Source organism: Astyanax mexicanus, chromosome 19 (assembly GCF_023375975.1).
Source record: "Astyanax mexicanus isolate ESR-SI-001 chromosome 19, AstMex3_surface, whole genome shotgun sequence".
Classification (NCBI taxonomy): domain Eukaryota; kingdom Metazoa; phylum Chordata; class Actinopteri; order Characiformes; family Acestrorhamphidae; genus Astyanax; species Astyanax mexicanus.
In genome coordinates, this window is record NC_064426.1 from 12,339,408 (window position 1) to 12,613,495 (window position 274,088).

General features: G+C 39.3%; 2 protein-coding genes across 3 annotated transcripts; both read left to right on the top strand.

Annotated features, from left to right (window-relative positions):
* The first annotated feature begins 71,258 nt into the window (after positions 1-71,258).
* On the top strand, positions 71,259-207,972 carry proza (protein Z, vitamin K-dependent plasma glycoprotein a). 2 transcript variants are annotated; one of them, XM_049468054.1, is made up of 10 exons: positions 71,261-71,466; positions 75,010-75,126; positions 76,112-76,281; positions 76,627-76,651; positions 138,181-138,294; positions 138,451-138,579; positions 201,331-201,446; positions 201,549-201,666; positions 201,780-202,093; positions 207,302-207,972. In XM_049468054.1, the coding sequence occupies exons 2-10, from the start codon at positions 75,051-75,053 to the stop codon at positions 207,509-207,511; spliced, it is 1,272 nt and encodes a 423-aa protein (XP_049324011.1). In that variant the 5' UTR covers positions 71,261-71,466; positions 75,010-75,050; the 3' UTR covers positions 207,512-207,972. The 2 variants fall into 2 exon arrangements, with proteins under 2 accessions (XP_049324013.1, XP_049324011.1); XM_049468056.1 differs by lacking the exon at positions 138,181-138,294 and having other exon boundaries at positions 71,259-71,466.
* A 48,343-nt stretch (positions 207,973-256,315) lies between these two features.
* gprc5ba (G protein-coupled receptor, class C, group 5, member Ba) lies at positions 256,316-272,079 on the top strand. The gene is made up of 4 exons (XM_022667953.2): positions 256,316-257,121; positions 260,275-261,292; positions 261,403-261,515; positions 267,304-272,079. Exons 2-4 carry the CDS (start codon positions 260,275-260,277, stop codon positions 267,346-267,348), a joined length of 1,176 nt encoding a protein of 391 aa, XP_022523674.1. The 5' UTR covers positions 256,316-257,121; the 3' UTR covers positions 267,349-272,079.
* Positions 272,080-274,088: the final 2,009 nt, after the last annotated feature.

Sequence of the window (274,088 nt, forward strand, 5' to 3'; positions counted from 1 at the left end):
TCGGTGATTATATGACGGGATTCACCAAATCACAGCAAAAAGTGATATATAGGCAGAAAAAAAGACATTTTTGTCCAAAAATTGCTTGCAATCCAGCCTCCTGTAGAGTTCACCAGAACACCACGATTATTACATGATTCTACATTTTGGAAAGCTTCAGAGTAGAGGTCAGTTCTTCTTTTCTATTCATTGCCACTTCTAAATGGTGTTCCAATTAAGAAGTACTGGAATCTTTTTTGTAGTACTGGAATAGTTTTTGCTATGCACATGCTTCTTCAAGAAAATATGAAACTATGTAATGTTAATAGACATTAAAAAAACTGAAAGAAAGAAATGATTACAGAACTTCTTCATTAGAAAACTATTTAGAAGTTGCAATGAATAGAAAAGAAGAAATTACCTCCACTCTAAATTTACGATTATGTAACGATTGCGGTGTTCTGGTGACCTCGCTAAGAGAGAATTACAGTATTTACGAGTCATGTAACCTGAGGACATATTTTTAATACATTTTAACATGGTGTAGGTCTTTAAAACTCATTTCTGATCGAAAGAGAAGTTTTCAGTACAAAAAACCCTATTGAAACGCTTTTCTCCGCGTGATGTATAAGATTTTACAACATTTACCTCACAAATGAACCCAAACACTTAAGGATTGACAAAAAAGAGGTGTTAGTGCATTTTACACAGCTATAACGTGTTTTACGTCTTAAAAACTAATTTCTGATAAAAAAAAAGTTTTTAGTACAAAACAACGCTTGAAGCAGCCTTCGCTGTATGGAGTGAAAGAGGAGCTCAAAACTAAGCGTAAAACGCTTTTCTCAGCGTGAAAAAACATTTTACAACATTCAACACACAAATGAACCCAAACACTTAAGCAAAGACAAAAACGAGGTGTTAGTGCATTTTACACAGCTATAACGTGTTTTACGTCTTAAAAACTAATTTCTGATCGAAAGAGAAGTTTTTAGTACAAAACAACACCTGAAGCCGATTTCGCTGTAAGGAGTGAAAGAAGAGCTCAAAACTAAGCATAAATGATGAATCCAAACACTTAAAAAACTACAAAAACTAGCTGTTAGTGCATTTTACACAGCTATAACGTGTTTTAGGTCTTAATAACAAATTTCTGAACGAAAAAGAAGTTTTTAGTACAAAACAACACTTGAAGCCGATTTCGCTGTAAGGAGTGAAAGAGGAGCTCAAAACTAAGCGTAAAACGCTTTTCTCAGCGTGAAAAAAGATTTTCCAAACACTTAAGCAAAGACAAAAACGAGGTGTTAGTGCATTTTACACAGCTATAGGTTGTTTTAGGTCTTAAAAACTCATTTCTAATCGAAAGCGAAGTTTTCAGTACAAAACAACGCTTGAAGCAGACTTCGCTTTATTGAGTGAAAGAGGAGCTCAAAACTAAGCGTAAAACGCTTTTCTCAGCGTGAAAAAAGATTTTACAACATTCAGCACACAAATGAACCCAAACACAAATGAACCCAAACACTAAAGCACTAGCTGTGCATTTTACACAGCTATAACGTGTTTTAGGTCTTAAAAACTAATTTCTGATCGAAAGAGAAGTTTTCAGTACAAAACAACACTTGAAGCAGTTCTCGCTCTAAGTAGTGAAAGAGGAGCTCAAAACTACGCAGAAAACGCTTTTCTCAGCTTGAAAAAAGATTTTACAACATTCAGCACACAAATGAACCCAAACACAAATGAACCCAAACACTAAAGCACTAGCTGTGCATTTTACACAGCTATAACGTGTTTTCGGTCTTAAAAACTCATTTCTGATCGAAAGAGAAGTTTTCAGTACAAAACAACACTTGAAGCAGGTCTCGCTCTAAGGAGTGAAAGAGGAGCTCAAAACTATGCAGAAAACGCTTTTCTCACCGTGAAAACAGATTTTCCTACATATAAAACACAAATGAATCCAAACACTTAAGCAACGACAAAAACTAGCTGTTAGTGCATTTTACACAGCTATAACGTGTTTTAGGTCTTAATAACTGCTTTCTGATCGAAAAAGAAGTTTTTAGTACAAAACAACACTTGAAGCCGATTTCGCTGTAAGGAGTGAAAGAGGAGCTCAAAACTAAACGTAAAACGCTTTTCTCAGCGTGAAAAAAGATTTTACAACATTCAGCACACATACAAAACACAAATGAATCCAAATACTCAAAAGCTCAAAACTATTCTCACGCTTCTGTCAGCTTAAATCGTCGAAAAACAGACTTTATTACATTGATCCCACAAATGCCCCCACAAACACTTAAAAGAAATGATGAAAACGACATGTTGAAAACGACATTTTATACAGTTATAACATGTTTTAGGTCTTAAAAACTTAATTCTGATCTAAACAGATGTTTTCAGTTTAAAACAACACTGGAAGCAGTTTATCGCTGTATTGAATGAGAGAAACCCATCTCTTAGTCTGAATCGTTCAAAAACAGACTTTAATACATTTAACAAACAAATAAACCTAAACACTTTAGAAATGTTGAAAACAAGACGTTAGTGCATTTTACACATAGGTTTTAGGTCTTTTTTTATACTTATATTTTATTGATTTATCAAAGCTTATTATTTAAAAGAACATACAAACAAGGCTGCCAGGGAACACATAATAGTACAATTGACATTATGGTGGTATTATCCAAAAATAAGAAAAATTGCTTGCTTACAAATCAAGAATAAAATGAGCAAACATGGGTTAAGAAATATATATATATATATATATATATATATATATATATATATATATATATATATACATATATATATATATATATATATATATATATAAATATATATACTTATATGCATACATACACACCTGGATATATCCATGCACATACATACACATTCACAAAGAGACCAGGGTTAGGGTAAAATTCTCCAACATTCAAGGCTATTAAATACAGTCAGGTGTTAATGTAGTCTAGCCACTTTCCCCATTTCTTTTTAATTTTAACTTTGTTTAATCTCAGGGCAAAGGTAAGGGATTCCATCTCATAAGTCTTATTAACAATATCTTTCCACAGCTCTATGGTAGGGGGATCAACCTGCATCCATTTTCGAGTAATTGCTTTCTTGCTGGCTACTAAAAAAATCTGCATCAGGTATCTATCTGCTCCGACAAGACCCATATGAAGCACCAAGAACTCCTTGGGAATATCCAGCGAGAGGATTTTGGTAATATGGTTCCAGACTTCATCCCAGTAGTAGTGGATTTTAATACATTGCCAAAAAATATGGAATTGTCCTACGTCAAGGCAGCCACAGTTCCTCCAGCATGGTTGTGAAACACCCATATGCATCGATTTGACTTTAGGGGTAATACAAAAATCGAATAAATTTTTTCCAGCTGAATTCACGCCAAGTTCTTGAGCTTGTAGATGTAAGTTGTGTTTTCCAGATATTATCCCAGTCCAACTGGGGTATTACAATATTTAACTCTCTTTCCCATGCTTTTTTAACATAATCAGTTGATTCGTTTTTTGAGTTCCTTATTCCATTGTAAAGTTTAGAGATTATTTTCTTGGGTTGTATAGAGTAAGCCTGTATAACCCCATTGAATAGCAATGGGGTTCTCTTCCAGCTGTGGATCTGTGGACCTGATCTCTTTCAAATAATAATCACTGATCTGCAGATATCTAAAAAAATCTTGATTATTAAGATTGACCTTATCTTTCAGCTCCTGAAAGGGCATCAGATTCCTGTTTTTTTATCAATGTACAGAAAGCTGTCAGCCCTTTATGAGCCCATAATTTAAAATGATGATCTAACAATCCTGGTTGGAATGAGTGATCATAGGCAAACCATTTAAGTTGTTTAATTTGAGTCTGTAATTTAAATTGTTTAACTAAACCAAACCAAATTTTGAGGGCGGGAGAGCAATAGGATTCACCTCCGAATTAATTAATCTGAGCCTATCGCCTATCAAGGTCTGTACTGGAAATGATTTTGAGGAGAGCTCAATGTTCTTCCATTTAGCTGTTACTCCTGTGTTACACCAGAGAACCAAGTACTTCAGTTGTGCCGACTGATAGTATTCTTTAAGATTTGGGAGTGCTAATCCCCCTTTGTCCTTACTTAGTTGCAGTGTTGTGTACCTGACTCTAGGTTTCTTTCCATTCCAAACAAATCAGGATATTTGTCTGTCCCACTCAATCCACTGCTTTACAGGGATTTCCACCGGTATAGCTTGGAAAAGGTACAACAGTCTCAGTAAAATATTCATTTTTATGGTTTCAATTCGAGAGCTTAAGGATTATGGACCACCTTGACAAATCTTTTTTAATTTTGGTAATTATTAAGGGGTAATTTGCTTTATACATGTCACTTAGCTTTTTAGTTAACTTAATGCCCAAATATAAAATGGAATGTGTTTCCAATTCAAGATTTAATAATTGTCTAGTGTTAGACGTTGGCGCATCTCCAAATGCCAAGACTTATGTTTTTTCAAGGTTCAATTTATAGCCAGAATAGGACCCATATGTATTCAGAAGTTTAAGTAAAGCTGGAAGACAAATGTCTGGGTCCTTAAGGTATATCAATACATCATCAGCAAAGAGTGCCACCTTGTGCTCCTCTCCTGCAACACTAATACCCCTTATATCAGAAGCTTCCCGTATTGCCTGTGCTAGCGGTTCAATAAAAATGGAAAAAATTGTAGGTGACAGAGGGCAGCCTTGACGGCACCCTCTCTCCAGATGGAAACTCTCTGTCAGCCTACCATTTACTTTTATCCTAGCTGTGGGTTGTGAATATAACCCCTTCATGCACTTGATCACATTTTCTGAGAAGCCTAATCTCTCTAACGTCAAAAACAAAAATTGCCAGCTCACCCGATCAAATGCTTTTTCCGCGTCTAAACTAAGTAAGGCTGCGTTCAGCTGTCTACTGTTAATGTATTTAATTATGTGTAGTGTTCTCCTTATCTTATCATGTGTTTGGTGCCCCTGTACAAAGCCTGTCTGATCTGGATCTATTAAATTAGATACAAAATTATTCAGTCGGTTTGTAATTATGGATGTAAATAATTTATAATCCACATTCAGGATTGAAATTGGTCTATATGAACTGCATAGTTCTTTATTGCCAGCTTTAGCTATCAGTGAGATTTGTGCCTCCCTCCACGATGGAGGTGTAACTGCTTTTTTGAGGGTCCAATTAAGAGAGGCTAACAGCATTGGTGAGATCTCAGTTTTAAACTTTTTGTACCATTCAACTGGATATCCATCACTTCCAGGCGTTTTATTATTTTTTAAATGACTGATTGCAGTATCCAGCTCTTCCTGTGTAATGTCTTCACTTAATAATTCATTTTGATTTATTCCAATTGAAGGCAGATCCAGCCTCTGAAGGAAATCTTTAATCTCCTCAGGGTCTTTTAAGGGGGGTTGTGTATATAGTTTTTTGTAGTAATTTAGAAAGCTGCTTTCTATGTCTAATGGGTTACTTGAGACTATTCCTGTATGTGGATTCTTAATCTTATGGATAATATTTAGCGCTCTTTGTTTCTGTAATTTCCTAGCTAGAGCCTTTGTGGCTTTTGCACCAGATTCATACCATGTTTGTCTAAAAAACTTTTTTTTTTTCAAATTCTTCTCTATGGTATTCCTCTAATTTCTTCTTTATCTCTACCATATTTTTATAAATCTGTGGATCTTTGTTTTTTTATGAGTCTCCCTCAGTTGTGCAAGTTCTCCTTCAAGGATTTTGTATGTAAATTCTTTTATCCTTTTTTGAGCTGTTGTAACTGCGATAAATTTTCCCCGTAGGACTGCCTTAGCCGCGTCCCAAAGTATGGTAGGATTTACCTCTCCATTATCATTGATTTCACAAAATTGTATAATTTCATCCTTCATTTGTTGGATGATAGTAGGGTTGTTTAAGAGTCCTGTATTTAATCGCCAAACTGAAGTTCTGGGAAGTGTATTAAATTTTAATTTAAGATATACAGCTGAGTGGTCTGAAACACCTGGATGTTCTATACTACAATCAAATATTTTGTGTCTATCTTTCAAATACATAAAAAAGTAATCCAGTCTTGAATATGCTTTATGTGGGGCCGAGTAAAATGTATAGTCCCTGTCACCAGTGTGTAGATCTCTCCATACATCCAATAGACCCAATTCTCCTAAGATGTTATTCATTATTCTTACCTCCCTGGTTTGAGTCCTCTTAGTACTAGTAGTGTCCATTCTATGGTGGAGTACCAAGTTAAAATCGCCCCCACAAATGAATGTTCCCTGGCTCTCAGAAGCAAGTAAGTCAAAGATGATTTGGAAGAAGGCCTTATTACTTATAAGGAGGAGCATATACATTAAATAAGGTTATTGGCATTTGTTCGAGCTTGCCTTGTATCAATACAAATCTACCCTCTTTGTCGTTAATTTCGTTGGTTAATTTGAAATTAAGAGAGTTTTGAAGCATAATTGCTACACCTCTTCTGTTCTTCATGCCTTTAAAGGAGGAGTAATATGTCTGTTTATATCCAAAATGTTTCAATTTTTCATGTTCGGTTGGGGATAAATGTGTTTCTTGTATAAAGATTATTTGTACCTTTTCCCTTTTTAACCTCCTCAGCACCCTGTCTCTTTTAATGGGACTATTTAACCCATTTACATTTAAAGTAACTACTTTTAGATCGTATACCATTTATACCTTCAGAAACAATGCAAATTTTACCCTGGCAGCTTAAACAACATAAAAATAAAAAACAAATTTCCCGAACAAAGGGAAATGAACAGTGACCTCCAACTTTGGGGTATCCTAACACCCCGTTTAGACCCAACCTATATTTGGGCCCTGGGGGGAATTGCCCACTTCTATATGGGGCCCCCCATACGCTTATACAGGCTATACTGCACACCTATAGTGTCTACCCGGTATTTTTTAAATAATAAGGTCTTCTTATAGTATAACTATACAAAATGAAAATAAAAAACACAGAAGCGGAAGGTACTTAATTTGAATTTTGGCTACGTAACGTTACTTGAATACTGAAAGGTGTCATCAGTTTTCAGCAATACTTGATACAGTTTCTCTCTCTTGAAAAGACACAGGCTTAATATATCCATGTATATAGAAATATGAGTAATAAAAGCAGTTAGAGTTCATATAAAATTCAATGCAATTAGTAGTGGAGAGTAAACAGCTAGTCCAAGGCAGGTGAATTAACTGGTTGATGGGTAGCTGAACTGTGGTGGGTGATAGAAACTTCCATCAATCCAGAGACATGAGATCCTGAAGGTCCAACATCCATTGGTATCGGGTTCAGACAGGTGGGCAGTCTGTACCTCTTAGAAAGATGGAATTAGTTTGGACTGCATACTTCCCCCAGTTGAAGCCCCCCTGTTGAAGATAGTGTAAAATGCATCACAGGAGAAGTTAGTCTACACACCATACCATATACGTAAAATAAATTGCATTACATTTAGACCTTGCAGTGCTGAGATGATAGGGGGAGTATAATTTCGGCAGGCTTAAAAATAATGCTGCCAAATTTATACTCTCCCCATTAGAAGTCCCTCCTGATGAAGATAGATTGAAACGCATCACAGGTCATACTCCATGACCATAGGTGGAGTATAATTTCGGCAGACATAAAAATAATGCTGCCAAAATTATACTCCCACCATTAGAAGCCCCCCTGTTGAAGATATAATAAAATGCATCACAGGACATTCTGGACACACCATGACATGTATGTAAAATAAATTACATGACATTCAGACCTTGCAGTCCTGAGATCATAGGGGGAGTATAATTTCGGCAGGCTTAAAAATAATCCTGCCAAAACTATACTCCCCCCAGTTGAAGCCCCCCTGTTGAAGATGGAACAAAATGCATCACAGGACATCCTGGACACACCATGACATGTATGTAAAATAAATTACATGACATTCAGACCTTGCAGTCTTGAGATCATAGGGGGAGTATAATTTCGGCAGGCTTAAAAATAATGCTGCCAAAATTATACTCCCTCCATTAGAAGCCCCCCCGATGAAGATAGAATAAAATGCATCACAGGACACACTCTACAAACCAGGACATGTATGTGAAATAAATTACATGACATTCAGACCTTGCAGTGCTGAGATCATAGGGGGAGTATAATTTAGGCAGGCTTAAAAATAATGCTGACAAAAGTATACTCCCCCCATATGAAGCCACCTGTTGAAAAAAGAGTGAAATGCATCAGAGGACATACTCTACAAACCAGGACATCTATGTGAAATAAATTACATGACATTCAGACCTTGCAGTGCTGAGATCATAGGGGGACATGAGATCCTGAAGGTCCAACATCCATCGGTATTAAGTCAGAAAGGTGGGCAGTCAGTAACTCGAAGGAAGGCAGAAAGATGGAGTTATCAAAGTGTGGCTAATTACTTCAGCAGATCTGACTCAAACAGCCTAACTAAAGGCTGAGAGACAGAATGTAACACGGAGGCACCCTGAAACACCGGCATCCACCAACTCCACCGTCCACAAACCTGAGTGACTGAGTGCAGTGGGTGAACAACAGCACCAGCATTCAGTGTACCACAATTTCCTATGTCCATGAACCCCTGGATCTCCAACCTTATCTAAAGGGAAAACAATTACCAAAAGCTAAACCAAACAAGTAAGTATTTAGTACTGACTCAAAGATTGAGACAGTGTTTCCCGAACATATTCGGGAAGGTTATTTCAGAGTTGGGGAGAAAGCTGTTCCTCCTGCAGAGCTCCTCTGTATTCTGGGAACTACTAAGAAACCAGCACCGTGTGATCTAAGTAATCGCACTGATTCATAATAGGAGATGAGGTCTCACAATAACTTGTGTAGGACCTGCGTAGGGCTGTATACTTTAATAGGACAAATTTGTAGTCTATGCAGACTTTGACTGTAAACCAGTGCAGTTCTGATAGGACTGGACTAATCTGGTCAAATTTTGTAGTTTCAGTAGGGATCCTGGCTGCAGGATTTCCAACTAACTGAAGTTGCTTTAAGTTACTGTAAGAACATCCTTACAGTAGTGTATTAACATGATTTCCTGTATACCTTTTTAATTTGGTGTGGTAGGTTGCTCACACTATTGCAGCTTTGTGCTCTCTTCACAAAAGTCACACCTGGTTCAGCAGCTAATTTTGGCTTTATGATAGATTCAGATTTGGCATTCGCTAAGCACATATCTAATGTTACTTGAACACCTTTTCTACACCTCCATAACATTGCCAGGATAAGAAATGCCTGATCCCTGCATAGTTTCAGCTTTAACTTTAACCCTATTCCAACTGTAGGCTTAACCCTAGCTGCTTTGGTTATAATAACCCTAACCCTAACCCTACCCCTAATCTTCAACTGTAACTCTAACCTTATTCCAAGTGTTAGCTTAACCCCAACTGCTTTGGTTATCATAACCCTAAGCCTATCCCTAACCCTAGCTTCAGCTTTAACTTTAACCCTATTCCAACTGAAGGCTTAACCCTAGCTGCTTCGGTTATAATAACCCTAACCCTAACCGTACCCCTAAACTTCAGCTGTAACTCTAACCTTATTCCAAGTGTTAGCTTAACCCCAACTGCTTTGGTTATCATAACCCTAAGCCTATCCCTAACCCTAGCTTCAGCTTTAACTTTAACCCTATTCCAACTGAAGGCTTAACCCTAACTGCTTTGGTTATCATAACCCTAAACCTAACCTTAGCTTCAGCTTTAATTTTAACGTTATTCCAACTGTAGGCTAAACCCTTGCTGCTTCGGTTATAATAACCCTAGCTCTAACCCTAACCGTAATCTTCAGCTGTAACCCTAACCCTAATCCAACTGTAGGCTCAACCCTACCTGCTTCAGTTATGATAACCCTAACCCTAACCCTACCCCTAATCTTCAGCTGTAACCATAACCCTTTTCCAACTGTTAGCTTAACCCTAAATGCTTTGGTTATCATAACCCTAACCCTAACCCTAGCTTCAGCTTTAATTTTAACGTTATTCCAACTGTAGGCTTAACCCTTGCTGCTTCGGTTATAATAACCCTAGCTCTAACCCTACCCGTAATCTTCAGCTGTAACCCTAACCCTATTCCAACTGTAATCTTGACCCTAGCTGCTTTGGTTATCATAACCCTAACCCTAACCCTAAATATTGATACAACTGTGACCATAACCCTATCTGAACTGTAGGCCTATCCTTAGCTGCTTTGGTAAACGTAAACCTTGCTACTGCTGTATCCCTAACCCTATCCCATCTGTAGGCCTAACCCCAGCTTCTTCGGCAAGCCTAAACTGAACTCTAGCTACAGCTGAAGCCCTAACCCTAACCCTTGATACAGCTGTGACCCTAACCCTATCCCAACGATCTGTGTAATGTCTTGTAATGTCTTTGTGCTCCTGTTATTAAATTACTCAGATAAGTCAAGAGCAAACAGAGATGTAACTGCTTTGCATGCTATCTGTACTTCTATGCACATAATTGGTGAATTCTTGGAAGCACAGGAAGTCTTTGCCTTCTGTGATATTGTAACTTGGCAGTTCCTCCGAGAAGCTAACCACTCTGACAATTTCAGCGACAATTTTGGTTCTCCTTGCAATCATTAAGAATCTTCAGAGCTTTCACATGGGGCATGGCTTGAAGACAGGAATGTAGGAAGTCCAAGACATTGCTTACTACTTTAGCATCTCTAGATGGCATTTTTGGCCAATTTAACAACTTCGCTCTTGAAGTCTTTTTGAATAACAAATGACTGGCCATACCTTTGGTTGAGCGTGTTTCATACATCCTTGTAAGCTTCCTCGTCATTTTGAAAGAAAGTACCTTCTAGGCATTTTTGAGGTGGGGCATTAACATATCTCTTGAGGTAGTGCAGTTTATCAGCTGGAGAAATGTTCTTTCTGTCTATAAGACACAAATAGATCTTTCCATTCAATAAATTAAATTGGGTTGCCATTAAACACTTTGTGCTCTGGCATTGGAGGTCTATTTAGAGCTATATGCTGTCCTGGATGGCTTGGGCTAGGCTAGACATGTCAACATGTGGGGATGGGTTGGCTGTGCTAAGGTGCTGTGCAACAGGAAGAGGAATACAGTTCTAAATTTCAGGTTCTAGCTGAACAGACCACCTGTCTGCCTCTTGTTTAATTTCTCTGTCATAAACTTTGAATCTGGAATGAGCTGCCTTTTAGAATGAGCTCTGCTTTTAGTCATTCAAATTCGGACTTCTGCATTTTCAGCTCCTTCTTGTGTTGCTCCTCCAAAATTCTTATTTTTTCCTTTTCTTCTTTCCTTTAGTAGGACCTTATACTGAGCCTTCTTCGCTGCTAATTCTGCAGCAGCATCAGCTCGTTTGGCAGCAATACATGACGATCCAGCGTGCTGACTGAGAACTCTGAAGCAGTTGAACCATAGATGGAGTGAGAATAGTCAGGAAAGAGTAGCTCACGCAAACGCCTTCTTTCATACTCAGCATCAAATTCTCCATTTATGCCAGTCAGCCTCTCATACACTACTTTATTAATGTGATAAGAAACAGCCTCACATGCATCAACTTTTCTTGGTGCTATTGGTCCGTGGTCAGCTTAACTGTGCAGCAGGTTGGCTGGAGAGGTGAAGCTTTTACTGTAGCATCCCCTTTGTAGATGGTGTGAAATTTGAAACTGAAGGTTTATTGTTTTTATTTTTTTAAAGTCTTGAGCACATCTGAAAAAAAAATCAGACATTAATCTACATAAAATGCCTAAGCAAACGGGGGTTAACCCGTGTGATCAACTCTGTCCGTATGCAGCACTTCAGTGCATGCTTTTTTCCCGAAATTCCCCTAACCCTCACCCAACTGTAGGCCTAACCCTGGCATAACCCTAAGCCTAGCATAACCCTAACCCTTGATACAGCTGTAACCCTAACCCTAGCTGCTTCAGTAAGCATAACCCTAACCTTAGCTTCAGCTGTAGTCCTAACCATAACCCTTGATACAGATGTAACCCTAACCAACTCTATTCCTATAGGCCTAAGCTTGGTAAGCATGACCCTTACCCTAACTACAGTTGTATCCCAAACCCAACTGTAGGCCTAACTTATGCTTTGGTAAGCATAACCCTAACTACCTAACTACAGATGTAACCCTAACCCTGTCCCAATTGTAGACATAACCCTAGCGGTTTCAGTAAGCCTAAACCTAACCCTAGCTACAGCTGTAACCCTAACTTTAACCCTTACTGCAGTTGTAACCCTGACCCTATCCAAACTGTCTAAGCCTAAACCTAGCTGCTTCAGTGAGCATAACCCTAACTCTAGCTGCAACTGTAACCCTAAACCTAACCCTTGATATAGCTGTAACCCTAACACTATCCCAACTGGACATTCCCAACTTTACATTCAGAGGAATATAGCTCGGCGTAATAATCTGCAAAATGCTGCTTAATTTTAATGGGATCTGTAATAACTACTGTTGCTTGAGCTGATTTTATGTGTAGCTTGAATGCCAGCATATCGCGCAGCTGCCTCACCAATAATGTATGTGGATTTTCTCAGAGTTCAAAATATTTCTGTTTAATTTTAAACATAAGGTTAGATATCTGGTTTTAGTTTTTTTGTTTTAGGGGATTTCTTGTACTGTTCCTCAAATTCTATGATCACTTATCTATATTCTTTAATTGCAGTTCATCTTCTCTTCTGGTTGCAGTTTCAAACGATATAATAATTTATGCAAATATGAGTAGAAGGAGTAGTCTTTACCTTTGGGAATTATAAGCCTCCATATATCAACCAGGTTCAAGTTTTTCAAAGTGTGCTGTAGTATTTTACAAAAGCTGGATGTGATGATTGACGATCTAATAAGGGATCCAGCACACAATTATTAAATTTGTTTGATCTATATGCGGTACTGTCTTAAAAACATTTTTGAAAAATAAATTAGACATAAATTAAATAGATTTTCACATTTGGTCCAGAAACATTAAGGTTACTTAGGTAATCCGGAAGGTAATTCCACCAGGGTCTGTAATTTGAGAGACACTCTTAAAAGGTATATATTTTGTTTAACAAAATTGCTACTCCTGTAGAATTTCCTTGGAATGTAGACTGATATATCGCACCAATCCAGTGTGAATCTAGTTGTTCTCAATGTATAATGTGAGTCTCTTGCAGAAACATTATGTCCGCAGAGAGATGTTTGAGATGCAAAAAATCTTTAACCTCTCTTTCCCCCCACTGTGTTCAGATGTCTTCCTATCCGCCATAATATACCTATCATCTTTAAATGCACAGTTTTAGAGACGCTGTGATGTAACATAAGGAACCTTGGCTTTCCTGGCAATGAAAGTCTCGGATTTGAAGCCGTGGCAGGTCTCTGCGCCCAGTCCACCTTAACTCGAGGCGTAAAGCAGTTTGGGAATGAGCTTGAAGACATATTCTGTAGGTCGCCCGGATTCCCATGATTCGGATATTTTGCCCTCTGTAGAGCTCCAGGTCCTCCATTATAGCCAACAGGCGTTGAATGCGTTTGTCGTGATCACTCACAGCTTGCTTAGTTTACATTACTTTAGTGTTTAGTCACCATCAGTTTTTTAGGTGTTTTGGTTGATTTGTGTGTTGAATGAAGTAAAGTTTGTATCCAGTTGAACAAAGCTGAGAGAAGCGTTTTCCGGCTAGTTTTGAGCTCATTTCTTACTCCTACGCTACATTACTCTAACGCTTAAGAGCGTTAAACTGGAGTAAGTAAGTAAAGTAAAAACATCTATTCCTTTAGAAATGAGTTATTAATATCTAAATCACAGTATAACTGTGGAAAATGCACGAACATCTTGTTTTAATTTGTTTTTAAATGTTTAGGTTCATTTGTGTGCTGAATGTAGTAAAGTATGTTTTCAGACGATTTAAACTAAGATAAGCTTTTTCCGCCTAGTTATGAGCTCCTTTCTAACTCCTAAGACCAAAAAACTTCTTCAAGTATTGTTTTGAACTGAAAACATCTATTTCCATCAGAAATAAGATTTTAATATCTAAAACCACATTATGACTGTGTAATTACACTAACATTGTGTAAAAAAAAGTTTTTTAGGTGTTTGGGTTGATTTGTGTGTTGAATGAAGTAAAGTCTGAAGTCAGTTGAATTAATCTGAGAGAAGCATTTTCCGGCTAGCTTTGAGCTCATTTCTTACGCCTAAGAGGGATAAACTGCTTCAAGTGTTGTTTTGAAGTAAATTTCCTTCAGAAATTAGTTTTTAATACCAAAATCATAGCATATCTGTGGAAAATACATTAACATCTCATTTTAATTTGTGTTTACTTGTTTAGGTTCATTTGTGTGCTGAATGTAGTAAAGTCTGTTTTCAGACGATTTAAACTGAGAGAAGCGTTTTCCGCCTAGGTATGAGCTCCTTTTTCACTCCTAAGAGCGAAAAACTGCTTCAAATGTTGTTTTAAACTGAAAACATTTGTTTCAATCAGAAATAAGATTTTAATACCTTTAACCACATTATGACTGTGTAAATACACTAAAATCGTGTTAAAAAAATGTTTTTTAGGTGTTTGGGTTGATTTGTGTGTTGAACGCAGAAGTCTGTATTCAGTTGAATTAAGCTGAGAGAAGCATTCTCCACCTAGGTTTGAGCTCCTTTCTCACTGCTAAGAGCGATTAAACTGCTTCAAGTGTTGTTTTGAAGCAAAAACATCTATTTCCTTCAGAAATTATGTTTTAAATACCTAAATTACAGCATAACTGTGTAAAATGGACTAACATCTCGTTTTAATTTGTTTTTACTTGTTTAGGTTGATTTGTGTGTTGAACAGTTTTTTGTTTTTTGAAGTGTTCTGTGAGTTGAATGTGTTAAAGTCTTTTTTCAGACGAAGTTTGTTGACGAACGTCTGTTTCAATCAGAAATAAGATTTTAATACCTAAAACCACATTATGACTGTGTAAATACACTAACATTGTGTAAAAAAAGTTTTTTTAGTTGTTTGGGTTGATTTGTGTGTTGAACACAGTAAAGTCTGTATTCAGTTGAACTAAGCTAAGAGAAGCGTTTTCCGCCTAGTTATGAGCTCCTTTCTAACTCCTAAAACAGAAAAACTGCTTCAAATGTTGTTTTGAACTGAAAACATCTGTTTCAATCAGAAATAAGATTTTAATACCTAAAACCACATTATGACTGTGTAAATACACTAACATTGTGTAAAAAAAAAAGTTTTTTAGTTGTTTGGGTTGATTTGTGTGTTGAACACAGAACACAAGTCTGTATTCAGTTGAATTAAGCTGAGAGAAGCGTTTTCCGCTTCGGTTATATTATAATCGAACTGCTACTGGAGGTGTTCGGCTCGGACCACTTTCGGCACAAACCTATCCTGGAAAGAGCGCACCGTCTCGGACGATCGGTAGCGGCGGGTGGTCCAAGCTCGAACAAGCCGAGACCCTTCATTATTCTTTTTCACTCGTTCCAGGACAAAGAATACGTCCTCAGGAGGAGCAGAGAGGGTATAAAGTTTCGGGAGCATAGCCTCAAATTCTTCCAAGATTACAGCGCGGATCTCTCCCGTTGACGAGCTTCCTTTCGCACAGTGAAAGCCGTGCTGTACAAGGAGGAAATTCGATTCAGCCTGTTGTACCCGGCCCGTCTACTTTAAAATGCCCCTCACTGGCGAATGCAGGTACTACCATCCACAGCCCAGGGGGCCAGCTGAAATGCTTAGGGAAATTCTTTGCTAAATGTGCCTACAAGGGGAACAGGTACAAGTATTGGATGTATGTTATTGAACTACCAGTAATCTCCTATTCAGAACAGCGGCTTGTTAAATGGGTCTAGTCAAGAGAGTGAATGAAATCACTGCAAATGTTTTCCAAGATGTTGGGCTGCTAAGTTGTAGACCAGTGAAAATTGAACTAAGAGAAGATGCTGTTCCATACTCCCTTGCAACGACACGCCGTGTTCCACTTCCCATCCTACCTAAGGTGGAGGAAGAACTTAAAATGATGCAGTGATGATAACAACTTTCATCACTCCCATCGGAAGATTCTGTTTCAGACGCCTTCCCTTTGAAATCACTTCTGCTCCAGAAATCTTCCAACGACAGATGAGCACACTACTGAAAGACCATCAGGGTGTAGTAGTAGTGATGGATGACATTTTAGTCTTCGGAAAAGACCAGGAAATCCATGACCGGAACCTAAATGCAGTGCTGCAGACAGTGGAAAAATCAAGTGCAATAAGCCTGAGATACGGTACTTTGGCAACATAATCAGCAAAGAGGGAATTCAACCAGACATGGACAAAGTCAAAGCAATAACAGAAATATCAAGCCACACCAACATCACTGAGCTACGGCAGATGTTAGGGATGGTGAACTACCTAGGAAAATTCCTTTCAGGTCTCTCAACTGTACTTCACTCAGTTACTGAGCTGCTGAAAAAGGACACACCCTGGCTTTGGACGGAACTACAGCAGACATCTGCAGCTAGTCCCAGAGTCGCATGAAGCTGTTCATCTACAACCACCTAGTGGACGTGAGAAAGTGGTTGCTGAGCCATGTAAACAGTCTGATTCCCAGATGCCATCTCCACATCAGACTCCTACTCTGGACACCCCAAGTCTGACTTTAAAACCAGCTTTGCCCCAGTCTGTGGCTGTGACATCCAGAGGCAGAGAAATAAGACTGCTCGTTACAGAGACTTATGATGCTGAAATGTTAGCTGTAGGAACAGCAGCTGTTTTGGGCAGAATAATCCCTGCTGCTGTGGACAAAGGGCAGTCTACCCCAATGTCCTAGTTATAGGAGTTATATTTCTAGTGCTACTTAGCATGTTTATTTGCAGTTATACAGTTATGAGACAATGTAGTTGTTATATGTTGTTCAGGTAAGAAAAAAAATGGAGAAAGCGATTGATTTATTTTTGTTAAAAAAAGGGGGGGAGATGTTCTGATATTGTGTGTAGGACATGTAGAGTCATGTGATTATAGCAGTGGAAACCTGGGTAATGGGCGGAACCTGGGGAGTGAGGAAGAAGCTAGGGGCAATGTTTTGTGAAATGCTCAGAGTGCAAGCATACTAATAAAAGCTCCATTGAAACTTCTTTCAGTCTGCTGTGCCAAGTTCATGACATGGACCAAACACAGTCTCTCATCTAAAACTCTCCTGATGAAACTACTCTGTTACGACATTCACAGTACTGTAGCAGAGTAGCAGAGCCTGTCTCTGAGGGTCCTGTAATGCAGTCCAAAACTGGCTCGATGAGCATCACCCCTGCCTTCTTAAAAAGCCCAGAAAACAGAGATGAGCAACAATAAAACAAAAAGACAAAATCCAAATACTTTATATAATCCTGTATGGAATTCTTTTTTTTTTAGTATATTTTAATTAGTTTGTTTTTTTTTCTTTTCATCATAATATACAACAGTAGAAAACATGGGAATGTGTAATTAAACAACAAACAGAAGGGAAAAAGATAAAAATAAATAAATAATGATTATTATTATAAAAAAAGGGTTTGGCATTTTCTAATGACATACAGTATAATAAAGTTAAATTATAAGTATGAATATAATTAATACAAATTAGGTTGACCCAGTGTACAACTAGCCAATATAATCAAAGGTAAAATTTCACCAAAATTTTCCCCCAATATCAATCGGTCTGGTCAAAGGAGTCGGTTTCAATGTAGTCAAAGAAGGGCTGCTAAACCTTGTAAAACATATCCAAACACAATTTGTTTCTCAAATCTTTCTTAGATCTTTTGTGATCTTTTCTAGGGGCAAACAAAGGTTAATTTCAGAAATCCACATTTGGAAAGGAATATTAGTCTTAAGTTTCCAGGTGGTAGTGCTTCTAAAGGGAAATTTATGGCTGATCGATTTATAATTAAAACCAGAAAGTGAAAGAATTTCAGATTTATCTAAATTGATTTTATACCCACTAAACAGGAATTCATAGGAATTCAGGAATTCTACTAACTTAGACAAAGAGCCATCAGGGTTAGTTAAATATAGCAAAATATCGTCCGCGAATAGTGAAATTTCATGGGTGAGCGAGCCGATTTGAAATGCGTGAAAAAAAATCATTATTCCTGATAGCCTCAGCCAGTGGTTCAATAGCTAAAACAATGAGAGCGGGACTAAGAGGGCAGCCTTGTCTACAGCCTCTGAAGGTATTAAAATAAGTAGAAGAAATACCATTCGCTCTAGGGTATTTATAAAGTGCACAAATTAAGTCAGTACTAAATGCAAATTTCTCCAAAACCTTAAACAAATATAACCATTTAACCATTTAATTTAAGTATTGATATTGGCCTATATGAAGCACAACATAATGGATTGTGGTGTATTAAAATGGTAAAACACTGTATTCCATATGAAAATTTATAAGGAGTCTGTAGAATACTGGGTCATTCGGTTCGTTGGAGCACTGGGTTTGCCTGGCAGTGAGGGGCCCTGGGGTAGATGTTGGAATGTGGGCCAAGGGCCAAAAACACCCCTCATCTGTTTGTACTTTAAACTTCTGGACTTATGCCTGGAACATATATGTCCTTTTATGGTAAAGAGATATGTGATATGCCGTGGTCTAAGGTATAAAACCCTGCTAGCACAAAGAAAGAGAGAGAGATTTTTGGACACCTCGGATTGGGACTTTTCTCTCTCCACTGTAAAACCTGTTATAATAAAACCTAACCTGATTGATAAAAATAGAAGACAGTGTGTTAAGTCTCATTTCTTCAAGAATCATCCTTCAAGAGAAGACACCACAGAAGTTTCTGGCACCCCAGATGGGACAATGATGTGTGACCGTGCTCTGCATTAAGCGGCTCTTCTGACGGAAGGGAGAAACCTCACTCGGCCGGAAAAAGAAAAAAAAGGGTGAGCTTTCCTCACTAATTATGAGGGTTTTTCTCTTCTTGCTGAAGTGTTGTCTTGATGCTTGGTTGCATTCAAAGAGAACAAGTATTGTATGAGATGATGGTGTGTTCTTGTTGAAATGACCTTAATTTTAAATTTGCAATGTGTGGCTTTGTGTCAACCACACAGAAGAGAAATAAATAGTTATCTGTAGAAAGTTCAGGGGATGAAGCTTGATAAATGGTCAGTTACTGCATGCTAACTTCTTATACTGGGCCCGGTTTTGAAAAAGTTGTAAGACATGAGTATTCTGGGATCTGTTAAGCAGACATGGGCTTCCTCTGTAACTAGAGTTAAGGTAGCAAGGGATAAATGACCCTGGCCAGGGAGCCAGGGAAAGTAAAGGGATAAATAAAGCAACTACTGCAGTGGGTATTGTACGGCGTGAGTAATGCTACATTACTTTAAGATGCGTCCGATTGTGGCGGAGCATGCATTATCCATGTGACAGAGTTGGCTGAGGAAAAGAGAAAACTCTAGAGTAGTATATCAAAGGAATTGGAAAAGCATGCTAGGGAAAAAAAAAGGAAAAAATGTTGACTGATAATGAAGGAGTTAATTCTGAAAAAGTCCGGAATGCGCATCCGGCTTCTATGTATGTGGGAAAATACATGGAAGTGTGTGTGGTTTGTGTATGTTACGTTTTTGTCTTTGTCTTTGTTTTTTTATTTTTCCTGTCCTGTGAGAGCAATGATGCTGGTTGTCATTGTAGAAATCTAGAACTAGAGAATCATAAGGTAATTTAAATAAACCACTAAATGAGCCACAGACAAGATGCAAAGACGGACGATACAGTACTCGAATACTGGTAAATGAGCTTTGCATTTTGTTCTAGATAAATAAAGCACTAAAAATGTATATATACATGCATAGATAGATATAACGGTGGACAATAAAGTGGTGTTTTTAGGGCACCCACAATATGGTATTGAGAAGTTAATTATATGTGTGAATGTTGAGAAAAAGCATGTGTGATTTTCTCTGTGAGTCAGTGTTCTCTTCTGAGCACTGCGGGGAAAATCATGTGAGTGTGTGTGAAGTTTTTTTTTTCGGATGAGTGCCTGGATGTAAGATGTGTGAGATTTTTGTGTGTGTGAGTTCTGTTTAAAATTAACTGTTAAACTGATGGAATTTGTTAGACTCGCTGACGAATTCTGGGATTTCACTGTAACTAGTGTTAGAATAGGACTATATGATTAGTGTTAAAGAATTTGATTTGATATTTGCTGAAGGTAGAGTATAATTAATTAATAGGAGAGGAAAATTAGGTTATGGATATAGTGTGAGATGGAGAGTTTTTGTAACATAGAATGTTAAGTGCTTTATATCTGTGTAAACGCAGACTAATAGTTAAACTGTATTGAGAGCCTGTGGGTTCTCAAGAAGCAAGTGGAGTGGACGTATGACGTCACTGTTGGCTATGGGTCCTGTAGGAGCTCAAGGCTCTCTTTCTCTCTGATAAATTGGTAAGGGAGCATCAGCTCTAGTCTAATAAAATGCATGTCGGCAAAGCCATTTGCATGATGGGATTATAGTGGAATGTAGAAGAAAAAGTATATATATATATTATGTCTCCTAAAAAGAAATAAACTAACTTACCAAGTTTAGTAAGAATAAAATAAATATTAATGTATAAATAATGCATGTTCCTGCAACAAAACAGGAAAACTAAAGTAGTATGATAAAACATAAGAATAAGTGCTTTAAATGATACGTATGTGAAGCGAATTGCCGTCTTTTCTCTCTGTATAGGAGAGGCAGCATGAGAGAGAGAAGAAAGTGGGGGCTAGTTTGTTTTTCTCAATGAGGCTCTGCTGAGCTGTGGGGTTTTGTTGGCAGGAGGCCAAGAGTCCATGGAGCTATGAGCAGTGCTTACATATGGCAAAGTTGTATAATTAAAACAAAAAAGATAGGAAGTTTGAGAATATATTGAACCTAATGAGACCTGTGTTGATAAGTTTTTAATTAATAAGCTGTGTTGACCGCTGTCCTTCTGTGTTTTTTTTCCTTTCCTGATGCCTGTCTGTAAAATGGGAGGAGAGAAAAGGAAAAAGGAGGGGTGTCTGACAGAGGAGTGGGCCAGAGGGCTACGTCATCCAGCTCATCTGCTGACAGCGCTCCAAATCAGGCTAGTGTTTTGATCCACAGCAGGGATGGGCAACTTCCATGATGGAGAGGGCCAAATTTTTTTCAGCATGACCATTGGAGGGCCACACGACCTCGCACTTCAAATAATTTAATATGAAAAACGCTACAAATTATTTTCAATAAGAACAAATTTTATATGAATTTATATCTGTATGTTTACAGCACCAACATTTATCAACAACTATTTTCTGCATAATAATGCATTTTAATACGGCAAAAGACAAACCGTTTGCTTAAAAAAAGTGCAAAAAGGAAGTCCTTCATATCAAAGAACAAAAAGTTTGCTTAAAAAACTGATTGCAAATACAGTAGTTCCTCTGTGTAAAATAAGTTCATTATAACAAGTCCTTCATAAGCAACATAGACAAAACATTTGCTTATAAAAGTGCAAAAGGCATTTGAACTTATTTATAACAAAGAACAAAAAAGATTTAAAAACTGATTGCAAATAGCTCATTCAATAATAGCAGAAAACTAGACCACAGAGCGCCCGTGCCCGCTATTGTTTGGCGCCCTCTAGCGGTCAAAAGTAGAATTACATTTTATTTTATTTATTTTTTTTATTATGAAATTATGAAATTATTTTTGATCTATTCGCGGGCCGCACTGAGTGATGACGAGGGCCGTGTGCGGCCCCCGGGCCGCCAGTTGCCCATCCCTGATCCACAGATTTCTTCTTTTGTAACACCTGCATTACAGAATTTATTTGCACTCACATATCTACTCACTAGTAATTAGGCACACTGTTTTAATGTCATTTGTACCAATACCTAAAAGTGTGTAATTGTAAAAACAGCGGGGACCAAAGGGGAATATGGGGTGCTGCATGAAAACTTGGCAACAGACTGAGTGGTTCTTAAATAATTGAGTAACTGTGTAATTGCTTAATTAGTTAATTGGTTGATTAGTTAATTGGCTGATTGGTTAATTGGTTGATTGGTTGATTGGTTGATTGGTTGATTGGTTGATTGGTTGATTGGTTAATTGGTTAATTGGTTAATTGGTTAATTGGTTGATTTGTGGATTGGTTAATTGGTTAATTGGTTAATTGGTTGATTGGTTGATTGGTTAATTGGTTAATTAGTGGGTTTTAATTTTTAGGTGTGGATTTTCTGGGGTTGGCAACCATTTGAGCTGAGGTGCACAAATAAAAGTTGATAGGCACATAATATTGAAAAGAATAGTAAATAAAATAATAACTTAGTGTAGTAAAATAAAGCAGTTTGGTAGTTTGCACTTTTCACATTAAAATAACCTAGGGAAGTTAGGAGTATGTCCAATATGGGGTCAAATGTAGCCAAGGGGATAACTCCAGTTGATGTAGTAAAGACAAACAATCCTTTAATTAAAGGCATTACAAAATTGTCAAAGAAGTGGAACAAGCGATGGCCGGATATAGAATACCCGTGGCCAATTGAGGGGACTCTCAACCCAGATGTTATTGAAGTATTGAAGGTACTTGTGGCCACATACAAAGCAAACCAAAAGAAGGGGAAGAAAGGAGAGAGACGCAAAGAGAAAAGGAGTATGGAACTTGGAGTGCTTGAATTGTTTTCGCAAGAAGGCCAGAAACTAATCAAAGCTAATAAGGAGAGAAGAGTAAAAGGCGCCGAAGAAATTGAGAAAAACACAATAAAGATTGAGAAACAGATGGCTGAAGTCAACGCACCATTTTCTCATGTAAATTCAGCGAAGAAACCTCCACCGTATGAAAAAGAAGTGAAGTTTAAAGAAGTCTATCCTCAAGTTCCAGTAATCAGTCAAGAGGGTGAATATCAAATCACGGATGATGACGATCGGATAATGGAAGCAGGCAAAGCAGAGACAATCATAAAAATGTTTCCGCATGCCAAGAGCAAGAGGACAGCAAGATGGCTGTTGACCAAGGGACTTCTGAAGCTGGGAAAATTAAGACGAGAAGAGGATGAAGACAATAGTGAGTGGGAGGAAGCTACAGGAGGCTATGACCCAACTGTTAGGAAGTTACTGGCTAAGGCAGAAAGAAAAGGAGACAAGTCAAGAAAACATGGCGATTCTGATGACACAAGCTCCAATGACAGTGACAGAGAAGACAGCGATCATGACTGGAGTAACAGATATTCGGCATCTTCAAGAGAATTTGTCCCTGACACATCGAGCCCAAGAACTGCAGAAGATTTGCAGAGGGACATGAGAGAAGTGGACAAGAGTATAGACCACTGCATGTCATGCTTGGAGAGTAGACCAAGCCGTGAGTGTCAAAAGGCATTGGAGAAACAGCTGAAGAGCTTGCAGATGCAAAAGAAAGGATTAAGGGAAAAAGTGGATCATAGCTATGCATTACGTTCAAGAAAGGGGACGCACCATGATAAGATTTGTCCAGTGATCGTCAGAGGACAAAATCTGGAGTACAAGCCGTGGCAGAATACAGACCTGTCTGATATACTGGAAAAGCTGCCAACTCTTCAAGATGGAGCGCATCCTTGGATCTCAAAGTTGGAAGAAATCATGGTGGGAACACAACCTGCCATAGGTGACATTAAGAGACTGCTGGCTAATCTCTTGGGAGTTCCAGCCATGGAGGAGATTCTGCAAAAAGCAGGACTGGATCGTTATGTGGGCACAGCAGTGAATGATCCAGAGTTGTTTGCAGCAGTCAGAGGTCGAATGTGGAGAGCAGTGAGGGATACATTTCCAACAAATGTACATCCTGACAACATTCTCATTGATCCACTGGGAGAAGACGAAAACCCAAGGTCTTATGTGTCAAGAGCTTATCAAGTGTGGAGAAACATCACAGGAAATGATCCTGAAATTAACCAGATGGAACAATCCATCCTGAGAGCCAAAATACAGAAGGGACTGCCTCTGTCAGTGAGGAACAAACTGGCAGAAGTGGTTGGTCTGGGGAGTATGGCTAAAGGAGTCTACACAGACCACATAGCCCATCAAGTGGAGCTGCACAGGAAAAAAAGCAAGAGACCAGAAAGAGAATGATCAAGAAGCTCTCAGAAAACTCACTCACATACAGTTGCTGGATAATAAAAAACAAAAGGACAAGAAGCAAGCAATGATGATCCAAGGTCAGGCACCACAAAAGGAGCAGGTTAATCCTGTACAACCAGTACAGCAAGTTCAAGCTTATCCTCAAGTGACTCAACAGCCTCCTATGAATCAAGTTGTATCCTGGCAACAGCCAACCTATGGTCAGGTACAAACCTGGAGAGGACGAGGTCGAGGATTAGTAGGAAGAGGATGTGGAGGACAATTTGATTCAAATTTTCAACAGTCTATGGATGCTTGCTACAACTGTGGAGTAGTGGGTCACTTTGCGAGGGAGTGCACTGCACAAATGAGAAATTTCAGAGGAACCTTCAGAGGAAGATTCAGGGGCCAACCACAGAAGGCCAGGGGACCGGTGAACCCATTCAGGGGCCCGGAACCTGGATTCTAGGGATGCCCGGAGAACTCGATGGAGGGGTGTCAGCTGGTAGCGTCTGGGCTGGAAGAAAAACCAACAATACAGGTGCAGGTGAACAAGCGACCATTGAACATGTTAGCTGACAGTGGAGCAGCCTTTACCTGTATCCAGCCTAAAGATGCTACACACCTCCTCTTGTCCGATCAATGGATACGGACAATCGGGTTTGAGGGAGTAAAGCAGCTGATTCCTCTCACAGAACCAGTAGAGCTCTGCTATAAGAATGTGAAGACAAAAATACCTATTCTGGTATCAGAACATACACCAGTAGCCTTGATGGGCAGAGATGCATTGTGTAGGATGAACTTCACAATAAAATGTACACCAGATGGATGCTTAGTGGAAGTACCAACAGATGTGGCTCACCAGTTATTGATGACGACGGAAGCTGAGGCTTCATTAGTTTTTTGGCTTGGAAACCTCTCTGCAGATCTTTTGGGACCAGCCAAATTGTGGGAAAAGTTCATTGTGGCTAACTTGCCCAATGCGAAACCTCCAGAGTATCCACTGCACTGTACAATAAAGTACTTCAAAGATGCAATGCAAGCAAATGCAGAAGAGTGGCTAAGTCACCAGCCAAAACAAGTACAACTCAGTTCAAGCTGTATAATCTTGGGACCACAAGGAGCAGCCATGAAGATAGATGACAATGATTATCTACTCAAAGAATTTGCTGTCCAACAGAGTGTGCCACATGTGACATTGCTAGTGTCTGAGCACTATGAACAGAAGCATGTGGGAGACATGATGGCGGAAGCAGAAAAAGTAGTTTTCATTCCACTGGAAGAAAATGAAGCAATTTGGAGGAGTAAAGATAATCAATTCCTCAAGATTGTAATTTCTGCTGAAGGACAAGGACAGCCACAAACTGTGCGGATGATGCATGAGTCACTCATTGATCCGACGAGGTTCTCCTGGAGAGAGGAAATGCTACAACAAGTGCCTGAATGTCTCTGGTCAAAACATAGCACGGACATAGGACTTGTAAAATCAGCTCAACCAGTGAGAGTTGACCTTAAGCAAGGAATGAAACTTCCATGGAAAAATCAGTATCCATTGAAAGAAGAAGCTGTTCAAGGGATAGGCCCAGAAATCGAAGGACTTGTAAAAGCGGGTGTGTTGAAGTTGCAACAAAATCCTCAGTGCAATACACCATTGCTGCCAGTCAAGAAACCAGATAACTCCTATCGCTTGGTGCATGATTTGAGAGCAGTGAATGAAGTAGTAGCTGACTTTCCAGCAGAAGTACCAGATCCTCATACATTGCTGGCAGAAATTCCTCCAGAGGCTCATTTCACGGTGATAGACTTGTGTGGAGCTTACTTCAGTGTTCCACTCCATGAACAAAGTCAAGGATTGTTTGGTTTTACTTACAATGGGCAGTCTTATGTCTATACGCGTATTCCTCAGGGATACAAACATTCGCCGCATGTCTTCAATAAAATATTGAAGGATGATTTGGCAGGGCTCCAGCAATTAGTGCACAGTAGGGTACTTCATTACGTTGATGATCTGATCTTATGCTCTTCCAGCCAAGAAGAGTGTCATAGGGACTCAATTAAGCTGTTGAAATTGCTAGCAGAAAAGGGACACAAGGTCTCTTGTAAAAAGTTGCAATATTGTCAAGAAAGAGTGGTTTACTTGGGTCAGACAATAACGAAAGGGCACAGAAGTATCTCAGAAAAGCAATTGGAAGCTATTCGAGCTGTTCCAAAACCCAGAACAGTCAGGGAGATGATGACATTCTTGGGTATAGTGGGGTATTCGTCTGCATGGATAGAAGACTATGCTAGCCTAATGGGGCCTTTGAGGGCTATGATCAAAGACACAGGGAGTGCTAAGCTACACTGTAATCTCTCATGGACACATGATGGATTACTGGCATTTGAGACTATCAAGCAGAGGATGCAAGAGGTGTGGTGGAAAATAATGACAGAAAGAAAGAAATGTCAGAGTCTCTGAGTCTTGATCAGAATGAGTAACAAGATTTATTGAGAAGACACGCGTATGAATACAGAGTGATCTCCTGCCTTGCAAGAGTGCAACGCTCTCTTTATACCCCACCCTTACTATCTTGCTTCCCAATTATGGGCACAGTGCCACCATTGTGACACGTCAACTTCTTCTGACAGGTGGTATGACATAATCCCTTAGTGGGCATATCAGGCTGGTTCTCAAAACACTGCAAGCAGAAAGAAAGATGACCCTGGCGCCAGAATTTGTAGACAGAACAGCTGTGACGTGCATTCCTTAGCACACACACACACATAGACACATACTGCTCTCCCCAGATAGAAAAACTCCCACTCAGCATCTTAGATATGCTCACTGTTCAGTTTACTGAGAACACATTATCATCGCATGGAACAAAAAGTAATATCATTAATAGTCGTCATTGTTTATGAATTATCACACGTCATTGATTATGAATCATTTCAATAAACACCTTCCATCACACTCCCCCCTTTGATTCTGAATCAATAATAATAATTTTTTTTACAGATAATTTTCTTTACCTTCATCAAACAAACGGTCCAGCCCAAATGCAGTATCTAACTCTATTGTATCTACTGTAACTTGCAGGAACTGGCCTTTCTTCTGCATATGGCGGAACAAAACTTCAGTAAGGCAATTACATAACAGTGGTCCACAACACAGCAAAAACACCAAGAACAAAAGAATAGGTAAAACCATAAAGAAAACAGTTCGTAAACCAGCTAAAGTAGAACCCCAGTCCCACAGCCATGACTCAGCTCCTCGTTCTTCATTGTTCAGTTGGGCAGCCACAGTGCGCATCTGGTACAATACATCACTGATATTACCTCCTGGGGCATCATTAGGAGGAACATAGGTACAACAGTGTTTACCAATCATGCTACAAACCCCATCTTCTTTCGCTAAGAGGAGGTCAAGGGCCATACGATTTTGCGTAGTCATAAGTCTTAGGGCTGTAAGTTCAAATCGCACCCCTTCTAATCCCCGAATAGTCTGGTTTACAAATGTAGCTAGTCTATAATGGACTCTGGTGAGGTCCCTACGCAAAACTCCCACCCCCCACATTGGAAATAATATTTCAGCGAAGCTTGCACCTTCGCTGACCATTTTGTTTTTGTCAGGTACAGATAAATCTGTGTATGTGTCACGTTGAGTGCGGGGACGGGGATTCATAGAATAGAGGACAATGTGTGCACTTAACCGGACTAGAGCACATCGGCCTCGTTGTAGTGTAGGTAGATAAAACAGCAGTCTGTGACCACAATACCAATACCAGTCTGGTATCCAAATAGGCCTATGCATGTTGTCAGTGGTCATCCCCCCCCAAAATTCACAGTGCTATTGCATTGATTAGGGTCTAAGCCTCTTTGCCAACTACTGGTCTGATTACCGGGCAGCCTGGTACAATTCTCCCCCCCCCTTCTAAATATATGCAATCATTTGGTGCTTCTGAGTCTGTATCATTTTCTAATTCTCTATCGAATCGTCTGAAACAGATTGGGAAAAGTCTGGTGCTGGTCATCCCAAACTGAATATCAGCATCTAGCTTCCCTCGATTCCCTTTGAGAAAAACATTAGCATCTGTATCAGCATTTTTAAGCCAGGTTTGATTAACTGTGTTATATGTGTCTGTATATAACTCAAAGACAAATGGATCGGCTGCAGCATGAGGTATTAGGGCACAAGCATAACAAGTATTATTTACACCTGATGTACGAGCTGTGAAATTGGCATATTGCCAGAAAATGTTCTTTCCTGGGTGTCTAAGATAACCTTTATCAGGACCATCGGAGCTGCTCCTTGTAGTCAAAAATAGTGTCCCCATGATGGCCAGCAGGCAAGCCAGCCCCAGTGTCATCATTGCCACTTTCTTGGGGTTGATCCTCTCCCTCATCTCCTAGGCTGTTGTTTCTTCGGGTGTAGTTGGTGCCTTCTTGCAGTGAGTGTGGTGTACCCACGTTCCTCGTCCTTCCACCTTCACGGCTGTGTGCGTTACGAGGAGAACCTGATGGGGCCCTGTCCACTTCGGTTGGTTCCACCTTCGTCTGCGGAGATCCCGTATCAACACCCAGTCGCCTGGCTTGTGGTCGTGGAAAGGTTGGTCAGCTGGCTGCGGCAATACTGCTTTCACCTGTTTAGACACAGAGAGAAGCGTCTCATATAATGAGACGCAATATGTGATGAGAGAGTGGTCAAGCAACTGGTTGTCAAGTGGGGGGGGCCCCAAACCCACATTTGGAGGTCTGCCGAACACAATCTCGAATGCACTGAGGCCTGTTTTTGTCTGTGGTCTGGTCCTGCTTTGCCAAAGAACCAGGGGGAGGCATTTTACCCAATTAAGGCCTGTTTGTTGTGTCATTTTTGCTAGGCCATTCTTAATGGTCCCATTGACCCTTTCTACTGCCCCAGCACTAGCTGGGTGGTAGCTGCAGTGCTATCTCATGTATATTCCCAAGTACTTGGTCAAATTGTTCAACCCTGTGTGTACAAAGGGAGCGCCATTGTCACTCGAGACGCGTTTCGGCAGGCCCCACCTTGAAATTATTTCCCTGAGAAATGCTTTTGCTACTGCTTCTCCGTCTTGGGTACCTGTGGGGAAAGCTTCGACCCATTTACTGAACATGCATACACAGACCAGGAGAAACCTTTTCCCTTCTGCTGGTGTGAGTTCCACAAAGTCCACCTGCCAATGTTGAAATGGCTCTGTTGCTGGGGGATGACCTACAGGCTGTTGCAACAGAGGTTGTTTGTGTCTGTGTGTGTTCTGTGCACATGTAAGGCAGGCAGAACAAAAATTTTGAGTGAGTGTGGAGAGTCCAGGTGCATACCAATGCTTTGCTATTACATCTAAAATCCCCCCTTTGCTCATGTGACTCCTCCCATGAGCAATTGCAATTAACCCCTTCATGTATGCTTTTGGGAGACATGGTCTGTTTGTTGCAGTGTGCACCCATACATTGTTTTGTTTACCACACCCTGATTTAGTCCACTGCCCCTTTTCTACTGCAGTGGCTGTGGATTGGATGTCTTGTAAGGTTGGTTTCTCTTGGTCTGTTGTAGGGAGTTGTACGGCGGTGACAGAGGTCATGTGGGCTGTGCGCTTTGCCACGTGGTCTGCAAAAGCATTTCCTCTGCTGACAGGATCATCTGCTGATGTGTGCGCTGCACATTTGATTACTGCAATCTGTGAGGGAAGCAACAAAGCAGAAAGCAAGTCATTAATCAGTGTGTGATGTTTTATTTTCTTTCCTGAGCTTGTCAGGAAACTGCGTTGCTTCCACATGTACCCAAAGTCATGTGCGGTGCCCCACGCGTACCGGGAGTCGGTGTACAGGTTTAATGTCTTATCTTTTGCTAGCTCACAAGCTTTGGTTAAAGCAACCAACTCCGCAGCTTGTCTGAGTACGAGCTGGGGAGGGTTTGTGCTTGTAAAACTTCGGTAGCAGAGACCACAGCATATGCAACCCGATTGGTTCCTGTGTTATCTTTGCTGGCTGAGCCATCTACAAAGAGTTCGAGGTCCGCATTCTGTAGCGGCTCCTCTTTGAGGTCTATTCTGGGTGTGCATGTGTGTAGTAGCAGTAACTGACAATCATGTGGTTCCCCATCCTCTGGGGTGGGCAAGAGTGAGGCTGGGTTAAGAGTGGTGCATCGTTGCACAGTGACATTGGGCATGTCTAGTAGGGCTGTGTGATAGCGCAGCCATCTCTGAGCTGAGAGATGTGCAACCTTTTGATCCTGCACGATGTTGTGTACAGCATGTGGGACCTTGAGAGTGAGGGGGGCATATGCTACAATATCTCTAGAGGCCACTAGGGCCTTTTCAGCTGCTGCTACAGCCCTGAGACATGTTGGTAGGCCCTGAGCCACAGGGTCCAGTTTGCTGGAAAAATACGCCACAGGGCGCTGTTTATCCCCATGTGTTTGAGTGAGGACTGATGTCATGTAAATTCCTTTGGCGTCCACCATCTGGACAAAGGGTTTTGTTGGGTCTGGAACACCCAAGGCTGGCATGTTCTGCAATGCAACCTTAAGTTGCGTGAAGGCTTCCTCCGCCTGTTCAGTCCACTGCAATTTTGCAGTGCTGACCCCTTTTGTAGGGATAATATCCCTTAAGGGCCCCTCTGTTTCAGCATAAGATGGAATAAAGGTGCGACAGTAAGAACACATCCCCAAAAAGGATAACAACTGCTTCTTTGTCATGGGTTTTGGAGTTTGGCAAATTGCCTCTATTCTGTCTGTTGACATGCGTTTTAGGCCTGGAGTGAGAATGTGGCCCAAAAAGGTGACCTCTGACTTACAGTACTGTAATTTTGTTTTGCTGGCTTTGTGCCCATGTTCAGCCAAATGCTGCAGAAGGAGTATGGTGGCTTGTTTGCACAGTTCCCGCGAGGGGGCGGAAACGAGCAAATCATCCACATAGTGAACAAGAGTGACCCCTTCAGGTAGTGCTAGAGACGACAGGCTATCTCTCAGGGCTGCATTATAAATGGTGGGAGACTCACAATACCCTTGACAAAGACGTGTGAAAGTGTAGGCTTTTCCTTCAAAGGAGAAAGCAAACCAAAACCTGCTGTCTGGATGTACCGGTACACTGAAAAATGCATTTGCCAAATCAACAACTGTGTAGTGAGTGTGATCTGTGGGTATCTGAGACAAAATGGTGTGAGGATTTGGTACCTCAGGGGCTCGAGCTTGAACTGCAGCATTTACTGCCTGCAGATCCTGAACAAATCTCCACTCATCCCGGCCGAGTTTTTTCACTGGGAATATTGGGGTCCTAACCGGTGAGTCCGGACAGGGCACAATGACCTTAGCTTTAAGGAGGCCTTGAAATACAGGCCTAATGCCTTCTATTGCTTCAGGTTTTAGGGGGTACTGAGCTTGTCTAGGTCTGTATGCTGACTTTGGTGTAATGGATACTGGTTCACAGTCTTTGATGAGGCCCACATCATATCTGTCAGCTGCCCACAGCTGAGGAGGAAGGGGAGCGAGCTCCAATTCCTCCTCCTGTGTCAGCACAGCAGCTTGAATTTGTGGAGATGAGCCAAACAACTCCAATGTTCGTTCTGCTCTCAATCTGAACTGGAAAGAACACTTCCATGCTCTTGTAGAAGCACTATAGTGTACATGAGGGCGATCTGTATCGACCCAATCATTTGCCCTGGCCACCCTCAAAGCCCATGGTCCGATGTCACGCCAGGGGAGGGTATGGTTAAATCTGGCCAGGGAGATGTGGGGGTATGAATTTCCTACTGTGAATGACGCATCCTGTTGTTTTGTTAGTGTCACTAGTGCGGCCGCCATTCTATCACTCCAAATGAGTGCTGTAGAAGATAGTGATTCTGTTTCTTGTGTGAAGAAGTGTTTTTCATAGTCATAATCTGGGCCCTGGCTGATATGTGAATTGCAATGTAAACCATTCTCTTTCCACTGCAGTGGGTTTGACACTATCTTCTCTGCTTATGATAAGAAATGTCTGATGGTTTCTCCCAGTTGATCAACACTGCGCCACATATACGCATACCCCGGAATCCCAGCTGCTATCTGTACCATGCATGGTTGTTCTGAAAAATCTACAGCTAACCCTTCAGGAGAGCTAATCAATGTACACCCCAGTTTACACATCAAATCCCTTCCTAGCAAGTTTACTGGGCAGGCAGAAGACATAAGGAAACAGTGTGACAAGCTTTTATCATTAAAAGTACATTGGAGGGGCACAGACATTTTTTCTTTTACCACTACTCCCCCTACCCCTATCAGAGCCATTGTTTTTCCCCATTGTGTGTCACAGCAAAGATCATCTGCTCTAATTACCGAATGACCTGCCCCGCTATCCACTAAAAACTCCAGAGCTTCACCTTCAACTGTTAGAGTTATTTTTGGCATGCCTAATGGGCTTGTTGTAAGCTGCTGCACTAATGAGAGATAGGGAGAAGAAGAAGAAGAAGAAAAAGAAGAAGACACTTCCCTTTTTTCCGCCTCAGCGTGTCCAGTTCCACCGTCCTGCCCCTCCGCCGCCCGTCACTGCTGCTGCTGGCCCATGTGCTCGTACTCCTGGGTGGCTGGGTCCTGGCATTCCCGAGCAAAGTGTCCATGTTTTCCGCAGTTGTAGCAGCGGTTATACCAGTCTGCATTTCCAGCTTGTTGACTCGGCTGGAAGGCTGGCCCATTGCCAGCAAATCCTTTCCCCCTGCCTCTGCTCCGATCCCTGCCTCTGTTCTGTCCTCTTCCCCTGCCCCTCCCTCTCGAAAAACTTGCGGGGAGGGCTGCAACTTGCTGGACCATGGTTAACATTGCTTGGTCCTGTGTGTCCGCTCTTTTCTTCTCCTTTCTCCTGGCTTGGGCGTTAAGGAGAGCTTCATGATGCTTGGCGTGGTCTTCAATTGTGCTTAGGGGGCTCCTGTGGAAGCCCACACAGTGCTGCTGTATGGCGTTAGAGAGTTCAGGCTTCAGCCCCAGTAGGAAGCTGTTGCGTAAGTGCGCTTCCCACGGGCTCACATGCTCTGCATCAGCCGCTCTCGCTTGGGGTGCTTCTAATCCGCTGAAGTCCGTGTGTATTCTTGTGAGGCGGACCAGATAGTCTTGAACTGTTTCTCCGTCTTCCTGCTTGCAGGCTGCTATTTTCCCCGTGTTGACATGTAAGGGAAAAGCAGCCTCCAGACGAGCCCTCAAGTCTCTAACCATAATCCGGTAGGGGGCATTGGCACCCTCTTGGTTCCCCTCCGGGTTAAGTCCTGTGGTGTAGTCAGGGTCAACTAGGCGGGTATCATTGCCTGTCCAGCCCCGATCTATCTTGCAGTAACTGGAACCCAGTTTTCGCATCAGGATGCGTTTGATTTCGTTCTCGGTCGGTCAGCATGATTTGCAAAAGTTCTCAAGTTCTTCTCCGAACTTTCGCCCCCCCCCACTTGGCGGGGGTCTGCCATGTCAGAGGCAGCTTCCATAATGTCCTTTTCGGTCCAGTACCGATGTACTAGCATGGGACCCTCTAGTCCAGCCACTTCGACCAGGGGAAAAGAGCCAGTCGGGGCTTGAGCTGCAGTCTGCTTTTCCCCTGGTTCCTGTCTTGATATCATGTCTCCGGGTGCGTGATGCTATTGGATCTGTGGTTGAGCTCACTTCCTCCCGTGTTGGAAACAGTTCGTTCATTTGGTGCTGCAGTCTCTGGTCCAGCCGTTTTTGCAATGTAGTACAGGGGTCAGGCTGTCGGGGTGGTTCCCATGCCGGGTGTTCATGTGGAGCTGGTTGTCTCTGTTCAGCTGCTTGCTCGGGTGCTGCTGCTCCCACGTGATCCGGGCCTGGCAGCGGTCCAGCTGGGTTCTGGTTTCCAGCTGGCACGGGTCTTCTCGGCGGGGCGGCGTCGAGGTCAGGATCGGCAGACACTGATACATAAACACACTGAGAGACTGGGTTAGTGCCTCCCGCCCCCCTCTCCCTCTCCTTCTGCCTGCGCTCTGCTTCTTCCACCCAGAACCCTACTGCTTGTGATATAGCATTTTTATTTTTTGTCCAGTATTTAATTACCCCTTTGGGACACCCTACTGGTGGTTTTCCCACTCTAACTTTAAACCTTTCCAAGTATTTTACACTGAGGCTTCCAGTAGTAGGAAATCCAAAATATTTTATCCACAGTGGGACGTATGCTACACTATCAACCCCATAGTTTTGGCTCATTTGATTGAAAAGAGCTGCATCATGAATTTTTGGATTAAATTTCAATTCTTTAGTTACTTGGGATCCCATTTTGTTCTCTCATTCGATTTTAATGACTCAGAGTAATTTAGCCCCAATAATCACGTCTCACCTTCCTTCTTCTAACCCTGCTTAATACACAATCAGTACCCTGTACTATTAGTATTATTTATGCACTCCTCCCCACGGTCCCGGGACCTATTACTCTAATGACACGTCTATCAATAGAGGCCTCACAACCAGGCTAGTCTTCTCTTTAACTTTAAAGATATATTTACATACATCAATAAAGGCCTCGCTATGACCAGGCTAGTCTTTTACACCGTCATGTAACTATACACTGTCCAGGGCGGAGTGCTGAAGGAAGGATGGAGGGGAGTAAATTAATTTAAGAACAAATTTTGTATTTAAAATTTTCTTAATGAGTAGATTAGTTAACCTGTCACTCACCACCAATGTTTGTTGATGAGGCCTGGATTGCGAATGGGGGGTGAGAGGCCGCACTTACCCCCGCGGTACTTGTCCTTATTCTGTGGAATTTTTCCCTTGCTTCTGGGGCCCAGCTGTTTTGCTGGAGAGCGTCCTCGGCAGGTGCTAGTCTCTCCCCCTCCGTCGCAAGACCATGCTCATCCTGTTCCGTGACGCCAAATTGTGGTGGAAAATAATGACAGGAAGAAAGAAACGTCAGAGTCTCTGAGTCTTGATCAGAATGAGTAACAAGATTTATTGAGAAGACACGCGTATGAATACAGAGTGATCTCCTGCCTTGCAAGAGTGCCACGCTCTCTTTATACCCCACCCTTACTATCTTGCTTCCCAATTATGGGCACAGTGCCACCATTGTGACACGTCAACTTCTTCTGACAGGTGGTATGACATAATCCCTTAGTGGGCATATCAGGCTGGTTCTCAAAACACTGCAAGCAGAAAGAAAGATGACCCTGGCGCCAGAATTTGTAGACAGAACAGCTGTGACGTGCATTCCTTAGCACACACACACACATAGACACATACTGCTCTCCCCAGATAGAAAAACTCCCACTCAGCATCTTAGATATGCTCACTGTTCAGTTTACTGAGAACACATTATCATCGCATGGAACAAAAAGTAATATCATTAATAGTCGTCATTGTTTATGAATTATCACACGTCATTGATTATGAATCATTTCAATAAACACCTTCCATCACAGAGGCTCCAGCATTAGCAGATTACTCTAAGAATTTCTTATTGTATGTGTCAACATCAATGGGGGGTAAATATGCTTGCGCGGTCCTGAGTCAACCTACAGGAACAGGAACTGGTCCTCAGCCAATTTCCTACTACTCTACTGCTTACTCAGAAGTGGAGTTGGGATTGCCATTGTGCTACAGAGCTATGGTAGGGGTCTATCTGATGTATGAGAAGGCATCAGCAATCACGATGGGTTATCCAGTGACAATTTTGACCCATCATAGTCTTAGAAATTTGCTAAATCATGGAAAGTACACTCTGACTATGTCTAGACTGAGAGACTATTATAGACTTCTAGAGCAGGAAGATATAACTCTAGTAAGATATGTCACAGTGAATCCGGCTGAAACCTTGCCAACACCAGAAGATGGTGAACCACATGAGTGTGTACAAGAAGCTGAGAAATACTCAAAACTTAGAGCAGATTTGCAGGCTCTTCCGCTACAGGCTGCGGAGTTGGAGCTTTGGACTGATGGATCCTGCTATAGGAGAGGAGATAAGTTGTGTGCAGGATATGCTATTGTACAAGCTCAAGGAGCAGATTTTGTTGTTGTTAAAGCTGAAGTGATACCGCAACCTGCCTCAGCCCAGTTGGCTGAGCTGGTGGGCTTGAAGGAAGCTTGTTTGATGGCCGACGGCAAGCGAGTAAACATTTATACCGATTCAGCGTTTTGTCATGGAATTTGTCATCTATTTGGTGCGGTGTGGAAGTCAAGGGGTTTCAGGAAAACTGATGGCTCTCCCATACAGCACTGTGACCAAATAGTGGAGTTGTTGCATGCTATGATGAAGCCCAAAGACATAGCCATAGTTAAATGTGCAGCACATAAAAAGGATATGTCAAAGGTCACATGGGGGAACAATGCTGCTGATGAGGCAGCTAAGGCTGTCATAGGAGCTAATACTAATGGGGAAATTTTCTTGGTCACACATGCCGTGGACCTGGAAGACAAAGTAACACTGAGAGATGTGGCTTTGATGCAGGAAGCCGTTCCTGATGTGGATAAGCGGTTGTGGCAAGACCGTGGTGCTACTCCAGATTCTACAGGTCTTTGGAGAAGCCATGAGGGGCTGATAGTTGCGCCCTCTGACCTGTTGGGTCTTATGATACATGAGGCACATGGGTTGGGCCATGTTGCCAGGGGGGAAGTGAGAAGGAAAATCACTAAGGAGTATGGGTTTTGGGCACCATACTTACTTGAGCAGATTGATCATGTCATTGGCAGATGTACAATTTGCCTGAAGAACAATGTTCGAAGGGGGGTAATGGTTCCACCTGGATACATTCCAACCCCGAGAGGTCCTATGTGTGAGTTAGTAGTGGATTTTGTAGACATGATAAAACCAATTGGAGGTAAGAGATATCTCCTTGTTGTGGTTGATCGTTTTTCGCGTTGGGCTGAAGCATGCCCTACAAAAAAGAAGGATGCGCAATCTGTTGCAAAGTTTTTGTGCACAGAAGTCTTTAGCAGGTGGGGACTTCCAGATCGAATATCCTCAGACAATGGGAAGGAATTTGTGGACGGAACTGTGAAATTGATTTTGCTAAAATCGGGCATTAAACAGCGTTTTGGGAGTGTTTATAGTCCAAGAAGTCAAGGGGTCTGTGAGAGAATGAATGGAGTTTTGAAAAAACGTATTGTGAATATCTGTCAGCACACGGGATTGAATTGGGTAGAAGCGCTTCCATTGGCGCTAATGGTGTGTCGCTCAACTGAGCTGCGTGATTTGCATTTGACACCTCATGAAATGGTAACAGGCAGACAAATGCCTACACCAAGGTTGCGCACAAGTGGAAAGGGTCCAAGTTTGACTTTGTTAGAGGGGGATATGAAAGCATATGTTACATACATGGCTAATCTACATAAGAAAATATCCACGTACGTTTCTGACAGGCAAAAAAGAGAAGAGGTGCAGGAGAAATTGGATGAGCACAGGAGGAGTGAAGTGAAACCGGGAGACAAGGTGTTTGTGAAGGTGTTTAGAAGAAAGTGGTATAACGAATGCCGTGAAGGACCTTTTGAGGTTGAGCGGAGTACAGGAACTACAGTTCAAGTCAAGGGGTCTCCAAAGTGGTATCATTTGTCACACTGTATTAAAGCACCAGGGGAGGAGAGACCCCGTGGGCAGAGAGATTTGGGAAGTTCACAGGAGCCAGGTGAAGATGGGGAAGAGCAGGCAGAAGGAGAAAGGGTTAGAGATCTCCAGGGTCAGACTCTGGACAAAGAGAGTGGTCATGTGGGGGTTGATATTGTGGGCTCTGTGGATGCTTCTGATCATGTCAGACCTGAATCTCCAAGTAGTGAACAAGACAGATTTGAGGTCATTGAGTTTGGGCATGTTCCAAAAACAACAAAACCCGGTTCAGGGGGGTGTGAAGAGAGAGCGGGTGCACAGGGAACTGACTCCACTAGCAGGGAAGTCGGAAAGCCAGGTAGACAACCAAGGCAGAGATCAGTTAGGAAAAGGGTCAGGCCAAAGTGTTATGAACATTAGAGGGTGTAGTATCTTGAGCTGTGATGCCATGTAGATGCATGAAATAAGTCTTCGCTGATACTGTTCTTTGTATATAAGAAAATTTATTACAGAAAAAAGAATAATTAGTACAAAAGATAACAGCATCATTAACAAGCAAACCGGTTTTGCAGGGAGAGAGCTCTTTTCCCAAATCTGATCCGTAGCTCTCTGGCTGGAATTGCTGAAGTCCAGCCTTTATGTTTGAAAAACACCTCACAGCTGGAAACACTTAACATACGCTCCTATAGCGCACATACATAGAACATACACAAGTTAGTCTGACGCAATGCATGGGAGGGGAAAGAAGTGCTCCCCCACACTAGCCTATGCTTGAAAAAACAAATGTGTTTAAGTTAGGGCTAACTCCATCTGTTCCCTGTGGTCCAGTGGTCATTCTGTGTGGAAAATATATATGATAATGGTGAATATGGTGAATATCCCATGTGTTTACAACTGTGTATGCTCAAATATACGTCAATATATCCCCCCCTCTGAGGCTTGAAAAGCCTCAAAAAAGAAAAAACACCCCAAACAGAGACAGAAGCAAAAAGTGCCTCCAAGCACACTGCAACTACACAGTGTGTGAGAGCAAAAATATATCCAGCAGCCATCCAGCCTATATGTGTAGTTCAAGGAATAGGAAACACTTGTATAATGACAAATCAAGCAAATACAACAGAAAACCCCAGAAAACAAAATAAACATCCACCTTCAGGCTGGTCGACCCATCGGACCATCCAGTGAACCTCTCCCCGCCTAACATCACTGTCCCTAATGCGAGAAAAAGAACAAAACAACTGGGGTCCCAAGAGACATACTCAAGAGTAGCACACAACATTTGCCAAATGATTCAAATGTGACGTAAGTACAGACTAAGTCAAAGAAACTGCAGCCTATACAGATTATCACTAACAACAGACATTAACCACATTGCAAAGCACAATAACAGAATCCAACTAAATAAAACTTCATGCAAAGCATTATGATGTGTCACACTGCAACTCCTTAGCAGCAATGAGTCTTCATATGAACGATGATGAGCTGAGTATGGGCATGGTCTCACAGTGTCCTGGGTCACAGTCCTCATGCATTGCACTGTTGTATTTATTGTCCTTGGTTGAGCAATGACATCCCATCAGCCCTATTGGGTCCTTGAACACTTAACCACCCTCGCAGTGGTCTGTCCCAATAGTAGTCTGAATGGGAAAACAGAAAACACCAAACAGTATCTTGTGCAAAAACAAACAAAACATCAAAAATATTATGCTTTCACAGTAGGTCTACATCTACGTAAAGTCCTCGTAAACCCCAAAAACAGATCGTGTTGCACCATGAAAGTTCCACGCAGGTTGCACTGTAGTATGTGAACACTCCCTCAAGCAAGTCATATTTAACCTTATCTTAGCTTATTTCAAAGTCGTAGGTAATATAGTAGCCTGATGTACCTTATTAATGCTCCAAGTTAGTGCTGTAGCTAACATAATCTAATCACCTCATGTCAGTGCTAAGAGAACAAATGGCCCCATAATCCCACAGACAAATATAAACTTAAATTTAATTTAGTCAGCAAGTTTAGTCAGCAGTACCAAACAGACAGAGCTTATCTAAAACAACTATATTCAATCCAAATTATAGACAGGTGTCAATACCTCAGAGAGCCATCAAACTTTTTCCTTGACTCAAATGATGCAGGTCAGTATAACAGGTGTCAAAGGTCTCACCTTTCCCCAGGACCCAGGAGTTCCCTCTCAGACCACAAAGGAATGGTATTTTAGACAATTTCATATGTATCACACCCAAATTTATACATGGACCCAGTACTGACAGCTTCCCTCAGAAGCCGGATTCCCTCAGAATCTGAAGTTGAGTCACCCATGTTCTCTGATTGCACCAATGTTCTCTAAGGCATTGTCCCCCACAGTGCATAGCAAAATTGCTTCCAATTTACTGTTATTACTCTAGTGAGAATGGTCATGCTGACTATACTACCCTAGTATTTTATTCACAAACTGAGTAAGAAATACATGTGAGTGCAGAAGAAAGCTAGTCTATATCGTCCTAATTTAAACATTACAAAATTACACAAAAATAATTGAGCTCAGTTAACTTGGCAAGTAGAACTTTACTGGTGCGGTTGTTTGTGTTTATCCAGTTGAAGACTTATTCTTTGTGGAACATCAGAAGCAACCCATGTTGTCTGGTGTTTTCAAAAGCTGGAACAGGACATCCACTACAGGATCAGGGTCAACATAGTGCTTGAGTTGCAGGTGTTTCAGATACGTCTGAGTAACTTTGTCCCATGTCCTGCAAAACACACTTAAAACAAAACATGCTTCACCATTATTTGCACTTGTGATGCAACCAAGTAATTATAAATGACTGTAAATCTAAGTCGCTAAACTTTACTTTACTTTAAAAATTGTGGCAAAGATTAACTCATCATGCAGTAAAATGACTTGACTAACATTACATATTTTATATTCAAAACCTTTTTCCCTTAACTATTATCTTTTCTTTCTTGTTCTTCACTTTTGTCCCTAGATTTGAGATTTAGGATATACCAATAGCAATGTTATGCCCACATTACAAAATTCAACCCCACATATGTCACCAAGTTCTATAAACCAGGCAAAGTGTTTGTTTACTTTAGGGAATACTATCAATACATAACAAATATGCTCAATTATTTGCTAATTATTGTCCCTCCATCACCTAGTCATTCTTTCTTTCATCAGTTTCACATCCCCTACATACTAAAGACCAATAAGATCATCCTGTCTTCCTATTGGGGCAAAATATGCAAAATTGTAATTGGTACTCTTTATGGTTGCAAATACCTTAAAGTTCTCAACAACCTATACCCCTAAAATCATACCTGAATATTTCCCTTCTTCATACATACTGTTATTATTATAACCACATTATACACCCCACTTCTACAAACAATGCAATTAAGAAACAAGCTCCAGAAAACTGCTGTTGGCTTTCAGCCAGTATATGTCCCCCCAACTATGTAAACAATAGCCAGCTCACTCAGTATGAGAACATTACATACTAGGAACATCTGTGTTTAATTTACTAGACGGATACTCATGCTATATACCCCCAGAGATCTTCACCACCCATTAATCCTTCAAAGTTAGCAAACTCAAATTCCCCTACAGAAACAGCTCTCTGTTTCATCCAATCCTTTTAAACTTTTACCTTTTTTTCAGTTAGTTTTTAAACACCTTCTGACACACTGTTAATATTCTCCTCTTTTGTTTATATACCCATGATCTTCTTATCATACATATCTCTCTTTTTTATTGCTGAATCTTAGCTTCATTTTAGTTTGTTTCGATCAATCTTACATATGTTACAGCTTATGTTTCCTGATTTTATATTTTCCTTCTTTTCCTGACATTATTCCTCCTAATCCAATTTTTTCTTCTCTTTTTATGATTTTGGCTCTTTATCTTCCTCCTTTATTTTACTGAGAATTCTTTCCTCAATTGTATTGTTACTTCCCTACTATAATTCCAGAGATCTCACATGCCAGTAGAGTGACTGAATATTTTCAAAATCTCTCATGTTCAATTGTTTGGCGGCCGCACATTCTCTTGATTCTGAACAGTGAGACATCTGGAACCCTTACAATGTACTTATACGAGCACAGTCTTCTAACAATACTTATATACTCCACAGTTTTACTGTTTTTTTTTTTCTTCATTATATAACTTTGCCATATGTAAGCACTGCACATAGCTCCATGGACTCTTGGCCTCCTGCCAACAAAAACCCCACAGCTCAGCAGAGCCTCATTGAGAGAACTAGCCCCCACTTTCTTTCTCTCTCTCACTCTGCTTCTCCAATACAGAGAGAAAAAACGGCACATTTAAAGTACTCATTCTTTTATCATACTACTTTTTAGTTTTCCTAGTTTTGTGGCAGGAACATGCATTATTTATACATTAATATTTATTTTATTCTTACTAAACTAGGTAAGTTAGTTTATTTCTTTTAGGAAACATAAAATATATACATATCTATCTTTTTCTTCTACATTTCACTATAATCCCATCATGCAAACGATTTTACCAACACACATTTTATTAGACTAAAGCTAATGCTCTCTGACCACTTTATCAGAGAGAAAGAGAAAGCCTTGCACTCCTTCAGGACCCAAAGCCAACTGTGACGTCATACGTCCTCTCCACGCATACCTTGTGAACCCACAGGCCCTTTAAGCTTCTACCTAAAATTCTCCATCGACACCTCAGACCCCCAACGGCCCTCAATACAGTTTAACTATTAGTCTGCGTTTACACAGATATAAAGCACTTAACATTCTATGTTACAAAAACTCTCCATCTCACACTATCTCCATAACCTAATTTTCCTCTCCTATTACTTATACTCTATCTTCAGCAAATATCAAATCTAATCAAATTCTTTAACACTGATCATATGGACCTATTCTAACAATAGTTACAGTGACATTCCAGAATTTGTCAGCGAGTCTAACAAATTCCAGCAGTTTAACAGTAAGTTTTAAACAGAGCGCACACACACACAAAAGTCTCACCCAGCTCAAAATCCAGGCACGCGGCCACCAGCTCCACACACATTTTTTTTTTTTTTTTCTGCAGAGCTCAGCAGCGAACACAGACTCACAGCGCAAATCACACATCACACATGCTTTTCTCAACATTCACACATATAATTAACTTCTCAATATCATATTGTGGATGCCCTAAAAACACCACTTTCTTGTCCACCGTTATCTATCTATGCATATATATATATATATATATACTTTAATGCTTTATTTATCTAGAACAAAATGCAAAGCTCATTTACCAGTATTCGAGTACTGTATCATACGTCTTTGCATCTTGTCTGTGGCTCATTTAGTGGTTTATTTATATTACCTTATGATTCTCTAGTTCTAAGTTTCTACAATGACAACCAGCATCATTGCTTCTTACAAGACAGAAAAAACTAAAATAAAAAAACCAAAGACAAAGACAAAAACGCAACATACACAAACCACACACACACTTCCATGTATTTTCCCACACACATAGAAAACCGGATGCGCATTCCGGACTTTTCAGACTTAACTTCATTTTAGTCGACATTTTTCCTCTCTTTTTTTTTTCTAGCATGCTTTTCCAATTCCTTTGATACACTACTCTAGAGTTTTCTCTGTTCCTCAGCCAACTCTGTCACATGGATAACGCACGCTCACCCACAGCAGTAGTCGCTTTTTTTTTTTTTCCTTTACTCTCCCCTGGCTCCCTGGCCAGGGTCATTAATCCCTTTACATTTATGCCTTGTTACCTTAACTCTAGTTACAGAGAAAGCCCATGTCCGCTTAACAAATCCCAAAATACTCATGTCTTACAACTTTCAAAACCGGGCCCAGTATAAGAAGTTAGCATGCAGTAACTGACCATTTATCAAGCTTCATCCCCTAAACTTCCTACAGATAACTATTTTATTTCACTTCTGTTTATTCTTCATTTTTTCTTTAACTCTTTCTCATCATTTTTTTCCTGACTGCAGTTATACCCCTTCTAGTTAAAATACTTTTTACCCCAATTTAGAACAAAGCATTATCCCATACATCTACACAGCATGACAGACACACATGGAGCAGGTTTTTCTCTGCGACCCAAACAGCCACACACACACTTCACCACTTCCACCAGAGCACATGTGAAAAATGCTCACCTTCCTTTGCCGGCTGTAGCAGTGGTGGAAGCACTGAAGCAGTACGAAAGCACAGGCCACAACGAGAGTCCCATCTGGGGTGCCATACTGTAGTATCTTGAGCTGTGATGCCATGTAGATGCATGAAATAAGTCTTCGCTGATACTGTTCTTTGTATATAAGAAAATTTATTACAGAAAAAAGAATAATTAGTACAAAAGATAACAGCATCATTAACAAGCAAACCGGTTTTGCAGGGAGAGAGCTCTTTTCCCAAATCTGATCCGTAGCTCTCTGGCTGGAATTGCTGAAGTCCAGCCTTTATGTTTGAAAAACACCTCACAGCTGGAAACACTTAACATACGCTCCTATAGCGCACATACATAGAACATACACAAGTTAGTCTGACGCAATGCATGGGAGGGGAAAGAAGTGCTCCCCCACACTAGCCTATGCTTGAAAAAACAAATGTGTTTAAGTTAGGGCTAACTCCATCTGTTCCCTGTGGTCCAGTGGTCATTCTGTGTGGAAAATATATATGATAATGGTGAATATGGTGAATATCCCATGTGTTTACAACTGTGTATGCTCAAATATACGTCAAGGGGAAGGTCCCTTAAATGATTTCATTTTGGTTGTGTCAAATATTACAGAAAATGCATCAAGTGTATTAAACATATCAACGCCGGTCCCTCAGGTGATTCTGACAACTATAGCTCCGGAACCAGTAATTACAGTTGCACTAGGTAAATCAGTTCTTCTTCCTTGCAAGTGTGGGCTGTATAACACAAGAAGTAACAATCCACCTCAGTGGAAAAATAGTCGTGGGGAAGAGTTGATATTTGCAGGACCAACTGTTGGTGAAATATCATATAATCAGAGAAAGTATGTTTTGTATAACGATGTGAGATGGTTCACGATTAAGAAAGATTGTTCGTTGCTTATGCGTAATGTTACATGGGAAGATGAAGGGGAATACACTTGTGTTTACTTTGACCCAGAGTTCAAATTTGTGCCTATACAAAATAGGTGGAAAGAAGGGCATGTAACACGTAAAATGAGGGTTAAGATAAAAACTCTAAAACCTAAGGGAAGCTTATTAATAACTGAAAAAAGTCAAGACAAATTGCTTGACATGAGTGAAATGGGGGCAACAGTTGAACAGGTTACTACAGTAACTACAAGTTTGAAGGGTGTAACTCAGGCTCCTACTGTAGCTAGTACATTGCAGGGGATTGAGATGAGCACAAACAGATCAAATACTTCAACTTTTATCTCTAAAGGTAGTGATAGTAGTAAAAATGATTTAAATGTAACAGTGGTTAATGATACCATGACACGAATAGTACATGAAGTAGTTGAGTTGACAGATGTAACGGTTGGGGAAAATGTAAATACTGATTGGGTACCAGCTGATGTAAATGACCATTATCGTGCACTACAGAAGAGAGACACAAAGTGGAAGGCTTTTGGGTTTGACTCCTCGGTATTACAAATCACCGATTAGTGGGCATCTAGAAACCTATGGTTTCAACAGATCACTCATTCAGTAAGAGCCAGTATGAGGCTAAAGGGGCCTTGCATAGTAAAAGTGCCAACTCCAGGTACTTGGCCATCAATTTTAGAAACAGTGCCAGAACCACTGAAGGTTAAGTGTCAGTCTAATGCTTTATCTTGGTTGCTGTATAATCAACAAGCAGCAGATGATGTGTGGATGGCACTCTCAGTACATTTGTTTAGACCTAGATTCAATTGTACATGGCTGCAGGAATTGCCCTATGTAAACATACTTGATCATTTTGATAGGGAGGAACCTGTGGTTCCTGATTCTTTGGAAGTGCTGTCTGTAAGGGCAGATGAGTGTTTTTGCTCAAACCAGACCTATGATGGGCCTGGAATGTTTATGGGGGTAGCAGTGTGTGATAGATATAAGATAGAGCTGAAGGGGCATAGACCAAGGGGTCCTACTGATTTGTTCAAGGTAACTTTTAAGATTCCGAACTGGAAGCATGATATAAGTGTGATGGCAGGACATCAAATTTTGCCTGGTAATGTAACCATAGGAAATTTTAAAGATATTTGGTGGGTTTGTGGAGGCAAGGCATATATATTTTTGCCACATGGTTGGACAGGGTGTTGTTACATGGCTAAATTGAAGCTTCCATATGAAATTTACACTGTACAGAAGGGTGTAGCACCTGTTGTGAACACTTCAGAGAGTTCACAAGGGAGGAGACAGAAGAGAGAAATGGCACAGTTTCATAATTTGGAGTCTTATCATTGGAGAATTAGTATAGGAGAAAAGTGGGGTATAGGATTGTTTCCATGGTATGGGGTTACTTTTTTAGCAGATCACATTGATAATATTACGTATACGCTACAGGGATTTGCTAATGAAACAATTAAAGGCTTTGAGTATTTGACCAACACACAAAAAAGTCATAGACTTACGTTATTGAAGCATGACATGGCACTTGATTACATTCTTGCAAAACAAGGGGGTTTATGTATGGCTTTGAACTTAACTGGAGATGCTTGTTATACTTTGGTTCCGGAAAGTACTGATAATATGACTAGTGTTATAGAAGCTTTGAGGCATATTAGAGATGCGTTTGGGCCGTCAGAAGGATCTGGGTGGTCTGTGAATGCTTGGTTACTAGATAAATTTGGACCTACACTCTAAGAAATATAAGTACAGATTTGTACTTAAAAGAGTACAAAGCTTGTCGCTGGGGCTGTACCTTATATTGAGGCACAAAAAAGTACCTTTCAGTGAAAGTCCTTTTTTGTACCCATGGTTTTTGTGGCAGTAAAGATCATAAAGATTATAAACGTTATCATCAACTAAATATGGCTCAAAAACTTGATGATCCAAAATTGTCTGGCTTTCAAATAAAAAATGTGCAATTAAAATATATATTGTTCATTAGTACAGTGATGCAGAATACTGAATGTACCCTTTGGCTGGTTAAATGGTACAAATTTGTACTTATTGCTGTTAGAAATGACTTTGTACTTCAGAGGGAACAAATCTGACCCCGTAAAGACCAATATTGTACCTTTGAGGGTACAATTATAAAGAGTGTACCTTCGAGTACAAAAAAGTACTCATATCGTACCTCTGTTTTTTAGAGTGTATGGGGGCAATGCTTGCTCAGCTTTTTGGAGCAGCTCTTTTATCGCTGTGTGTGATGATCTGTTTTTGTACCGTATTGTTAACTTGTGCAAAGGCTATGATTATGAGATGGGTAGGTGTTGTGCTGCCTGGAAGTCAAGTGCAGATGCCATTGCTTATGCGAAGAGACTCAGATAGTGATGAGGGTTTAGTGCTGGACAGCGAGATAGTGGATAAGTACCCATTTGAACTTAAATAATAATCCAACTATACTAAGTACATTTAGAGCATTTTAATCCTTTGTACTATTGTATTCCTAACATATATGCACCATTTTTATAAACATTAGAGGGGCAGATTGTAAACCATGATAGCTTTAGTGGAAATAGCATGATAAACTAGTACGCATGTACACATACTAAGAAACTGTTTTGTTGTTAGTTTATATGTACTGTTTCTTCGAAGACAAGATACTGGTTGGTGTGTTCTATCTTTCCCTCTAGAACGATAGTGGGAAACTACACGTGGGGTATGGTGTTCAGAGGTCCCAATCTGCCAAGGACTCTGCCTCTGGGGATCTGGGGGACACAAAACAAGGACATTGCAAAGCTGCCAAGGGGACATGCCATGTTGTCATCACCACATCACAAGACAATAAAACTGGGGACTTGCCTTGTCACATTTTCAACTGAACTTTTATGTGTTTAATATCCCTGTGTTTGTATTACATATATTCTTCAGTATTCTGTTTTATATTATCGTTTCCATTGTTAGTTGTTGCTTGTGGACTGATGTATTTCCTGATGGGTAAGTACAGTGTAATCTCTGGGGTTTTTATTTTTATTTTTTTTTCTGTTCTCGAGGTTAGGTGTAGAACTGTCAGGCAGGTTTGAGGTGTACTGAACGGTCCGATGGGTTGACTAGCCTGAAGGTACACATTTTGTTTGTTTCATGGGGTTTCATCTGTATGTTACTCACACCTAGCTCGTTCACAAGTAATAGTATCTCTGACGAACCCATTCCTTATCCTTTGATTGGGCTGGAGTACTGTTTTGGTGGTCGCCTAGGGCAGAGGGATCGTGAGTGAGTTTTATCCTACCTTGAGTGATTGAAGGAATTTTCAGAAGTGTTAGCTGCCTGGTAGGTTTTCGCTCTCACACTCCACAAATTTGGTGTTGCAACTGACGCCGCTAGAAGGAATGGTAGGTTGTTTTCTATGTTCCGTGGCATATGTTCTTTCTATTTGGTCCGAGCCTCTTAGGAGTCTCGTCAGGGGGGAATATGTGGTGTATTAAAATGGTAAAACACTGTATTCCATATGAAAATTTATAAGGAGTCTGTAGAATACTGGGTCATTCGGTTCGTTGGAGCACTGGGTTTGCCTGGGAGTGAGGGGCCCTGGGGTAGATGTTGGAATGTGGGCCAAGGGCCAAAAACACCCCTCATCTGTTTGTACTTTAAACTTCTGGACTTATGCCTGGAACATATATGTCCTTTTATGGTAAAGAGATATGTGATATGCCGTGGTCTAAGGTATAAAAACCCTGCTAGCACAAAGAAAGAGAGAGAGAGATTTTTGGACACCTCGGATCGGGACTTTTCTCTCTCCACTGTAAAACCTGTTATAATAAAACCTAACCTGATTGATAAAAATAGAAGACAGTGTGTTAAGTCTCATTTCTTCAAGAATCATCCTTCAAGAGAAGACACCACAGGATCCTCGCCCTTTTTATGAATAGCTGATATAATTGCATTTCAGAAGGATTCAGGAAAGCCTTCTTATCTCTTGCTTGATTAAGAACTTCCCAGATCTTCAAATTCTTTATACAATTCTATAGGAAATACATCTTCTCCTGGGGCATGGAAGGAATTCTATATATTACAAATCGTTCAGCCTCATGAAATAAGTAAAACAACAATTATCTCCAGCCAAACAATGATTGATATTCCTAAACTATATAAACATTACCCCTATTATTCTTGTGCTCTGATGGGGACTCAAAATATAGCCAAGAATATTCTAGCAAGCTCTTCATTGCAGGAATGCAAACAAGTTCTACTATGCAGACAGAAGAAAACACATGGGAATCAAAACAGAAAGCTTCAGTTTTTTCCCCCAAAGACATTTGATGTCTCTGTATTTAAAAGTCAGAAAGAGAGACCCAATTCACTGTAGCTTGTAACAGATCCTGGGTTTGTAAAATTAGACCTTTTCAAAGAAAATATGGCCTTTCCTCAATGGTGTCTGAAATCTACTATCCCATTTAAGAGAATCAAAAGATCAACATAATCTGAGATATATGAGAATCACTATAAAAATGAAATGTTACCTCTGTCTTCTATGAATCTCATTCAGCTGAGACTGAGCTGAAATCATTCTAAATAAGAAATAAATAGAAAGAGAAAATGACAAGCACATGACAGACAAACGTTATTTTCGGAATGGCTTACTCATTAACTCATTCATTATTCATTACTGGACTGATTAGGGAGCGATCAAACAACAAACCCTGTTTGTTTGTCCTGCTCTGAGGATGTCTGACACAAAGCACGGCAAAAATGTCTTACACACTACATAGTGCAGTATTTTTGTAATAAGGATTGATTCCAATACAGCCACATACAGACATTATTCTCATTATTAGGTTCGCTTATAGAATATCAGTTAGACAAATGCACAGCTAATATGTGGTACCATAGAAGAAGATAGCAGAGAAGAGATGTTATCTCTCACTGCTTTATGCAACACACAAATAGAAACACACAAGCACATTTAATACTAATTTCTGCCTTAACACAAAACACCACAATCAGTGCTGCCAACTTCTTTATATTTGATTATACTTTATACACATGTATATATTTTAAATAATGCACTAAAGTGGTCTGAAAAATCTAGTGATGAGTTCCTAAAGTTGGCAAAACTCTCAAAACAATTTCTCAAAACAAAATTGTGTAAAGAAATGAGGCCATCATCACAAAAACAAATCCAGCTAACAAATAATATTCCATCAACACATTTAAGATTTATAGCATGCTAAAAATAATAAGATTTACTATACTTTTTCAAAAATTGTATAGAAATTACTGAACTCACCACCTTTCACGGGTTTCCAGACAGAGGAAGTGACACTGGGTCCAAAACTGATTTAATAATTGTTGTAATGTACCAGTTTTAGAAGCCCATACACACAGCCTCCATAGAGACTGGACACACACAGTCTCACATACTCAGATCCAGTCTTCAGGTCTTCATTATACAAAGAACCAATAGAACTTGGAATGTAATGACCATAGAGACAATGGAAACCACAACTACCATGACCAAATCGATTCTGTATTACAACAAATGTTCAACAAATTCATTACCTAGCCTCACACTACCTAATCTAATATACATTTAGTGCCATATATAATATTGGTATATTTCTCTAAGGCATCTGACTCTAAACTCTCATCCTCTCCTGTGGTGCACCACTTTTGAACACTTGGGGGATAAGGATCATACGAGGTGAAAAATTGTCACGACTAGCGCTTAATATTGGTACACAGCACACTTATGGACAGGTTTTGCAGTCCGGCACTGTTCCAGGACCCCATGAACCGTAAGGTATGAGTTTAAGCCCCGCTTTGTCTGACACTGTCCCAGAACCTATAAATGACTTGCCTTATCAGTCAGAATCAAAGCAGCATCATTGTTTATTATCATAACCGGGTGGAAACACTAAATGCTGTAAGGTATTTAACACAGCATGACTAAGACAAAATAAAATAAAAGGAACATAAACAAAAAGATACATTAGAAAAGAGTAAAATTACATCAAAGAGTAAACACATAGTATAATTATATCTTGAAAGACTAATACATTCACAACCCAGAGAAAGTGAGAGAGAAAGAAAGCCAGGCGAGGGATTGACGACCCTTGGGCCCTCCTACCTTAACCCAAGCAGTAATATACTTATGCAAATGACATGTAAATCAATAGGATCCAATACAATTGAAGGGAACCTACTAATATTACTACTTCAACAGAGTCCAGGTAACAGTTTGTTGTTCAGTTCCGATGATGTGATCAGCTCCAGTCTGTCTGGGCATTAAGTTCTTATCATGATGTTGTTCAGCTCTGTGTCCTTCATGAACACAGCAGCGGTTTCCAGCACTCCATTCAGATAGCTTGTTGTCTCCTAGTACGTTTACACTGGTCCCAGAAAAACAGAATAGCAGAGAAGCTTCTCTGCCACTCAGGGACATGTTCTCCTCACAGCTCTCATTGTTGATTAAAACATTCTGACCTTCCTGATTCCTAGAAAAAGTACAAACACCCTCCAAAGCCAAAGCCTTGTGACACAGTTAGAAAGAGATCATAAAGCTAAATTATTAAGTGAACAGTAAAAAAAAATATTTAAAAAAAATTAAAATGACAGTGTGAAGGTGTGGTTATTTCCAATCACTTCCTTTCGTCCCCTCTCTAGACCAAATGGAATCAGTCACGATTCCATGATGGTCTACAATAACGCCTAAGAAGCCCTTCATCTCAGCTGTGGTCATGCTGGGGTCTATTGCACACCAGTCCCCATGCTGGACTCTCCCTGCCTCTTTATGCACAACATGGATCTGAGAAGATTCATAAACAAAATGTTTATCATATTAACTTTCTTTCTTTGTTCTCAGAATAACAACATGACATCAAAATAGTGTTAAATCAAATCACAAGCTTCACATTTTTGTCATTGTTTTTCTTCCAGACTCTAGAATACATAATCTCAGCATTTATTTTTCAAATGCCCTGTTATTTTCTGCTTTGGATAAAATTAAATCATGTCCCCTAATGTTTCACAATATCTAATTTAAATATTAGCCTACTACTAGCTACTCTTTTTACTCTTTTACCATTTACAAAGTTTAGGATAAATTTTGCTGTAGCCATAGACTCTTGCTAAACTTTTAAATATGACTTTGAACTAAAATTAAACACACATCTTGTTTTCAACATTTCTAAAGTGTTATATTTGTGTGTGGAATGTTTTTGGATGTTTCAGGCTGAGAGAAGGCCTAACCCAAGCTGCTTTGGTAACCCTAGCTACAGCTGTAACCCTAACCCAATCCCAACGGTGAGCCTAACCCTAATTTAAGCTTTAACCCTATCCCAACTGTAGGCCTAACCCAAGCTGCTTTGGTAAGCATAACCTTAACAGTAGTTACAGCTGTAACCCTAACCTTAACCCTTGCTGCATCTTTAACCCTAACCCTATCCCAAACGTAGGCCTAAGCCTAGCTGCTTCGGTGAGCATAACACTAACTCTAGCTGCAGCTGTAACCCTAAACCTAACCTTTGATATAGCTGTAACCCTAACACTATCCTAACTGTAGGCCCAAGCCTAGCTGCTTTGGTAAGCCTAACCCTAACCCTAGCTACAGCTGTTACCTTAACTCTATTCCAACTCTAGGAGTAACCATAGCTGCTTCGGTAAGCATAAACATAATTCTGTCTACAAATGTTACCATATCCCTAGCTACAGCTGTATAGGGCTGGCCCGAATAGCGTTTTTTGAGCTCCGGATATTCGGCACTGATTCGAAGCGAATATTCGAATATTCGTTTTTAAAAAAAGAGGTAAAAAAAAAAAAATAAGAAAAAGCAAATCACGGCCCCTTTAATCCACTGAAAAATGTTCAATTTGCTCTGACCGACCAGACATATTCACCCCGGATTTTTGGTGTTTTTATCCCGGATTTTTGTGTTTTCACCCCATATTTTTTCTGTGTTTTTAGCCCAGATTTCTTTGTGTTTTCATCCCGGAATTTCTGCTGCCCCACACCGCGGCTTATCCGCTGCGTAAGCAGGCTAGGAGGCTGCTGCTGCACGGTTTCTCCGCTGCGCAAGCCAGCCCAGTAAATTGCTGTTTGTGTTTTCACACTTAGGCTATTTGCTTAAAAAAACAAACAAAAAAAATGTTTGTTCAGGAAGTATTTTATATTCTTAAACATTGTTAATTATATTAGAGGACAGTCATTGTAAACTGTACTTGGTCTATTTCGGTTAAAGGATTGTGCAGGGCATATTACTGATTTTGTATTTTTGCACTTGGGCTATAAGCTCAATATTAAATATTTCATTTGTTTAGAAATTATTTTATATTTTTAAACCATGTTAAATTATATTAGAGTAGAGGAAAGTCATTGTTAATGACGTTATTGTACTTGGTCTATTTCGGTTTAAGGATTGTTGCAGGGCATAGCCGTATTACTGATTTTGTATTTTTGCACTTGGGCTATAAGCTCAATATTAAATATTTCGTTTGCTTAGAAATTATTTTATATTTTTAAACCATTTTAAATTATATTAGATAAGAGGAAATTCGTTCAGACATCATTTTTGTAGGCCAGGCTTTTGTAACCGATTTAGCCCCTACTGTTGCCACATTACCCCTTACGTTTTATTATATACATACACATTTCTGCCGCTCCCGCCCCACGTTCCTAATATAAATTAAATAAACTACATTTAATGTTTCAAATTTACTTATATATTTATTAAAACAGCAGCGCTGAATAGTGCGGTCCCGTTCCTTACCCCAGTCCAAACACCATCGGTGTGTGCGTGTGTGTGTCGGTCCATCCTGCGCGTTGAGAGTTTTCTTTAGTTTTTTTTTTTTTTACAATTATTACAGTTTTCTTAACTATTAATTAATTTGCTCCCGCATCGTCTGGATTAAACTCCCGCTCCAGCCAATAACAGTTCAGTTCTGTCCCGCGCGCAAGATATTCTGACGGGACCCGCGAGAACAGAAGTGGTTAGAGTGAGGTGGAACTCTGGAAAGGAGAAAAAAAACGAATATCCGAATACCAAAATTAAAAACCGAATACCTACTCAACGAACGAATATCCGAATACCCGAATATTCGGGTCCAGCCCTACAGCTGTACCACTAACCCTATTGCAACTGTAGTCTGTTGCAACTCTAGCTGCTTCAGTATGCCTAACCCTAACCCTTGCTACAGCTGTCACTCTAACCCTAACCCTAGCTACACATGTAACCCTAACCCTATCCCAACTGTAGACCTAACCATAGCTGCTACATTAAGCCTAACCCTAACCCTAGCTACAGCTATCACCCTAACCCTAACCCTAGCTACACCTGTTACCCTAACCCTATCCCAACTGTAGGCCTAACCCTAGCTGCTTCAATAAGCCTAACCCTAAACCTAGAGATACAGCTGTTAAACAACCCTATCCCAAATGTAGGCCTAACCCTAGCTGCTTCGGTAAGCATTACCCTAACCCTAGCTACAGCAGTAACCCTAACCCTATACCAACTGTAGGGCTAACCGTAGCTGCTTCGGTCGGCAAAACCCTAACCCTAGCTACAGCTGTAACCCAACCCTATCCCAAATGTAGCCTTAACCCTAGCTGCTTCGGTATAAGCATAACCCTAATGCTAACCCTTGATACAGCTGTTACCTTAACCCTATTCCAACTCTAGTCTTAACTCTTGCTGCTTCAGTAAGCCTAACCCTAGCTACAGCTGTAACCCTAACCTAAACCCAACTGTAGCCCTAACCCTAGCTGCATCAGTAAGTCTAAACCTAACCCCAGCTATAGCTGTAATCCTAACCCTAACCCTTGATACAGCTGTAACCCTATCCCTAACCCAACTGTAGTCCTAACCATAACTGTTCATACAGCTGTCACTTTAACTTTATCAAAACCTTACCCTAGCTGCTTCAGTAAGCATAACCCTAACACTAGATACAGCTGTAACCCTTATTCTATCCCAACTGTAGGCCTTACCTTAGCTGCTTCGGTAAGCATTACCCTAACCCTAGCTACAGAAGTAACCCTAACCCTGTCCCAACTGTAGGGCTAACCGTAGCTGCTTCGGTCGGCAAAACCCTAACCCTAGCTACAGCTGTAACCCAACCCTATCCCAAATGTAGCCTTAACCCTAGCTGCTTCGGTAAGCATAACCCTAAACCTAGCTACAGCAGTAACCCTAACCCTATTCCAAAGGTAGTCCTAAACCTAGCTACTTTGGCAAGCCTAACCCTAGCTACAGCTGTAACTGTAACCTAACCCAACTGTAGGCCTAACCCTAGCTGCTTCAGTAAGCCTAACCCTAACCCTAGCTACAGCTCTAAACCTGACCATAACCCTTGCAACATCTTTAACCCTAACCCTGTCACAACTGTGTGTCCTAGCTGCTTCTTTCAATAAGAATTGCCCTAACCATAGCTACAGCTGTAACCCTAACCCTAAACCTTGATACAGCGTTAATCCTAACCCTTTCCCAACGGTAGACCTAAGCTTAGCTACTTCGGTAAGCCTAACCCTAATCCTAGCTACAGCTGAAAATTAAACCCTATCGGATCTGCGACCTACGGCCTTACCTTAGGTGCTTCAGTAAGCCTAACCCTAACACTAGATACAGCTGTAACCCTAACCCTAACTCAACTGTAGGCCTAATCCTAGATACAGCTGTAACCCTTTCGTGACTTACTTAAATAACTGGCCCTGGTTTATTGAGAAAAGCATACTATTTTGAAACTTATCCTTTAATAATTCTGCGTTTCTGTAAGTGCAATATTAAAGTGCTTCTGTACAACTTGTTTTAACCATAGGAAGCCAGGCTGATGAACTGTTTCCTGTTGTTTATAGGTTCAGCAAATGTTTTCTCTTCTCTTACTTGTGTAAATGCATAAATTATCTAAAGGTTGATGTATTTACTAATCAAAGCTTTGGGTTTCTTAATAATTATGCACTAATGTTTAAGCTAATGATTTATTTAATAATTATAATCATGCAATCTTAATGTTTGAATTAACAGTGTATCATTCTACTATGCTGAACATTGGGGGCGGGGTGGGTAGAGCACACAACATTTATATTAAACGTCATTGAGATCATCCATCCATTTTTTGGACCTTATGGTGAGCAGAGCTCTTCTGAACTGGTTGGAAGAAGCTCTCATCTTTTTTTTATTCTCTCACTTTACTTTTAGATATAATAAAGCTCTCTGAAAGACAAGTGTTGTTCTGATCATCATTTTATAGGGAATTTCAACAACAAAACCCTAACCCTAAATATTGATACTGCTGTGACCCTAACCCTATCTGAACCGTAGGCCTAACCTTAGCTGCTTTGGTAAGCCTAAACCTAACCCTTGCTACAGCTGTATCCTTAACCCTATCCCATCTGTAGGCCTAACCCCATCTTCTTTGGTAAGCCTAAATCGAACCCTAGCTACAGCTGTAACCCTAACCCTATCCCAACTGTAAGCCTAACCCTAACACTAGCTACAGCTGTATCCCTAACATCTATCCCATCTGTGTAATGTCTTGTAATGTATTTGAGCTCCTGTTATTAACTGAATCAGATAAGTCAAGAGCAAACAGAGATGTAAGTGCTTTGCATGACCTCAGTGAAGCTGGCCCCTCATATCTTTAGAAATGGAATAAAAATATTTCCTTTGGTTAGTGCTGCGTTTGTGCTGGTTTGTGCAGCAAAAATTAAAGTTTGTGCTGTTATCGTTATTGAAATATTAAACATTTAATTTTCTTACCTGTTATGTAACCCAGCCCCTCATTTGTGGCCAAATCGCACCAAAGTGGGCCAGCTTCACTGAGGTGCACCAAAGTGGTCTCATTGGTTAGTGCTACGTTTGTGCTGGTTTGTGCAGCAAAAAATAGTGTTTGTGCTGTTATTGTTATTGATTTATTAGGAAAAAAAAATATTGAATAGGTGTGAAGCTGGCCCCTCATATAATCAGAAATGGAATAAAAATATTTCCATTGGTTAATGCTACGTTTGTGCTGGTTTGTGCAGCAAAAATTAACGTTTGTGCTGTTATCGTTATTGAGATATTAAACATTATATTTACTGTTATCGTTATTGAAATATTTAACATAGTAGGTCTTACCTGTTATGTAACACAGCCCCTCATCTGTGGCCAAATTGTACCAATGTGGTCTCATTGGTTAGTGCTACGTTTGTGCTGGTTTGTGCAGCAAAAATTAACGTTTGTGCTGTTATCATTATTGAGATATTAAACATTATATTTACTGTTATTGAGGTGTTATCAAACATTTAATGTACTGCCTGTTATGTAACACAGCCCCTTATTTGTGGCTGAATTGCACCAAAGTGGTCTCATTGGTTAGTGCTACATTTGTGCTGGTTTGTGCAGCAAAAATATATAAAAATATTTTTAAAATATTTTACACACACAATAAATAAATATGTGCACAATAAAGCCTGTGCACTTTACCTACTATACTGACCTCACCCACTTGACCAACTACCATATAATGTACATTCCTTTCAGAATGGTTTATTTAATAAAAATGCAAAAATAACTCTTGACATTACCCCAACAACAGACTGTCACCAGGCAAAAACTTTTTATTTTTAACAATTTTTAATTTACAGTGTAAAATGTAAAAGTTCTTATTTTTGGTTAATGTTCACATTATTCTTTCCAGAATTTGCTTTATTAAGGCAATAGTTAATTTATGTAAAATATTTCTAATATATATGTTTAAAATAATTATATATAATATTTATATATAATAAAGCACAGAGAAATGCCTTCAGGTGACATGACTGTTCATGGTAAAAACTTATTTACCATGGTAAAAATTGCTCCTGCACTTATGAAAGCATATATTTAACAGACTGCCCTGTTAATGCCTTTTACGAACACTAACAACACTGATGAATGAGGAGGGCTGGGTGATGTGTGTAGATAAATATTGTTTTCCCTGTAGCTGAATAATGAAAATACCAGAAACATTTATTTTTACAGCACTGCTGAACGAGACCACTTTTGTGTGGTTTGGGCTTTATTGGGGGGCTGGGTAATGCCACCCATTAAATATTTTTTACAAATATTTATTAAATATTTAACTCTAATAACTAAAATTCCACAAACATTTATTCTAATAGCACAAACCTGCACAAACACAGCACTAGAAAACAACACCACTTGATGAAATCTGGCTTTAGACGAGGGGCTGTTACATAAAAGGTAATAAATTAAATAGTTTAATATCTCAGTAATGATAACAGTAAATATAATGTTAAATATTTCAATAATGATAACAGCACAAACGCTATTTTTTGCTGCACAAACCAGCACAAACGTAGCATTAACCAATGGAAATATTTTTATTCCATTTCTAATTAGATGAGGGGCCAGCTTCACACCTATTCAATATTTTTTTCCTAATAAATCAATAACGATAACAGCACAAACACTAATTTTTGCTGCACAAACCAGCACAAACGTAGCACTAACCAATGAGACCACACAGGAAATTTGGCAGTGTTAAATCAACACTGTTAGTGTAAAATTAACACTTATTAGTGTTAAACTTTACACCCTCAGTGTTAATATAACACTAACAGTGTTGATTTAACACTGCCAAATTTCCTGTGCACGTTGGTGCAATTTAGCCACAAATAAGGGGCTGTGTTACATAACAGGTAAGAAATTAAATGTTTAATATCTCAATAACAGTAAATATAATGTTTAATATCTCAATAACAATAACAGCACACATTTTAATTTTTGCTGCACAAACCAGCACAAACACAGCACTAACCAATGAGACCACTTTGGTGCGATTTGCCCACAAATGAGGGGCTGGGTTACATAACAGGTAATAAATATAATTTTTAATATTTCAATAATGATAACAGCACAAACGTTAATTATTGCTGCACAAACCAGCACAAACGTAGCACTAACCAATGAGACCACTTTCGTGCGTTTTGGCCACAAATGAGGGGCTGGGTTACATAACAGGTAAGAAAATTAAATGTTTAATATCTCAAGAACAATAACAGCACAAACATTAATTGTTGCTGCACAAACCAGCACAAATGCAGCACTAACCAAAGGAAATATTTTTATTTCATTTCTAATAATATGAGGGGCCAGCTTCACTGACCTCCATAGTTCCAACCACGCTTTTGGGAAACACCTGCGTCGGAGCTGCATTGTCCAGACTATGTAAGTTGCTAATGCAGTTAGCATCTACGCTTTTGGGAAACGCACCACTTGTTGGTCAACACAGTGGCTTATGAAGAGCCATATATCCTCATTTCGCTCAAAAATGAAAAGGAACACTTCTTTGGCCTCTTCGTCATCTCCATGCAGGACCTGTTCCAGGGCTGTCTGGCGTTCCTCTTCCATCATTTCAAGAAAACGCGGTCTGCTCACTCTCCCCTGGAACACTGTATTACTGTCAACCCACTGGTTAGCAATGTGCAGGTCCCTCAATTGCTGGCTCCTAATTCAATGGAGAACAAAAAAATGCAATAAGATAAAGAAAAGTAAATATAAAAAATATCAAGTAAAATTGCAGACAAACAAAAAAAGATTTTTTGTCATGTGATAAAAAAATACATGCACTGTGATTAATTAATCGAAATAAATCACACTTAATCACATTCATCATAAGAGTATCTTAACTGTATATCCAACTGGATTTTAGCTGAGAAGCACATTAATGAATGAATAATAGAGTTAAACGCAGCTCCATGTAATGAAGATCAGTCAGTAACAGGTGCTGTAAACACCGTATATCTCTTACAGCAATTTATTACAGATGCAGCTTTATTTACCTAAACATTACACACTGTTATAAAAGATGGTCACATGCCAGTGGAGATTTTCAGCAGATTCTACTCTACTCTAATATGTCTTAAACTACACTCTAAGATAGTTTTACACTAATAGCTGATGTTCCTCTGTAATATTAACATATACCAGCCTTGCTTAAAATGCTTTTAGATATTTGACTGCAATTTAATAAACAGTTTACTTAGTCCAAAGTCCAAAATAAATAATTCATCAACACAGTTATCTCTCCAAATGCTTTTATTGTGAAATGCTAACCGCTAACTAGCGATGCTAACTGCTAACTAGCGATGCTAGCTAACTAACTATTTCCGAGCTGAATTAATCGCTAATGTTTAATAATAGGTAGAAGGTGCTGTGCTGGTTAATTTAGTAAGTTCTGTGGCATGTGGATTACGGTTATAGTTCACTCCAGTGTTTTTTAGTTACCAAAACACTAAAAACCTAACTACAGTGCCTTGCAAAAGTATTCACCCCCTTGGATTATTTCCCTATTTTACTACATTACAACCTGTATGTATTTTTTTCATCTGAATTGAATGTGATGCATCTGCACAAAATAGTCTACGTTTTAGAAGTGAAATGAGAAAAAATATATATGTATATAAAGAAAATATGAAAATTAAAAACTGAAAATTGGCATGTGCATATGTATTCACCCCCTTTGTTATGAAGCCCCTAAAAAGTTCTGGTGCAACCAATTACCTTCAGAAGTCACATGCTTAGTCAAATGAAGGCCACCTGTGTGCAATCTAAGTGTCACATGATCTGTCAGTATATACACACCTTTTCTGAAAGGCCCCAGAGGCTGCAACACCATTAAGCTAACCAAACAACACCATGAAGACCAAGGAGCTCTCCAAGCTCAGGGATAAAGTTGTAGAGAAGTATAAGTCAGGGTTGGGTTATAAAAAAATATCCAAATCTCTGATGATCCCCCGGAGCACCATCAAATCCATCATCATCAAATAGAAAGAACATGGTACCACAACAAACCTGCCAAGAGAGGGCCGCCCACCAAAACTCTCAGCCCGGTCAAGGAGGGCATTAATCAGAGAGGCAGCACAGAGACCAAAGGTAGCCCTGAAGGAGCTGCAGAGTTCCCAAGCAGAGACTGGAATATCTGTTCATATGACCACAATAAGCCATACACTCCATAGAGTTGGGCTTTATGGAAGAGTGGCCAGAAAAAAAACTTTACTTACAGGCAAAAATAGGAAGGCTCATTTCGAGTTTGCAAAAAGGCATGTGGGAGACTCCCAAACTGTATGGAGGAAGGTACTGTGGTCAGATGAGACCAAAATTGAACTTTTTGGCCACCAAGGAAAACGCTATGTCTGGCGCAAACCCAACACATCTCATCACCCCAAGACATGGTGGTGGAAGCATCATGCTGTGGGGATGTTTTTCAGCAGCAGGGACTGGAAAACTGGTCCGAGTCGAGGGGAAGATGGATGGTGCTAAATACAGGGATATTCTTGAGCAAAACCTGTTTACGTCTGTCAGTGATTTGAGACTAGGGCGGAGATTTACCTTCCAACAGGACAATGACAGAAAACATACTGCTAAAGCAACACTTGAGTGGTTCAATAGGAAACGTGTAAACATATTGGAATGGCCTAGTTAAAGCCCAGACCTTAATCCAATTGAGAATCTGTGGTCAGACTTGAAGATTGCTGTTCACCAACGGAAACCATCTAACTTGAAGGAGCTGGAGCAGTTTTGCCATGAGGAATGGGTAAAAATTCCAGTGACAAGATGTGGCAAGCTCATAGAGACTTATCCAAAGCGACTTGCAGCTGTAATTGCTGCAAAAGGTGGCTCTACAAAGTACTGACTTACGGGGGTGAATAGTTATGCACACTGATGTTTTCAGTTATTTTGTCCTATTTGTTGTTTGCTTCACAATAAAAAAAAAAGTTAAATGTTGAAAGTTGTATGCATGGTCTGTAAATTAAATGATGCAGACCCTCAAATATTCCCTTTAAATTCCAGGTTGTGAGGTAACAAAATGTGAAAAATGTAAAGGGGGGTGAATACTTTCGCAAGGCACTGTATATATGAATCAGTTAACGTTACACCGTCTCATACCTTCTCCATCTTCGCTCTCAATTCCCCCACTTCCGTCCGTTGTCATTTAGAATGAAATTGGTGATCTCAACTTCAGTTCTGCAAAATCATTTATTTGTTGTGTCTTTGCACAACAAATCGCATGCACACTTGTTCTCAGTTGAAGAAATTGATAAGGAGTTTTCTTTTACTGGACGATGCTTCCAATGTGGCGCTAGTTCCTGTGATTGGTCCCAGACTGAAACTGAGGTGACACCTCAGAAAACTAAATGAGGTAAGTCAAGTCAAGTCAAGTAGTTTTATTGTCAATACTGCATATGTACAGGACATACAGAGAATTGAAATTATGTTACTCTCCTTCCCAATTTTACAGCAGGTAAGTTACAGATAATAGATGTAATAAAAGAAAGAATGGGAGACACTATGTGTACAATACAGCAGGGACACAAATAGACATACATGAGACAAAAACAAGGTGCAGTAGTGGTGGGGGGGAATTAGATATATAAATATAAGTAAAAAGAAATAAGATATATAATCTGTGAGAGTGGGAGACACTAAATGTACAAAACAACAAGACACAATAAACATAAGTAAGACGAAAGACAATAGTGCAATATTGATGGTGATTGAGATGGAATGACAGTATAAATAGAACCCGTATAACGGTAGTGCAAATAAGGTATATAGTTTAGATAGTGTGTGCGTGTGAAAATAGCTTTGCTAAATTTAGCCATTTTTTCATCATGTACATATATTCCTGTTAATACTAACTTGTTTCTCGACAGCCAGATATCTGCCAAATTCGTTTAAAAAAAAAAAAAACGATTCCATCAAAATATTTATACTGAAGTTTTTTGATAGATTTTTTGTTTTATTGTCCACATCTGCACTAATGTTTTAAAGATCATATGGTCAAGATAAGTTGCTGAGAAGTCATGAAAAAGTCATGGATTAAAAAGTATATTAACCTTGTATTATTCCTAATAAAATGTTTTTTGTTTTGTTTTGTTTTCAGATGCGCAAGGTGAAGAGGTCGGAAGAGCTTCCGTCCGAGCTACGAAGAGACAAAAAAAAAAAAATTATTGATCTGCAATCGGTAAGTTAATATACATTGTTGTGAAAAAGTATTGGCCACCTTACATATTTATTTTCATTTTGCCTTTTTGTCACTTGCATTTTTTAGACTAATACACACATTTAATAATATAATCTGAGAAATTTTAAAACTATTAAAAAATGATTTATTTTATTAAAAGAACCAACATGGCCCTATGTGAAAGTATTGCACTACATAAGTCTTGTATTACATAAGCGTCCGGTCGTGTTGCAAAGATGGTCACAAAGTGAACTGACTTGTCTATAAGGTTTTAGATGAAAGTGTTCTCTTCTGATGTAAATTGTATTGTAATACAAACATTGGATTGATAGCAGCTTACGCTCAGCATGTGTTATTTAAGCATGTTAGTACTAATTCAAAGCAATAAAAGAACTAATTCTGTTTTAAATTCCCCCTCTTTACAACATGTTGGGACTATTATGGGGAGTTCCTGTCTGAGGCACAAGTCACAAGACCATACCCATTTGTTTTTTTGCTCTAGGTACATGCCAACATACCACTGTATAGTATTTTAATGTTCAATGCAGGTTTTATGTGTTGAGATTTTTTTGTTTTCTGCTGTTTCAGCACTGTAGGACTAATAAAGGATTATTTTTTTTCTAGGTGATGATCAGCACTGCTCGCAATCCTTTGTGGTCATTATTGGGGAAAAGAAATGGTTGTTGTTGATGCCTATTGTTGTTAAGAAATGACTTTGAGAAATGATCATAATGTAATTATACAATAAAGCATTTTATTGTTTATACTTATGTATTTTATTTTTTTCCCAATGTTTATAGTGTAAAAAAACTTTCATTAAAGGTCTAAATTTTACATTTAGTCATACTTAAAAATCAACCCAAATTTTGGTTCAGTTAACCCAGCAAAGTAGTTAAAATTACATAGCGTTTGGATTGAATGCTTAACCCAAAATGCATTGTCATATGAATAACCCAATATGCTGGGTCAATTCTACCCAATGCTGTGTTTGTGCAATACTGACCAAGCACTGGGTTGTGAAAACAACCTTATTTGGGTCAATTTCTACCCAGTGTTTTTAGAGTGTGGGAAAGACTGACCAATCACGTCTGGAAATACCTTAGTTAAGACCACGGTGGTCCAAACCAACATAGTTCAGACTTCTGTGGTACCAACAAAGTATGATGGTTTTGGGAAACGTTCGTACTTCAGATGTTAGTTAGTTTAACGATGCAACGTAACACGTTAGTTGAATACTAGGCTCCGACGTTGTACGGGAAACTCACCTCTGGATGTTCACAAAGTTGTGTTTAGATTGACCTTTTCAAAATTTAGATTGACCTTTTCAAAAAGTTTTTTGACCAAACAAGTAAAAAATTTAAACAAAGGAGTGCATGCTCTGACATGACAAGTAATCACACATGTAATTACAAATTACGCACAACGCGCTTGAACCCAAATGATCATAAACAAGATACGTCTTATTATCCGGGATTTACAAGAATTACGAGGGGATGGCGCTAATCTTTCATCAAATAAAATCTAATTGTGTTGGCCGACCTGTCATACTGAATTTTTGCTTCCAAGATCTGTAGATTCCCTCAGTGGTATTAATATACTTCCATGCTAAAAAAATCCAACTCAAGGCCACCTGTTTATCCAGAAAAAGCATACTCTATATGAATCTCGTTAACTAGCTATTGACCAATATAGGGTATGTTTTCTGGATGACCAGCTGGCCTTGAGCTGGTTTTTCAGTTACCTCCACCATAAATTTTGTCTAGAGGTTTTTTTTTGTCAGTTGTGGTGGGATTGGTATCTAGTTCCTGATTGGAGAAGGACTTTGCACGCAAACCTGTCATGTGTTTAAACTAAACAACAACAAAAAAAAAAAACAAGTTGCTTTTTAATTTCCTCCGTTCTCTATTCAGTTGAAGAATCAAACAGTCAAAATGTACACGGACCTTCTAAACTTTCCTATGATACCTCTGTGCTAATGTTAGCTCCAAGGGAATTTAAGCAAAGAGGTTCATGGATCACACAAGTAAGACTGAAGAAACCCTGAACAAAAGATGGTGAAGATGGGGCTGGTGGTGGTGAAAAATCTTCCTTGTTAGAAGATCACTCAGTACCAAAAGTGCCTGTGGATTCTGTACCACTCTCCATATTCTCAGGTTGCTAACATATACTGGTGCATCTCAAAAATATAGAAAATCATTAAAAATGTACTTTATTTCATTGATGTATTAAACACAGAGTGATCTATTTTAAGCATTTATTTATTTTACTGTTGATGATTATCACTTACAACCAATGAAAACCCAAAAATCAGTATGTCAGAAAATTTGAATATTATATTAGACCAATTGGTACTTTTGGCAGTGTGCCAGTCCTGCTGGAAAATTAAATCCATAAATGAAATCCAAGTTGTCAGCAGACGGAAGCATGAAGTGCTGTAAGATTGTCTGGAAAAACACTGAACTAACTTTGGACTTGATAAAACACAGTGAACCAACACCAGCAGATGACATGGCTCTCCAAACCATCACTGACCATCGGTGAATTTGACATTTTATTTGGAAATCAAGGGAGCAGAATCTGGAGGAAGAGTGGAAAGGGACACAGTTCAAGCTGCTTGAGGTCTAATGTGAAGTTTCACAATCTGTCATTATTTGGAGAGACATGTCATCTGCTGGTGTTGGTCCACTGTGTTATATCAAGTTCCAAGTCAGTGCAGTGTTTTCCTGGAAAATCTTACAGCACTTAATACCTCCCTCTGCTGACAATTTTCATAGAGATGCAAATTTCATGTTCCAGTAGGAATTGACACACTGCCCACACTAATATTCTAATTTTCTGAGACACTGATTTTTTTTTTAATAATAATCAACAGTAAAAGAAATAAACTATTAAAATAGATCAATTTGTTTGTAATACATCTATATGAGAGTTTCACATTTTGAACTTTATTACTGAAATAAAGTAACCTTTTAATGATATTCTATTTTTTTTTTTTTTAGATTTACTAGTGTTGAGAATTTAAAGGTTAAAACATTGTCTTATAATCATGGAAACTATCAATTAAGGGTTAAAACATATAACCCTTTAATCATACAAAATTGTATGTTGCCCTATAATCATACAAAATACTTAATGAAAACCCAATCAGTATAATCCATTAGTGATTTTAATAAGGTTTAATCAATATGTTAATCAATCTATATGTTACCTGTATTCAAAATGGAATTATTTAGCACTTTGTAATCTTTATTCATGTTGGTGATCATATGTTAACAGACACAGTACTCTTTAGAATCATATAACAAATGTAGTTTAATTAAGTTTTGCACAAGAATGTTTCACAACACATGTGTAGCCATCTGTGGTTAGTTAGACCTTGAGAGTGAGGGAGGTTGACCCGTCCCCTCAGACCAAATATAAGGAGCTAACTTCTACTGAAATTATGTTGCCAGAACCAGGCGGGAGGACAATAGATTTATTATACTGAAGACGTAGGTGGCAGGCAGGCATGGGGTCATGGCACGATAGGATACAGTTTATGGGACCAAAGGGGCGGGCTGTTCAACCTTCTTCACCCACACCATAGTGGGATGATCTATATAATCTTGTGTATGTCATTTGGTTTTAGAACATTCTCCTTGACTCTCTGAGCGGAGTATTGTTCCCGGAAGATCTTCTGAAATAAACTGTTAAATTTGCTGAAAACTTGGTATCCTGACTCCTCTTGACTTCTCTACTCATCTCAACCATTTAAAAGAATTCAGGGGGAACGCACTGGAAATGGCGCTGTAAAGGGTAGTGCGGTTTTTCCCAACACTAGTATACAGCAATAATGCACATCACTAGGCTTTCTCTCCCTGCCCTACGGTGGCCGAGAAAGCCCAACGCAGTGCAAATTGAAAAGCGCTGCAAAAGCACAAAACACATCCATCAAAATTACAACACAGGCGCTGCAAATAGAAAAACGCGCTGCAAATAGAAAAACGCGCTGCAAATAGAAAAACGCGCTGCAAATACAACCACAACACAACGGAAGTGAGTCACAACACAATGGAATTTTCCTGGGGGACCTTAAAAGATGCTGTACCAGCTAAGCTGCGTCTTCAGTAACGTCTCGGACTTCACTATGTGTACAAAGGACAATAAGTGGCAAACAAGGTGTTTTGTGAAGCAGAACTTTTAATAATATGCACACAACCGTGGTAATCACAGGTAATAAACATAACTTACTTTTCAGAAGCTTGTTTGCCACTTGTCCTTTGTACACAGCTGGTACAGCATCTTTCATGTGTGCTTTTTCAGCGCTTTTCAATTTGCACTGCGTTGGGCTTTCTCGACCACCGTACTGCCCCACCTGAAAATCTATACATCACTGCACTGCGTCTCTCAAACTACCCCTCCTTTGCAGCGTTATTCAAAGTTGAGCCAAGACTTCCATCGCCTGAAAAGTCAGGGCGTTTATTTAGCATTTAAGAAGAAACACATTTTACAGTGAAGGGTTATATGAAGCAATATGTAACCAAACTTTAAAATGTTCCAAGCCAAATAAATAAGCCACAAAAGAAACTGATATAACTGGTAGTGAAGGGCATTTATTTTGGGTCGGTAGCAGTGTACTACCTGTGTCCAACTTAATAAGAGTTTAGTGGACTGGAGCGTTTCTTTCTCTTAGCAATGAATAAAAGATATCAATTATTTTATATACAGAGACACTTATGAAAATAATATGAGTATAAAAATAAAAATATATACATATATTTATATAAAATGTACACAGTCACACACTGAATTCACCTTGTATGAATGTGATTAAACCCAAAAATAAGTATATTCACTGAACAATATGGAAGAGCTCTTTAACCTTTAAAAGTATATTTGTTTTCCAGAGAACAGTCCCTTTAAGTGTTTGTGAAGTAGACAAAAAAAGGGAATTGGAACAGTCCTTGAACAATTCGTACTCCGGGAGAAAAAAATTGAAGGGAAAAAAAAAAACTATTTGGGTACCCAAAAAAATAAAAAAAAATTAAAACTCAATTCCGTATACTTAAGTGATCCAAGAAAGGTTTAGAGCAGATGCGGCCGTCTCACTCTCCCTCACTCTCCGTCTCACTCTCCGCCTCACTCTCTCTCACTCTGCGCGACCCTGAAGCCAGTCTGGAAACTAGCTTGAGCACACCACCAGTCTAGCAGGAGAATCAGTAAACACAAGTTAATAATATGACGGCAGCTGGAGCTAGCTGCAGCTATCAGACCTCTCTCTCCCTCGCCTAATAGTCTGAGCAGAATTTAATCTTATACAGAGAACACTAAATCAATAAGTACACATTAATAAAAATGAAAATACCCAAATACTGTTTTACAATAAGCTTATTAAACAAACATACACTAGAAATACCTCTAGTATTTCGCTTAAAACACTTGAACTAAAAGCTTATATTTAAAGCATATAAAGAGCGATATAAAGTCAATAAAATACATTTAACATTTCACTCAAAACACTTGAATTATATGCTTCTATTTAAAGCATAAGCAGAGCGATTAAAGTTAATAAAACACAACTTAATATGTCACCCAAAACTTCTGGAACTAAATGCTTATATTTAAAGCATATAAAGAGCATTTTAAGTAATTAAAATACACTTAATATTCTACTCAAAACATTTGAGTTGCATGCTTAAAGCATGTAGAGAACATATAATGCACCAATACAGAGCAGATAAACTAGAGTTTCAAGCTTAAACTGAAGCTTGTCTACTTCGGCAGAACTTTTAAACACATTTAGTGCTATTTTTATGAAACAAATAAAACATATAAAGCTCTTCATAATTATGAACTAGGATGCCCTGTAAGCGGACAATGCTCACCTAGCAGGAGAATCAGTAAACACGAGTTAATAATATGACGGCAGCTGGAGCTAGCGGCAGCTATCAGACCTCTCTCTCCCTTCGCGCCTAATCGTCTGAGCCACGTGCTCTCCTGCCTATGCATTCCTATGGGAGCTGCGTGATTTTGCCGTAAAGCAGACAGAACTGACAAAAAGTGTGTAGAGTGTGTGTGAAAACTGCTGCGGTTTTCTTGAAACGGCAGCGCTTAATTAAGGGGCAACCACATTTTACAGTGAATGGTTATATGAAGCAATACATTAATATTTGCGTCAGGATAAAAAAATGAGGAGACCGCAAGACCCTACAGCGGATAGTGCGGACAGCTGAGAAAATCATCGGAGTCTCTCTTCCCTCCATCGCCGAGATCTACACCACACACTGCATCCACAAAGCCACCAGCATTGTGGACGACCCCACCCATCCCTCACACGGACTCTGCAGTCTACAGGAGCATCCGAGCCTCCACTACTAGACTCTGCAACAGCTTCATCCACCAGGCAGTCAGACTTCTCAACGCACAGAGACAGAACTGAACCCCCACCCCACCCACCACTCACCCAACACACTCACACAAAACTAAACTGTACACCCCCCCCTTTACACTCACAAGAACTGAACTTCACCCACACACACACCCAGTCAGCACACAGAGGCTGACATGACTTTATTTGCTGCACTCTTAAAAACTATAAACTCTACCTCAGTAACTGCTGTGATTATATATGTTCTATATGTTACAGTATGTCACACATCTCTGCACCTTATCCCCACTATACACTTATTATACCGTATCGGTACTGCACTGTCCTGTCTTTAAATTGTCTCGTCCTTTGTATTTATTGTTATTTAACGTTATAATTTTATAATTTTATGTTGCACTGTCGTCACTCCTGCACTTTATGTTGTCTATTGCTTGTTGTTCTATGTTGCACCATGGTTCCGGAGGAACGTAATTTCATCACACTGTGTACCTGTACTCAGATGTAATGACAATAAAAGCCTCTTGACTTGACTTGACTTGACTTGACTTGGATTGGTTCCCAAACATCGTGACAGTGTGGCCAACTCCTCAGTAAGGAAAGTAGCTATTGGCTTTCCTAAAAGTCGCTGGAAGTCGCGAAATGACGTCATCGCCTAATTTGCATAATACATGTTTTTGAAGCTGTAAAGGATTAGGGTTGTGGGAGAGAAAAAAGTGAGTAAAAACACCATAAATGTGTTAGAAATGTTACAAATGAACAACTTCTGTTGCTTTTTAAATAGGAGGTCACTTTTTTACAGTAACTTCATTTTTATGTGAATTACATAAATACGTTTTTTGCCATGTTCTTAAATGTTATTATAAGAGCAGCAGTTAGCCGGAACTGTTAGTCTACGTTTTTTGTTTTATTTTATTTTTTAAGTTTTCTTTATTTTTTTAACCTATCATAGACAAATTGTTCAATGGTTCAATAGATATTTAGCTTTGTTTTATTTTATTTATTTTTTTTTAGTTTTGTATTAAGCTTTGTTTTATTTTGTTTTTAATTTTTACGTTTTCTTAAGTTTTCTTTATTTTTAAACCTATCATATACAAATTGTTCAATGGTTCAATAGATATTTAGCTTTATAAAGAGGCAGACACTGTGGAGGAGGTGAGTGACAGGCTATGTGGTGAATGAGGTGAGTGAATGACTGATACTGTGTGAGTTAAATTAAGGGATTTCTGTTCGTGTCACACTGCAGACACATTAATATTAATACTTCTGCTCTGTAAATACAGAGCGGGCTCAGTCAGCGGCGGCTGTGGGCTCGCGCGATTAATTTGCATTGTGTTGGTGGAGCGGTGTGTGTGCTCTTACACTCAGACTGCAGTGTGAGTGGTGTGGGGCGGGGCTGACGGCAGCGCCCGCTGCAGCGCGGAGGACAGTAACTGAAGAGCGCGTGTTCATCTCAGAGTCGCCAAAAGTCTCCAATAACACCACAAAAACTCGCTAGATTTGTCGCTAGTCGCTTTTTTTTTACAAAAAAAAAAAATCGCCAGAGTGTCTGAAAAGTCGCTAAATATAGCGACAAAGTCGCTAAGTTGGCAACACTGCATCGTGTTTGGAGTAAATAACTTTTTTTTTAACAGGCGTCGCGAAAGCTGCCTGAGGGTCCTACCTCAGGACCGACCGCCATATTGGAGGGGACTAGTGCGCCCCCAGTGCATTTATTAGTACTAAGGAAGGCGTATAATACACCTATAATAATCACAACTTTACCAATTGTTACCCGATTTTCACACGTCTTGGTTTGTTACAAACGTCACAGATGTAGTAATGATACAGGACGCTGTTACACATTACAAGTATGTGCGTTCATGCTGAAATATTTTGTATTGTGCTCTTTTACAAAAACAGATGTATGGTATGTCATATTAACCTGTATAAATAAATTTATTTATACAGGTTAATATTAAGTGTTATATTATCGCTGTCACACATTACAAATACCTGCTACTGCATTATTTAAATTCAAGCTGACCTGATGTGTGTGTGTGTATATATATATACACACACACACATCAGGTCAGCTTGAATTTAAATAGCATAATGCAGTAGCAGGTATTTGTAATGTGTGACAGCGATCTATATTATAACTACATCTTTGCTGATTGTAACAAACCAAACCGTGTAAAAATTGGGAAAATGGTTGACTTGTAATATTGTATTATGTATTATACACCTCCTTAAGTACTAATAAATGCACTGAAGGCGCATTGGCCCCTCCAATATGGCGGCCGTCTGAGAACGCAAGGAGGCAGGCTAAGCGGATTGGACACCACAGTGGTGTGCAGCGCTCTGGATATTTCAAGGGCTCCCTCTAATGGAGGAGAAAATAATAACTACTGACACAGTGAGTGAGGACAGAGAGGGTATACTGCAGTTACGTCCTGAAATAGTGGATCAATATACACGGGAAATCATTTTACAAGCGATCACACATCCCAAGATACAGAGCAGAAAGGTTGAGAACTTTGCAAGATAACCCGCGTTAAATCACGCATCTCTCTGAGAAGGTGAGTAGACCTAGTAGTTGCGCTGCAAAGAACATGCGACTAAAGGGCCTCCCCTGCCTAAATAGCACAAACGGTGGTTTTGTAGTTCGATATCTAAACCTAAAATCTAGCTTAAGTGTGGACGCAACACAACGGAAACTGGCACTGCGAATATCCGCGAAATGTTGAATATCGCTCTTTAAAATATACTGCATACAAGTATCCTGTGCTTTAATATCGTATTATAATGTATAAATTACCCCGAAAAAGCATACCCACTGTTGGTCCACTACCATTATGTTTTACATTATCCTTATTTACTTCCTGTTGACTTCGTTTATTGTAAGACTTTGTTATAATTTAGTAATATTATAATAACACGGTGTTATAATATCTCTGACAGTTAATTGACTGTGGAATATTTAGTAGTGAGGAAATTTCACGACTTGATGCACAGGTACTGCATCCTATCACGGTACCACGCTGGAATTCATGGAGTTCATGAGAGCGACCCATTCTTTTACTAATGTTTGTAGAAGCAGTCTGAATGACTAACCGCTAGGGTTAATACACCTGTAAACATGGCAGTGATTGGAGTTCAATTAATAATTTAATTATATAACAAGTCTACGGAGAAGTATAAACGTAACATGGACCACCCTATTGAAACCGCCTGGCTAATAATTTGAGGTAGGCTTGTCAACTACAATACATTGCCAGTTATTACAATACTGTGTTTCTGCGATATTGTAAGACAATTATCAGAACATCATGATCACATCTGCACTGAGCTTCGTTGACATTACAGTGGCAACAAATGCATTTGTCTGCTGCTTTGTTTGCATGAGTGTGATCACGTGACTGGATCAGCCAGAGAAAAGGCGCGTGGGGTGGGGGGTGAGTTGTTGGGGGGTTTGGGTGTGCGTAACATACATAATAATTGATGAATGAAGTTTTTTAGTTTAATTGTCAATAAATATTCATGCCATTTTAATAAATACAAAATAATTTTCAGCCTAACAAAAATCTGTTTATGTTTATTGCTTACATTAAGACATATTTCAACTAGGATAAAAAGAACAGCTATCCGGCACGTATGACTTAGTCATTTTTAATCAAATAGCGAATGTTGCATCAAACTTTCAAAAAATCTAAATTAGCCTTGAATTGGACACATGGACTAAACAAACTGAACATGTAAATAAGCGTAAGCTCTTTCTTCAGTATCATTAGGCTGCAGTATCAGTGTCAGACATAAAAAAAATGCTAAAACTATTTTGCCTATTTTGTTATGTAATGTTTTCTTAAAAGAAAAAGAAAGAAAAAGACTATATTGAACTCCTGTCATCCTTCCAACTTGGTCTCTGATGTAGAGATGTCCTTAGCTTAGACGTGCTTTTTATTACATTGAAATGTGATGTAAATACTGGAGGAAGGATTTAGCTTTTTTCCAAAAAGAATTGTGTCCCGTTTTCATCATTCTATAGTAATAAATGGTCAGAAAATGAAGATCTCTAATATGATGAAGCTTTAAAAAACATCACACACAGTTAATTACTTATATGCTCAATCTGTTGTTACTAACACTGTATTGGTAAATTAAATGCTTTACTTTACACTGTAAACTTAATAAGGAGTTAAGAGTCACATTCTACCTCTTAGGACTAAACAGAACGTGTTAATAAGCATGAGCTATTTCTCACTTAATGGTTAGCTAAATCTACTGATGTTTATCTTTTTAATAGTGTTAAACATAATCTCACAATTATTTCTAAATACCACAACCAGAATGACAAAAATATGGAATGTTTACCTGGTCCCTTGTTTTCTTGTCGAAAGCTCCCTGTGCTTGGATTTCCCTGTAGTTCTGTTCCTTTTTTTTTTTTTTTTTTTTTTTTTTTACATATTCTCTGTTTCTAATCTGCATGTGTCTCACCCATGTCTGGCATTCATTACAGTAAGATTGACTATGTGCTGACTAATGGTAATATTTTACAGCTGAAGCAATCTGCTGATATATGAGTATAACCGGATATTGGAATATTCTGAATTGAATTGAGAATGACCCATAAATTCCAATTCAATTCTTGAATATTAACATGAATTTCAGTTCAAATTCAAATTGCAGGAAGTAGAATTAAAATTACATGGAAGTAATCAAATGAACAACTCAGATGTCTGTATTTTCTTTAAACAGAGGCATTACATCAATACTAAATAATACACAATTAAAATATACACACAATTAAAATGTATTTAACAATGAAGTTTTACAGCATATATTACCTCATGAATTTTTTACAGATATTATTATATGGACTACAAATTAACATTAAAAACATACTCTGTAAAACAGTTTATTAAAAACGTTCTCATTGTGGAAAAAATACAACAATTCCCAAATTACCTAAACCCAAGTCTTCATTGTTGTCCAAACATTTAGGCCATTCGAGGAACTGTTGATCTTTGGAAGCAACAACAGTGTTGTGGTTCTGCTATAGCTCTGGTATAGCTTTATATGAGAGGCATTTCACATGGTTCAAACACCCCCTTGTGGCTTTAACAAGTACTGGCATAGCATCTGAGTTCATGCCTGTGATTCAAGCCAATCACTTTAGTTAACCATTCAGCAGAGCAGTCATGGTTTCCTTTGGGCAAATCTTGGCCCACACATGCACATAAAAAAAGCTGCAAAATGTTTGAATTTGAAGCTACCTGTATTAGCCTCTATTCTAATGGGTGTAGCTCTGGAAAGATGTAGATGAATCTACAGCTGTGTGTTCAGGTATCTTGAAACAGTTAATATTGTAGAAGCTGACTCAGTATCTTAAGTATATTTAGTGGTTTAGTATTGATGTAATGCCTCTGTTTAAAGAAAATAAAGACTTTTGAGTTGTTCATTTGATTACTTTCAAAGGAAGATATTACTAATTATTCAACAAGAAGGGAATTCATTTTGTGAGCCCTTTTTCTCCAAATATATCTTTGCTCATTGCAGCCAAAAAGTTTTATTTTAAACTGATCGGCCCCCAGGATTTGTTAAAAAATTATTAGGGCTTTAGGGTTTAGATGTCTTTTGCAAACTTCTGAAGCTGAGTATTTCTTTTGCTGACTCTTGCATATAGGTCATATTTCTGCAGGTGTCGCTGAACAATGAAATTGTACAAAATTAAAATAATACACTGATATTGCTTCAAATGTTCAAAAGTGTTTCATCTTTAGATTTATGCCTTTTGGGGTAATTTTATTTTTAACTTTAAGAGTAAGTTTGACCAGGGGTGCCCAAAGCAAATAGTGTCTCAAACTACAAACTTCTGAACTTTACTTCAATAATAGATTTACAATTGGACTGCTAATGCATAAGCTTAAAACCATGCTGTATTACATAGTGTAAAAATTTTGTTATTTTATAAAATTACATTGTTTTCAGTTACTATGATTTAGTTCTTCTAGATTTATTTATTTTTTTTTCATAATATATCTAAGTAGTGTACATTTTTTATATAAAAAGGTAATCACTGTGTTATAGCTTGTTTTTAATGCCATTTTAAAATTCAATAACAGGAGTACACAGACTACCAGCTAACTCGAAGGGATTCAGTACAATGGGCTGCCTGGTTACAGCAGTTTTAATCACTTTTCTGCTGGGCTGTGTGACTGCTAGACTGGGCATCAACAGAGGTAAAGCCTTTTTTTTTTCTTTTTTAAATCTGCATAAATCAGAATGCTTGGTCACAATTTATGTATATATATATATATTTTAATGTTTTCAGTTGAACAAAAGTTGATTATTTTGTGAGTTATGTTTACTTTTTTCTTTTAGCAAACTAGCTGTTTACTACTACTATCTACTGTCTTACATTAATGTATGATATTTGGTAGTTTGATATCCTAATTTATAAAACACAAATATATATATATATATATATATATATATATATATATATATATATATATATATATGTTTATTACATGTTTATTCTTAAAGAAGAACTGGAAATGGACTTTTGTTGTAGTAAAACATGATAAAAAGTACCTACATTTGATGAATGACACATCTCCGTTCTCCCACAGCTTTCCGAGATCCAGAAATTTTAACAGTTTGTACAAAAACCCTTCAGATTGGGTGACACGTGGCATAATTTGACCCGATAAATCGCTTTTTCTATTGTTATCCAGCTCATATTAGCTCCACACCTTCTTGCTAAAATCCGGAGAGCCCTGACATTTAAAACGAGGTATTTAAAACGTAAAAAGTGCATGAGAAGCTTATTAAAAACCACTATTTACATCCTATAACGCGAGCTTTAGCTCAGAGCGCCGCCATTACTCTTGGTGCTGGCTGCTGCACTATACGGAGTCTATGTAGAGTCCATGCTTTACTACACCAAAAGTCCATTTTACACCAGAGTTCTCCTTTAAATTACTTCTCCTCACATTCAAACTATCAGTATTCAGCATTGTTCATATAATTAATTTCTAATGTTGCTTATATAAAAAAAACACAGTTTACGCTTGTTAAACTTGTATAAGAGTAGTTACAGTAATATGTCTTTAGTTGTAGTTTGTAATTCAAGTAAAGAACTAAAGTGACAAATATTTTTTGTCAATTTCCTGATTCTTGGAATAATTTGTTTAGGAAGCTGTACTGTATATTGTGTTTCAGTTCCAGTGTTCCTTGAACAGAAGGAGGCCAGTGAAGTTATATATCGTCAGAAGAGAGCCAATGCAGGACAGGAGGAGAATACACTCCCTGCCAGTCTTGAGAGGGAATGTCTGGAGGAGGTCTGTAATTATGAAGAAGCAAGAGAGGTGTTTCAGGACACTTATCGCACTGTGAGTCCCTCACCTTCAATTTAATACTTCATAAAACACAGGGTGCAAATTAATGGTAGGTAAAATGTAAGGCTAATATCATGGCTACGCAGATTCAAGTATTCTTTGGGTAACTATATGTCTTGTTTTGCCTTAGAAATGTGATCTGCACGTTCTGACAGCTGACTGGCATTTTTCAAGATTTACTTATATTAAATATTCTTATCAAATATTCTTATCAGATTCTTTTTTTGTTATAACTGCTTTTTTTTTAAGTTGTTTGCCAGTGCCTGTGAAAACACTGTTTTTGAATCATGTACCACTACCAGTTAGCATACATGTAATTTACTTTTTCTCTTTTTTTAGGATATATTCTGGTCTGTGTACATTGGTAAGTAGCATTTTTAGTGCTTTTAGGCAGATTACTTAATAAAAATGAGGAATTGTTATATCTGTTTTATTCATTATGCATGTTTATTCTTATAGTTTCTACCAATATAAGGAACTACAGTGCCTTGCAAAAGTATTCACCCCCTTGGATTATTTCCCTATTTTACTACATTACAACCTGTAATGTATGTATTATTTTTATCTGAATTGAATGTGATGCATCTGCACACAATAGTCTACGTTTTAGAAGTGAAATGAGAAAATAAATATATATATGTATATAAAGAAAATATGAAAATAAAAAACTGAAAATTGGCATGTGCATATGTATTCACCCCCATTGTTCAGAAGTCACATGCTTAATGAAATGAAGGCCACCTGTGTGCAATCTAAGTGTCACATGATCTGTCAGTATATACACACCTTTTCTGAAAGGCCCCAGAGGCTGCAACACCATTAAGCTAACCAAACAACACCATGAAGACCAAGGAGCTCTCCAAGCAAGTCAGGGATAAAGTTGTAGAGAAGTATAAGTCAGGGTTGGGTTATAAAAAATATCCAAATCTCTGATGATCCCCCGGAGCACCATCAAATCCATCATCATCAAATGGAAAGAACATGGTACCACAACAAACCTGCCAAGAGAGGGCCGCCCACCAAAACTCTCAGCCCGGTCAAGGAGGGCATTAATCAGAGAGGCAGCACAGAGACCAAAGGTAACCCTGAAGGAGCTGCAGAGTTCCCAAGCAGAGACTGGAATATCTGTTCAAGACCACAATAAGCCGTACACTCCATAGAGTTGGGCTTTAATGGAAGAGTGGCCAGAAAAAAAACTTTACTTACAGGCAAAAATAGGAAGGCTCGTTTCGAGTTTGCAAAAAGGCCTGTGGGAGACTCCCAAACTGTATGGAGGAAGGTACTGTGGTCAGATGAGACCAAAATTGAACTTTTTGGCCACCAAGGAAAACGCTATGTCTGGCGCAAACCCAACACATCTCATCACCCCAAGAACACCATCCCCACAGTGAAACATGGTGGTGGAAGCATCATGCTGTGGGGATGTTTTTCAGCAGCAGGGAGTGGAAAACTGGTCAGAGTGGAGGGGAAGACGGATGGTGCTAAATACAGGGATATTCTTGAGCAAAACCTGTTTACGTCTGTCAGTGATTTGAGACTAGGGCGGAGATTTACCTTCCAACAGGACAATGATCCAAAGCATACTGCTAAAGCAACACTTGAGTGGTTCAAGAGGAAACGTGTAAACATATTGGAATGGCCTAGTCAAAGCCCAGACCTTAATCCAATTGAGAATCTGTGGTCAGACTTGAAGATTGCTGTTCACCAACGGAAACCATCTAACTTGAAGGAGCTGGAGCAGTTTTGCCATGAGGAATGGGCAAAAATTTCAGTGGCAAGATGTGGCAAGCTCATAGAGACTTATCCAAAGCGACTTGCAGCTGTAATTGCTGCAAAAGGTGGCTCTACAAAGTACTGACTTACGGGGGTGAATAGTTATGCACACTGATGTTTTCAGTTATTTTGTCCTATTTGTTGTTTGCTTCACAATAAAAAAAAAGTTAAATGTTGAAAGTTGTATGCATGGTCTGTAAATTAAATGATGCAGACCCTCAAATATTCCCTTTGAATTCCAGGTTGTGAGGTAACAAAATGTGAAAAATGTAAAGGGGGTGAATACTTTCGCAAGGCACTGTATGTAAGCTCATATTTAGATGTTAATTGTTCATACTTTTTAGTGTCTGTTCTCAGCTTTATGCCAAAGGTGTTTTTCTTTTTTCTTCAAGCTTATTGGACAGTTTACTAAAATTAAATAGCAATACTAGGTAGGCCTCTTGCATTCCGTTTAGGTTCAGGTCCATGTCTAAATGATGCATCACACAATTTGTGAAGCTATTTCAGTTTTTTTGTATTTACACTGGTGCTTGCAGTTTGTGAACCCTGTAGAATTGTCTGCATATATTATCTAAAACATCATCAGATCCTCACAAAAGTAGATAAAGAGAACTCAGTCAAACAAGTATAATTGAGGACAATGATTCAGTATTGCATATTTGTAAGTGGCAAAAAGTATGTGAACCTCTTGGATTAGTTAGTTTGAATGTGTAAATAGTTTTGTTCAATCAATGGTATGAAAATAAGGAAAGATTCAATTGGGTAATTTTGTAAATAAATAATTGAACTAAACTACTGTTAATAAAATATGAGCTTCATACATATATATATATTAGGGTTGTCACAATACCAAAATTTTGACTTCGATACCGATACCAACTGTAGTATCACGATTCTCGATACCAAAACGATACTTGGAAGAAAAAAAACAATAAAAATATCTGAACATAAAATGTTTATTTTTGACTGAACTGGATTGAACACTGAACAATCGGTGCAAAGGTTTTTATTCTAAAATGAAACATTTGTACAAAAAACAAGTTTCGTTATTATAACCTTAACTATAACATAATTATCTAAACACTTCCTAAAAACTAAAACTAGAACCAGAGGTAATGGTAGCCTGACTATGTGAACCTGACGGGCGGGCAGAAGTTAAGTTCTGAATAAGGAAAATAAAGAGACAGAAGAACATTACAATGTAATGTTCATTTTAACACTCACTGCTCCGTTTTATTAATCAACCGTTTACCGTTTTTAATAAGCCCATGTTCAGTGTAACGATCAAGCAGGTTATGTGCCTGACCACAGATTTGCGATGGAAACGCGAAAACGTGAACATCCTGGCTGTTTTCGGGCTGTTTGAATGAGCGAAATATGATCAGAATTATGTTAAATAATACTGTAACATAGAAGCATAGAACTATTATTTAATTAAAATGATTTTTAAGAACAGCTAAACACAGTGCTGCAGGTCAAACGCGGAGGCGTTCACGTGCGAGAGAGAGAGACAGAGAGAGACACAGAGAGAGAGACACAGCAAGAGTGAGAGAGAGAGATTTGCGTGTTCTGATGTGAACTACTCACAGGTAAAGATTCTCTTTTATTTCCTCGTGCTCATATTCTAGTCCCACACATAATTCTGCAGCTCCCTCAGTGTTTTCTGTCGTATTTTGAGGCTAGCGCGAGCGCTTACAACTAACACCGCGGGCCGTGAGGTGCTGCCACGCTTGTGCCGAATCCGCTACTGAATCCGACTCCCGCTTCGCGGACAGAATCGGCACAACACCCCCCGCTGTGCAACTGCGGGAGTGAAAACAGCGCTAATAAAGTAGTTTAGTTTCACTTTCAGTTTTCCTTATTTTATTTAAAAATAAAAATATAAATAAAAAACAGATGCCTACATCTTAGACTATTTTCTGGAGCCCGAACCCGACCCGGCCCGAGGAATGTGGTGGGAAATCTCGGCCCGAACGTGCCTCGGGTCAGTTCGGGTTCGGGCAGAGAATCTAAGCTCTACTCCTCTGCACTGGATAGACTTATAACACCGTTTACAAACTGGGTTTGTGGTGTTGGTCGGATGCCCTTCTTCATCAGCGATGTAAGCAAAATTTGCCCACACTTCACTCCTCGCGCCCGTTTTGTCCAAGTCGCGGACGAGAGACATCTGTTATTTTAGCTGTCGCCATTCTACACTCGCTGCTGCTCTGCTGGCTTGCGCGTGCGTGTGTCGCTCTCAACCGAGTCAAATGAATCGATTCACACGTGAATCGATTCATTTGTTCAGAACACTAAGTTTATCTGAATCCTGCCACACCGACTGCTGCGGTGTGAATCAGTTTTCTTATGAACTGAATCAAATCGCGCCTACTAATTTGACTCATTTGAAGCTAGTGACTGGGCTATGTACAGTATCGAAAGCATCGAACGCTAAAGAACCGAATCGTTTGTGATGACGTAGTATCGAAAAAGAATCGAACCTTCGGTACACTGTGCAACTCTAATATATATATATACACACTACCACTCAAAAGTTTAGGATCACTTGCCAATTTTCATGCATTTTACAAACAATACTGTCCATTTCAAGGGTGTCCTATAATTTGTCCTAGATGTGCTGGATTGGATTCAGGTCTGGGGAACGAGCGGGTCAGTCCATAGCTTCATCATGTAGGAACTGCTCACACTGACCACATGAGGTCTAGCACGGCATTGCGAGTAACCCAGGGACCTCTGCACTAGCATATGGTCTCACAATGGATCTCATAGATCTCTAAGGATTTCATGACGGTAATGCAATGGCTAATGGCAGTCAGGGTTCCTCTGATGAGCACATGGAGGTCTGTGCGGCCCTCCAAAGAAATGCCTCTCCACACCATTACTGACCCACTGCCAGACTGGTCATGCTGAAGGATGTTGCAGCAGCAGAACGTTCTCCACGGCGTCTCCAGACTCTGTCATGTCTGTCACATGTGCTCAGTCTGATCCTGCTTTATCTGTGAGGAGTACAGGGTGCCAGTGGCGCATTTGCCAATCCTGGTGTTCTCTGGCACAACCCACCTCTGTGGACGTCTGGCCTTCATACCACCCTAATGGAGTCAGTTTCTAACCATTTGTGCAGACACATGCACATTTGTGGCCTGCTGAAGATCATTTTGCAGAGCTCTTGCACTGCTCCTTCTGTTCCTCCTTGCACAAAGGAGGTAACGGAGGTAAAGGAGGGGCTGCTGGGTTGTTGCCCTCCTACGCCCTCCTCCATGTCTCCTGGTGGACTGGTCTGTCTTCTGGTAGCGCGTCCAGCCTAGGGACCCTTCGCTAACAGACACAGCAAACCTTCTTGCTGATGTGCCATCCTGGAGGAGCTGCACTACTTGAGCAACTTGTGTGGGTTGTAGAGTCCGTCCCATGCTACCATGAGTGTGAAAGCACCACCAACATTTAAAAGTGACCAAAACATTAGCCAGAAAGCATAGGTACTGAGAAGTGGTCTGTGGTCTCCACCTGCAGAACCACTCCCTTTTAGGGGTTGTCTTGCTAATTGGCAATAATTTCCACCTGTAGTCTGTTCCATTTGCACAACAGCATGTAAAATAGTGGACAATAAGTTGTGCTTCCTAGGTGGACAGTTTGATTTCACAGAAGTTTGACTTAGTTTTTGACTCAGAAATGAGGTAATGGATAGTTTTCATTGGGCCATCCCAGGGACACCGTAAAAAATCTCTCTCAAATTTTGAAAGGAACATATTCCAAAATCAAAAACATGAATATTCCTATTAGTATGTGCTTGGTTTAGAGCCTGTCAATAAATAATTATTATGCCAAAGGAGAGATAACTTGAAAATGATCAGAGAGATCTAAATATCTATATATGTTTCCAAATGTTCAATGTATTATTTATTATAGGTCCTAAATTGAGTAAAACCGATCTTTGCTTAAGACTTAAAGGTACATCCTGAAGTCTGTATGGTTCAACCATAGCTTGTTCTATAGTTGGCACAGAAGCATCCAACCATGTCCTCAAAAACCTCAACTGAGATAACCAATAGTATAATTAAAAATTCGATGCAAGGTAGACAATCGAATTCTAGCACGCTTATTGTTTCAAATAAAAGTACGGCAAGCTGAATCGAATTCTTTACAGAATGTGGCTGGTGGGGGAGAGAGGTATCATAGAGAATAGAAAATTGACCCGTTGGAGGATATTTAGGGTTCAAGCACCGAAGGTGCGTAGAACCCTATTGTTTTTGCTAAGATTTTTCTTCTTCTTATTAGGGGTTCGAGCACGTAGTGCTAGAAAGAAACCCTATTGTAATTGTTCTGATTATTAGGGGTTCGAGCACGTAGTGCTAGAAACCCTATTGTAATTGTTCTGATTATTAGGGGTTCGAGCACGTAGTGCTAGAAACCCTATTGTAATTGTTCTGATTATTAGGGGTTCGAGCACGTAGTGCTAGAAGCCCTATTGTAATTGTTCTGATTATTAGGGGTTCGAGCACGTAGTGCTAGAAACCCTATTGTAATTGTTCTGATTATTAGGGGTTCGAGCACGTAGTGCTAGAAACCCTATTGTAATTGTTCTGATTATTATTATTATTATTATTATAGTTCTTATTCTTTTTCTGCCATAGAAGTGATTGGGCAGAAGAAACCGTAAGGCCTACAGGGCTGAGACTTGGTCATATGGTAGTACTTCTCACCGCTACTCAGATTCAAAACATGAGCCCGATCGGCCTCAAGGGGGCGCTATGGCGAAGGTCAACGCGTTTGGCCTCGTAACTCCTACGCCCTGATAGCTAGAGCAAAAATTCTTGCATTGTATGATTCCTTGGTTAATGGCAAATCAAAAAGGTCAATAGAACCACTAAGCTCCGCCCACTTAGATTTTTTGCTATTTAGCATAATATGCAAAACCTACTTTTGAGAACTTGTCCTAGGGTCATTGACCAATCCTGTCATATTTGGTGTCAAACAACTCAGCAGAGTCCCAACCTCAATAATTATCGAAAAAATTGTGAAATTTGTAAACAATATGGCCGCCATATGCACATTAATCTTACCGTGGCACACCCAAATTTACTCTAACAGCTGTAACTTTTGAATGCTTAAACCTACACTAATGCCACTTTACAACTTTGATGCCAACATGATTCTGAGGTAGCCCGTCAATCTGTGTAGACATACGCCCCCAGGGGGCGGAGCCAAAGCTAAAAATCTGTTTCTCAGGAACCGTACAAGCTATGAAGCTCTCCTTTGACATGTATCATCTATGGCCTATGTCCTAATGTTTTACAGAAGGAAAATTTGATATGCAAATTTTTGCGATCGTTATTAGCCAATCAGTTTCCAGCAAGCTTTTGACATGCTAAACAATGACCAATCAGGACGATACTTATACCCTACATGTATCTCAGGGCCTTCTATCATCCATTAAAATATGGCGTTGATTGGCCTCAAGGGGGCGCTATAGCAGAAAATCAGTTATATCTAAAGGTACAAGTGGCCTAGGCTTGTTATTCTTTTTTAGTTGTATACTTTGCTGTAGCCTTTACAACTTTGTAATTACATGTGTTTACCAAAAATGCAAAGATTTTCATCAGTGGCCAAAAGAGTAAAAATTGCTCTTTTCGAACTTGTCTTTAAGTCCTTAATCAATCAAAACAAATTTGTTCTTGATGCAATCTTGAGACCCTGTAGGTAAATAATTATCAAAAAAATCTTGACATTTTAACTATTTGAGGCCCATAAACCTTGATCAAACATGTACGTGAAAGCCTTTTCAGAGTTATTTGGCCAAAACTCTGTCAAAGTTTAAAACATGCCAAAACTCTTGAACCTACTAATTAACAATGACATTTGAAGTACATGTGCCAAGTATGAGCCAAATAAGTCTTCAGTAGGCTCTACAGTGAAAAAATAACTATTTTCAATTTATTCTATTTATCGCTATTTTCCAACCTAAATGGACAGAAGACAGGAACCTTTCACCCTATCAACACACAAATTCGTACACATATATAGACTGATATTGTGATCTTGATTGCAAATTTTCAGCCAAATCGGACATGTTTTGCCTCTACAACGGCTGGAAAACTACAGCGATTTTGTAGGCCTCAAGCCTGTATTATCGCTTTTTTCAAATCTAAATGGACAGAAGTCAGGAACCTTTGACCCTATTGACATAGAAATTGACATACATATATAGACTGATATTGTGATCTTGATTGCAAATTTTGAGCCAAATCAGATATTTTTTGCCTCTAATATGGCCAAAGAGCAACAGCCATTTTGTAGGCCATAAGCCTGTATTATCGCTTTTTTCAAGCCTAAATGGACAGAAGTCAGGAACCTTTGACCCTATCAACACACAAATTTACACACATATATATACAGACCACTTGATCATGAGTACCAATTTTGAGCCCAATCGGACTTTTCCTCTCTTTGTAATAAATAGAAACACACTGATAGGGAATGTTCTGTCCTACTTATAGAGTGATAGATTTCCAGCAGGTTATATGTGGTCTCTTGCTGCGCTCTGGTGGTCATTTGGTGAAACAGCTACAGGTGAATTATTCTAAATTAAAGCTCTGCTGAACTTATTTAATCTTGCTTGTCTTGCTTAATTGAAGATCTTTATCCTTCTTAATCATGCTAGTCAGCCACCTGGGTCATTCTTGTTTATGTTCCACCCACTTAATTTTTTTTTATTTGCATAATATGCAAAACTTACTTTTGAGATCTTGTCCTTGGCTCCTTGACCAATCATGACATATTTGGTATCAAACAGTTCAGCAGAGCTTACTCCTCAATAATTATTTAAAAAATCTTTACATTTATAAACAATATGGCCGCCATATGCAAATGAGTTCTACCATGGTGCAGTAAAATCTCTTTAACACTTATAACTTTTGAATGCTTAACCTGACACTAATACCACTTCAGTCCTTTGATCATTACATGATTCTCAGATACCCTGACAGTTTAAGTAGACATACACCCCCCCAGGGGGCAGAGCCAATGCTCGATAGCTGTTTCTCTAGAACCATACAAGCTATCAAGGTCGTCCTTGCCAATTATCATCTATGGCCCATGCACTAATGGTACACCAAATGAAAATTTGAGATGGACACTTTTGTGGTCACTATTAGCCAATCACATTCCAGCAAGCTTTTGACAGGCTGAATGTCAATCAGGTCAAAACTTATGTACTATTATTGATATTATTGGTTATTAATATGTGCCCTTGTCATGCCTCACTGCTAGGCTCTCCGAATGCCCACTAGAGTGCAGCAAGAGACCACATAAAACCTGCTGAAGACTACAGCTCAATTTATCAATGCATTTCAACTAGTTTACTCACACCACTCATCTAGCATTGTCATTATGGTCTTCATGGTCACGCTGGTCACCTAGCTTGGTTATGCTGCCCATCCAGCTAGGTCATTCTGGTCATTCACATTGGTCATTATGGTCCTGCTGGTCATTCAGCTTTGTCATCATAGCAATGCTGGTCATCCAGCTTGGTCATACTGGCCAAACACCTTTGCCATGCTGGTCATCCAGTTTGGTGATGCCAGTCAACCAGCAACATGTTTTAAGCCTAACTGGCCTCCAGGGGCCTCTTTGTCTGTAACGCTCGAACCCCGTAAATCGCCGCTTGCGGCTATATTTATTATAGTTCTTATTCTTTTTCTGCCATAGAAGTGATTGGGCAGAAGAAACCGTAAGGCCTACAGGGCTGAGACTTGGTCATATGGTAGTACTTCTCACCGCTACTCAGATTCAAAACATGAGCCCGATCGGCCTCAAGGGGGCGCTATGGCGAAGGTCAACGCGTTTGGCCTCGTAACTCCCACGCCCTGATAGCTAAAGCAAAAATTCTTGCATTATATGATTCCTTGGTTAATGGCAAATCAAAAAGGTCAATAGAACCACTAAGCTCCGCCCACTTAGATTTTTTGCTATTTAGCATAATATGCAAAACCTACTTTTGAGAACTTGTCCTAGGGTCATTGACCAATCCTGTCATATTTAATGTCAAACAACTCAGCAGAGTCCCATCCTCAATAATTATCGAAAAAATTGAGAAATTTGTAAACAATATGGCCGCCATATGCAAATTAATCTTACCGTGGCACACCCAAATTTACTCTAACAGCTGTAACTTTTGAATGCTTAAACCTACACTAATGCCACTTTACAACTTTGATGCCAACATGATTCTAAGGTAGCATGTCAATCTGTGTAGACATACGCCCCCAGGGGGCGGAGCCAAAGCTAAAAATCTGTTTCTCAGGAACTGTACAAGCTATGAAGCTCTCCTTTGGCATGTGTCATCTATGGCCTATGTCCTAATGTTTTACAGAAGGAAAATTTGATATGCAAATTTTTGCGATCGTTATTAGCCAATCAGATTCCAGCAAGCTTTTGACAGGCTAAACAATGACCAATCAGGACGATACTTATACCCTACATGTATCTCAGGGCCTTCTATCATCCATTAAAATATGGCGTTGATTGGCCTCAAGGGGGCGCTATAGCAGAAAATCAGTTATATCTAAAGGTACAAGTGGCCTTGGCTTGTTATTCTTTTTATTTGTATACTTTGCTGTAGCCTTTACAACTTTGTAATTACATATGTTTACCAAAAATGCAAAGATTTTCATCAGTGGCCAAAAGAGTAAAAATTGCTCTTTTCGAACTTGTCTTTAAGTCCTTAATCAATCAAAACAAATTTGGTCTTGATGCAATCTTGAGACCCTGTAGGTAAATAATTATCAAAAAAATCTTGACATTTTAACTATTTGAGGCCTATAAACCTTGATCAAACATGTACGTGAAAGTCTTTTCAGAGTTATTTGGCCAAAACTCTGTCAAAGTTTAAAACATGCCAAAACTGTTGAAGCTACTAATTAACAATGACATTTGAAGCACATGTGCCAAGTATGAGCCAAATAAGTCTTCAGTAGGCTCTACAGTGAAAAAATAACTATTTTCAATTTATTCTATTTATCGCTATTTTCCAACCTAAATGGACAGAAGGCAGGAACCTTTGACCCTATCAACACACAAATTTACACACATATATATGCAGACCACTTAATCATGAGTACCAATTTGGAGCCCAATCGGACTTTTCTTCTCTTTTTAATAAATAGAAACACACTGATAGGGAATGTTCTGTCTTACTTATAGAGTGATAGATTTCCAGCAGGTTATATGTGGTCTCTTGCTGCGCTCTGGTGGTCATTTGGTGAAACAGCTACATTTGAATTATTCTAAATTAAAGCTCTGCTGAACTTATTTAATCATTTTTGTCTTGCTTAATTGAACATATTTATCCTTCTTGGTCATGCTAGTCAGCCACCTGGGTCATTCTTATTTATGCTCCACCCACTTAATTTTTTTTTAATTTGCATAATATGCAAAACCTACTTTTGAGATCTTGTCTTTGCCTCCTTGACCAATCATGACATGTTTGGTGTCAAACAGTTCAGCAGAGCTTACTCCTCAATAATTATAAAAAAAAATCTTTACATTTATAAACAATATGGCCGCCATATGCAAATTAGTTTTACCATGGTGCAGTAAAATGTCTTTAACACTTATAACTTTTGAATGCTTAACCTGACACTAATACCACTTCAGTCCTTTGATCATTACATGATTCTCAGATACCCTGTGAGTTTAAGTAGACATACACCCCCCCAGGGGGCGGGGCCAATGCTCGATAGCTGTTTCTCTACAACCATACAAGCTATCAAGGTCATCCTTGCCAATTATCATCTATGGCCCATGCACTAATGGTACACCAAATGAAAATTTGATATGGACACTTTTGTGGTCACTATTAGCCAATCACATTCCAGCAAGCTTTTGACAGGCAGAATGTTTATCAGGTCAAAACTTATACACTATATATGGGTTATTTATATGCCCTTTTTATGCCTTGTGTTTTTTGAATTTAAGAACTGAAGTTGTTTCACCAAATGCCCACTAGAGTGCAGCAAGACACCACATAAAACCTGATGAACACTACAGCTCAATTTATCAATGCTTTTCAACTAGTTTACTCACACCACTCATCTAGCATTGTCATTTTGGTCTTTATGGTCACGCTGGTTACCCAGCTTGGTTATCCAGTTTGGTGATGACGGTCAACCAGCAACAGGTTTTAAGCCTAACTGGCCTCCAGGGGCCTCTTTGCCTGTGACGCTCGAACCCCGTAAATCGCCGCTTGCGGCTATATTTATTATTATTAGGGGTTCGAGCACGTAGTGCTAGAAACCCTATTGTAATTGTTCTGATTATTATTATTATTATTATTATTATTATTAGGGGTTCGAGCACGTAGTGCTAGAAACCCTATTGTAATTGTTCTGATTATTATTATTCTTATTCTTTTTCTGCCATAGAAGTGATCGGGCAGAAGAAACCGTAAGGCCCACAGGGCTGAGACTTGGTCATATGGTAGTACTTCTCACCGCTACTCAGATTCAAAAGATGAGCCCTATCGGCCTCAAGGGGGCGCTATGGCAAAGCAAAACGCCTTTTGCCCTGTAACTCCCACGCCCTGATAGCTAGAGCAAAAATTCTTGCATTATATGATTCCTTGGTTAATGGCAAATCAAAAAGGTCAATAGAACCACTAAGCTCCGCCCACTTAGATTTTTTGCTATTTAGCATAATATGCAAAACCTACTTTTGAGAACTTGTCCTAGGGTCATTGACCAATCCTGTCATCTTTGGTGTCAAACAACTCAGCAGAGTCCCAACCTTAATAATTATCGAAAAAATTTTGAAATTTGTAAACAATATGGCCGCCATATGCAAATTAATCTTACCGTAGCACACCCAAATTTACTCTAACAGCTGTAACTTTTGAATGCTTAAACCTACACTAATGCCACTTTAGACCTTTGATGCCAACATGATTCTGAGGTAGCCCGTCAATCTGTGTAGACATACGCCTCCAGGGGGCGGAGCCAAAGCTAAAAATCTGTTTCTCAGGAACCGTACAAGCTACGAAGCTCTCCTTTGGCATGTATCATCTATGGCCTATGTTCTAATGTTTCACAGAAGGAAAATTTGATATGCAAATATTTGCGATCGCTATTAGCCAATCAGATTCCAGCAAGCTTTTGACAGGCTAAACAATCACCAATCAGGACGATACTTATACCCTACATGTATATGAGGGCCTTCTATCATCCATTAAAATATGGCGTTGATTTGCCTCAAGGGGGCGCTATAGCAGAAAATCAGTTATATCTAAAGGTACAAGTGGCCTAGGCTTGTTATTCTTTTTTAATTGTATACTTTGCTGTAGCCTTTACAACTTTGTAATTACATGTATTTACCAAAAATGCAAAGATTTTCATCAGTGGCCAAAAGAGTAAAAATTGCTCTTTTCGAACTTGTCTTTAAGTCCTTAATCAATCAAAACAAATTTGGTCTTGATGCAATCTTGAGACCCTGTAGGTAAATAATTATCAAAAAAATCTTGACATTTTAACTATTTGAGGCCCATAAACCTTGATCAAACATGTACGTGAAAGCCTTTTCAGAGTTATTTGGCCAAAACTCTGTCAAAGTTTAAAACATGCCAAAACTGTTGAAGCTACTAATTAACAATGACATTTGAAGTACATGTGCCAAGTATGAGCCAAATAAGTCTTCAGTAGGCTCTACAGTGAAAAAATAACTATTTTCAATTTATTCTATTTATCGCTATTTTCCAACCTAAATGGACAGAAGACAGGAACCTTTCACCCTATCAATACACAAATTTATACACATATATAGACTAATAATCTGATCTTGATTGCAAATTTTCAGCCAAATCGGACATGTTTTGCCTCTACAACGGCTGGAAAACTACAGCGATTTTGTAGGCCTCAAGCCTGTATTATCGCTTTTTTCAAATCTAAATGGACAGAAGTCAGGAACCTTTGACCCTATTGACACAGAAATTGACGTACATATATAGACTGATATTGTGATCTTGATTGCAAATTTTGAGCCAAATCAGATATTTTTTGCCTCTAATATGGCCAAAGAGCAACAGCCATTTTGTAGGCCATAAGCCTGTATTATCACTTTTTTCAAACCTAAATGGTCAGAAGTCAGGAACCTTTGACCCTATCAACACACAAATTTACATACATGTATATACAGACCACTTGATCATGAGTACCAATTTGGAGCCCAATCGGACTTTTCTTCTCTTTTTAATAAATAGAAACACACTGATAGGGAATGTTCTGTCTTTCTGATAGAGTGATAGATTTCCAGCAGGTTATATGTGGTCTCTTGCTGCGCTCTGGTGGTCATTTGGTGAAACAGCTACAGGTGAATTATTCTAAATTAAAGCTCTGCTGAACTTATTCAATCTTGCTTGTCTTGCTTAATTGAAGATCTTTATCCTTCTTGTTCATGCTGGTCAGCCGCCTGGGTCATTCTTGTTTATGCTCCACTCACTTAATTTTTTTTTTTATTTGCATAATATGCAAAACTTACTTTTGAGATCTTGTCCTTGGCTCCTTGACCAATCATGACATGTTTGGGGTCAAACAGTTCAGCAGAGCTTACTCCTCAATAATTATTAAAAAAATCTTTACATTTATAAACAATATGGCCGCCATATGCAAATGAGTTCTACCATGGTGCAGTAAAATGTCTTTAACACTTATAACTTTTGAATGCTTAACCTGAAACTAATACCACTTCAGTCCTTTGATCATTACATGACTCTCAGATACCCTGTCAGTTTAAGTAGACATACACTCCCAGGGGGCGGAGCCAATGCTCGATAGCTGTTTTTCTAGAACCATACAAGCTATCAAGGTCATCCTTGCCAATTATCATCTATGGCCCATGCACTAATGGTACACCAAATGAAAATTTGATATGGACACTTTTGTAGTCACTATTAGCCAATCACATTCCAGCAAGCTTTTAACAGGCGGAATGTTAATCAGGTCAAAACTTATATACTATATACGGGTTATTTATATGCCCTTTTTATGCCTTGTGTTTTTTCAATTTAAGAACTGAATTTGTTTCACCGAATGCACACTAGAGTGCAGTAAGACACCACATAAAACCTGATGAACACTACAACTCAATTTATCAATGCTTTTCAACTAGTTTACTCACACCACTCATCTAGCATTGCCATTATGGTCTTTATGGTCACGCTGGTCACCCAGATTGGTTATGCTGGCCATCCAGCTTGGTCATGCTGGCCATTCACATTGGTCATTATGGTCCTGCTGGTCATTCAGCTTTGTCCTCATAGTAATGGTGGTCTTCCAGCTTGGTCATACTGGCCAACCACCTTTGCCATGCTGGTCATCCAGTTTGGTCATTATGGTCTTCCAGCTTGGTCAATATGGTCAACAAGTTTGTCATCCAGATTAGTCATGCTGGTAATCTAGCTTGGTCTTCACGGTCATGCTGGTCATCCTCATCCAGTTTGGCGATGCCGGTCAACCGGCAACATGTTTTAAGCCTAACTGGCCTCCAGGGGTCTCTTTGCCTGTAACGCTCGAACCCCGTAAATCGCCGCTTGCGGCTATATTTATTAGGGGTTCGAGCACGTAGTGCTAGAAACCCTATTGTAATTGTTCTGATTATTATTATTAGGGGTTCGAGCACGTAGTGCTAGAAACCCTATTGTAATTGTTCTGATTATTATTATTATTATTATAGTTCTTATTCTTTTTCTGCCATAGAAGTGATTGGGCAGAAGAAACCGTAAGGCCTACAGGGCTGAGACTTGGTCATATGGTAGTACTTCTCACCGCTACTCAGATTCAAAAGATGAGCCCGATCGGCCTCAAGGGGGCGCTATGGCGAAGGTCAACGCGTTTGGCCTCGTAACTCCTACGCCCTGATAGCTAGAGCAAAAATTCTTGCATTATATGATTCCTTGGTTAATGGCAAATCAAAAAGGTCAATAGAACCACTAAGCTCCGCCCACTTAGATTTTTTGCTATTTAGCATAATATGCAAAACCTACTTTTGAGAACTTGTCCTAGGGTCATTGACCAATCCTGTCATATTTGGTGTCAAACAACTCAGCAGAGTCCCATCCTCAATAATTATCGAAAAAATTGAGAAATTTTTAAACAATATGGCCGCCATATGCAAATTAATCTTACCGTGGCACACCCAAATTTACTCTAACAGCTGTAACTTTTGAATGCTTAAACCTACACTAATGCCACTTTACATCTTTGATGCCAACATGATTCTGAGGTAGCCCGTCAATCTGTGTAGACATACGCCCCCAGGGGGCGGAGCCAAAGCTAAAAATCTGTTTCTCAGGAACCGTACAAGCTATGAAGCTCTCCTTTGGCATGTATCATCTATGGCCTATGTCCTAATGTTTTACAGAAGGAAAAGTTGATATGCAAATTTTTGCGATCGTTATTAGCCAATCAGATTCCAGCAAGCTTTTGACAGGCTAAACAATGACCAATCAGGACAATACATATACCCTACATGTATCTCAGGGCCTTCTATCATCCATTAAAATATGGCGTTGATTGGCCTCAAGGGGGCGCTATAGCAGAAAATCAGTTATATCTAAAGGTACAAGTGGCCTAGGCTTGTTATTCTTTTTTAGTTGTAAACGTTGCTGTAGCCTTTACAACTTTGTAATTACATATGTTTACCAAAAATGAAAAGATTTTCATCAGTGGCCAAAAGAGTAAAAATTGCTCTTTTCGAACTTGTCTTTAAGTCCTTAATCAATCAAAACAAATTTGGTCTTGCTGCAATCTTGAGACACTGTAGGTAAATAATTATCAAAAAAATCTTGACATTTTTACTATTCGAGGCCCATAAACCTTGATCAAACATGTACGTGAAAGCCTTTTCAGAGTTATTTGGCCAAAACTCTGTCAAAGTTTAAAACATGCCAAAACTGTTGAAGCTACTAATTAACCATGACATTTGAAGTACATGTGCCAAGTATGAGCCAAATAAGTCTTCAGTAGGCTCTACAGTGAAAAAATAACTATTTTCAATTTATTCTATTTATCGCTATTTTCCAACCTAAATGGACAGAAGACAGGAACCTTTCACCCTATCAACACACAAATTTATACACATATATAGACTGATAATCTGATCTTGATTGCAAATTTTCAGCCAAATCTGACATGTTTTGCCTCTACAACGGCTGGAAAACTACAGCGATTTTGTAGGCCTCAAGCCTGTATTATCGCTTTTTTCAAATCTAAATGGACAGAAGTCAGGAACCTTTGACCCTATTGACACAGAAATTGACATACATATATAGACTGATATTGTGATCTTGATTGCAAATTTTGAGCCAAATCAGATATTTTTTGCCTCTAATATGGCCAAAGACCAACAGCCATTTTGTAGGCCATAAGCCTGTATTATCGCTTTTTTCAAGCCTGAATGGACAGAAGTCAGGAACCTTTGACCCTATCAACACACAAATTTACACACATAAATATACAGACCACTTGATCATGAGTACCAATTTGGAGCCCAATCGGACTTTTCTTCTCTTTTTAATAAATAGAAACACACTGATAGGGAATGTTCTGTCTTTCTGATAGAATGATAGATTTCCAGCAGGTTATATGTGGTCTCTTGCTGCGCTCTGGTGGTCATTTGGTGAAACAGCTACAGGTGAATTATTCTAAATTAAAGCTCTGCTGAACTTATTCAATCTTGCTTGTCTTGCTTAATTGAACATATTTATCCTTCTTGGTCATGCTGCTCAGCCACCTGGGTCATTCTTGTTTATGCTCCACCCAATATTTTTTTTTTTAATTTGCATAATATGCAAAACCTACTTTTGAGATCTTGTCTTTGCCTCCTTGACCAATCATGACATGTTTGGTGTCAAACAGTTCAGCAGAGCTTACTCCTCAACAATTATTAAAAAAATCTTTACATTTATAAACAATATGGCCGCCATATGCAAATGAGTTCTACCATGGTGCAGTAAAATGTCTTTAACACTTAGAACTTTTGAATGCTTAACCTGACACTAATACCACTTCAGTCCTTTGATCATTACATGATTCTCAGATACCCTGTCAGTTTAAGTAGACATACACCCCCAGGGGGCGGAGCCAATGCTCGATAGCTGTTTCTCTAGAACCATACAAGCTATCAAGGTCATCCTAGCCAATTATCATCTATGGCCCATGCACTAATGGTACACCAAATGAAAATTTGATATGGACACTTTTGTGGTCACTATTAGCCAATCACATTCCAGCAAGCTTTTAACAGGCGGAATGTTAATCAGGTCAAAACTTATATACTATATACGGGTTATTTATATGCCCTTTTTATGCCTTGTGTTTTTTCAATTTAAGAACTGAATTTGTTTCACCAAATGCGCAATAGAGTGCAGTAAGACACCACATAAAACCTGATGAACACTACAGCTCAATTTATCAATGCTTTTCAACTAGTTTACTCACACCACTCATCTAGCATTGCCATTATGGTCTTTATGGTCACGCTGGTCACCCAGCTTGGTTATGCTGGCCATCCAGCTTGGTCATGCTGGCCATTCACATTGGTCATTATGGTCCTGCTGGTCATTCAGCTTTGTCCTCATAGTAATGGTGGTCTTCCAGCTTGGTCATACTGGCCAACCACCTTTGCCATGCTGGTCATCAGTTTGGTCATTATGGTCTTCCAGCTTGGTCAATATGGTCAACAAGTTTGTCATCCAGATTAGTCATGCTGGTAATCTAGCTTGGTCTTCACGGTCATGCTGGTCATCTTCATCCAGTTTGCCGATGCCGGTCAACCGGCAACATGTTTTAAGCCTAACTGGCCTCCAGGGGTCTCTTTGCCTGTAACGCTCGAACCCCGTAAATCGCCGCTTGCGGCTATATTTATTCTTATTCTTTTTCTGCCATAGAAGTGATTGGGCAGAAGAAACCGTAAGGCCTACAGGGCTGAGACTTTGTCATATGGTAGTACTTCTCACCGCTACTCAGATTCAAAAGATGAGCCCGATCGGCCTCAAGGGGGCGCTATGGCGAAGGTCAACGCGTTTGGCCCCGTAACTCCTACGCCCTGATAGCTAGATCAAAGATTTTTGCATTATATGATTCCTTGGTTAATGGCAAATCAAAAAGGTCGATAGAACCACTAAGCTCCGCCCACTTAGATTTTTTGCTATTTAGCATAATATGCAAAACCTACTTTTGAGAACTTGTCCTAGGGTCATTGACCAATCCTGTCATATTTGGTGTCAAACAACTCAGCAGAGTCCCAACCTCAATAATTATCGAAAAAATTGAGAAATTTGTAAACAATATGGCCGCCATATGCAAATTAATCTTACCGTGGCACACCCAAATTTACTCTAACAGCTGTAACTTTTGAATGCTTAAACCTACACTAATGCCACTTTACAACTTTGATGCCAACATGATTCTGAGGTAGCCCGTCAATCTGTGTAGACATACGCCCCCAGGGGGCGGAGCCAAAGCTAAAAATCTGTTTCTCAGGAACCGTACAAGGTATGAAGCTCTCCTTTGACATGTATCATCTATGGCCTATGTCCTAATGTTTAACTGAAGGAAAATTTGATATGCAAATTTTTGCAATCGTTATTAGCCAATCAGTTTCCAGCAAGCTTTTGACATGCTAAACAATGACCAATCAGGACGATACTTATAGCCTACATGTATCTCAGGGCCTTCTATCATCCATTAAAATATGGCGTTGATTGGCCTCAAGGGGGCGCTATAGCAGAAAATCAGTTATATCTAAAGGTACAAGTGGCCTAGGCTTGTTATTCTTTTTTATTTGTATACTTTGCTGTAGCCTTTACAACTTTGTAATTACATGTGTTTACCAAAAATGCAAAGATTTTCATCAGTGGCCAAAAGAGTAAAAATTGCTCTTTTCGAACTTGTCTTTAAGTCCTTAATCAATCAAAACAAATTTGGTCTTGATGCAATCTTGAGACCCTGTAGGTAAATAATTATCAAAAAAATCTTGACATTTTAACTATTTGAGGCCCATAAACCTTGATCAAACATGTACGTGAAAGCCTTTTCAGAGTTATTTGGCCAAAACTCTGTCAAAGTTTAAAACATGCCAAAACTGTTGAAGCTACTAATTAACAATGACATTTGAAGCACATGTGCCAAGTATGAGCCAAATAAGTCTTCAGTAGGCTCTACAGTGAAAAAATAACTATTTTCAATTTATTCTATTTATCGCTATTTTCCAACCTAAATGGACAGAAGACAGGAAACTTTCACCGTATCAACACACAAATTTATACACATATATAGACTGATAATCTGATCTTGATTGCAAATTTTCAGCCAAATCGGACATGTTTTGCCTCTACAACGGCTGGAAAACTACAGCGATTTTGTAGGCCATAAGCCTGTATTATCGCTTTTTTCAAGCCTAAATGGACAGAAGTCAGGAACCTTTGACCCTATCAACACACAAATTTACACACATATATATACAGACCACTTGATCATGAGTACCAATTTGGAGCCCAATCGGACTTTTCTTCTCTTTTTAATAAATAGAAACACACTGATAGGGAATGTTCTGTCTTTCTGATAGAGTGATAGATTTCCAGCAGGTTATATGTGGTCTCTTGCTGCGCTCTGGTGGTCATTTGGTGAAACAGCTACAGGTGAATTATTCTAAATTAAAGCTCTGCTGAACTTATTCAATCTTGCTTGTCTTGCTTAATTGAAGATCTTTATCCTTCTTGGTCATGCTAGTCAGCCACCTGGGTCAATCTTGTTTATGCTCCACCCACTTAATTTTGTTTTTTATTTGCATAATATGCAAAACTTACTTTTGAGATCTTGTCCTTGGCTCCTTGACCAATCATGACATGTTTGGTGTCAAACAGTTCAGCAGAGCTTACTCCTCAATAATTATTAAAAAAAATCTTTACATTTATAAACAATATGGCCGCCATATGCAAATGAGTTCTACCATGGTGCAGTAAAATCTCTTTAACACATAACTTTTGAATGCTTAACCTGACACTAATACCACTCCAGTCCTTTGATCATTACATGACTCTCAGATACCCTGTCAGTTTAAGTAGACATACACCCCCAGGGGGTGGGGCCAATGCTCGATAGCTCTAGAACCATACAAGCTATCAAGGTCATCCTAGCCAATTATAATCTATGGCCCATGCACTAATGGTACACTAAATGAAAATTTGATATGGACACTTTTGTGGTCACTATTAGCCAATCACATTCCAGCGAGCTTTTAACAGGCGGAATGTTAATCAGGTCAAAACTTATATACTATATACGGGTTATTTATATGCCCTTTTTATGCCTTGTGTTTTTTCAATTTAAGAACTGAATTTGTTTCACCAAATGCCCACTAGAGTGCAGTAAGACACCACATAAAACCTGATGAACACTACAGCTCAATTTATCAATGCTTTTCAACTAGTTTACTCACACCGCTCATCTAGCATTGCCATTATGGTCTTTATGGTCACGCTGGTCACCCAGCTTGGTTATGCTGGCCATCCAGCTTGGTCATGCTGGCCATTCACATTGGTCATTATGGTCCTGATGGTCATTCAGCTTTGTCCTCATAGTAATGGTGGTCTTCCAGCTTGGTCATACTGGCCAACCACCTTTGCCATGCTGGTCATCAGTTTGGTCATTATGGTCTTCCAGCTCGATCAATATGGTCAACAAGTTTGTCATCCAGATTAGTCATGCTGGTAATCTAGCTTGGTCTTCACGGTCATGCTGGTCATCCTCATCCAGTTTGGCGATGCCGGTCAACCGGCAACATGTTTTAAGCCTAACTGGCCTCCAGGGGTCTCTTTGCCTGTAACGCTCGAACCCCGTAAATCGCTGCTTGCGGCTATATTTATTATTATTATTATTAGGGGTTCGAGCACGTAGTGCTAGAAACCCTATTGTAATTGTTCTGATTATTATTATTAGGGGTTCGAGCACGTAGTGCTAGAAACCCTATTGTAATTGTTCTGATTATTATTATTATTATTATTATTCTTATTCTTTTTCTGCCATAGAAGTGATTGGGCAGAAGAAACCGTAAGGCCTACAGGGCTGAGACTTGGTCATATGGTAGTACTTCTCACCGCTACTCAGATTCAAAAGATGAGCCCGATCGGCCTCAAGGGGGCGCTATGGCGAAGGTCAACGCGTTTGGCCTCGTAACTCCTATGCCCTGATAGCTAGAGCAAAAATTCTTGCATTAAATGATTCCTTGGTTAATGGCAAATCAAAAAGGTCAATTGAACCACTAAGCTCCGCCCACTTAGATTTTTTGCTATTTAGCATAATATGCAAAACCTACTTTTGAGAACTTGTCCTAGGGTCATTGACCAATCCTGTCATATTTGGTGTCAAACAACTCAGCAGAGTCCCAAACTCAATAATTATCGAAAAAATTGTGAAATTTGTAAACAATATGGCCGCCATATGCAAATTAATCTTACCGTGGCACACCCAAATTTACTCTAACAGCTGTAACTTTTGAATGCTTAAACCTACACTAATGCCACTTTACAACTTTGATGCCAACATGATTCTGAGGTAGCCCGTCAATCTGTGTAGACATACGCCCCCAGGGGGCGGAGCCAAAGCTAAAAATCTGTTTCTCAGGAACCGTACAAGCTATGAAGCTCTCCTTTGGCATGTATCATCTATGGCCTATGTCCTAATGTTTTACAGAAGGAAAATTTGATATGCAAATTTTTGCGATCGTTATTAGCCAATCAGATTCCAGCAAGCTTTTGACAGGCTAAACAATGACCAATCAGGACGATACTTATACTCTACATGTATCTCAGGGCCTTGTATCATCCATTAAAATATGGCGTTGATTGGCCTCAAGGGGGCGCTATAGCAGAAAATCAGTTATATCTAAAGGTACAAGTGGCCTAGGCTTGTTATTCTTTTTTAGTTGTATACATTGCTGTAGCCTTTACAACTTTGTAATTACATATGTTTACCAAAAATGCAAAGATTTTCATCAGTGGCCAAAAGAGTAAAAATTGCTCTTTTCGAACTTGTCTTTAAGTCCTTAATCAATCAAAACAAATTTGGTCTTGATGCAATCTTGAGACCCTGTAGGTAAATAATTATCAAAAAAATCTTGACATTTTAACTATTTGAGGCCCATAAACCTTGATCAAACATGTACGTGAAAGCCTTTTCAGAGTTATTTGGCCAAAACTCTGTCAAAGTTTAAAACATGCCAAAACTGTTGAAGCTACTAATTAACAATGACATTTGAAGTACATGTGCCAAGTATGAGCCAAGTAAGTCTTCAGTAGGCTCTACAGTGAAAAAATAACTATTTTCAATTTATTCTATTTATCGCTATTTTCCAACCTAAATGGACAGAAGACTGGAACCTTTCACCCTATCAACACACAAATTTATACACATATATAGACTGATAATCTGATCTTGATTGCAAATTTTCAGCCAAATCGGACATGTTTTGCCTCTACAACGGCTGGAAAACTACAGCGATTTTGTAGGCCTCAAGCCTCTATTATCGCTTTTTTCAAATCTAAATGGACAGAAGTCAGGAACCTTTGACCCTATTGACACAGAAATTGACATACATATATAGACTGATATTGTGATCCTGATTGCAAATTTTGAGCCAAATCAGATATTTTTTGCCTCTAATATGGCCAAAGAGCAACAGCCATTTTGTAGGCCATAAGCCTGTATTATCACTTTTTTCAAACCTAAATGGTCAGAAGTCAGGAACCTTTGACCCTATCAACACACAAATTTACATACATGTATATACAGACCACTTGATCATGAGTACTAATTTGGAGCCCAATCGGACTTTTCTTCTCTTTTTAATAAATAGAAACACACTGATAGGGAATGTTCTGTCTTTCTGATAGAGTGATAGATTTCCAGCAGGTTATATGTGGTCTCTTGCTGCGCTCTGGTGGTCATTTGGTGAAACAGCTACAGGTGAATTATTCTAAATTAAAGCTCTGCTGAACTTATTTAATCTTGCTTGTCTTGCTTAATTGAACATATTTATCCTTCTTGTTCATGCTGGTCAGCCGCCTGGGTCATTCTTGTTTATGCTCCACCCACTTATTTTTTTTTATAAATTTGCATAATATGCAAAAAATACTTTTGAGATCTTGTCCTTGGATCCTTGACCAATCATGACATGTTTGGTGTCAAACAGTTCAGCAGAGCTTACTCCTCAATAATTATTAAAAAAATCTTTACATTTATAAACAATATGGCCGCCATATGCAAATGAGTTCTACCATGGTGCAGTAAAATGTCTTTAACACTTATAACTTTTGAATGCTTAACCTGACACTAATACCACTTCAGTCCTTTGATCATTACATGATTCTCAGATACCCTGTCAGTATAAGTAGACATACACCCCCCCAGGGGGCGGGGCCAATGCTCGATAGCTGTTTCTCTAGAACCATACAAGCTATCAAGGTCATCCTAGCCAATTATCATCTATGGCCCATGCACTAATGGTACACCAAATGAAAATTTGATATGGACACTTTTGTGGTCACTATTAGCCAATCACATTCCAGCAAGCTTTTAACAGGCGGAATGTTAATCAGGTCAAAACTTATATACTATATACAGGTTATTTATATGCCCTTTTTATGCCTTGTGTTTTTCCAATTTAAGAACTGAATTTGTTTCACCAAATGCGCACTAGAGTGCAGTAAGACACCACATATAACCTGATGAACACTACAGCTCAATTTATCAATGCTTTTCAACTAGTTTACTCACACCACTCATCTAGCATTGTCATTTTGGTCTTTATGGTCACGCTGGTTACCCAGCTTGGTTATCCAGTTTGGTGATGACGGTCAACCAGCAACAGGTTTTAAGCCTAACTGGCCTCCAGGGGCCTCTTTGCCTGTGACGCTCGAACCCCGTAAATCGCCGCTTGCGGCTATATTTATTATTATTCTTATTCTTTTTCTGCCATAGAAGTGATTGGGCAGAAGAAACCGTAAGGCCTACAGGGCTGAGACTTGGTCATATGGTAGTACTTCTCACCGCTACTCAGATTCAAAAGATGAGCCCGATCGGCCTCAAGGGGGCGCTATGGCGAAGGTCAACGCGTTTGGCCACGTAACTCCCACGCCTTGATAGCTAGATCAAAAATTCTTGCATTATATGATTCCTTGGTTAATGGCAAATCAAAAAGGTCAATAGAACCACTAAGCTCCGCCCACTTAGATTTTTTGCTATTTAGCATAATATGCAAAACCTACTTTTGAGAACTTGTCCTAGGGTCATTGACCAATCCTGTCATATTTGGTGTCAAACAACTCAGCTGAGTACCCACCTCAATAATTATCGAAAAAATTGTGAAATTTGTAAACAATATGGCCGCCATATGCAAATTAATCTTACCGTGGCACACCCAAATTTACTCTAACAGCTGTAACTTTTGAATGCTTAAACCTACACTAATGCCACTTTACAACTTTGATGCCAACATGATTCTGAGGTAGCCCGTCAATCTGTGTAGACATACGCCCCCAGGGGGCGGAGCCAAAGCTAAAAATCTGTTTCTCAGGAAGCGTACAAGCTATGAAGCTCTCCTTTGGCATGTATCATCTATGGCCTATGTACTAATGTTTTACAGAAGGAAAATTTGATATGCAAATTTTTGCGATCGTTATTAGCCAATCAGTTTCCAGCAAGCTTTTGACATGCTAAACAATGACCAATCAGGACGATACTTATACCCTACATGTATCTCAGGGCCTTCTATCATCCATTAAAATATGGCGTTGATTGGCCTCAAGGGGGCGCTATAGCAGAAAATCAGTTATATCTAAAGGTACAAGTGGCCTAGGCTTGTTATTCTTTTTTAGTTGTATACTTTGCTGTAGCCTTTACAACTTTGTAATTAAGTGTGTTTACCAAAAATGCAAAGATTTTCATCAGTGGCCAAAAGAGTAAAAATTGCTCTTTTCGAACTTGTCTTTAAGTCCTTAATCAATCAAAACAAATTTGGTCTTGATGCAATCTTGAGACCCTGTAGGTAAATAATTATCAAAAAAATCTTGACATTTTAACTATTTGAGGCCCATAAACCTTGATCAAACATGTATGTGAAAGCCTTTTCAGAGTTATTTGGCCAAAACTCTGTCAAAGTTTAAAACATGCCAAAACTGTTGAAGCTACTAATTAACAATGACATTTGAAGTACATGTGCCAAGTATGAGCCAAATAAGTCTTCAGTAGGCTCTACAGTGAAAAAATAACTATTTTCAATTTATTCTATTTATCGCTATTTTCCAACCTAAATGGACAGAAGACAGGAACCTTTCACCCTATCAACACACAAATTTATACACATATATAGACTGATACTCTGATCTTGATTGCAAATTTTCAGCCAAATCGGACATGTTTTGCCTCTACAACGGCTGGAAAACTACAGCGATTTTGTAGGCCTCAAGCCTGTATTATCGCTTTTTTCAAATCTAAATGGACAGAAGTCAGGAACCTTTGACCCTATTGACACAGAAATTGACATACATATATAGACTGCTATTGTGATCCTGATTGCAAATTTTGAGCCAAATCAGATATTTTTTGCCTCTAATATGGCCAAAGAGCAACAGCCATTTTGTAGGCCATAAGCCTGTATTATCACTTTTTTCAAACCTAAATGGTCAGAAGTCAGGAACCTTTGACCCTATCAACACACAAATTTACATACATGTATATACAGACCACTTGATCATGGGTACCAATTTGGAGCCCAATCGGACTTTTCTTCTCTTTTTAATAAATAGAAACACACTGATAGGGAATGTTCTGTCTTTCTGATAGAGTGATAGATTTCCAGCAGGTTATATGTGGTCTCTTGCTGCGCTCTGGTGGTCATTTGGTGAAACAGCTACAGGTGATTTATTCTTAATTAAAGCTCTGCTGAACTTATTCAATCTTGCTTGTCTTGCTAAATTGAACATATTTATCCTCCTTGTTCATGCTGGTCAGCCGCCTGGGTCATTCTTGTTTATGCTCCACCCACTTAATTTTTTTTAAAATTTGCATAATATGCAAAACCTACTTTTGAGATCTTGTCCTTGGATCCTTGACCAATCATGACATATTTGGTGTCAAACAGTTCAGCAGAGCTTACTCCTCAATAATTATTAAAAAAATCTTTACATTTATAAACAATATGGCCGCCATATGCAAATGAGTTCTACCATGGTGCAGTAAAATGTCTTTAACACTTATAACTTTTGAATGCTTAACCTGACACTAATACCACTTCAGTCCTTTGATCATTACATGATTCTCAGATACCCTGTCAGTTTAAGTAGACATACACCCCCCCAGGGGGCGGGGCCAATGCTCGATAGCTGTTTCTCTAGAACCATACAAGCTATCAAGGTCATCCTAGCCAATTATCATCTATGGCCCATGCACTAATGGTACACCAAATGAAAATTTGATATGGACACTTTTGTGGTCACTATTAGCCAATCACATTCCAGCAAGCTTTTAACAGGCGGAATGTTAATCAGGTCAAAACTTATATACTATATACGGGTTATTTATATGCCCTTTTTATGCCTTGTGTTTTTTCAATTTAAGAACTGAATTTGTTTCACCAAATGCCCACTAGATTGCAGTAAGACACCACATAAAACCTGATGAACACTACAGCTCAATTTATCAATGCTTTTCAACTAGTTTACTCACACCACTCATCTAGCATTGCCATTATGGTCTTTATGGTCACGCTGGTCACCCAGCTTGGTTATGCTGGCCATCCAGCTTGGTCATGCTGGCCATTCACATTGGTCATTATGGTCCTGCTGGTCATTCAGCTTTGTCCTCATAGTAATGGTGGTCTTCCAGCTTGGTCATACTGGCCAACCACCTTTGCCATGCTGGTCATCCAGTTTGGTCATTATGGTCTTCCAGCTTGGTAAATATGGTCAACAAGTTTGTCATCCAGATTAGTCATGCTGGTAATCTAGCTTGGTCTTCACGGTCATGCTGGTCATCCTCATCCAGTTTGGCGATGCCGGTCAACCGGCAACATGTTTTAAGCCTAACTGGCCTCCAGGGGTCTCTTTGCCTGTAACGCTCGAACCCCGTAAATCGCCGCTTGCGGCTATATTTATTAGGGGTTCGAGCACGTAGTGCTAGAAACCCTATTGTAATTGTTCTGATTATTATTATTATTATTATTATTATTATTATTATTATTATTATTATTATTATAGTTCTTATTCTTTTTCTGCCATAGAAGTGATTGGGCAGAAGAAACCGTAAGGCCTACAGGGCTGAGACTTGGTCATATGGTAGTACTTCTCACCGCTACTCAGATTCAAAAGATGAGCCCGATCGGCCTCAAGGGGGCGCTATGACGAAGGTCAACGCGTTTGGCCTCGTAACTCCTACGCCCTGATAGCTAGAGCAAAAATTCTTGCATTATATGATTCCTTGGTTAATGGCAAATCAAAAAGGTCAATAGAACCACTAAGCTCCGCCCACTTAGATTTTTTGCTATTTAGCATAATATGCAAAACCTACTTTTGAGAACTTGTCCTAAACTCATTGACCAATCCTGACATGTTTGGTGTCAAACAACTCAGCAGAGTCCCAACCTCAATAATTATTAAAAAAATCTTGAAATTTGCAAAAAATATGGCCGCTATATGCAAATTAATCTTACCGTGGCACACCCAAATTTACTTTAACAGCTGTAACTTTTGAATGCTTAATTCGACACTAATGCCACTTTAGACCTACGATGCCAACATGATTCTGAGGTAGCATGTCAATCTGTGTAGACATATGCCCCCAGGGGGCGGAGCCAAAGCTAAAAATCTGTTTCTCAGGAACCGTACAAGCTATGAAGCTCTCCTTTGGCAAGTATCATCTATGGCCTATGTCCTAATGTTTTACAGAAGGAAAATTTGATATGCAAATTTTTGCGATCGTTATTAGCCAATCAGATTCCAGCAAGCTTTTGACAGGCTAAACAATGACCAATCAGGACGATACTTATACCCTACATGTATCTCAGGGCCTTCTATCATCCATTAAAATATGGCGTTGATTGGCCTCAAGGGGGCGCTATAGCAGAAAATCAGTTATATCTAAAGGTACAAGTGGCCTAGGCTTGTTATTCTTTTTTATTTGTATACTTTGCTGTAGCCTTTACAACTTTGTAATTACATGTGTTTACCAAAAATGCAAAGATTTTCATCAGTTGGCAAAAGAGTAAAAATTGCTCTTTTCGAACTTGTCTTTAAGTCCTTAATCAATCAAAACAAATTTGATCTTGATGCAATCTTGAGACCCTGTAGGTAAATAATTATCAAAAAAATCTTGACATTTTAACTATTTGAGGCCCATAAACCTTGATCAAACATGTACGTGAAAGCCTTTTCAGAGTTATTTGGCCAAAACTCTGTCAAAGTTTAAAACATGCCAAAACTGTTGAAGCTACTAATTAACAATGACATTTGAAGTACATGTGCCAAGTATGAGCCAAATAAGTCTTCAGTAGGCTCTACAGTGAAAAAATAAATATTTTCAATTTATTCTATTTATCGCTATTTTCCAACCTAAATGGACAGAAGACAGGAACCTTTCACCCTATCAACACACAAATTTATACACATATATAGACTGATAATCTGATCTTGATTGCAAATTTTCAGCCAAATCGGACATGTTTTGCCTCTACAACGGCTGGAAAACTACAGCGATTTTGTAGGCCTCAAGCCTGTATTGTCGCTTTTTTCAAATCTAAATGGACAGAAGTCAGGAACCTTTGACCCTATTGACACAGAAATTGACATACATATATAGACTGATATTGTGATCTTGATTGCAAATTTTGAGCCAAATCAGATATTTTTTGCCTCTAATATGGCCAAAGAGCAACAGCCATTTTGTAGGCCATAAGCCTGTATTATCACTTTTTTCAAACCTAAATGGTCAGAAGTCAGGAACCTTTGACCCTATCAACACACAAATTTACATACATGTATATACAGACCACTTGATCATGAATACCAATTTGGAGCCCAATCGGACTTTTCTTCTCTTTTTAATAAATAGAAACACACTGATAGGGAATGTTTTGTCTTTCTGATAGAGTGATAGATTTCCAGCAGGTAATATGTGGTCTCTTGCTGCGCTCTGGTGGTCATTTGGTGAAACAGCTACAGGTGAATTATTCTAAATTAAAGCTCTGCTGAACTTATTCAATCTTGCTTGTCTTGCTTAATTGAACATATTTATCCTTCTTGTTCATGCTGGTCAGCCGCCTGGGTCATTCTTGTTTATGCTCCACCCCCTTATTTTTTTTTTTTAAATTTGCATAATATGCAAAACCTACTTTTGAGATCTTGTCCTTGGATCCTTGACCAATCATGACATGTTTGGTATCAAACAGTTCAGCAGAGCTTACTTCTCAATGATTATTAAAAAAATCTTTACATTTATAAACAATATGGCCGCCATATGCAAATGAGTTCTACCATGGTGCAGTGAAATGTCTTTAACACTTATAACTTTTGAATGCTTAACCTGACACTAATACCACTTCAGTCCTTTGATCATTACATGATTCTCAGATACCCTGTCAGTTTAAGTAGACATACACCCCCAGGGGGCGAGGCCAATGCTCGATAGCTGTTTCTCTAGAACCATACAAGCTATCAAGGTCATCCTAGCCAATTATCATCTATGGCACTAATGCACTAATGGTACACAAAATGAAAATTTGATATGGACACTTTTGTGGTCACTATTAGCCAATCACATTCCAGCAAGCTTTTAACAGGCGGAATGTTAATCAGGTCAAAACTTATATACTATATACGGGTTATTTATTTGCCCTTTTTATGCCTTGTGTTTTTTCAATTTAAGAACTGAATTTGTTTCACCAAATGCGCACTAGAGTGCAGTAAGACACCACATAAAACCTGATGAACACTACAGCTCAATTTATCAATGCTTTTCAACTAGTTTACTCACACCACTCATCTAGCATTGCCATTATGGTCTTTATGGTCACGCTGGTCACCCAGCTTGGTTATGCTGGCCATCCAGCTTGGTCATGCTGGCCATTCACATTGGTCATTATGGTTCTGCTGGTCATTCAGCTTTGTCCTCATAGTAATGGTGGTCTTCCAGCTTGGTCATACTGGCCAACCACCTTTGCCATGCTGGTCATCCAGTTTGGTCATTATGGTCTTCCAGCTTGGTCAATATGGTCAACAAGTTTGTCATCCAGATTAGTCATGCTGGTAATCTAGCTTGGTCTTCACGGTCATGCTGGTCATCCTCATCCAGTTTGGCGATGCCGGTCAACCGGCAACATGTTTTAAGCCTAACTGGCCTCCAGGGGTCTCTTTGCCTGTAACGCTCGAACCCCGTAAATCGCCGCTTGCGGCTATATTTATAGTTCTTATTCTTTTTCTGCCATAGAAGTGATTGGGCAGAAGAAACCGTAAGGCCTACAGGGCTGAGACTTGGTCATATGGTAGTACTTCTCACCGCTACTCAGATTCAAAAGATGAGCCCGATCGGCCTCAAGGGGGCGCTATGACGAAGGTCAACGCGTTTGGCCTCGTAACTCCTACGCCCTGATAGCTAGAGCAAAAATTCTTACAGTATATGATTCCTTGGTTAATGGCAAATCAAAAAGGTCAATAGAACCACTAAGCTCCGCCCACTTAGATTTTTTGCTATTTAGCATAATATGCAAAACCTACTTTTGAGAACTTGTCCTAAACTCATTGACCAATCCTGACATGTTTGGTGTCAAACAACTCAGCAGAGTCCCAACCTCAATAATTATTAAAAAAATCTTGAAATTTGCAAAAAATATGGCCGCCATATGCAAATTAATCTTACCGTGGCACACCCAAATTTACTTTAACAGCTGTAACTTTTGAATGCTTAAACCGACACTAATGCCACTTTAGACCTACGATGCCAACATGATTATGAGGTAGCATGTCAATCTGTGTAGACATACGCCCCCAGGGGGCGGAGCCAAAGCTAAAAATCTGTTTCTCAGGAACCGTACAAGCTATGAAGCTCTCCTTTGGCAAGTATCATCTATGGCCTATGTCCTAATGTTTTACAGAAGGAAAATTTGATATGCAAATTTTTGCGATCGTTATTAGCCAATCAGATTCCAGCAAGCTTTTGACAGGCTAAACAATGACCAATCAGGACGATACTTATACCCTACATGTATCTCAGGGCCTTCTATCATCCATTAAAATCTGGCGTTGATTGGCCTCAAGGGGGCGCTATAGCAGAAAATCAGTTATATCTAAAGGTACAAGTGGCCTAGGCTTGTTATTCTTTTTTATTTGCATACTTTGCTGTAGCCTTTACAACTTTGTAATTACATGTGTTTACCAAAAATGCAAAGATTTTCATCAGTTGGCAAAAGAGTAAAAATTGCTCTTTTCGAACTTGTCTTTAAGTCCTTAATCAATCAAAACAAATTTGATCTTGATGCAATCTTGAGACCCTGTAGGTAAATAATTATCAAAAAAATCTTGACATTTTAACTATTTGAGGCCCATAAACCTTGATCAAACATGTACGTGAAAGCCTTTTCAGAGTTATTTGGCCAAAACTCTGTCAAAGTTTAAAACATGCCAAAACTGTTGAAGCTACTAATTAACAATGACATTTGAAGTACATGTGCCAAGTATGAGCCAAATAAGTCTTCAGTAGGCTCTACAGTGAAAAAATAAATATTTTCAATTTATTCTATTTATCGCTATTTTCCAACCTAAATGGACAGAAGACAGGAACCTTTCACCCAATCAACACACAAATTTATACACATATATAGACTGATAATCTGATCTTGATTGCAAATTTTCAGCCAAATCGGACATGTTTTGCCTCTACAACGGCTGGAAAACTACAGCGATTTTGTAGGCCTCAAGCCTGTATTATCGCTTTTTTCAAACCTAAATGGACATAAGTCAGGAACCTTTGACCCTATCGACACAGAAATTGACATACATATATAGACTGATATTGTGATCTTGATTGCAAATTTTGAGCCAAATCAGATATTTTTTGCCTCTAATATGGCCAAAGAGCAACAGCCATTTTGTAGGCCATAAGCCTGTATTATCGCTTTTTTCAAACCTAAATGGACAGAAGTCAGGAACCTTTGACCCTATCAACACACAAATTTACACACATATATATGCAGACCACTTGATCATGAGTACCAATTTGGAGCCCAATCGGACTTTTCTTCTCTTTTTAATAAATAGAAACACACTGATAGGGAATGTTATGTCTTACTTATAGAGTGATAGATTTCCAGCAGGTTATATGTGGTCTCTTGCTGCGCTCTGGTGGTCATTTGGTGAAACAGCTACATTTGAATTATTCTAAATTAAAGCTCTGCTGAACTTATTCAATCTTGCTTGTCTTGCTTAATTGAACATATTTATCCTTCTTGTTCATGTTGGTCAGCCGCCTGGGTCATTCTTGTTTATGCTCCACCCACTTAATTTTTTTTTAATTTGCATAATATGCAAAACCTACTTTTGAGATCTTGTCCTTGGATCCTTTACCAATCATGACATGTTTGGTGTCAAACAGTTCAGCAGAGCTTACTCCTCAATAATTATTAAAAAAATCTTTACATTTATAAACAATATGGCCACCATATGCAAATGAGTTCTACCATGGTGCAGTAAAATGTCTTTAACACTTATAACTTTTGAATGCTTAACCTGACACTAATACCACTTCAGTCCTTTGATCATTACATGATTCTCAGATAACCTGTCAGTTTAAGTAGACATACGCCGCCCCAGGGGGCGGGGCCAATGCTCGATAGCTGTTTCTCTAGAACCATACAAGCTATCAAGGTCATCCTAGCCAATTATCATCTATGGCCCATGCACTAATGGTACACCAAATGAAAATTTGATATGGACACTTTTGTGGTCACTATTAGCCAATCACATTCCAGCAAGCTTTTAACAGGCGGAATGTTAATCAGGTAAAAACTTATATACTATATACGGGTTATTTATATGCCCTTTTTATGCCTTGTGTTTTTTCAATTTAAGAACTGAATTTGTTTCACCAAATGCCCACTAGAGTGCAGTAAGACACCACATAAAACCTGATGAACACTACAGCTCAATTTATCAATGCTTTTCAACTAGTTTACTCACACCACTCATCTAGCATTGCCATTATGGTCTTTATGGTCACGCTGGTCACCCAGCTTGGTTATGCTGGCCATCCAGCTTGGTCATGCTGGCCATTCACATTGGTCATTATGGTCCTGCTGGTCATTCAGCTTTGTCCTCATAGTAATGGTGGTCTTCCAGCTTGGTCATACTGGCCAACCACCTTTGCCATGCTGGTCATCCAGTTTGGTCATTATGGTCTTCCAGCTTGGTCAATATGGTCAACAAGTTTGTCATCCAGATTAGTCATGCTGGTAATCTAGCTTGGTCTTCACGGTCATGCTGGTCATCCTCATCCAGTTTGGCGATGCCGGTCAACCGGCAACATGTTTTAAGCCTAACTGGCCTCCAGGGGTCTCTTTGCCTGTAACGCTCGAACCCCGTAAATCGCCGCTTGCGGCTATATTTATTATTATTCTTATTCTTTTTCTGCCATAGAAGTGATTGGGCAGAAGAAACCGTAAGGCCTACAGGGCTGAGACTTGGTCATATGGTAGTACTTCTCACCGCTACTCAGATTCAAAAGATGAGCCCGATCGGCCTCAAGGGGGCGCTATGGCTAAGGTCAACGCGTTTGGCCTCATAACTCCTACGCCCTGATAGCTAGAGCAAAAATTCTTGCATTATATAATTCCTTGGTTAATGGCAAATCAAAAAGGTCCACCAATAAGAACCACTAAGCTCCGCCCACTTAGATTTTTTGCTATTTAGCATAATATGCAAAACCTACTTTTGAGAACTTGTCCTAGGGTCATTGACCAATCCTGTCATATTTGGTGTCAAACAACTCAGCAGAGTCCCAACCTCAATAATTATCGAAAAAATTGTGAAATTTGTAAACAATATGGCCGCCATATGCAAATTAATCTTACCGTGGCACACCCAAATTTACTCTAACAGCTGTAACTTTTGAATGCTTAAACCTACACTAATGCCACTTTACAACTTTGATGCCAACATGATTCTGAGGTAGCCCGTCAATCTGTGTAGACATACGCCCTCAGGGGGCGGAGCCAAAGCTAAAAATCTGTTTCTCAGGAACCGTACAAGCTATGAAGCTCTCCTTTGACATGTATCATCTATGGCCTATGTCCTAATGTTTTACAGAAGGAAAATTTGATATGCAAATTTTTGCGATCGTTATTAGCCAATCAGATTCCAGCAAGCTTTTGACATGCTAAACAATGACCAATCAGGACGATACTTATACCCTACATGTATCTCAGGGCCTTCTATCATCCATTAAAATATGGCGTTGATTGGCCTCAAGGGGGCGCTATAGCAGAAAATCAGTTATATCTAAAGGTACAAGTGGCCTAGGCTTGTTATTCTTTTTTAGTTGTATACTTTGCTGTAGCCTTTACAACTTTGTAATTACATATGTTTACCAAAAATGCAAAGATTTTCATCAGTGGCCAAAAGAGTAAAAATTGCTCTTTTCGAACTTGTCTTTAAGTCCTTAATCAATCAAAACAAATTTGGTCTTGATGCAATCTTGAGACCCTGTAGGTAAATAATTATCAAAAAAATCTTGACATTTTAACTATTTGAGGCCCATAAACCTTGATCAAACATGTACGTGAAAGCCTTTTCAGAGTTATTTGGCCAAAACTCTGTCAAAGTTTAAAACATGCCAAAGCTGTTGAAGCTACTAATTAACAATGACATTTGAAGTACATGTGCCAAGTATGAGCCAAATAAGTCTTCAGTAGGCTCTACAGTGAAAAAATAACTATTTTCAATTTATTCTATTTATCGCTATTTTCCAACCTAAATGGACAGAAGACAGGAACCTTTCACCCTATCAACACACAAATTCATACACATATATAGACTGATAATCTGATCTTGATTGCAAATTTTCAGCCAAATCGGACATGTTTGGCCTCTACAACGGCTGGAAAACTACAGCGATTTTGTAGGCCTCAAGCCTGTATTATCGCTTTTTTCAAATCTAAATGGACAGAAGTCAGGAACCTTTGACCCTATTGACACAGAAATTGACATACATATATATTGATTGACTGATATTGTGATCCTGATTGCAAATGAGCCAAATCAGATATTTTTTGCCTCTAATATGGCCAAAGAGCAACAGCCATTTTGTAGGCCATAAGCCTGTATTATCACTTTTTTCAAACCTAAATGGTCAGAAGTCAGGAACCTTTGACCCTATCAACACACAAATACATACAATTACATACATGTATATACAGACCACTTGATCATGAGTACCAATTTGGAGCCCAATCGGACTTTTCTTCTCTTTTTAATAAATAGAAACACACTGATAGGGAATGTTCTGTCTTTCTGATAGAGTGATAGATTTCCAGCAGGTTATATGTGGTCTCTTGCTGCGCTCTGGTGGTCATTTGGTGAAACAGCTACAGGTGAATTATTCTAAATTAAAGCTCTGCTGAACTTATTCAATCTTGCTTGTCTTGCTTAATTGAACATATTTATCCTTCTTGTTCATGATGGTCAGCCGCCTAGGTCATTCTTGTTTATGCTCCACCCACTTAATTTTTTTTTAAATTTGCATAATATGCAAAACCTACTTTTGAGATCTTGTCCTTGGATCCTTGACCAATCATGACATGTTTGGTGTCAAACAGTTCAGCAGAGCTTACTCCTCAATAATTATTAAAAAAAATCTTTACATTTATAAACAATATGGCCGCCATATGCAAATGAGTTCTACCATGGTGCAGTAAAATGTCTTTAACACTTATAACTTTTGAATGCTTAACCTGACACTAATATCACTTCAGTCCTTTGATCATTACATGATTCTCAGATACCCTGCCAGTTTAAGTAGACATACACCCCCCCAGGGGGCGGGGCCAATGCTCGATAGCTGTTTCTCTAGAACCATACAAGCTATCAAGGTCATCCTAGCCAATTATCATCTATGGCCCATGCACTAATGGTACACCAAATGAAAATTTGATATGGACACTTTTGTGGTCACTATTAGCCAATCACCGTCCAGCAAGCTTTTAATAGGCGGAATGTTAATCAGGTCAAAACTTATATACTATATACGGGTTATTTATATGCCCTTTTTATGCCTTGTGTTTTTTCAATTTAAGAACTGAATTTGTTTCACCAAATTCGCACTAGAGTGCAGTAAGACACCACATAAAACCTGATGAACACTACAGCTCAATTTATCAATGCTTTTCAACTAGTTTACTCACACCACTCATCTAGCATTGCCATTATTTTCTTCATGGTCACGCTGGTCACCCAGCTTGGTTATGCTGGCCATCCAGCTTGGTCATGCTGGCCATTCACATTGGTCATTATGGTCCTGCTGGTCATTCAGCTTTGTCCTCATAGTAATGGTGGTCTTCCAGCTTGGTCATACTGGCCAACCACCTTTGCCATGCTGGTCATCCAGTTTGGTCATTATGGTCTTCCAGCTTGGTCAATATGGTCAACAAGTTTGTCAACCAGATTAGTCATGCTGGTAATCTAGCTTGGTCTTCACGGTCATGCTGGTCATCCTCATCCAGTTTGGCGATGCCGGTCAACCGGCAACATGTTTTAAGCCTAACTGGCCTCCAGGGGTCTCTTTGCCTGTAACGCTCGAACCCCGTAAATCGCCGCTTGCGGCTATATTTATTATTATTATTCTTTTTCTCCTGAAAAAACAGTTGTGCAGCCTAAACCGTAAGTCATAGAGAAATGAAACTTGGTAGGTAGATGTAGGATCAGTGCATCTCGGTGGACAACAAAAATGGCACCGATTGGTCAAGTGGTGGCGCTATAAACAAGGAAATTCATTTTTCACAATTTTCTCAATAACTCAAAAACCATAAGACCTACATTCAAAATTCTTTTTTTGATGGGTCAATACCAACAACTTTCCAATTTGGACCATGCACTTCCGTCTATATAGATTTTTTGCTAATTTGCAAAATATGCAAAACCTACTTTTGCAAACTAGTCCTAGGAATTTTGACCAATCCTGGCATGTTTGGTATCAAAACACTCGTGAGAGCATGCGCTTCAATATTCATTAAGAAAAAGTTGAAATATGTAAACAATATGGCCGCCATATGCAAATTAGTCCTTCCGGATATATGCCCCATTCACTTCAAGAGGTAAATTTGGAGCACTGTTTCTCAGCAACCGTGCAACCTAGCAAGTTGAAACTTTGCATGCAGAATCTATCATACAGCCTCTAAAGGATGTTCAAAGGGCAACTTAATCAATCAACATGGCTGAACACCATCAGCCAATCAGCATTCAGCAGACATTTTGGCAGGCTGAATGTTGCCCAATCTGGATGATATTTGGCAGTTATGTTCAGGTGGAGACACTGTAGTGACTTGCAAAGTGCTGAAACAATCCGCCCACTGGGGGGCGCTGTTCCAAAAAAACGAGTATATGTCAATCATGCTGTACTATTTTGACATCTAATTGTTTTTGCCATATTTAGTACAGTGGCTCTGACAAATTTCTCAATACAACTATGTTTAAAAAGTGCTTTGTTCATTCATAATTGCTAATTGTTTGAAAATAGCTATATTGAAACTACTCTCTGGATATTTGGCCTATCACCTCCATTTCAGTCTTGCTGCACACTGTAGAGTCTCTAGGTAAATGTTCATTAAAAACATTTGTGAAAATTTCACATACAATACTCTCCAGGCATCAAGCAATCTGTGCGTCCTTGGAATTTCTAACCTAAATTGCTGTAACTCTGCAGTATTTGCTGTAATCTCACAATGTTAAAGACCTCTGTACAATATCACTCTGATGAAGCGCCATTTAATACAGAACTAGATTAAGAATAACTTGACATTACATGTCATATCAGAACATTCACTCCTTTGTGCCTCTTCTCAACATTAATAACAGGTGAAAGACTTTTGATCATTTCTAAATGTGACAGAATGTCTCCAATTGTGTTAGACCTTCTTACACATCACCATCCTATGCTCTAGTAGGCACCATTGTGCTAGTTGGTGCTTGATGAAGCGCCATTTAATTCAGAACTAGATTTATAATAACTTCGTAATTACATGTCATATCAGAACATTCACTCCTTTGTGTTAATTTAAACTTGTTTGCTCAAACATTTCAGCTTGTTCTGCAAAGGTTCAAAGGTCAATCTGAATACCACTTTGTGAACATTCTGGTTGAAGCCACCTGATCAATACCAATAACATGTAGACACCTTTTGACTAGTTCTAACTCACTTAATGAATATCCTACAAAGTTCACTAGATTTACATGTGAATTTAAGCACTGATCAGGTTGAAAGGCCTCTGCTCAACATTAATAACAGGTGAAAAACTTGATAATTTCTAAATGTGACAGGGAATCTCCAATCATATTAGACCTTCTTACACATCACCATTCAATGCTCCAGTAGGCACCATTGTGCAAGTTGGTGCTTGAACCCGATGATTGCCGCTTGCGGCTATATTTATTTTTATTACTGATATTCTTCCATGTAGGGTAAGATATAGAGGACACCATCTAATCAAATTCTGTCTAATGTTATTATTAAGAGAAGCATAATTATTTCTGCAGGCAAATGTGATACTGATGTGAATCCTTATGCCTAGATATGTAAATTCAGAGACCCGTATCTGAGCTGGAATTTCAGAAGGGAGAGAGTATGTTTCAGCAAGAGCATTCAATGGCATCAATACAGACTTTGACCAGTTAGTTTTGTATTTCGAGAGGCTGCTGAATTGATTAAATAGAGAAATGACATTAGGAAAAGAGCTAGATATGTCTGATAGATAAAGTAAATGAAGGGATGATGAAGGGATTATTTTATAGATATAGGTTTGATTAACACATTCTCTCTCACAGACTGAGCTAAAGGCTCTACAGCTAAACCAAATATAAATGGGCATAAAGGACATACCTGTCTGGTGCCTCATTCTAGATTAAATTTACCTGATATCATATGCCCAGTGCTAACGCACGCTGTCGGATTAGTGTAAAGAGTAAAATTCTTATGAATAAAAGCTGATCCAAAACCAAAATCGTTTTAAAACAGCTCAGTGAAAGGGCCATTCTAGGTGATCAAACGCCTTTTCAAGCACTGCAGAACCTAGCATCTCTGAGGGTGCAAACTCTAAAATATGAAATAATTTTATCTTTATCAGAGGCTAATTGAGAACGAATAAAGCCAGTTTGATCGCTATGTACTAAATAAGGAATAACAGAATCCAGCCTAGTCCTATCATGTACTTTTGCAAAGATCTTAATGTCAGCGTTCAAAAGTGACAGAGGTCTATAACTTGAACACTCTGTTGAATCCTTTCCAGGTTTTAGAAGAAGTGATAAAAGTGCAGAGTTTAGATCTCTATGAAAGACCCAATCTCTAGAGCAGTGGTCACCAACCTTTTTAGGTACAAGATCACCTTTTGGAATCTGAAAAAATCAAAGATCTACCAGTATAAATTATAGGTATAAATAAAGCTGTTCCTGTAGCCTCCAATTACAAAATATAACAGTTCACTTACTTTTTCAACTGACTTCTGTTTATGATGATGCTTAATGAGATGCCTGCGGCTGCACACTGTCTGCAGGTGCTTTGTAATCCGGGGTATAGTTTGAAACAGCCAGTCTAACACAGTCGGTCAGGTGAGCATCAGTTAAGCAAGTGCGATACTTGGACTTGATGATTTTCATTTGTGGAAATGACATCTCACAAAAATATGTAGATCCAAAGAAGGCCTTCACCTTAAGGGCACATGCTGAAAGAGATGGGTATCTCTCACGACTCACAAGTCCCCAAAAGTCCTTGTCTCTTGACCTGGCTTTCATCTCAATGTCATTTTCTAGGTCAATTATTTCCATGTCAACTCCATTTGGCAATTCAAATACCTGTTGGAATTTTGCAGACAGCTCTTCAATCTCAGTGGTAAGAAACAGGTTTGAAATGCATGCCACAATATCCTTATTAAGCTCCTCAAACCGCTTACTAAACTCCTCTTCCAGCCTGTTCAGATGAATGCAGAAGTTTTCTGGATGAAAAGAGTCCTTGTTTGAGATGTTGTTAAGCATTTTATCCACATTCTGGAAGTGAGTAAGTTTCTTGCACTTCAACTGAGATGTCCACAATGCAAGTTTAACTTTAAAGGCATTCACAGCACTAACCATGTGTGGCACATCACAGTCTTTTCCCTGCAATTCACAATTTAGCTCATTCAGTTTGGACGTTAGGTCCGTCAGAAAAGCCAAATCGAGCAGCCATGTGTCATCTGCCAGCTCCCTGTATTCTTCTTTTCTTGACTTTAAGAAACTGATAATCTCCGGCAGCAAATTAATGAATCGCTGGAGCACTTTCCCACGACTTAACCAGCGCACGTCTGCATGCAGAATCAGGTCTCCGTACTCAGCATCAAGCTCGTCAAGTAATGACTTAAACAAGCGATGCTGAAGGGCTTTGGCACGAATTGAGTTTACAATTTTAACCACAACTGTCATTACGTGTGAGAAATCCACTACTTTGCTGGCTAGCGCTTGTTGATGGATCACACAATGGTAGCTGACAAATGCTGGGAAAATAGGGTCTTTTCTACAAAGTGCAATAAATCCAGCATGTATTCCACACATCGCTGGTGCCCCGTCTCTTGTTATTGACACAAGTTTCTGAAATGGCAGGTCGTTCTCAGTTGCATACGTTCTGAATGCACGGTATATATCCTCACCTCTTGTTCTCTCGTTCAAAGGCAAAAGCGTGAGAAAATCTTCCTTGACACTGGCATCGCTAAACGTCATGCGAACGAACACGACAAGCTGAGCCGTGTCAGTTATATCCACAGATTCATCAAATTGCAGAGAAAAGTATTCACAACGGGATAAATCACTCAGTACCTGTTTTGATATGTCTTCTGACAATAACTCCACTCTTCTGACTACAGTTGCAGGTCCAAGCGACATATTACTGATGGCTGTTCGGATTTCATCTTTATTTTTAAAATCCCTGAATAATGAATCCGACGCGAACAGCATTGCTTCTTTGAACAACTCTCCGTCCGTAAACGTTTTTTTGTGCTTTGCTAGCAAGTGGCTAACGCGAAAAGAAGCCTCTGTGTTGGCATTTGCCTTTTCCAATGGTCTGGTAAATAAAGACTGCTGAGCTTTCAGCAAAGCTTTCATCTCCTCAACCTTTTTGGAGCGAACTGAGCTACTTGGTGGATAGGTGTCCTTAAACTTCGGGTGCATTGTTTAGTGATGGCGCTCCAAGTTACCTCTTTTGTGCAAAGCTACACTGTTTGTTACGGTAGAGGGTGGTGTTGGATCCAAGTGCAGAGCAAAATGGTTGTTTGTTTTGGGATGTATTTAATAATTTATATCTTCAGTCATATATGTTTGCTTAGGTATATTTATAATTATTTGATTACTCAATTGTTTCGGATATTTATAAATGTTTGAATATTGTTTGTGTCAAAAGGGTGTGCTTGTGGAACTTGGTTTGGTTTTCCACAGAGGAAACTGGAAAATAGGTGGAAAACAAAACCCTGAAGAGGTGCACAAAAAAAGGCGGGAAACAGAACAAAGGAAATGCCACAAAATGGCATGTACAACTGAAACACAGCTTTTTAGCTTCAAATAACTCAAACCAAAACACAATCAAACTCAAAACGGACTGAGCACAGCTCAGACCTCTACTTTTACTTTCTTCTGAGATCTTTTATATCTTTTTTGTGCGGCTTTCTTTTATTTTCTTCTTTCTTTCTTTTCTTTTATTTTCTTTTATTTTCTTCTGTCTTTCTTTCTTTCTTTTATTTTCTTTACTTACACCCTCTGTTACTGGTCACCCCTCTTTACACGTGCGACGAGAATGAGTGGTTTGACTGGGCTTTATATAGAGTGCTGCACAGGTGTCGCTGGTTGCCACTGATCACCGCTGGGGATTCTGGGACTTGGAGTTTCGGGACCCAATGCCACTTCTTTTTCCCCTCTGTTGCCCAGCTCCCCTGTTGGTGGCCGGTGGTGCAGCACTGCCCATCACACTGTTGACAAATGAGGCAGACGGTTTTGTCCTTAACCGTGGTGAATAAAAACTCATTCTCCCACTCCTGGTGAAAATTGTACGTCTTTGCTTTCTTCCTCGACGGCCCTTGTTCAGCCATTTTCAAAGCCGTTTTTCAGAAAGTCAAAATTGAGGGGAAAAAAACATTCCGTAGCTGAGACGCACCACTGCACCGTGCTATATGATAACTAGCCAGCAACACACAGCGGATGCACAATGACACAGCTAATTACAACAATGCGATAACTAAAGCATGTCGCGATCGACTTGTATGTTCTTGGAGATCTACCTGTCGATCGAGATCGACTGGTTGGTGACCACTGCTCTAGAGAATATTCAATTGATTTTAAAAAATATTGGTCAGACTTTATCCCATACTGCTACTATTAGTTCTGGTGGGTTCCATCCAAACCTGGTGATTTGTGTGTTTGCACAGATATAATTGCTTCCCTAAGCTCTTCTAATGTAATAGGGGCATCTAGCTGCATAACCTGATGGGGTGCAAGAGAAAATAGATCCAAAGGTTTTAAAAATGTATCAATTTATATGGTCTCTACAGATAATTCATATTTGTATAATTTACAATAAACATTTTTTTAAATATTATTAATATCTGTAGGGTCAGAGAATAATACACCTGTTGAATCCCTAACTGCATTGATAGAAGAAAGTCTGTTTAAGCTAAAAGTCTAGAAGGTCTCTCAGATTGCTCAGAATAGGCTTACCTCGTTTTAAGCAATAAAAATTCTGTTCGTGTGCAGAGAAGATCTTTAAGTTCAGCCCTATTTGATGCCAGTAGACTGCCACTGTGTTAATCAGAACTGTTTTTCTGTATTATTTCCAACGGTCTGATTTGGCCTTCCAAACATGTGATATCCCGCTGAGTATGTTTGGACAAATTAGAAGCAAACAAGATGCAACAGCCTCTCATAAAACATTTTATTGTTTCCCACAATATGTGGGGTGATCTTTCAGGGGTAATATTAACTTCAATAAATTACTTAAAACTCCTTTTGATATATATATATATATATATATATATATATATATATATATATATATATATATATATATATATATATATACATATATATATATATATATATATTATGATCTGCATCCTGAAGAAGAAATACATTGAAACGCCATCTTTTTTAAAGTGGGGAATTGTTGCATGTACAGATAACGTTAGAACTACAGGACAATGGTGTGAACTAGTTATTGGAAAAAATATCAATATAACAAATTTGATTACACTAGATGATATAAAGATCTAGAAAAAGTTCTATAACAACTAAACTGAGATCTGACAAAAATGTTTCAATGATCTGATGAAGTATTAGAAGCAGAATACCCAGAACTACTTAAAATAATGCATGTAAAACACCATCTACCATCTGAGTTCCCTGCAGTCAATTCTACAGTTATATTTAATTAGCTTTTTACCAAATTTAAAACTCCTTTTGTTTTGTTTGAGGATAAGGCGCTAGAAATAATTTTATGTTTGATTTGCAATCTGTACACATCTTTGACCTTTAAATGAGTATGTCTGCCCCTTTACGGTATAAGTGCCTTTAGTTCATAAGTTCACAATGTTCATTTCATTTGTTTGTATTGGCCAAAAAGCCAAAAAGTATATAATTCCACACACAACTCCCAAAACTATAGTTTCAGGTTTGTTTGAACAAGCATCATATGTTTGAAAACTATAGTTTAATAAATTACTTAAATTAAATTACTTATAAGTTCTATATTCACTTTTTAAAATGTGCCAGTAATTTTGTCCAGCTCATTTTGTCATTGAGAGATTAGTCTCAAAACTCCTGACAAATGTGTAAATGATAATCCATAAATTACACATACATCACAAATACATTTCACTGTTCACAAATAAATACATTTCAGTCTGTGTCTCACGACCTGCAATTTGTACAAATACTGTTAAACTTATAAATACACATTTCTAGTATTTATATATAAATCATTATTTGCATGTGAAACTGAATGCATTTCTTTTACATGCACTTGCATATTTTTTTTAAGCTGAAGTCTCAAACTCAAAATGTATTTATAAAATGTGCATCTGCATTTGTGGATCACGTTTGTTTTTTGTTCATTTCCTCTCGCGTATTTTGGGTTTTGAGATTTTCCTCTCGCATTTTGCACCTAATCCACACACAAATGCACCACTCAATTCACAAATGTGACAACAAGCGAACAAGCCGCAACGAGGGGGCGCTGTTGATTTGGAGGAATGGTGTAAGGCCGGATAGGATTCATTTGTTCGCGTTTCTTCGGATCGGCGACTTTTTACTTCTATTTTAAAATAGTGTCCACATAATTTCATACTTTACAGTGTAAATAACAGTCAGAATATGTTTATATGCTCATTAAAACATACAATGACTAGATTTCACTCCGTTTTCCGCTCCGTGCAATAGACTGAGTTCAGCTGATCTATTGGATTTAGCCATACCGTTTATATAAAGCTACATTATTCTGTTCAGACTCCAGTTAGTATAGTTTATTGGGATTATCAAGTCTAGTCTCATTACACTCACTAAATTGGGTAAATACATGTGTAATGTTTGAAATATTTATTGCTGATATAAATTAACTACATCACATGGCACAGCAGTAGGGCTGGACCCGAATATTCGGGTATTCGGATATTCGTTCGTTGAGTAGGTATTCGGTTTTTAATTTTGGTATTCGGATATTCGTTTTTTTTCTCCTTTCCAGAGTTCCACCTCACTCTAACCACTTCTGTTTTCGCGGGTCCCGTCAGAATATCTTGCGCGCGGGACAGAACTGAACTGTTATTGGCTGGAGCGGGAGTTTAATCCAGACGATGCGGGAGCAAATTAATAAATAGTTAAGAAAACTGTAATAATTGTAAAAAAAAAAAACCTAAAGAAAACTCTCAACGCGCAGGATGGACCGACACACACGCGCACACACCGATGGTGTTTGGACTGTGGTAAGGAACGGGACCGCACTATTCAACGCTGCTGTTTTAATAAATATATAAGTAAATTTGAAGCATTAAATGTAGTTTATTTAATTTATATTAGGAACGTGGGGCGGGAGCGGCAGAAATGTGTATGTATATAATAAAACGTAAGGGGTAATGTGGCAACAGTAGGGGCTAAATCGGTTACAAAAGCCTGGCCTACAAAAATGATGTCTGAACGAATTTCCTCTTATCTAATATAATTTAAAATGGTTTAAAAATATAAAATAATTTCTAAGCAAACGAAATATTTAATATTGAGCTTATAGCCCAAGTGCAAAAATACAAAATCAGTAATACGGCTATGCCCTGCAACAATCCTTAAACCGAAATAGACCAAGTACAATAACGTCATTAACAATGACTTTCCTCTACTCTAATATAATTTAACATGGTTTAAAAATATAAAATAATTTCTAAACAAACGAAATATTTAATATTGAGCTTATAGCCCAAGTGCAAAAATACAAAATCAGTAATATGCCCTGCACAATCCTTTAACCGAAATAGACCAAGTACAGTTTACAATGACTGTCCTCTAATATAATTAACAATGTTTAAGAATATAAAATACTTCCTGAACAAACTTTTTTTTTGTTTGTTTTTTTAAGCAAATAGCCTAAGTGTGAAAACACAAACAGCAATTTACTGGGCTGGCTTGCGCAGCGGAGAAACCGTGCAGCAGCAGCCTCCTAGCCTGCTTACGCAGCGGATAAGCCGCGGTGTGGGGCAGCAGAAATTCCGGGATGAAAACACAAAGAAATCTGGGCTAAAAACACAGAAAAAATATGGGGTGAAAACACAAAAATCCGGGGTGAATATGTCTGGTCGGTCAGAGCAAATTGAACATTTTTCAGTGGATTAAAGGGGCCGTGATTTGCTTTTTCTTATTTTTTTTTTTTACCTCTTTTTTAAAAAACGAATATTCGAATATTCGCTTCGAATAAGTGCCGAATATCCGGAGCTCAAAAAACGCTATTCGGGCCAGCCCTACACAGCAGTTAGTCTGTAGTATTATTATTTTATATCACTATTATTATTTTATATCACTATCTGCACCACTTTTACACTGAAAACACAAGGTAACATTTAACTGAAGTCTGAATTGCTAATAAATTATTAAAAATAAATTAGTTTTACAAGCAATATTTGGAGTAAATACATTATTTTAGACTTGTCACAACGTGGCTTTATTAAACAATAGGGGAACCACTTTTCTCAGAATATGGTTAAGTATGTTCTCCCTGTGTTTTCAGTGTAAAAGTGGTGCAGATAGTGTTAAAGTTACTCAGTGAAATGGTAACAGATATATAGTTTATCAGCATCATTACTGTACATTTAATCCACTCCAGTTTAACTCTGTTCTCTGAGAATTCTGATGTAAACAACTGTATAAAACTATAATATAAGACACATTAGTACTGCAAAAGTAAGAATTACATGCACTAAAACCTTAATAAAGTAGCAAAGTTGATATAAAATAATAATAGTACAGACTAACTGCTGTGCCATGTGATGTAGTTAATTTATATCAGCAATAAATATTTCAAACATTCCACATGTATTTACCCAATTTAGTGAGTGTAATGAGACTAGACTTGATAATCCCAATAAACTATACTAACTGGAGTCTGAACAGAATAATGTAGCTTTATATAAACGGTATGGCTAAATCCAATAGATCAGCTGAACTCAGTCTATTGCACGGAGCGGAAAATGGAGTGAAATCTAGTCATTGTATGTTTTAATGAGCATATAAACATATTCTGACTGTTATTTACACTGTAAAGTATGAAATTATGTGGACACTATTTTAAAATAGAAGTAAAAAGTCGCCGATCCGAAGAAACGCGAACAAATGAATCCTATCCGGCCTTACACCATTCCTCCAAATCAACAGCGCCCCCTCGCGGCGGCTTGTTCGCTTGTTGTCACATTTGTGAATTGAGTGGTGCATTTGTGTGTGGATTAGGTGCAAAATGCGAGAGGAAAGTCTCAAAACCCAAAATACGCGAGAGGAAATGAACAAAAAACAAACGTGATCCACAAATGCAGATGCACATTTTATAAATACATTTTGAGTTTGAGCTTAAAAAAATATGCAAGTGCATGTAAAAGAAATGCATTCAGTTTCACATGCAAATAATGATTTATATATAAATACTAGAAATGTGTATTTATAAGTTTAACAGTATTTGTACAAATTGCATGTCGTGAGACACAGACTGAAATGTATTTATTTGTGAACAGTGAAATGTATTTGTGATGTATGTGTAATTTATTGATTATCATTTACACATTTGTCAGGAGTTTTGAGACTAATCTCTCTCCATACCATTTGAGTATATTAGTGAAGTGTGTACCTTTTTGAATGAATTTGAATGAGGTAAAGATGTCAGTGTTAAAGCGTTAACGTGCGCTGGAAATTTGTAATCAGTACTGCGTTACAATTTTTTAACACAAGTTAATTAAAGCACAAAGTTTGACCCCTACTTCTGCCGTAACCTGCCCCGCCCCTGCCCAACGCACTGATTTGTCTTCTGTCTGAATGATTGAACGGCCATCTCTGACCCGTTCAGGGGTGGGTTTCCCGAAAACGATCAATCTTAGCGAATAACGAACGAACTAACGAATGACGTGTGTAAAGAACGAGCCAGTTCTGCGAGTGTTTCCCAAAGAGCTTCGCAAAGTGAAAATTAACGAAGGAGGTTAAAGAACGTCTTTGTTGACTCCTCCCCCGAAACAGCGCACTCAATCGATCCACAAACATCGATTCAACACTGCCAATATGACTGCGGTAAAGTTAGTTTTATGTTTGACATTCGTGAGAGATTTGGAATTTCTTACTTCCTCCCCCTTAATCAAAACGGACATTCATCACTGTAATTGTGGTTTCTTGCTATAATGAGGGAACTCAACAAACTACAACCATAGTTTTTACTGAAGATTGTATATTTTACATCATATTGAACAAAAATACAGCCGCAACGATAGCGCTCTCTCCCCGCTTCTCTTCCAAACAGCGTGCTGCTCTCTTAGGGACCGTGGCACAATTACGGACCACAGTAAAAAAACGAAAAACACTATTAAACTCTCTTAAATGTGATTCCTTGATGGCAAAACTAACAGTAAGTTATACAAACATATATTGCCTACATATTACAAGCCTTAAAATAAATAGTTAATTTATTACTTCTTTTTACAACTTTATTAGTCAAATAAATGCATTAAACTCAGTTATCAATGAATGTAATGTCTCAAATCAACTTTGTCATGTACATATACATCATCCTTACATATTACAAAGCTTATTTTTAATGAGTCTGTTAATTTATTTTAAAATAGAATTTCCTTACATGTTACATGTTAAGGCTTACTTTTTCAACTAGTCAATTCACTTATTTTACGTTAAATGAATGATCAAATAAATGCATTAAACTCAATCATCGTCAGAAGTAATCATTTCAAATCCACTGTATCATGTACACATATATATTCTTTACATCACATGTGTCAAACACAAGGCCCGCGGGCCAAATGTGGCCCGCCACTTCTTTTTATGTGGCCCGCGAGAGCTTGTAAGATCTTAGTGTCTATAATAAATAAGTCAGAAGCGTTCTTTGACCAAAAAATACATTTCCCACAATGCTTGTCGATTGTATTACCCGCAAAGTTACGGCTTACTGCCACTACACGGCAGTGTAGTCATTGATGTGGAAACCCTGCCGGAGGAAAGGTGTAACTTCGCGGGTGGAATTGAGACATACAAATGTTTATCCCATAATGTCCAGAAAAAGAGAAGTTGATGCAGACGGACGGCTGTGCTTCAAGGCGAAAGACCGGTATGCCTTTTGTGTTACGAAGAGTGTTACTGACCAAAATAAACGCTTTTTAGGAGAGATATAAGTTCTGTGTAAATATTTATAAGACAATAGCTGACAAAATCTGTTTTAATGACGTTAATAAACATCACTGGGACAGCGCTAGTCGCAGTTTCACCGCAGCAAAGTACGAGGACGTGAATCACTTATCTAACCAGCCTTTACTAATTTCTGCCCTCAATAACCCTTTCAATAACCTCCAATAGCCTTTAATAGTCTTCAGTAGCCTTCAACAGTCTAACCTTGCAGCCGTGGTGTGTCCACTAAACTCCGTAGTTATAAACATCCTGAGGTTAGCAGCGCGCTAACTGACCTGTTTATAATGTAATCCCAGCAGTGACTCATGCTCTAAACGGCTGCTGTTAGCTGATTGGGCTGAAAGATGAACTGTAGAGAGCTGTATTATTCGGTTACAAAAATCTTTATTTCATACACAGAAGAACTTAAAATTTTTAAAAACGCTCCAGACTGGCTGAGCTGAGCCCTGTAGCCCGTGGCTGGGCTGTAGCTCTGACTCAGTAAAGACTGCGGACTTGTGGTGCTGCTGCTGCAGCTCCCACTAGTGGTTGGATGAGGAACTGCTAAATCTGAGGAAATGCTATGTTCTTAACAGCTCACAATTTTTGATTTTATATTTATTAAGCCTTATTTCAGTTAATAATTTCAAAGTTAATATAACTTGATGTCATTTCTATTCACTTGAATAGTTTGGTTCTTGATTGATGGAGTTTTTGGATTTCATGACATGACAAATTAAAAGGATTTATGTTAATAGAGCAACAAGCAAACATTTTTTCCATGCAACTGTAATATTTGATTGAATAAATAATATATTGAGAGTTATTTAACATTAAGGAGTAATTACATTCATTTACATATATTACATTTGGTTACATTTTATTACATTTATAAGTTACATCTGGCCCTCGGAGGACAGCCAATATGCCAATGTGGCCCTCGGCCAAAATGAGTTTGACACCCCTGCTTTACATGTTACAAAGCTTATTTTTTAAATTAGTCTGTGTATATATTTTATATTAAATTATCAAATAAATGCATTAAACTCAATCATCGTTAGAAGTAATCATTTCAAATCAACTTTATCATGTACACGTATATATTCCTTTCATGTTACAAAGCGTATTTTTTTAATTACTTAGTTCCTTTATTTTATATTAAACTAATTATCAAATAAATGCATTAAACTCAATCATCGTTAGAAGTATTTATTTGAAACCAACTTTATCATGTACAGATATATATTCCTTAAATGTTACCAGGCTTATTTTTTTAATTATTCGGTTTATATATTTTATATTAAATTAATTATCAAATAAATGCATTAAACTCAATCATCGTTAGAAGTAATAATTTCAAACCAACTTTTTCAAGTAAAGATATATATTCCTTACATGTTACAAAGCTTATTTTTTTAATTACTTAGTTCATTTATTTTATATTAAGTTAATTATCAAATAAATGCATTAAACTCAATCATCGTTAGAAGTATTTATTTAAAACCAACTTTATCATGTACAGATATATATTCCTCAAATTTTACAAGGCTTATTTTTTTTATTACTCAGTTTATATATTTTATATTAAATTAATTATCCAATAAATGCATTAAACTCAATCATCGTTAGACATATTTATTTCAAACCAACTTTATCATGTACAGATGAAGAGTTTGGTTCCAAAACACTATAAATCCATTTTTATCAATTTGAGTAAAAAAGGGTTTTCTTTAGCAAGAAAGTGGTAGGCTGAAAACCACCGTTTTCTGTTTCAAACTATCAAATACCATACTATGGTTAAAATAACACAAAAAAATCAAATCAAGATTTATTATTTAAAGATTTATTTTTAAAAAATTGTTCGTTTTTTCGCAAAACGCAATAAATCCATGCCATGTTTTTTTTTTCAAAATGTCTTATATATCCTTTGGCATCAATAGAACATTTTTTTGGACTGAAAATTTGCAAAATACAATAATAAATAACAGTAAATTGTACATCTGAATATAATAGTTTGACCATTGGGCCTAAAAACACAAATTTCAAAACATTTCTTTTAAAAAAAGTGCAAAATTTCATTAACGAACAAGACATTAAGACTATAAAATCCCCCAAATCACGTTACATTAATGTGCTGTAGTGTAGTGTAGTGTAGTGTAGTGTGTGTGTGTGTGTGTGTGTGTGTGAACTGCAGATGACAGCGGGCATTTCCCCCCTCCTGAATGGCTCATTTTCTTTACATTTTCACGTACATGAGACGTTTTTTGATGGCTTTCTCTTTTTTTCAATAACTGCTACACGAACAGGCTCCTCTATACCATCAAACCCGTTCATTTTCGCGGACTTTGAGAGTGAAAAACGAAAGTGAAAGTAGGCTACACGAAATACCGGCCGGCTATGATTCTATAGCTCGTGGAATGCTGCACTGTGATTGGATGAGGGGAGATGTGGCGTTCTGCGGAAAATCAAGACTGGCGTTTGTTGCGTTTTGGAAAGAAAGAGAGAAAGCAGGGCAGTATTACACGGCGGGTGTGGCGTTTTGATGAAAATTGAATATTGGCTTTTCAAAAGTGGTCACATAACATTCTGATTCTGGCTCTTAACTCATTTTTTTTTTAAATGGCGTTTATCGCGTTTTGGAATCAAACTCTTCAGATATACATATATACCTTACATGTCACAAGGCTTATTTTTTAATTAGTCGGTTTATTTATTTTATATTAAATTAATTATCAAATAAGTGCATTAAACTCAATCATCGTTAGAAGTATTTATTTCAAATCAACTTTATCATGTACAGATATATATTCCATACATGTTACAAGGCTTATTTTTTTAATTAGTCGGTTTATTTTTTTATATTAAATTAATTATCAAATAAATGCATTAAACTCAATCATCGTTAGAAGTATTTATTTCAAATCAACTTTATCATGTACAGATATATATTCCTTACATGTTACAAGGCTTATTTTTAATTAGTCAGTTTATTTATTTATATTAAATTAATTATCAAATAAGTGCATTAAACTCAATCATCATTAGAAGTATTTATTTGAAACCAACTTTATCATGTACAGATATACATAAGGGTTGAAAATGAAAAGGTGCTAATGAGATTACATTAAAATTCTAGCCAGGAGTGGATTTCCTAAGAGATTCTTGGCAGCAAAATGATTCTTAGATGGTCAAGCAAGCTTCACACTAAGCACTCTCTGCAAATAAATAAATGAATGAAACAAAATAAGTAGAAAACACACAAAAACATTTAAAACTGAGTTATTTGTTTGACTATAAAATGTATTGTTAAATAAACAAACAGAATAAATGTAGTTTCAATATATTACATAAAGTGATAATTTAGTAGTTTAATACATTTATTTAACTATAAAACATATAAAATAAATTAACTGACCACCTTAAAAATAAGTCTTGTAACATGTAAAGAATATAAACCTTTACATGACAAAGTTAATTTGAAATTAATACTTCTAACGATGATTGAGTTTAATGCATATATATGCCAATTAATTTAATATAAAATAAATGAACTAACTAATTAAAAAATGAAGCCTTGAAAAATATAAGGAATATATAGGTGTACATGATAAAGTTGATTTGAAGTTATTACTTCTAACGGTGTTTTAGTTTAATGCATAAATTTGATAATTAATTTAATATAAAATATATAAACTGACTAATTAAAAAATAAGCCTTGTAACATGTAAGGAATATATATCTGTACATGATAAAGTTTGTTTGAAATGATTACTTCTTACAATGATTGAATTTTAATATTCAATCATCGTAATTATTTATATATTAAAAATGTTATTTAATATAAAATATATAAACTGACTTATTAAAAAAATAAGTCTTGTAACATGTAAGGAATATATATCTGTACATGATAAAGTTGGTTTGAAATAAATACTTCTAACGATGATTGCGTTTAATGCATTTATTTGATAATTCATTTAATATAAGATAAATCAACCGACTAATTAAAAAATAAGCCTTGTAACATGTAAGGAATATATATCTGTGCATGAGAAAGTTGGTTTGAAATAAATACTTCTAACGGTGTTTGAGTTTAATGCATTAATTTGATAATTAATTTAATATAAAATATATAAACCGACTAATTAAAAAAAATAAGTCTTGGAACATGTAAGGAATATATAGGTGTACATGATAAAGTTGAATTTAAATTATTACTTCTTACGATGATTGAGTTTAATGCATTTATTAGATAATTAATTTAATATAAAATATATAAATCGACTAATTAAAAAAATAAGCTTTGTAACATGTAAGGAATATATATCTGTACAACAAAAAGTTGGTTTGAAATAAATACTTCTACCGATGATTGAGTTTAATGCATTTATTTGATAATTAATTTAATATAAAATATATAAACCAACTAATTAAAAAAATAAGTCTTGTAACATGTAAGGAATATATAGGTGTACATGATAAAGTTGGTTTGAAATAAATACTTCTACCGATGATTGAGTTTAATGCATTTATTTGATAATTCATTTAATATATTATATATAAACCGACTAATTAAAAAAATAAGCTTTGTAACATGTAAGGAATATATATCTGTACTTGACAAAGTTGGTTTGAAATGATTACTTCTAATGATAATTGAGTTTAATGCATTTATTTGATAATTAATTTAATATAAAATATATAAACCAACTAATTAAAAAAATAAGCCTTGTAACATGTAAGGAATATATTTCTGTACATGATAAAGTTGAATTGTAATGATTACTTCTAACGATGATTGAGTTTAATCCATTTATTTGATAATAAATTTAATATAAAATAAATAAACCGCCTAATTAAAAAAATAAGTCTTGTAACATGTAAGAAATATATATCTGTACATGATCAAGTTGGTTTCAAATAAATACTTCTAACGGTGTTTTAGTTTAATGCATAAATTTGATAATTAATTTAATATAAAATATATAAACTGACTAATTAAAAAATAAGCCTTGTAACATGTAAGGAATATATATCTGTACATGATAAAGTTGGTTTGAAATGATTACTTTTTACAATGATTGAATTTTAATATTCAATCATCGTAATTATTTATATAATAAAAAATTTATTTAATATAAAATATATAAACTGACTTATTAAAAAAATAAGTCTTGTAACATGTAAGATATATATATCTGTACATGATAAAGTTGGTTTGAAATGATTACTTCTTACGATGATTGAATTTTAATATTCACTCATTGTAATTATTTTTATTTAAAAAAAAATTAATATAAAGTATATAAACCGACTTATTAAAAAAAATAAGCTTTGTAACATGTAAGGAATATATATCTGTACATGATAAAGTTTGTTTGAAATAAATACTTCTAACAATGATTGAGTTTAATGCATTTATTTGATAATTCATTTAATATAAGAGAAATAAACCGACTAATTAAAAAAATAAGCCTTGTAACATGTAAGGAATATATATCTGTGCATGAGAAAGTTGGTTTGAAATAAATACTTCTAACAGTGTTTGAGTTTAATGCATTTATTTGATAATTAATTTAATATAAAATATATAAACCGAGTAATTAAAAAAATAAGCTTTGTAACATGTAAGGAATATATATCTGTGCATGATAAAGTTGGTTTGAAATAAATACTTCTAACGGTGTTTGAGTTTAATGCATTAATTTGATAATTAATTTAATATAAAATATATAAACCGACTAATTAAAAAAAATAAGTCTTGTAACATGTAAGGAATATATAGGTGTACATGATAAAGTTGAATTTAAATTATTACTTCTTACGATGATTGAGTTTAATGCATTTATTAGATAATTCATTTAATATAATATATAAACCGACTAATTAAAAAATAAGTCTTGTAACATGTAAGGAATATATATCTGTACTTGACAAAGTTGGTTTGAAATGATTACTTCTAACGATAATTGAGTTTAATGCATTTATTTGATAATTAATTTAATATAAAATATATAAACCGACTAATTAAAAAAATAAGTCTTGTAACATGTAAGAAATATATATCTGTACATGATCAAGTTGGTTTCAAATAAATACTTCTAACGGTGTTTTAGTTTAATGCATTAATTTGATAATTAATTTAATATAAAATATATAAACTGACTAATTAACAAAATAAGCCTTGTAACATGTAAGGAATATTTATCTGTACATGATAAAGTTGGTTTGAAATAAATACTTCTAATGATGATTGAGTTTAATGCATTTATTTGATAATTAATTTAATATAAAATAAATGAACTAAGTAATTAAAAAATAAGCTTTATAACATGAAAGGAATATATACGTGTACATGATAAAGTTGGTTTGAAATAAATACTTCTAACGATGATTGAGTTTAATGCATTTATTTGATAATTAATTTAATATAAAATATATAAACCGACTAATTAAAAAATAAGCTTTGTATCATGTAAGGAATATATATCTGTACATGATGAAGTTGATTTGAAATGATTACTTCTAACGGTGTTTGAGTTTAATGCATTTATTTGATAATTAATTTAATATAAAATATATAAACCGACTAATTAAAAAATAAGCCTTGTAACATGTAAGGAATATATATCTGTACATGATAAAGTTGATTTGAAATAAATACTTCTAACGATGATTGAGTTTAATGTGTTTATTTGATAATTAATTTAATATAAAATAAATAAACCGACTAATTAAAAAAATAAGCCTCATAACATGAATGGAATATATATCTGTACATGATAAAGTTGATTTGAAATGATTACTTCTAACGATGATTGAGTTTAATGCACTTATTTGATAATTAGTTTAATATAAAAAAAATAAACCGACTAATTAAAAAATAAGCCTTGTAACATGTAAGGAACAGTTACAAATGTATAAGATATTACAGTTTAATTCTTGTCAACAGTAAATTTCATATTGGTAAACCATTTTGTTTACAGTAAATTCTTGTGAAAAAGTATATTACATTGTGAAAAGCAGGGTCTGAATGGGATGTAACGCAGCTGTCTATGGGGCGTGGCTATGTTAATTAAATGTTTAGTTCAGAGACATCACCATGATGTAGTTTCATAGCGGTTTTATCCACCTGCCTGGGTTTTACATTATGTGTATATAAGTGATTTCACTCTCCGAGCACATCTCTGTGCAGTTAATGAAGCGCTTTTGAAAAAGATAATGCTGTTTAAAACTGTATGTTGTTTACAGCGTGACTCAAAGTTATTGGACAACCACAAAAATTTACCATAAAATTTTACAATAAATGCTGTGGAATGGATAATTTTTCACTTAAAAAGCAACAGGGTTACACTGTGAATTATACAGCTATACCATGAGCCTATATACACTTTCACCGTTATTTTAACAGTAACTCCTCTTTATTAGTACATTTTCAAACTGTTGTTTTTACAAGTGTTAATATACCTTACCGTGAAGCCATATACAAAAAAATGTCAACCACAGCTGCTAGTTTTTCACTGTAAATTTGACAAGATTTTTTTTTCACAGTGTGAACACACCACACTGGAGGATAAACTGATAAATCTAATAATTTTGGTGGTTGGTTGTTTTTTTGTTGGGGTTTTATTGCCACTCCAGCACAAATGTGGCTATTTGTGGCGATAATTGGGTTGAAAATTAGTGAAACCTGTAGAGTTTATTGAGTTTTTGCTGTATGATCTCCTCAGTGAGAATCCCCACCCATAACCAATCAGGGAGCTTTCAAAACTGCTTACCCCTCCCACTGCTCTTTCATTGTGGATGCGCAGAATGTCTTAAACGTCCGTTTTTCAAAGTTCAGGTTTGGAACGTCACGTGGTTAATATACCGGTATTTTACAATACCGTCTCCATTTAAATACCGTGGTATACCGAAATACCGTCATACCGCCCAACCCTATTTAAATATTCACTATAATAATTTACTCTGAAGAAAAACAAATGCGATTATATTACCTGTGGTGATTTAAATTACTGCAGAGAGCTTTGTTTTCTTTTCAAACTATCAGGGAGGTGTCTTCTTGGAAAAAATACATATAACTATCCTAGGATCTCCTAAAAATAACACCCAGACTGTGTAAATGTTTCCTATAATATACTTTGTAATGTTTTGTTTAATATAGGTATGTTAAACTATCAAAATGTTCTGCAAAATTGGTCTTAGGGGCTAAAGGTTTAGTTGTCCTCACCAGTAGAAAATACAAATGAAGGGCATGACAAAAAATAATTGCGCCTAATTAACTAATGATGAAAGTAATCTGCAGATTAGTCAACTACTGAAATATTCATTAGTTGCAGCCCCAGTGTCAGGGTGTGACAAAATGCAAGGCAAGGAGGCACATTAAGGAGTCAAAATCCTTCATTTTATTTACTCTTAGCATAGAAGAACTTTTTTTTACAAACTTCTGGTGTAAGAAGCAACCTCCACCATCATGACAAGCAAAGCTATGAAAAAACATCCCCCCACACAGTGCAAACAGTCCCCTTTTTAAAAGAATGGTCAATATATTTTAAACAGCAAGGGTTAGCTTTTTTAACATTTCACTTAAAACAATTATTTCTTACTGGACAAAATTATACATTTAATTAGCAACATAAACATAACAAACAACATAAAATTTTAAAGCATCCACCCAACTCATGTTTATTTTAGGAAGCACCATTTGCAATGTTTGGCCCATTGTCTGGAACAGAATGTCATTTTGCATGCAGAAATTCTTGCCTTTATGCACAAATTGATCCTCTGAATTTGAATTGAGCACTTGCGAACGCAGCCAAGAAATATCTTCATCCACTTGTTGTAACTGCAGCATGTCACTGACAATTTTTAATTGCTCAGGGGATACAAAGTCAGGCTCTTGAAGATGTGGACACTGCACTTTGGTTCCTTGAAACTTAGCTTGTCTTCTTTGAGCTTTGAACTTTTTGGACTTGACTTTAACATTTGGCATATTAGCATTATAAAAAGGCAAATTCTTTAATAAGTTTCCTTCTATCTGGTATTAACACCACATTACAGGCGCTCACTGAGGACAATATGTCCACCAGAATGGAAAAATCATGGCCAATAAATACAGAATATGGCAAATCTGGTGCGAGAGCTACTCTCATTAGGTATGTTTGCCCTTGAACCTTTACGTACACATCAGCAGTTCGATACTGCCGTTTCTCACCATGGACACATTTGATTACCACCTGATTATGATTATTAAAATAATTTTAAGGGATTAGGCTAGCTTTTACAAGGGTCTAAGTATATCCTGTGTCCATCAGGGCAGTGACAGTTTGACCGTTAAAACAACAACTTTGGTGACTTGACCAGGCATTAGGACTGCACTTGGCTCAGAGCCATATATACGGGGTACATAGCACATGTTGCTGTTTTTTTTTTTTTATCAAATTTGGATAAAAACATGGGTTTTTAATGACCTGCTTGGCCACAACTGAAGCAGATAACCGTGTCTGTGCCACGTGGGTTGAACCGCACAGTCTTTTTTTTACATGTCCCTCATCCATTGACTTACCCCCTTCATCAGTAACTGTTGGCCGACAAATTGGAATTTTGTCTTTGCCTATTTTCCATTGGGACGATAGGTTTCTGCATTGATTGAATGCTTTTTCAGTATGGCCTCTTTCACCAATCCATACTCACTTGACTCGTCTACATCCATGGCAACATAGGCACTTCGGGCCTTTCCAGTGAGCAAGGGAACCAATCTTATTGCCCATTCATCTGGGGCCACCTGCAGGCTATAGCCATGAAAAAACATCCCCCCACACAGTGCAAACAGTCCCCTTTTTAAAAGAATGGCTCAATCTATTTTAAATCGCAAGGGTAATCCTTTTTTTAACATTTCATTTTAAACAATTATTTTTAACTGGACAAAATGATACATTCAATTAGCAACATAAACAACTATACAAACAACATATTACTCCCAAATATCAAATACAAACAATCCTGTGTAGCAATTCTGTTCTCTGTTAAGACACTGGTTTACCCCCTAGACAGGAACCAGATAGTACATTCCATTACCCACAACTCACAGCATGTCTATGAAGACAACCACCCACTGACCCACGCTGCAGACGTGGCTCCTGGGGGAACAGACAAAAGGCAATAAAACAATTCTGGTGAGCTCAATAAAAATGTTAAAACTTAGTGATGGGCGGATGAAGCCTCACTGAAGCTTTTGAAGCTTCTTCCTGAACGAGTGTGTGTGGTGAAACGTGAACATTGTGTGCATGCTTTGAACTTTACACATAGATTTGGACATATAATGTTCAATATAAAAGACAAAGAAAAACCTTTGAATGTAGATTAAACAACAACTGAATGTCTCATGCAGATGTACATTAGGCATTTTGTACAAAAAAAAAATCACGTTTATTTAATGATTCACAAATGTTTATTAAAACTGTTGCACATTTTACATGGAATTTATGTTAAAATATCTGGAAATTTTAACAACTATTAAATTTGAAAATACCATATAATGAAGGAATGGGGTGCTGAGGTGCTGTCATGCACGAAGATGTCTCAGCATTAAGGAGGTGTTTTTATTATATGCCAACTCCTAGGAATAGAGCTGATACCGCTCCTTTAAAATATAAATATTTTCATTACAATAACACACCATATTGTTGTGTTATTGTTAAATAACATAACATTTTAATACATTTAGTGCTTACTCTATTTCTCACTATTTTCTCAAAATGTTTCCAAGCAGTGGAACGCTTGGTTGAGGTAGAGCTGGTGGAAGATTCCATATTGTTTGCAAGATCAGTATTGATACTGTACAACACAAACAGGCCATCAAGAGCTTTACTGCTTCATTAGGTAGTCAGTGAGACATGGGATAGCGCCAAACCCTTGAACCAGTCCCGCTCATTTCCGGTGGTTCATTGACGCGTTCGAAGCTTCAAACGTCATAGTCACGTGATAGTAGCGACTTCAATACAGGCTCCGATACATTGAGTCGAATCAGCACGTGTCGGAAAAGTGACACAAGCTTCGAAGCCTCGGTGTCAAACCGTCCATCCCTATTAAAACTGTCCCGTTCTATGGTCTGACTCTTTCTTTACTAGTGCACACTCTCGCATTGAACATTTTTATGGATGTTTACTATAGACCACAAAATTTGAATACAGACAGTGTTTTTAACCTATTAAGAACTCTTTGAAATTACAATAAACTATTGAATAGGGATGTTAATATTTTAACATCAAATTTGGTATAATCCTAAAAACAGAGAACTATAGCTCATATAGTATTTTATATTGTAAAAAAAAAAAAAATTGTGGCGGCTAGCAGGTTAAAATATCATATGTGGGGACCTTAGTGGGCCATCGCACCCAATAGTAGGTGAGGAGTTTGATTTGACATGCCGTTGATGAGCGTAAAGAGAGTGCACAGTAGGAGTTTTGGATATGGCCCTAAAATAATATCACAGAATTTTATATTTGCATTTGATATGGCTCTAAAATAATATTACAGCATTTTAGGGTATATTTGCGATAACAATATGCTTGACAATATTGCTAAAAAATAATGTTTTAATTTCAAGAATGTACTATTGCATAAAATATATATAATTCAAGGTTTTATTTTGGATAACATTTCATACATCCAGTAGAAACCAAACACTTATTTCTATTATATAAACAACAGTAACTTACAAAAAGTATGTTTTTGCATAAAATAATGCAGAATATTTAGTTAATTTAAACTGCAAATATAAAAATATTTGCAAAAAAAGCTTTACATTAAATAACAAAACAAATACATTAATATAATTAGCAGGAATTAAGTTGTGTCAAGAGAATCTCAAAGAAATGTTTCTCTTTTTCTGGGTCTGTATGTGTGTGTTTCTACAGATGGAGATCAATGTGCTGAGCAGCCATGCAAAAATGGAGCCATGTGCTCAGATAGTGTTGGGGGATACGACTGTATTTGCAAATCAGGATATTCAGGGGTCCACTGTGAGACTGGTATGAAGCAGGACTGATTTACCATTTACTCATTGACAAGATGTACATTTTTAGATATTCTTTTTGTTGTGTTGTAAGGTGTTAATCATTATTTCTGTATAAAAACTGTATTCTTTAATAGTAATGTATTTTATATTATGATTTGGTTTTCCTTAGATCAGACTGTATGCATCATCGACAAGGATAAAGGATGTAGCCATTTTTGTAAGCCTGGCTACCAGTCCTATCAATGTTCCTGTGCCCGTGGTTGGAAGCTGCAGCAAAAAGAGAAGTGTGTGCCTGCTGGTAAGTACCTCTGTGAAAATGCTTGCATATTTTAAACATTTTTATGTAAAAAAAATATGCTTATTGAAACAAGCAGAATTACTATTTCTAAAAAAGGTCATTTCATTTCTAAGTGTTAATATAATCATTATTACATACATTGACTAGATTTAAGATTCCACTCAAATTCCATGCTGATTTCAAAACAAAAATCTGTTTTGATGTAAGAACTTATCTGAATAATAAAAATCTTGCATATAAATTTTGAGCTGGCAATGGCACAACTTAAAATCCATGCAAAGAATAAGAGTTGTAAAATATTTGAAGGTAAATATATGCAATAGCGATAATAGTAATAACAATAATAAATATAGCCGCAAGCGGCAATCATCGGGTTCAAGCACCAACTTGCACAATGGTGCCTACTGGAGCATTGAATGGTGATGTGTAAGAAGGTCTAATATGATTGGAGATGCCCTGTCACATTTAGAAATTATCAAGTTTTTCACCTGTTATTAATGTTGAGCAGAGGCCTTTCAACCTGATCAGTGCTTAAATTCACATGTAAATCTAGTGAACTTTGTAGGATATTCATTAAGTGAGTTAGAACTAGTCAAAAGGTGTCTACATGTTATTGGTATTGATCAGGTGGCTTCAACCAGAATGTTCACAAAGTGGTATTCAGATTGACCTTTGAACCTTTGCAGAACAAGCTGAAATGTTTGACCAAACAAGTTTAAATTAACACAAAGGAGTGAATGTTCTGATATGACATGTAATTACGAAGTTATTATAAATCTAGTTCTGAATTAAATGGCGCTTCATCAAGCACCAACTAGCACAATGGTGCCTACTAGAGCATAGGATGGTGATGTGTAAGAAGGTCTAACACAATTGGAGACATTCTGTCACATTTAGAAATGATCAAAAGTCTTTCACCTGTTATTAATGTTGAGAAGAGGCACAAAGGAGTGAATGTTCTGATATGTAATGTCAAGTTATTCTTAATCTAGTTCTGTATTAAATGGCGCTTCATCAGAGTGATATTGTACAGAGGTCTTTAACATTGTGAGATTACAGCAAATACTGCAGAGTTACAGCAATTTAGGTTAGAAATTCCAAGGACGCACAGATTGCTTGATGCCTGGAGAGTATTGTATGTGAAATTTTCACAAATGTTTTTAATGAACATTTACCTAGAGACTCTACAGTGTGCAGCAAGACTGAAATGGAGGTGATAGGCCAAATATCCAGAGAGTAGTTTCAATATAGCTATTTTCAAACAATTAGCAATTATGAATGAACAAAGCACTTTTTAAACATAGTTGTATTGAGAAATTTGTCAGAGCCACTGTACTAAATATGGCAAAAACAATTAGATGTCAAAATAGTACAGCATGATTGACATATACTCGTTTTTTTGGAACAGCGCCCCCCAGTGGGCGGATTGTTTCAGCACTTTGCAAGTCACTACAGTGTCTCCACCTGAACATAACTGCCAAATATCATCCAGATTGGGCAACATTCAGCCTGCCAAAATGTCTGCTGAATGCTGATTGGCTGATGGTGTTCAGCCATGTTGATTGATTAAGTTGCCCTTTGAACATCCTTTAGAGGCTGTATGATAGATTCTGCATGCAAAGTTTCAACTTGCTAGGTTGCACGGTTGCTGAGAAACAGTGCTCCAAATTTACCTCTTGAAGTGAATGGGGCATATATCCGGAAGGACTAATTTGCATATGGCGGCCATATTGTTTACATATTTCAACTTTTTCTTAATGAATATTGAAGCGCATGCTCTCACGAGTGTTTTGATACCAAACATGCCAGGATTGGTCAAAATTCCTAGGACTAGTTTGCAAAAGTAGGTTTTGCATATTTTGCAAATTAGCAAAAAATCTATATAGACGGAAGTGCATGGTCCAAATTGGAAAGTTGTTGGTATTGACCCATCAAAAAAAGAATTTTGAATGTAGGTCTTATGGTTTTTGAGTTATTGAGAAAATTGTGAAAAATGAATTTCCTTGTTTATAGCGCCACCACTTGACCAATCGGTGCCATTTTTGTTGTCCACCGAGATGCACTGATCCTACATCGACCTACCAAATTTCATTTCTCTATGACTTACGGTTTAGGCTGCACAACTGTTTTTTCAGGAGAAAAAGAATAATAATAATAATAAATATAGCCGCAAGCGGCGATTTACAGGGTTCGAGCGTTACAGACAAAGAGGCCCCTGGAGGCCAGTTAGGCTTAAAACATGTTGCTGGTTGACTGGCATCACCAAACTGGCTGACCAGCATGGCAAAGGTGTTTGGCCAGTATGACCAAGCTGGATGACCAGCATTGCTATGATGACAAAGCTGAATGACCAGCAGGACCATAATGACCAATGTGAATGACCAGAATGACCTAGCTGGATGGGCAACATAACCAAGCTAGGTGACCAGCGTGACCATAAAGACCATAATGACAATGCTAGATGAGTGGTGTGAGTAAACTAGCTGAAATGCATTGATAAATTGAGCTGTAGTGTTCAGCAGGTTTTATGTGGTCTCTTGCTGCACTCTAGTGGGCATTCGGAGAGCCTAGCAGTGAGGCATGACAAGGGCACATATTAATAACCAATAATATCAATAATAGTACATAAGTTTTGACCTGATTGACATTCAGCCTGTCAAAAGCTTGCTGGAATGTGATTGGCTAATAGTGACCACAAAAGTGTCCATATAAAATTTTCATTTGGTGTACCATTAGTGCATGGGCCATAGATGATAATTGGCTAGGATGACCTTGATAGCTTGTATGGTTCTAGAGAAACAGCTATCGAGCATTGGCCCCGCCCCCTGGGGGGGTGTATGTCTACTTAAACTGACAGGGTATCTGAGAATCATGTAATGATCAAAGGACTGAAGTGGTATTAGTGTCAGGTTAAGCATTCAAAAGTTATAAGTGTTAAAGACATTTTACTGCACCATGGTAGAACTCATTTGCATATGGCGGCCATATTGTTTATAAATGTAAAGATTTTTTTAATAATTATTGAGGAGTAAGCTCTGCTGAACTGTTTGACACCAAACATGTCATGATTGGTCAAGGATCCAAGGACAAGATCTCAAAAGTAGGTTTTGCATATTATGCAAATTTAAAAAAAAATTAAGTGGGTGGAGCATAAACAAGAATGACCCAGGCGGCTGACCAGCATGAACAAGAAGGATAAATATGTTCAATTAAGCAAGACAAGCAAGATTGAATAAGTTCAGCAGAGCTTTAATTTAGAATAATTCACCTGTAGCTGTTTCACCAAATGACCACCAGAGCGCAGCAAGAGACCACATATAACCTGCTGGAAATCTATCACTCTATCAGAAAGACAGAACATTCCCTATCAGTGTGTTTTTTTATTTATTAAAAAGAGAAGAAAAGACCAATTGGGCTCCAAATTGGTACTCATGATCAAGTGGTCTGTATATACATGTATATAAATTTGTGTGTTGATAGGGTCAAAGGTTCCTGACTTCTGACCATTTAGGTTTGAAAAAGTGATAATACAGGCTTATGGCCTACAAAATGGCTGTTGCTCTTTGGCCATATTAGAGGCAAAAAATATCTGATTTGGCTCAAAATTTGCAATCAGGATCACAATATCAGTCTATATATGTATGTCAATTTCTGTGTCAATAGGTCAAAGGTTCCTGACTTCTGTCCATTTAGATTTGAAAAAAGCGATAATACAGGCTTGAGGCCTACAAAATCGCTGTAGTTTTCCAGCCGTTGAAGAGGCAAAACATGTCCGATTTGGCTGAAAATTTGCAATCAAGATCAGATTATCAGTCTATATACGTGTATAAATTTGTGTGTTGATAGGGTGAAAGGTTCCTGTCTTCTGTCCATTTAGGTTGGAAAATAGCGATAAATAGAATAAATTGAAAATAGTTATTTTTTCACTGTAGAGCCTACTGAAGACTTATTTGGCTCATACTTGGCACATGTACTTCAAATGTCATTGTTAATTAGTAGCTTCAACAGTTTTGGCATGTTTTAAACTTTGACAGAGTTTTGGCCAAATAACTCTGAAAAGGCTTTCACGTACATGTTTGATCAAGGTTTCTGGGCCTCAAATAGTTAAAATGTCAAGATTTTTTTGATAATTATTTACCTACAGGGTCTCAAGATTGCATCAAGACCAAATTTGTTTTGATTGATTAAGGACTTAAAGACAAGTTCGAAAAGAGCAATTTTTACTCTTTTGGCCACTGATGAAAATCTTTGCATTTTTGGTAAACATATGTAATTACAAAGTTGTAAAGGCTACAGCAAAGTATACAACTAAAAAAGAATAACAAGCCTAGGCCACTTGTACCTTTAGATATAACTGATTTTCTGCTATAGCGCCCCCTTGAGGCCAATCAACGCCATATTTTAATGGATGATAGAAGGCCCTGAGATACATGTAGGGTATAAGTATCGTCCTGATTGGTCATTGTTTAGCCTGTCAAAAGCTTGCTGGAATCTGATTGGCTAATAACGATCGCAAAAATTTGCATATCAAATTTTCCTTCTGTAAAACATTAGGACATAGGACATAGATGATACATGCCAAAGGAGAGCTTCATAGCTTGTACGGTTCCTGAGAAACAGATTTTTAGCTTTGGCTCCGCCCCCTGGGGGCGTATGTCTACACAGATTGACGGGCTACCTCAGAATCATGTTGGCATCAAAGTCGTAAAGTGGCATTAGTGTAGGTTTAAGCATTCAAAAGTTACAGCTGTTAGAGTAAATTTGGGTGTGCCACGGTAAGATTAATTTGCATATGGCGGCCTTTTTGATTTGCCATTAACCAAGGAATCATATAATGCAAGAATTTTTGCTCTAGCTATCAGGGCGTAGGAGTAACGAGGCCAAACGCGTTGACCTTCGCCATAGCGCCCCCTTGAGGCCGATCGGGCTCATCTTTTGAATCTGAGTAGCGGTGAGAAGTACTACCATATGACCAAGTCTCAGCCCTGTAGGCCTTACGGTTTCTTCTGCCCAATCACTTCTATGGCAGAAAAAGAATAAGAACTATAATAATAATAATAATAATAATAATAATCAGAACAATTACAATAGGGTTTCTAGCACTACGTGCTCGAACCCCTAATAATCAGAACAATTACAATAGGGTTTCTAGCACTACGTGCTCGAACCCCTAATAATAATCAGAACAATTACAATAGGGTTTCTAGCACTACGTGCTCGAACCCCGAAATATAGCCGCAAGCGGCGATTTACGGGGTTCGAGCGTTACAGGCAAAGAGACCCCTGGAGGCCAGTTAGGCTTAAAACATGTTGCCGGTTGACCAGCATCGCCAAACTGGATGAGGATGACCAGCATGACCGTGAAGATTACCAGCATGACTAATCTGGATGACAAACTTGTTGACCATATTGACCAAGCTGGAAGACCATAATGACCAAACTGGATGACCAGCATGGCAAAGGTGGTTGGCCAGTATGACCAAGCTGGAAGACCACCATTACTATGAGGACAAAGCTGAATGACCAGCAGGACCATAATGACCAATGTGAATGGCCAGCATGACCAAGCTGGATGCACCACAAAAGTGTCCATATCAAATTTTCATTTGGTGTACCATTAGTGCATGGGCCATAGATGATAATTGGCTAGGATGACCTTGATAGCTTGTATGGTTCTAGAGAAACAGCTATCGAGCATTGGCCCCGCCCCCTGGGGGGGTGTATGTCTACTTAAACTGACAGGGTATCTGAGAATCATGTAATGATCAAAGGACTGAAGTGGTATTAGTGTCAGGTTAAGCATTCAAAAGTTATAAGTGTTAAAGACATTTTATTTGGGACAAATATGACCCAAATATGACAGGATTGGTCATTGAGTTTAGGACAAGTTCTCAAAAGTAGGTTTTGCATATTATGCTAAATAGCAAAAAATCTAAGTGGGCGGAGCTTAGTGGTTCTATTGACCTTTTTGATTTGCCATTAACCAAGGAATCATATAATGCAAGAATTTTTGGTCTAGCTATCAGGGCGTGGCAGTTACAAGGCCTAACGCGTTGACCTTCGCCATAGCGCCCCCTTGAGGCCGATCGGGCTCATCTTTTGAATCTGAGTAGCGGTGAGAAATACTACCATATGACCAAGTCTCAGCCCTGTGGGCCTTACGGTTTCTTCTGCCCAATCACTTCTATGACAGAAAAAGAATAAGAACTATAATAATAATAATAATAATAAATATAGCCGCAAGCGGCGATTTACGGGGTTCGAGCGTCACAGGCAAAGAGGCCCCTGGAGGCCAGTTAGGCTTAAAACCTGTTGCTGGTTGACCGGCATCACCAAACTGGATAACCAAGCTGGGTAATCAGCGTGACCATAAAGACCATAATGACAATGCTAGATGAGTGGTGTGAGTAAACTAGTTGAAAAGCAATGATAAATTGAGCTGTAGTGTTCATCAGGTTTTATGTGGTGTCTTGCTGCACTCTAGTGGGCATTTGGTGAAACAACTTCAGTTCTTAAATTCAAAAAACACAAGGCATAAAAAGGGCATATAAATAACCCATATATAGTGTATAAGTTTTGACCTGATAAACATTCTGCCTGTCAAAAGCTTGCTGGAATGTGATTGGCTAATAGTGACCACAAAAGTGTCCATATCAAATTTTCATTTGGTGTACCATTAGTGCATGGGCCATAGATGATAATTGGCAAGGATGACCTTGATAGCTTGTATGGTTGTAGAGAAACAGCTATCAAGCATTGGCTCCGCCCCCTGGGGGTGTATGTTTACTTAAACTCACAGGGTATCTGAGAATCATGTAATGATCAAAGGACTGAAGTGGTATTAATGTCAGGTTAAGCTTTCAAAAGTTATAAGTGTTAGAAGACATTTTACTGCACCATGGTAAAACTAATTTGCATATGGCGGCCATATTGTTTATAAATGTAAAGATTTTTTAAAATAATTATTGAGGAGTAAGCTCTGCTGAACTGTTTGACACCAAACATGTCATGATTGGTCAAGGAGGCAAAGACAAGATCTCAAAAGTAGGTTTTGCATATTATGCAAATAAAAAAAAATTAAGTGGGTGGAGCATAAATAAGAATGACCCAGGTGACTGAGCAGCATGACCAAGAAGGATAAATATGTTCAATTAAGCAAGACAAAAAAGATTAAATAAGTTCAGCAGAGCTTTAATTTAGAATAATTCAAATGTAGCTGTTTCACCAAATGACCACCAGAGCGCAGCAAGAGACCACATATAACCTGCTGGAAATCTATCACTCTATAAGTAAGACAGAACATTCCCTACCAGTGTGTTTCTATTTATTACAAACAGAAGAAAAGTCCGATTGAGCTCCAAATTGGTACTCATGATCAAGTGGTCTGCATATATATGTGTGTAAATTTGTGTGTTGATAGGGTCAAAGGTTCCTGACTTCTGTCCATTTAGGTTTGAAAAAAGTGATAATACAGGCTTATGGTCTACAAAATGGCTGTTGCTCTTTGGCCATATTAGAGGCAAAAAATATCTGATTTGGCTCAAAATTTGCAATCAAGATCACAATATCAGTCTATATATGTATATATGTTCTCAAAAGTAGGTTTTGCATATTATGCTAAATAGCAAAAAATCTAAGTGGGCGGAGCTTAGTGGTTCTATACCTTTTTGATTTGCAATTAACCAAGGAATCATATAATGCAAGAATTTTTGCTCTAGCTATCAGGGCGTAGCTACTACGTGCTCGAACCCCTAATAATAATAAATATAGCCGCAAGCGGCGATTTACGGGGTTCGAGCGTTACAGGCAAAGAGACCCCTGGAGGCCAGTTAGGCTTAAACCATGTTGCCGGTTGACCGGCATCGCCAAACTGGATGAGGATGACCAGCATGACCGTGAAGACCAAGCTAGATTACCAGCATGACTAATCTGGATGACAAACTTGTTGACCATATTGACCAAGCTGGAAGACCATAGTGACCAAACTGGATGACCAGCATGGCAAAGGTGGTTGGCCAGTATGACCAAGCTGGAAGACCACCATTACTATGAGGACAAATCTGAATGACCAGCAGGACCATAATGACCAATGTGAATGGCCAGCATGACCAAGCTGGATGGCCAGCATAACCAAGCTGGGTGACCAGCGTGACCATAAAGACCATAATGACAATGCTAGATGAGTGGTGTGAGTAAACTAGTTGAAAAGCATTGATAAATTGAGCTGTAGTGTTCATCAGGTTTTATGTGGTGTCTTACTGCACTCTAGTGCGCATTTGGTGAAACAAATTCAGTTCTTAAATTGAAAAAACACAAGGCATAAAAAGGGCATATAAATAACCCGTATATAGTATATAAGTTTTGACCTGATTAACATTCCGCCTGTTAAAAGCTTGCTGGAATGTGATTGGCTAATAGTGACCACAAAAGTGTCCATATAAAATTTTAATTTGGTGTACCATTAGTGCATGGGCCATAGATGATAATTGGCTAGGATGACCTTGATAGCTTGTATGGTTCTAGAGAAACAGCTATCGAGCATTGGCCCCGCCCCCTGGGGGTGTATGTCTACTTAAACTGACAGGGTATCTGAGAATCATGTAATGATCAAAGGACTGAAGTGGTATTAGTGTCAGGTTAAGCATTCAAAAGTTATAAGTGTTAAAGACATTTTACTGCACCATGGTAGAACTCATTTGCATATGGCGGCCATATTGTTTATAAATGTAAAGATTTTTTTAATAATTATTGAGGAGTAAGCTCTGCTGAACTGTTTGACACCAAACATGTCATGATTGGTCAAGGATCCAAGGACAAGATCTCAAAAGTAGGTTTTGCATATTATGCAAATTAAAAAAAAAAATTAAGTGGGTGGAGCATAAACAAGAATGACCCAGGCGGCTGACCAGCATGAACAAGAAGGATAAATATGTTCAATTAAGCAAGACAAGCAAGATTGAATAAGTTCAGCAGAGCTTTAATTTAGAATAATTCACCTGTAGCTGTTTCACCAAATGACCACCAGAGCGCAGCAAGAGACCACATATAACCTGCTGGAAATCTAGAAAGACAGAACATTCCCTATCAGTGTGTTTCTATTTATTAAAAAGAGAAGAAAAGTCCGATTGGGCTCCAAATTGGTACTCATGATCAAGTGGTCTGTATATACATGTATGTAAATTTGTGTGTTGATAGGGTCAAAGGTTCCTGACTTCTGACCATTTAGGTTTGAAAAAAGTGATAATACAGGCTTATGGCCTACAAAATGGCTGTTGCTCTTTGGCCATATTAGAGGCAAAAAATATCTGATTTGGCTCAAAATTTGCAGTCAGGATCACAATATCAGTCTATATATGTATGTCAATTTCTGTGTCAATAGGGTCAAAGGTTCCTGACTTCTGTCCATTTAGATTTGAAAAAAGCGATAATACAGGCTTGAGGCCTACAAAATCGCTGTAGTTTTCCAGCCGTTGTAGAGGCAAAACATGTCCGATTTGGCTGAAAATCAAGATCAGATTATCAAGATGCAATCAAGATCAGATTATCAGTCTATATACGTGTATAAATTTGTGTGTTGATAGGGTGAAAGGTTCCTGTCTTCTGTCCATTTAGGTTGGAAAATAGCGATAAATAGAATAAATTGAAAATAGTTATTTTTTCACTGTAGAGCCTACTGAAGACTTATTTGGCTCATACTTGGCACATGTACTTCAAATGTCATTGTTAATTAGTAGCTTCAACAGTTTTGGCATGTTTTAAACTTTGACAGAGTTTTGGCCAAATAACTCTGAAAAGGCTTTCACGTACATGTTTGATCAAGGTTTATGGGCCTCAAATAGTTAAAATGTCAAGATTTTTTTGATAATTATTTACCTACAGGGTCTCAAGATTGCATCAAGACCAAATTTGTTTTGATTGATTAAGGACTTAAAGACAAGTTCAAAAAGAGCAATTTTTACTCTTTTGGCCACTGACGAAAATCTTTGCATTTTTGGTAAACATATGTAATTACAAAGTTGTAAAGGCTACAGCAAAGTATACAACTAAAAAAGAATAACAAGCCTAGGCCACTTGTACCTTTAGATATAACTGATTTTCTGCTATAGCGCCCCCTTGAGGCCAATCAACGCCATATTTTAATGGATGATAGAAGGCCCTGAGATACATGTAGGGTATAAGTATCGTCCTGATTGGTCATTGTTTAGCCTGTCAAAAGCTTGCTGGAATCTGATTGGCTAATAACGATCGCAAAAATTTGCATATCAAATTTTCCTTCTGTAAAACATTAGGACATAGGCCATAGATGATACATGCCAAAGGAGAGCTTCATAGCTTGTACGCTTCCTGAGAAACAGATTTTTAGCTTTGGCTCCGCCCCCTGGGGGCGTATGTCTACACAGATTGACGGGCTACCTCAGAATCATGTTGGCATCATAGGTCTAAAGTGGCATTAGTGTCGGTTTAAGCATTCAAAAGTTACAGCTGTTAAAGTAAATTTGGGTGTGCCACGGTAAGATTAATTTGCATATGGCGGCCATATTTTTTGCAAATTTCAAGATTTTTTAAATAATTATTGAGGTTGGGACTCTGCTGAGTTGTTTGACACCAAACATGTCAGGATTGGTCAATGAGTTTAGGACAAGTTCTCAAAAGTAGGTTTTGCATATTATGCTAAATAGCAAAAAATCTAAGTGGGCCTTTTTGATTTGCCATTAACCAAGGAATCATATAATGCAAGAATTTTTGCTCTAGCTATCAGGGCGTAGGAGTTACGGGGCCAAACGCGTTGACCTTCGCCATAGCGCCCCCTTGAGGCCGATCGGGCTCATCTTTTGAATCTGAGTAGCGGTGAGAAGTACTACCATATGACCAAGTCTCAGCCCTGTAGGCCTTACGGTTTTTTCTGCCCAATCACTTCTATGGCAGAAAAAGAATAAGAATAAGAATAATAATCAGAACAATTACAATAGGGTTTCTAGCACTACGTGCTCGAACCCCTAATAATCAGAACAATTACAATAGGGTTTCTAGCACTACATGCTCGAACCCCTAATAATAATAATCAGAACAATTACAATAGGGTTTCTAGCACTACGTGCTCGAACCCCTAATAATAATAATAATAATCAGAACAATTACAATAGGGTTTCTAGCACTACGTGCTCGAACCCCTAATAATAATAATAATAATAATAATCAGAACAATTACAATAGGGTTTCTAGCACTACATGCTCGAACCCCTAATAATAATAATCAGAACAATTACAATAGGGTTTCTAGCACTACGTGCTCGAACCCCTAATAATAATAATAATAATCAGAACAATTACAATAGGGTTTCTAGCACTACGTGCTCGAACCCCTAATAATAATAATAATAATAATAATCAGAACAATTACAATAGGGTTTCTAGCACTACGTGCTCGAACCCCTAATAATAATAATCAGAACAATTACAATAGGGTTTCTAGCACTACGTGCTCGAACCCCTAATAATAATAATAATAATAATAATAATAATAATCAGAACAATTACAATAGGGTTTCTAGCACTACGTGCTCGAACCCCTAATAATAATAATAATAATAATAATAATCAGAACAATTACAATAGGGTTTCTAGCACTATGTGCTCGAACCCCTAATAAGAAGAAGAAAAATCTTAGCAAAAACAATAGGGTTCTACGCACCTTCGGTGCTTGAACCCTAATAATGTTTAAAAAAAAAGAAGAAGAAGGTAGACAGAGCTTGGACCAGAACGTTAAAGTAGTTTGGCAAATTTATTGGCAGCATTTTCCCAGGCCTCTAACATGCTTTCTTTAGCACCATGAATGCAGGCAGTTGACAATTCCAGATTAATGACATCCACATGAAAAAATCATTTTAGGATCTAGATCTAGAACCACGAGAAATTGAGAAGGGAGAAGAACAATTTGTATCAGTTAAAACAACTGCAGTGGGGTTACAATATAGACTTTGAACCATTCTGATAAAGCTATGACCAAGACCCATTATTTCAAGCACTGACATTAAGAAATTCCAGTCTAATCGGTCAAATGCTTTTTCTGCGTTGAGAGATAATATAGCACAAGGTAAAGGGATATTCAGTGCATAATCTAAAACATGAAGCTAGCGTCTAACATTATCAGATGATAAACAGGATTTATTGAAGCCTGTTTGATCAAAATGTATCAATTTGGATATATAAGTTTCAAGGCGAATAGATACGATTTTGGCAAATAATTTAACATCTGAACCAATCAGGGATAAAGGGTGATAACTACCACACAGAGTTTTCCTGTCCATGAAAAGAACATATTTCAATTGCTTTGTTAAACATATCTAAGAGGGGTTGCCATAATTGAGAAAAAAAAGTTAAATAAAATTCCGGTGGAATACCATCTAGGCCTGGAGCCTTGCGTTTTTTTCATAGTCAGTAAAGCCATCTGTAGTTCCTCCAGCGTTAAGGTTTTGCCATAGAAATGCTGGATGATATGATTGATTTGGGAAGGATCTGTGGTGACTAAACCTAGTGGGGACTGAAAGAGAGGGATATCTGAGAAACTTTCATTCTTACACAGTTTAAGGGCTAACAAATCACTGGGAAGACTACTATAAAATAATTATACTGTCTGGTTCTATGAATCCTAAATTCAGATTTTTTTGAGGATGAAATTTAGTTCTCTTTAAAGTAATTCTAGCTCAAATACCGAAGATTTGTCAAACCTCTGTTGTAATGAATGAGATACTACTTTGTTTTCCAGAGTTGTAATTTTCTGCAGTTTTAACCTATTTAAGTGGGAGGCAAACACAGTGTCTGCTAATAAAGCCTTTAATCGCTCCTCACAAAAATTGAGAGTTTTGAAAGGAACCATAATTTAATTCAATGAATTCATTAAGATTAGTACTAAATGTGGAGATGAAAGATGAATTTTGTAATAAAGTGTTATTAAAACTAGGAGCTTGCTGTGATAGACCTGTTATGTTCATATTAGCAATAATAAGATACTGGTCTGAGAGGGAATGAGGAGTTGTTTCAGAGGAGTGTATCCGAGTTAACAAAGAAGGGGATATAAGAAATTCTTGAATTCTTGAAAAAGATGAATGTCTCTTTAACTGAAGGGTTAAGTGCACACCATAGATCAAGTAATGTAAAAGCTGATACTAGAGTATTCAAAGCAGTAGAGGCCCTGATTTTTTTATTAAAATGAATCATGCAAATTTGGAGAGATATTTAGAGAGAAGAATAAAAAATCCAGGTTCAAAGATGGATGGCACGTAGACTGAAATAAAAGTATGTTTTATACCTCTTATAATTGCTTCCATATAAGAGATTCGTCCAAGTGTATCAGCCCCTGTACCAAGTATTGTTATGTTCCTACGTAGTAAGATCAAAGTGCAACAATTTTTTTTCCCAGTTGAAGAATATGCCACTACTTGAAAATATTTGTTGGACATTATAGTAACATCCTGGGGCAGGAGATGAGACTCCTGTAGTAATGCTACGTCAAAAAATTGAAATCCACTCGCGTTTCACACTGCGATTGAAAGACACTAGCCTGTTTCTCCAGTGACTCGGTTAGTAGGTCCACCGTTTTAGCAAATTTAGGCTTAGTATTTCTTCTTGACTGGAGATATTGATATTTTATCCATTGTGTAGTTGCAAAAAAGTAATGGGTAGGGATGTGTAAATAAGAAAAAAACACAGTGAAAGAGGGTTAATGTGCAGGAGCCTAGTTGCAAGCAGCCATTCCGGAGAATCGGTCACGTGATCCCCCGTCAGTGTACATTTTAATATTTTGATTTTTAAATTAAAAAACAAAAACAAGAATTTTGTCAGAATATTTATTTTGTCATTTATGTCTACAAAATGAACATATGGTTCATTATTTTGATTGCAAAACATGGGCGGGCTTAAAGAAATCTCACATTTTCTCAGGCGATCTATCAAAATAAAGTAAAAGTCCTGATTAATTCATTCAATTAATCAATCAATCAATCAATCAATCAATCAATCAACCTTTATTTTCACTCGGTAAATACATTGAGGATAACCCTCAGTTTAAATGCAGCCGAGCAATTACAAAATTTAATTGACTGAAAAATATGTTTAAATTTTTAAAACAAGCAAAAAAAAGATTTAATTAAGAAGAATTAAATAAAAATAATTCAGAATAAAAGGATATGCATGTAACGCGGGAGCAGACGGGAGGCGGATGTAAATTAGAATAATAAAATATAAACACAATTAAAGAAATAAAGGACTACAATACAATTATAAAAAGTAAAATGATGGAACTAAATAAATAATATATAATAATAATAATATTAATAATAATAATAATAATAATAATTAGTTAAAATAATAATAATTAGTTAAAATAATAATAATAAGTTAAAAAATATACTAAATAAAAAGAAGAAATAAGAATTCAAGCTCACTGATTCTCTGTAGCTAAAAGCACATTTTCCCAGTTCAGTAAAAACTCTAGGAACGTAACAGCTGATCCAATCAGTAGAGCGGGTCTGATAATTACTGGTGTTTATAGAAATCATGGATGAGATATAAGATGGCATTATATATTATATAAAGCCAGTGTGTTTTCCGTCGAGCTGCTAGTGAGGACCAGCCTATTTTGTGGTACAGTTTGCAGTGGTGAGTAATGTAAAGGTTACCAGTAATGAACCTTAGAGCAGAATCATATACTGAGTCCAGAGGTTTCAGGGTACTGGCAGACGCCTGCCTATAAATTACATCAGTATAGTCCAACACTGACAGTAAAGTGGCCTCTACCACTCTTTTTCTAGCAAACATAGGCAGACAAGATTAATTACAATAAAGGAAACCCAGTCTCTGTCTGCACCTAATGACTAAATTATTTATATGAGTTTTAAATGAGAGTTTTTCATCCAGCCTGATGTCAAGATACTTATACTCTATGATTTGCTCAAAAAATAATTTAAAAATAAGTTAAAAGGAGTCTCAATAAATGAGCACTGAAGCTTTTCAATTGCTGCATGAACAGAATCAGCTGAACAGTATAAAAGTGTATCATCTGCATAAAGGTGAACTTTGCAGTCTGAGGCAGCAAGATCATTTATATATATGTTAAATAAAACTGGACCCAGGACTGAACCTTGTGGTACTCCTTTGTCAATAGCAGTTAAATTTAATTTATTGTTACCCAGAATCACACATTGTTTTCTATCTAAAAGGTAATTTTGGGCCCACTGCATTGCGTTTTCATCAAACCTTATGCAGATGTGCAAGAAAAGCTTTTGTTAGGTTAATAACAAGTAGGTTAATAGTAGTAAGAGCATTAGACACTATGCATCCGAAGAAGGTTTAAAGTGTGAAATCACCATGGTTCTGGTTAGCAATAGAGGTAAGGTCACACTTAATCATAGGCTTGTTCATGTCTGCATTCTTAAATATATGACCGGCTGTACCAAAATGTACATTAAAAACATGACAGAGCTCTTTCTGCTCAGATATTTCATGGTCATCGAGTATGATTTAGATGGTATATTTGAACAATTGTTTTTGAGTGAGTTTACTGTTTTCCAGATTTTTTTGCTGCTGTAGGAGTTGGAGAACAAACTAAGATAATAATTGGATTTGGAATTTCTAATTGCAGAAGTAAATCAATCAGACTAGACTTGTCAATGTCCTTTAGGTTAGGGTGAGTTGGTTTAGTGATTAACTGTGTAATGTTTAGATTGGCACATATTTCCTTTGGATGATCGGATGCATTAGGAAGCTGGTATATTTTATATTGTGATAAAAGCTTAGATGTTTTATCAATTGCTGAAACTGGAGCTAAAGGAAACCTGTAAATCCCAGCTAATAGAAAAAGAGTATTTTTTTTCCCAGAGATACATTCAAAGATAGCAATTCATAGCATTTGTCTATTGTAACTTCAGTTAATAATTTATATTGGAGATTTACTTTTTAAAGCTTATTTAAAGCTACATCTGTATCATTAATGGTGTGCCTAAGACAAGTTTCTGTTATATCAGGGTCATATTGTTCAACAAGAACTTTTGTAACACTCAGACCAGATAGTTGGATGCAAAAGCAGAGTAGATTTAATGGACAATATCGCAAGGCAAAAATCATAGTCAAAAACAGGCAGAAAAAACAGGAATACAAAACACAGGATACGAACGCTCAAAAATGACACTAAAAAGTGGCAATATTTCGCAAAGAGGTGGAGTCCAGGTATACATAGGGAAGCTAATCAGATAAGGATTCAGTTCAGGTGCGAGTGTGGGCATCGGACTATTGAGCCTGATCTCTGAACTGTGGAATGGTGGCTGGGTGTGACAGAATCTCCTCCCCGACGCGCGACTCCTGGAGCGCCAGATGCTCGGCTGGGGCTTGGAGCTGGACGTTCGGGCCTGCGGCGATGGAAGTCCGTGATGAGTGAGGGGTCCATAACGTCAGCCGCTGGTACCCAGCATTGCTCCTCGGGGCCGTACCCCTCCCAGTCCACAAGATATAGAATGTGCCCCCTTCTGCGATGAGAGTCCAGTATGGTGTTGACCCTGTAGGCAAGATCTCCACCCACGTCCAATGGAGGAGGAGCAGATGGAGGCATCATCCAGTGGACCAGGGATCACCGGCCTGAGAAGAGAAACATGAAAACTGGGTGAGATCCTATAATGACTAGGCAACTGTAATCTGTAGGTCACCTGATTGATGTGCCGCAACACCTTGAAAGGTCCAATATTGCGAGGGCTCTATTTCTTGCAAGGTAGCCGCAGTTTTAGATCTTTGCAGGACAGCCACACCCGATCACCAGGATTAAAGCAAAATGTTTCACCTCTATGGTGGTCTGCCTGTTCCTTCTGACGCCGTACTGCCAGACCTAGATGCGTGTGTGTTTGTTCCCATGCTCTTTCACTTCTTTCGAACCAGTCGTTCACGGCTGGAGCTACTGTCCTGTCAGCGTTCCAAGGGAAGAGTGGAGACTGGAATCCTAGAAAACACTGGAATGGAGTTAAACCAGTCGAAGCACTACAGAGTGAGTTCTGTGCATATTCAGCCCAAGGAAGAAAACGTGCCCATTCTCCCTGCTGATCATGACCATAGTGTCGTAGAAGCCGTCCAATCTCTTGATTGAGACGCTCTACTTGACCATTAGCTTGAGGATGTTGACCAGATGTTAGACTGATTGTGACCCCCAATTTGTCCATAAAAGCCTTCCATACTTGCGATGTGAATTGAGGACCACGGTCGGAGACTATATCGTCTGGAATGCCAAAGTTTCAGAAAACATGTATAAACAGTGCTTCTGCTGTGAGAAATGCTGTGGGAATGGTAGCAAATGGAACCAATTTACAGGCTTTTGAGAATCTGTCAATGATCACTAAAATAGTGGTGAACCCCTGTGACTGAGGCAGGTCCATGATGAAATCTATAGACAAATGGGACCAGGGTCTATGAGGAATGGGAAGTGGGAGAGATCTCCCAGCTGGGAGAGACCTAGGAGACTTAGTGCGAGCACAGAGGGAGCAAGACTGGATATAATTGTGAATATCCTTCTCCATGCTTGGCCATCAATACCGTTCTGACAGCAGAGCTGTACCCGGATGTCCAGTGGCCAGTGAGGTATGGGCCCCCTTAATAAGGCGATCTCTATAGACCTGTGGCACAAAAACATGATTGTCAGGACAGTTAGGATGAGCAGGTTCAGACAAGGATGCTTGCCTTTTTTCATCGTCAATACCCCACTGGATAGGAGCAAGGATGCATGCTGGATTAAGGATGGTTTATGGTTCTTCCATTGTTTTCTCATCCTCAAACTGACGTGACAGAGCATCTGCCTTTCCATTGCGAGATCCAGGTCTGTAAGTGATGATAAAGTTAAAACGGGAGAAAAACAGCGCCCACCTTGCTTGTGTTGGGTTCAGTCTTTTTGCGGTGCGTAGATACCCCAGATTTCGATGATCGGTGAGAACTGTAAAGGGATGATGAGCTCCCTCCAGCCAATGCCTCCATTCTTCCAGTGCCAATTTAATGGCCAGCAGTTCACGGTTACCCACATCATAATTATGCTCTGTAGGAAATCATTTTTTGGAAAAGTAAGCACCGGGAAATAATTTAGCAGGCTTACCATGCTGCTGGGACAGTACAGCTCCTACACCAGAGTCCGATGCATCCACTTCCACAATGAATGGTAGGGCTGGGTCTGGGTGTTTAAGCATCGGTGCAGAAGTGACTCTTGTTTTGAGGTCCTGGAACGCTGAATCCGCTTCCTTGGTCCAGACTAGTTTCTTCATCCCACCTTCCAGGAGAGAAGTGATAGGTGCTGCAACAGAGCTGAAATTTCGAATGAATCTCCTGTAAAAGTTTGCAAACCCTAGGAAGCGCTGCAATTCCTTACGGTTCTGAGGTTTTCTCCAGCTGCTGACTGCTTCCACTTTTTTCATCCATGTTTACTCCTTCCTGACTGATGATGTAGCCCAGAAATGCAATTTGGGTTAGATGAAACTGACATTTTTCTGCTTTAACATACAGATTATGTTTCAGCAATCTCTTAAGCACCTGTCGCATTTGCTGGATGTGTTCAGACAAAGAGGCTGAGTAGATCAAAATGTCATCTAAAAAAGCGACCACAAATTTACCCAGCATGTCTCTACGTACCTCATTTATGAATGACTGGAACACTGACGGGGTATTTACAAGACCATAACTCATGACTAAGTATTCATAATGACCAGTGCTTGTGGAAAATGCCGTCTTCCATTCATCCCCTTCCTTAATTCTGATCAAGTTGTACGCACTTGTAAGTCTAACTTGGTAAAATAGCATGCTCCACGCAGTTGTTCTAAAGCTGATGGGACCAATGGTAGGGGATAGCGAAATTTCTGGGTGATGGCATTTAATCCCCTGTAATCTATACAGGGTCTTAAGGCCTCCGTCTTTCTTTTCAATAAAAAAGAACCCAGCAGAAGCAGGAGAGGTGGAAGTTCTAATAAAACCCTGTTCTAATGCTTCTGTAATATATTTTTCCATGGCCTTGGTTTCAGTGACAGATAGGGGATAGATGCAAGATCTAGGGGGAATTTTCCCCTCCTCTAATTCTATAGCACAATCCCATGGTCTGTGTGGAGGAAGTTCTGTGGCTTTGATTTGGCTTTAGATGTGGAAGCCAACGATAAAGGAATTCACCGGGTTATACAGTCTTTAGACCAGCGTGTAATGTCCCTATCTTTCCATGAAATATGAGGATCTTGTTCAGTGAGCCAGGGCAAACCCAGTATAACTGGGTGTAAGGATACAGTTAGTACGTGAAAGGATATTAATTCCTAATAGTCACTTTAAGAGGCTCTACTGTACCATCTCCTATGGCTGTTCATTGATGGCATGGATCTTTCGTGGAGCATCCAGTTTTTTGATGGGAAGAATAAATTTCTGGACTGTGGCTTGGTCAATGAAGTTCCCTGCTGCCCTGGAGTCCACGAGCGCTGAAAAAGAAAAGGACTGATTAAGGTAATGTATAGTTACTGGGACAGTGAACATTTTTACAGAGACAGGAGGATCAGGCACACTCACTGCATCAGTGCACGAATCGGGACTCGTGCGCTGGGTGACGTTGCCTGGCCTTGAGCAAGGGCGAATAGGACAGCTTCCTCGCGTATGACCCCCCTCTCCACAATAAAGACAAAGCCCTTCTCTCATTCGGCGCTCAGCAGCGCTGATGTGGGCGTGGCCCAGTTGCATAGGCTCTTCCTCCGCCACTGGAATGAGGCTTTGAACGCGCCGCGACTGGGAGTCACGTTACGAATGACGACGGCTCTGTAGCAGAACGTCCAAACGAGTCGCCATCTTGATGAGGTCTTCCAGACATAGGAAATTATCTCTACACGCCAATTCAGTTTTTCAGCCGACAGTCCCCTTCTAAAAGCTGTTATGAGGGAACTTTCATTCCTCCCGCTTTCTGCCGCTAAAGTGAGGAAGGTAAGCGCATATTCATATTATAGCTTGAGGCTGAGCTGGTTGTAGGACTGGTTGCTGGGCTGGACCAGGTGCTGGCTGGTTGGTGAACACAACCACCAGGCGTTGGGTGAGTGAGTCGAACGCAGAACCCAGTTGAGTCAGCTGCTGCTGGATCAGTTGTACAGCTCTTCCTTGTTCACCCACAATCTCTGGTAGGTCTCGGCTCTCCGCTGCATCCATGGGAGGCGAGATATTCTGTAACACTCAGACCAGATAGTTGGATGCAAAAGCAGAGTAGATTTAATGGACAAAATCGCAAGGCAAAAATCGTAGTCAAAAACAGGCAGAAAAATCAGAAAACCAGGAATACAAAACACAGGATACAAACGCTCAATAATGACACAGAGTGGCAATATCTCGCAAAGAGGTGGAGACAGAGTCCAGGTATATATAGGGAAGCTAATCAGATAAGGATTCAGTTCAGGTGCGAGTGTGGGCGGAGTCAGCCTCAATAGTCTGGGGAGGCTGATCTCTGAACTGTGGAACGGTGGCTGGGTGTGACAGCTTTCAGTTAATCCATTTTATTTTCTAAACTTCTAATATTTAAATGAATTATAAGTCTTTTGAAAGATACAGAAGCCTTTATATAGTCTGTAGAAAGTTTGGATTGGGAATGAAAAGGCATAAGTCAGGGGTGTCAAACTCATTTTGGCCGAGGGCCACATTGGCATATTGGCTGTCCTCTAAGGGCCAGATATAACTTATAAATGTAATAAAATGTAACCAAATGTAATATAAAATGAATGTAACTACTCCTTAATGTTAAATAACTCTCAATATATTATTTATTCAATCAAACATTACAGTTGCATGGAAAAAAATGTTTACTTGTTGCTCTATTAACATAAATCTGTTAACCATCAATCAAGAACCAAACTATTCAAGTGAATAGAAATGACATAAAATACAAAATATATTATCTTTGATCAAAACGTTTGATAATGAAAAGAGGCTTAATAAATATAAAATAAAAAATTGTGAGCTGCTAAGAACATGTCACTTTGAAGCTCAATTAACTCTGAAATCTGAAGATGTTGGGGTGCAGTGCAGACGTCGGTGGTGAAAGGATTGGCAAAGATGGCAAAGCCAGACTGCTGTCCTCTGAAGTCAGACGTTATTAGAGGCATGTGACAGTTCATTTTTTGCATTTTCCCCTTCATTAGTCCAACCAAGCCATTTTTTTCTTCACACATTGCCAGTGCACCGTCTGTAGTTAATCCCACCAAGTTTTTCCAGGCCAATGCATTTTTACTTACGAACTTCTCAACCGCATCAAAAATGTCCTGTCCCATTGTAGTTCCATGCATAGCAGCTACATCCAACAGTTCCTCAGTGACAGAAAGATCCGACTTCACGCCTCTAATAAAAATGGCTAACTGCACTGTATCTGTGTTATCTGTGCTAATGAAAAAGCTGTGTAGCTGCATGTCTCCTCGGCCAGCTGTGTTGCAAGAATTTCTGCTAGTTCCTTAACTCGGTCCGTGATGGTGTTTCTTGACAAACTGACATTTTTAAAAGTCTAAATCTGGTCGGGACACACCTGCTCACAGACCTTCAGCATGCACTGCTTTAAAAACGCTCCCTCTGAAAAAGACTTTGAAGCACGGGCGATTTCTTCAGCCACAATAAAGCTAGCTTTCACTGCCGCACTGTTTTTGGCTGTGGCTTTCGTGAACAGATTCTGCTGCGACTTCAGTTTTTCTTTTAATCCTTGTGCAATCTGTTGCTTTTCTTGAAGGCTAGCTTTGCCGTACTTAGCGCCGTGCTTGGTGTCAAAATGCCGGCGTAGATTGGCATACCGGTCTTTCGCCTTGAAGCACGAACATGTATTCGCCTTCCCATCTTTGTTGAAACAGCCGTCCGTCCGCATCAACTTTTCTTTTTCTGGACATTTGTATGTCTCAATTCCACCCGCGAAGTTACACCTTCCCTCCGGCAGGGTTTCCACATCAATGACTACACTGCCGTGTAGTGGCAGTAAGCCGTAACTTTGCGGGTAATACAATCGACAAGCATTGTGGGAAATGTAGTTTTTGGTCAAAGTACGCTTCTGACCTATCTATTATAGACACTAAGATCTTATAAGCTCTCGCGGGCCACATAAAAGGACGTGGCGGGCCACATAAAAGGACGTGGCGGGCCACATCTGCCCCGCGGGCCTTGTGTTTGACACGTGGCATAAGCAGAGGCTCAATGTAAGTTAAATAGTAATAAATACTTAATAGTTAATAAATAGTTAGTAAAATCACTAAAACTTTCTTTTTTATTATCTTGTCTTGTATTCTTACTTAAGAAGGGCACACAGCCTGAGAAAACTGCAGCCTTGCCTGAGGAGGCAGGAGATATGCACACGCTCTCTGAGATTGATAGATTTCTGCAGACAGCAAAGGGCAAAAGGAATGTGATGCTGAGTAGCTTCTTTCCTGATGCATTTTATTAAAGCTGAAGCTATTTAAATCTCACCTAGGCTGTCTTTTAATTTGATTTCTCAGAAAACAGTTTGTAGAGGCCGAATGTAAATTTTAAATGGTAAAATGTATGAGAAGGATTTCACTATTGTAAACATATAGGTAGAGAGAAGGAAATTGTCTTTAATTCCCTTAGGAATTCCCCTAGCTCAATGTAACCAGAATACTTTCTTTGTGTTGGGGGGGTGACTGGAACTGTACTCTAGCTGCTGCTTTAGATAGGACTGGGGAAGAGCCGCGCCTGTCCTAAGCTAAGCTTTTACAGAGTATAGGAACTAATTTTTAATTGATTGATTGTTGGAGGATAAAGCACCCCACACCAGCAGTTCACATGGGTAAAGCTAACAATAGAAATAGTCTTGATAGTTTCTACATTCCAAGAGCCGATCAAATCCTCAGCAGCAAACTTCTATTCTGTTCTAGTAATGACAAACCTTATAACCAACCCTTTACAATGGAGGAACACACAATTGCCATTAAAAGCTCACATGATACTGCAGTGGGCCCAGACAATATCCACTACCAGTTTTTGACACACCTCCCTTATATGGCTCCATTGATGCTCCTAAATAGTATAAATGACATAACATAAATGACGTAACAGGCAAAATCCCAAAATCCTGGAAAGAAGCAAATATTATCCCTATCCCTAAACCCGGAAAGGACCACCAGGACCCAAATAATTATCGGCCCATAGCCCTGACAAGTTGCTTATGCAAATTTATATAAAGAATGGTAAATCGCAGACTTGTGTGGTTCCTAGAAAAGAACAACATGATAAACAAGTTTTAAAGCGGCTTTAGAAGAGGAAGAAACACAATAGACCACCTAATCCGGATTTAAACATACATCAGAGATTGCTTTTTTAACTTTGATCTAGAGAAAGCATATGATACCAAATAGAAATATGGTATACTTAAGTATATGTTTCAAAAGGGCCTACAAGGGGGACTGCCCACTTTTATTAAAAACTTCTTAATGGACAGAAATTTCAATGTAAATAACACCTTTTCTGAACCTTGAATGCAAGAACTAGGAGAGCTTCAAGGGAGTATTCTGTCGGAAACCCTCTTCACTCTCAAAATTAACAACATCCCTCAATCTATAGACCCAAGAATATTGTGCTGCCTATATGTGGATGATCTTTGTATCTGTAGCAGCAGCCGCTATATGCCAACTCTAGAAAGAAAATTACAACAGACCATTAGCATAAATGGACATCAAAAAAACTCTCCAAAACAAAGACAATATGCAATCATTTTTGCCAGATAAGATCACTTCATCCTGAACCAAATCTATTTCTAGATGGAGAATTTAATAAAGTAGAGAAGAAAACCAGGTTCCTAGGCCTAATAATGAATAACAAACTCTCCTTCATTTCCCACATTTAGCAATTTAAAAAGAAATGTCTGAAATCTCTCAATATAATAAAAATACAGGCTTAAACAAGCTGGGGAGCTGACTTGTTGCTAAAGCAAAAATACTAGCCTTGGGGGCCTTCAGAACATCACCAGTTAACAGCTTCTACGTAGAGACAGACGAGCCTCCACACCATCTCAGAAGATTACAATTAGCACTTCAATTCAAAATCAAACCATTAGGACTTCGGGTTGAGCTGGACCTGGAAAAGCGGGCCATTTACATGTCCACTTTAAGGAAAGTACACAACTATAGCCCTTTGGGAACTTAAAAATCCAACAGTCATATTAAAACTAACTGAAAACCAAAAACTAAACACCCATCCAAATGACTATGGAATATGCTGACAATGGAATACATCAAAAACTGCACACATCCCAACTACCTAATCTCCTCAGACTGAAAGTCCTGCCTTCAAGTTTTGGAATCATTAAAAACAGACCACCCATTACCACCCATACCACCCATTTCATTAAAGTATTTCTGAAATACTTGCAAAAGTCAGCATTTTGCATAAACAAAGATACCAGATTGTTTTCTGCTGCATCTCAGGCCACTGTGGGTTTACAGGAAATTATATGGCAGATAACCTCGGAAGGAAAGCATCAGCTAACAGATCACCAATTCTCAATTCCACTTTTGGACACATTTTACATTAAAAAGTCCTTCATCAAATCCAAATGGCAAGAAGAATGGGACCAAGAGCTTAGCAATAAACTGCATGAAATTCAGCCATTGTTAAGATGGGCAATTTACAAGCACAACTCAAGACCAATTTAGACAATCTTCACAGGGTGCCGCATAGGTAACTCAAATCTTACATATAGACACCTAATAACAAATGATGAAATACCATATTGTCAACCGTGCAACATCCCACTAATGATAAAACACATCCCCATCGACTGCCCTGCCTATAACCATAAAAGACAATCTTAATACAAATAAAAGAACATAAAAGACCTTTTTGGGAAAAACCCACCAGGGAAGATTTTAAAGTTCTTATCACATCTGTTTTTTTGATTAACATTTTAATTGCAGATTTTGGGAAGGGAATGGGGAAAACAGGAGAGGGGAGGGAGGGAGTAGGGGGGCAGCAACAAAACTAATTTACATACATAAGATTTAAATAGAAATATACAGAAACATACAGACAAAAAGAAAGGGTAGTTTTAGGTTTGGCATTGAATCTGGTTATATAAATGAGATTAGTTATCAAGTAAACTCTAGATTCAGTCCCGGTGTAATCCAGTTTGAGAGGATGGTCTTATTTGCAGCAGTGAATCCAGCGAAGTGTTGCCTGCTTTAAATCAGGTTGAGATCCATATAAGAGTCATCATTTAGTAGGCATAGACATAGATTGGAAGCAAATTCTATCTCTACAAATTCTGATAATCGTAAATTAACATGACGCCAAAAGATTTCAATTAGACGACATTCCCAAAACATTTGTAGAAAAGTACCAAGCGTATTTGTTTTGCAAATAGCATATAATAGCAAATAGCGTGTCAAGAGTTTTCATTTTGTATCTTTTATATGGTGTATGTTATACTCTATGTATAGACTTAAAATGAATGAGTTGGTGTGCTAGATATTTCAATGTCAGATTAAGATTTGCCCAGATTGTATCCCAATCTGGGGATAATTCTAACATTTCTAATTCTTTGTTCCATATAGTTATTACAGGCTTACTATTAATGTTTATTAGATTAGAATATATTTACCCTTTGAAGGTAATGTTGGTGAAATACATTCTAAAATTGGATGATTGGGTATAGAAGTGTTTCATGGGATGCCATATGCTTTGAGTGCTGCTCTTAATTGAAGATAAACAATGTAGGATGAGATTGAAAGATTGAAAGAGATTTGTAGGGAATGGAATGAAGTAAATTCCTTATAATATATAACTTTTCATGTGTTAATGCCTTTTGATGTTGAAAATTCGGTGGGCCTTAATTAATTTAGATTCAATGACTCCATGGAACCCAACCATGTTCGGAGTGCTCTTAGTTAAAAAGCTGTAAAATACATTTTGTAGTTAGGCAGGGCGAGGCCTCCTTTAATTTTTGGTAATTGTAGGGTCGATAACTTAATTCTTGCCAGTTTGTCATTCCATATAAATCTGAATGTCTTTAAATCCAATTTGGCAAAAATATTAGTCGGAGGAGAAAGTGGTGACATATAAAAATAAACAATTCATTTGTGGCACTAATATTTATTTTAATTATGGCAATCCTGCCTTGTAAGAAGTTTTCCATTTTTCTATGTCAGACTCGATCTTACAAATATGGTCAGGTAATTTGTTTTAGTAGGAGTACGCTGGGGTATATATATCGATCCCTAAATATTTAAATGAGGGTTTAACAGGAATTGTAGAGTGGATGTCAATATCAATATTTTGGTGGCTGTTATTCAAATGCATTAAAGCTGATTTCCCCCAGTTTATTTTGTATCCTGAAATTAAATTACATTTAATAAATTCTCTCATTGTAATTTGAATGGATTCATTTAGGTTATCTAAAGGAGGCAGACAACTGACCTTCATCGTTGAAATGTGGTTGAAATATGACTGACATCAGATGTTGAATCAGATTGGTAGTGGTGGGTAACTTTCTTTATACTCAGCTTTTTGTTTTTTTATCGCATAGTTGAACAAATCTCAAATTATATTTCCAATTAGGTCCCAAATTTGAGATATAATTCGGGTGGCAAAAAATCTGTTCCAGGAGATGTACTCTTTTGTTAACATTTTAAAGCTTTGTATATTTTATCTAAGTCTTTTTTTATTGTGAAATAATTGGTAAATGTACTTGCTTAAGGAATCTGACACAATGTGATATATCTGAGGTTGTTTCTGATTTGTATAGATCTGCATGAAACTGTTGGAAGGTTTCATTGATTTTTGAGTGATCAGTTAAGCAATAGAACACGAGAGGGAGTGTGTTATCACGAATAACATCACGGCTGTGATCACAGCCGTGATGTTATTCGTGATAACACACAACCTCGAGTGTTCTATTGCTTTTATACAACAGTTTATTTTTTACAAAATGAATAAAGAAAATAAATCAAAGAACTTTAAGAAATTCAGTTTGAATATGCTTTAATATGGACTGTGCCTTCCGCCAAAACACAAAACAGTTTATGGTTCATACAGACTTACACCACGAAAGTTAGCTTGAAAGCAAACTTGGGAATAAGCGAAGATGGTAATGTAAGGATCGTGAAATAACGCTAATACTCTCCTCTCCTGCTTTGTGGAGTCGTCTTCAGGTGAACACTGCGCATTTTTTGAGCATTTCTGTGTGTGCTATCCGCACTTCGGAAATTCCCAGTCAGCGTAGTTTGCTTTAGCTCAGCATTAACTTAGTTTAGCCTAGCCTGGCTGGTTAAGTTATCGTTCTGCCGGTCAGACGGCATTAGCTGAGCGATTTTCCTTCCCTTTTTTCCACGAGCCAGCGCTGCAGGCTGCGGGCAAGTGTGCCTCGGCTGAGTGCTAGCCAGTGCTAAGCTAACGCTGCTGCTGGTGCCGGTGGAGGCGATGATTCAAAACTATATACTGTGTATGTATGCCGTTACTCGGCAACGCATCGGCGGAGTGATATAAGTTTAGTGTGAGAAGGCTGTGATGTTATCACGAATATCACCCCGGCTAGAACACTTCTCAACCAATCCGATTGTGAGGTCGAAACTAACTGTTGTATAATGGTAGTTGTATAATGGTAGTATAATGGTAGTATAATGGTAGTATATACCAATGATTGATAAGTATCAATCATTTTAATTTGTATTAGATTTAGTTTACATTCTTTGAGTTTCAGTGATAAAAGATGGCTAGGTCGTTCTGCATCAATATAATATTTACATCTAGTTTTGCGTAATATAAATTCTGCTTTACTAGTCGTTATATTTTTATAGCATTAAGCCCTAATTATTCTTTTATCAGAAAAAGAGATTTTTTGTTGTCTTTCTATTAGTTCATTAGTATTTCCTAATTGAATGAGCTGTTGTCGTTGCATTTTAGCAAGATTAGATGAAAAGCATATACAAAATCCCCTAATATAACATTTACTTGCTTCCCAAAGTGTTTGGAGATTGGCATTGGGAGTCATTTTGAGTTGGTCAATAAAGATGTGTTGAGGCGCCACCTAGGTTGATTTAGGAAATCCGGACAGGGGTATGGTGCAAAATACAGCTGCATGTCTAATAGGAAGATTGGAAAACTAGAGATGGTTACTTTTTAAATTCAATGAGGTGCTGATAAATATATAAAAGATCCTAGAGTATTATTTGTGTCTATTTAAGTAAAATGTATATTCTTTTACTGTTGTGTTGTAAGCGTCTTTAATCAATGACATCCAGATCTTTTATAAATAGTTTTAAGAGTTAGTTAGTGGATGGAGAAATGGGGATATCAGAGGATGATTTATCTTATAGTGTTTATTTTGACAACAATGTATGCCATTTTGTTTTAGATGTGTTTATTTTGTTAATGCTATAGAGACACGTTTCTGATGCATGAAGTATTCTAAAATTCTTGTTCATTTAAGCGCTGAATTAAGAGCATAAACATTAAATAATAATGTATTTAAGTATGAGGTTATATTCATTTTTGATTTTGGCATACTAAATTTAGGTTAATCAACTCTAGTAGTAATTAAAATAAAGTATATTAAGCATTGTCTAATGTTGCTATAGAATGAGTGTTGCTGCCAGGGTGTTAACAAACTATGTACGTAGAAAAAAATAAAATGAGAACATATTGAACATGGCCGCATAGACACATTTTGTATAGGTCTGTAAAACACAAATATATTTGAAGATCTGTGGCGCCTTAAGTGTGAACCACATCTAGCGAGCTCAGTTCACAACCCACAGTGTGTTGTAGTGTGGCTAGCTCCATACTTCTTTCCACACTTGTAAAATGAAAAAGTTACCGGATATCCTTATCGGTTGTCATCTCAACTGAGAGTGCATGAAGTGATCGTAGAAAGTTCTCTGCTTCTTGAGGGTTGCTAAATAGCAGCGTTTCTCCTTTATGACGAAGCTTAATGATCGCTGGGTACATAAGATCCCTTGTATTGATTCCCTGGTATAGATGTACATGTTAAAGAGTGTGATTACAGTAAAAATAAAAATTATCTTTTTGGTCTTGGAGGTGTTCAACAGCAGGATGTTCCTATTGCATCATGCCACAAAGTCTACCACAAGGTGTCTGTACTCCTCCTTCCCTCCCTGTACACAGGCCACAATGGCACTGTCATCCAAAAACTTCTGCATGTGGCACGTCTCAAGATTTGTACTGTTTTGAATGTGTGACACTTTCAGACACACTTGGTAAACACAGTTGCAATGAAAATGTGCCAGAGCGAAAAGTAAACTCCCCAGTACACTGCTTTAATATCACCCAATCTCTGGAAAGAAAAATAGTATGTGTAGATACTATGATATGTAGATAGTATGTGTAAATTAAGAAACACTAAATTTGTGTCAGAACTGCACAAAGCTCCTTAAAATACAACCAGCTCAACAGCATTGTGTTCCACTGTGTGGTGCTGCGAATGTTCAAAAGCAAATTAACAATGCACAGGACCTGCCTTCTCCCTCAGTCAATTTTACTGCTCTAAAACTCAAAGGACAAAATGTTTTCAGAGATACAGCCTTATTTAAAGATATAGCATATAACACTGAGTGCTAGGTAAAGTTATCCCTTAAACTTCATTTAATGTCAAGCGGCCCTGCGGCCAAGAGATGCTATCAATGTCGCGGTACAAGTGGAAGTAGAAACTGTCCGTCGTGATGCCAGTCTCCTCATGGCAGCGACGCTGCTATCCCCGTGGCAGTGCTAATAACCCTCTCAAACACCCTGCAAAGCCACTCTCCCCATGGCAACGCAAATAACCTAAGGCTAAGGATACTAACTCTTACCTTAGACTTGGTGACTTATATCACTGCACCTTATCCTCACTATTCACCCTATTAACCCTATCTCTTAAATTGTCTCGTCTTTTGTATTTATTGTATTCACTGTAGTGTTACAGTCTTATATTGCACACCTTGCATTTTATGTTGTCTGTTGTATGTTGTCTTGTGTTGCCCCATGGTTCTGGAGGAATGTCATTTCACTACAATGTGTACCTGTACTCAGATGTAAGGACAATAAAAGCCTCTTGACTTGACTCTTGACTTGACTTGACTTGGTGATCAGGTGTCAGGTGATCAGGTGTGAACCAGTGTTCTGTTGAGTTTCTTGTTGGACAAGTAAGTAACTTCTTATTTTGTTGCTCTGCTGTTTTAGCTTCATATTCATAACGCTACTTCATAAAGTTGAAGTCTGGGTTTTGTTTACGTTTTTGTTGTTTGTGAATATATACAATGGTTATAGTGAGGTAGTATTTACATATATTGTATCTATCAAGTCAAGTAGTTTATATTGTCAATACTGCATATGTACAGGACATACAGAGAATTGAAATTACGTTACTTTAAATAAGATTATAATATAAAACAATGAGAGACACGATAAGTACAATTCAACAAGGACACAAATAGACATACATGAGACAGAAAACAATAGTGCATAAGTGATAGGGGGGTAATTAAGATGGAATGACAGTACAAGTATAAACAGAACCCATATAAACAGTAGTGTAAATATGGTATAATAGCTTAAGGCTGGTAAAGTAAATGAGTGCATAAAGTTCTTAAAGTTCACAGTTTTTTGGAGAATTAAAGTGTGTATGACAGTGAAAGTATAAGTATAAGCAGTAGTGCAGGTATGGGGTGTGTAGTGCTTGTCTGTTTTGAAGAATTCCCGTACTGTGTGTATTCTAGTACAGAGTTTCAGGACTGTATTTCAGTACTATGTGCTGTGTAGTGGGTGGGAGGGATCTCCTGCCAGACGGAGGGCTTTCCGTGTGATGCGGGATCTGTATAAGTCCTGAAGGGAGGGCAGAGAGGTGCCAACTATCTTCTCAGCTGCTCTCACGATACGCTGGAGGGTCCTGCGGCTGGATGCTGTGCAGGATCCGTACCACACGGTGAAACAGCTGGTCAGGATGCTCTCGATGGCCCCTCTGTAGAAGGTAGTCATGATGGGGGTGGGGGCTCCAGCTCTTTTTAGCTTGCGGATCAAGTAGAGACGCTGATTTGCCTTCCTGGCCAGTGATGCTGAGTTGGTGCTCCAGGAGAGGTCCTCTGTGACATGCACACCCAGGAACTTGGTGCTGCTCACCCTCTCCACAGCAGTTCCATTGATGGACAGAGGAGTGTGCTGTGTGTGAGATCTCCTGAAGTCCACAACTATCTCCTTGGTCTTCTCTGTGTTCAGAGAGAGATTGTTGTGTTTGCGCCAGGCGGCTAACCTCGCTCCTGTAGTGTGTCTCAGCGTTGTTGCTGATGAGACCCACCACCATCGTGTCATCCGCAAACCTGATAAAGAAGTTGGAGGTTTGTGCTGGTGTGCAGTCGCAGAGTGAACAGAAGGGGACTCAGGACACATTCTTGGGGAGCCCCTGTGTTCAGTGTGGTGATGCTGGATGTGTTGCTGCCAAACCGTATTGCCTGTGGTCTTCCGGTCAGGAAGTCTAACAGGCATTTGCACAGTGATTTGCTGTTGGAAGATGATTGTGTTGAACGCTGAGCTGAAGTCATGTGTCTTTCTTGTCCACATGTGTGAGGGCATCATCGGTCGAGCGATTTGACCTATATTAAAACTGGTAGGGGTCCAGGGAGGGGGGGTCGAAGACTTGATGTGATGCATGACTAGTCGTTTGAAGCACTTCATGAGGATGGGGGTAAGTGCAACCGGACGATAGTAGTTGAGACAGAATGGCGATGCCTTCTTTGGGACAGGGAGTGGTGGTGGCTTTGAAGCATGTGAGAACCACAGCCTGACTCAGGTGTTATAGATGTGCGTATAAACCTCGGTGGGTCGGTGGGGGGGCCGGAGTCCGGAGCAAGCCGCAGACTCGCAGCTTCTCTCGGAGTTCACAATTAAACTCCAAAAGTGAGTTTCTGCTGGCTTCAAACAGAAACTCACGCTATAGGTGTGTTTCAGGACGTGAACGTACAACAAACAGAGGTTTTTGAAAATGTATGACTTTACAGAAAAATAAAAGACATTTTTACACACGTTTTCAGCATTGGTATGATTGACTCCACCCAACATCCAATTTGAAATATGTGAATTTTACACACATTTTTTGCAAACTTTGGCAAACTTCTCCTAGAAAATTTATCGAATACTCTTGATATTTTGTCAGCAATAACCTACTACCATCCTTGATGATAAATTGTGAAGTAATAGTAGATATCTTGAACGATGACAAAATGACATACAGTTGAATTGCTTGAGATGCCCCATTAAAACAGGAAGTGAATACATTCTGGTGTTGGTGGGTGATTCAGGAGATTACAGTGGATGAAAACTCACAAAACATTACAGGCCTGCTTGACTTTTGCTGCCCTTTGATCTGAAATAAAAATTTTATATATATGTATTTCATGGGCTCTATAGCGCCACCTAGGTTTCAATGCATATTTGAGATTACGCGAATGCTCAAAAACTCTTAAAAAATTGGCTGCTGCAATATAACTGCACATTTTGTGAGAAATCCCATATGAGTCCAACTTTCACCGGTTTCTTGGTTTGGCCCAGTACAATTTGCGCTGTTGTGCGGGAGCCCTACGTCCCCCTGTGACAGGGGAACCCCTCGTTATTATAAGGGCCAGAGCACCAAAGGCACAGGCGAAGTCTGCACCAGAGGTACAAAACCCTATTGTTTTTGGTCCATTTATTATTAGGGCCAGAGCACCGAAGGCGCAAGCGAAAGCCTGCACCGGAGGTGCAAAGCCCTATTGTTTTTGGTCCGTTTATTATTTTAAAGGCCCGAACACCGAAGGCGATGGAGCAGACGGGAGGCGGACGTAAAACCAACGAGTTTATACAAATAAGAAGTAAACGAGGAAAATATAAATACATAAACAAACAGGGAAAATAACAAAAAGCAAAGCTAGACAGATAATAACTAAACAGGACAGGGGATATAAACAAGGAAACAAACTAGAAATAAACAAGTAATAAATGGAGATAAATACTAAACCAAGAACTAAGGAACGTGGAAATAACAATAGCGAACGTGGCAAGACAGACAACGGGAGTAGGTGCAAAGATACTAACAGGTAACAATGAACACCTGGGGAGACAGGTAATCAGGGGCGGAGCTACAAATTACAGACACGTGACGGAAAATGACAGGGGAAACACACTGGGAAACATAGAAACACACAGAAACAGAGCGAGGGCGTGACAGAAGCCCCTCCCTAAACGCGCAGCTCCTGAGGCACATAAAAACAAATCCTGGGGGCTGGCGGCGGGGAGGGGCCGGGAAAAACAAGAGATGAGTCCGGGGACTTGACATGGGGCACAAAAGGAAGCTGGACTGAAGACTGGACATTGGACATGAATGAAGACTTGACGTTAGACTGTACACTGGACGAGACAGGAGACTGGACAGGCATGGTGACAAGCATCGCTGGCATAGGTGCAGGAGCGGTGGGCACTGCAGACACAGGAGCAGAGGTCTTGAGCACCCTTGGCATCGGCACAGAGGCAGTGGGCACCGCAGACACGGGAGCAGAGACAATTGGCACCACTGGCACAGGAACATAGGCGGTGGTGGGCACCGCTGGCATCAGAGCAGGAGTGGTGGGCACAGCTGACACAGGAACATAAGCGGTGGCGGGCACCGCTGACACAGGAGCAGACACAAGAGCAGACTTGGATACTTGGGCTGTAGGTGTTTGCATGGAGGCTGACGAAAACACAGAGACTTGGACTGAACAAACAGCAGCGTATGCAGACTCCGGGGTGGCAGGAGCAGTGGAGTGTAGCACCGTTGCCATGGAAACCATGGAGCGTAGATCTGCTGACGCCACGGGAGCCTCGAAAACCCGGACTGGAGCTGCTGATTCGCCGGAAGAGTCGGGTGCGGGAAGGGCAGGGCCGCTGGTAGAGTCCGGTGCAGGAGAAGTGTCGGAGTGTGGCTGGGCGGCCATGGAAGCTGGATCTGCAGCCGTAGGAGAGGTGAGCGCCTCTGCAGCCGGATAAGCGAGCGCCGGAGCAGCCGGGGATGCTAACTGAGTTAGCCGCGTAGCCATGGAGAAGCCTGGAGCTGCAGCCGCATGAGAGGTGAGCGCCGCTGCAGCCGGAGAAGCGAGCGCCGTAGCAGCCTGGGATGCTAACTGAGTTAGCCATGTAGCAGTGAAGAAGCCTGGAGCTGCAGTCGCCATTGATGCTAGCTGGGTTAGCTGCGCAGCCAAATATTTTGTAATTTTTGTCGTGTGTAGCTAGATGACTCTACAGCGCCCCCTATTTGGTTTGGTTAATAAATTAGATGTGACTTTTTTAAAACTTCTCCAATATTCTCGATTTTTGGTAGAAGCATAGATAATATCATCACGCACATATTACCAATTGGAATGTATAAGCTCCGCCCAACAGAAAGTCGGAATTGATTTAATGGAGACGCAACATTAGCCCAAATAGAAACATGAGCACGGTCAGAACACAGCTGCTTGGAAATTCATGAAACTTGGCAAAAACATTACAGACATCATTACACACGTTGTCAGGATTGGTATGATTGGCACCACCCAACAGGAAGTCGGCCATTTTGAAATATGTTCATTTTACGCACATTTCTTGCATACTTTGTCAAACTGCTCCTAGGGAATTTGGTAAATACTCTTGATATTTGTCAGCAATAAACTACTAACACACCTAAAGATAAATTGCGAAGGAATAGTCCATATCTTTAATGAGGACGAAATGGCAGACAGTTGAATTACTTGAGATGCCCCATTAAAACAGGAAGTGATTACATTCTGGTGTTGGTAAGTGTTTGAGGAGGTTATAATGGATGAAAACTCACAAAACCTTACAAGCCTGCTTGATTTACGCGGTCCTTTGGTCTGAAATTGAAATTTCATATATACGTATTTCATTCGCTCTATAGTGCCACCTAGGTTTCAATGCATATTTGACATTACAGGAATGCTCAAAAACTCTTGAAAATTGTCAGATTCCATAAGACCTAAAAACACTTTACAAATATTGTGAAAATATTTTCATGTGTAGCTAGCTGACTCTACAGCGCCCCCTAATTTGTTCAGTTAATGAATGAGCTGTGGATTTGTCAAAATTTGTCTAATCTTCTCAAATTTTGGTAGGAATGTAGATACTATGACCCTGCACATATTTGCAACTGGCTTGTATTAGCTCCACCCAACAGCAAATCGGCCATATTGGAATTTGTAATATTTTTACACATTTTTCACAAACTCATTTAAACTGCTTCCAAAGTCTTTGTTAGATTACCTCTAAATTAGCTGTAAATGAACATCAGACAAATTTGATGAAAATTGCCAAAGGATTAGTCGATCGCTAAAACGGTGATGTAATGTTGAGCAATTGATTTACTAGAGAGGCAACACCAAATCAAAGTGAAAGAATGACACGGTCTGAACACAGCTGCTTGGAAATTCCTGAAACTTGGCAAAAACACAAAAGACATCAGTAGACACGTTTTCAGTATTGGTAGGACTGACTCCGCCAAGCAGGAAGTCGGACATTTTGAAATATCTGCATTTTACACACATTTTTTGTGTGTGTTGTCAAACTACTCCTAGCAAATTTGTTGAATTTTCTTGGTATTCAGTAAAAATAAAACATTGAAAATATCTGATGATAAATTGTTAAGGAATAGTCCATATTTCAAACGAGGACGAAATGGCAGATGGTTGAATTTGTGAGATGCCACATCAAAACAGGAGGTTGACACCTAGGTAATGCTAGGTGTTTTGAGGAAGTTATAATGGAGAAAAGCTCAGAAAATTTGACCGGCCTGCTTATCTGAGGCTGTTGTTTGATCTAGAATCCAAATGTCAAATACATATGTTTTAACAGCGCTATAGCGCCACCTGTACTTTAAATGGATATTTCACATGTTTAACAGGATAGAAAACTCTTGAAAATTGGCACACTCAATAAGACCTCAAAATTACTTTCACTGGTTTCTCGGTTTGGCCCGGTACGATTTGCCCTGTTGTGCGAGGGCCCTACGTCCCCCTGTGACAGGGGGACAACTCGTTATTTATTATTTTTAACCTTTGCGCCCATTTTTGAGGCATGCAGTTTGGCATAGGCCTACAACTCGGTGAAAATGAAAAAGTTCCGAAGAGCATGGACTTGAGCGTGGTTCAGGAGCTCCATAGCACCCCAAAACGTTGGCAATGGCTGGGATAAAGTTTGCCCAAAATGCACCATCTTTGGTATGCTGATTAAGCTCATCATACAGAACAAGGAACATTGGCTTCCAACAGGAAGTCGGCTATTTTGGCTGGAACTCGCAATTAAAAAAAATTCCTGTGGTGTTTTGGGGTGGTAATGTTCAAGAACACATGAAACTTCATATACCTGCTTGTTTTAGGCTGCCCTTTGATGTAAAATTGGGATTTTTTGCGCCACCTATGCTATCATTGCATATTTGATATGCTTGGAATGCTCGAAAACTCCTGAAATTTGGCAATCTCAATAATGCCTCAAAACAGTTTAAAAATATTTTGATGTTTTTCCCGTGTATAGCTAGATGACTCTACTAATTGGATCAGCTAATAAATCAGCTGTGGCTTTTTCAAAAATTCTCCGATATTCTCAATTTGTGGTAGAAGCATAGATATAACGGTCCTGCACATATTACCAATTGGCATGTTTTAGCTCTGCCCAACAGGAAGTCAGCGATATTGGCATTTGTGAATTTTTCACACATTTGTCACAAACTCATTCAAACTCCTCCTAGAGTCTTCATCAGATTACCTTTAAATTGGCTATGATTAGACTTCAGACAAACTTGGTGCTAAATTGCGAAGGAATAGTCGATAGCTGAAGTGCTGACATAATGGCGGGCAATTGATTTAGTGGAGGCACAACACCAGACCAAACACAGCTGCTTGGAAATTCATGAAACTTGGCCAAAACATAATAGACATCATTACACACATTTTCAGTATTGGTATGATTGACTCCACCCAACAGGATGTCGGCCATTTTGAAATATGTGCATTTTACACACATTTTTTTTCATACTTTGTCAAACTCCTTCTAGTGAATTTGATGAATACTCTTGATATTTTTCAGCAGTAACCTACAAATTGTGAAGGAATAGTTGATATCTTAAACGAGGATGAATTGGAGGACAGTTGAATTGCTTGAGATGCCCCATTAAAACAGGAAGTGAATACATCTTGGTGTTGGTAGGTGTTTAAGGAGGTTACAATGGATAAAAAACATGAAAATTTCCAGATTTACACATTTAACATTCTGGGAATGGATAAAAACTCTTGAAAACTGTCAGATTCCATAAGACCTAAAAACACTTTACAAATTTTGTAATATTTTTTTCACATATAGCTAGCAGACTCTACAGTGCCCCTAATCTTCTCAAATTTTGGTTGGAATGTAGATACTATGACCCTGCACATATTTGCAACTGGCTTGTATTAGCTCTGCCCAACAGGAAGTCGGCCATATTGAAATTTGTGAAATGTTTACACATTTTTCACAAACTCATTTAAACTGCTCCTAAAGTCTTTGTCAGATTACATCTACATTAGGATAAACATCAGACACAGTTGATGAAAATTGCCAAAGGAGTAGTTGATCGCTAAAGTGGTGACGTAAGGGCGGGCAATGGATTACTAGAGACGCAACACTAAACCAAAGTGAAACTATGACACGGTCAGAACACAGATGATTGAAAATTCATGAAACTTGGCAAAAACACAAGAGACATCATTAGACACATTTCAGTCTTGCTAGGATAGACTTCACCCAACAGGGTGATAAATTGTGAAGGAATAGTCGATATCTTAAACGAGCACGAAATGACGGACTGTTGAATTTTTGAGATGCCACATCAAAACAAACTTTGCAACTAGGTTATGCTATGTGTTTTGAGGAGGTTATAACGGAGAAAAGCTCACAAAATTTGACAGGCCTGCTTCTCTGAGGCTGTTAATTGATCTAGAGCTAAAATTTCAAATACATGTTTTAACCGGTCTATAGCGTTATGTGTATTTTAAATGAATATTTGACATGTTTGGCAGGATAGAAAACTCTTGAAAATTGCCACACTCAATAAGACCTCAACATTACTTTTACCGTTTTTTTTTTTTTTTTTTTTTCGGTTTGGCCTAGTACGATTTGCGCTGTTGTGCGAGGGTCTTACGTCCCCCTGTGACAGGGGGGCCCCTCGTTATTGAAATTTGTTATATGATTGATTTTTTTCCAGCATGGCTCCTAGTGGAACATTCACATTACATACAGATGTCAGGTCTGGTGCTGAAAGCCCTCCTGCTCCAGAACACACCACACTCTGATATCACGCACCCACCTGATCACATGCCACCACCCGGAAGCCCTGAATATTGATTTCCCACACTATAAAAACCCCCTTTACGTACATTTTGTGCCAAGTATTTGTTTGGTTAGCTTTCATTACAAAGCGTTCTCCTATATTTTCTATTGATCTTCTGGTTGACTCTCTGGAGTATTCTACCTCGATTCAGATTTTTGCCTTCTCTCTGCTATTGGATCTCTACGTGGACTGTCGTTAGTGTTTCTGATTTTTTGGATACCCTCTCTATTTTTGCCTCACCGTGTATGATCTTTGGACTGTCCCTCTCTCTGGTACGCGCTATTCTTTCTGTCTGTTGTTTGCTCCTGTTGACATGATAGTGTTTAATAAATTTATCCTTTGTTCTGCATTTGCGCTTGTCTGAGTATATCTGGTCATTACAGATTACTCAGCCAAAATATGGATCAGAGCTAATTCGGTCCGGTCTAGCTAACCAGGGCAAACTGCTCGGTCAACACCAACCATCACTCGCTGGTGTGACCCAAGCTGTAGACAAGCTCACTTGTCAGCAGGTTAATCAACAGCAGCAGCTCTAAGTAATTCTGGAACACCTCCAGGATCTTATATACCCCACATTCCCTCATACAGTATCTCCTGCTATGCCCAAGCTTCTCCTACAGGGTCTGGGTTCTCTGTTAGCAAACCAGAGATGTTTAAAGGGGATCGGGAGAAATGCTGCAGGTTCCTTTTGCAGTGCTCTGTTTTTTTTTTACCAATACACCCCCAATGTCCGATAAAGCTAAATCGGATTCATAGTATCATGGTTATCAGGTAAAGCCCTTGAATGGGCCACAGCTGTTTGGGACATTTTTTGAAGATTTTTGCTGCGTGTTTAACCATACAAAGTACAGTCAGTCCTGCCGGGAGTAACTACTCTCACTTAAACAAGGAAACATGTCAACTGCAGCTTACGCTTTAGAATTCCGCACTCTAGCAGTGAGTAGTGCTTGGAACAACGCAGCATTAATTATTTATTTTTGTGGTGGACTTAATGCAAAGATCCTGGCATGCAGAGACGATGATTTGACCCTGGATCAGCTCATCTCCATTCATCTGGATCAACAGCTGTCCCGGCATCCCAAGCTGCCATTTAGCACTTCACCTGCTCCTACCCCTGTTGTTACTCCACCTGCTCCAGCTGCTCCTGTATACTTCAACCCAGAACCTATGGAGGTTCAGAGGACTAAGCTGTCTGCTGCTAAACACCAGCGCAGAATTCGCCTCCATTTGTTTCTGTACTGTGGAGGTTCGGGTCACATGAAGGCTAACTGTAGGCTTTTATCCGGGTCGCCTCAAGCATCATCGCCATTGTCCAACCAATGTACTCTGTCTCAGCACTCATAGATTCTGGAGCCGAGGGCAATTTCATCAGCGCAGACCTGGTTAGAGAAAGAGGCATCTCCACCAGAAGTCTGCATCATCTCATCTGTACCCGCGCTGTTGATGGGAACACCATGCGCTCCAGACCCATTACTCAACAGACTGTGCCTCTCACGATCCAGACCAGCACGCTCCACTTTGAGGAACTACCTCTGTTCATCCTTCCAAGAACCGAACACCAGCTCATTCTTGGTCTCCCGTGGCTTAAGACTCATGACCCTGTCATATCATGATCTCAAGGGGAAATTACATCCAGGTCTCTCTATTGTCACTTGCATGGCTTAGTGTTAGAAAAAGTAGCTGTTCAGTCCACTAAGGGCCGCATTTTTGAATCTCATCCTCTTCACAGCTGATCACTGAGTCAACCCGATCAAACCTAAAAGACCCCTCAAAATCTACCCTATCTTTTCTAACAAAACAGATAAAATCACTGCCGAGTTTTTGAACTTGGCTTTAGTGATCATTGTCCAATCGGGTGCATTAGAACCAGTTCAAAGATACAAAAGGGCTCTCGGATGGTGGTTAGAAGAAATAAAAAAAAAATTAATGAACAAGCTTTTCTTTCTGACTTGTGCAGTGAGCAAAATTCACTTAACTTTTGAAAGTACTGATGTAGATGTTGCACTAGAACATTTCAGGAAATCATTCCTTTTAGTGGCAAATAAACATGCTCCATACAAAAACCTGCGAATAAGAGACAGATCTAGCCCCTGGTTTTCAGGAGAAATTTCCTCACTGCTAAAGTCAAGAAATAAAGCCTGGTCAATTGCCAGATATACAGGGGAAGATAAAAAACGGCTTACATTTAGACAATTGAGAAACAGATGCACCTCTGCAATTAGAAAAGCCAAATCAGATTATTTCCTCAACCAAATTACTAGCTCCTCTGACCAACAAGATTTGTGGAAAGCAGTAAACTTCCTCAAAAACAACTCCCAACAAATCCCAACTAAAATTCTAGTCAATAGTAATTTGATATCTGACCAGCAAGAACTGTGCCAAGCTTTTAATGTACACTTTACTGAAGCTGGTCAGATAGTTAAAAACACTGACTCAAACCTGCCTGTAAAGGAGGAGATGCAGCAGATCTAAATAATTACAGACCAATCTCAAAACTCTCAAAGTCTTGTTTCTCCAAAATTTTAGAATCCCTATAACCAGCTCAAGTCTTTTCTTTATGTTTACTCTATCCTGTACAACTAGCAATCTGGATTTAGAGAAATACATAGTACCATCTGTGAAACCACTCTGGTTTTAAATGATACAAGACAGAAGCACTAGACAAGAAGAAGTACTGTGCTGCCATTTTATTAATCTCACAAAAAGCTTTTGATACTGTTGATCATGATCTACTACTCGGTTCTTTACATAAGATTGGTTTTAGCAATAATGCAACTCTGTGGGCCCAGGATGACCTTTCTGGCAGAAAGCAGTGTGTGTCTACTGCTAAACATAAATCAGACCTACAGCCCATAACAAAAGGAGTGCCCCAGGGCTCAATCCTGGGTCCAGTTTTATTTAATATTTTTATCAATGATCTTGCTGCCTCTACCTTAGACTGCAAATTACACCTTTATGCAGATGATTCAATCTTATACCACTAAGCACATGCTGCAATATAAAAACTTCAGCAATCTTTTAACACTCTACAGACTGCTCTATATGAACTCAAGTTGGTTTTAAATGTGAATAAAACCAAATTCATGCTGTTTTCCAGATTTCCAAATATTATTTTAAATTCCAGAACTATTACTACTCTGACAAGATCCATTATTGAAAAAGTTAGCGAGTATAAATATCTCGTCATCTGGCTTGATGAAAAACTTTCTTTTAAATCCCACATTAACAAACTCGCCATTAAGTGCAGACAAAAGCTTGGATCCCTTTATCGAAATAAATCCTGATTACCTGTGCAGGCTAGAAAAAGGATAGTGGAGGCAACCATACTAGCAGTGCTGGACTATGGTGAAAAAAAAACGTCCACCAGTGCTCTCAAACCATTAGATTCAATCTACTATTCTGCTCTGAGATTCATCACTGCTGACCCTTAAACTACCCACTACTGCACACTATACCATATAGATAGTACAGATACAGATAGTTGGTCCTCACTAGCTGCAAGAAGAGAATCTCATTGGCTATTTTTTATCTATAAATCACTCTCTGGGCATTTGCCATCTTATATATCTTCACTGATCTCACTTAATAACAATACATATCAGACTCGCTCCACTGGCTGGATTACCTGCCAGGTACCGAGAGTTTTTACTGAACTGGGAAAATCTGCTTTTAGCTACAGAGCACCAGCAAGCTGGAATTCACTACAGGAAACGTTGAAGCTCAGCTCGCTGGGATCACTGAATCATTTTAAACTTTTAGTTACTATCCACCATCAGAAAGCCTGTGACTGTTTTAAATGACTTTTTTATTAGTTTATCTTTTTTTCTTATTTTTTATATTTTTCTTATTTTATTATTATTTTTTTTGTTTATTTATTATTACTTTTATTTTTATTTCATTTTTTATTTTAATGTTAATTTTTCATTCTTGTTCTTAATTCTATTATTCATTGAATTACTTATCATTTTAACATTTTACTTTACTTTTACTATTATCTTATATTATATTTTATACATTTTTTACTTTTTATTTGTTAAATTAGTTTTTTTATGGTATTTTAGATTTTTCTGTTTTACATATATATTTTTGTTAAATGTTGATTTAAAATGAGTACTTCTTTTATTTTTTTTTATTATTTTTTACTATTTTATTTCTTATTATTTCTAAATTATTATTAAATGTGTTCAATCCCTTTGCTGTTATAAAGGCTCGGCAACATTGTAAATAAGGGTCACCCTCACCCTCGAATGAAATAAAGGTTGATTGATTGACTGATTTGAAATACCTTGTAATGAGTTATGTCTGTTCATATATGACAATCAGTTATGGACGATGTATTCTGGGACATGTTGGGCAAATACATAATAGTATTTATAGATGACATTTTGGTTTACTCACCAGATCTTGACACCAACATTGCCCATGTCCGTTCTGTCCTCCAACGCCTGTCAGAACATTATCTCTATGCTTAAGCAGAGAAATGAGAATTTCACCAACAGCGTATCGCATTTCTTGGCTACATGATAAGCGGGAATGATGTCCTCATGTAAAATAATAAGGATGAAGAGGTAACAAATTGGCTCATTCCTCTTACTATCAAGGATTTTCAGCGTTCTTTGCTAATTTTTATAGTTGATTTATTTGCAATTTCAGTAGCGTTGCTGCACCTGCTCTAACCAAAAAAGCTACCAAGATCCTAAGATCCCCCAAGATCCCCCGAAGCCCAACGCGTGTTTGACAAAATTAAAACGACTTTTGTATCGGTACCTATACTAAAGCATCCTAACCCAAGCCTCCCTTTCGTAGTCGAGGTTGAGGCCACAGAAACCAGGGTTGGGGCCGCCCTCTCCCAGCACAGTGGTTGTCACGGATGAGAGGGATGGAGAGGATGGACGTAAACGCAGATAAATAATTATATTTATTAAATAAACAAGAAAAATAAATACAGAAAACAAAACACGGGTAACGCAAAAAAACGTATGAAACACATACAAAAAACAAGACTAGGATAAGGATTAAACTTAGACAAATGCAAGAAAAACTAATTAAACTAGAACTGTAGCTTTAAACAAAGAATAACTAGAAAATACAAAAGCAACAGACCAAGATCATAGTAACAAAAAGGATTCTAAGTAACACATAACACAAACTCTACTCACGAATATACAGTCACATAGATACAAAAGACTCCACAAGCAAACACTCATACAAGGGGCTATTTATACACAAGGAGGGTGAAGACAGGTAACGAGGGGGCGGGGTTACAAACAAGACACAAGGTGACAACACTAATGACTAGGGCAGGGCTAGGGCGGAGACAGGGACCAAAACACAACAGAAGCACATGGAAACCAGACAGGGGGTACTAATTTGGACTGGAACGGAGACTGGACAGGTGGTAGAAACAGAGACTGGTCAGGGGACGAGAACAGAGACTGGACAGAGGGCTGTACATTGGACAAGGATGCAGACTGCACTGGGGGCTGAACTAGAGACTGGACATGTGGCTGGACATTGGACAAGGACGCAGACTGGACAGGGGGCTGGACATTGGACAAGGACGCAGACAGGGCAGGGGACATGAACAAAGACTGGATAGGGGACGAAAACAGAGACTGGACAGAGGGCTGGACATTAGACAGGAATGTAGATTGTACAGGGGGCTGAAACACAGACTGGACATTAGACAACAAAGGGGACTGGACTGGAGATTGAACAGGGGACTGGACTGAGGATGTGAATGGACATTGGACGTTAGACTGGACACTAGACACAAATGGAGACTGGACATTGGACTGGACAGGGATGGGAAACGAGACTGAACAGGGGACTGAACAGTGGACATAAACGGAGACTGGGCATTTGATAAAGGTGACTGGACATTAGACAGGACACTGGATAAAAAAGGAGACTGGATGTTAGACAAAAACGGAGATTGGACATTGGACTGGACAGTGGAAACGTACTGGGACTGAAGAGAGCGCATAAAGGGAGACTGGACATGGGGTTGAACACTGTACCGGGATGGAGACCGGGTGGTAGACAAAAATGGAGACTGGACATTGGACTGGACAGGGGATGGGAACAGGGAGTGAACAGGAGACACGAACGGGAGAGTAGACTGGACAGGACTGGACAGGGGAACAGGGACAAAAACATTGACAGGGATGGACACAAACACAGTGACAGGAACAGGAACTGAGAGATTACTGGAAATGGGTACAGGGACACAGACAGGAACTGGAACTAAAATGGGAACGGACATGGGTACAAAAATGGGTAAAGACCCAGGACTGGCACAAGTCTGTGATACTGTCTGTGAGGCCAGTCTGGGCACAGTTCTGGGGGTGAATTCCAGAGGTCTTGGGGCTGGCCTAGAAATGCGTGAATGGGGAGTATATATAGTTCTGGGAGTGGGCACAGGAACAGGGGAGGTAGCGGGAACCATAGTCACAGGGTCAGGGGCGGCCGGAGCCGTGGGCACAGGGTCAGAGGCAGTGGGTACCACATGAGCGGCAGGCACTGCAGACTCAGGAGCAGAAGCAGTGGGTACCACATGGGTGGCAGGCACTGCAGACACAGGAGCATGAGTGCTGGGTGCAGCTTGGGCAGGCACGGCGGGCGCTGCTGGTGCTGAAGCTGGAGCTGATGCTGGAGCAGCGGGAGCTGCTGAGGCTGGAGCTGCTGGTGATGGAGCTGGTGCTGGAGCAGCGGGAGCTGCTGGTGCTGGAGCTGAGGCTGGAGCAGCGGGAGCTGCTGGTGCAGCGGGTGCTGCTGGTGCAGCGGGTGCTGCTGGTGCTGGAGCTAATGCTGGTGCAGCGGGTGCTGCTGGTGCTGGAGCTAATGCTAGTGCAGCGGGTGCTGCTGGTGCTGGAGCTGCTGCTGGTGCTTGAGCTGGAGCTGCAGGAGCTGAAGCTGGAGCAGCGGGAGCTGCTGGTGCTGGAGCTGGAGCAGCGGGTGCTGGAGCTGAGGCAGCGGGAGCTGGAGCTGAGGCAGCAGGTGCTGGAGCTGAGGCAGCAGGTGCTGGAGCTGGAGCTGAGGCAGCTGGTGCTGGAGCTGGAGCTGAGGCAGCTGGTGCTGGAGCTGGAGCTGAGGCAGTGGGTGCTGGAGCTGAGGCAGCAGGTGCTGGAGCTGGAGCTGAGGCAGCTGGTGCTGGAGCTGGAGCTGGAGCTGAGGCAGCGGGTGCTGGAGCTGGAGCTGAGGCAGCAGGTGCTGGAGCTGGAGCTGAGGCAGCAGGTGCTGGAGCTGGAGCTGAGGCAGCTGGTGCTGGAGCTGAGGCAGCTGGTGCTGGAGCTGAGGCAGCAGGTGCTGGAGCTGGAGCTAGAGCTGAGGCAGCAGGTGCTGGAGCTGGAGCTGAGGCAGCGGGTGCTGGAGCTGGAACAGATGCCACCGTCAGGACGGGAGTGGGCTGCTTGAACGCTGGTACTGGCACTGGGTAGGGGTCATCACGTTCGAGGGGTGCATGGAACAGGAAGTCCATAAAGTTCCACTGGAGAGGCTTTGCATGCTTAACCCTCCTTTTAGCCTTGCCTCTCTGACTCGGAGGAGAGAGACAAAAAGCGCCAACCCTGACCTCCCCTCCAAAATCCACCGGTGAAGGAGGAGGCCCAACGCGCTGACCACAGTTTTTTTTCCTGCCTCGGGGAGTGGAAGCCTCCTTAGCCTCCGAAACATACCCCACAGGTGTGCCATTGGGAAGAGGAGTCCGTCTTATGGCACACCTGGCAAAGGGGTTACCTGCTACGTCCATTTTTTTGAGGTGGAGTCTTATGTCACGGATGAGAGGGATGGAGAGGATGGACGTAAATGCAGATAAATAATTATATTTATTAAATAAACAAGAAAAATAAATACAGAAAACAAAACACAGGTAACGCAAAAAAATTATGAAAAACCTACAAAAAACAAGACTAGGATAAGGATTAAACTTAGACAAATGCAAGAAAAACTAATTAAACTAGAACTGTAGCTTTAAACAAAGAATAACTAGAAAATACAAAAACAACAGACCAAGATCATAACAAAAAGGATTCTAAGTAACACATAACACAAACTCTACTCACGAATATACAGTCACATAGATACAAAAGACTCCACAAGCAAACACTCATACAAGGGGCTATTTATACACAAGGAGGGTGAAGACAGGTAACGAGGGGGCGGGGTTACAAACAAGACACAAGGTGACAACACTAATGACTAGGGCAGGGCTAGGGTGGAGACAGGGACCAAAACACAACAGAAGCACATGGCTGGGAACATGACAGGAGCACAAGGGAACAAATGAGGGGAAAAACACAGGACAGACACAGGCTAATATGTGACAGTGGTACACCTCCAAAACTTTATCCCATAGCTTGTATTTCTCGTAAGCTGTCGGTAGACGAACGTAACTATGGTATAGGCGATAGATAAATACTGGCAGTTAAAATGGCATTAGAAGAAAGGGTGTTCAGCACCTTGGACAGCGTAAGTCAGCCCGCTGAAGAGGAACGCCTGTAGTGTAGATCACTGTCATTCGCTGGGAACTGGATGACCAGATAATAGAGGTCAATACTGGTTATCCATCTCCAGAGGACTGTCCTTTAGACAAAACTTTTATTCCGTTAAGTTTCAGAGACAGACATACATGCACGCTGCAGCTAATCTCTTGGTATTGGTGGAACACCATGAGAGCTGATGTGCATGCTTTTGTGACTTTGTGCACAATGTAAAACTCCTAAAACTCTTCCAGGCTTTAAGATTATGCGTTTGCCAGTACCTGAGCCACCCTGGTCACATTTGATGGAAACAGGGGTCCACAAGTACATAGTGGATTTTTTTTCGCCACCTGTTTTTTCTTAATCTTTGGAGTGTCTATTTTAAGGTTCTGACAGGTAACAGGATGAAATAATGTCCCATGATATTTATTTTAACCCTTTAATGCAGGCATGTCAAACATACGGCCCGCGGGCCGGACCAGGCCCGTTGGATGATTTAATCCGGCCCGGCATAAATTTCTGAGTATGTCAAAAAAAGAAGCGAGTTTCTAGCTCATTTCTATCAAAAGTTGTGATTTTTTTTAAATGAATACAAATGAAATGCTCTCTCCGGTCGCTAGAGGGCAGTAAATGTCCCGCATGCAGCACAGACACGGCAATCTTGCTTCACCACAGCAGCAAGTAGACTGCAGGAATGCAGTGAGAGAGAGAGAGAGAGAGAGAGAGAGAGAGAGAGAGAGAGAGAGAGAGAGAGAGAGAGAGAGAGAGAGAGAGAGAGAGAGAGAGAGAGAGAGAGAGAGAGAGAGAGAGAGAGAGAGAGAGAGAGAGAGAGAGAGAGAGAGAGAGAGAGAGAGATGACACGAAATTTGTTTGCACTCATGAATACAGATCATTAAAAATAAGATTCATCTGGTTTCATATTAAAGACAGTTAATATTGTGCAGTATGTTCTCAGCTTCAGTAGGCCCAGCCTAGTAGTTTGATCTGATGTAGTCTAATCTTATTGCCCATGCACTGCTATAACTTTTATTTTGTATTTCTTTTTTTTTTATTTATTTCAAAGCAGTATGACAATTAAGGTGAAAATATTTTTTTTCATAGCTCCCACTTGAGTTTGTTGATGTGGTGAGTTGGTTCAGGTGTAAAACTGCATTCACTCAACTGTTAAAATAAACCAGTTGTTAACACATTCACCGCCAAACATGAAAATCATTTTTTTCCATTGTTTTATGAATAAATGTGTTGTGCTTAGAAAAGATCCCTTTTCATCCATGATTATAATATGTAGGGTAGGCTAAAAATGAAGGCTGAATAATAAAGCATAGTACTGAAAAACAAAGCTAAATATTTGGAGTTGACATTCTTTTACTGATCCGGCCCACCTGAGAACAGAAAGTCTGGATCCGGCCCCAGAGCCAAACTGAGTTTGACATGCCTGCTTTAATGCATCTATGCTAATTCCGAACCGGAAAAAAATTATGAAGAAAATGCCATATCTCCTTGAGTTAACAATCTATACAGACAAATGAGCACACTTTTCCATGCAATTCTGGACCAAGGAATTTAATGGAATGGTTATTTTTTACATATTTTGACTTAATTCTGGGACAAAAATATAAAAAAAAAATCAGAAAATGTAAATTTGCCTGTATGTTTTCACATTACACTAAAATCCTGTGCATTAAATAAAAACATCTTGGGATTTTTCTTAATCATTGAAGTGTCTACTTTAAGATTATGACAAGTAACAGGACAAAATGTCCTGTGGGGCTCATTTTTAACCTTTTACTGCATCTATCCCAATTTCGAACCTGAAAAAAATAGGAATTTATTGGCATAGCTCCTTAAGTTAACAACCTATACAGACAAATGAGCACACTTTTCCATACAATTCTGGGAAAGGAATGTAATGGAATGGTTATTTTTAAGTTTTTTACACATTTTGACTTAATTCTAGGACAAAAATATCAAAAATTAGCAAAAAATGTTAATTTGCCTGTATGTTTTCCTATTATACTAAATTCCTGCACACTAAATAAAAACATCCTGAGATTTTTCTTAATCCTTGAAGTGTCTACTTTAAGATTCTGAGAGGTAACAGGACGAAAAATGTCCTGTGGGGCTTATTTATAACCCTTTACTACACCTATCCCAAATCCAAACCTAAAAAAATATGAAGAAATTGGCATAGCTCCTTCAGTTAAAGTCCTATACAGTCAAATAAGCACACTTTTCCATACAATTCTGGGCCAAGGAATTCCATAGAATGGTTATTTTGAAGTTGACTCAATTCTGGAACAAAAAGATAAAAAATTAGCAGAAAATGTTATGGTTGCCTGAATGTTTTCACATTATACATTATATTCACATTATGAAAAGTCTACTTTTAGATCCTGACAGGTACCAGGATGAAAAATGTAATTAGCTGCAGAACTAATTGATGATAAAATCCAACAATGTACTAAAAATAAAGTATTAGTATAGTGTGGTACTAATAATTTTAATCCTCATTATCACCATTGAAGAGATCATCAAAGTCTATCTTTTAAATCTCTGTCCCTTCCTCCTGATCACCTGTCCCCTCTCCAATCAATTCTTTCTCTTCTGCTCTTGCAAAAATGTCAACAAGAGAAGTAGGGAAGATAGTCTTCTCCCAACCCGTGCCCTGATCAAAAGGGTTTGGCCTTTCAGATTTTGGCTGATCTGTCCTTTTTTAGCAGGCTACCCTGTAGTTTACACCGTCTACTTTAAAACTTGCATCCAGGGCTCTGTTAACACCCACCATCTTTTGCAGCATCTTGGTTCTCACAGCATAAATGGAGGTCAGTTGGCCAATGGACATACAGAACATTATCTCCTGCTGGAGCTCATTGCTGACCTGCCACAATGTACAAAGCTGCAGCTTCTTCAAGGGAGCAATTTTGCCCTTGAGAGCACTGGTGCAGCATAGTGTCCCAGAAGAGTGCTCCAGTATTTAGATCCCAGAGGTTCAGCTAGCTCAGAGACATTCACTAGCTTACTATGCAAGCCAGTTCCGTGGTCAAGAATCATGGTAAGGTTGACACTGCTGACATGGTAAAGGAGGTTCAGTAATACGTTGGTGTTCGGGGTCCTCATTACACTGGACTTGTACCCCCACTTTACAGCTTGGTGGAGGTACAGGACAACACGGGTGTCCTGGTTTGACTGCAGGGTGTGGATCTCTGAAGCCTGAACCTTTAACAAAATTGACAATTTTTAACACATACCTGTATATTGAAGACGCTACAATTCTAGCACTCCTTTCAAATGTTTTATAGCGCTGGATATGTGATGACAGCTACAGTTAAGCACCGATAACTATGGTCTGAGCCTTTTTCAACTTACTTGGACATTTGTTGAAGTTAGGCAATAGGATCTCATATCAACCCATACCACTGCCCTCACTTCTCTAGCCCAGATGCTGCCTCATTGCTCCCCTAGACCTTGAGAAGCAGATCACATAGCTGCTTCTTATTTACCTCATTGCTAATAAGGCATTTAAAGTCACAAGATTTGTGGGTGTATGGGCCACCAATTATGACTTTCTCAGTGGATCCTCATCTGACCCTCTCCTGAGCTTTAATAGAGTCTGTCTGGTAGCAATCTATGGAGATGACAAAGTCCTGCTTGAGAATCAAATGGTTTAAGAGCTGCATACAAATCTCTCCACAGGTTGGTTGAAGGTTAGTCATCATATGGAAAAAAACATTGGCATCTAGTATGAAGAGTGCATCCTTAGGGTAGGTGACCTCCTCATCTCTATATTGAAGGAGATGGTGGCCTTGATTGCTTTGCATTAGTGCCAGAAGACTTCACAAACTTCATGAAAGTTTCCTCCATGATCTTGTCCAGTATCTTGAGAGAGTCCCTGGGATTAGAGATAGCTCCTAGCTTGATGTAGTTGTGAGAGGTCAATGTTAGGTATCTGTATGGATATGGCTTTAAGCCATCTTTGTACATTGTGGCAGGTCAGCAATGAGCTCCAACAGGAGATAATGTTATGTATGTCCATGGTCAACTGACCTCTATTGATGCTGGAAACTTTTCAAGTTTGTGAAGTCTTCTGGCACTAATGTGTGCACACAAAGCAATCAAGGCCACCGTCTCCTTCAATATAGAGATGAGGAGGCCACCTACCCAAAGGATGCACTCTTCATACTAGATGTCAATGCTCTTTTCCATATATTGACTGACTAATACTGAGGCAGCATCTGGGCTAGAGAAGTGAGGGCAGATATGAGATCCTATTGCCTAACTTCAACAAATGTCCAAGTAAGTTGAAAAAGGCTCAGACCATAGTTATCGGTGCTTAACTGTAGCTGTCATCACATATCCAGCGCTATAAAAACATTTGAATGGAACGCTAGTTGAGTTGTAGCGTCTTCAATATACAGGTATGTGTTAAAAATTGTATATTTTGTTAAGGGTTCAGGCTTTAGAGATCCACACCCTGCAGTCAAACCAGGAGGAGACAGATACCCGTGTTGTCCTGTACCTCCACCAAGCTGTAAAGTGGGGGTACAAGTCCAGTGTAATGAGGACCCCGAACACCGACGTATTACTGAACCTCCTTTACCATGTCAGCAGTGTCAACCTTACCATGATTCTTGACCACGGAACTGGCTTGCATAGTAATGTCTCTGAGCTAGCTGAACCTCTGGGATCTAAATACTGGAGCACTCTTCTGGGACACTATGCTGCACCAGTGCTCTCAAGGGCAAAATTGCTCCCTTGAAGAAGCTGCAGCTTTGTACATTGTGGCAGGTCAGCAATGAGGTCCAGCAGGAGATAATGTTCTGTATGTCCATTGGCCAACTGACCTCCATTGATGCTGTGAGAACCAAGATGCTGCAAAAGATGGTGGGTGTTAACAGAGCCCTGGATGCAAGTTTTAAAGTAGACGGTGTAAAGTACAGGGTAGCCTGCTAAAAAAGGACAGATCAGCCAAAATCTGAAAGGCCAAACCCTTGATCAGGGCACGGGTTGTGAGAAGACTATCTTCCCTACTTCTCTTGTTGACATTTTTGCAAGAGCAGAAGAGACAGGATTGATTGGAGAGGGGACAGGTGATCAGGAGGAAGGGACAGAGATTTAAAATATAGACTTTGATGATCTCTTCAATGGTGATAATGAGGATTAAAATTTTTAGTACCACACTATACTAATACTTTATTTTTAGTACATTGTTGGATTTTATCATCAATTAGTTCTGCAGCTAATTACATTTTTCACCCTGGTACCTGTCAGGATCTAAAAGTAGACTTTTCATAATGTGAATATAATGTATAATGTGAAAATATACAGGCAACCATAACATTTTCTGCTAATTTTTTGTCTTTTTGTTCCAGAATTGAGTCAAAATGTGTGAAAAACTAACCATTCTATGGAATTCCTTGGCCCAGAATTGTATGGAAAAGTGTGCTCATTTGTCTGTATAGGTTTTTTAAGGAGCTATGCCAATATCTTAATTATTTTTCATGTTCGGCATTGGGAAAGGTGTAGTAAAAGGTTAAAAATGAGCCCCACAGGACATTTTTTGTCCTGTTACCTGTCAAAATCTCAAATTAGACACTTTAATGATTAAGAAAAATCCCAAGATGTTTTTATTTAATGCACAAGATTTTCTGATTTTTTAAAATATTTTTGTCCCAGAATTAAGTCAAAATATGTAAAAAAAAACTTAAAAATAACCATTCCATTAAATTCCTTGGTCCAGAATTGTATGGAAAAGTGTGCTCATTTGTCTGTATAGATTGTTAACTCAAGGAGATATGGCATTTTCTTCATAAATTTTTTCCGGTTCGGAATTAGCATAGATGCATTAAAGGGTTAAAATAATTATTTTAACCACATTATTTCATCTTGTTACCTGTCAGAACCTTAAAATAGACACTTCAAAGATTAAGAAAAAACAGGTGGCGAAAAAAAATCCACTATGTGCTCGTGGACCCCTGTTTCCATCTAGACTATGATTCTCACCATTGTAGACAGGTTTTCTCATGGGGTTAATTTAATTTCCTTTCCCGCTTTACCTCCTGCGTTTTAAACTGCTCAGGCTATACACACCCACTTGTATCGCTTTTCGGTATTCCAGAGGATATTTTGTTTGATAGAGAACTCCAGTTCATTTCTAGAGTTTGGAGAGCCTTTTTTAAACACTTTGGTGTTTGGTGTTTTAAACACTTTGGTGTCTGAACTTCATCCGATGAGCCATGGACAGTATGAAAGGGTGAATCAAGAATTGGGAAAGGTTCTGCGGGTATACTGTTTTAAATACCCCGCGGACTGGTCTCATTATCTCGTTTGGGCTAAAATTGCACAAGATTCACGGTGTCACCCTTTTTTTCTGGATAAATTGCAGCAAGCAAGTGTGGGAGGAGACTGCCCGACAGGTCTCAGAGGTTTTGTATTAATTCAAAAAGCATTCTAACAAGCGCCAAGGCGATACCCCCCACTTTTAACCTGGTGACCAAGTGTGGCACTCGACCCGGGATTTTAGGTTTGACAGGTGCTGCAGGAAACTCCAAGCCCAAGTACATCGGCCCCTTTCGAATTTTGTCTCAAATTAATGAAGTGTCATATCGGGTGGAGCTCCCTGCACAGTATAAAGTGAATAATTCTTTCCATGTTCCTCTCCTCAAGCCTGTGGTCCTGGGCCCGCTCACTGAGGGGGCTCCTTGTGACGTACCGCACGCGGCAGTGGAGGGGGAGGATTCTTTCACATACATGGTTCGGGTGGTGCTGGATTCTCACCAGCGAGGTGGCACACTGGAGTACCTCATTGATTGAAAAGGGTTACGGAGGAGCTGGCTTGTTGCTGGGAATGTACTGGATCCAGCTCTCCTTATCGCCGATTTCCATGCTCTCTACCTTGGAAAACCAGCACCCCGGCCTCAGGGTCGCCCCAGACGCTCCCAGTTCTCCACAGATCCCATCTGCCAGGTTTTCCTTCCTTTCCTTCAGCCCTTGTCGGTCTGACACCTCCGCCACTCTAGCAGCGGCTCACGCCTATACTCCCTGTCCTTCGGGTAGGTGTCGCTGTGGTCACCCTTGTGTCTCTCCCACTCCGGTTCCAATGTGGGGGGGGGGGGGCATATACATATACAAATATATATGTATATGCTTATAAAAAGGTCTTTATCAAATGTATCTTCGTTCACAACAATCATAACTTTGTACACATATGGTAAGATGGTCCACTATACAGGTGTAAATTATAAATATGTTGCATATATGCTTATAAACAGTTCTTTATCTTACACATTTCCATTCACTCTCCTCTTCCACTTATAAACAGATGCACAAGGAAGTTGGTGCTGGGAGACGTAGGCAGGGGGAGGTTTTACGACAGTGCTGTAACTCTGCAACTCAAATCTGAAATCTCAATCCTATCTAGTGGGCCTTTAAGCTGTGTTGATAAGCTGGTTCAGAAGTTACATAGTAATGTTGCAAATTAAGTGTATTGGAAAAAAAGTTTGAAGAAGAATTTTATTTTAATAATTTAAGTTTGAATAGTGGTTGTGTGGCAGTTTTATTTCCAAAACACTTTTTGCCAATCTCCTGTGAAGTGGAACAGGTGATGGAGAGCAGGGGCTTGGTGTTGCTTGCTCAGATTTAGTAATTTAAGATTATTATTTGTAATATCTATGCTCCTATGTCTGGTGTTGACAGGTTATTTTCTGAACAATGTTAACACTGCACTAGAGTGTAAGGCAATATACAATATTGCCAGGCTCAATCGTTTTTACTGTTTAATGTTTAAAAAGGGTGTATGGTCATACCTATTAGTTTTTCTAACCACAATTTGGTTTTATGTTCAGTTTTTGTTGCAAATCTTAAGACCAAGAAAGTTTTTTTTTTAAATAATTATAGATTGGAAAATATTTTTAGTAACATACAATATTAAGTCACTATGCATTCACACACCTCTAATTTATCTATGTGTGTAGCAACATGAATAATGAAAGCAGTTAGAGTTCATGTAAACTTCAGTGCAATCAGTAGTGGAGCAACTAGTCAGAGGCAGGTGAATGAACTGGATGATGGGAAGTTGAACTGTGGAGGGTGATGAGGAAAGCTGACTTCCAGAAACTTCCATCAGTTTGGCCGACAGGGGACATGAGATCCTAAGGGTCCAACATCCATCAGTATCGGTTCAGAAAGGTGGGCAGTCAGTAACTCGGAGGAAGGCAGTAGATGGAATTATTTTAACTGGATTTATGGAGAACAGAAAATGAAATATGATCAGAGCGTGATTAGAAGCTGGAAGATTAAAGATCTAGAAGGTAACTTTGACACGGAGGCTCCCTAAAATACCGGCATCCACCCACTTCACCATCCACAAACCTGCCTGACTGAGTTCAGTGGGTGAACATTGACTAGCGACATCAAAATTATTCTATTGTTTTGTGGTGTTGCATTTATGGTTGATGTGTCTCCTAGTAGGCATGTGATGGTGTTGGGTGTATTTGGGTGGTTAGGGTATGAGATAGAAGGGTGATAACTTCTTTTCAGAACTGGTTAACTGGTGTGCAGTGCCACATAGTGTGAATATAATTATTGACTGTGTTTGCAGTGTGTACAAATTGGTGAGTTTGTGAATACCATTTCATACATTTTGTGTGGTGTAGTGTACTTGGTGGATAACTTTATACTGGATGAGTTGTAAATTAGTGTTATTATTGGTTATTATTACACACCTGGACCCACAAATTGGCATTAGGAGTTAAATGTTCTTCCTATAGTTTGCACAGTAAGCTAATATTACGATTCAGTTGAGATAATATTTGATATATTTGGATAATATTTTATTTGTTGTAGTAATGCTAAGAAATTCTGAAATTGGTGTAGACAGGTCTAAAGTGATTGGGTTGATTTTTAAACAGATCAGTGATCTTCACTGGTAGTATTGTAAAAATTGTGGTAGTGACATTAAGATGGTATTATGATACATGTGTTTGAGGTGTTTAACCTTGTTTTCAATCCAAGGTGGGTAGTTTAGTGTTTGTTTTATTGATGATAAAGTCCAAATGGATGAATGAGTGGTTGGTGTAAGTATAGAGTTTGTTATCTTGTGAAAATTCCACCAGGCTCTGTTGTTGCCACAGTTGTATTATTAAAACATGAATGTTTAATAATTGATTAACTAGTAAATGGTAAGTTGGATACCTGTATATCTCTTTGCATAATGTTTGTTCTAAATCACTCCAAGATCTATTTGTACTATTAGGTTTTATCCATTTTAATATGTATGGTAGTTGATTTACAAAAAAAGTTATGGTGGAAGTTTGGTGCCTCTAGACCGCCATGCGATTTTGAGTTCTGTAACATGGTTAGATTGATTCTTGGTGGTTTATTTTTCCAGTAATATTCAGTTTTTTGTGGTAATCAGAGTTGAAAACCAGGTGGGTGGGGGCTGAATGGCAACCACTCATTATAAATAATTGACTTACGGATACTGTATTTTTAATTGTAGCAATTCTGCCAGTAAGTGAGAGGGTAAGTGTTGTCCAACGGAGGAGATATTCACTTATTGTTTTAGTTAAAATTGAGTTTGAACAGTTCTGACAGCTGGGGGAGAGAAATAGTAACATAGTATCTGCATATAGACTGATTTTATGTTCTGTGTTGGGTGTTTGGATTCCTTTAATGTTTGTGTTTTACATACCCCTGCTGCTAATGGTTCTATGAAAACAGAGGATAGATAAGGAGAGAGTAACATCCTTGTCTAGTCCCCCAGTGTAGTGTAAAAGTTGCAATAGTACCTCATTGGTGTTAACTGAGGCCTTTAGGGGTGTGTTTAAATAAGATTATTCGATTTAAAACGATTTTAATCGTTCTTTAGAATTAGCCCATTTTCCCTGTATATGCATACAGTTTTAATGGCTGGCATTTTATTTTGCGAGCCCATCCTTTTGTGAGCACCGCCTTCTGGCTGGGTGATGAGTTTAGGTGGAGCACAGTGCCCAGGGTTCAGCACTGTGGGGGAATTTCTGTACAAATGTAAGTAATTTTCTTTTGTATTTCCACTTACTGCTGCATGTGTTTAATCAAACTAATACATTCTAAACTGAAAAGTAAAAATTGATAAATAAATAAAAATAAAAATAAAATAATAAGAAAAAGACAAACTAAAAAAACAAATTTAAAACAGTCACAAGCTTTTTGGTGGTGTTTAGAAACTAAAAGTTTAAAACGATTCAGCTGAGCTTTAACGTTTCCTGTAGTGAATTCCAGCTCGTTGGTGCACTGTAGCTAAAAGCAGATTTTCCCAGTTCAGTAAAAACTCTCTGTACCTGAAAGGAGATCCATCCACTGGAGCGATTCCGATAATTACTGTTGTTGAATGAGATTAAAAAAGAGATAAAATTCAATTAAATTCAATTTTAAATATATAGTATTTTTCACAACAGAAATTGTCACAAAGCAGCTTTACAGAGAAAACAGGTCCATGCCAGAAAGGTGCAACATTAGGAACAGGGCATCTCCATATATATCTCAATTAGCCAATGAGATATAAGCTGGCAAATAGTCAGAAAGTGATTTATAGATAAAAAAATAGCCTATGAGATTCTCTTCTTGCAGCTAGTGAGGACCAACCAACTCTATGGTGTAGTGTGCAGTGGTGAGTAGTGTAAGGGTTGCCAGTAATAAATCATAAAGCAGAATGGTAGATTGTGTTCAATGGTTTGAGAGCACTGCAAACGCTTTTTTAAAATTTACATCACCGTAGTCCAGGACTGCTAGTATGTTTGCCTCCACCCTTAATGATAAGTTTGTTAATATGGGATTTAAAAGAATGTTTTTCATCGAGCCAGATGCTGAGAAATGTATCATCGCTGACTCGTTCGATGCTGGATCCTTTCAGGGTAGTAATAGTTATGGAATTGAAAACACTATTTGAACATCTGGAAAACAGCATGAATTTGGTTTTATTCGCATTTAAAACCAACTTAGGCAGTCAGTAGAGTGTTAAAAGAGTGTTAAAAGTTTTTTAAATGCAGTGTGTGCAGAATCTGCTGAGTGGTATAAGATTGAATCATCTGCATAAAGGTGTAATTTGCAGTCTAAGGTAGAGGCAGCAAGATCATTGATAAAAATATTAAATAAAACTGGACCCAGGATTGAGCCCTGGGGCACTCCTTTTGTTATGGGCTGTAGGTCTGATTTATGTTTACCAGTAGACACACATTGCTTTCTGCCAGAAAGGTCATCCTGGGCCCACAGAGTTGCATTATTGCTAAAACCAATCTTATGTAAAGAACCGAATAGTAGATCAAAGGCTTTTGTGAGGCTAATAAAAATGTCAGCAGAGTACTTCTTCCTGTCTAGGGCCATGTATAGACCATTTAAAACCATGGTGGTTTCACAGATGGTACTATGTATTTCTCTAAATCCAGATTGCTAGTTGTACAGGATAGAGTAAACATAAAGAAAAGACTTGAGCTGGTTATAGGGATTCTAAATTTTGGAGAAACAAGACTTTGAGAGTTTTGAGATTGGTCTGTAATTATTTAGATCTGCTGCATCTCCTCCTTTATGCAGAGGAATATCATGAGCTGTTTTCCAGATACTGGGAATTCTGCCAGATAAAATAGTAAGATTAAAAATGAATGTAATATGTTCTAAAATAACTGGGGTCCAAACCGCTCTCACCTTTGTTTTCCGAGGATTAATAGAGGAAAGGGCATAGCCACAATGTATGGAGAGCAGGTCGGGAGGGGGGAAATATCAAGTTTTTGGGAAGCAGTAGTAGTGATGGTAGGCGGATCCACGGGCAAGTCAGTGTTTTTAAATACCTGACTAGCTGCAGCAAAGTGTACATTAAAAGCTTGGCACAGTTCTCAGTTGGGATTTGTTGTGAGTTTACTGCTTTTCAGAAATCTTGTGGATTAGATGTTTATTTGTCACCGAAAGGAATGATCTTCTGAAATGTTCTAAAGCAACATCCACATCTGTACTGTCAAAGTGAATTTTGTTTTATAAAAACAGCTACTCCACCCCCTCTAGATTCCTCTGTCTATTTTGTACAAATGAAAATCTGAAATTTTCTAGAGCGACATTTATGTGCTGCCTGGGCCAGGTTTCTGACAGGATTCAAATATCAGGATCAGCCTGAGCACTTAAAATTTTCAATTGGTCCATTTTACCTTTTTGCAGTAGACTTCTGATATTTAAACGCAGAATTCCAAGACCCTTTCTAAGTTTAAAACTATAAAAAAAAACAGTTTACTAAAAACAGAGTAAAACAAAAAAACACTTACTAATTCTGATTATTTTGTTACCTGGCCGGGGAAGAGGCACTTATAAAATGGATTATTGTCTCTATTCTGTTGGCTAGAGCCTTTCTGATTATTTTGTGTCTGTATTTATTGGTGATAAGGGTCTGTAGCTGGATGGTAGGGCAGGGTCTTTGTTTGGTTTAAGGTGAAGGAGATGATTGGAGTATTCATGTTTGTTGGTAGTTTTGCTTTTTATTTAATTTCTGATATCATTCTGTAAAACAGTTGAGATAGGGATGGCCTGTTAATAAAACTCAGGAGGGAATCCGTCCTGGTGCTTTATTGTGTTTTAGGGTTTTATAAAATTCTTCTTGAGATAATGTTAATTCAGGTGTATTATTTTGGTTTTCGGTTAATTTAGGCAGTTTGATGCAGTTTGACTGCTTTTTTTTTTCAACTTTTTCCAATTTTCTCTCCAATTTAATTACTGCTATTTTAAAGGCTTTGGGTACATGCCTCAGGGTGAGCAATGAGTTTAACTATCGGTACCTGTTTTAGTAATTTTGTGGGAACTGCATCAAGTGTGCAGGTTGTGCTGTTTGAAGAGGAGATAATTTTCTCTAGTTCTAGCTGTGGAAGTGGGTTAATGACTTCCAACCTAACTTCAGTAACAGAGTTTTATTCTATATCAGTCACACCAAATAAAAGAGAGGATGTGTTATTTATCTGTATAATTTTTTCATCAATGTTTTCAATTTTGTTATTAAAGAGGTCTAAAAAGGTGTTGCTGGTACGAAGGGCTACGAGTTTGATCATTGTACCTCGGTGCAAGCTTTTTCTGTTTCTCTATTTTATGTTAAATGTGTACACAGTCTAAAGTAAACCAAAATGTATTTTTTTGTTTGACTTGGGGGACAGACACAGTCTGAATACATTGGTATCTTGGTAATGTCTCTTTGCAGCTCGCAGACGGTTGGTTAAGCCTCTCTGTCTGTGGCCTGGTCCCGGCTCTGGATTGTCAGCAGCTTCTAACACTACTCTGCCGACTAGATAAAAGACTATGAGCTATGCTGCATGAAAATAAGGTGCTCTGGCTCCCGGTAAACAGTCCTTAACAGGCTCCTCAGTTGGTGCTTCACTGAGCAGGGAAAACCTGTTTGACACGTGAACTGGGGGAGCGTGGTGTTCAGGTGGGCTGGCTGTGGCCTTTGCGTTAGCATTAGCCTTAGCCTTTTGTCTTTGCCACCGAGATGTTACCCATTCGCCCCGCTGTGAGGGCTCTAAGGCCGGAGTCGAGGGGGTACTAACTCTCCCTGAGACACCTGGGGCTGCTAACAGTGAATCCTGCTGTCTATCCCTTATTAATTTATTCGCCTTATCCACAAGGTGCTAACTACCTTACCCTTAGCACAAATACCATTGTTTTTATGAGTATCAGTGGACAAGGGGTCTAAGCTAAACATGCCACACTCTAAACAGGAGAAAAGTGCAGGTTAGCATCACGGCCATCAGATTACTGTACTTAAGTAGTAAAAATTCTGTATCTGTACTTTTTTGGGTTATTTTTCCTCCTACTTCCACTTTTACTAAACTACATTTTCATGAGTTCTCTCCAATACATTTTTGTGCTATACCATTACTCATTACCAGGGGTGTCGCCAGTCCTTTTTAGGGGCTCAGGATCCGCAAATGACGCTTACGCACTCACACAATTAATCAGCGCTCTATATTCTTTTCTGTCCCACTCCTGATTTGTTCACGGGTGTGTGTCATGAATGGCTAAGAGGAAAACATTGAACTATTTTGAAGTCGCCTTCTATGAGCCCTGACCTCAATCCTGTTAGGAACATGCCGTCTGGAAAAGGCACCCATCAAACCTGAGACAATTGGAGCAGTTTACTAATGAGGAGTGGGCCAAAATACCTGCTGAGAGGTGCAGAAGTCTCATTGATAGTAACATGAATTGTTTGATTGCAGTTATTGGCTCAAAAACTTGTGCAACAAAATGTTATGTTTTGGGTACCATGATTACTGTCCAGGTGAGTTTACTTTTTAAAAGAATTCTGCTGAAGCAATGTCTGTTGTTCATTTTCATACCATTTTTATTTATTACTTTTGTCAGATTCAAGTTATTTCTGTGACCGTTGTGGGTTTTTCTTTCATTAACCGAGGGGTAATGTGTAATTGCAATCATTTTCAACAAAATTATTTAGCAACAATACTACAGGGCTGCCAACCCATGACAGTATAACTGTCACGGGTTTAGCTGTACTGCAAAGTACAGCTCAAACCACATCATCAAGTTCGCTGATGACACAACTGTAGTTGGCCTCATCAGCAAGAACGACGAGTCAGCATACAGAGAGGTGGTGCAGTGGCTGACGGACTGGTGCAGAAGCAACAACCTATCTCTAAACGTGGATAAAACCAAGGAGATGGTTGTTGACTTCAGGAGAGCTCCTGGTGTTCACCACCCGATGAACATCTCTACGGCATCTCATCTGAACGGCTCTACTGTGGAAATGGTGAAGAACACCAAGTTCCTCGGTGTTCACATTGCAGAGAACCTCACCTGGTCCCTCAACACCAGCTCCATAACCAAGAAAGCCCAGCAGCGCCTCTACTTCCTGCGGAGACTGAGGAAAGCACATCTCCCACCTCCCATCCTCACCATGTTTTACAGAGGGACTGTAGAAAGCATCCTGAGCACCTGCATTACCGTCTGGTTTGGGAACTGCAATACCTCAGATCGCAAGACCCTACAGCGGATAGTGAGGACAGCTGAGAAGATTCTGAAGAAGTCTCTCTTCCCTCCATCACCGAGATCTACACCACACTGTGCATCCGCAAAGCCACCAGCATTGTGGACGACCCCACCTATCCCTCACACGAACACTTCACTCTGATGCCATCTGGCAGAAGATACAGGAGTATCCGAGCCTCCACTACTAGACTTTGCAATAGCTTCATTCACCAGGCAGTCAGACTCCTCAACGCACAGAGACAGAGCTGACCACCCTCCTCACCCACCACACTCAAAAAAAAAAAAAAACTGTACTGAACCCCCCCACCCCCGCTTAAACACTAAGACTGAACTTCACCCATTCAGCACACAGAGGCTGACATGACTTTATTCCTATCAGCAATATTTGCTGCCACTCTCAATAACCATAAACTCTCTACCTCAGTAACTGCTGTGATTATATATGTTCTAAATGTTACAGTATGTTACACATCTCTGCACCTTATCCTAACTATACACTTTATTATACCGTATCGTTACTGCACTGTCCTGTCTCCTAAATTGTCTTAAATTGTCTCGTCTTTTGTATTTATTGTATTTATTGTTATTTAGTGTTATAATTTTATAATTTTATGTTGCACTGTCGTCCCTCCTGCACTTTATGTCGTCTATTGCTTGTTGTTCTATGTTGCACCATGGTTCCGGAGGAACGTAATTTCATTACACTGTGTACCTGTACTCAGATGTAATGACAATAAAAAGCCTCTTCACTCTTGACTAAAGGTTTTTAGAATGCCTTCCAATAGTAAGAGAATATGGATAATGGATGATGACATGACTCAAAACAAATGTATTATTTTTTTGTAATAGTTGTTGTTAGAGGCAAATGATCAATACACTGTTTATATTTTTTAGAGCGCTTTCCTTGTGGAAAAGTGAGCAGTTCGATACAGTGGGAAAATAGGAAGTCAAGCAACGTGAGATCTGAATATCAAGGACTAAACTGCAGTGCCGAGGAGTGCCCCTGGCAGGTACAACCCTTTAAAACATATATGCAGTATGCAGTAACATTTATAATAAAAAACAATGAAAATCTCTGTAGCTATCTGTGAAAACATTTTTTCATTATTTAGGCTGTACTGCGTATTAGTGGTTCAAGTGGGTTTTGCAGTGGCGTCATCCTCAAAGACAACCTAATTCTGACCACAGCACAGTGTGTCCGCAAGTATGGTGACTTTGAAGTAGCTGTGGGTGAGTAACGTTTAGGAAGGCATTTCTGAAGTGTTTTAATCAAATTGTTTTGCAAACTCCATTACAAATTAAATTGTATTGACCTTATTGCATTAACAATTGTGTTTTTTTAGGCAAGAGATTGCTGGCGGATGAGCAAGGAGAGCAGATCTTGTATGTAAAGCAGATTCATGTGCATCCACTCTACATGGAAAGTAAACCAGACAATGATCTGGCTGTGGTGGAGCTAATAAACAGGATCATTCTCAAGATGAGTGTATTGCCAGCATGCCTGCCTAACCGAGACTTAGCAGACAGGTTGATGTCAGAAGAGTACATGGGCATGGTTACTGGCTGGAAAGATTCATCAGAGCTTTATGGAAACCTTATGCTAAATCACCTGTCATATGACAAACTGCCGACGTGTGTGGAGCGCCATTCTGGCCAGGTTAGTAGATCCTCTTTTTAGCCAATAAAATAAAAATGTATGTTTTTAATATTGATAGAAATTTAAACCAACATTTGTTCTTTTAAGAACCATTTGAAACAACCAAAGAAATTAAGCTGTATTAGTAGTCATGTACAGTCAGGATCATAAATATTTGGACAAAGACACAATTTTTATGATTATGTTGAATGATTAAAAATAGAACCACGCTACACCTAACCATAACCTTAACCCTAAATCAACCCTAAAATCTAACCCTAACCTAACCATTAATCAACCCTAAAATCTAACCCTAACCTAACCCTAACCTTAATCATTAATCAACCCTGAAATCTAACCCTACAACTAACCCTAATCTTAACCCTTAATCAACCCTAAAGTCTAACCCTACACCTAACCCTAACCTTAACCCTTAATCAACCCTAAAATCTAACCCTACACCTAACCCTAACCTTTAATCAACCCTAAAATCTAACCTTACACCTAACCCTAACCCTTAATCAACCCTAAAATCTAACCCTACACCTAACCCTAACCTTTAATCAACCCTAAAATCTAACCTTACACCTAACCCTAACCCTTAATCAACACTAAAATCTAACCTTAACCTTTAATCAACCCTACAATCTAACCCTACACCTAATCCTAACCTTAACCTTTAATCCACCCTAAAATCTAACCCTACACCTAACCCTAACCTTAACCATTAATCAACCCTACAATCTAACCCTACACCTAACCCTAACCCTTAATCAACCCTACAATCTAACCCTACACCTAATCCTAACCTTAACCCTTAATGAACCCTAAAATCTAACCCTACACCTAACCCTAACCTTAACCATTAATCAACCCTACAATCTAACCCTACACCTAACCCTAACCCTTAATCAACCCTAAAATCTAACCCTACACCTAACCCTAACCTAAGCTTTAAATTTAACTCTGACTCAATGATAAAATGTTACGATTAGGTTAGAGTTGGATGTCGGGTTACATTCAATAAATAATCATTTCCTTTCACCTTTCAGTTCAGTTACTTTTAATAGACATGCAGTTGAATGTTAGTTGAGGATCATCAAATGGACCACCCAAGTAAAGTGTTACCTAATATTTTGTCATTTGTTGGGCAGGGCGATATGGATAAAAATAACACTGCAATATTTTTTTGCTGAATGGTGATAAACAATATATATATCTTATTATTTTTATCCCATAAGGTAATAACAAAAGTACACTTCTGAAACATAGAGTAAATAAAAGTAAATACTTCCTGAAAGTTAATAGGAGGGATTTAAGAGTTAATTTAGCACTAATCATTAACTTTTACTTAGTTTCTGCATGGATCCCGACCTGACTATGGAACAATATTATAAAGTGCCACCTTATTTCTATACATTTGTGAATACACTATTTGTCTGAAATCTCATCTCTGCCTCACCATGACCTGACAATAAACCTGTCTCATCACCAGATTAAAATGACTGCTCTGATCGTTGCAGAGAGATTAGGATATTGCTGTTTGTACTCTTCTGCGTTCCTCCTGCCACTAACCGGATTTTTTTTTAAAATAACATGATTTTGTTTATTATTTAAATAATTTACTGTTATTAATTATTATAATTATTTAATGTAAAACATTTAACAGCCAAGGAAAAACACATCCCAACTCCAAAATAAGGGCCCTATTTTAAGGATCTATAGCGCACTTGTTAATAGCGCTTTTGCGCAGCTGGATTTAGGGCGTGTCCTGTGTCTTTTGTATCGTAAGAGCGCGAAAAATACGCCTTGCGCAGCTCCAATGGCGCAAAGGGCGTGTTTTAATTCCCTTAATTATTCATGGGTGTGTTTTGGGCGTAACGGGAAATAAACCAGTCAGTGTGTCAGTATCCATCCCCTTTAAGACAGAGGTGCGCTGACTTCTATTCATTCCTGTCTTAAGAGCGCATAGGAAACTGCCCCGTCAGGCTGTGAAGATACTTTATTGTTTATGTAAAAACTGGGTTTGTAACACTGAACATTAATCAAGTAATTGATTATTTACACTGGAGGGGGATCCTCATTTACAATGCTGCTGAGCATTTACAGTTTAAAAGGGATTAAAAATATATATATCTACTATAGAAGAATAAAATAAATACGTAAAAAAGGAAAAATAGGAAATTTTAAAAAGATCATAAAAAGTGAAAGTAAAGTGAAATGATAAGAATGATAAGCAATTATCAAATTTATATCAATAAACTAAGAACATTGGAATCATGACAAAAAAAAAAAAAAAATATATATATATATATATATATATATATATAATTTGATTAATAAAATAATACAAATAATTAAAATGATTTAAAAAATAAATAGTATAAAATATAAACCCAATGAAAAAAACTAATTTAAAACAATCACAGGCTTTATGATAATAAGTTTTAAATCATGAAAAGAGCTCACCAAAACCTCAACCTATTCTTTATATTTGACAATATTTGATTAACTTTACAGGTCCTTATTTATTTTTATTTAACTGAACTGAGTATTATATTATTTGTAGCTAGAGCTGGGCGATATGGGAAAAAATCTTATCACGATATAGTTTTCCATATCAGTCGATATCGATATGTATCACGATATAAATCAAATCACTTTGTGTCACACTTAAAGGTTTGTTTTTATTAGTGAGAGAATAAGGGAGTGATGGAAGTTTTATCACAATATTTTTTTCTGTATCTCCATAATTATTAGGGCTGGCCCGAATAGCATTTTTTGAGCTCCGGATATTTGGCAGTAATTGGTAGCGAATATTCCAATATTAGTTTTAAAAAAAAACAAATTAATCATGAACACGAGCCAGAACCCGAGCTTGAACGTCAGCCTGACTCAGGCGCTGCATGAACTCGGGCTTTTTTCCAATTTTTTCCAATTTTCCATGACTGAAAAAAAAACTTGGGCTATAAGCTCAATATTAAATATTTCGTTTGTTTAGAAATTATTTTATATTCTTAAACCATGTTAAATTATATTAGATTAGTAGGGCTGGCCCGAATAGCGTTTTTTGAGCTCAGAATATTGGGCACTGATTGGCAGCCAATATTGGAATATTTGTTTTTAAAAAGACGGATTAAAAACTGATTAAAGTAAAACAAAAATTGCAACTCGGCCCCTTTAATTCACCACAAAGTTTTCCAAGACCCAGCCGAAAAAAAAAGATTTCCCACCTTTTCCTCAGCTGGGTCGGGCTCAAAAAATGATTTGTGATAGGCTGTTTTTTGGTTTGTTTGTTTAAGCACTTAGGCTTTTGTACTGCTGCAGTGCAATATTTAGATTTTATATTCTGAAATTCGTTAGGTTTTATTTCTTTTAGCATTTTGAACTTTTTTTCCAATTTCAAATTTATTTTTTTCTGTTCGTTATGTTCTATCGGTCCTTGCGTTTTTTGTAGTTGAAGTTGAATTTAATATTGAAGTTCAATATTTCTAATTTATATTTTGAAATTCGTTAGATTATATTTATTATTGTATTTTGAGCTCACTTTAGTTGGTTATTTTCCAAATTCATATCTATTTTTCTGTTATTATTAAATGTTATTAGCTTATTAGCTTAGCTTGTCATTTAGCATACAGAACTTCTCACGGATTTTTAATGAATGTTGATTTATTAATTTAAAAGCTGTACCTTATTAAAAGTATTTTAAGCCAGACAGACACTGTGTGATTTTTTAATGAGTTTATCTGCACTTTTAAATGGTTTGTCCTGTAGGAAACGCACACGATTTGTATGCTGACACTGTTGTCTGACTGAGGAGCTGCTTTCCGTCAAATGCAGCCTGTAGGCAGGAAAAAATCCAGCCAGAACCGACCATATCATGAGCCAGTTTTAAAGCCAGTAATTTAGTAGAGCATTAAACTACAAATCTGAGATGTACCTGCTGTACTTCTTAATCTCTGCCCCCAAAATGGTCCATTAACTTGCTTGACAGACGCGTCAAATCCCCCGCGAGCACGCGCGGCGCACAGCGCACCGATTAATTCATGCGTTGAGCTTTAAACGCGCAGCTGAGCTGTAATTGGGGAAATATCACAAAAATCACAGTGTGATTTGTTACATTAAAAAAAAGACCATTTTCTTCCGCCTAATCTGAGAGGAAAGCGGTGTTCTCGACCGGCCCGAGTTCATGCAGCGCCTGAGTCAGGCTGGCGTTCAAGCTCGGGTTCGGGCTCGCGTTCAGGCAGATAATCTAAATGATAAATGATTTTGTGTTTTTGCACTTGGGCCATAAGCTCAATATTAAAAAGTTCGTTTGTTTAGAAATTATTTTATATCCTTAAACCATGTTAAATTATATTAGATTAGAGGAAAGTCATTTAGACATCATTCTTAAGGTGTTTTTGTCCTGTTACCGCTCCGCAAAAAAAACTCTTCCTTTAATCCGCGCCCCACATACACATTTTTGCAGCACCTGCCCCGAGGTCCTAATATAAATTGAATTAATTACATTTAGTGCTTAAAATTTACTTAAAATTTATTTAAAACGTGCTGAACAGTGCGGCCGTTTATTCCCAAAGTCCAAACACTATGGTTGTTTGCGTGTGTCGGGCCATACTCCACTATTCTTTAGGGTTTTTTGTTGCATGCATGAGAATAACTATTACAATTTTCTTAACTATTTATTAATTTGCTCCAGCGTCTTCTGGATTGATTACACGTTGTGTTTTCGTTGTTTGCCGCGCCACTTAGACGGAAATGGAAATGAATGTTTATCGAATTCTATTGCACAGGCTTATCATCGTCATCGAGGGAAAAATTATCGCGAAACAAATCGATATCGTTATATCGCCCAGCACTATTTGTAGCCTTGTGCTGAATTCAGCTCTGCACTGCGGAAGAAATAGAGAGAGAGAAAGAGAAAAAGAGAGAGGAGAGAGAGACGCAGCGCATTTTGCCTGACTCTTTTAATTTTTCATTTCTAAAACTCCAGCATTTGAGTGAGAATAAGCATCTGTTGAAATTCTTAAACAGCAGAATGCCTGTCTGCTTTATTAAGTTACAGTAATTTAGTTTGTGTACTAAACATAAATATAAATCCTTATAACTAAATAAATATTAATAATTAATTAATAATAATAATAATAATTTATAGTTGCTTTTAAAGCTTTTATTTTATTTTTATAGTTGATATGTGCAAAGATTAAAAATAAAATTTCTTGGTTTAAGGTTACCAACAAGATGGCATGCACCATGCCACAACCTAAGGCAGACTGCATTTTTGGACCTGGCAGCCCTGTCGTCACACTGCACCGAGAAGTCTTCTTCCTCACTGGCATGGTGAGCCAGTTCCAAAGTGTGGATTGCAGGAAGGGTTATGTCCTTCAAAAGGTGTCTCGCTTTCTTCCCTGGTTAAGGCCTCTAATCAACTCTTTATAAAAACAGTAAGCGATTATCTCAGAGGATTTGATGAAATGCTAGAAAGCTGTCTTAGTTTGTAATATTTCTTCTTTTTCCCATTGTACTGCAATGTTTGCTGCTGTGTTCCAACATTTTTCCACGATTTTTAAATGACTTTGTTAATTTGTTTTCCTACCTAATCTAAGTTTTGGTTTGTGTTTTATTGCACAGAGACACATTTGTAAGGCTTCTTTCAAAATAACCCAAATACTCAAAATGCTAACTTGCTTACTTTCTTTGTTTATCTTTTATTATAATGCTACCGCTCCTTTACATTGTTAACTGTGTACAATTATAATTATAAAGTACAATTATTTCCCAGTACGTTTTGATTTGACATTAACATTATTGCATCAAATATGCAAAGTCCAGTTATGTAAAACATACTGTATGTCTGTCAAAACTGTCTGTAGTTAAATAAAAGTCAGAGAAAACTTTTATTTGCATAATGTTCAATTTTTTTTTTTTAATTGTGGTTATAAAGATACAAATTGGAATAATTAAATTTCATGGTCCTGCCTTGTGTATACTGGTATTTACAGCCTTTTATTTCTTACTTTGAGTTCACATCAAACATTTAAGGTTTGTTAAAAGTACAAAGAAAAGAAGAAAAAAAAGAGCTCAACAAAACTATTCAGTCCTTTTAATTCTGTTACTATTTTTTAAGTATCTTCAAAGGGCCTCTTTCTTCCTCTGCCTGACCTTGTCACTTGCCTTAATACATGGTCACTAAGCGGTCTACATAAAGATCTAAATAAATAGGTTACAATCACTTTCTCAGTAAATATATTCAGAGAGTATATATGCTACTGAGTTGCTAATGTTGTGGCCTTTGACCTAAAAGTGGCTGTTTGGTTTACATAAGGAAAACATGCTGGTATGACAGATGAATTAGGTTTGCTTTTTTTTTTTTTTTTAATCCAATCAAATACTATTTCCACATTAATTAAAGTATTTTATGTGAATTCATTTACATTAAAATTTCTAACCACAAGGTGGCCAAACCCACAACCAATTTAATGCGCCAGTCATAATATGGGGCTACATTTCTGTGGCTGGTTAATGAACTTATGTTTGGACAGTGCAATGTTTATGTGTAAATCTGACACTTTTTAATTTGTCTTCTGGTACCATCTATTTGCATATTGGGTGTGTCTTCTTCTTCTGTTCTCACCATCATTGTCTAGTTTCCAGGCTACCTTCCCCATGTGTATATTTGTAAGTTATAAGAAGGCTGTAAGAGCAAGTTAACACTTATTCGGTTGCTAAGAGAGATTTTACATTGGTTAAATGCTACAAATACTAATACAATAACGTTCTCCAAACTTTTACAAAAATTGTTTAGTTAATATAAAAGTTGTGTCTGTTTAATAAAAAAAGTGTTTAACATGAATATATAATTTTTAATAAACATACCTTTATTATTATTATTTATTATAACTGATGTGCAATCACTTTTTTTCAGGGAGACTTTTTAAAAGCAATTTCTGCCAATAGCAGCAGAATGAATACTAATACTAATATTCCCATCATGATTAAGTGCTTTGACAGGATATTTAAAAAACACAAGATCCAGACTCTCTGCAACACTCCAGTTTGCAGACTGCCCTAACCATTCCACGGCTGATACCAAAAAAAAGTTTGTGCGGATGCCCTTTGTTGACATCTTCCAGCGAAAGGTGAGAAAGAGAAAACCCACTGAAGAGGTGTACCAGAGACCCCACCCACTCTGCCCACTGACTGTTCATCCTTATGCATTCTGGCAGATGCTAACACTGCATGCGGGGCAAGACCACCAGATACAACAGAAGCTTTGTCCCACAAGCCAATAGGTTACTGAACACACTGTATTTCAGGATTCTGATCTTAAAGCGCACACGGACTGTCTGACACACTTAGCTCATATCTTCTGCAGTCTGGGGTGGGTTTCACGAGAATGATCAATCTTAGGGAAAAACTAACAAACTAACACATGACATGAGAAAAGAATTAGCCAGTTTTGCGAGTGACCATGCATCTTCTTTAAAGCATTTTCTTTCTTTTTTGGATTTTTTATTTAATATTTAAGACATTAAAGCTATTCAGGGGCACATTTAAATTATTCAGTTAACAAAAAGTGTTAAACAAACCAGAATATGTTTCATACTAAAGATATTTCTAACTAGCCACATTATCTATGAGGACAGATCTGCACACTCACAGCTCACTTTAAATCACCCATCTCAGCTAGGTTTAGATTAGGGGATTGTGGAGGACAAACACTTTTTTACTACGTAATTCCATGTGTGGGACAAATAAGTTTGCTTGTTGCTCTGTTAAATCCTTTTAATTTGTCATGTTACAGAATCCACAAACTCCATCAATCAAGTATTCACGTAAATTAAAAATAACATCAAACACAAGTTACTGTATAATATTAACTTTGATCAATACATACTGAAAAAAGGCTTAATTAGTATAAAATCAAAAATTGTGAGCTCCTAAGAATGTGTATGTAGCATTTCACAAAAGAATTTAACTGCAACAGCCTTGCATCAAACTAATGAGGTGCTTTAATTACAATAAACATTTGTCTACATAAACACACACAAATTCTGCAAACACTAAATACATTGCAAGAGCAACTACACATATAAATATGTAATCAACTAAAAATACCAAAGTTGAGGTTGACTCAGTTCACAGTTATATTGGTCAAGTTTTCAGGTTAGTTATTGATGAGGAGATGCTGCCTGTCCTTGATCACACTAAGTGGATCTCCAGGGGTATTTAATTAGAATTCAGTACGGTCCAATTGGAGAAAATTTCGTATCTGCCCCATGCCCTGGACAATGTGCTGACAGACACAGCAAACCTTCTTGCCACAGCTTGCATTGATGTGCTATCCTGGATGAGCTGCACTACCTGAGCAACTTCTGTGGGTTGTAGACACCGCCTCACGCTTCCTCTATGGTGAGAGAACTGACAAAACATCGCCAGAACATCACCAGCATGTGGTTCATTGCGTGAGCCAAATGTGCTGGATCTTTTCTGGCGCACACAGAACCCCACCCCAATACAGCTACTCGGACCACATCTCTGTGATGCTAATCCCAGCTTATGGACAGCTCATCAGATGTGCCAAATCAGGACAGAAGCAAGTGACTACCTGGCCTCCAGGAGCTATCTCTGCTCTTCAGGACTGTTTTGAGCACACTGACTGGTACATGATCAGAGAAGCTGCTACTTCTGATGACTTCATCAACCTGGAGGAGTACACAGATTTAGCAATTGGCTACATCAGCAAGTGCATTGATTACTGTCTCCAAAACAATTACAACTGTTTTGACCAGAAGCCATGGATGATTGCCGAGGTGCATGTGCTGCTGAGAACCTGGGACATGTCAGGAGACAAGGCGGGCCTCCGAACAGCTAGAGACAAGCTCTTTTGGGGCATCCGAGTGGCAAAGCGCACCTACGCAAAGAAAATCCACGCCCACTTTCAGGACACTGCTGACACTTGGCGCATGTATCAGGGTCTAGGCCATCACCAACTACAAGTCACCTCCACCTGCTTGTAACAGCGATGCCTCCCTTCCAGATGCGCTGAACTCCTTCTATGCAAGGTTCGAAGTAGGGGTGGGCGATATGGCAAAATTATCATATTACGATTTTTTTTCTTCATAATCACGATAACGATTTTATCACGACTCTTTTCATGTTGCTTGAGTACAATCAAACAATCTAACCATTCTTAAATAGAGCACTAAAAACCAAACCATTTTGGCCAAGCCACGTTTTGAACAGATTTTAATCTTTTAACACTGGTTTAAAATGGTACACAAAAACACCATTCAGTGAAAGTGCAATCTTGCTGTTTACACAGCAAACTTAGCCTACCACAAAAATAACAAGGCAAGACCAAGACAGTAACAATTAAATAAAAGCAGTTAAATCAAAAAATGCTGTAAAAAAATATTTCTGTAATTTAAATATTACTATTAGCATTGAATGTTTTGACAGTATTCAAGACTTAACTGCTTAGCTGACAATGTAATTTAGAACAAAACAAAACAAGTATTTCTGGCTTGTTTTCCACTGTTTTAAAAGGAACCATGTCCTTTGTCAGGAAAAAAAGTGATTCAAAAACGCTTCTGTTACCTCTCTCCATCATTTACTTCTCTTCTCGTAGGGAGCGCCTCTCTCGAATGACCGCGTTAGCGTTGTTTGTTTTGGTCCAGCTGTAGCATTAGCCTCTGCTAGCTGCAGTGTATTTAATCTGCTGGTTACCTGGTTTTCGGCTTACTGTTTGGGATGTCGCCTCTTTAAGTGGTTAAAAAAATTTGTTGTGCTTCCGTCCGATGTGAGAACGACCTCTGTGCAAATTTTACATAGTACTGTTGATTGTTTAACGTCAGCTTGGAAAAATCCAAACCAGGTCCATATTACTGAAATCGGCCTTTTTTAGGAACTAACTCTGCCGCAGTGTTTTCATTCATGGCTTTGCGCTTGTGAGAAAAGGGGAGGGGAAGTAAGCAAAGGTGTTCCGGTGAGAGGGTTGGTTTATGTGCGGGCCACTAGGTTGCGTGAAAGGGCACTAGCAAATAGTACACTTTAGCTGAGCAGAAAACTGCTGTAGTGGATAGAATGGGCTTAACGATCCAGCAGTTTTTCTGTGATGGCTTATAGTAGACACCTTATAATACTTCACGATCTGTTATCGTCATATCGCACACCCCTAGTTTGAAGCACAGAATTGCATGACAGCAAGAAAAACCACACCTCCTCCAAACGATCAGGTACTGTGCCTGCCCTCTGCTGATGTGCGGAGAACTCTACTCAGAGTCAACCCACGGAAAGCCCCAGGACCAAACAGCATACCTGGCAGAGTGCTTAGAGGATGTGCAGTAGGGGTGTGACGAGATCTCGTGGCATGTGAGATTAAAACGGACAATATTTCTCGTCAGGCTTAAACCTGTCTCGCGGGGCAAAAAAACTGTGAAGTGTGGGCTTTTTAAGAGGGATCTGGCAACCCAGTAGCGATAGCGATAGAGTAAGGTGGAGAGCAGCTCTCAGCAGAAAAGGAAAATTTGGGCATTTGCATGCTTCTGCTACTTTTAAGTTGTTTGTCCGGCTGCATTTTGGTTCCAGTGGAAACAATAAACAGTAACAGAGTGACCAACAAGACACAAACCATATATAAATACTGTAAGTAAATCCTACACGTGACTGTTTCATAGGCAGTTGTACTAATACCTCAGTTCTGTCTCTGTTTAATATGACTGGTTATGGTTATGCCTAGTTAAATTAGATGAGATTTAGGAGAAAAAAAACACAAACCATAGGCTTAATATGACTGGTTATGGTAATGCATAGTTAAATTACAAGAGATTTATGAGAAGAAGAAAAAACACAATCATAGGGTGAATATGACTGATTGTGGTTTGCACTTATTGTTTGCACTATATAAGACCTAGAAACGTTTTTTTTTATTATTCTTATTTCTATTTCTTATGATTCAATGTGTGAGAGAAACCAGTCTGTTAAGTTTGCGTTATATGATTTTGTCAAATTAAACTCTAGTTTTTAAGCCATTTTTAATTTTTGAAGTTTTCTTTAAAATTTTATTTTTAAATCTCGTCTCATCTCGTTCTCGTGAACCCAATATCGTGTCTTGTCTTGTCTGGTGATATTAGTGTCTCGTCATGTGTCTCACAATGACTACCGTGCCATTGCACTTACTTCCAACATCATCAAATGCTTTGAGAGGCTGGTCATAAGGCACATCAAAAACCAGCTTCCCTCCTCATTGGACCCACTGCAGTTTGCGTATCGTCCAAACAGATTAACAGACGATGCCATCTCAACTGCACTCCACCTGGCTCTCACCCACCTGGACAACAAACACTGCTATGTTTGAATGCTGTTCATTGACTTCAGTTCAGCATTCAACACCATCATTCCTCAGCATCTGATTGAAAAACTTCCCCTACCTGAACATACACACACACACACATACACACATCACAAACCCAAACAACCCTAAATTTCAAATGACATTTTATGACTATTTCCTCCTTCAGCTTCTCTCAAAAGCCCTAAATGCAAGTTTTGGGTAAACACTTCAAATCTTTTGACATTACCAAGTGTGGTGAATCAACAGTGCCATCACCAGGACGAAGACAGGACTGCGAATATAAGACGGTTCTATAACTTAATTCCCTGAATTAAAGTAAATCCACCAAATGTTACACCAATTTAAAGGTTTATGCCTTGTTATTTCTGCAAAGCACTGAGAAATAACATTCAAAGAAATGTTCTAAGCTTGGAATTCCATTCTCAGCATTGCAAGCTGAAGACTGGCTCTCTTTCCCCACCATCATAAATTCTGATCGACAGGCTTATGGCCAGCCAACCTAAAACATTCCACTAGAAAAGAGAATTTCTCACAAAGAACAAATTAGAATATACATTTACTGAATAAAAGGTATTTTACAGAATATTCACTTAGGTTTAAGTAACATGACTAATGATCTCTTTTTTTGACAAGGTACCATCTATTGTTGATTATTTCAGGATTATCTTGGATGTTACAAAACATGTTTGTGGGCAAAACATATAATTTACATTCATTGTGATTTGGGAAGCCTAGGATTAGGGATGGACCAGTTCAGTTCAGTCTAGAAGCAGGGCAGTTAAGTCTGAGTATAGAGTTGATGAGTTTGGAGTTTAGCTCATTTAGGTTAGTTTAATCAAATCAAATTTATTTGTATAGTGCTTTTTACTACTGGTGTTGTCACAAAGCAGTTTTACAGAAACATGATTACAGGACAAAGAATCAGGCAAGGATTCCTTGCGGAGGCAAGGAAAAACTGCCTCAGAGCTGCAGGAGGAGGAAGAAACCTTTGGAGGACCAAGACTCACATTTAAGGGGGGACCATCCTACCACTGGTCAAATGGCTTTAAAATGAATTTTAAAAAGTCTTTATACATCTACTTAACTCTTATATATTCAGGGGTATAGCAGCATAGTTTACATTTTTAGTACAACTGATTTAATCTTCTTTAAGCATATTCCTACTAGCTATACTAGTTAAAATATCTAATACAATTTTGCAATCTACGAAGCCAGGCATTATGCCTACCAAGTGGGTTCTGACGGGGCTCCGTGCTGACAAAGGAAGTCAAACCATCCTGCAGACAGGCTCACGTGATCCTTTCTCGGGGTGAAGAAACAGATAACCTGCCGGACGACACCAATGAAGGCCCACTTTAACGTCTCAGAGTAAGGCAGAGCTGGGTTTATTCTTTCGGCAAATGGTTCTGTTGGTCATGGTTTGGTTGATTCCCTTTAGTATAGACAACTACTTTTGAGTTGCTTGGAACTGGCTTCGTAGACTTAGTTGGCTTTGTTCCTTATTTATAATTCCTCACTTAATAGTTCTATTAATCTGACAAGTAATTCCTTTCTATAACAGTATTATAACGTGTTTTTCTTTTTATTCTCATGTATCTTTATACACTATGATTTGATATATAATGGCTATTTATAATTATTTAGTCAAATCCGTGTAATTTAATAAAATACTTTTTATATTACAAAATCTGTAATTTCAGTGTGTTTTCTGGATAACTCGTTATGAATTGCTGTTACCTGTAGAAGCCACACCCTGAGATGTCTTTTGTTATTAATTAATGGATTAATTAATTGATTAATTCATCCAATTAAATTAATTCAATAACTGGTGCCCAATTAAAAATATTTCATCATCTCAGTTAAGGATTCAAGGAGATTTTATTGTCATTCGCATGTGGTACATGAGGTGGAATGAAATTGTGATCTCACAATACAGTTTTACACCCAAAGAGCTGTTATTAAAATAGATATATAAATAAAAAATGAATACAATAAAAAAATTTAATATACAAAATAAATACCCCAAAAGAATAATAAAAAAAAAAGAATAAAAAATAAATAGAGAGTAGCACCAGGTATTAAACTGCTGAGCTTGCTTAAAGGTCACCTTCCGTCGTTTTTTCTTTCATTTTAAAACGTCTAGTTGTGGTCTCTAGTATGAATGAATGACATGTGAGCCGTTTTTGTAAAAAAAAAAAGTGCTCAGGTGTCTCTGTATAGCTCTTTTTTAATGGACTGTTTTAGGGGTGTGTCCAAAATGACCGGATTCCAGCTTTGCTCATGAATATTCATACATGCAAACAGCATGCAAATATCTCTCCTCTGATTGGCTAGGAGCACTGCGACGCCCCTCCACCGCTCTGCCGCTCACTGCCTCCCACCTCCTAACTGATGAGCGGTGATGTTGCGTCGCTTCAGCTCCGCCTCTGGGAGTTTCTCGAGCCAAGGTGGGCTGGTCTGTGAGTTTCTGCCTACGTAGGCAGAAAGATAATTCAAAATTCACCCGTTTTTCGGAGGGGGGGGGAGGGGGGATTTCTTTGCTTAGCTCCTGCAGACAATGGGGGCTGCAAAACAGTTTAATGTGCAGGTGTACACATTCAACTCGGAGAGACCTACTGTATTCCACAAAAAACAAGAAAAATCGGATTTTCGCGGAAGGTGAGCTTTAAGTATTTGGCATGCCAAAGTGAGGCACGATTTTACACATTTCATAACCAGTTCCAGAAAATAGCGCTGTAATTTGCAGAATAAAGTGTGTTTTGGCTTTATTGTTACATGCGTTAGCTGCTGGCTAGCCGGCCTAGCTTGAAGTTAACAGCATAAACCAGTGTCATACACTCTGTGTATGCGAACATGTTCAACAGGCAGAGGTGTCAAGTAACGAAGCAGAATTACTTTGTTACCTTACTTAAGTAGAAATTTAGAGTATCTATAGTTTAGGTAATAGTTTAAGTAATTATTTTTTAGACGACTTTTTACTTCTACTCTGTAGGCGCCAGATGCCTATTTTATGCCTAGTTTTGAATTTTCCACATATTATGTGTATTTGATATTTATATTTCATGTTATAATGTCATATTGATAAGATATTTGATACTGATTTACAGCGCCTTGCGAAAGTATTCACCCCCCTTTACATTTTTCACATTTTGTTACCTCACAACCTGGAATTCAAAGGGAATATTTGAGGGTCTGCATCATTTAATTTACAGACCATGCATACAACTTTCAACATTTAACATTTTTTTATTGTGAAGCAAACAACAAATAGGACAAAATAACTGAAAACATCAGTGTGCATAACTGTTCACCCCCGTAAGTCAGCCACCTTTTGCAGCAATTACAGCTGCAAGTCGCTTTGGATAAGTCTCTATGAGCTTGCCACATCTTGCCACTGGAATTTTTGCCCATTCCTCATGGCAAAACTGCTCCAGCTCCTTCAAGTTAGATGGTTTCCGTTGGTGAACAGCAATCTTCAAGTCTGACCACAGATTCTCAATTGGATTAAGGTCTGGGCTTTGACTAGGCCATTCCAATATGTTTACACGTTTCCTCTTGAACCACTCAAGTGTTGCTTTAGCAGTATGCTTTGGGTCATTGTCCTGTTGGAAGGTAAATCTCCGCCCTAGTCTCAAATCACTGACAGACGTAAACAGGTTTTGCTCAAGAATGTCCCTGTATTTAGCACCATCCATCTTCCCCTCGACTCGGACCAGTTTTCCAGTCCCTGATGCTGAAAAACATCCCCACAGCATGATGCTTCCACCACTATGTTTCACTGTGGGGATGGTGTTCTTGGGGTGATGAGATGTGTTGGGTTTGCGCCAGACATAGCGTTTTCCTTGGTGGCCAAAAAGTTCAATTTTGGTCTCATCTGACCACAGTACCTTCCTCCATACAGTTTGGGAGTCTCCCACATGCCTTTTTGCAAACTCGAAACGAGCCTTCCTATTTTTGCCTGTAAGTAAAGTTTTTTTTCTGGCCACTCTTCCATAAAGCCCAACTCTATGGAGTGTACGGCTTATTGTGGTCATATGAACAGATATTCCAGTCTCTGCTTGGGAACTCCTTCAGGGTTACCTTTGGTCTCTGTGCTGCCTCTCTGATTAATGCCCTCCTTGACCGGGCTGAGAGTTTTGGTGGGCGGCCCTCTCTTGGCAGGTTTGTTGTGATACCATGTTCTTTCCATTTGATAATGATGGATTTGATGGTGCTCCGGGGGATCATCAGAGATTTGGATATTTTTTTATAACCCAACCCTGACTTATACTTATACTTTATCCATGACTTGCTTGGAGAGCTCCTTGGTCTTCATGGTGTTGTTTGGTTAGCTTAATGGTGTTGCAGCCTCTGGGGCCTTTCAGAAAAGGTGTGTATATACTGACACATCATGTGACCCTTAGATTGCACACAGGTGGCCTTCATTTCACTAAGCATGTGACTTCTGAAGTCACATGCTTCAGAACTTTTTAGGGGCTTCATAACAATGGGGGTGAATACATATGCACATGCCAATTTTCAGTTTTTTATTTTCATATTTTCTTTATATACATATATATTTTTTTCTCATTTCACTTCTAAAACGTAGACTATTTTGTGCAGATGCATCACATTCAATTCAGATAAAAAAAATACATACAGGTTGTAATGTAGTAAAATAGGGAAATAATCCAAGTGGATGAATACTTTTGCAAGGCACTGTAAATTTATGCTTGATATATATTAATAATTCAAGTAAAAACATATGTAAAAGGTTAAAATGTGGATTTAGAATAATTACAGGAAGTGACATAGTTGACCTTTAATCACAAGGTGCCGATGGGGGCAGAAATTTTGGGTTGTTGTGGTTAGAGTGACAGGGCAGAAGGAAGGGGGGAGCCTCACAGGTTTTTTTTGACCGTGCAATGCCGTGGCTATAGTCAGGCTGTGGAGTGACTATAATTTACATTAGTGGACGCTTAAGAGGCAATGGTATATGTGTATTCGTTTTGGTTATCAATTTTTGTGAAATAAAAAATACAAAACACGACTTTGGTGGAAGATATCTTTGCTGTTGGATCCTGTAACACGCGTCAGCCACAAAGCTCCAACCTATGAAGATTTTTGTTTAGGATACCTTACAACTTAAAAAAAAACCTTTTTCTGCTTCGGGGGATAAGGAATTGGAAAGGATAAAGGACTCGTGGAAACTGTGGAAACGTGTTATCAAGGCAGAAGATTAGCTGTGAATGCTGGAGAAAGGTAACTTGCCACGAGACGAGTGGATGATCATTCTGGTAAGCTGCAACTTTATATATGCTATTTTCAGAAGTTTGCCAGTATGTATGATGTTACTGAACAGTTAACTAGTGGAAAAAGAGAATCGAAAATGACAGAGAAAGCCACTGAAGACAAGTTACACCGCTAAACACAGTCAAGGAAAGCTAAGCTAGGCCACCTAACTAGCCAAATTAATCGTATTGAAACGTTAATGGAATTCGATGGTAACGTGGACACAGTTAAACAGAAATTGCGTGTGGACTTTCAAGATTCATTTGGAGAGTTGTGTAAGAAAAACGGTGGTCTGCAACAATTAATGAATGAGGAAGAGTTTGAGAGGAATCAAAAGTCGTGGTTTAACCCAAATGCGAGCCGAATGCAGGGGTTCATTAAACATGTGGAAATGTGGATTAGAGAGGCTGCTACGGTGGCCGAGAAAGCCCAACGCAGTGCAAATTGAAAAGCGCTGCAAAAGCACAAAACACATCCATCAAAATTACAACACAGGCGCAGCAAATAGAAAAACGCGCTGCAAATAGAAAAACGCGCTGCAAATAGAACCACAACACAACGGAAGTGAGTCACAACACAACGGAATTTTCCCGGGGGACCTTAAAAGATACTGTACCAGCTAAGCTGCGTCTTCAGTAACGTCTCGGACTTCACTATGTGTACAAAGGACAATAAGTGGCAAACAAGGCGTTTTGTGAAGCAGAACTTTTAATAATATGCACACAACCGTGGTAATCACAGGTAATAAACATAACTTACTTTTCAGAAGCTTGTTTGCCACTTACTGTCCTTTGTATACAGCTGGTACAGCATCTTTTAAGGTCCCCCGGGAAAATTCCGTTGTGTTGGTGACTCACTTCCGTTGTGTTGTGGTTCTATTTGCAGCGCGTTTTTCTATTTGCAGCGCGTTTTTCTTTTTGCAGCGCGTTTTTCTATATGCTGCGCCTGTGTTGTAATTTTGATGGATGTGTTTTGTGCTTTTGCAGCGCTTTTCAATTTGCACTGCGCTGGGCTTTCTCGGCCACCGTAGGCTGCGGCTCGCGCTGAACAAGCAAGACGCTGTGATGCCGAAATTCATCCTTCAGACAGCGCGTCTGCTGTATCGGTTGCCTTGAGCAAAAGGAGTAAAGGGCGCGAGACAGTAGCTGGAAGTAGAGTATCCACCACTTCTTCAAAACTTAAGCTTAAAGCAGAGATGGAGAAAGCTACATTGCTGGCAGAGGCAACAACTTTGCAACAAAAACAAGAATTGCAGTTGCAAGTGTAGTATCTTGAGCTGTGATGCCATGTAGATGCATGAAATAAGTCTTCGCTGATACTGTTCTTTGTATATAAGAAAATTTATTACAGAAAAAAGAATAATTAGTACAAAAGATAACAGCATCATTAACAAGCAAACCGGTTTTGCAGGGAGAGAGCTCTTTTCCCAAATTTCTGTAGCTCTCTGGCTGGAATTGCTGAAGTCCAGCCTTTATGTTTGAAAAACACCTCACAGCTGGAAACACTTAACATACGCTCCTATAGCGCACATACATAGAACATACACAAGTTAGTCTGACGCAATGCATGGGAGGGGAAAGAAGTGCTCCCCCACACTAGCCTATGCTTGAAAAAACAACTGTGTTTAAGTTAGGGCTAACTCCATCTGTTCCCTGTGGTCCAGTGGTCATTCTGTGTGGAAAATATATATGATAATGGTGAATATGGTGAATATCCCATGTGTTTACAACTGTGTATGCTCAAATATACATCACAAGAAGCTGAATTAAAACGCCAAGAAGTTGAATTAAAAGCAAAAATGGAACAATTAGATGTGCAGACACTTCTTGCAGCAGCGGATGCAAAAATAAAGGTTTTAGAAAATTAGGAATGTGAACGCCTTACACAAGTGAGCCATGCATCACGCCATTCATTAACAATTGAGTCTGGATATATTCAACTGTCCTTAAGTCGAAATCCAGGCACTGACAATACAAGTGCACATGGTCAATACATCCCACTGCAGCCTCAGCCTAGTGCTGCACAGGACATTCAGTCCATGGGTGCAAAGCAATCACAGCTTACAGGCATACAGCGGTCTACAGCTACACCTGTAGCAGATGACCATGCAGTTGAAACGCTCTGTAGTGTTATGACTCGTCAAAATACAATAACCGAGTTGATGATAAAGCAACAGAAAATGATGACCCTGCTACCATTAGACATTCCCACCTTTAGTGGTGACCCCCTTGATTACAACACATATGTAAGGGCATTTGAACATGGCGTAGAAGCACGCACTGAAAGCCCTATGGATCGTCTCTATTTTTTAGAGCAATTTACAAGTGGTCAACCTAAAGAGCTGATAAAAGGCTGCCTTCATATGAAGCCAGACGAAGGCTACCAGAAAGCAAAGAGGTTATTGAAGGAGCACTTTGGCAACGATTACAAGATTGCTGTAGCCTACATGAACAAGGTGGTAAACTGGACGCCTATCAAGCCAGAGGATGCTGACTCACTGAATGCTTTTTCACTCTTTCTGACAGCATGCCTCAACACCATGACAGAAGTAAGTTATATGGAGGAGCTTGATAATGTTGTGAATTTGAAGGCCATTGTTTTGAAGCTTCCTTATAAGCTACGCGAAAGGTGGAGAGGTGCCGTATTTGGTGTGCAAGAGCGACCTAACAAGAGAATCAAGTTCAAGGATTTGGTGGAGTTTATTAGCAAACAAGCCAAGATCGCAATGCACCCAGTCTTCGGAGACATAAAAGATAGCACAACGGCTAAAGCACCTACACCTAAGCAAAACAATAACAAAGAGCAGAAGAAAGGCATAATTAAGAAGTCATTCATTATAAGTGCTAAACAGTTGGACAAACAGGAGGCAAACACAAAGTTAAAGGAAAACACTGATTCAGAGATGACTGCCACAAAGACGTGTCTCTTCTGTGATGGTGAACACAACTTGGACTCCTGTACTAAGCTTAAAGGCAAGATACACGATGAGAAGATAGACTTCCTGAAGAGCAAAGGATGTTGTGTTGGCTGCTTAAAGCAAGGCCACATGAGTAAGTCCTGCAGGGCAAAAGTCAGCTGTCAGGTGTGTTCGCTAACGCATCCAACATTGCTGCATATAAAGAAAAAGGGCATCGTTGCTGAAACAAAAAAAGAGACACAGAGTTGTGAAACGCAAACTATTCTCAGTGCCTTCATTGCTGCAGATTCTGAAGGTGGTAAGCTGATTGGGGCCGGGGAAAACAACTTGTGATAGGGTTAGCGAGTCTACCCATCACCAGGACTGTGTAAAGACACTGGGACTTGTAAAGTTGTGTAAAAGCCTAGGAACAGAGGTATTGGTAATTGGTGTATATGTGTACTTACCTGTGGGTGTGATCTTTGTGCTGATTCTATGGGGAGTGCGGGCGCCTCCCAGGGCTTCCTCTTATACTGGCCGGTAGAGCCCACGGCTTTGTGTAGAAGGGGGGAGGTAAAGTCCCGGAACCTGTGGAGAAGACAAAGGTTTGGAAAACTTTCCGTTTTCCAAACCTGAGCACTTCGTCACATCTTCACAAATGGTGGCAGTGAAGCAGTCTGGACCAACGCAGGGGAAATAGAAGACGCCAGCGTGAAGTCCAAGACAACCCCTGCAACTGACAGTATGGCTCCGAAAAGACAACACGTACCACAAAGTGATCTGGTATTGGAAGAAGAGGATGCGGCGAGTCGTCCAGATGAATCAGCGCCAAGCAGCTCGGGCGCTGATCTGGAACAGGTATGCAGCATGCTGCAAGGCTTCATCAGAGAACAGAGAGCGAAGAGGGAGCTAAGAACGAACAGAGGTGGCGAACGATGCAGCACCAATTTGGTCTGTTGCAGGAAGAGGTGCACAGACGCAGCGCGGACCAGAGTCAAGTGCGGCAGGAGAGTGGAGGAGTCGGTGAGTCAAGTGAACAGGTACAGACTCAAATCCTTCGGAGCACTCACACTGCCAGCGGCATACAAAGACGAAACGCGGAAAGTTCACAAGTTCGGCTGCCCGACGCGTGCGTGATGTGGCCATCTCCAAGAATGCCGGCACTCAAGGAATCAGATGATATTGAACAATATTTGATCATGTTCGAGCGTATGGCTCAAGCGGCCAGGTGGCCGGTGGAAAACTGGGCATTACATCTTGTTCCCCTATTAGACAGCAAAGCGCGAGCCGCATATGTGGCTATGGACGGTGCGGAGACAGGGGATTACAGCAAGATCAAAAGCGCAATCCTGAAGAAATACGAGATAAACAAGGAGACTTACCGGCGGAGATTCAGAGACTGCACAGTTCATGACGATGAGACTCCGAGAGAACTGTTCACCAGGCTGAAATCCCTTTACGACAAGTGAAAAAACAAAGAAGAGATCGGACATGCCATCGTCATGGAGCAGTATCTAAGCATGGTGAGTCCAGATCTGCGGCGCTGGATTGTGGAGCGGGGTCCGTCTTCAGCTGAGGAAGCGGTGGAAATGGCTGAGGCGTTTGCTGCTGCGAGAATGGCGGACGGAGCATTCAAGTTGGGGATTGACAACAAACTACGTCATCGCTACGAGTCAGGTGGGTCTGTGGGCGTGGCTAGGGGTGGTCTAAAACCGCAATTTAGTAGACCAGCCACACAGGGGAGCTGGTGTAACGCGAGTAAACAAGCAAGTAGAGATCTAAATAGTGGTAAAAACCGCCCAGAGAAAATATTTAAATGTTTTAATTGTAATCAGTTTGGACACAAAATGAATGCATGCCCCACACTGCCAAATAGCTCAGCTCAACTCTGGTATTCTCCCAGACATAAGGATAGCTTTACACCTGCAGAAGACAGTAAAAACAGTGTAATTACTGTAAAAATAGGCGATAAAAAGTTCAAAGCACTGATAGACACAGGAGCGAGTCAGACATTGGTTGCAACAAAATGCGTTCCACACTCTCAGTTGAATCATGGATCCAAACTTAGAGTTAAATGTATTCATGGGGAGGAGCAAGTTTACCCGACAGCTGATGTAAACATCGAGATCAAAGGTCAAACGTACTTGCTAAATGTTGGCGTCCTAGAAAACGCACCATACGCTGTAATTCTTGGGAGAGATTTGCCCATTTTGATTGATCTATTGGCCCCTGAGCAAGCAGTTGCAGATGTTCTTGTTGTCACCAGAAGGCAAGCTAGGCAACATGAGATTGAAAACGATACCTTAATGCGTGAACTTCCCTTCAACAATGCCACTAGAAACAGAAAGCCTCATAGTGAAAGGCGGCGCGACAGGGTTAAAGGCACAGCCATGTCAGAGCAGCTTAATGTACCTGAATGCAGCACGGAAGACATTCCAAGTAACATAAGGGAGTTACAAGAACAGGATGAGTCTCTTAAACCTCTGTTTTTGAAATGTGGTCAGAGGAACAGTCTGAGCAGCAATGAGGTCCAGTTTAGGGTGAAGGACAACATCTTGTACAGGGTAAAGAATAATGTAGAGCAGTTGGTGGTACCTACCTGTATGAGACAAAGCGTGCTTAAAATGGCTCATTCAGACCCTTGGGCGGGTCATTTGGGTCAAGACAAAACTCAGAGTAGGGTGGCAAGTCGATTTTTCTGGCCTAGGTTACACCTTGACGTGTGTAAATCATGCCCTGAGTGTCAACTTACGGCTCCTCAGAGGAAGTCTGACAGAGTCCCTATGATAAGCATGCCTATAATTGATGTGCCGTTTTCGCTCTTCCCAGGAGTAGGGCTGGTAACCGGTATATTTTAGTGATTTGTGATTATGCCACGAGGTACCCAGAAGCATTTGCGCTGAGGAAAGTGAAAACCCGCCAAATAGCCAATGCTCTAATCCAGTTAATTTCTAGAGTGGGTATACCAAGAGAGGTCTTAACAGATCAGGGTACAAACTTTACATCTAAACAACTTAAAGCTGTATTCCAGCTGTTAGGCATAAAAGGTTTGACCACCACTCCCTTCCACCCCCAGACTGATGGACTTGAACGTTTTAACAAAACTCTCAAGAGCATGCTCAGAAAGTTTGTTTCAGAGACTGGCGCTGATTGGGATGTGTGGCTGCCGTATCTCCTCTTCGCCTACAGAGAGGTGCCCCAAGTGTCTACAGGATTCTCCCCATTCCATCTTCTCTACGGGAGGGAGGTGAGAGGCCCTCTGGATGTGCTGAAGGAAGCCTGGGAAGGACACAGCGACAAGCAGAAGGTCAACGTGCTCTCATACATGCTCAAGATGAGAGACAAGATGGCTCAGCTGGTGGAGTTGGTCAGACGCAACATGGAGGATGCTCAGCATCGGCAAAAACTGTGGTATGATAAGGTTGTGAGGGACAGAGAGTTGCAACCAGGGGACAGTGCCCTCATCCTTCTTCCAACATCGGACACCGGACTGCTGGCAAAATGGCAGGGGCCATATAAAGTGCTCCGGAGATTGAACAAGACCACTTATGAACTGTTGCTCCCGGACAGGAGGAAACGTCACTGGGCCGTCCACATTAACATGCTGAGGCCATGGAGGGAGCCCAAGTCGGACGCTGCTGAACAGCTGTGGCTAAGAGCAGTGGGAGAGGAGGAGGAGGTCACAGAGCAGTACTTCCCTGGTACTGGAGGAACTAACCCTGCACTCGAGCTGTCCCATCTCAGTGCGCAGCAGCAGGCAGACTTCATGGGTGTGGTTCCACCAAACCTCTTCAGCGATGAGCCGGGTAGGACAAGCATCATGCAGCATAACATCCGTCTGCTGGAACCGGATCCAATCAGACAGACGAACTGCAGGGTGCCAGCACGTTTGATCCCGGAGCTGAAAAGGGAGGTGCAGACCATGCTGGAGCTTGGGGTGATCGAACCGTCGAAGAGTGAGTGGTGCAGTCCTGTTGTTCTGGTACCCAAGAAAGATGGGAGCCTACGATTCTGCATAGACTTCTCCAAGCTTAATTCAGTGTCTGCCTTTGATCCATATCCCATGCCAAGGGCAGACAAGCTGATTGAGAGGCTTGGGAAGGCAAAGTATCTCACAACACTGGACCTGTGCAAGGGATATTGGCAGGTGCCACTCTGCCCAGCAGCCCGTGAGTTGACTGCTTTTCGAGTGCCATCTGGACTTGACCATTTTTTGGTCATGCCCTTTGGCTTGCATGGGGCGGGTGCCACTTTCCAGAGGCTCATGGATGCGGTGTTGAAGGATACGGACGGTTTCGCGCCCGCATACATAGACGATGTGGTGGTCTACAGTGCGAGCTGGGATGAACATGTGCAACATGTGAAGGTGTTCTTGGATAAGATTGCACAGGCAGGCCTGATGGCCAACCCAGCCAAATGCTGCCTGGCCAAAGACTCTGTTTCTTTCCTTGGTTATGTCCTCGGTGGAGGGGTGATACGTCCACAGGTTGACAAGGTAGAGGCCGTCCGGCAGGCTCCGGCTCCAACTACGAAACGGAGGGTGAGGTCCTTTCTGAGTCTTGTTGGCTGGTACCGGAGATTTATTCCGAATTTTTCCAGCAGGGCGGCAGCATTGACAAATTTAACTAAAAAGGACGTGTGAAGTGGTCTGCTGAATGCGAGGCTGCTTTTCAGGATCTCAAAGAATGCCTGTGTTCTGGGCCACTTTTGTGCAGCCCAGATTTTGAGAAACAGTTTGTGGTGCAGACTGACGCTTCGGGGAGCGGGCTGGGAGCAGTGTTGCTTCAGGGGGAAGCTGAAGCTCTGAAACCTGTCCTGTACGTCAGTAGGAAGCTGTTTCCACGAGAAATTAACTATTCAACTGTAGAAAAGGAGGCCCTTGCTGTGAAGTGGGCTCTTGACTCTTTAAGGTACTACCTGACAGGGTCTGATTTCATTTTAGAAACGGACCACCGTGCATTGCAATGGATGCAGAGAATGAAGGATAGCAATGCTCGGATAACCAGATGGTACTTGTCTCTACAACCCTTCAAGTTCCAGGTCCGGTATCGGAAGGGTGCCCAGAATGTGACGGCAGACTTCCTCTCACGTCACTCTGGTGAGTGACTAGCTGAAGGGGGGGGGGGGGGGGGTGTGTGATAGGGTTAGCGAGTCTACCCATCACCAGGACTGTGTAAAGACACTGGGACTTGTAAAGTTGTGTAAAAGCCTAGGAACAGAGGTATTGGTAATTGGTGTATATGTGTACTTACCTGTGGGTGTGATCTTTGTGCTGATTCTATGGGGAGTGCGGGCGCCTCCCAGGGCTTCCTCTTATACTGGCCAGTAGAGCCCACAGCTTTGTATAGAAGGGGGGGAGGTAAAGTCCCGGAACCTGTGGAGAAGACAAAGAAAAGGGTTAGTGGTGGAAAAACATTGTATATACTTACCGGTAAATTAACTAGTGTATTGTATGTGTTATGTGTTTATTGTCTATTGAGTTAATGTTTTGTTTGTTTGTTTGGTTCTTATGTAGCCCTACCCGCCAGAAGATTAGTCTGGTCTGACTGATTGGGGCGGGGCTTGGTGTATAAATCTGCAGGGGGGATTCATTGAGGGGTCTCATTGAATGTGGGTGGTGTCTATGCGGCCCTGCGGCCTCAGACACTCGCTGGCAGATGCAATGCCAGAATAGGGACTGAGTAATCTGGGCAGAGAATGTATGATAGTCCCTAAATATTTTCATTGCGTTTATTTTCTCTTTTTACAGTTTTTCTTTTCTCTTTTTCTATTCACTTGTATAATACGAAATAAACAATCACTTAAAGTGTGCAACTTACATCTGGAGTCAGACCTGATCCATGCGGGGAAAAATCTACCCCTCTTTCCGTTTTCCAAACCTGAGCACTTTGTCACATCTTCACACGACTGTACACTGGCGATCGTTCCTGTCCAGGTAAAATCTAAGAGGAGAAACGCAGTGGTGCAGACGTACGCCTTCTTGGACCCAGGAAGCTCGGCCACATTCTGCACAGATGCGTTGATGAAGGAGTTGAAGCTCACTGGAAGAAAGACCGACATACTGCTGAGAACTATGAACGAAGAGAAACCTGTTTGTACTCACATAGTGTCAGGCTTAGAAGTCAGCAGTTTGTCCAGTGAGGAGTTCATTGATCTTCCAGACATTTTCTCGCAGAAATCCATACCTGTTGGAAAAGAAAACATACCGAAACAAAAGGATCTTGAAAGGTGGACCTACCTTAAAGGAATACACTTACCGCATATCGAAGCCGACATTGGATTGCTCATAGGAGCAAACATGCCCAAAGCTATGGAGCCATGGGAGTTCGTGAGCAGTGTTGGTGATGGGCCATACGCCGTGCGAACCAAGCTAGGCTGGACTGTGAATGGGCCTTTGAGGGAAACATATAGCAGTGAAACCAAAGGAAGGCTAAAGAGGACAACAGCAAACCACATATCAATCAGCAGTTTGGAGAACCTGTGGCTACAACAGTTCAAGGTGGATTTTCCGGAATGCGGAAAACATGAAGTGGAGATGTCCAGGGAAGACCATCAGTACATGGACATGGTCACAGAATCTGCTGCACTGATTGATGGTCACTACTCCTTATGTCTACCACTCAAGAACAAATTGGTTCACATGCCAAACAATCGACCAGTAGCTGAACAGCGAGCACAAAACCTAAAGCGGAAGTTTCTCCGAAACGACAGTTACAGACAGGAGTATACAGACTTTATGGAAGACCTGATAAGGAAGGGCTATGCAGTGCAACTTACAGAGGATGAACTGAAGCACAAAGAAGGGAAGGTGTGGTATATACCACACCACGGCGTATACCACCCTGTCAAACAGACGCTAAAGGTTGTGTTCGATTGTGCAGCATCGTATCAAGGCACATCCCTGAACGACCAACTCCTTCAAGGTCCAGACTTGACCAGCAGTCTGATTGGTGTCGTGATACGATTCAGACAAGAGCATGTTGCGATCATGGCAGACGTGGAAGCAATGTTCCACCAAGTTAAGGTGTCTGAGGAAGACACTGACCTGCTCAGGTTCCTCTGGTGGACAGATGGCGACTGCAACCAGACGTTGACGGAGCACAAGATGACTGTGCACTTATTTGGGGCCACATCCTCACCGAGTTGCGCCAGCTTCGCTTTGAGGAGGTGCGACTGTCTTACAGAACTTTTACGTAGACGACTGCCTCAAGTCTGTCGCTACAGAGGAGGCAGCTGTATCCATGTGTCAAGACCTCATGAAGATCTGTGCCAAAGGAGGCTTCCGCCTCACCAAATAGGTGAGTAACCGCCGGAAAGTACTTGACTCCATTCCCAAGTCTGAATTGGCAACAGAAATGAAAACGTTGGATCTGGATCATGACAAACTACCTATGGAGAGGGCTCTCGGTCTCAACTGGTGTGTTGAGTCAGACGTCTTCAAATTCAAGATCATTATCAAAGATCGCCCATTCACCAGGAGAGGACTTCTCTCAGTTATTGGTTCAGTCAATGATCCATTAGGCATTTTGGCACCCGTAGTCTTGCCAGCGAAAGATTGGATGGGACGACGCCTTACCTGAGCATGTGAAGAAGCAGTGGATGGACTGGCTAGCTAGTCTTCCTGCCTTGGAGAATTTCTCAGTGGCCAGATGTCTCAAGCATGAAGATTTTGGAAGTTGCATATTTGCACAATTACATCACTTTGCAGACGCTAGTGAGGATGCATACGGGTCGCAATGCAGACAATAAGACGCACTGCACAATCATGATGGGCAAGTGTAGCGCCTCTTAGGCCTCCTACCATTCCCCAGATGGAATTGATTGCAGCTGTGGTGGCCATTAAGATGGATGGTGTCCTAAGAAGAGAGCTTCAACTGGATCTTGCAGAATCACTATTTTGGACTGACAGTACGGTGGTACTCCGGTATCTGCAGAATGAGACCACACGTTACCGCACGTTTGTGGCAAACAGAGTTTGGGCTATCCTAAAAAACTCTGATGTGGAGCAGTGGAGACATGTCAGCACCGACGTGAATCCAGCCGACTTCGCGTCTAGAGGGCAAAGAGTGGATCAATTCCTGAAGAACACCACATGGGTGTCTGGACCCGAGTTTCTCCATGGTCCCGAAGAGAGTTGGCCCAACACTCCATTGAGCCACACACAACTTAGGGCAGACGATCCTGAGATCAAAAAGGTCACAGTGAATCGAGTGGAAGTGGAAGAGAATATCACTCCATTTACAAGACTAATCAACCACTTCTCATCCTGGATCAAACTGAAAAGAGTCATGGCGTGGTTCCTGAAGTTGAAGGCCATGCTGCGAAGCCTCTATCAAAAACGCAAAAAGCTGCATGCGGTCGACACTAAGAACAGTGCAGTTCAAAGTGAACAGCTGATCCAAAGCCAGATTGACCGTTTCAAGGCGAGCATTAGACCTACTCAGCTTTCAGTGGAAGACCTGGAGCAAGCAGAATTTGATAAAATCTAATTCTGTCAGAAAGAGAAATACGCAGAGGAGATTGCGGCTTTGCACAAAGGTCAGAGCATGAAGCGCAGTAGTCACTTGTACAAGCTAAATCCAGTACTTCAAGATGACCTGTTGCGAGTAGGCGGAAGACTGAGTCGGGCAGCTATGCCAGAAAGTAGCAAGCAGCCAGTCATCCTGTCCAGAGACTTTCACATAACAGACTTACTCCTCCAACAGATTCACTCAAAAACTGGACATGGAGGGCTCAATCACATGCTCTCTGAGCTGCGCCAAAGATTTTGGATTCCGAGCGCCAACATGGCCATTAGGAAAGTGATTGGGAAGTGTGTGACGTGCCGCCGCTTGCATGGGAAAGTTGGAACCCAACGTATGGCTGATCTTCCACGAGAGCGAGTGATCCCTGATGACCCACCTTTCACTCGAATTGGTGTGGATTATTTTGGACCACTGGAGGTCAAGCGTGGAAGAACCATCTTGAAGAAGTATGGAGTCATATTCACTTGTTTAACTATTCGCGCAGTGCATATTGAGTTGGCCTCGTCATTAGACACTGATTCGTGCCTTAACGCGATTCGGCGCTTCATAGCGCGCAGAGGACAAGTGAAAGAGATTTGCTCGGATAACGGGACAAATTTCGTTGCTGCCAATCGCGAGCTGAAGGCAGCCATTGCTGATTGGAACTCCTCAGAGTTTCAGCATCTGTTCCCACAGCATCGCATCACGGTGGAGCATGGGAGAGGTTGATACGATCAATCAGGAAAGTGCTGAATTCAACTGTGAGAGAACAGATCCTTGATGAGGAAGGCCTTCTTACTGTCCTGTGTGAGGCAGAGTCGATCATCAACAGTCGTTCGATCACCAAGGCATCCAACGATCCGAATGATTTAGAGGCTTTGACGCCTAATCATTTGCTGTTGATGAAGACGACGCCCTCATTGCCTCCAGGCTTGTTTGACCAGGAGCGCCAGCATTGGGCCACAGCATCCAAGAACTTTGCTGAAGGAGACGTCGTTCTTCTTGTGCGCCTAGAAACTCCTGGATTATGGGCAAGATCATCGAAGCAGTTCCAGACAAGAACGGTCTGGTCCGCAGAGTCAAGATAAAAACAAAGACTACCGTCTTGGACAGATCCATTACGAATATCTGTCTGCTTGTGGAGTCTGACTGGGCTAGTGGTAAAGACTATGCCCCTACGATGTGCCATGTGCTAGCAACCTCTGGCTCTATTTCTCTCTTTATTTCTTTACCTCCTTTCTCTCTTTCTTTTCTTTCTTTATTGCAGATGGAGTGATTATGGACTTTATATCCTTGAAAGTTTTGACAATAGAAAATTGGACATTTTGTTTGCTTTGTTCATAATATCTTGGTTATGGGACAGAAATTTGCATGTTTCTTATACGTGGATATGATTCATATTTACTTAGTAAGAAGAAGTTTTAGTAATTGTTCTATGTTACTTTGTTATTAGGAGAATTAGGGGCCGGTTAATTTAGGCGCCAGATGCCTATTTTATTTTTTCCACATATTATGCGTATTTGATATTTATATTTCATGTTATAATGTCATATATGACATTTTGGGTTGTTGTGGTTAGAGTGACAGGGCAGAAGGAAGGGGGGAGCCTCACAGGTTTTTTTTGACCGTGCAATGCCGTGGCTATAGTCAGGTTGTGGAGTGACTACAATTTACATTAGTGGATGCTTAAGAGGCAAAGGTGTATGTGTATTCGTTTTGGTTATCATTTTTTGTGAAATAAAAAATACAAAACACGACTTTGGTGGAAGATATCTTTGCTGTTGGATCCTGTAACACGCGTCAGCCACAAAGCTCCAACCTATGAAGATTTTTGTTTAGGATACCCTACATACTCCATCCGGAAAGCTTGTGGTTGGATAACAAGTATAAACATATACGGTTCAGACTGTCTATTGGTTTATATTTGATCCCACCTGCACTCACGTCAACCTCCAGCAAGAACAAAACAGATGCATGGAGCCTTATGGAAGAGACTCGAGAGAAGAGGCGCTCCGAACTAAGCCCCGTTGAGAAAGTTAATAGCAAGAAAGATCCCAATTATGCGTTGTCAGCTGCAGCGAGTGGCTTCGGAATGGTTGGATGTAAAAACAACTCTTTTCAAAGGTAAACTAAATGTTTCCTAAAGTCAATAGTGTAAGATATTGTAGTAACCTAGTGATGCACTAATGGGGAATTTGAAATGTTTGCTGTGGCTTGGTACATGCCAAGGTACGCTTGATAGGTCTAGGCTATGATTCAGGGTTGTAAGTTGGTTTGGAGAGCGCGTGAGCTTTTAATTTTATGAGTTTAGGTGTAGAGGTGGGTAGTCTAGGTTCAAAAAGTAAAAAATCCATCCCAGGATTTTGCTCCCATTGCCTGGCTGGCTCTGGAGCTTTCTGGACCTTTAGCTAAGTGGGAGTTTCAAGCTGAGCTAAGAGAACGCTGAGAGTAGACAACACTGGAATCAAATCAAAAGCTTCTACTTTATCGTCTTAGCCCGCCCTGGCCCACCCGCGGGCCAGAAAAATGTCATAATTAGTATCTGGCTGTGTTTATGAATAATTATAGGCTCAATATACACACACACTATATGCCATATATTGAAGCTTAGAATCTCTGTTTTTCAGTTGTCTAGCCTATTTAGCTGTATTTCCTTTTAGAAAATAAACATTTACTGCGAAATATGCCTATTTATTAAAATATTACTTATAATTTGCATATTTGATTTTTACATATTTGATCCAATGCGGACATGTTATACATCATTCCAACTGTCTAACTGTCAACTGCTAACCATTTCACTTTACAATTCCTGAACAGTGCGTTAGACTGTTTTTTACAGTTTTACAGCAGCTTGTGTAATTAATCCCCCTGGGTAACTAGAGGTCACTCAGTCACACACACACAGCCCCCACCAGCGCTTACCTCTCCCTGCTGCTTCAAAATCGCTCCAAATAAGTAAATCCATCAGTCCATTCGCCAATAATCCTCATTTTTGTCAAAGCAGTGCTTATAACGCCTTAGATTTGGCTGGGTTTACAGCTTACTAATGCACATGCGCAAAATCAGCAGAGTCTTCTCTGAAGAAAGATGTGAATCAGGTGCCGCGTTAGGCGGAGACAGGGCTGGGGCGGGGTCTGTAACCCAACACTGTCACTGAGAAGATATATAGCAGTGTTTCTCAACCTTTTTTCTATCACGTCACCCTTTAAATATATGCGAGATGTCAAGGCACCCCAGTTTACGGGGGGGGGGGGGGGTGCTGGCGCAGTACTTCAGGTGAGAAGGGGGGGGGTGCTGTTGCAGTACTTCAGGTGAGAACGGGGGGGGGGGGGGGGTGGTGCTGGCGCAGTACTTCAGGTGAGAACGGGGGGTGTTGCTGGCGGAATATGAAATAAAATAGCGCGTCACAATTAGCGCGATTAGTGCTGCCTGTGATTTGGGACACACCCCGACACGAGCTGACTCTGGAAAGGAAATATGCACGTGAGGCGCAATATTTTGACGGCACCCCCGATGAAGCCAGACGGCACCCCAGGGTGCCGCGGCACCCTGGTTGAGAAACACTGATATATAGAATACAGTAACACATTCTTTACTGCAAAATAAGTTATAAAATTAGTAGTTTTTGTTCTTATAAAGTTTCCAGTCCTTTGACGAAATAAAGAAATATCCCAGGAGCAGATCACTATAATATCTAACCAGTGAAAGAGAGCAGTTTATAATTTTACATGGTGAAAATTATAAACTGTTTTCAGTGGTTTACCATATTTTGAATATTACATGTTCAATTGTATATTTTTAAGTGGCGGAAATTAGGCTTGGAGCTATTGTAGCTAAATAAAGAACTGTAAAACACTTATATAAACACACATATAAATATTTCATTTTAAAAATGAGAAAATCTGAAAAGCACTGAAAATCTTGTTTTTACCATATTTTGAATATTACATGTTCAATTGTATATTTTTAAGTGGCGGAAATTAGGCTTGGAGCTATAGAAGTTATAAAAAAGGTTTTGTTGACTATTTTTTGCATAACTCTGTAAATTCATGTCATTGATTTGATAGTTTTAATATTAATCTGCAACACATGTGGATTGAATGTGTCCAAACTTTTGACTGGTACTTTATATTATTGCTATATGCAATATTTGTAAGTTCATTGTGCAAAGCTACAGTCTACAGCTGGTTGGTAAAACATGTAGTAAGGACAGGTATTATGCTGTCTGTAAAATATTTTAATGACATCCCTCAGAATGTCAGAAAGACTTTTTTTAGCACCATTTTCAGTTCTTATATTCATCTAGTGCACTATAGGCCCCTGTAGTGCGGCCTCGGCTTCTGTTTATAAGGTCAATTTTCCCCTTTCATTACTTTTACTTTTATATTTTAAGTAGTTTTAAGAGCAGTCATTTTATATTTTTAATTAAGTAAAAGGTTCTACAAAAGTATTTTTAAACCCCAGTATCTATACTTCTACTTGAGTAATGAATGTGAATACTTTTGACACCCTTGCTACTAACATGCATTAACGCCTAATTTAATAGTATATTAAATGCACTGAAAGCTGTATGAAATGCGTCTGTCGGCGTAATGTTAACAGGCAATTGAGGCAAATATAACCTAAATACCTTAGCTAATGATCATGGATTACATAGATCCCTTTTAGACATTAAACAACGCTGAACTAAACTGGAGACATATCAAAGCTATGTTAAATGCTTAACCTGTGTCCACAAATAGAGTTTATCTTTCTGAATGTCTTGGTGGTGAGAGAAATGTTCCCTGTGTTTATGTTCCGTTGATTTTATTACACATAGTTTGCCCTGAGTTTTGTTCTCCATGGCAGCACAGCTAAACTTTTTCAAGTAATGTTTATTACGGTTAGCGGGAGAGACGCTGTGTGAATCAGTGTAGTCTTGGGTCTGTGTGCACGGCTCAGGGGAACCGGTGTTCTGTCGAGTTATGCTACCCATCGATATGTGCTTCTTTACGACACTGCGCATGCCAACATTCTTTTTTTATGATTTCATGTTTTTAATTATATTTCCTTAAGTTTTTTATTGGGAACATTAAACAATCTGCTTAAATGTAAAAAAAAAAAACATGTAAATAGCAGCATAGCAATGGCAAGTTAAAAAAATAATAATAAACTGTAAAAATATAAAAAATACGGTGTATAGTCACCTATACATAATTTATTGTACTTTTAACATCAAATAAATAAAAGTAACTAGTAACTTGTAAATTGAGTACTTTTTTACTTTTACTCAAGTAGATTTTTAGATGGGTACTTTTAATTTTACTTGAGTAGAGTTTTAGCAAAGTAAAGGTACTTTTTCCACCTCTGAGTAAGGACAGGTATTATGTTGTCTAACATAATTTCCCTTTCCCTTTCATTACTTTTACTTTTATAATTTTAGTAGTTTTAAAAGTAGTACTTTTATACATTTACTTAAGTAAAAGGTTTGAGTTGATACTTCAACTTCTACAAACGTATTTTTAAACCCCACTATATACACTTCTACTTGTATAATGAATGTGAATACTTTGGTCCCCATCATTGCATTTGCATTTTAAGTGCAATTTTGACATGAATTCAGCTTTTAATTTTTTAAATGTAAGTTGTTGTGTATTATTTTTCAATAAAAAGATCAAGCGCAGTCAAATGCATTTCATTTTGACACATACATTTTTCCATGGTAGTGTTTGCTTTTTAATTTGGCACATATTCCAACCCATAGCAGACTGGCTGATCCTAGGTTGATTGGTACTCATTTCTAATTTCTGGTGGTAATTTCAGGTCTGCTGGGGTGGATTCCATTATTAGGATTAAAAGCCTACAGGAATAATTACAGTACATATGCGTGATTGCTTAGTAAAATTTATAAGATATTGTTAGGCTTGTAGACTGCATTACTGGAAAAACTGCAGTTTTTTGCATTTAGTGATGATCAAAACTACATAATTAATTAGAAATGCAGAACTGCACATTTGTTAGCTTTGTTAGTTTTGTTCAGTTAGTAAAAATGTCAACCTTAAATTTTTCAATACTATTTTTTTAGTTATCCAGTTTAACATTTGCTGTTTGTTTATCATGTTTGTTTACAGTTTTTACTAATGTCTAATTTATTTACAGTACTGAGCTCAACATGACTGATATAAAATGAATGAATTTGATTCAAATCAAAACCCCCAAAAACTTTCCTCTAAAGTAAATGCTAATGTTAGTGGAGCTGGAAAGAATAGCCGTTCAAGAGGTAAGTACTGAGACAGTTTCAGGTACTTAACTTAGACCTAGGCTAAGCACATATCTAGCTTTCTGTCTGTCAGTCTGAGAGGTAAATTTGCTAGCACTAGCAAGGTTACAGTTTAGTCACAGGGTGTTTGGGGAGAGCCGACAAATGGCAGGTTCGTTAATTTTTACTCCCTAGTCACACATACATTTAAAGAGGGGTTATCATTTAAAATAAAAGCACATGCAGTTTGTTTATTTTGTCAGTTTCAAAAAAATATATTTGTGTGTGTTTTAATAATAATAATCAAATCTTGTTAAATTTATATAAAACATTGAAGTAGCCTGGGAACCTATTTTGTATTTATTAAACTTTAAAACTTTGAAGTTAAAGAATGTCACCGCAGAAACATTAAGTTAACTAAGTATCAAGTTCGCAGATGATACAACCGTGCTGGGTCTCATCACCAAAGGCGACGAGCCAGCATACAGAGAGGAAGTGCAGCGGCTGACAGACTGGTGTACAGTCAACAACCTTCACCTGAATGTGGACAAGACAAAGGAAATGGTTGTTGACTTCAGGAGAGCACAACACACCCACTCTCCACTCAACATCGACGGGTCCTCTGTGGAGATTGTTAAGAGCACCAAGTTCCTTGGTGTCCACTTAGCAGATAACCTCACCTGGACCCTGAACACCAGTTCTACAGCCAAGAAAGCCCAGCAGCGTCTCTACTTCCTCCGGAAGCTGAGAAAGGCCCGTCTCCCTCCACCCATCCTCACACTCTTCTATAGAGGGACCATTGAGAGCATCCTGAGCAGCTGCATCACAACCAAATAGACGTATAAGTAACTCTTCTAGCTCCCCGGCCAGGCGTGGCCGCTCCGCTGCTCGGCGCTCCAACTCCCTGGCCCTGCAAGATCGCCCCGCTGGCCGGCACTCTAACTCCCCGGCCCAGCGGCGTGGCCGCACCCGGGCTCTGGGCGCAGCCGCCTTTCATCTCAGCCTTCGTCTACTTCTGCTCGGCGCTCCCGGTGTGGATTTCGACAGGACGACTCTCCTGTGGCTTCTACCTCCCGGGCGCTGCTTCCTCCACCTCCGGCCCACTCCATGTTTGACTGGACTGTCGCTAGTTTACAGAGGGTCCTACGGAATCGCAGAATCCATTTCGCCCGCTCGGCTCACAAAAGAACCCCTATTCTCTCTCCTGCTCACCTCTGACGCTGCCATTAGTAGGTCCCCTGTCAGACCGCACAACACCGCCCCTTCTCTGCCTAGGCGGCGCGGCCCCTTCGTCCGGCTTCCTTTTCACCCGGCCCGGAACGGCTCGGGCTTCTGTCTTCTCTCGTCTGTCTCCTCCTTTTTCTGCTCCGCTCCTTTCTCTCTCCGCTCTTCCGCCTCCTGCGCTTTCTGCTCCCTCCACCAGTGGCCCAGCTCCTTCTTATGTTCCTCCTGTTTCTGCCCCTCCCCCTGTCACTGCGTCAGCGCATCTTGCAAGGTGCAGACACCTCTCTTTTCTACTGCGTCCTTCGGCCGCCACTCCGGCTTCCCGCCTCATTGAAGTCGGGAGTTCACTGCTAACTATCGGATCTTCAGATTCTCGTGGCTCAAGAATTCTCTCTGCCCCCGAATTCGCACTTGCTTTCTCCACCTTTCGAGACGTTCTCTGTACCTCTCAATTATCCTCGACCTGGCCGTGCGCTACGGGGGTTCTGGATTCTACGATTACCATAGCCTGTTCTCCGCGCAGGCTGCATCGCGCTTGCAGCAGTGGAATATTTCCACCTACTGGGGCGCCCTCGATCTTGAATTATACTGCCGGATTTTCGCTGGTCGTCCTTCCCTCGCTTGCGAGTTGTGCGGCAGCCTTCTCAGGCCCCCTCTCCAGCCTCCCCAATTTTTGGGGATTTTACTCAATGAGTGCGCCGTTCCTTATGTAGTGCACCTGCTAGACGATTTTTTGGTCCTGGACACCCCTTCTTCTCCCCCTGCTCGCTGCATCACTTCCCTGGAATCAGTTTTTCGCCGTCTGGGCATTCCGCTGTCTGCCGAAAAAACTGTGGGTCCGACTACATATTTGTTTTTTTGGGGGATTATGCTGGACTCCATTATGCACATAATTCCACAAGGTCGCACTTTCATCTCTCAGCTCCTCCATCTCGCATCATCTGTGGCTTCCAATTTCCAGTACGTCACTCTCGACGAGGCTTGCTTATCAGAATTGCGATTCTGGCTTTTTGTTAGAGAAAAATAAAAACTAGTATTATACTCAAATATGTGATTAAGCTCTTGTACTATGAATGATAAAATATACCATGAGTAATTAAATTTGAACCTTATGTATAAATGAAATGTGATTGAATTCTATGTATGATCATCATGTGATTGAACTTGTGAACTCTATGTCTGTCTGACATTTACTAAAAGGGAAGTTAGAAAAAACCCAGACTGCAGAGGAGCAGACATTAGACATTTCATATCTGTAAATTTATGCCTACACTGAGAAATCTACTTTTGTGAAGGAGAGCTGTCCATAGGTCAGCGCGGGGGCAGCAAGGCTATGGACCAAATAAACTTCTTCTTTTGTATCTGTAACTTCCTTATTTATGTTGTATAAAGAACTGTCTACAGATGTCTATAATCAGATCGAATTCGCTAATTGGTGATTCGACCTCCATATGCATATGCGCTTCAATAAACGGTAAGCTGATCTGATTCCTGTGACTCTGTGGTTCTTTGACTGAATTCTTCTAACACTTTTACTCCTAAAGCACTGGAACGGTATTTCTTTTTTCTTTAACGAAGCAGAATCTGAACCTGAGAATGTCCACCTCTTTACTGACGCCGCACCTTCTACAGGCTTTGGCAGTTACTACCTCTCCCTGGCCCGTGAGCTCTACCCCATAGTGGTCACTGCCCTGTTATGGGGCCACGAATGGACGCGACGCGTCATATTTACGCACTCCGATAAGTTGGCTGTAGTTCACGCAGTTAATAAAGGATGCTCTAATTCCCTGCCTCTAATGCCTTTTCTCCGGCGTCTTACCTGGCACTCCATTACTCATCAGTTCATTCTTGAAGCTGTTTTCATTCCCCGTACATCTAACCCCATAGCTGACTCTCTTTCTCATTTTCATTTCCAGAAATTCAGGACCTTGGCTCCTCACTCAGACTCGCTTCCAACTCCAGTACCACCCTATTCGGAAACCATCTTCCCTCTTCACTCCACCAGCTCACACAGCAATCTCAGGATCTCATCATAAATGCTGTTTCTCCCGACACTCTCTCGACTTGGACAGTTTGGTTATGTTTTCGCCGGTTCCATCACCTTCTTTCCATTCTCTTTCCAAACTTCGACTTATATACTACTGCCAATTTCCTCACCTTCTCCAGCTCCTGTCTTTCCATCTGTTCATCCACCCTCAAAGTCTATCTGGCAGCTATTAACTTCTTTCATAAACTCCTCTTTGGCTCACCACGTCCTTTTTCTGGTCATCACCAAATCTCACTACTCCTAAAAGGCATTAAGAGAAATTAACCTTCTCTCATACGCCAACATCTACCACTCACTTCTCACATTCTCGCTTTCTGTATTTCAACCCTACGGTCCGGACAATATTCCCCTTTAATTTCTGGTACTTTAGAAGCTATGTTTTTATTAGCCTTCTTTGGATTTCTCAGAGGATCAGAATTTAGTGCTCCTTTAAACACCTTCCATCCCTCTCTTCACCTCTGCCTGTCCGATGTCACTGTCTTGGATACAAACACCCTTGTTTTTGACATAAAACGAAGCAAAACTAACCAATTCGGCGCTCATACTCCAGTTTACATATTCAAACTTCACTCACCACTTAACCCCTACAAACCTCTTCTGCACTACCTCCAACTCCGTCACTCCCAAGGCGCTTGCCCTCTTGATCCTCTGTTTATCAGTGAATCCGGCTCTCCTGCTACCAGACACTGGTTCCATTTACATCTCAAGAACATCCTCTCCCGCAGCGGTTTTAATCCTACTCATTTCTTGTCGCACTCATTTAGGATCGGAGCAGCCACTACAGCTACAGGTTTACCCGACCACACTGTTCAGATCCTCGGCCGCTGGTCCTCTCAAATTTATCACAGCTATATTCGCACTCACGCTCAAGACCTGTGCTCTGCGCACAAACTTCTAGCTGCTAATTAATCCAAGCATTAACTGAACTGTACTCAAGCGTTAACTGAGTTCACCCCCCCACCCCCACTCATTCCTAAAAAGTTTGTTTCTGATTTTATTTTCGCTGTAGCACTTTGAACTTTCTTTGAAATGTAAAGTGCATTACAAATAAAATGTATTATTATTATTATTATTATTATTATTATTATTATTATTATTAAGTGTTTCAACTAGGATAAAGAATACAAGAAGCCTTTATATAAATAAAAGGAACATGACATCCCCATCAAATAATCAAACCTATAGGCTTTATGAATTATAAATAACTTAGTTACAACATAAGCTACAATAGTGCTTCAGCCAGAATACGACGTATTCATATACATAAAAGGAACATGATATCCCTGTCAAATAAACAAACCTAAAGGATTCATAACATAAGCTATAGAAGTGCTTCAGTCAGTATAAGGAAAATATTGTATGTAGTGGAGTTATTTGAGGTGGAACAGATTAGATGTATTAACGTTACCGCTGCTGGTCGGCTCCACTCTTCGGCACAGTTTGCAGCAACTGAAGTTTATCAGACTTTCTAAAGTCGAACCAAATCCTCACCACTGAATTAGACCTCCCTCCTTCTTGATGACGTAATCACACAGGCACGAAGCCAAATAGGCTAGGCTAGGTTAGATTTGACTAGGCTAGGCTAAGCTTGGGTCGGGTCCGCTCCACTACGTATCTAAAATGCCTCGTGCTGGAGCCAAACGGAGCCGGGACGAGCGGATTCAAGGTTAGGGTAGGCTAGGTTCGCATCTGAAATGTTCCGCGCTGGAGCGGAGCGAAACAGAACCGAGCCAAGCCTACCCTAGCTTCGGGTCCGCTCGTTCAGTGGAACTTCCACTTGTGGAAGCAGCAGGGGCATTAATTTTGCATCAAAAATGTCCCGCGGCTGACCGCTGAACGAGCGTACCCCCGGCTGAACGAGCGGACCCGTGGCTGGGCGCTGCCCAAGCGGACACACGGCAGACCGCTGAACGAACGGACCCCGCTGCCCAAACAGACCCGCGGCTGACCGCTGAACGAGCGGACCCGAGGCTAGGGTAGGCTTGGCTCGGTTCTGTTCCGCTCCAGCGCGGAACATTTCAGATGCGAACCTAGCCTACCCTAGCCTTGAATCCGCTCACCCCGGCTCCGTTTGGCTCCAGCAGGAGGCATTTTAGATACGTAGTGGAACAGACCCGACCCGAGCTTAGCCTAGCCTAGCCAAATCTTACGTAGCCTAGCCTATCTGGCTACGTGCCTGTGTGATTACGTCATCACGCACAGACATAGCTCAGCTACGGAGACTGTGTTCAGCTCTGGGGCGAGCTTACACAAGTAAAAAATGCCTGTCCGTGTAAATAATACATATTGATATGCCACAAAAGTGATATCACTGTTATTGAAACATTTCTTATCTCGATAAATACCGATATCAAATTATTGTACAGGGGTGGGTTTCCTGAAAATGATCAATCTTAGCGAATAACGAACGAACTAACGAATGACGTGTGTAAAGAACGAGACAGTTCTGCGAGTGTTTCCCAAAAGCTTCGCAACGCAAAAATTAACGAACAAGGTTAAAGAACGTCTTTGTTGACTCCTCCCCCAAAACAGCGCACTCAATCGATCCACAAATATCGATTGAACACTGCCAATATGCATTATTTATTCACTATTACACCCTAAAAACGTAGAAATGTAATTAACTGTAGAAATGTAATTAATTGATCTGAGAAGGAGGTATTGATCTGAGAAGGAGGTACCGAGGTTGCAGGGCCGGCGCTATGCTAAAGGCTAAGCTAAAGGCTAAGAAGTCGGAGCAGCGCTGGAGGTACAAACCCTCAGTTCCGTCGGTGGTTATGGGGAATGTTAACTCACTGACCAACAAAACCGACGAGCTAGCCTGTCTGGTGAAGAATCAGAAGCTCTACAGGGAGTGTAGCATGCTGTGTTTCACCGAGACCTGGCTCACCCCCGACACGCCGGATGCTAACGTGCAGCTACGAGGCTTTTCTTCAGTGAGGGCGGACAGGGACCCGGTGCTTTGCGGGAAGCGGAAAGGTGGAGGAATCGCGCTGTTTATTAACAACAGATGGTGCAACCCTGGACATGTGTACGTGAAGGAGGTGATCTGCTGTCGGGATATTGAACTGTTAGCGGTGAGTCTCCGACCTTATTACATGCCGCGGGAGCTCTCTCACGCGATCCTCGTGTGTGTTTACATCCAGCCGAGAGCGGACGTGCAGGCGGCGTGTGACGTCATCCACTCCACCGTCGCAGCACTGCAGACACAGCACCCTGACGCCTTCTATGTGATCACTGGTGACTTTAATCACGTAACGCTGGACTCTACCCTGCCTGCCTTTTTCCAGTTTGTGGACTGTCCCACCAGGAAAAACAGGACCATAGACTTGCTGTATGCTAATGTGAAGGATGCATACAGGGCTATTCCACTACCACCGCTGGGGAAATCAGATCACAATCTGGTGTTCCTGCAGCCTCAGTACAAACCACTGGTACTGAGGCAGCCCACTACCACACGCTCATTCAGAGTCTGGTCTCCTGAAGCAGAAGAAGCCCTAAGGGACTGCTATGACACCACTGACTGGAGCGTGCTGCTGCACCCACATGGTGAGGACATTGAGGGGGTGACTCACTGTGTTACGGACTACTTGAATTTCTGTATGGATGTTGCTGTTCCCACAAAGACTGTACACTGCTTTCCAAACAACAAACCCTGGATTACCAGCTCCGTCAAGGACCTCCTCAACCAAAAGAAGAGGGCGTTCAAAGACGGAAACTTGGTAGAGCTGAAGCGCGTACAGGGGGAACTCAAGGTACGTCTTAAAGAGGCCAAGGAGTCTTACAGGAAGAAGGTGGAAAGAAAGCTGCAAGACAACAACATGAAGGAAGTCTGGGGTGCAATGAAAACCATCACTGGGTGCAAGAACAACAACGGCAACCCAGTAGATGGCGGTGTGGACAGAGCAAACCAGTTCAACAACTTTCACAACAGGTTTGACTGTCCTGCTCCTGCTGCCCCCTCCTCCTACCCTCCTGCAGCATCACCAACATCTTCTCCATCTCTACCATCATCACCACCATCTCCATCACCTTCAACTCCAACTCCACCATCTTCATCACCACCACCATTACCCTCACCTCCATCTTCATCAACATCATCACCGTCATCATCATCACCACCACCACCACCCTCACCTCCATCATCATCTTCATCACCATCAGCACAATCACCCTCACCTCTACCATCTTCATCAGCACCATCATCACCCTCACCTCCACCATCTTCATCATCACCACCATCAACACTATCAACTGGCAGACAAATCATCTCCTCCAGTCCACCAACCTTTACTGCTGACCAGGTCAGGAGACAGCTGAGGAGACTTCACCCCAGGAAGGCAGCTGGCCCGGACAGAGTGTGCCCCAGAATGCTCAAGGCATGTGCTGCTCAACTGGGTGAGCCCCTCCAACATGTTTTTAACCTCAGTCTGCGTCTAGGGAGAGTTCCTGCCACGTGGAAGACAACCTGTCTCATTCCTGTTCCCAAGAAGGCACACCCGAAGGAGCTGAATGACTACAGGCCTGTTGCTTTGACATCTCATGTGATGAAGACCATGGAGCGACTGCTGCTGGACCAACTCAGACCTCAGGTCCACCATGCTGAGGACCCACTGCAGTTTGCGTACCGGGAAAAGGTGGGAGTGGAAGATGCCATCCTCTATCTCCTGCACAGAGCTCACTCTCATCTGGACAAGGGGGGAGGTGCTGTGAGGGTCATGTTCTTCGACTTCTCCAGTGCCTTCAACACCATCCAGCCCCTACTACTGAGAGACAAGCTGATGGAGATGGAGGTGGTAGGAGCACCTATCTATCTATCTATCTATCTATCTATCTATCTATCTATCTATCTATCTATCTATCTATCTATCTATCTATCTATCTATCTATCTATCTATCTATCTATCTATCTATCTATCTATCTATCTATCTATCTATCTATCTATCTATCTATCTATCTATCTATCTATCTATCTAAACAACATTATACTCCTAGGGCCAGTTGTTCAAAAAATTTAATCCGGATCAAAATTATCCAGATTTGGTAATCACATTTTTTGCTATCCAGGATCAGGTGATCTGTCTTACTTTTAAGACAGTTTTTCAAAGCAATATTGGATTGGATCAACCTGATCCAGAAACACAGTTTTCAGGATTACCTAATCCGGATTACTAGCTATGTAAAAAACAGATAGAAGAACCAACAGGGGTTGATGACTCCTTTTCTTGCAGTAACAAGATACTGCTTATTGCAAAACAATACGAGCAATCGAGTGTTCTGCAGAGACGCTTTGCATGCCTTAACTATTTGCGAGTCGAACCACAGGGAGCATGCAACATAACACTTGCATGTATTGTCCTGCCCAATGTTGCTACCAGACGCAATGTCCCTCTCTGTGATGTTCATGATGCACCTGAGCCTGTTGAAGAACCAGAACAAACTCTGGTGTTCTTTTCAATTGTTCGAAATAATTTTTGACAGCTTCATATCTGATAAATGTTTCTTTGACATTAATATACAGTGCTGAATGACAGTGACGTAGATGAAAAAATGAATATATTATTTTTGTTTGTTATTGAAATCTTTTGGGGGGTTTATTTAATGGGGTCAAGATTGTTTTTATTTTTACGTTACTATAGTAAAAGGCTTAATTGGTAGCCAATGTCTACTTTATTACTGTAACGGTTAAACAGGTCAAGTGCAAAATAGAAGTAAATGTATATACACTAAGTTGTACAAATGTATTTTTTTTTTACTTTAAAACTTTGATTTTAAAGTTTTACCACATTTACTTCCTGAAATCCCCCTTGAAATCCTACCCCTTGTTGGGATCAGGGTAATCCTGTTTTTTTGGATCAAAGTTATCCAAATCCTACTGAAAAGTTTTGAACAACAGAAACTGAAGGTTTGATCCATTTACAAACTAGGATTGGATTACGTGATCTGATCCGATTTCAGAATGCTTCTTTCCCTTTTGAACAACCCGTTTTCCAGATTTGATCCAATCCGATAACCAAAATCCGATCAGATTACCTCTGAACAACTGGCCCCTAAAGATACATATGACTAAATAAATACTCGAAAATCTAATCTATTTTAAAACATTAAACTTTTTTTTACATTTTTAAATATATTATTGTTAATATATATTATATTAATAAATATTATACTAATATTATTAATAGTAATATTGATAGTAATATTAATTTATTATTATTATAGTTATTAATAATATTAAAATAATAAACATAATACTTATACGTATGTTCCTGTGTGTGTGTGCGTATATATATATATATATATATATATATATATATATATATATATATATATATATATACATACATACATTTTAAAGCAACAGAAATATGTTTAGTACTTTATACACTCTGATCTCAGTTGGGTTTAGGTCAGGGGATTGTTAAGGCCATGCACCTTTTTGTTTACTAGATAATTCCATTTGCGTAAATTAATAGTTTTCATGGTTTTAATCGACAATGTAAAAAAATAAAAAATAAAAACATTGAATGAGACGTGTCCAACTTTTGACTGGTATTTATATGTTTGCGAGCTGATACACCCCAGAGTTTGCCCAGATGAACGGCCACAATGTTGGTTAGAAGCACCTGATTGAGGAATAATATTAAATATTACCTGCACATTCACCGATACCCTTTACAATACGTGTAGGTGTGATTAAAGACACCGCAGGCGTCCCCTGCACCGGACCTACAGTACCAGGAATTTTCCCAATAGCATAGAAATATTATGAGTTGTGCTGTAATTCCCGGTCTGGTGGGAATTGTATATAAGTGTGTGTATTCCACAGTAACAGCCTGATTACAGAATCCACGGACTTGGTGACTTTGCAGCTTTGCTTAGACCGTGAGCATCATCTGCAGGAATTGACTGATTTGCATGCATGCATTTCTTGAAGCATTAATGTCAAGAACTCATCATCAACTCACCATCGCTAATCTGGATTTTAATAATTTATTCGTGAGTTTAATTGGTCAATTCCAATATGCCCAGTTAGACTACAAGCCACAGACAAAGTTGGCATTATAATATAATATAATATAATATAATATAACTCATTCATTCACTCACTCGCTCGTCAACCGCTTTATCCATTATGGGTCGCAGGGGGCTGGAGTCTATACCAGCCGGCATCGGGCGGAAGGCAGGATACACCCTGGACAGGCCACCAATCTGTGGCAGGGCAGACATACACACAGGCACATCCACTCACACACTCACACCTAAGGGGCAATTTTTATCCGACATCCAATTAGCCTAAACAAACAGTCTTTGGACTGTGGGAGGAAACCGGAGCACCCGCAGACACGGGGAATAATATAATATAATATAATATAATATAATATAATATAATAATTATATAATAATATAATTCATAGTAATATAATATAATTGCTTTAAATGCGGAAATTATAATTTTTCTTCATCAAAATTGGCGGTCCCTGGTGTTTAAGGTGCTGAACTGCAAGTACAGATCCCCTAAAGAAGCTCTTTAAGAATAACGACTGGGTGAGGGCACTCGTTAATCTGCGAGTTTACGCAGTACTTTAGTTAAGCACGGGTTTGGGAAACACTCTTTAATTAACGATCAATCTTAAGTACAAGTTAACAAGTTCTTAGCGTTACGAAGCTTTCGGGAAACCCACCCCAGGCCTACTAGAAACCTTTTTTTTTTATCTCAGCTGCTCTCCGATCCGCACCTAAAATCTCCCACGGTGAAGCGAAACCAACCCTAACCGAGCGGATCTCAGCTGCTCTCCGATCCGCACCTAAAATCTCCCACGGTGAAGCGAAACCGACCCTAACCGAGCGGATCTCAGCTGCTCTCCGATCCGCACCTAAAATCTCCCACGGTGAAGCGAAACCGACCCTAACCGAGCGGATCTCGGCTCCGCTTCGGTCCGCACCTAAAACCTCCAAAAACTGACCCTAACATTCTCAGCTTTAGTGCAGGACATTTTAGATGAAGAATGAGCGCACCTGACGTCTCCACAAGTGATTAAACAGAATAAATAACTGGGTCTAATTCAGTGGTTCGGCTTTCAAAGGTCTGATAAACTTTAGACTTCAGCTTGCTCCTAATTGTTCTGGAGAGTGGAGCCGACCAGCAACAGTAATACATCTGTTCACACAATATCTTCCTTATTCTGGCTGAAGCTCTTTTTTTAGTTTATGTTGTATCTGAGTTATTTATAGTTGATATAGGTTTGCTTATTTAACGGGGATATCATGTTCCTTTTATATATATGAAGGCTTTTTGTATTCCTTATCCTGGTTGAAGCACTTTTGTTTTGATATGTTAAATATGTTTACAAAAGAATAAAAAGCTCTACCTCTGTTGTAATGTAAAGTTATTTATATTGGTAATATGTATATAGGTTATAGGTTTGTGTTTGACAGGGATGTCATGTTTTTATTTTGATACATGCAAATAAAAGTGAGCATTGATTTATTCTGATCATTTAGTAGTATTATACAGTATTATACAGTTTTTGTGAGAGGAGGCTTTAAAGACTTAAATAAAAAAAATCAGATAGTAATGTACAGATATCCATTGCAGGGATTCTTAGCAGTTTTTCTGAGGCCTTCAAAGTATTTATATCGATACTGAAATTATATCGTATCGACCGAAATTAAGGAATATATCATGATATGAATTTTGGCCATATCGTTCAGCACTAGTAAGAGCCAAAGTCCTGTCCTTCTTCAAAGACCCACTACATTGCAGCAGCTACAGACATATTAGCCCTATAACATGAGGGTACTAATACATCTAGATCAAGGCTTTATTAAAGGTAGTTTAGCATTAGATGCTTATGCAATTTGTGCAATTTTATTATTCCATGCAGTAAAAGCTTTCGATCGCATCAAGTGAAGATATTTATGGGCCGTATTACATCAATTTGGATTTGGTTCAGCATTTACTGAAATGTTATCTACCCTCTACACCAAGTTGACTGTGGTCATTCAGACAGGCAACTGTCACTCAACACCTTTCACACTACAATGTGGCACTCGACAAGGCTGTCTGTAAACCCCTTTTTTATTTATATTAGCTCTGAAACCTTTGGGTCAAGCAGTTCAACAGGATGGAAGAATAAAAGCAATTACCATGCATAATACAATACATTGTCTTGCAGATGATGTATTTGCAGATCATGTCCTCCTCATCATAGATGACATAAAACTTCCAAATGGATTCATTATCATTATTTACATCCTTTGGTCCATGTTCAGGCTATAATATTAACTGGCAAAAATTACCCTCTCGCCGTTCTCACATATGTAAAGCATGACAGCTTTACACATTCCTGTTTCTCCTTCTTCAACAAACTTTCTTCTCAATGATGACTCTACACTGCAGCTCCACCATACCCATCACAGACTTCTTCTCGCTGTTTTAACAAAAGCAAAAAAGAAAATTCTTCAAGCTCAGTTTAATCCTGCTCTTCTTTTATATGAGACCTGGAAGTACTATATTGTTATTGAATAAGTCTTCTGCGTTAGATTCCAGGGTGCCTCAGAGAGTACAATAAGAAACTGGTCTTCAGTTATTGGTCTATTAGGAATCTTGTGTAATGTTATTTTACTCCCCTTCTCTGTTTTTTTTCTTCTATTGTTTTCAATCAATCAATCAACCTTTATTTTCACTCAGTAAATACATTGAGGGTAACCCTCATTTTCAATGTAGCCGAGCTTATATAAAGTTACAGGGATTGAGAATTAAGTTTAAATTATAAAAACAAGCAAACAATGTAAGATTTAATTAAGGAAAAATAAAATAATTTGAAAATGTTACGCCCTCGCTATGTTTTCCTGTGTTTTCCCGTTTCCTAGTGTGTTTCTCCAGTACTCTTCTGTCACGTGTGTCTAATTTGTAGCTCCGCCCCTTCCCCAGGTGTTCTGTGTTTCATGTTACTATTTATAGTACACTTTAGTCCATGTTTATCGGTCGGTCTTTGCACATTCCTCTGTCGTATGTCTCCCCACGTTTGCTATTGTTTGTTCACGGTTTTTCGATACGCTCTATTTATTTCTTGTTTATTTCTAGTTCCCTTTATTTCACGTATATTTCTAGTCACGTTTATTTCCTGTTTGTTTCTTTGTTTATTTTGTATATTATTTACGTATTTATCCTTGTATATATTATCCCTAGCCCTTTTTTGTTATTATCTGTTTAGTTTAGCCACTTATCTGTTTAGCTTAGCTCTTTGTTTGTTTTCCCTGTTTGTTTATGAATATATATTTATTCGTTATTCCCCTGTTTGTTTATTTGTTTATTTGTTATTTATTAAAGTTTGTCTTACCCGCATATAAATCCGCCTCCCGTCTGTTCCCCACGTTACATAAAGACCGACCATATGGATTTTGCGGGTCACCCTTGGGCTGGATGCAAGCTGGCTATCCGTCACGCTCCCTTTGGGACCTCGGCGCAGGATCACTGCGCTCTAAGAGGTCCCAAGATCCGGAGGATTTTCTTGGGGGGGGCTAACGGTTGGGGCCATCGGTCTCGCTCCGAACCGCGGGGTAGGCAAGACGGGCATTAACGCTGGCTGTGAGGACTATTTCTGGGATAACGTGGACCTCCTCGCAGCCGCGTCCAGTTCGGAGGATGAGTTGTACTTTCCAACGCGAGCCCGCTTGCCGCTGCCTGCGGGGGCTGTCCTCCACCCGCCTCCCAGGGCGCGCTCTGTCTCGGCGGCAGTTCAGCTAGCTTCTGCGGCTAACCAGATAGCATCTCCAGCAGCTGCAGCTCCAAGCTTCTCCAAGGCTACGCGGCTAACTCAGCTAGCATCTCCGGCGGCAGCAGCTCCAAGCTTCTCCACAGCAACGCGGCTAACGCAGTTAGCATCCCCTGCTACCACGGCTCATGTTTCTTCGGCTGCTACGGCGCTCTCCTCTCCGACTGCAGACCCAGCTTCCATGGCGGCCGCCGAGCAGCGCTACGAGTCACACGCGGCGGCAGCAGATCTCCGCTCCAAGGTTTCTATGGCAACGGCGCTACACTCTACTGCTCCTGCCACCCCGGAACCTGAATACGCTGCGGTGAATTCATGTAAAGTCTCCGTGCTCTCTTCAGCAGCCCAAGCCTCCACACAGACACCTACTGCCCAAGGGTCCAAATTTGTTCAAGTGAGTGTTCCTGTGTCAGCGGTGCCCGTGACCGCCTATGTTCCTGTGCCAGCGGTGCCCGTGACCGCCTATGTTCCTGTGCCAGCGGTGCCCACCGCCTATGTTCCTGTGTCAGCGGTGCCCACCGCCAATGTTCCTGTGCCAGCGGTGCCCACTGCCAATGTTCCTGTGCCAGCGGTGCCCACCGCCGATGTTCCTGTGCCAGCGGTGCCCACCGCCTATGTTCCTCATCTATCGGTGCCCACCGCCCATTTTCCTGTGCCAGCAGTGTCCACCGCCCATGTGCCGATGCCAGCGGTGCCCACCGTCCATGCTCCTGTGCCAGCGGTGCCTACCACTAATGTTCCTGTGCCAGCGGTGCCCACTGCCCATGCTCCGATGCCAGCGGTGCCCACCGCTCCTGCTAAGATGCCAGCGGTGCCCGACACCGTCCATGTTCCTGTGCCAGCGGTGCCCACCGCCCATGTGCTGATGCCAGCGGTGCCCATCGTCCATGTTCCTGTGCCAGCGGTGTCCACTGCCCATGTGCCGATGCCAGCGGTGCCCACCGTCCATGCTCCTGTGCCAGCGGTGCCTACCGCTTCAGCGCCGATGCCAGCGATGCTCGTCGTCACGCCGCCAGCCCCAGCTGCTCAAGTTGCCGCGCCGTCAGCTCCAGCTGCTCGAGATGCCGCACCGCCAGTGCCTACTGTCCGAGTCGCTGCACTGCCAGCTCCTGCTGCCCGAGTAGGCGCGCCGTCAGCTCCAGCAGCTCGAGATGCCGCACTGCCAGTTCTTACTGCCCGAGTCGCCGCACCACCAGCTCCTGCTGCCCGAGACGCCGCAGCGCCACCAGCTCATGCTGCCCGAGTCGCCGTGCCTCCAGCTCCAGCTGCCCAAGCCGTCGCGTCGCCAGCGAGGCCCGTCACCACACCCACGCCAATTCCTGCACCCAGGACTAAGTTTCGCCCCAAGCCCCGTGAGCCCAGGTCTGCCCCAAGGCCCCCGGACTCCAGCCCAAGAACTTTGCCCAGGCTGGCTCCATGGACTACCCCACAGACTTTAGCCAGTCGGTCTATGTTCCGGTTCCTGTCCTGTCTGGTTTGTCTGTGCCTGTTCCTGTCCCTGTTTTCGTGTCTGTTCCTGTCAATGTTTTTGTTCCCGTTCCCATGTCTAGTCCTGTCCAGTCACCTGTCATGTCTCACGTCCAGTCATCGTCCCCTGTCCAGTTTCCTGTCCAGTCTCCTGTCTCGCCCAATGTCCAGTCTCCAGTCACGTCCCCGGTTCAGTCTTCTTTCTTTGTCCAGTCTCCTGTCAAGTCTTCTGTCCAATCTCCTGTTTTGCGTCTGTTCCCCACGTTACAGAAATAAAAGGATATGCAAACAGGCTAAAATATAGAGCAATAAAACAAAAAGATAAATACTTAGAACAATAACATTTAAGCACAGAAAAAAATAGTAATAAAACATAAAAAAATGCAATTATAAAAATGTAAATGATGAAACTAAAATAAATAATAATAATAAGTAAAAAATATATTAAGAAAACATAAAAGGAAGAAAATAAATGAAATAAAATAAAAATGTAAAAGGTCAAAAGTAAAAGCAGTAACAAAACAAATAAAAAGATGAAATTAATAAAATAAATAAAATAAAAGGGCTAAAAGGTAAAACATTAAATTAGATAAATAAAAAATACAAAATTATTAAATAAATAATAAGGTAAAAGAAAAACTCAACTAAAACAGTTACAAGCTGTCTGAAGGTGGTTAGAACCTAGGAGTTTAAAATCTCACTGATTCTCTGTAGCTAAAAGCACATTTTCCCAGTTCAGTAAAAACTCTAGGAACGTAACAGCTGATCCAATCAGTAGAGCGGGTCTGATAATTACTGGTGTTTATAGAAATCATGGATGAGATATAAGATGGCATTATATATTATATAAAGCCAGTGTGTTTCCCGTCGAGCTGCTAGTGAGGACCAGCCTATTTTGTGGTACAGTTTGCAGTGGTGAGTAGTGTAAAGGTTACCAGTAATGAACCTTAGAGCAGAATGATATACTGAGTCCAGAGGTTTCAGGGTACTGGCAGACGCCTGCCTATAAATTACATCAGTATAGTCCAACACTGACAGTAAAGTGGCCTCTACCACTCTTTTTCTAGCAAACATAGGCAGACAAGATTAATTACAATAAAGGAAACCCAGTCTCTGTCTGCACCTAATGACTAAATTATTTATATGAGTTTTAAATGAGAGTTTTTCATCCAGCCTGATGTCAAGATACTTATACTCTGTGACTCGCTCAATGTTGGATCCTGTCAGGGTTCTAATAGTCAAGGTATTAAAATTCATATTTGGAGATCTGGAGAACAGCATAAACTTAGTTTTCTTAGCATTTAAAACTAATTTATGATTGTGTAAAGCAGTCTGCAAAGCAATAAATGAGTAGTTGCAGAGATGGTACTGTGCCTTTCTCTAAAACCGGACTGGAAATTAAACAAGATAGAGTTTTCAGTAAGAAATTTGAGTTGTCTGTTTATTAAAGATAAGATTCTAAAATTTTTGCTAAACATGAAAGTTTTGAGATGTATCTATAAACATTTATATCTGCCACCTCTCCACCTTTATGCAGAGGAATAACTTTAGCTGTTTTCCAGATACTGGGAATTCTGCCAGATAAAATAGAAAGGTTAAAAATATACGTAATATACTCTAAAATAACTGAGGTTGCATGACGCAAGAAGTAGGGATCCAAACCATCCGCACCCGTCATTTTCCCAGGGTTAATAGGATGGTTTGGAGTGTGAAAACACCATGGTTCTGGATGGCAGTAGAGGTAAGGTCACACTCAATCATAGGCATGTTTATGTTTGCATTCTTAAATATATGACCAGCTGTACCAAAATATACGTTAAAAACATGACAGAGCTCTTTCTGGTCAGATATTTCGTGGTCATCAACTAGGATTTTGGATTGTATGCAGGAAGTATTGTTTTTGAGTGAGTTTACTGTTTTCCAGGTATTTTTGGTGCTGGAGGAGTTAGTGAATAGACTGAGATAATGATTGGATTTGGCATTTCTAATTGCAGAAGTACATTTATTTCTCAGTTGTTTAAAAGTTCTCTTCAGTCTTTGTGCCTCTTGCAACACTCCAAGCTTTATTTCTCTGTTTAATTTCAACGGTAAACCAGGGACCCAACCTATATTTAAACCTCAGCCTTTTATAGGGGGCATGTTCATTTACAACTGCTAAGAATGATTTACAAAAAGTGATCTTGAGCTACATCTACATCTGAGATACTGAGAGTGAATATCACTCATTGCTAAATCAGAGAGAAAAGCTTGTTCATTAAAGTGTTTAAAATATCTTCTAACCACAATCCGAAAGCTTGTTTTTTTCTGGAGCAGTTTCTAATGCATGCGATCGGGCAGTGGTCACTAAATCCAAGATCAAAAACTCCTGAGGAAGAAATTTTATCTATTCTGTTGGATAAAATTAAAGCAATCAGACTAGACTTGTCAGTGTCCTTTAGGTTAGGGTGAGTTGGTTCAGTGATTAACTGTGTAATGTTAAGATTGCCACATATTTCCTTAAGATGATCGGATGCATTAGAAAGCCAGTTAAGATTAAAATACTCTAGGACCAGCATTTCTGAATCTATATATTGTGATAAAAGCTCAGCTTTTTCATCAATTGCTGAAACTGGAGCTGAAGGAGGCCTGTAAATCCCAACCAATATAAAAGTCATTTTTCACCAAAGATACTTTTAAAGAAAGCAGTTCATTTTGGTTGGAGATTTACTCTTATAAAAACAGCTACCTCCTCTAGATTTTCTATCAATTCTAAAAAGAGTAAAATGATTTAAAACTACATCTGTGTCATTTATGGTATGCTTAAGCCAAGTTTCTGTTAGGACTATTGTCAGGATCATACTGTTCAACAAGAACTTTCAGTTGATCCATTTTACTTTCCTGCAGTAAACTTCTAATATTTAAATGAATTATTCCAAGACCTTTTCTTTTTTAAAAACTTACAGAATCCTTTATATATTCTTGAGAATAAAAAGGCATAGGGATAGGATCAATGTTAATTAGATTGTTTTTGTTAATAAAACCACTAAAACTTTCCTCTTTGTTGTTTTGTCTTGTACTCTTACTTAAAAAGCTGGTCCTGGGTCTAAAACCAGTAACTACTGGGATATTTAATAAAAAGTCATCACATTTTTTAAATCACATTTCCCCCACCCACAAAAGAAAAATGGCTCATGGGGCATAGAGACCTCTGCAAAATTAATTAAAAAAGAGATATTACCAAACTGGTTAATGCATTGCCAAATTCCCTTATTTAACAAACCACCCATGGTTGGTAGGTTGTTGATTAGGTGTTGCTATGGTTTATGTGCTGTTTGCTAAATTGTTAATAGGTGGTTGCTGTTGCCAGACATTTGCTAATGCAGTGGGTTGCTGCTAAGCAGTTGTTTATGCATGGGTGGCTAGTTGCTGCTATGATGTTGATGAGTTGTTGCAATGGTATCAGTTTTAGTTGTTGATTTTGTACTAGCTTGTTGCTGATGCATTACTAGGTAGTTGCTAATGTTGCTAAACCCAAATTCCCTACAAAGCCCCACACATTGAACATGCACCTGTCATGACCTACTGAGGATATGAGTAATACTGAGATTAAAGCCAAGGTTGTAGGTGAAGAAGAATTTCATACCACTTTTCTAAATTCACGATTGGCAGTAGATTATTATATAAAAATGGCATATAAAATTAAACAGTTGAGTCATCGTCAAGTAATTTTTTTTACATTACATTTGGCAGATGCTTTTGTCCACGCTTTTTTAGTTATATGTTTTTACATATATTTATTTACATAAACTAAGTTTATTAAAGATAGTGAGAGATTCTCCTGATCTGGTAGTAGAAGGTAGTTAGTTAGAGGTGTTAGGAGAGTAAGTGCTCTTTGAAGAGCTCTGTCTTCAGGAGTTTATTAAAGATAGTGAGAGATTCTCCTGATCTGGTAGTGGAAGGTAGTTTGTTCCACCATTGGGGAACTCTGTATGAGAACAGTCTGGATTGCCTTGTGTGAATGTTTGTTTGGTAAAGCGAGGCGACGTTCATTGAAGGAGCGCAGCGGCTGGGAGGTAGTGTAAGTCTTCAGCAGTGAGTGCAGGTAACTGTTCTGTCATCACCTTGTAGGCGATTGTAAGAGCTTTGAATTTGATGCCAGCATCAACTGGTAGCCAATGGAGCTCAATGAGCAGTGGGGTGACATGTGCCCGTTTTGGCTGGTTGAAGACCAGACATGCTGCTGCGTTCTGGATCATTTGGAGTGGCTTTACAACACAGGCCGGTTAGTAGGGCAAGGTTAGACAAGGTTTCACATCAAAGTAAGCAAACAGACCATATAAAATAAAAAGCCCTAAAACAACCTCATGTATGATCTGACATTCGCACAGTGTACAATAAAACACAGGCATGAAAACATGCAGCCTGTACTGCTAACTATAGGGAGGAGTGTGCGGGATTATCTGTGCTGTGAGGAGGTGGGACCACTGTCACTCACAGCACGCCTCCCTCCACTGATCTGTTCCAACAGCTGAGGGGTTGCTGTTGGACCAGAGGGAAAACACGACAGACACAGTCTCGATATAAGCCATTTTGGAAGACGACATTAGGAGATCTGTAAACGAGGGAGTATGCTTTTGTGACAGAGCTTGTTTTGTAAATATAAAACTCTTGGCGTGAGAAGCACAATAGCAGTGATCTGCGTCTGGATACGCTCCGAGAATCACCGCGGTTCGAGGGTTTTCTCTGAAGACAAGGAGGAGAGGAGGATTTTTTTTTACATTTTGTCCCAACAAAGGTTAAATCCACAACACGGAACGGCAATTTGTCACATATGGATAGTGCTTGGCGCCGATTGCTGAGGCCAAAACAAGGGAGATTCGACTTGCGGCCGTAGCGGTGCGGTGCGGTGCGGTTCCAGGGATCCAGCGGAATAAGCAGCGATATTTCATCACCTCTGTCGGATTCTAATATTTTTTCGTGTTTTTGTATGTTGTCGATTAATTAAGAGAAAAGGGGCTTGTTATCGGTAAAGCCGGAGAACGTCGAATACAACCCTATTCTGCCACAACGAATTAGAATCACAGCGGACTTCACACTGTGAAAGACTATACGAATCCGTCCGGACACACAGTGATCGGCTGCTGAACGTGTTCAGGATAGAAATCGCAGTCAGCAGCCTCACTAGAAAGACATAAAAAACGAAATGTGACCATTTTTCCTTTTGTCTTCGAAAAGGCGTCACGTTATCACTACGTTCGTTTGCATAGGATTTGGCTATAGATAAGGTAGGCTATGCTTAGCTTTTGTCCAACATAGACATATCTTTATGTTTATTTAACACTATTTTTAAATGATTAAAATGTACTATTTTTAATATGTGCGCTGTTATTTCTTCTTCATCATACCTGAGAGATACCACTCTAGGACTGTGTTAGTATTCTGTGTAGTGACCAGTTTAACTAACGAACTACCACATTTAACTTAAAACTAAAAGGTTTTACAGGTTTTTACAGCCTTCAATACGTGATGCTGACACATAAGAGAAAATTTAATTTCGATACCAACCAGTCAAAATGTTTAAGCAAGTTGTGACCTTTTAAAACTAGAATATACGAGGATGGGGGTGGGGTAGTGCTTGGGGGGGGGGGGGGGGGGGGGCTTAAATTTACGGAGAGAGACGTGAATTGCAAAGTCAATTTGGCAACATAAAAATTTTAACTTGTCTTTAAAGATATACTAAAGCATTTTTATTAACAGCAGTGTCATAGAAGGAGGGGTACATTTTTATTGAACACTTGTAAGGCATATCATGTATTGAAATGTTTGTCACTCATGTCAATTTTATTTTTTTTTATGATTCATTTATGATTTTGAGTGTATAAGTTCCTGCATCATATGTAATGTAGCTGTATACATTTGGATGTTTGAGGCCGTGATTATTCAGAAGAGAAAGATAGCCACAAGGAACACACACAGGCATATAAGTGGAAGAAAGACAGAAAGGGAGATGAGAGAGAGGGGGGAGAAAAAACCTAAAAAACATAACATGTAGTGATTTAAACTGGCTGTTTCTAATTTTCAAACCTAATTTGATCACAACTGCAGGGTAATCTGTCTGTTACTGTACTTGGTTTAAATGTGTATTTTAGGTGATGTTACACAATACATGCCTTAAAATGATAATTAATTTGTAAAGTATTATAAAGCATTGATCACAGCGTAGGTTGAAAGGACAGTAGGCTCTCTGCAGGTAGGTGTAAACAGTCAGAACTCACCAAGAGGATGATGATACCTTTGCTCACACCATGCATTACAACTGGAAAGAGCTGGATTGTAGCTGTTACATAAGGGGAAAAGAAAGGGGGAGGAGAACTGAAGAAATGAAGGGGAGGGTGAATTTATGATTGGACAAGTGTTCAAAGATGGAGGGTAAAAAGAAGCTTCACAACAAATATTTAAATGTAAGAAACTGAACGTTTCTACCTGGGGAAGAAAACAGCCAAATACATGGCAAGAGGTTAGGAATAACATAATAAATTAATTTAATTGAATAATGGCTGATTGCAAATAACAATGATATCCTAAAGCATTACCCCTCTTACTAAAACTGGGTTAAAATTACTTGACTGGTATTGCACTATATAAAAATACATATATATATACATATATATATATATATATATATATATATATATATATATATATATATATATATATATATGTATATATATATATATCTTCTCTAAAAGTATTGGAACAGCAAACTTGTTTTGTTTTTAGTATACACTGAACACAGTGTATGAGATAAAAGTCAACATATCAGAATTTCAGTGTATTGTTTGCTGATGATCACATCCAAATGTGTTTATCTATTAGAACATGGAAAGCAGTTTTAAGTATGCAGGAATATACACAGTGTAAAGTTAATAACACAATAACAATTAATAACAGTTCAGTGCACATTCCATGCTTAAAATAGTGTTGTATTTCTCTTAGTGAGGCTTTACTAAACTTTTTTCAGTTGATGTTTCTTTTATGGATTTCCTCTGCAAACTTTTGACACACCTTTTAATTCACTTTTTGACACTTTTACTGTAAATTTGATACATTTATCTATAACTTGGTGCAGAGTGCTTATGTAGACATATGAATTCCTTCTGTTGCTGCCAATATGAGTAACATTATCAATAATGATGAGCCATTCTAATGCGAATCACTGCATTGCCTGTACCAATAAACTGTTATACTTTAGGTCATAAGCAGATTTTGTCTTTCTCCACACTTATTTAAAGAACTTTGGTAGAGGTAAACCTTATCTTGAACAGGTTGTAAAACATTTAACCTTCACATGCTTTTCATGTTACTGCAACATTTGTACAAGATATATCTTCAACATGACCACATATTTGACTTTTTAGCAGAGTGTGGACATTAATCATCTTTTTATCATCAACAGACATTCTACCTGATATTTTTATAATCAAATTTTAATCTGTGAAAAAGTAGTCAGTGTGTAACAAAAACAAGAGAATTGGCCTTGCTATTCCAAAAGTTCAGCAGAGAGGTTCTGCAGCCTTTTTGTCTGTTTATAAGCCTTGATTAACATAAGAATCGGGTCGTGGGTAATTGGAGTGCTGTTATTGATGTACAAAGCCCCTCCTCCCCTTCCTCCCTTTTGCTCTTTTCTAATGTTACCATGGCAATCATGGCCTCTGCCTGAACACAACATTTCGGATAACACTTCGGAAATACACCCTATCTTCACATACACCCTTTCTTTAAGTGACTCACAATAAAATGCCTACTGAAGTCCTTAATGTAACCTGGTGACACCCAGCTGGTATTTTTTTAGCATATTACACTAAAAAGTTTGAGAACTGGCATTGAGTAAATATTTCTGGGAAATAGGAATAATATTAAAAAATGAGATTTAGAAAGACACTGAAACACGTTTACTGTACAACAAGACTAAATTAGTATCCCCACATATACAGTACACAGATGTGTGTTAAAATTCTGAGGCTGTTCTTACATATTACCTACATATGCTTTTATTAAACACAGATACTTTGACATGCTTTCACTCTTTCATATAAATGATTAAAAAAAAATCTGTCCTTTACAATTTTTACTTTACATAGTGTTTATATCCTATTTATAAATTCTTTTTAGAGCATAAACTTCATGTCTGTAAAAGTTTGCTCTTTGCTTTCCAGGACACAAGTGGGTAGCAACATAAGGAAAAGGAACTCATGTTGTACATGGAAAAATTAAATGAAATATAAATACCACTAACAACCATTAACTGTTATTTATTATATTTCAAATCATGATCTTTGTTTTAATTAATATTTTGTTTAAAAACCTTCATGTCATCATTTCATTGGCTTGATCATCTTATATTTATGCAGTGTCCCTTTTTTTACTTTCTCTGTCAGATGGCACACTTTCCTGCACTGATCTTCCTCCTACCTATTCTGGCTGTGAGTTTTGCTCAGAATGAAGAACAAGGAATACCATGGGGCTGTGGATTTGGCCCGACACGGCCCTATACCCTCCTGTGTGACCTGGAGACTCTCTGGGGTGTGGTGGTGGAGGGACTGGCTACTGGAGGTAGTTTGGCTGCCATCCTTTTGGCTCTGGTGCTGCTGTGTCGCCTTCGTTCAGTGACTGAAGCTGAGAAGCGAAGCGGTGTGGGCCCCATTCTCCTGCTGCTCGTAGGCATTGTAGGCCTGTTTGGCCTGAGTTTTGCCTACCTTATTGAGCACAACGAGATCTTGTGTTCAGTAAGACGGGCCTTATGGGGAGCGCTATTTGCTTTGTGTTTCTCCTGCATGTTGGTTCAGGGTGTGAGGCTACGACGGTTAGTACAGGAGCAACGTTGTCCGGGAGGATGTGCTCTTACTGGTCTGGCTCTCGGGCTGGCAGCAGTACAGGGCATAGTAGCAGCTGAGTGGTTGCTCCTAACAGTGCTGCGACAAGGGCAACCTGCCTGCCAGTATGAACCACTGGACTTCACTTTGGCTTGCTCTTATGTTCTGGCACTTTTGCTTGCTGCACTAATGGCAGCAATTCTTGCATTGTGTGGTAAGGTTCAACCATGGCGTTGCAATGCTCTATGGCTTTTTGTCACCTGCGTGCTGTCAATTTTCTTGTGGGCTGCATGGATGGGCTTCTACCTCTATGGTAATGCAGCACTGGGGAAATCTCCAGACTGGGATGAGCCTGCACTGGCTGTGGCTTTGGTGGCACAGGGCTGGCTGTTGCTGCTGTTCCATGCTGCACCAGAAGCTCATGCTTGTCTACGACCTCCTCCCCAACCCTCTGCTCCGGACTACTTTGACACCTCACAGAACTCTTCACGCATGAGGGAGACCAGCTTTGATGAAGACATCCCACTCTCACACAGGCAGTTTGTGGAGAATCAGGGATATGCATTTGATGAAAATGCTGCAGGTACATCATCATAGTAAATCATAAAACAACTGTGATAATTAATGACTTCTGAGTTTTTGGCATTTACTGTGGCAAAAGGAAGATGTGCTAATTTGCTTTTTCACTGTTAGGGCTGAGAAGTGGCGGTCACCATAATGGCAACACAGGGGCCAGACCCAGTGCCCCTTTCCGCAGTAATGTCTATCAACCCACTGAGATGACCATGATACTAAATGGGGGAACGGTGGGTAAATAACTTTCTTTTTAACCATTCATGAAACAACTGCATAGAGTTTTCACATTATGTCTGTGTAGTAAAGTGACAAAAAAGAAGAGAGTGAAAATGAAGAACACCACCCAGAAACACTAACAATATCAGCTTTCACTTAGTGCAAGAGCCTATGCTGAGAGACTGCTTGTGTCATCGGTATGTGTCTAGGTTAAAGAGATTAGAGTTGAAGCAACCTCATTTGCCTAATCACTGATTAGGTCTGCGAACAGAAGGGAAAAAATGCACGCAAACACAATGCCATTCCAGTTGCAGTAGCTTCCCTTTCACAAAGATAATGCAGAGAAATTGTTTGCTTTGGATTCAGAACTACTGAAGAACTGTGGCTTAATATCTGATGAAAACCAAAACTATTACCAGAAAAATTATCTTAAATGTATACCACGGTATTGAAATATGATGATGGTATTGTAAAATGATGGTATATTAACCACGTGACATGCCAAATCTGTTCTTTGAAAAACAGGACGTTTAAGACATTCTGCGCATCCACAATGAAAGAGCAGTGGGAGGGGTAAGCAGTTGGAGCTCACTGATTGGTTATGGGGTGAAGATTCTCACTAAGGAGATCATACAGCAAAACTCAATAAACTATACAGGTTTCACTAATTTTCTCTACCAAACACAAGCTTTTATCTCCCTCGCGCTCATATTCTAATACCATACAGATTTCTGCAGTTTACTCAGGGTTTTGAGACTATCTTGAACGATGTAAAAATAATTAATTCTGCGGACCACTAGGCGCTCTGTGCGCTGCAGCGCGTTGCCGAGATCTCACCCCCGCAGAATCCGGCTCCACTTCCGAGCAGAAACGACACAACACCACCCGCTGTTAAACTGCTGTAGTGGAAACAGCGCTTATAAATAAATGAACGAACAAACGAAAATGAGGGTATTCAATCTGTACTTTTTAGTTTTAGTTCTTTGTTTAATTAGCGTTTTTTATTCGTTTCAGTTAAGGAGAACTTTTACCTTCAGTTTTCGTTATTTCGTTAGTTTTCGTTAACAAGAATACTTGGTTACTTAGCTACATGGTAATTATCATGCCATACCTTTATATCAAATAAAAATAGTATTAAAAAACAGATGACTACATCACAGACTATTTCCTGGAGCCCGACCCGGTCCGAGGAAAGTGATGAGGAATATTTTATGTAGGGTCCGTGCAGAGAAATAAAAGTCAAAGTATTTTGCTATTTAAAAGAATGGAAAATTAATAACAACTAGATTACAGAAACTGCGAGTGTGATTGCAGTGCTGGCTGGTATCTGTGGTGGTCGCTATGGTGTTGCTAGGTGGTTCCTAGGGTGTTGCTAGGTGGTTGCTAAGGTGTTGCTATGGTATCCAGGGTGGGTCCTAAGGTGTTGCTAAGTGTTTGCTAAGGTGTTGCTAGGTGGTTGCTAAGGTGTTGCTATGATATCTGGGGTGGTTGCTATGGTGTTGCTACGTGGTTGCTATTGTATCCAAGGTGGTTGCTAAGGTGTTGCTAAGTGGTTGCTAGGTTGTTGCCAAGGTGTTGCTATGGTATTCAGGGTGGTTGATAAGGTGTCGCTAGGTGGTTGCTAAGGTGTTGCTATGATATCTGGGGTGGTTGCTTTGGTGTTGCTAAGTGGTTGCTATTGTATCCAGGGTGGTTGCTAAGGTGTTGCTAAGTGGTTGCTAGGTTGTTGCCAAGGTGTTGCTATGGTATCCAGGGTGGTTGCTAAGGTGTCGCTATGTAATTGGTAGGTGGTTGCTAAGGTGTTGCTAGGTGGTTGCTAAGGTGTTGCTATGGTATCCGGGATGGCTAGGTTGCTCTGGCCGAGCAGGGTGTCCAAACTTTTGACCAATAGCTGCTTTATCCCATAGCTCCTCCATACACTCACAATACTGGTGCTCTGGCTGGGGTGCCGGGGTGTCCAAACTTTTGACCAATAGCTGCTTTATCCCATAGCTGCTCCATACACTCACTATACTGGTGAACTGGCCGGGGGGGCCGGGGTGTCCAAACTTTTGACCTAATGCTGTTTTATCCCATAGCTGCTCCATACACTCACAGTACTGGAGTTCTAGCTACCTGTCCTTCCATTTAGCTGCCGTCCTTCGATGGGCCCCATTCATTCCTATGGGGCCACTTCGTACGACAATTGTACGAAAACCGTACGTCGGAAAGAACTCAATAAGTTCTATAGGTCCTTTATAGGTTTCATCTTCGTATCTCAAAAATTGTGATGTACACGGGCATGCGAACTCATTCATTTTCAATGGGCAAAAAAGGGCACATTTACGAAGTTTTTACAAAAAACATACAAGTATACAAATCGGCTGCACGTTTTGCCGTTGGAACGAAGTTGATATCTCGAAAACTGCGGCACTGTGTGGCAAAATTGTGTCTGTGGTAGTTGCTAAGGTGTTGCTATGGTGTTGCTAAGCAGTTGCTAGGTGTTGCTATGGCGTTGCTATGGAATCCATGGTGGTGGCTATGGTGTTGCTAAGCAGTTGCTAAGGTGTTGCTAGGTGGTTGCTAAGGCATTGTTATCCATGGTGTTTCCATGGTGGTTGCTATGGTTTTGCTAAGCAGTTGCTTGGTGTTTGCCAAGGTGTTGCTAGGTGGTTGCTAAGGCGTTGCTATGGTATCCATTGTGGTTGTTATGGTGTTGCTAAGTGGTTGTTTGGTGGTTGCTAAGGTGTTGCTAGGTGGTTTTCCAGTTGCCAAGGTGTTGCTAGGTGGTTGCTAAGGCATTGCTATGGTATCCATGGGGGTTGTGATGGTGTTGCTAGGTGGTTGCTAAGGTGTTGCTAGGTGGTTGCTATGGTATCCGTGGTGGTTGCTATGGTGTTGCTAAGTGGTTGCTAGGTGGTTGCTAAGGTGTTACTATGGTATCTGTGGTGGTTGCTATAGTGTTGCTAAGCAGTTGCTAAGTGGTTGCTAAGGTGTTTTTAGGTGGTTGCTAAGGCGATGCAATGTGCAAACACATGGTGTTACTATGGACGCTAGGTTGCTCTGGCCGTGCGGGGTGTCCAAACTTTTGACCGATAGCTGCTTTTTTCAATAGCTTTTCCATACACACACACAGTACTGGAGGAGCAGGGGAGAGAAGGGGTTCCGTGCGCAGAGCCGCTGCTGTGTGAGTTAGAACTTTGGGCTCTAACTCTATGAATTTTCTATAGAAAAATTTCGTACAACGATTTTCATCTTCATATCTCCAAAAATGTGACGTACATGGGCTTTCAAATTTCTCCCCATTCATTTTCAATGGGAAAAAATTTGTACGTTTACGAAGTTTTTACGAAAACTATACGTTCAATCAAAAAACTTCATATAAGCACGCATCGCACCATCAGGCCGCACAATGTGGAGTTGGAATGGTGTCAATATCTAAAAAACTGCAGGAGAAGAAGCGCAGCGACCAAAGTGCAAAAAAAAAAAAATAATAATAATAATTTAAAAAATATATATAATAATAAAAATAATAATAATAATAATGCAGAATAACAGTATAGTTGCGCATTGCTAAACGTTGCTGAAGAAAATGGTCTGTGACATGGGGTACAACTATGTTCAATGTAACAAATCACACTGTTGTCAGAATATAAATTGCGTGCATTTTCCTATAGGACAAACAATTCAAACATGCGGATGAGCTCTCCACACCCGATAAAAAAAAAATCACACAGTGTCTGTCTGGCTTAAAATAGTTAGATACAGCTATTAAATGAATAAATCAACATTCATTTAAAAGATCAGGGAGATGTTCTGTATGCTAAATAACAAAGCTAGAAGCTAATAAGGTAATAAAAACATTTATTAAAAACAGAAAAATAGATATGAAATAGGAAAATAACCAACTTAACTGAGCTCAAAATGCTAAAAGAAATATAATCTAACAAATTCTAAAAAATTAAAATGAAATAAAAAAAAAAGGTACAAAAAAAAACAAAAAAAAAAAACGCAAATATCCCAAAGTAAAAAAACTGCGTCTGGTCGACGAAACCAAACAAAGAAATAATAATAAAAAAAGAAATGAAAAATAACATTTTAAGAGGCACTAAAGATGTACTAATCTCAAAGCAGTAGCTTAAAGACAGAATATAAAGCTTTACCAGCGCTATGAGAGGCAACATCTATAAAACAGAAGGAGCAGCGGCAGCTGTATACGGTAATACCGTATACCGCCATATAATCTGATGACGGTATGAAAAACTTCAATACCGCTCAACCCTAGCTTTCACTGTAGCATATTCTTTCCCCAAGATGAAACTTTTTTCCTTTTTTTAGTACATTTTAGATTTTGTAGCATTTTTGTCCATAAAGCCACAGTTCCCCAGTAATACTGAATCCAATTCTCTGCATCATCTTCCTGAGAAGAAGGAAGTAGTATTTACCTCTGGGAAATCCTGCTGCTCCATACTGCTAAACATAACATAAGTTTTAAGTTTCCTCAAACAGCTGAAAACATTAGTAAGTACATTAAGACCAGAGGTGGAAAAAGTAATGAAAATTTGTAATTAAGTAAAAGTACCTTTACTTTGCTAAAATTCTACTCAAGTAAAAGTAAAAGTATCCATCTGAAAATCTACTGGAGTAAAAGTAAAAAGTACTCAACTTAAAATGTACTTTGAGTAAAAGTTACATAGTTACTTTTAATTATTTGATATAAAATGTAAAAACAAATCATAAATTAAATTGTTTTTAATAAACTATTATATCACAAAATATTTGGACCTTTCAGGCAGTATTTGTTCAGACCACCCCATAAAACAAGTGGCATAGGCTTCTATGATCCATTTTTTTCTTTACTATTAAAAAGTTATGGCAATATAGGCGATTATAAACTGTAATGTTTTACAGGTCATTATTATTTTTTTAACTTGCCATTGCTATGCTTTAACTGCTATTTACATGTTTTTTAACATTTAAGCAGATTGTTTAATGATAAAAGTACTTAGACCACATGCTTTCGCAGGTTTGATGTGGAAGTTTTGAAAGCTGACAGCTCTGTCCGGGGGGGCACATTTTGTATTGCATGAGGACGTTATTGCCTCGTTATTTAGGGTGACCAAACGTCCGTATTTCCCGGGACATGTCCGTATTTTATGTCCTGTCCCGGGCGTCCCGGGTTTTTTTTCAAAAAGTGAGGAATTTTAAATTACCTTCATTGGACCATTAAATGTACAGGCACTAGGGCACTGCGCACGGTGCTGCGTGTGACATAATCCCTGAATCGTGTCAGTGAGAGCAGCCCTCTTCTTAAGGGGGGATATGCAGCCTAGAGGGGGCACCAAATCAAAGCTCCACATAAATTTCCTCTCCGGAGAAACAGCTTGCTGTTTTGCGGAGCGCACAACCGTAATCCTTTACAGCTTCAAAAACATGTATTATGCAAATTAGGTGTTGACGTCATTTAGCCAGTTGTCCTGGTTTACGCAAATAAAAATATGGTCACCCTATCGTTATTCCACGCGTGAGCATCTGTGCCAATTTTTTTTAAATTCAGCAGGTCCAGTTTTTTTTCCCCAGCATTTTTTTTACTCAGTAATTGGGAATTTTCCAATGTAGCAAAGTAAATTACTTGTGTCAAAATGTACTTGAGTAAAAGTAAAATTACCTATTTTAAAAACTACTTTAAAAATTACAAATTACTCATAAAATCTACTTAATTACAGTAACTTGAGTAAATGCAATTCATTACTTTCCACCTCTGATTAAGACGTTCTGTGTGTCTTGACATTTTTCTAATGCTTTTACGTTTTCACTACATAGGTCCCATCTGCACCCCCCACATATACAGGAAGACAGCTGTGGTAAAGGTGCACTGAGAAAAGAGAAGAGAAGATGGACAGAAGTGTGATGGAGAAAATATCCTGGTTTGGAGGACAAAGTCCTAATAGCACTAATGATTTTATCTAGTGTGCAATGACCCCCAGCACTGCAGTGTAACTGAAATGAGTAAGGACTTGTGGCACTTGTGCATGTGTGAATGTCTGATTGTTTTGCCTGTTAAAATGAGAAGGAGCACTGCAAAGAATACTTTGATTGATGGCAGTAACAGAAGTTTAGAGTAATTCATGGGTGATTTACAATTTTCATAAATTCATCACCTTCTTAAACAAATAATTGCACATCTACCTTCCTTTACACTTCTATGACAAAAATACATGTATTTTAATATTTTATTGAAAATACATAAAGTACATGTCCACATGTATGTGTGTGTGTGTGTGTGTGTGTGTGTGTTTGCTTTACAAACATACTTCGTTTCAGGGTCTGTTACCTGCCACTGCTCATTAAAAACATTATTTTTTTTAGCTAGGTTAATCTTTGGAAAGTTTTATCAGTTTTAGCAACACCCATTTACTAATGGACTCTGCTGGAGTATACAGTGGCATGCAAAAGATTGAGCAAATCTCTGGTACTGTGAATAGTATAGTGGTAGAAAATAAACGTAAATAAGCATTTATATTCAGTCAGTTCATATTCGGTAGGACCACCTTTAACAGATACAGAAGTCTTCTTGACTCTAAGATTTTTGCCCATTCTTCTTTACAAAATAGCTCAAGCTCAGCCAGGTTGGATGGAGAGTTTATGTGAACAGCAATTTTCTTGTCTTTCCACAAAAGCTCAGTGGTATTTAGGTTAGGACTTTGACTGGGCCAACACATGAATATTCTTTGATCTAAATAATTCCACTGTAGCTCTGTGTGTGTATTTAGGGGCTTTTTCTGCTGGAAGGTGAATCTTTAAATACAATCTTTTTGGTGTGTTCTTCATCACTTATGTTTTCTAACAAACCACTGAGGCCTCACAGAACAGGTGTATTTATACTGAGATTACAAATTACACACAGTTGGACCCTAATTAAGTAACTTCTGAAGACAGTTGGTCACACTGCATTTTATACAGGCGTATTAGAGTACAGGGGCTGAATACAAATGCACACCACACTTTCCAGACTTTTTAATTTGTAAAACTTTGAAAAGATATGTATTATTTTCTTTTCACTATTATTATTTTTATTAAATTATTTGCTATGTTGTGTTACAAAACTACTAATAAAATACATTAATTAATGGGAGTAATATAACATTTCAAAGCAGTGTATAAAATATAAATGCTCTTGGTTATTTAAACTTAAACCTCAATTTTCCTCCACCAATTCTGTTTAATTATTTTAGCGATTAGAGAGTCCCAGACTGTTGGGAAAATGAATAAACAGTCAAGTCAGCAGACATGGGCTTTTTAAAGCACCTGCCAAACTGTCTGATCATTAATATAATTAATGCCCACAAAGAAGGAGAAGACTGTATCTTCCAAATGAGAATTTTTGTCAGGGGTGCCCAAATGTTTGTACGCCACTGTACCTTTGAAACACTCTACTAGCATTAGCCTAACTACTCAATTTGACAGCTGACAACTCATGTCAGAACAGTTGGACTGGGCAGGGTTGGGTGTTGGGGTGGAATTGTAAATCTAGGTCAGATGCCTGCCATCACACACAGCACTCTCCATTCACCCCACCCCCATTATTCTCTGGTATTATATGAGTTCATGTTTTTTTTTTTAAAGCAGATGTCACTTTATATACATAAAATGCACAAAGAATTTACTTGTAGATTTATTTAATTTCTTATTTGAGATCTGTGACCATTTTTTGTGTACATACAGACTGCATAAGTGTGACATTTATCCCATTAAGGAAGTGCTGGGTGAATGGCATACTGTGATTCGCTATATATAGATCTGTAAACGGCCTGGTATCCCATATGTCTGGATACCAGATTAAGCTAACTGCAAGAAAGTGTGCATAAATAAAAGGACCAGTGATACAGCTCATTATTAATGATTATTAGTCACAGCGCTAATATACCCAACCTGTGTAGGAAACAATTACCGTATTTTTCGGACTATAAGGCGCACCGTATTATAAGACGCACTATCAAAGAACGCCTATTTTCTGCTATTTTTCCATACATAGGGCGCATCGCATTATAAGGCGCGTTAAGTGACACTAGAAAGGGTGCCTATATCAAAGTGAACAGGGGTGGCGCCATGTTTCCCTTCCCCCACCGGGGGTGGTCGCTTGCCGGTGGAGCGTCTCAGTATATATAAATCTAGCTCTTTCAAAGTCAAACGAGTGCTGGATATTAATCTACACAGATTCCTCTCCTGAAAACTGTTTATTTGGGTGAGTAACGTGCTTCAGTTTATTTACAGTAAGCTTAGATTTCCAGATGTCCACTAAGGCTTGCTGCACCAGCGTTAGCATAGCTATCCGCTAGCACGCTAGCTAGTCACCTAAACTAGTAAAGTTAACCCAAACTTAAACGACAGCGTTACACTGAGTAATCCTGCGTGTTCTGGTAAGACAGTGAGATATTAGCTAGCGATTCGTCCCCCGTAGCTTGTTTTAACACGGTAAACAAGCAGATTACAGGCTGATAAAACTCACCTCTGAGAGAGTTAGCGCTTAGCATCTAGCTAATGCTAGCCAGGCAAAGCAGCACAGACTTACAGGCCGATAACTCACCTCTGAACGGTGAACGCTTAGCGCTTAGCATCTAACTCTAATAATACTGCTCCAGCAGTATTAAAAGTGCTAAATTTAGAAAATACAGATCTCTGAACAGTGAAAAAGCTAGCTAGCTAAGCGGTTAGCATCTAGCAAATGCTATTGCTGCTCTGCACGGAGTGTGTGTTTACTGCTCCTTACACCTGACGGGTAAAATTTAGATAATACTGATCTCTGAACAGTGAATAAGCTAGCTAATGCTATTTGCTGCTCCAGCCTCGGAGCTGCACGGCTCTGGACTCTGTATAGCACTGAAACTCTGTATAACGCTGCACGGAGTGTGTGTTTACTGCTCCTTACAACCTGACGAGTAAAATTTAGATAATACTGATCTCAGTGAATAAGCTAGCTAGCTTAGCGGTTAGCATCTAGCTAATGCTATTGCTGCTCAGCCTCGGAGCTGCACGGCTCTGGACTCTGTATAGCACTGAAACTCTCTATAACGCTGCACGGAGTGTGTGTTTACTGCTCCTTACAACCTGACGAGTAAAATCCATACAAAAGGCGCACCGTATTATAAGACGCACTGTCAATTTTTGTGAAAATTAAAAGTTTTTAAGTGCGCCTTATAGTCCGAAAAATACGGTAGCTACGGAAACATGATCCATTGTTTGTGAGAGAAACAGAGAGTAAGTGAGTGCAGGGGCAAAGCAGTGCTTTTTCTTTATGTGCTCAAAAAACACTTTTATCTCCCTCCTCCATATGAGATGACGCCCTGTGCCAAGGCTGACCGGTTTTCTACAGGGTCTCTGTGTAAATTTAGTTTTTTTTGTAAGGTAGTTAAAATGTACATATCAGTGACTTTTTTTTTTGTTGTTGCTAAAAATAACAGGGATAGGGATGCAGCATTCTCAATAAATATCCTGCTGTGGAATTGCTGGATTGCTGTGCATTAAACCTTTTGTGGTGGAAATGGAGTTATTTTTGGTGTTTAAAACGTGTTTAATATTTCTATTTTGATTAAGAAATTAATCTTTTAACAAAATGTTGCGTTTAAATACAACATGCTCATTCTGTCAATACTGATTTGCACTTCAGTGACCACAACTGTCTTAAAATTGGACTAATCAAAATTTATTTACTGAGAGAATTTTGATCATTAAGTTATATATTACAAAGATTGCTTATAATATTGCCAAATGTAATACAATATAATGACTGCAGTCTCAAAACGCTGGAAGCACTCAGTAAAAGGTAAAACAGGGAAGAAACTTCTCAGTTTCGTGAATCTTATTCAACATGTCATTTTGTTGTTGATCAGTACTACTTGTAGCAATGAAACTCCTTAAGATGAAGGCACAATGGACCTGTGCAATTCAGAAAACAATCAACTGTGAAATATAACTTTTGTTATTGTGATACATGTACATGTGTGGAAAAGACATATATATTATTAACACACATGCCTTGTATAATTTGCACTTGTCAACTACCTGTATGTGCATGCTCACCTCAACATTACATTTCTTAGATACTGGTAAATACTAGTTGTATATTGAGTTCTTGTTACATCAAGCTTAATGTATAGTAAGATGGCACAAAATGTCCTAAAAAGTCCGAAAACACAATACCATTCTAAAATATGAAGATGGTATCTAAGCCTCTGGAAATATGATCAGTGTATTTAAACATCTTTAACCCATGATATCCTGGGACTGAAACAGAATGTCAGTAGTTCTGTAATGCGATTTGCACATCATACTGTATGTGATGTTTGTATTCTTTAACCCCACTACGACTGAACCTACTCCTGAAGATCTCGTGTCCTGATTTTTTACATTGTCAAAGTGACCCTCTCTTTATTTTCTTGCCTTCAGACTGTATCATTAGGGACATTTGACTGGAGTGGCAGTTTTCTAGCTGTGATACAGCATGCCTATGTGTAGAAATTGTTTCCCCAGTATAAAAGGTACACTGTTTATGTGAAAGAATTCAGAAAAATAAGTAACTGAATAAAGTGTTGTAGATCATTTTTGGAGTTTGTAGAATTTTTGGAATAGAGGAAAGTAGTCTAGACTTGAAATTTGAGTCACCATGAACCGATTTACTATTAACACTTTAAAAACATGACGTTAACTGAACATTTCCATATCCTCATAATTGGTAATGCAGCTCAGCCTATAGTTTTACACTTTATTGTGTTATTGAATGACATGCAAATATTTGGGCTCCTCTGGTAAATGTTTCTACAACTGTGTATACTATTTCTACTATTATAGTATATTCACAGTGGTGTGAAAAAGTATTTACCCCCTACAGATTTTTTTTGCTTTTGCTTTTTTGTTATACTGACAGACAAAGATAACCAGATTACAAATAAAAATGGTTGTTAAATAATAATTGTATTTATTACAGGGAAAAAAACGATCCATACCAGTCTAGCCATGTGTGAAAACCTAATAAATTGTTTGTGCCTCGCTTGGCAGCAACAACTGCAATCAATTTTTTCCGATAACTGGCAACGAGTCTTTTACATCGCTGTCAAAAAAAATTGGCTTACTCTTTTTTGCAGAATTGTTTTAATTCAGACACATTGGAGGGTTTTGAGCATAAACAGCCTGTTTAAAATCTTGCCACAGCATCTCAATCGGACTTTGACTAGGCTGCTCCCTTGTTTTTATAAGTCATTCAGAAGTGGACTTCTTTGTGTGCTTTGGATCATTGTCCTACTGCAGAACCCAAGTACAGCTGAGCTTGAGGTCACAAACAAATGGCTTATATATTCTCCTTCAGGATTGTCTGGTAAACAGCAGAATTCCTGGTTTCATCTAGCAAGTTGTCCAGACACTGAAAAAAACAGCCCCAGAACATCACACTACCACCACCATGTTTTAGTTCAGAATAATGTTATTTTTCTAAAATGATGTGTTAGTTTTACACCAGATGTAACAAGACACACACCTTGCAAAAGGTTTAACTTTTGTCACATCAGTCCAAAGAATATTTCCCAAAAGTCTGCTGAAGTCCCAAATCTAAGAAATAATTTTGTAACCTTTTCCAGACTGATAGATGATCAATGACTTTGTTTCTCATCTGTTTTTGAATTTCTTTAGATAATGGAATAATGTGTGGTTTTTGAGATCTTTTATCTGCTTCATTTTGTCAGACAGGTTCTATTTAAGTGATTTCCTGATTCCACAGGTCTGACAGCAATCAGACCTGGTTGTGGTTAATGAAATTTAACTCAGCTTTTTATAAAGTGTAATTAATCACAGTTAATTTAAGCAGCATTATTTAAAAGTGTTTTTATATATATTTACTCAGGTTATCTTTGTCTGATATTAAAGTTTGTTTGAAAATCTAAAAAAAATGTAAGTATGACAAAAATGCAAAAACAATAGAAATCTGTAAGAAGAAAAATACTTTTTGAACTCAGGTCTCGGACTTTATAGGGATTTTTTCCCTTTCATTTACTTTGATTTCTATTTGATCGCAGACAGTATGAGCCCAGTATATTTCATGTTTTATTTTACTTAATTTTATTTATTAATAAACATCAATTTCTGCATTTCAGGCCAGCAACACATTCCAAAATAATTTGCATATGTTTTTGTTCTAAAGATTCTAAGTAAGGAAGTGTTTAGTGGGTTATTTTGTCCTATTCTTCCTTTAATACATGTCTTAAGGTGTGTAACATTAAAAGGTCATTATTACATTTTTAATTTCAAAATTTTCCACACATTGTCTAACGGAGACAGGTCAGGATTGCAGGCAGGCCAGTTATGTACCCTCTTAATGTTTTGTTTTACTGAATGACTGTTTGCTATTTTTGTATACTCCATAGTTGGATGTATGACTCAATCATTTGTAGACAATGTGTTTGGGGAAAAGGTCCAGAACCTTTTTTTTTGTTTCAGTCCATCCCTGATGGTAGGGACATTGAATGAGGCTGCCAGGACATCCTCTTCTTTAGCATTCCTAACAATTCAGCCCAAAGAAACCTGACACAGCTAAGAATATTTTACCTATCTATGCTCAA

What these genes read in the sequence shown, in the direction of transcription:
- proza (XM_049468054.1), top strand. Translation starts at nt 75,051, where the DNA reads ATGGGCTGCCTGGTTACAGCAGTTTTAATCACTTTTCTGCTGGGCTGT. An exon ending in AGAGAAGTGTGTGCCTGCTG is followed by an intron (nt 138,580 to 201,330) that starts GTAAGTACCTCT and finishes TATATTTTTTAG; the next exon opens with AGCGCTTTCCTTGTGGAAAA. An exon ending in TGGAGCGCCATTCTGGCCAG is followed by an intron (nt 202,094 to 207,301) that starts GTTAGTAGATCC and finishes TCTTGGTTTAAG; the next exon opens with GTTACCAACAAGATGGCATG.
- gprc5ba (XM_022667953.2), top strand. Translation starts at nt 260,275, where the DNA reads ATGGCACACTTTCCTGCACTGATCTTCCTCCTACCTATTCTGGCTGTG. An exon ending in ATTTGATGAAAATGCTGCAG is followed by an intron (nt 261,293 to 261,402) that starts GTACATCATCAT and finishes TTTCACTGTTAG; the next exon opens with GGCTGAGAAGTGGCGGTCAC. An exon ending in TGATACTAAATGGGGGAACG is followed by an intron (nt 261,516 to 267,303) that starts GTGGGTAAATAA and finishes TTCACTACATAG; the next exon opens with GTCCCATCTGCACCCCCCAC.